This window comes from Motacilla alba, chromosome 6 (assembly GCF_015832195.1).
Source record: "Motacilla alba alba isolate MOTALB_02 chromosome 6, Motacilla_alba_V1.0_pri, whole genome shotgun sequence".
NCBI classification, from domain to species: Eukaryota; Metazoa; Chordata; class Aves; order Passeriformes; family Motacillidae; genus Motacilla; species Motacilla alba.
The window spans coordinates 24,205,782-24,408,104 of NC_052021.1; the positions used below are offsets into that span (position 1 = coordinate 24,205,782).

A 202,323-nucleotide genomic window follows, 5' to 3' on the forward strand; every position below is an offset into this window, starting at 1 on the left:
CATAGCGCTGCCCTGACAGGAAGTTTCAAAATTCAGGGTGCCCATGGGATCTGAACTTGCTCCCTTTCCCATTTAGAGGTAAGTGTAAAGATACAAATCTTTGCTAGGCACATCTTTTCCCCACAGGATCAGCTTACTCTCAAAGTAAACCAAACAGCATTTCTTTGACAAACAGATTTCCAGTACTTTGTCTTGTAATTCTCTGTGTGGCTCCATGCCTCACTGGCTGCTCATTGATGAATTCCCACTTTGAATAATGAATTAAGAAGTCCTATTTATGTTGTTCATCACTAGAATACACAAGTATACACAGATCCAAAACAGTAACAGCTTTTAGTCATGTCGCCAATATTTAACTTGGTCATTTATTATTTTGAAAGTAAAGCTTCATTTCCCAGGCAGGTTGTGTAAAATGCACATCCTCATGGGTCCAAATTTACAACCCAGCGATTTCAGAACAAGAATACTCAGAACTCGTTGATCTGGATTTCCATTTTTATGAAGTCATCTAAGAAGTCATAAGAGGAAACAGGATTCCAGAAAAAACATGATACAAATGAAAACAAGGAGACCATAATTGCCTCACAGGCCTTGGAGACAAAGATGACAAGACAAGCAAAACAACATGCATGGAAAGAGAGGCAGCAAAATGCAAAGCTATTAGTACTAATAACGACTTTTCCTAAGTCCCACTCCAGCATCTATCCATTCACTCTCTCCCACACAGCCATACAGTTTTTTTCTAATGGCTCCCATAGAGCTTTTAATGACTAGGACTACAAAAAAAAAAAAAAAAAAAAGAAAAAAAAAAAAAGCTTATGATGTACACAGGGAGTTGTATTATTCCCAGTTTACAGAAGGGGGAAACTGAGGTATGAAGCAACCTCATCTCTTCTCTCACATAAGCAGAGGACAGGGACTGAAGGTAAAGCTGTTCCTTTGTGTCCTCACCAGAAAAGCAAACACGGTGCATTTTGCTATAATAGAATATTGAGATTCTTAGGTAATTTTTGTTCTCAGGTGCTGCATTTCTATGGAAACTTACCTTTTAAACGTAACGTAGAAATGCTGACTGTTTATAAAAATTCCATTTTCCTCACCTACCTTTTACTGCCGTAACTGTTGCTATGGAAACTGGAACTGGCCATGAAGCAGTTCTACAACATGAATTCTCACTTGTCAGTCTTACTTTAAAGTGCCACCTTCTAAGTCCTTTAATAAACCAGTAATAATTGTGTTGCCTAATGAGTTTTCAAATTAAACAAAACAAGAAAGCATGCTTTCATTGAATGCTCTGCACAATATTTCGTAGGTGTGGTCGAAGAATTTTAACAGTGTGCATGATATGACTCTGTTGGTTAAGGATATGATCTTTAAACAGAGAGACAGTTTATTTGCAGTAAAAGCCCTAGTGTGTGTAGTTTGACTTACATAAAGGTGACTTATACCAACATGGGTATGTCTAGACTGCTGTCACAGAAGCACACTGTAGAGATACTGAGTGAATGGGTAAATCAGCCTACAGTGAGCTCTGTGCTCCCACAGCTCCTGGGGCACTGCTGTGCAGGCACATGCATCTTGCACTCCCTGTGCAAGAGGGAATGCAGTCAACCAGAGTAAGTGTTAACCTGGGCTGGGTGGCTCCTGTGGAAAAAATAAAGCATGCAAGCTTAAGACACAACTATTCTGTAGAGACAATCAGAATCTGTGTAGCTTAAATCTAGGCTCCTCCATTAACTTCAGCTTAACCTTTCACTCTTGTAAAAACTACAGGCTCCCTCGTGTTTATTCATCTTACTTCCCTGAGACAACTCATCTGAGAAAAATCTCTTTTTTCCTGTTCTTAGGGAACAAACACCATCAGAACACACCCTCCACGACAAGAGTTGAGCATTCCCAGCAAGGATCAACTAAAAAACTTCCAGGGACAGGTTTTTTCCAGTATAACTTACCTGTGTTTCCTGAGATAAGTTCCTTCCACCTCATCTCCGAGGCTTTGCAGTTGTTCAGTGCTTTTAAACTGCAACAGGGGCAGGACTGATGCAGATACAAGTGTCTGCCCTTTCTACCTCCAAGCATAGAAAATCAGTGGACAGGGATTTTAGGCAAACTTTACATCTAAAACACAGCAAGTGCAGCCTCAGAGTTGGAGGCAACAGAATTTGCACGTGTAAGTATACAAACTGCAAAGCTGGAGATGTAATCCTATTTTGGTATGAAGAGATTCTAAAGAGCAACATGATCTCCAAACTCTCTTTTTCTCCCCAAACTTATCTAGCCCACACACTCAGCTGTCATCCTCAGGAGAACCTGGGTCTTTCTTCTAACTTAAGAGAGGAGATCACCTTTCCCATTGAGCTAGCACTGTTCCTTTAATCCTTTCCCACCAAAATAAGCTTCTGCTAATACAGAACATTTCAAGAAAATGGCCAAAACAGTCTTGTAAATTAGATGCCATGCTCTTCCACATGGTCTGAAACACCTCATACTTTCCTTTAAAATATTCTCAAATTCATGCCAAATAAGCAACTTAACCATATGTACTCTTGACTGTGGGCAATTCCTGAAGTGAATCTTAATTTAAGAATCCATATTCCAAGCCTGTTCTTCCACAGATAGCCTTGTTTTTAAACATCACTTCAAACTCATCAACAAGAGCAGGAATTTAAAAGCAAATCTCCCCAGTGGCCAACCAGATCTTCTCAGAGGCATAAATTAAAGTTTCAATTTGCCTCAGTAGCACTTCACTCAGTATCTGCCTTCTTTCCCTGATTTACAGAGATATTTAGGGCGTGGGGACGGAGCGGGGAACAAACATTCTACAACTCCTCCTTAATCCTCTTCTATTTCCTTCTGCTTAGGTACATCCCTTCAGCTCCCGTTCAGGGCCTATATTAAGATCTGACTAGAAGGTACCTGACTCAGAGCAGAGCAGCAATGTGAGGAGTAGGGAAATCTGTGAGGAAAGCAACTACTGAGTCCTGCAGCAAGTAGGGAACACACAGCAAATGAATGATTCATCCATAGTTCTCTACTACAAACAAACTCACCGTCTCTTTAAGGCCAGAGTTTTCCAGGGCCTCTGAATGCAAATGCCAAATATTTTGTCAAGCCTTTCTCTTAGCCTATATCTCACTGCAGCCAGGGCTTGGAGTGAGGCAGATAATATAACAAAACCAGAGAGCTGGCACACATGGGGCTACTCACTGGCTTTCCTCATGCATATGGTTTATTTTTCCCTGCTATGTCAATCCTTATATAGGGCTTTACCACTACAGCTGCCTCCTGGGAGTCTGCTGTTTCAACTGTTACAGGGAAGGTGCAGAGGAAAAAAGGATAAATCCAATCTTTTGTACTCTTTTCAAGTTAAAGGTCTCACCTCCACACCATAAATTAAACTGATTAATTAAACAGACAAGCCCCTGCAGCAGCAAGCCCTCTCTAAGCATAAATATTGAACAACTTTGCTTTTTAACTGTTGCACATAACAGAGTTACAATTATTCCAGCTCAAACATCTTGCATGGTAACCTTCTTTAGGCCAACGTTGTTTCATCTATGCCTTGTGTTCTTCTGCAAGCACAGATATGGGCAGTATTTTACCACAAAAGTGACAAAGAATAAAAGACACAAAAAGCAACTGGCAGAGGAGATTACAGTGGATCTCAATGGCTTCTGTATTTTCTTTTCCAAAGCATCGAATTTCTGTTTTACCATTTGTGATCTAAGAAGCAACTGAAACAGCAAAACAGTAGCTGATTTTGAGACTTCTGGTCTGAAGAGAAACTGCAACAACAGACATCAGTAGCACAGATGGGAATGCGGAGGAATGCAGACATGCTTGACAACCACTGGGCAGGGGATGCAGGACCCCGTTCCTGAGGGTGAATTACAGAGAATGGTGAGGACTGCTTCAGTAGTGAGAAAGCTGTCCAGATTGAGGAACAGATATTCACAGACAAAGATGCACCAGCACTGCCAGGAAGGACAGGCAAATCCTTCTGTTTGTGTGTCCTTTCTCTAGGTGTTACCAAGTTCACATAAAAAGAAAGAGCCACAGCTGTTACCACATGAAACCCAGCAAGATACATCATTAAGCCAGAAAAATATCTCCTGAGATGACCACTGCTCTAAACACTGATCTTTAGCAGTGACTTTTCTTTAGGCCTTGGATGTAGATGTGAGGATGGTCAATGTCTCATCCTACTCCAAGAGCACAGTTTCTTTTCCACTTTCCCTGCTAGATTAGACTGTCCAGAATGAGTTTGATACCATTTTCACTAGGAATAGCAAGGAAGTCAGGAAGAATATTAAAACAAGTATTTGAACAATTTTTCTGAAGCCGGACAAAAATAGCATTTGGAGAATCAAAAGGCTCTTTTTTATCTACTATCTAGATCATACCAGCTAATGACAGCTTCTCACAGTCTCTCAACCTCTCTTTCTTATCTTTTCTCTTTAAAATACCATAAAATATCCTTCCATAGTGCTGACAACATCACTGTTACTCTCCAGTAGTTCCAAGACACGGTGCATCACCACTTCAGGCAGAGATGGGCAGCAGCTCTGCCGAACACAGCTCAGCACATGAAGGAAATGGCAGCCTTTTTCAGCATCTGCAGAAAAAAGGAAAATGCAGCCAGGCATGGAAGAAATATTTCAGTCCAACTGTCTCTTTTGAACTATCATAATACAGATCAATCATGAAAAATCCCGGAGCCCTAGATACAGAAACAGACATGTATATTCAGAAGAAAGAGATCCTGTCTGGGCCTACAGTTCTCCAATTATCGAGTGTTCTCAGTGACCTTTCTGGGAAGTGTCAGGGCTGTAACAGTAGTAATGAGGGTGAAAGATAACTCAGTCTTGACAACTTTTAACATACAAGGCTCAGTACAACTTGATGAGGAGTTTAATAATGTAAGGGTACCTCCACCTGTGCAGGCCATCCAGTTTTTGCAACTTCAGAAGGAACCAAATGAAAGTAATTTTACTGAGACCCAACTTCACAACCCTCAAGCACAGCAGGGAGGTGCGTGGCCAGGGCCTGTAACCGCTGGCCCAACGCTGGCATCTTGTGGAAAAATTGCTGCACTGCAACTGCATTCAATACGATCCCATCCCTACCCTGCAGACCCCCCAGACAATTATGGGAGTAGAAAGTCATGGAACCATCAGTATCAGATTTTATCTCCTTTTAAGTGGACCTAGCTCTGCAGTGTACAAGAGAACAAAAGTTTAAAATAATCCCCTTTGCTAGGGGCAAGCACAGAGGTCCTTCATGGCTGCACACATCTATTCTGTGCCAGGTGGGGCACTGTTTCAAGATGCCCCAGTCATCATTTCCTCAACACAGCCTGTACCCCACTCATCATCAGTGCTGCAAGCTCCCAGTCCCCCAAGTGCTCCAGTCCACAACATATTTCTCCTCAGCAGCTGACAATGGAAAACAGACATAAATCAGATTTATCAGCACAAATTATTTTCCTTCTCCTTAGCTCACGTGATGCAAGCCAAGTTTGATAAGGGTACTGAGAAACTGCCATGGGCCACGGAAGGCCCTATATTTTGTTGGTTTTTGTTTCTTTAGTTAATTCTCTACTCTAGAATCTGCTGAGCCCCAGACCTGCTTTAGAACCTGCTGAGAAAAGTCACTGGTAGACAGAAGTAAATAAAGAGTTCAGCTTAATTCTGCTTAGGCTGTGAATCAGGCAGAAATACTTCCTCAGAAGTATCCAGCATGATAAAAAGACCTTTGTGGCCAATAGCCAAAAATGTGTCCACTACTCTGGGAGAGATAACTGCAGAGAACAGAACAATGCCTCTGCCTGGTCATAGTGATTGTTGTTGCAAAGAAAATGGGTAGCTGCACTTTGCGTTTGTCATAAGTTTGTCATCAGAAGGTCAAATTGCCCATCCCTGATCTAGAGAAACTTAAATCTCAATGAATTACATTAATGACTCAAGTGTTACCTAACAGTACAGTGTGTACTTTCCCCCTACATGCTGGTAGAAAATGGCACTTTGGGGAAGCTGCAGGTGTGTACAATGATTAAGTAACCCCAAAACACTCCTGTCCCTCTTTCACTGACATCCTGGGTTCCTGCTTTTGTCCAGCAGCTGAGGAAAGCCAGGCTGTGATTAACTGTCCTGCCTGACAACCAACATCAGAAGGGACAGAGTTTTAGAACTACCATTTTCTCACTGCAGATGTCTCACATAAGCTACATTCTGAAATATTAAATTTAACTTCACGTGGTTCTGGTTTTTGTCCTCTCTACCATTAGCCTGACTGAAGCCTAAAATTTATAAAACAGAGAAACAGTGAAAATTTCTAAAACAAAGAAAGAAACAAACCAAAACCCAAATCCATTTTACAGTTCAGTCTGGAGTCAAAATGTGCTATCTGGCTATATAAAGCTTCTAGATGGGCCCACAGTGGTCTCTCATGAGCACATTTAAGATCAGGAATTATAAGTGGAGCCAAGGACTAGGATTGTCATGTAGGCACATTACAGATCAGGGCTTGTGCTGTTCTGAGTAGGCAGGCAAGATTTTTTTTTTTTTTTTTAATTTGTACAATAGTTTCAGACAGCTGGGTTGGGCCTGGGAATGTGTCACAAGTACAGCAATGGGGCAAGGCGTTGCCTGGAAAACTGGCAGAGGAGTAACTCATTGGAGAGAAGAGTTTGATTTATCATAAATCATCCCTCTTGTCATGGAAGATTACTGTTACTCTTGGAGGAAAACGGGTAGGAATTTCTTGCAACAAACAAGAAAAAGCCCTAGAGGTGAATGCCCATGACCCTGTTTGCTCCCGCCGGCAGAGGGGGGCCGGCAGCCGCGCTCAGCTCCGCGCTCTTGCATCATCCCCGGACAACAAATACCGCCGTGCCTGCTGGTTTCGATTGAAGCTTCTTGGCTTTGCTTCCAATGACCAGGGCATTGAAATGGTCCTTCTGGAAACCAGCAAAGGGACAAGGACCTGGAAAACGTCCTCTTTACAGCGGGCAGCTAAGTAGGGGGAAAGCTTCAAGGACAACAAGAGGGTTTGTAAAACACTTGCTAATTTTAAACTGCTTATTATGGAAAACATGGTTTTGAGGACTCGGGACTCTTCAAAGTCTTTTCTGTGACTGATCTACAAACTACTCTCTGCTGTTGACTTTCCTGACCGAAAGAACTTCCCGACTTCCCGTGGATCACAGAGTACTTGACCAGTGTGACAATGCACAAGGGAACAAATAGGAGGCAGTCACTCAGTGCCTCTGTCAACTGTATAGAGATCCTGGCCTTGATGTAGCATAGTTATATTAAAAAAAGCAGGTTACCAGGAGAACTAACTGATGTAAATGCTAAAATGAGCAAAGGAATGTTTTGACTCTTAGAGAAATGATATTTGTTAATTGGATAAAAAACAATGTGATACAGCAATTTGTTGCACTGAAACACCCTCAGGCAAACAAGCCCATATTAACCTGCATGCCCAGTAGTAACCTGTTCTCCCAAGTCCTTGTCTGCAATTGTACCACTTAGGAGAGACAGCTAAAACTCAAACTTGATTTTGCCTTACTTAGCCTTTTTTTCACTGCAGGATAACCACCATACTCCAGGTCCTACAAGTGCTATTGTAGATATGATAGTATAGGGATATGAGCAGTTTAAGGTTTTATGCCTTATGTTCCAGTCAGTCATTTATTCTGTACTAAAGCACATTCTGTCCCACAAATAGCTGCACTCGGGCAGCAAGTGATCCCTGCTGACACATTCTATCCCATGAACTGAAAGACACTCTACAGCAATGTACCTGTGTAATTAGAACACATTCAAGTCAAGCACAAATTATCACTCTGGCAATAAGACACAATAGTTTGAGGGACAGGGATAACTCAGAAGCCATCCTAGGCCCATTATCTGAAAAGAAATAGATTTTGTTCGACTGAAATCCTTAACTACAAAGAAATACCATCTGAGCTCTACCTGAGCTTAAAATCTCCAGAGACTATCCTACTGACTTAAGCAAGTTTTATTGTTGACTTAAAGGAGGCAGGGATTTCACCTTTCTGCATGGTCACTTTTGTGTCAACTCCCCCGTAGAAACTGAACCAGCAAGATTTGCTACTTCTCCAGAGTGCAAAGCAACACCTGCTAGGTGGTGACCTGACTTCATTACATTTGGTTCCTCCCAAAATCCTCGTATTCTCAAAAGATACAGATCTAAGATAATGGCTGCTTATTTCAGATTGGAGAAGTTTGCTTCCTGCTGTGCACACCTGCTCTTTCTCTCTCCATGCTCACAGGAAGCTGCTCCTGCACTCCTGCTTTTAGCTATACTGATTAGCTACACCAGCAACAGCTCAAGTTCGAGGGTGAGGACAGGCAGCATATCCAATCCAGCAGCAGGAGGAGATATTGTCATCAGTGTATCAGCACCAGCTCATCAGAGCTTGATCCCTCTGCTACTTACGCCTGGGTTTTCGACAGTCTTCTTTAATCACATCAAGAGTCACTTTAAACAGCTCCTTATCATGGTCAGTCACCTGAAGAAAAAAGAAGAAACTGGCCTTGCTGTTGAAAAACAATCCACTGACATAGTGTATTCTAAGCTAACGCTGTCATAATTACATTCTGCATTTTATGCTGCCTCCAAGACTAATAATGGACATCAAATCTTCAGGCAATATTTTTACTACTATTAGCAGCATCCATGAGTTAGGTGAAGAACATGATACAACTAAGTTTGACCCAAAGGAGGGTGACTGCCTCAGCAGAACAGCAAGCTTTGACCCACTTGGATAAGGAGAACTGTCCCAGGCCCCAGGTTTCAGTGAGCTAAGCTGGATCAGAGCAGTTTGGCAGCCCAGTGAACACAGACAGAACTTGGAGCAACTCAGTGGGTGATACAGAGGTACAATCAACAGTGAAGTAAGCTGCAGAAAATACTTCTGAGTAAACTGGGAGCACCTGGATGTCCTGCTGCTCTTTCTGAAACATTTCTACTATTTCTGCAATATTTTTATTGTGTTTACTGATTAGGAAAGTCATACCACTGAACTTGCTTGCAACCACAGCTCAGTTCCTTACATAGTATAAGTCCTTGGAACTGCTAGGTTTCTGGAAAACCACTCCTTTCTCTTGTAGCATCTTTATTACTTCCTTAAAAACACTGTGAATCCTTTTGGAATTGGAGCTATTTTCTGACTTCACCTGGATGGAAAGAAAGGAATGAAGCAGATGGTGAGAAATCTCAGCTCAGCCAAAGTTACCAGCAAAAGCTCCAGATGCTTTCAAGAAGAAGATGACTTCAGATCCTCTTTAACATGAATTTTGTTACACATTTTTCTTCATTTAGTAATTCACAAATCATAGCTGTTATGTATGAAATAATCAACATCACCGAGCTTTAAACAAAACCCAAACACCAGAATCTTGAGGAACCACAATCTCTAAACTGCCTTCTTTGTGATTAGCAGCTATTTGGTGATGCACCAAGAAATCTTTTTTGGAATATTCTTGTGATGCCTGCAGATCATTTGACTTTTTTGTTAATCAAGCTTTGTTCACTTTCAGAGTTTTCCTGGTAATAAGGGTAGGAAGGTAGGAAAATCAGTATTTTGTAAGGTGATATTCAGGAGGAATCCAAGTGCTGAGGACTGGATTCCCATCTCCTGATTTCAGGGAGAGGAGAAAACTGACAAAACCAGCATTTGTTTCATGCTCCCTTTGTTTCCAATTTTTTACAAACATTCTGGTCATGCTCTCAAGAGCTTCTCTACAGCCTAATGAAGTGAAAGGATAAAGAGCATGCAAGAAATTAAGATAAGCATATGAAATAAGGAAACAAAGGATTCAGTTTTGAGGGTAGGTGGGAAATCAGTTCTTTTGTGAAAGGAGAACAATGTGTCTGGAAGTCCATAACTGAGGTTATTTAGAACACAGAGTTCTGTGTTTGGGACACATCTAACAGAGTAGAAGGAAGGAAGGGGAGGGGGAAAAAAAACAGGGAAAAGCAGGGTTTGTTTGAAAGTAAAGCAGAGCTAAGAGAGTGGAATGACAGCTAGGGAAGTAGAAGGAAATAATTACTCTTGGAGAAGGGAAAGTATGTGTAGATAAGAGCAAGACCATGATTTAATCTTCTCCATCTCCATCTGTCCTACTGTGTCCTTCAACCTCCCATTTATCTACACAGACTGCTTCAGTTCCCCAATTGCTGTTTTCTCATCTGTTGGGAGCACACTGTTCTCCCTGTGGTTTTCTTTGAGAAGGGAGCTAAACTGCTTCCCACAAACCACCATGTGATAACTAGAACCACACCAGAGCAACCAGAGCAAGATTTGCCAAGCCATTCCTTCAACTATCACCATAAATGCTCCCACCCTGTTCTGAACAAAAATATCAGACTTCACATATCCTACTTCACTCACCAGGAGCAGCTCAGAGCCTTGGGAGTGAAGCAGGCAATCATCATGAACTAGAAAGAAAGTACGTGAATATGCGAAACGGGCACCACAGGAGCAAAGGAAGAATATCTCCTCACAAAACATTCATTCAATGCATTTGCAGTTCTCAAGTGACACTCCAACAGCCTGGAAGCTGATGTACCTAACTGGGAATAGTTCTGGGATCCAAAAGGGATATTGGTGTTAGCATGCATCACAAGTTTCTCCCTCCTGTTCCTCCAGATAACCCTCAGGACTTCAACAGGCCATAATCACATCTCTCTGTCCCACAACAGCTAACTCTCTTTTTCCTCTCAAATCACCAGTAAAAATAACTGCTGAATACTTCAAGATAATTAACACAGAACAATGGCTCTTATTCTCAGTTCAGTTTCCTCTGTTTCAGGCTGAAGGATTCAGTGCCTGAACCTTGTCTGTCCTCTTGTCCACCATAGCACCAATCTGGATAATAACAGACTCTACTTCTAATTACAAACTTGGCCATGCATCTGGACACTGTTCCAGTCGTAGCATTAATAACACTAAGGTATTTCTCCTCATTGTGCCTCTTCTGATGAACTGAAGAAACAAACATAAAATGCAGCAGGAAGTGAAATGTGAGTATTTGCTCACAGAAAAGCACATTCTCACAGCCATATGTAAAATGAAGAGACTTTGCCTCTCACTCAAATGCAGTAATAAATCCTCAAGAATGTAAGAAATTGCTAGCAAAGCAACCAACTCAAGATTCTGATCAATTTTTAATGTGAAAGCAAACATTTGGGGAGAAAAAAAGATAAAAATATTTCCAAAGAAGCACAATAATTATTCAGTTTGGCTTACCACTGAAATCCTGTCAGAAAAGGGAGATAATTAAAAACAGACTCTGTGTGAACTGACACACAGCTCAGCCTGGATGGATACTGAAACAGAATCACTAAGAATGCAAGTCAAGGCATTGACAGAGTGAAAGCAGCGAGGCTTTATTATAAGTAAGCAGCTGCTCCATATCAGCACTCTCTCATATGTGCTGCAGAATCCACAGAAAAGGGCTTCATGGCAGAAGGACTGCTCCTGAAAACCAAAATAGGGCTCCTGCCCACTTTAATAGTACCATGTTATATATTAATACAAAATATTATGTATTATTGGTGTTTAGTAGTACTATAAAATGACAGGAAAAATTTAGGGTTTTTTCTTAGTAGTCTAAAACATGCTCCCTCCTCTCCGTTCCTCTGGGTAAAGCTACAATTAAATTTCTTTGTCAACACAGTCTAAAATTGCTTCATCTGCTCTTTTGGTCCACCCAAAGTAACTCCAGCATCTCATCCTGCAAATGCACAAGTCAATAGTACTTCTCCCCAGTACCTCTCCCAGTGTTCACACCTCCTTTTGCAAAGTGCCCCCCTTGGGCATGCCTTAGTTTCAGGGTGCACCATTTCAGATTCTCTGAAGCAGTAACAGCAGGGTCTTACTCTTCTCTTCCAAATCGGGTCCATTTCAAATAAATTAAGCTGTACATCCAAAACATAGGAGCATTCAAGAATCAGTCACCCCTTTTGTAAAACACATTGTGTGTGTGTGTGCGTGTGTGTGTGTAGCCTAACACAGAAGCAGCTATTAAATAATAATTTCACTATCGTTCCCCTCACTCCCAAGAATGGCCAAGGGCTCTGAAGCAAAGCCAACAGCAGAATCTATGTATCCAGAATTAAGTTGGTACTTTAATCAATATATTCCATCTGACAGGCCTCACACAGCTTAATGGGCTGGTGCTGTACAACCAGTTATTCTCAGATCTTTAAAATAAGACAGATTCTCTGTACAATCAATAATAGGTCAAAGAAATGAAGTGGTAAAGGAATTAGTGAGTCTGTTCAAAACACTGGAGCTATGTAACCTTTGACTCATTATGAATCACACCCTGATGGTGTTAAAGTTTCCTGGTATAACCACACATGTGATTCTACTCATGGAATCACCTTTTGCATTTTCTCATGTAATGTTTAATCCTGGGCTTAGGCAGGTGACAATTTTAGTAATAGTGATCCTGGATGTGTCAGTCCTGAAGTCCTATAATAAGTTTTGCAGCTTATTATAGCAAGTAATATTTGAAATAATATTTTAAAAATGTTTAAATAATATATTAAAATATTTAAATAATATTCAAAGCAGTGGTGAGACTTCCTTGAGAGGCAGAAAGACAAAGACACTGTGTCAAGAAGTTACAATGAACTGTGTTACACCTACAGTACAATGAACAGGGTAGACACAGACAGTGTGAACAACACTACAAAACTTCCTGCTTTAACTACTTCTCGTTGGTGACCTTGAGATAATATTCAAATCAAGAGGAGTACAAACAGCACACTCGGGAAAGCGCAACTCAAGTTACGCGTCCAAGGCAGTGACATTCACAAACTGGAACGGCAGCACTAAAATAGCACACACTATAGCTTATGCATGGCAGAAGGGCAGAAATACTGTTAATCAAGAATGGCTGGTTTAAAGCATTTCAGCGGAGAATGCGGATGGATCCACTTAACATGTAGCTTTCTTTAAAAATGGGACCAAAGGCTTGTCCATTTGCCAAACATAATTGCCTAAGTCCAGCAAGTACACTCTGGAGTTCTCTAAGCACAAAATTACTTTTTCTTGTTTTACTTGTAGTCTTCCTTCTGGTACCCACCCCTCCAAACTCAAAAATCACTTGTTTTAAGGGATAGGGAAAAGGCTACCTTTGGGATAGATGGGGAACTGGTTATGCAAATTAAACCTCCAGTAGCTTTACAACTCATAAAAGACTTGTTAATTTTTAACTATTTTTAAAAGCAGTTAAATTCTCTTCCTTATCATCTGTAGACTCTAAAATTAAATTTTCCCTAGTACATGTCTGAGAAGAGGAAATTATTTCAGTTCTTCCAGATGCATCTGCTAGAGGGAAATTTATTCCAGACAGGCAGAAGACTGCACTGCCAGGGAGGCATCAGGACTGGAATGAGGTATTGTAGGACGTGTATGGGATGTGGACAGGGCTCAGCTACAAAGTAATGCTGAAAAGGAACACAAAGATGCTGCCTACCTCAAACTATCCCAGCTAACTCCTTCCATTTTCACCCTTTGCTCCACGCCACTGCAGTGACTCCACAGCAGCTCATCACCTCCCTGGAGAAAATATTCCATGAGAAGACACCCTCCCACTATGATGAACACCGTGCAAGTACTTTAAAAGTTGGGAAAGAGATGAAGGGGGAAAGGAAGAGAAAGCAAACAAATAGTTTAACAGCAACTTGTGCTCTAGAACACTGGAATCGGGATAAAAAAATTACCTACACATCTAAATAACTCATCCTTTTACATCCAGGAAAAGTGTAAGAAGTGAACAAGCGTGTATATTGTGGCATGGCCTAATTAGCTGAGTTGGCTCTGTAGCTCCTGCCTTGCCAAATAGGCCCAAAGTAACATTGTTCCACATCAGCAGCACCATTTATCCTCTTGGCTTGAGGGCAGTGCAAAACAAAAGACTACTGAAGAGAAAAGAAAGGAAGAGGGACAGAAATCAGATCTATTACACTTCCTTTTGTGGATAGAACTGGGTACTTGACCCTTTACCAATTATGAAAGGTGACACTAGGCACTCCTCCTAAGGCATTCACGCCACTTGACAACTGCAGGTCTTTTCTTATGCAAGAACAGATAACCTTCTTTGCAAGAAATTAATAGTAAAGGACAGTAAGGAGAACTGCAATTTCTAAATAAGCATCTGTGCACCCAAATTCCTAGGACACATACTCACATCCTTGTATCAGGGTCAGGAACAACTACTAATTATTATGATAGCTCTTCATGACTGCTAACAACACTGATGCTACAGTATTTTTCTTGGTTTGGGGTTTTTGAGTTGTTTTTCTTTTGGTTGGTTGGTGTTTTGTTTGGGTTGAGTTTTCTTGGGGGATTTTTTCAGTCTTTCTGTGTTTGTTCTGCACCAGTTCCTACTTTAAATGGCTTTGTAAATTATTTATCTTGGTCTTTCTATAAATGCTGAAGCGTTTAAGTTTCCAGTATTGGACACAATGGCCACTACTTCCTCTAACATGAAGTGTTTGGGAACTTTTAATACTGTTCCAGCTAGTTTGGAAAGTACCAGGTGCCATGTTGGATAATCTACTAGCAAAATTTTCTGTCTAATGAGAATATCTCCTGTTAGTGCTAATCCCCATGTTTGTTTTAAAGCAAACCAGAAAAAAAAAACAACCACTTTAAATAAAACCAAAACAAACAAACAAAAAACCCCAACTCAGCTATCAAGAACAGCTATCAGCAGCAGTTCAACAAGGCCAACAAGAAAAGAGCTACTTTTCATTATTATTTGACCTCATCTGCAAGAGACTGGTTTTTGTGTTACTTTTTTGGGGTTTCTTAAGAATTAAACAAACATTAGAATTCAATGTAACATAGCACTTAACATTACAGTGCACTTCAAAATCAGGGTGAAAATGACTGTCAGGGATTTATTTCTCTACAGAAAACCAAAAAGTAAACAAATGAATCACAACACTCCAGCTTAAGTTCCAGCTGCCATTGCTTTCATGGTAAAAGATGCAACTGTAAGCTTTGTGGAAATTTATCACTTCATACAAGTTGAGAATCTAGTTTTTAATTTATCCAACTAATACAGAATAATTTAAAGCCATTTGACAAAATGAGTGTTGTTCTGTTTCCCGTTCTGATCAAGAGGTTACTAACTAATTGGAAAATTTCTTAATACTTTGGTTACATGCAACTGCCTGTAAACTGATTTCAATTTAATCCCACCTTCTCATCCTTTCACAGTTAGGGATTTCCAGTGTGAGCAACATGTAGCAGGGAGCACTGTTCATCCACCCATCATAACCTCCTCTTGAGAGCTGCATCTCTATTAATATATTGAGCTTCAAATGAGAAACAAAACAAAGATTTTGTGCTCCCTTCTCCTGATTAGATCCAGGATCTCAAAGCTCTGTCCCAAAAAACTCAAGCACCTTAAAGGGATCTCTTTTTCTGACACAGCTACAAATTACAAATCTAAATAAAGTAGTGGCTGTTGCAGGCTGTAAGATTGCTCAGCCCTAACACAAGATTACCCCTAATAACAGAATGTTCTTACATTACTTTTTCCAGCCCAGTTTTATATCTCCAAAGTAACAAGATTTCTTCAAGCTCTGTAAATAATTAATGTGTAAAGCTCAAGCACTGGTGGTTTTTGAATCCTCAGAAGACGCCAGTTTATGCTTTAAAAAAGTACACGGTTTTATTTCCCCCCACTAAAAGCTTGGAACAGGTTCATTCACTCACCTCCTCACAGCTGGGGCTGGGTAGATGCACACCCATCAGAGACACCAGAGAATCAACTGTCTCCAACTCCTGCTGGTAAAAGGTCTGAATTTTGTTTTCTAATAGGAAGCCTTGCACTTTCTCATACAGCATATGGATTGAGAAATTCTGACCCTCCAGGCCACTACAAGGATACACAGAACATGTCAAAAAGTAAGAAATGTGTTTTAGAACAATTACATAAAGTCAGTCCACTGGACTGGTTTCAAAGGTCAAAGGATGTTTTACTGTCCTTAAACAATTTGAATTTAAATCCTTAATTAAACCAGATCATTTTTATAAGTACAAACTTTCAACTGTTCTTCTTCAATCATTTGCTGATAGTGTTTTGTGAATCTAAGATCTGCACTCTCTGAAACAACACTACACCCACCAGGCCTCCCAATAAGCATCCAGCTACCCTGAAACTGAGTACAGGGGAGGGTGTTTGACTCAGCTTATTGAGGTTATGGATTTGTGATTTGACAAGGCAGGAGAGCATTTCAGTGGAATAGCTCCTCAACCTTACACATAAAACAACGTCAGTCAAGGATACTTCTCCATCCTCTCTGCTGACCTCAGTCCCAAACCTTGCTCTAAATCCCATCTTTTTTCTCTAGATGAAAGAGGTCTGTACACAGTATTTTAATTCCTTTCTAATATTCACTTTAGTTTGGCATTGTATTTCTTTCCTCAGATTATGGACAGGTATCTCATCTGTATGTATCACCAAATATTTGGGAGAAAAGCAGTCTGCTACTGTGTATGAATGCAGTCTGAATCACAGTCAGGCCCTGTTCTATTGTTTTCAAAGTTATTACAACAAGTAAACAATCACAATATCCCATACTTTGCCCCAGGAGCACTTCTGCATACTGCATTTACCTCTGTATTTCCTCAGGGCCCTTGAAAGGTTTATCATAAACTTCTCTATAGAGACAGGGGAGCTCCAGCATTCTTGAAATCTGGATATCACACACAGGATCATCCACTTTATCTGGAAAGGCAGTGAGAACATGTCGACCTGGCCAGGACTCCCACACAATTTTTTAAGCAAGCAAACCTGAGGCAGCACAACAGAGCTTCACAGCCAGTATTAAATTGGTAAAATTTGTTCACTGTGGTTTTTATAAAAACAAACCACAAAGGCCAATCCTTCTTTTACAGTTTACAAGGAGGTAAAATGGCCTGTTGTGGTGCATTACAGATTATGCTTTTGTCTGACAACTTTTTTAACCAGAATTTATGATCTGTATTTTACCTTTCAGCAGCCTTTATCCATTAAATGAAGTTTACACATAGTAAGGAGCTTTATTTGGGCCAAAGTGAAAGCAATTTGGAGGCTATTTGAATTGCATGGCTCTCTTTGGTATTATTACCAACCCACGAATGGGTTGCATACACTCATAAATCTTCTGTCTGGAAAGGAAGGCTGAACTCCCTTGCAAATTTAAGCTAGAGCTGAAAAATCTAGACTTTTTATCTGACTTATACAGGGTTTTTAAAATACAGGATTTTCTTCACTAAAGAAATAATTTCAGTATTATCTCTGTAAGATCCCACTGGAGAAAACCAGCTCTTACCAACAGCACAGACATGGAACTGAGAAGAAGTTATGTAACTGGAAGCTCCCAGAGCCGTGGGCTGCAGAGCCCTGCTGCTCCAAGAGCTGTCAGACACAGAGGCAGCACCTGCATGCAGATCTGTGCCTGAGGAACACTTCTCCCTCACCCTGCAGAGCCAGGGAGCTGAGGAGAAGCCAGGCTCCAGTGGGACTCTGCCCATATGCTGCTGCCTGCCCATGGAATGGATTGGCTGTGGCAAACAGCAGCCACTTCTCCAAAGCCCTCAGAGCCCTTGGTGAAGTGGGACACAGAAGGTCAGCAGCTCTCTTCCCACAGGCTTTGGCTGCTCTAATTCAACACAGGGAAATCTGAAGAGCAAATCACTCTTGCAGACACCCAACCACAGTATCTGTGTAGTATCCTTGTATGCATGCTAATCAGCTTTTACAGTTTTTCCAGGGATGCCTGGTTTACAGGCAGTCTAATCTCACACATTACATAGTGTGTCTTCTAACCTTATGCTGCTACAATTGAAATAAAGATATACAGATGAAAATCCTTAGAAAAATGAGATGCCAGAAAATAATGTGGAAAATATTCAATTAATTGCATACAGCTCAGATATTTTCACAGATTCAGACATCTTAGTTACAGCTAACCCAGATTCATAACACTCACAAAAACACGAAGCCTGAATTTCTCTTTGTTGCCTATAGGTTCGGATGTGACCTCTGACCCTGACAACATCTCCAATCTCCAGCTTGGTTTTCTGGCTTACTGTTTCTTGGAGTTTCTTCAGCTGTTCAAACACACTGAGACTGCTGGGTGTGCTTGGATGACCTGCAAGAAGTGAGGGAAAGGGAGTCAGGCACTAAAGTCAATGCATTAATTGTCCTTTTCCATTCATCCACCTAAGCACCACAGGAGTCATATTACTAAAAAAGGGTAAGGTCCCAGGCACCATGTGTCCTGGGTAGGAAAACCTCTGGGTGACAAAATTAGTTTACTGTGTTATATTTATTTAAATTGTTCATCTGGGGAAAATATTAAAAGGGAGAGGATACTGATTTACCACTGAAAATGTCATAGACGGGTTGCATAAATTTGAAACATAAATTTGAAATTGTTTTGGCATTTTTTATCATGCTAAGATGGATGAGAGGGGAAAAGTTAGCTTAACTTTTTATACAAAAGAAGAATGAGTCATCTGAGGTGGGGCAAAGCATTCATGTGATGCAATTTGATGTCTATGCTGGGGTGAATACAATTGAGGTGAATGCAACTTGACAGAACTTCACATTTACATAACGCAGCTTTGTAGGACAGTAAATCCTTCATAACTTAAAACCTGATTATTGCTCCAAGTATACCTGATCACAATTACAAAAGGCTGGAAGAAAGTTTCTTCTGCCCCCTAAGAGCTTTCTTTAGCAGGTACAAATAAATGAATTGACAGTCTTAGCAAACTGTCCATCCAAGCACTACTGATGTATGTGTAAAATAAGAATACAAGGCTGAAAAGCACTCTTGGTCCTCATTCTATTTCAAGCAGTATTTCATGCTATTCCTTTTAATGCATCTAAGTTCCTCATTCAAGTTCTTCAAAACTGATTTGATTGCGTGTCTCCTTTTTTTTTTTTTTTTGAAGAACTGTGCCAGATCATCACCTCTCCAAAGTGAGAGCTGTCTTCTACATTCCAGTCGGGACCATTTGTACCACCTGTCACAGGATTGTTAAATATAAGTACAAATTATCTGTCTGGATAAATGGGCTTGTTCCACAGACATCAGAGTTTTTAACTTTTACATCAAGCTTTCCTTTCTCCGTTCTATTAATATGCATTCCTAACACTGCAGATGACACCAGTAAGATTTATTTCAGTAGGATTTGATCAGCTCCATATTAGGGTTGTCAATCCACTACATGGGCTTCCAAGAAGATCCAAAGTGGAAAGAATTCTGTACTTTCATCTACAAGAAACAGTGGGAGAAAAAGCAAAGAGACAGACAGACACTAGCGAGTTGTTCTGTTAGTGAGTGCAATAATACATTAATTCCAAATGCACAATTACTGCACATTTATGACTTGCCCAAATTGTAAAAGACTGCTGGCATCCTCCCACTGTGTTTGAAGCTACTTTCAAGTTCATTGCTGACAGTGTCTGTACGAGCAGGAGTATATGAATACAAACAAAGCAAGGATAAATCCTGAAACCATAACCACAAGGGCAGGTCAATGGACTGACTTTGGAACAGAAGTTGTGGCACATTTCCAGCCTAGTTCCTTACTAGATGAAGTCACAGAAAGAACCTTAACAGGCAAATTTTCTGAACAATGTCACAGCATAGAACTGAAATTTCATATTACTCAAATAAGGAAAAGGCAGGGACAGGACATAATGTAATAGTTTTATTGGCATCATCCTTGAACAAAACACAAAAACTAATAGAAAATTCCCAAAATGGCCCAGGCAGTATTTGCTCTTCTGCAAGTTTGATCACTTACTAAATTATTTAAAACAGACATAAGTAAAGGCAAACAGTCAAAAGAGGACTTATTTATTTGATAAATTACCTGATAAAGGTGTTTCTGCTACCATGGGATTTTTCCAGCAGACACAATTTATAACTCCAGTACTATCATCCACTGCAAAAAAAAATTGCAAGCATTACAGACTAGGAAAGCAGGCAGCCATGTTCCAAGAAGTGAAGATACATAAACGTGTAGGGAGATAACTGCCAAGGACATCTCATTCCAACTGGTCTGGAAGGTAAGTGGGTGTCCAAACTCTACTTGCATATCTGAAATAATTTCCACAATTGCTTCAAGACAGGGAAGTAGCTCAGCACCAGATGTGCTCATGTGCATAGTAACAGGTATATTCTCAAAGAAAGATCATACACTAATTTAAATTACGAGGCTTCAGTACATATATTGGATACTAAGGGGTTTCAATCTTGTTGACAAGTTCAGGAGAAGAATCAGTTTTGAAGGCCGAAGTCAGACAAATTAAAACAGGAAACCAGGCACAAACTACAGAAGCATTACTGTTACAGTGATGAAACAGCACTTCAACATCTGAGGATACAACCATGTGAATAAACCAGGAGTGCAGCTGCATTGGTTTCCATGCCAATATTATGCTCAAAGTCTGTTGGTCTTTCCAATATGAGATGATGTTCAGGGAGCAGAAAGGCTGCTCCTCTAGGCAGGAAGGACAGAAGATATGCATGCTTGTGGTTCTGCTCTAAGCCAGGAATTCCCAACTGTAAGTGTAGGTGCTGGTGACATGCATGCCACTTCCTCTGCTGAAAAGGCTCAACACCTTCTCCTGAGCACAGAGCTGTTCTTCCTGTTCTGCCAGTGACCAATGAAAATAAGTTTGACGATTTCTGCTCCAGGCACTGCATTGTCGATGACAGCAGGAAAAGACAAAACTCAAAGGAAGCTAAAATCTGTCTGAAGAATCAATTTTCTATCAATCAAGAGACTGTATATAGATAGCCTGTGCAACAAACACTCTAAATAGAAAGACACTACATGTCTGTCAAGGATCATCCAGCCAATGCACCTTGCTTCTTGAATGTAACATCTCCAAGACTGAGATTCCACTCCTCACAAATGGAAACCTGCAATAACAGCAATGTTTACCATGAAAGTGCTGATTGATACCTGCAGTCATTTCCTCTGGGAACCATAGCATCAAAGCAAAATGCCTTTGCATGGTCTCACATGTTTTAAAACAATCTCCCTGTTTGGGGTTCTAATTTCAAATTATTGTTTTGCCTTCCTGTTTCCAAGCAGTTTAGCTGCACATTCCTATTAGCAAACTTACAGCACTTATAAGATGCAGGCAATTCCAAATTCCATCACAAAAGTACACTCCTCTCTGCTCTCTCTGTTTTGAGCTGCTGTGTCTGCAACTATTTCAGCAGCTTTAATTTTGTACCAGAGCACAGATAACAATCTGCTGGTAGGATTTCCTCTCCTTGGTACAGACAAACAGCAACTATTTTAGTAGGAGGCAGAACCCTCATAAGCCATGCCCAAGCCATCCATGCAAGCCAGCAATGGCAACAAGAAGCAGGACAGATAACATTTCACTCTTGCATTCCCACAGTTTCTAGATGTTCCAGCTTGCACCAACCAAGACAGACAGGCTTCCTAAGAAGGGCTTGGAAACAAACCAAGTAAGACTGAAGGATTAGGAGGCCAGACTCCTCCTCCTCAATGTAACAGCTGAAAACAGAGTTCTGGAGAGACTGACCTGTACTTGACCACAGAAGGAATCTGGTAGCAGAGTAAGGCCCTGAAACAAAGTTTTGCAATTTCATAGACGAAAGCTCTGAGCAAAAAGACAAGTAACTGCTGAAGTACAGATAAATGAGAACTCTTACGATTGTATTCTAATTAGAGAAGAGAATGTTAATCTATTTTAAACACACAAGGGGTCTACAAACTCTTGAAAACTTCCTGTGCTCCCTGTGCCGCCCTTCCTCATCTCTTTGGGTTTAAACTTTTGTTTATTTGGGTTTTTTGTGGGTTTACTTTTTGTTTGCTGAGGGTTTTTTCCTGGTTTTTGTTTGTTTGGCTTTGGTTTCTTTGATTCTTGCTTAATTATTTGAGGGGTAGCTCAAGGCTACCTGCTAAATGAGATAATTGTCTAAATTTTTATTTCTTTATGACAAAAAGGGTATGGCTCTTGCCAGGCCTGCATGGACCTACTGAGATGCTGGTGAATTTTTTAATTTTTTTTAAGTCAGTTTTGGAGTACAAAGAAAACCACATGTGATATTTGGTTTTGTTAAAAAGTAAAGGGAACAAAAGAGGCCAGAAAGGTGCACTAGGTAAAATATGAGCTTGATCAAAGCTATGTTTTAATTGGATATCATTCTCCTAACTTATCATAATATTAGCAAGAAACAATCAAATCAAAGTGTCAAAATCAGACATTACACAGCATGTAATTTTTATTTTTTAAACCAGGAAAGAGTAAACTAACTCTTTTTTACAATTATAATTTTGTCATCAGTTCTGGCTCTAGAGTTTTCAGCAGAGGACCTAAGATTCTTTAAAGTGAGTGATGTGTATTCTGAAACAGACAAATAGGAAATGAGGGGGAAGGATCAAGGCAGGGACACAAAGACATTTCAGTTCCCTGTCAGAGGGAAAGTACAAAGGGGGAATTGCTTTTTAAGTCACTTTTAAGCAGATGGAAAGTAAGCAAGTCCTGAGCAGTGTGTGGCACTCCAACTGATGCAACCCCTGTGACTCACCAGAGTCTGTTGAACTGAGAGATGCAAGAAGTTACAAGCAGGAAACTGTCTAAGAAGTTACAGTTTTGTGCTGGCAGAGTCGGCTTGCCTGAAAGGGAGGGCAGGCTGGGGAGGGGCACCCTGGCAGGTAGCCTGAAAACTCAAACCAGGAACTGCGGGAACAAAGAGTGGAGTTGGATGTGAAAGGACAGCAGGAAGCCAGGCTTACTGTGAGCTGCACTTGAAGGTCGGCTGATCTAAGGCCTTAATTCCTCTACTACTCTGCAGTTTCTTTTTATTTCTATTCCTCTACTTTCTGCCCCAGTCAAACATTTTCCACAGGTATAGTTGTTATACTGATGCTGAAAGCAGCATGGAAAACCCTTACCCATAGAATTGGTTTTGTCTTGGTCATTTTGATTCTGTCTTCCTCTGTTCTCATGAAGTGATAAATACATTTGCAGTCAATGCTACCCTGCAGCAGTTTGATGCTGGGGTACCTGGGACCTGGTTAATTCATCAGCTGTATCTTCACAGTACTCCTGAGGGTCAGGGAACTGCAATCTTACAAGCAAGGGAACTGGGAAGGAGAGGCACTCTGTGACTCACCTCCACCAGGTGAAAACCCATGGCAGAGGAAGACACTGGCCATAAGGACTTCAATAGAATCTGTGCATTTGGTTCCCCCTTAGTACTGTGAGGTGACCTCCCCCTACCTTTTGAAATTTGCCACATCACCACTGCTCCACTCGGCTTTTTCTCCAGATGAAAAAGACAGCTGAACAAAATGACAATCAGATGTTTCCATGTTAATATAAATGAATACTGGGAAAAGCAATACGGAGGAGACAACTCCCAGCTGGTGTTGGCAAGAACTGGTGCTATGATGCTTGAGTTCATTTATTGAAACTCTTGTGCATCTAAACATAAATAAGCTCCTGACTGCTATTAGAAGGTGGCTCCAAGATATGACAAGACATACAAAAAGCCACAAAGGATTTCTAAGGTTCAAATATGGAAGAAGTGATTTCCCATTTGTGGGCACTGTTAAATACATTTGCATCTGACAAAAGGTACTGCAAATAGGAGAGGAAGGTGGCAGAGTCCAGTGACAAAGCAACACCCAAAATTAAGATTTGCTACATGACCCCACATGAATCAATTACTCTGTGTTAACTATTTAATTCTCTATTTTTGAAGTGGAGATAAACAGTATCTTCCCTACATTTGCCACGTAATCTCAACTATAGATATATATTGTATTAGGATAAGAGCACATTTGTTTCAAGAATACACAATGACCACATAGGGAGACCTTTCAGTTCAAACAGTAACTAAGATAAAAGGCTGATAAGTGCAAGACCAAAGAAAGACATTTTCCTTACCTCCGTAATTATAAAAGGCATCTCGCTCCTTCGTTTGAACCACTGTCCCAACAACATCCACCTGTCTTATTGGATGTCCATTATAAAAGAATATACCTAGACACAAAATATGCTTGATTAGTGTAACTATTTCTTTCAACACAGTCACATTTGTCAATAAAAACCCCATACTTTCTTACATATTTATTATATCTTAAATTATACAGCACCTACACAGGAAAAATCCCCTGTATCACTGAAAACTAGGGACACAAAAGGAGAAAGTATCAGCTGTACTTAGGATACCAAAAGCTTGCTCTTGTAGAGTGTCAGAATCTTATTAACCTCTTGTTTTCCTGCACATTTGGATCTGAAAAAGAGTTTGTTTGCTGCAAGCATTAGGGGGCTTTTGTTTGCTTGTTTTGTTGTTTCATTTGGTTTTTTGGTTTGCTTTGCTTTGTTGTTTGGTTTGGTTTTTTTGTTTTTTTGTTTTTTACATCTTCATAAGGCTTCAGAATAAATAATAGAACACAAAGGAAGCAGTTTGAGCTTCTCACAATGCAGCTGTTCCTGATTAAGGCAGAGCCTCCGAAAGGAAAACTAACATAATTCTGTCTTTCATTTCTAGAAGAACAGGAGCTGTGGGGGCAGGGGGAGAGCAACAGCCCTCTCAGACTGCAGAGTACACTACTGCAGTCATTGTGGACTGCATCCTGAACTTTAGTTTCTGAAAACACATGTTCTAAAAACATCCCTTCAAAGCTATTTTTGTGCATCTATAAAGATAACTTAAATAACACTTAGAAACGTGTCCAGGAAACAGTGAGAAATCACAGCCCGGTGGACTCTGAGAGCACTGAGATTGCCTTGCTCTGTAATCCCTTTCAAGAGAGTGACAAATGTTGTTAACAAACACTAATGTAAACATCGTACACTGAGGCTTCACAGTCCAACAGCAGGAGGAAAACAGGGCAATAAGCTCCAAATATACCCTGGGCTGGCTAGTTCTCAGTGAATGTGTTTTCTTCAGTTTTCAAATACTGCTGCTTTACTGAAATAAGCCATCTGGGATGTTCAATAACTGTCTTCTGAAAAGTAGATAACTCGAGGGACTCAGAAGGGAACATTTGGCTCCGTACACCGTGGCAAGTGTTATTCTTACAAAGGGAAACACAGCAGCAAGGGAGTCAGAAAAATGTTCCGTATAAAAAAAATCCCTAAATCCAAAATCCAAAAATAACTTGTCCTACATAGCTAGCAGCCTTAAATGAGCTTGGAATTAACTTTCTTCACACAAGACAGACAGAAAGCACAAAAGTTTCAAAAGAAATCAGAGGTGATCAGCCAAGCAGCTCATAAGCAGAAATTTTGCTCATAAAAATCCACTGCAGTGTTTTGAGGATGCATCTACGGCTATCATCTCAGATCTACACTAATTGTGCAGTCACTGGTCAGGTCTGGCATAGAGAATGTTTAGCAGGTCTGTCCACTTGTCTCTCATTTCATTTACCAGGGCACAAATAACCACTGCAACAGAAACCCCCAGTGGAGATGCTCCCAGTGTATGTAGTCATTCACTGAATCTTACAACATCTCTGTGAAAGGTCTGGGCTAGTTTCTGGTTTAGAGTAAGACTGGAGCAGAGACTCCAAGCTCCTGATTACCCAAACAAGCAACATGTCATTATGTTTGTTTCCCAGTTAGTAAGCTGAGTTTTGGCAGATGACAGAGACCAAATAAAACTGGTTCTCTCCCTCCCCATAAATTCACCTAGAACTCCACCCTTACTCCCAGAGAAACGACCTGAATTAATTTGAAGAATGAAATTATATTTAACCTATTAAAAGTTGTTGGACTTGATGACTTCAAGGTGTAAATTACTCCTCCTGCCAGTTTATTTGTTCAAATTAAGTCCATATTGGTAGCAATAAATATACACTAAATATTTGAAGCTGTGGACAAACACATTCAGCGAGGTTCCTAATATTCCAGTAATCAACACCCAGGGCAAAATGCCATTACCACAACAGCCACAGCAGTGCTACAGGGGGCTACAGATACAGAGATCTCTAGGCCAAGTGCTGGTCATGCCTGTCCCAGCATTACTGTGCTGTTTGCCATTCCTTTAATTATTATTACCTCCTTTTATGCTATTTGTAGCTTCCCTTCCTTGTTGATAAGCTGTCACAAAGCAGTGGTGCATGATAACTCTGAAAAAAGTTCATTTCCATGATGTGATTGTGTGTTACAACTGAGTTTGACACCCACTCTCATTGCAAGGCTGCTAAGACAACACAATTGCTGTTTTTATCTGGGAGGTTTTCCAGCCCTCGTGTCACCATTTATAGCAGCAGAGTAATTGGCCAGGTTTACTGCTTCTCTCTGTGTTGTTTTAAGGGATTAGTCACTGTGGCATCAAATCCTAATACTTAAAAGTAGAAAGAAAAAACTCATTAGGTCATTCAGTCCATTTCCTCAGGACCAATACAAGACCATTTTGTACAGTAAATTCCTGGCAATCTGTACAGTCAGAATATAAACAATCCCAGTGAAGGGCATCCCACCTTCTTCCTGGGAAGGCTGTGCCATGGTCTAACAGATCTCATTCTAGGGATGTTTTTCCTGACATTCAGACTGTGTTTCTTTCCATTCTTCCTGGTTACAACTTTTTGTTTTGCATTCATTCATTCTTAATTACCATTACTTAATGACTGATTTATAGCCAACCATATACTTAGCTTCAGCTGGTCTTTAAAAGCCCATTAAAGACAGGAAGCATTGACAACAAACACCTACATTCTTCCTTCCCCAAAAGGTATTAATTTTAGTGTTTTTGTTGTGCTATCATTTGTTGCCAACAAATAAGATACACTGGAAAATGTCTGGTTTGGCATATATATAGCGCCAAGAGGATGAACAAAATTCAGGATGTTGGTTCTAGAAAATTTCATTTTATTTGAAGTTTGGTTTATAAAATGATGCAGGATTGCAAGCAAGCAGAGTGCAGAGTGCCAGATGCACAGGACGTGCAGAAAGCTCAAATGTACCAACTGTACAGGCTGATATCTTGACATGACAGATACCACCTCGTTAGGACCATTGTAGGAAAAAAAAACAAAGGTAATAACAAAACTGAAAAAGTCCCTGAAGCAGAAGCCAACTCAGTTAAGTAAAAGAAGAGGAAGAGAAGTAAGAAGGGAAATTCAGGTATTTTGGAGGCAAAAAAAGAGAGTAGGACTGTACTTTCTAGGACTGTTCCTGCTGTCATGAAATGTTTGTTGGTGTTTATAAAGCTAATTATTCTGAATACATTTTCACATGTACTGATATTCAAGTCTAAACTACAATACAATTCTGCTGGCATTGAATTGTGCTGTATTTTGTTTGAAAACAATTAAAATATCTGTAACTGATGAAGAACAGTTTTTACCAGATGCATTTCTCACATCAGTACTACTAGAAGACATTTATAAGACAGTTTAAAAAGGCCTCTAAATAAAACTTGCTCTAGGACAAACATCAACAACAGTCTGTAGCCTATTTATTACAATGGATTTATGATAAAAGTCTCTTAAAAGTCTCTCACCATGTTAAATAACCAGGACAGACAGATAGATAGACTGGTATTTGTGGTTTGTGAAGTTCTTATGTACATAAAAATGGCTGCAAGAAGAGGAAAAAAATCTGCCAGTCCTTCATTTCTGCAAAAATAGCATTGCTGCTATCCTTGATGTTAAAGAAAACTGAAGAAGAATAACAAAACCTACAAGGCAAAGCATATTCATAGAGCCAAACAGGGGTACTTAGTCTCCATGGACAGAAAAAAGTAAAAATAAAAAACCACCAAAAAAAATCAAAACCAAACCAAAGACATATACTTTGCATAGGGCTTATTGCTTTTCCTCATTAATTCTAAGCTCTCTGGGCTCCTCCCTGATAATCTTGCACCATGTCAGGCTTCAGTTGGGAGTAATGAACCCTTCCACAGCAGAAGACACACTGCAGTCTATTTAAAGCCTGTGTAGTGAAAACAGCAATTCAAGGTCAGAGCTGTGTTGCCTCAGCCAAAGATCCAATGTGGGTGACACTGCAGACCAGCAGCACACAGACTGCAAAGCAGACACTTGTGGGGCAAGGTCCAGCATGGAGGCCAGAATTTACAATAAGGTTGTTCCAATGTGTGAAGAATGTCATATATCTATAATATCTTAAGGAGACAAAACCTCTAAACCTGTATCTGTCTTACAATGTATTAACATCCATAGGAAAAAGCAAAATCACGCATCCAGCAATGTCATCAACTGTCAAAATTTTGTAAAAAAATGTAGAGACAGTAGAGAGATAACAATACATACGGCCAGAAAGGACAAGCATTTTTAGACTTAACTTTATCAGAATATAACAAGCACCACCACACAGAGGAAACACAACATGACCTTAATATAAAAGAGGTTCTGGAGAAAAAGGAAAGCCATTTTAACAAACATATTTTATTTTTCACATACATTTCACATACAACCTGTAGTTCTTAGAGCTGCTAAAAGATACTAACATCACTTAGCTTAAGGCAATGGAAAACTACTGATGTTTGTGAAGTATTCTTCAATCTCTTCATAAAAAGCACAACATAAATCAATTATAATACTGTGTGCATCATAATCAGCACCTATAAATACATACCTGGCACCTGTACAGATTCTCTCATTTCTGTAATATCTTTAATATAGAGTCTTGCAAATGCAGAAAACACAGGATCTATACCCCAGTGCAGAGAAGGCATCTCTTCTTCATACTTCTCAGACTCAGACTGCATCGGAAACCTGTGAACACAGAAGGACCTGAAATTGTTTTCTACAAAGGTGAAGAGCTGTTCACATTAATTATTTTTCACATAAATGAAAAAACTCATAAGCTCGTAAGTATACACACAATAACACAGCAGAGCTGAGGATGAGACACTGGAGTGTATCTAATAAAATGTTATATTTATCTATTAATATTTCATGTGTTGCCACATGAAATATTCAAAGTATCAATACTCTAGATTTGATTGAAGTACTGAGAATCCAGCAACAGCATTTCCCCCAGTAACTTCAAATGAAACAGAATTTCAGAGATTTTTCTCTCCAAATCTATGAACAGAGAACTAAAGTCAACATTTGTTTAAAAGAGCAGGATGGTGGGATCCTAAGTGGGTACTTTCTCTACAGACGATTATTATTCCCCCATCATTCTCCTTCCCTCCCCTAACATATTATTCTCGTTGTTTGTCCTGTGCTTTATCGTGGAGTTGAGGGATGATGACTTTATTTAAAACAAAAGCAGCCATCCTTTATTTTGGGCATGTAATCTCCACTAACTTTGAAATTGTTACTTTTCCCTTTTATCCTTTCAGATTTCACAGTTTAATACCTCCCATCTTCCGCCTATATAGATCCAACTCTGCTTATCACAGTGTTGATGTCAAAAACCCCAGCACTCAATTCACAAAGATCCTCAAGAAGACTTGGAAGCTGAAATACTTTCTATCAGCTTCTCCTGTATGGACAGATACATTGTTCCTGTAAGGCTTTCCAGATCACCTTCCTTTTACTAGTAAAAGTTATAAAAAAGTCAGTGTTATTAACCCTTCCTTGGACTGCTCATTTCTTAGGTGAGATGCTGAAAATATCTGATTTAGTCAGTTCCAGCAGTAGCTTCACTATTGAGTAACAAACTGAAATAGTTTTGATTATACCTGATTCATGTCTTGCTCCCCACTACAGACAGCTTTTTCCAGCCTTTCCTTTTTGCACCTGCAAGATCTACTCAAAAAGTCACACCATTCTTTTCTCACTCAAGTCTCCTCATGAAGCACCCTTTTTCTACTGTTGAATTGAGACACTGCTCAATAGAAATTTAGAAATTAAGCTGTTAAGTGTATTATTTTATCACAAGCTGCTATTCCTCCATATGGCAGTTCTTTGGATACTTGCTACAGTCGATGTCAAATTTAGACCATAACGTTTCTCAAGGGAACAAATGGTTTGAACCTGTATTTTGCTTGGCATACTAATTTTCTTAACAAAATTAGTTTCCCCATCTCTTTTTGCTTGCCGTCTCTAGTACAAAGATACATTCCTTTCTCCTTCATGCCCCCCAATTTACTCTGCATGGTTACAAACCTGTCACAGCTCAGCACCTGTTTTTCCTTCTAGACAGACAGCAGACTGAGATAACCAGCCAAAAAGAGACAATTAGGTAATAAGTCTGTCTAACCTGTTGTATTTTGGGTAAACAGACACTCCTTGGGGTAAAAAGCAGAAGTCACCCCTGCACATGTGTGCAGCTGAGGGGAAATCAATGAGGCAGCTCCACTGAAGATTAAAAATGTCTTTATTTTGGCATTTTATAGCCACTTGTCAAGCCTGAAATGCCCAAATGTTAATAGATCAAGTCCAAGGACACTTTAAGCCTAAATGAAGAGCATCTCCCCAAAATTTTTTACTGCTTTCCGGTTCTGAAGGGAGAAGATTTCTGCAGCAAAAGCTCAGAAACAACTGGGAGTTAAATCTCAAATTCTGGAGCTTCCAGGCCTTGTTACAGCTCCTCAAAAATATGGAAATATTTTACCATCATATGTCTTTATGTAGAGACCAGTCTGCTTGGTTCAAGCCTGCTGCAGACAGATGCTTTATCTTGCAGATCTGGCAAAGATCCTTGACAAAAACTAAATAGTGCCCCCAGCACTGTGAAGGCATCACAGGATTCCTTGAAGTCCACAGGACAAATTTGCTGAAGTCCTGAGCTACAGACATTCCACCCACACCAGGCTGGGACAGTGAAGCCGTACCCCAGCCACCCACTCACTGTCAGCAATGTCTGCCAGGCACACCAGGGCGCTCTGCCAGCAGCCAAAGTCTTCCCTGGCCTCCTCACAGTCCCAACAGCCCTCCCAACGCCTGGCACCACCCAAAACCAAGCCTATTTTCTTCCTTCCCTCCCAAGTGGTCAGCTTGGTTGCTACATTTGAGCAGTGGGAAAGATATTTAGTGCCTCCTGGATGTACAGCTTGCCTCCAACACTGCTAGTACCAGTCCATTCTTCTCAGCAGTTGTGTGTCTGCTCCTAAAGCAAAGCAAGATGTAAACTATTTCCAAAGTATCTATTCAGTGAGTTTCCAAGCTTATTTAAGCAGATTGAGAGCATTAAAAACCATAATTCCTATAAGGCTGACAAAACTCTTCCAGTCATTTATCTTTTGACATATAATAGTATCTTCCCGTAACTTTTTCCTAAGTTGGCACAGGAAGTCTCTCCATGCCGGGGTTAATTAATGAGTCATCCTGGCAAAAGTGGAACTTTCCATTATGCTACAAGTGTTTGCAGCTCTTAACTGGTACCATTGGTGATATGCTATCAGCAAGGGAGATAAGAGCTGCCCTGTACAACGAAGAGCCAAGGGGCACATAGGGGCATTGTGGAGATGCACAATCAATGAAGACCCAGACAGCAAACAATAGACAATTCTGAACAGATACTATCTAATTAATGTTTAAGGATTAAACTGGCTTTTGCTAAGAGATGGTGATTAGGCTTACCAATATAAACAACAGAGTCCTAGCAAAAGGTCATTCCTTTCTGCATTTTAAGTGCAGTGTAATGACTTCAGGGTTGCTGTAGTGCAAGGAATTCAATCATGTTAAAAGAGAAAAAAGGCAACAGAAGCATCTAGTCCACAAGTTAATTACACAGAAGATATCAGTATTCTATTTTTAACTCCAGAAAAAGGCTATGAAGGCATAATCAAAACCAAAAGAAGAATTAAGTTCTTCTTGGGAAAACAACTCTGTTTGAAGGGCAGAAATCTAAAGTTTACATAGTAGGTATCTAGATACAAATAAACAAGAAGCCTCAATTTGAGATTATTCTAACATATTAAGATTGGGCTGTCTCTTCCACCCACTGCTGTCAATGTTAGCTTTCCTGACTCTACTGAGAAGTCAACCAAGTCTATAACTGAAGAGCTACCTTGTGAGCTCAGCAAGGATTTACCCTAGAAAGGAAAGCAAGGAAAATTGGCACCCTTCCCAACCATGCCACCCCCCCAAACCCACTTCCTTTCTTCCCTCCTAAGCAGCCTACCAGGTAGTTTTGTCTCAAGAGCTTCCTATTTAACACCCTATTGATTTATTCAAGAGAATCAGCCCAGGCCAATTAATTTCTTGGCTCATATTCTTGTGCCCATCATGTATACCTTTTCTAAAAAAGGTAAACAGTCTTCTTCCAATCCCAGTGCAATTGAAACCTCAAAGAAGAGTATCTGTTTTCATGTTTCTTGTAGTCTTTTCTCCAAATCTGATTAACAACCAAAGCTCTTGGAGAAAATTGCCTTAGCTTGAGATTAATAATTTTGAGCCAAGAAAATGTGTCTTGTCAGTGGCTGTCTGCAACTGCTGTGCAAGTGCTGGCACACTGCTGCAAAAACACTTTCTCAAGTTAGCTGTGAAACAGAAAAATAGAATTTATCCACTAATACAGGAAACTTAAACATCCTACCAGGCTTTCACTCTTCTCCAAAGGCTGCCACTACCATGCTAGCACTGACAATTTACACTGGAAACAGCTCCTAAACCGTTGGAGTTGCCAACCCAGTGCATTAAAACAACTCAAAGTCATCAGTGGTTTACTTGAATAAATTAGGCCAGAAACTGTGGCTGTCAAAAACTGCTCCGTAGGTCAGCCATTCCTGCCACAGACAAAGCAACTTGTGGAAAGAGGAGCAGAGTCAACAGCTGAGTTTTGTAACACCCTCTGTCATCTGAACTGAAATCATCTGTGTCTGAGTCAACACCCTATGTGACAAATGACTATTATTCAACTCTTCATGATCAGCAGAGGCAATTCCAGCATGGTACAGTCAAACCCACCATTTTTCAGGAAATGTTTTTAATTAACTACAGCCACATACAACATTTTAAATAAAAACCAAACAAACCCATTGTATTATTACACAAGTAAATCTTACTGAACTGGGAAGTAGAGCTTTTGGTTACAGTTAATATGGAACAAAGATTCTAGACATGAAACTCACCCACAGGTTTTTAAAAAATACATAATTAAAAGAAAGTATCCAACACCAGTAACAAGATGAACACCATCACTGAGACCAAAACACATTACCGAAAGGCAAAAAAAAAGGCTCCTGGCAAACAGCTGTAGGAAAACTGTGAAACACTAAGGTGAGGTCAGTTTGGATCCACCTCCTACCTGGTTATTCTATTACAAATCAAGATGGGGCAAGCACTTTCAGTCTTTCATAGTAAACCACTTTCTGCTTCTGTCACGTTAAATCCCGCCAGTTTTGATGCTACATGTCTTGTAGTTCTTACATATAAGTACAATTAAAATTTAAAGACAGAGTTTCAAAACAAAGTTAAGAAATCTAGAACTCCTCTGAACTTCCAGAAGTTTAGCACTTCCTGAAATGTTACTTGTACAAGGGTTTAACATTTGTCTAAACTGTTAGATATAATTTACCATAAGGAAGAATTACAGATTTTTTTCTTAAAGATACACCTTGAAATCCTAAACATTGTATGTCTTTTACTTACATTAGTTTTTATTACAATACACTTAACTGGTAAGTAAAGAGTAAGACAAGAGGCCCATCACTGCAACCTTTGGCCAGTGGGGAATCTGACAACCCAGAAAGGCATTGCCCACAATGCCCATAAGGCAGGATACAGGTAGGGGCAAAAAAGCTGTTTATCAATGAACTGACATGGCTGTTGTGCAACAGTCTTCCAGTGGAGTTAATGTCTCCATGTCATAACTTGTAACATGTTTCCCTCCCTCTGATTTTACCTTTCCACAGCACTGCCTGGAAAACCTTCTGGACAGGTGCATGTGGCTGCAGAAGATCAAACAAACTGACTCCTCCAACATCCACAGTCTTGGAAGGAAGCGGGACAAAGCTTACAGTCCTAGATTGTCTCCTTTTGGCATTGAAACTTGTTTTATATGCAAGCTGAACCTTGAAACAAGGTTTTGGCACTCAATTTTACAAAAGCATGATTCTGAAAAAGCTAACAGGGAAGCATGTAACAAAATAAACAGCAGAAGTAGCTCTTTCTGATCCTTGTCCCATGCATAAGATACAATTTCCCATGGATCAAGAAATCTGTGTGGGAGAACATGCAGTGGAACAGACTGCCCTGAGAGGATGTGGAGTCTCCCTCACAGGAGACATTCCAGAACTGTCTGGACAGAATCCTCACCAATGTGGTCTAGGGGCCCCTGCTTGAGCAAGAGGTTGGACCCTTCCAACCTTATCCATTCTGTGATTCTGTAATTTACTGATACAACACAAAGGAATTAACTAACAGAGAAAAGAGAATAAAAAGTTAGCTTTCCTACTCTGTTTTACTAGTGTAACATAGATTTAGTGTCGCTTCCTGAATGAGCATTTTCAAATTTCATAAATTTGCATAGAAGTGAAAAGCATTGGTTAATAGCTTTCTGAGGCTACTGTGCCTGGGAACTCCACAAGTTTGACTCAATTTCTAGAGGCAAGCATTCCTGTTCATTTCCCTCCTTCCCCTTTAAACTGGTTTATGTATCTGGTCTAAATTAGAACAGCTTCTGGAATAAGTCAGAATTTATATGAACATTCATAACACTACATAGCACTTCATTCCAACCTGAGATTTCAAAATAACTAACTTATGACTTGGTTTTGACCCATCTTTAAAAACTTGTTCCAAATCCCATTGAAAGGCACTAAATGGACAGAACATTATTTAGATACTTGAAAGAAAATACCTCCCCGTGGCTCTAACTTCTTCCATGAATCACTGTCACAGTTACCATGATAAACTCATTACTGTTTCTGACTTCTTGGTATGTAAAGAAACCAACAGCCTTTTATAAACTAATTTAAGTGTCTCCTTAATTGCTTTTGAATTTGAAGAGATGCCATTTCCTACCTCATGCTCGAAAGGAAGTCACTCCTGTATACTCTATCCAGAAAAATATATTAGTGCTCAGTCTGAAAGCACAGGAATTATTTTTCATGTAAGTAATTTTATTTCCTGCTACAATTTAGTCCATGTAATGTAATGGGCTTTTTTGGCTTAATCCATAAATATCACACAGTGTGCTATAAAACATAATTTTGAGGATTAGCTATTAAAGATCCCTACTGTCAAAAAATAAACATTTCAGGGCACTTGAGACAAAAAGTGCATCCCATCACAATACCCTGCTCTGTCATAAGCAAGTGCTAGCAGCCAAAGTTTGCACAGACTATTGTGGGACACACAGTAGCTGCTGTTACCCTTTACAATTGACATATTATTGCAGCTCCACTCACTGCTGCTGTACCAAGACGAGATCCTACAAAAAAACCAAATTCTACTTTACAACAGTCAGATATTTTTTTGCTTCATTTTCTAGGTAAAAAGAGAAGAACATTGCTCACACAGAAATTAGTACAAACATAGTTGTAATAAAAAAAAACATTATGCAATGAAAAACTTTGATGGTTTTTTTCAATAAAATAATTTAATATTTTAAAGTCTAGCTTTACATTAATAAACAGTTGGTATCTCACATTTTATGTTATTTCCCCTTTTTGGTAGTAGACATATCTGCAATATTATCCCACTGCAGTGTCTCTTTTTGGGATATCACTAGGAAATCAATAGTCCTTAGTGTTATCTTTTTGTCATATTTTCCTTCATTGTGCATGTAGGAAATGTTCCCTATTTGACAGAATGGTATATTTTTAATAGTAATTGTAGAAGGCATAATAAACTTCCTGGTTATGCTTACCACATTACCAGGATTGGGTCTGAGGGCTGGCCAGCCAGCCATAATTTAAAAAAAAAATAATTTTCATATTACAGAACAAGTTATTTGGTCCCAAGATTCCAGAGCTGATCAGGATCACAAGAGAACACAAAGTCCATTCTGGAAAAAAAAAGGCTCCTGGGAAACAGTGAAAGAAAATCAGGATTTAAGGAAAGAAAAGCAGCAATACATGTGGGCTTTCCGTTCAGACATTTTTTTGTGCTAGTATTGACTGAGAGCAATAGTGAGATGCAAAGCTATCTTTATCCCTTAATAAATGTCTAATCCTAGCTACTATGTGAACTAATGCAAATTTGAAAGCCACAAGCAAAAAGAGCAAATCAGCTCGTGACTGCTACGCAAGAGGAAAAGGTCTAATTACCATCTGGAGGAAAGGCAACCATGGTGCAGCATTTGCAAGACATGCTTTCAGTGATTTAACTAAAGCTTCTAATAGCTATCAGATGGAGGGGCCTCCACAAGTTTGAAATAATTTGCTTTGTGTTCATGCACAGTTTTGATCAAATAAATCTCATTTCAAATGAAATATAACCTCAAATTATTAAAATGGTTAGAAGGAATACAGCACTATAGCTAAGAGTAGTAGTATTTTAAAGGATATTATTATTATTTTAAAAAAAGAGTGTTCTAGATGGACTTAGTCCTTGTAGTTCTGTGAAAGATTGTTGCAGTCATCACAAAATGGAGAGAACTTTTATTAGACTAACTACTGTATGAAAAAATGCAACTATCCACCAGTGCAGCTCAGTATTTTAATATTAACCGAAAATTCCTATAAAAGGAGGTTTTTGAGTTAAATGCAAACCAAAAAGCGTGCAGCCTCCTTGAAAAGTTTTATCATGAGGATCTGAAGTTCTTAATTGCATTAGTCAATTAATCAAAGAGAATCAGCCATGAAAGTTTCAAGTTGTTGACACATTCCATTAAATCTGAGGTTTGCTTCTGACTCCCCTACAAAGACATATTACTATTTCTGAATATCAGTCTTGAAGAGGGTTTTCTTGCACATCAACTGGAAGCAATAAGAATTTTTTCGCTATAGCTTCAATCAAGTCAACATGTTAAAACTTGAATGCTTTTGAAATGCCATGTTTCCAAGAAATATTCTTGTATTATTTGTTGAAATATCTAATCCTTATTCAAATGTTGATATTTATATTATTGCTTTTCCCTCTGCCGTTTAATTTCAGATAAAGTTTATTCAATAAAACATCATAGGTTTACTTGGAAACATTCAGGTAATTTGGCAATTTTTGTATTTGCTCTGTCATCATTCCCAGAAGTGTTGCTGACATCAAGAGAAATGCACTCCAAGAGTTCTGCTGGCAATGGTGTCTCCACAGGTAGGAAGAACTCCCATTATATGTTGCCAGGAAAACTCACCTCACACTGTCAAATACTGTGATAAAGATAAGTATCTAAAATGGGGAAGGTGAATTGCCCTGTGAAGATGCATTTCCCCACTGACTGCTGAAAAAGTATGGCAAATTTAGATTAAATACACAGACTTTTCTGAAACCAAAATTAGATCAATCCTATTCCTAAACATTTTAATATTCAATATTTTTTTACTGCAAACATCGAGCTATATCCTTATATGTTGAAGCTTCCAAATGCCACATGTTTCCATGGCAATTCTTAGATCAACTGGTCCTGCAGTAAGGCACTAAAAAACCCCAAACCATATAATAAATAGTAGTATACCCAGGTTATCGATAGGAGCCTGAGAATTGATTCTGGCTAATGAGATATGGGCAAACTCTTGAGTGTCCAACCTCTGGTATTATAATTTTTTCCTGTTTATATTATTTATGACTGAACTATTCCTGTTACTGATATCATAAACCCTCAAACTCCTGAGTACAAAACTAGGTCTCTTTTTGTTCTGCATAACAGAAAGAGAAGTCTCTAAGAGACAGCTCTATCAATGGTACATTTATTAGAAAGCCTTTAGGAGTGCTGTACATGCAGCATGTACAGGACAACCAAGGGCTCAGGCTCAGCCAACATGGCTTTTGGGAAGGCAAGTCCTGCTTGATCTCCTGACCTCCTTTTATGACCAGATGATCCACCCACTGGATGAGGGAAAAGCTGTGGATGTCATCCTATTGAAGGCTTCAGAAAAGTCTTCAATACTGTGTTCCACAGCATTCTCCTGGACAGGCTGGCAGCCCCTGGCCTGGACAGGAGCTCTCTTTGCTGGCAACAAAACTGCCTGGAGGGCCGGGCCCAGAGCGTGGTGGGGAGCAGTGCCACGGGGGCTGAGCCCAGGGATGCGAGCTGGGAACAGCCCTGTTAAGATCTGTATCCATCCTCTGCGTGGGGCATCGAGTGCACGCTCACTAAGTTCACAAACAACACCAGGCTGGCAGGAGTGTTGATCTGCTGAAGGCCTGGCAGGCTTGGATCGATGAGCTGAGGCCAGGGGTGTGAGGCTCAAGGAGGGGAATGCCAGATCCTGCACTTGGTCACAACAGCCCCGTGCAGGGCTACAGGCCGGGACAGAGTGGCTGGAAAGTGGCCCAGAGGAAAAGAACCCAGGGGCACTGGTCAACAGCTGCTGATCATGAGCCAGGAGTTGCCCAGGTGGCCAGGATGCCACTGGCATCACTTTATCAGAAACAGTTTGACCACAGGACCAGGACAGCAACCACCCCCCTGCACTAGGGATCACTACAGTGATCTGAGGGGTACATTGGTGCTTAGACTGAAACGAGCCTAATACAGCACAGAATGTTAACTGTGGGAACAGATCAGAGGAGAAATGGCAGAGCCAATGAAAAAAATGCCACCACGTAACTAGAAATATCAATAAAAACACGGGGTGCATCGATTAAAGAAAACAGAAAGGACAGTGCCGAGTGCCAAAGGTGACAGACAGATTAAGACGGATGAAACAAGAATTACACTCCAGATTTAACCACAAACAGGCCACCTGTGACCTTACAGCAGTTCAATGAGCTCAATCACCAGAAAGAATTTTGGAGATCAGTGAAAGCGTGGGTGGACAGAAAGTCAAGACAATATAAAAATATACCATTAAATATTTTGAAAGAACTGAAGACAGAATGTAGGACTGCAGCAAAAGGGCAATAAATCTTGTGAAGAACACGTTTCAAATTAAATTTCTGAAGTGTTTACTTTCAATTAAGAGAAATTGGAGCAGTTTAAAGCAAACAACTTAAAGAGGGAGTTAGGAACAGTGGCAAGTGTAAGTGATGGAGTCAATGAGAAAGGATGGTGGTATTAAGCAGCAGGAAGTATAAAGGAGATTTCTAATTCACAAAGAGATGAAAAAGATTGTCATAAGGAGTTTACAGCTATTTTAAGCCAGTATATTTGATGCACAATCAAGATAGCTCTTTAACATCGTTACTTTAACATCTTCCTCTGACATTTAAAGGAAGCAATGAATTTTCAAAAAGCATTGCTTTAAATTCCTAAAGGAAAAATTTTAATATAATTCACTTTTACCTTTTTATCCTTACCATCTGGAAACATTTACGGTCACTAAGAACACCTGCTATCAGGAACAAAAAAAAAAAAAAAACCACACACACAAAATCCAGGCTTCATACAGCCTCCTCCAAACCAGGAAGCCACAGCAAATTGGGAAGGATTTGCTACTAGCACTTAACCTTCACCTTATGGAGTTTATTTTCAGGATTGAGTGGCAAGCTGTAACTCCAGAGAGAAAGAATAAGGGAAAAAATGAGACACAGTCATAGTTTTCCTTTTCATATATCCTGGTTTTACCTTGAATTACTTGTTCAAGAGTAAGAAAGAAAAAGTTAAAAGCAAAGCCTTATCACTAGATTAAGTGCTCCTTTTTTGTACCAGATTTCATCTTATATTTTCAATGTTGTATGAATTGAAAGCTCTCTGGAACAGGAAGACTCTGTTTATACAAATCTAAAACAACACACATGCAGTACCTGCTAACGTTCAGTCATTGGTAGGATGGCACCAAACTCTGCTCTGAGGCTCCTTTGTGACGCAGGAACTGACCCGCGGCAGAGATGCTCTGTGCGAGCTCCGCACAGCCCGATGTTTGGAACAGAGCTGAGCCAGAGCCAGGCCCTGCTATCCCAGCCCACAGCTGCCAGCTCAGCTTCTCTTGTTCGCTTATAACTTACCATAATTTTCTTGTAGTTTTGCATTTCTTTCCAGTTATTACAAACTCTAACATTCACACATAAACACCCCCCACGTCCCCCTCTCACTTCACTGCCATTAACCCTGAGGCTAAAGAACAGATAATCCTGCCTCTATAGGAGGAGTTCATGCTATGGCTTTGGATGTGGTTTTCCCCCCCTCCTCTATCAACCAAGTCAGTTGAAATAAACGTAGAGAAATTAGTCCCAAAGCACTTTTTATCCAACAGAAAGCAAGCTAAAATCAAAATATTAAATTACAAATATAAACGAAAATTATTATTTAAGTCATCATTGTATTTTAATATCCAAATCAAAGTTATCATCCCACCTGAAGGGGCAAAAGAAAAACTATAAAGAAAAAGAAACTGAACTTTAAAAATTAAGATATGAGAAGCTACATTGCTGCTGATAACACTCTCTTTGTTATTGTCTTTAATTCAAACTACCTGAATGAAACTTGCCAATGAAATTAATATGTGGAGCCAAACAGTGAGATCACAGAAGATAAAACAGATCCTTGGGATTGCAGTTGTTTCTTGTTTTTGCCCTCACACACATAAACAGTCTTAGTTTTAACACCCTTCTGAACAGTTCTTCCTTTTGTGGCCAAGACGTCAGTACAAGGAACCCATAAAGCTGAATATCATTTTTGAAAAACAAACGCTGATTATTACAACAAATCAGTTTAGCAAGAGTACTTGAAAGGCTCTCTATTCATAGGGTGGGACTACCCGTGAAACTGATTTTATACAGTTTAAAGAAATTGACTCGTGACAGAACACTGTTGTTCGATTCATAAACGCTTTGTGTCAGGGGCATCTCAATGCCTCGTTATTATTACTGAATTTACTCACGGACTACCCTCCTTATATAGCAAACTATTGTCACGCTGATAAAATGGTCTGGGGAACGATGCACACCAGAGGCTTGATCTTCAGAAGCTCATCATGCAGCTTAAGCTAATGGCAATTGCAGGCACACAGGTTCATACGAGGATACGGCATTACACGATTTTCCCTGGGTGTTTGTCTCACTGTCAGATGTCTCTGAGGTCCCAGCATCGCCTCGGCCGCTGCTGGATCGACTTGCAGCCTGTCACAGCCCAAACTCTGTCCCCAGATCTGCTAATTGCCCCTAATCCAGGCAACGGGAACGCCTCTTGCTTTCAAGTGAGGAAACGCCCCACATTGGGTGGCATGTACACAACACAACTATTAAAATGCAATTATATTTCAGGGTGAGGAAGGAATCGCTTGTGGGAAGAGAAGGTTGTGAGATAAGGAAATTCAGGCCTGTCGCAGTGATTAAATAAGATACCAACGATACCAAACGGGCAGCACAAGAACATCGCACCCTGATATGACAGAAGATAAACCAGTAGCAGGTCTAAGGACAGCACCGGACCACAAACATAAGCAAAAGTTTTCCAACGTCGCCTGTCGCTATCAACACTTTCGTCAGAGCTCCACGTCCAAGCCCCAGCCCCCCAGGAGGCACTACCTGCCCGCACAGCGCTCCTGACACACACAGGGAGCCCCTCAGGGCCCTTCGGCTCCCGCGGCGGGCCTGGGGACTCAGTGCACGCAGGCAGCACTGAGGAGAAGCTGTTCCCCGCCTGGGGAGCATCGCCCTCTGCCACAGGGCTGGGGACACCCTCCCTGCCCGGGACAGCGGCGCGGCAGGGAGAGGCGCGGGGGGTGTTCTGCGGCATCCAGAGGAAAAAGCGTCCCCCTGCTACACACCGCTCCCGTAACGGCACGCCACGGACTAAAGGAAAAGAGGACAGAAGGAGGGACGAGCAGTCGATCCCCACGCCGGCGCTGCCGCGCTGCTCTGAGGCACGGGGGGCGAGGGCGCCCCCTCCATCTTGAGCCCGACACGGACTTACCCGCCCGCAGCCTCCGCGCGCTTTTATTGGCTGAGACCGCCGCTGCCGCGTCACGTGGGCAGGACAAGCCCCGCCTCTTCCTCTCGCCTGTGCCGGGCCCGAGCCGTTGGCGGGGGAGGGCCGCGCGCGTGCTGCCGGTGCGGCGCGTGCGCACGCGCCGGAGAAAAGGGGGGGCGGTGGGGGGCGCGCTGCTGCGCGTGCGCCGGCGGCGGAGCGGCGGGAGGGGCGCGAGGCGGTTCCGGGAGCGCGGGAAGAGGGGCGGGAGCGCGGGGCGCACGCGCCGGCGGCGGGCGGGAGCGGGGGCGGAGGGGGCGGAGGTGCCGCCCCGCAGGAAGCGGAGCCGCCCGGGCCCCGCTCCGCGACAGGGCGAGGGAGCGAGCGAGCGGGAGAGAGGCCGGCGGCGAAGCGTCGTTTTCCGCCTCGGTGCCACCCCGGGACGCCGCTCCGCGAGGACACCGGCCGGGAGCCTGGAGCGGGGCAGCCTCCGCCCCTCCCTGCATCCGCCCCGTCCTGCGAGGCGGGACCCGACCGCTCCCCGCTGCCCGGCGCGCAGCAGCTGCCCCCTCCCAGCGGAGCCGTGACCCCTCCTGCGGCTCCGCCGCCGCCCGTCCCGAGGAGGGAGCCCGGTACTTGTTGCTGCCGCGATGGTGACCGGCCCGGCCGAGTAGGGACCGCCGAGCCCGTCGGGGAGAGCGGCGCCGAGCCCGGCCCCGTTCGGGGCATCGCGGGGTGTTGTCTCCCCGCAGTGACGGCGCTTCCCGGGCGACGCCAAGACTTTGGTCTCCGCGTGGGAATCGCGCCCGGCATCGCCGCCCGCGCCAGGTGGTCCCGGCGGGCGCAGGGGGCACCGCCGCCCGCCCCATCCCTCGGCTGCAGCCAAAATGTCCTTCTTCAACTTTCGTAAGATCTTCAAGCTGGGCGGCGAGAAGAAGAAGAAACAATACGAGCACGTCAAGAGGGATTTGAATCCTGAGGAGTTCTGGGAAATCATAGGAGAGCTGGGCGATGGTGCTTTCGGTAAAGTGTTCAAGGTAAGGGCAGCGCGGGTCGCTTGTGTTCTCATAGCTGAGAAGTGACTCGGAGCGTTGCCGGTGCCTGCAGCGCTGCCTCGGGCTCCCTGTCTGCCGGCTCCCTCACCTCGGGATCCCTGCTGGCAGCGCCGAGTTCGGGAGAACTTGGCTGGGGCGCTGAGCGCTGCGGGGGGACGCGGCCGGAGGCAGAGCGGGGCATCCCGGCGCCTCTTGGCCACGGAGCCGCGTGAAACTAAAGATAGAAAAGACCTATTAGGTCATTGTCCCGCCTTTGCTCCACCCTGCCCGCTGCTGGATTGCTCACTTCTCTGTGTTTTGGGTTTTTTGGGACTCGTGTACAGTATGGCTCCTAACCTTACAAAGACTGCATTTTCTTAGATTCGAAGTTCATGCTTTGTTTTTTTTTTTCTTCCCTGTACGGAAGGGGCTCCATCAACAGTAGAACCGACTCCTGTGCTTCGTGTGTAGTGCACAGAGCCAGGCTGTCGTCGCTTTAATGGGCATTCTCCCATCTTGTTCCATGTGGAGTTGAATTAAACAGCTGTGTTCTCCAGGCTTTCCCTGTGTGCCGGAATCCATGTGTTGGAACTCCTAACTTCTCTCGGTTGTTTGCTCTTTAAATCTTTAAGTGTACTGGTACAAGTAGGGTTTTGAAGGATTCTTATCTAAAATTTATCAAGCCAAGTATACTACAATGACATAGATACAACCGTGCTAGTGTTTGACAAGACTTCAGCTTTCAGGCAAATCTTCAGCTACGTTGCTCCTTTCTAAAAGGGGTTAATGCTCCATGTTTGGTTTACGGATAGCGTGCAAAAAACATCCTGGTGGGTAAGCATGAGAGAATTGGGAACTGACATGAATTCAAGCTCTGGAGCTCGTTCTGGAGACTAAGAAAAAATAGCATGAGCGGATGGCATTTACAGTGTTTCTGAGAGATAATTCGGTCAAGAAACATATTTAGAGTACTGCATTTGAGAGTTTATGAAATCTGGGTGCTCATGAAACTTGTGCTGTTTTTGGTAAAAGTTATTTTAGATTCTGTTGTACTGTGGTGGTATCACCTGTTTGTATATTTGAGCAGAAGTGCCACGGTACGGTCAGAATGTTAGGTGGGGTCATTTCACCCTAGGAATTTGTGTCAATGTTCTATATTAAGAACATCTAGTTCATTTAGACGCTGGTGTAGTACACAGTCTAGATGGTGGTTCTTTTGTCGTTTTTGAAGATTAGAATTCTGTTTTTTTTTTTTTCTTGAAAGGCTGGGAATATGTCTGAAGTTGCTCTATCATAAAGCCTGCTCACCACAAAAGCATAACATCTCTAACAGCGCTTCCAGAGTATTAAAGTTTTAATTTGAGCTTCATAGTGGAGTTTGATTCTCATTTTCTGAAAATAACCTGAGATATAATAGTAAATGTGTTTTCCTCTTCCCCCACGTGCACTTCCCCTCCCATCTTCAACCCTCTTCTCACTTCATCTGTAGGCATGTCTGTATTAGCAACAGTAGTTGAGGAAGGTGTCTGAGCAAGGCAGCTGGTAAAATTTGCATTTCGGTGTACTCTGTACACAAACAGGAGAATGTTTTCCACTTGGATGTCATTTTCACTTCGAGATTTAATTCTGAGTTCACTGTTGAAATTGATCGTAGGCAGAATTACAGAGGTGCTTTCTCTGCTCAACTTGTTGAAGTTGGCCCTTAAGAGAATTAACAGGCAGTATTACTGGAAAGAAAATACCAATTTAAAAAAAAAAGTAGTAGGTTACCGCATGTGTTCATCATCATTCTTTTTGTTTCCATCTAGTTTGAGAAGGAGGCTTACACACAGATACAAAGTGTACTTGTGTAGTGTGGTTCGCAAGAAACAGTGTGGAAAGCAGGAAAGGTGTGTTAGGTTGTTCTTTCATGGATATACACCTCAAATGAGAAGCTGCAGGAATAGACATTCAATTCCTTCTCAGATTTTGAATTCAAGACTATAAGCCAGAACAAAGCTCTCAAGAATGCTTGAAGACTTTGTCTTTAGGTAATGGAAGTGTGGGGGTTGGGGTTTTCATTTTGTGTAATGGATTTTGTTTTATTTGCCAACCCCCCCATCACCCTAGTGTCAGTTACATTTGCCAAAAGTACATTTGCCTTTGTTTAAGATCTTAGGATCTGTCTGTGACAGCGTTTTGGCAGATGCATGATAAAATGGAATTGCCATATAAATAAGTCTTCGTATACTTCGGATTTCTAAAAAGTAGTTTAGATTGGTTGCATGCTATGATTTCCTATAGAGGGGTAATTAGTTTAGTTGTGTAACTGATCTTCTGAACAAAGTGTCAAATATTTAAGTAAAAGCTCAAAACAAAACCAACTCTAAATGATTCTGACAGGACTGAGAAGCCTCCTTGATTAAATTATTTACTTAAAAATGCTGCCCAGTGATAATTCATTTTGTGTTCAGAAGTCTTAAGGTCATTGAAAACTTGTGATTCATTCTCCTTCTTTGCAATCAAGTACAAGGATCTTGTTTGTTTTTTTAATACCTTAGCCAAATTTCTAGAAGAGCTTATTTCCTTTGAAGCTGTTTGTTGCAGCATTCTAAGGGTTTTTGAGTTCTGACAATTCATACATTTGGATTCACGGACTTGTAAGCAAATTTTAGAAATACTCTGTTTCAACTGCTGTTGTAAGTCTCTTGTGATCAGAGGAGCTCTGTAAGTGCAGATTACTGATGGCAAAGGTTTATTCCCGTGCAGGACCTTTTATTCTGGCCCTTTTCAGGCTCTTCAAAGAGGGCACTTTTAGGCTGTTTTCATTTTGCTCTTGGCTAATGAATAATGGTGTATAGATCCTTTGCAGTACTTCAGAGTCAGGTGATGGCCCTTGAAGAGAATTTTGAGTTTCCTGATGATAGAATTTTTTTCCAATCTCTTTTATCTGCTTTCCATGGATTATTTAGAATTACTGAGTGGACTGCTAGAGTTCTGATAGACACTGGAGGCTGATTTCAACTTTGAAATTTGGCAGTCAGACACAAAAAACTCCTAAAACAAAAGAGGGACAGTTTGAAACTGCTCTTGATTTGATTAGGTTAAGTGTCCTGAAAAAAAACATGGGCTCCTATTGTAATTATATCCAGTTTGCTTTAGAAAGTAGTTACATTATTAAATCTTGTTGCTGTATTGTATGTTCTAGTACCCTTTTGTGTTAAATCGCAGTTCTGTGCACATTGTAAACATCGCTTCAAGGTAGATCAGTGTGTTCATGCCTTTCATCAGCTTTATTTTCTGAATTCCCAGAAGTAAATGTTCAGATGGTGTGAAAACAGACCTTTCAAATGCCTGATGTGATGTGTGGCTCTTTCTTGCTGCAGATACCTGCATTTTCATTAATGATGTTTATTTAACTCAGTTAACCTTTTGAAATAAATAAAGTCTTGGCCTATATTTCAGTAAAATTTGCCAGCCTCTTTTGGCAGTAAGAACATTGTACACTCACATACAAGATTTACATCGCAGAAAGGCATTTTCATAGTGTCTAGTTGTTGTCATCTCTGAGCCCTTTACTAGAGGATACTCCTCCAAGAAATTAATGTACTTTTGGCCATGATTATGATTTTTATGGGTACCATCTGCACAAATGTACTAATTTTAAGTCTTCTGCGGGAACAGATTCTATAGAGGTAAAACATATGTGGCACTATACAATATAAGACAGAGTATCTCTATATGGTATGTGTATATAGAGATAGTATATAGTATAGATATTTTAAGTATTATTAGGGAATCCTTTGAATTTGTCTGCTTAGAATTTCATTCAGTGTTCTTTGTTTGAACGGGAATGTTCTGCCCCTTTATAATATCTCATTCATTACACTAAATCTAAAATGTTTGAGGCATTGTGTATACAAAATTTTCATAGGAGTTCAGAAAATAAAATGAAAACTTCATATGAAGTTACTAGCACAAGTTTTCCAGCTCTGAGCAATTAACTGGTGCTTGGTTTAAAAAAAATCTGTTTTTTCATTAGGTTCAGAGAAGAAATTTTGTGCAAGCTGATAACTCTAATCATGAACAGCATTACCCAATTGCATTATCATCTGAAAATTATGACTTCATTAAGTGTTCCTATTTACTTTTATTGGCAGTAGTGGCCAGTACCAGCTCATCTCTGGCTGGTCATAGTGGACTTTTGACAACAGTGTTTCTTCAAGTCAAATAATCCAATGGTGTTAAGTTTTTATATCTGTATTTGAAACAATCTTATCCAAATTGCACCTATATGACATTCAGGACAGCCTGGTTTTGGCTTAATGTCTTTTACAGCAGGTAGAAACAAACAGAATTTTTAAGCAGTGATTTAATAAAACTGAACCAATTATATCATTTAATGATTGTGTTCTTAATTCCTTTTAATATTTAAATATGAGCTGACTGCTGGTAGCTGCTTAGAAGTACTTTTTTGTGTACCACTAACATAATAACTTACTTTCTAATCCTAGAAAATGCATTAATTAGTCTGACCTATAAACAAATTAAGGACAGAGCAAGGAGAATTCATACTTTCTAATTTTTTTGGTCTTACAGCACATTGTTCTAAATTCCTGCATTTGGATATTTCAACTTGAAGTTATCCAGATGATAGTAATGGGTCATGCTGCTTCCTAGGGTGGATATCTTTTACGTCTGTAACCTAGGAATCCCAGGAACAGATTTTGACCACTTACTTAATATCTTGAAGCACTGATAGGCTTTGTTTTTTCTACTCTTTATTTTTTTACTGATGTGGTGTCATTAGTTCCACTAATTCTTTAGAAGAATTTGGTAGAACTGTTGAAACTTTGCCGACATTCCTTTTTGAATTATATAGTTCCCTGTGGAAGGATGTTGCTTGAGTTTGTCTGAAGTCCTACGTGTTTGGTGCTAGTTGGAAGATAAAGTGATATTTGAAAGTTTCCAGTCAAACACGGTGTTTCACAGACAGGTTTCATGTCACTCTCCTATGAGCCCAGACCTGGAAAGAAATAGCAGGTGAAAATGTTCTAAATTGAAGTTCAATACAGAAGAATGAATTGGTGGTACAGAACTCTTGGCAGTTTTGATTAAAATTGTTTGCTGTACCAAATATGTTTTCTTCTAATTTATTCATAATTGACTGTATAAGTTGACCTCTCATTCAACTGGAGCAGTAGAATGGTGCAGTTGCCCTCAGGAGATCTGAATTAATAATATTCTCTAAAGTGCTGTTTTGCTTTGTTTAGCCATTGAGGCATTAGCTGATAGAGGAGATATGAGAGTTGATTTACTCTCAAGAGAGTAATGTATAAGGTGCCAATATGACATTTGAAATATTTAGTCTAAGTACCACTAAACTTTACTCAAAGCTTGCTATGGACAGTAATCTCTGTAAAAGTAGCCTGAGTCCTGTGAGGCTGCTGTTAATGATGCAAAAAGATGCATGACAGTTCATAGAAGGCAAGTGATTGTAATCTTGCTGATCAGCTTGGTGACTTGCCCTACAGTGTTATCTTTATTTTCACACTATTGCAGTTTCAACCTGATTAGAAGATACCAGATAAGGAAAAGGCAGTATCGCTGTTTTAAACTCTGGGAAATCTGTCAATGGGAAAGCTTTACAGAGTTCTTTACACCTATTGTCACTCCAGTAAGTTTTCTGAGGAAATGGTACTTCTGGAAAGTCATCTGTAAATTGTGGACTGAGATAACTTTCTTGACTGAAATGGCCACTTGTTGCTTACTTTTCCTTTTTGGCGGTAGCAAGGAAATATTCAAAAGGAGCAGAGCACTGTATCTCGCTTTTTGGACATATTTGCATCACTTGGCTTGAAATCAGCATCACAATACTTAACTTATGAGTAATGTATTGTCTGTCTGTTGCACTTGGAACTAAAACTGCAGACAATTTGTGGAGGATAATTATAGAATGCTTATGATCAGTTCTTGGTAAGGTAGTCATCTTTTCCAAGGTGTGAGCATAGTTATATAAACTGTTTAAAACTCTAAGTCAATAGGAGCTCATTATTTGATTTTATTCGTGTTTATTAAGTTCCCTTTTGTTTTTTTCATGTCATCTGATATATCACATTTCTTAGCTAGCTGTTTGTGTAACTGTTTGGACTGTGGTTTCTTGTCTGGGAAGTAAAATTCAGATTTCAAAGCTAAATGTGACTGTTTCAAGCCAAATAGATTGTAGAAAGAAGCTTCTTTAAGCTGTTCTGACTTAGTGCAATAATTCTTATATCTTAAGTCACATGCAGTCCTTTTAACTAAATAATTCTGCTCTGGATGTTGAGGGGGGGTTTGTTGATTTTTGGGGTTCGTTAACAGTTTAATAGAGAATGTGGTCAAACCTTTAATCATTGGTAGGGTCCTCCAGAGCTTCAAGCCTTCAAGTAGTAACACACGTGTTACAGTGTTACAGAGCAATAGTTGAAAGGTGTCTGTTGGTAATGACTTGATTTATAGTTTTGGAAACCCTGTAAAGAATATTTTAGAAATAATTTGTTGGGTTTATATTTGCAAATATCCCAATCCCCAGTCTGAGATTTCTTTTTATTTGAGTTTGTCATTGTTTAAATGGAACACACTTACGAATTCCATGTTTCGTGGGCCATGACCCACATTTTGAGAATCTCCTAAGATTGTAAACATCATTTTCCTTCAATAACAGTCTGTGTTCAAGAGGAGTCTGTAATTAAACTCTCTGATTTGAGATTTTAAACACATTCCTTGAGACCCTGGTGGCTGATGTGTCATTTATAAATACTTTTTCAGTCTTTGCTTCTTTGTGCTTCCCCAATAACCTTTAATTATATTCAGATTATACACGGAGTTGACAAATCCATAGTGTCTCACCTCTTTTGCCTATTGTCTTACTTTACAGTAGCTGCCAAATTAGTCAACTACAATGCTTGTGCTATCTTTTCTTTTGATACTGTTTGGATTGTTCCAGTTTTCTATGTTTAGTGATGGAAAAGCCATGAATTTTCAGTTAGAAAACAAAGCAGATGGAATTAATAGCACAGAAAGCAGATTGATGTAATAGTACAGAGTAAAAGAAGTGATGTTTTCTGATTTTTCTCCAAAACCATATAAAATACCCCCTCTAGTTCATATTTAATGACTTTATAACATGATTACAGTATGGAATGCTTGAAAGAAATTTTAAGTCTCAGATATATCTCAAATGTGTCAAGTGGAAATACAGTTTCTCCACTCACAAATGGGAAGGAATTTTTATTAGAGAGAAAGAAGACCCAGTATTTGAGGAATATCTTTGAAGGATGTCAGGCAATAAAAATTGTCTAATATTCAATAAAAGCTAGTAGGCTACCTCAAACCACTTTGTAAGGTATTCATACTTCAACAGAAAATGAAGGCTTTTCTGGAAATTTTAATTTCTACTGACATTTCAGATTTTCTGTTGAATATGCTCTGCATTCATGACACAAACCAACTGAAGTATATGCAGCAGAAGATTTACCTGAAGCAAAAAAAAAAAAAAAAAAAAAAAAAAAGATAATGTAAGGTTCTTTTAATATTTAATTCACCTGCTTAAACTACTATACTTGATTTTAGGAGGATATGGTATTTCTTGAAGGAGTTTTCAATGTATGTAAATGCAAGTTAAAATATTAAAGTTTTAGATTTGTCCCTGATGGTGTTGTTGTTTGCTTGTTTTTTTTTTTTTAACTATTTTGGATTAAGATTGGATTTTTTCAGTATTCTGTGGGATTGCCTGTGTGTATATAGAGAGGTTAATGTAAGGCAGCTAAGCATGAATTGTAAATTGGAAGCTGAGTGAGACACAAAGTATTTCCCCTCTGTTTTGCATGTTTGTATTTTTTAGCCATTTTCTAATTAGGTGATTGCCTATAGCCTAGAGCAAGAAATTGCTCAAACTTAGACTCATGCTTGAATCAAGCTCCACACCAAATGTAGCTTTAAGAATTTTCTGACTACCTAAGGCATGCTATTCTATGATATGATTTTCAAATTTTACTTGACTTTCTGTGGACAAGAACATGAAGAAGTGAAAAGTTAAGACCATACTGCAATAGTCAAATCAATTTACTGATTAGTGTTTAAAATTTGCTAAATCTCTTGTTACTACAGAGGACTGACTGTTACCTTCAAGTGTCCATCCTGAAAATTTGTCTGTTTCAGAAAATTTGAAAATTAAGAATGCCATTGTGAATAAACCAGCTTTATTGTTTTCAGGATGACTTTTTTTCTGAAGTTGCAATAATGCAGTTATTTAAAGGGAATTGGTGAACAGAAAGTCAAGTTTTTTGTGGGGGAACCATTACCCCAGAACTGAAATTGTGCCTTACATCACAACTGGTTTACTTGTTACATGGTAGCAATGGTGAATCCCCATCCGAAGGCAGAATTGGGTTTTAATCCATCTAATTTAGTAATAAGTTGGGAGAAGACTGTCCCTTTGCTTTCTTCATATCTCCTTGAATGGCCTCTTAGACTTCCTTGTTTAAGGAGGACTTTAAGGAACTGGGTTTTGTCTCTAGAAATATTGAGTCATAGCTGTGATTCAGAAAGTGTTCTGAGGAAAGTTACTGTAACTTTGTCAGTGTTAGTGTAATAACTTGGCAAGACTTTTTATACAGGATTTTATTCTTTCTTTATCTCCTATGTAATGGTTCTCCTGAAACAGATTTATGCTGTAAAAACAAAGGTTTTCTCTAACACATCTACACAGTTCATTGTAGAAGAAAACTTTTAAATTGTATTTCTAAATAGTATTTTACCAGGAAAAGAGTTAATACCTTTGTAATCAAAAGGCAGTAAAACAATAACAGAAAAATGTTAATTGAGTGCCTCAGCAGAAATTAAAATGTTGCAGTTAACCCTCATCTCCTTCAAAACCATTGTCTCAATCAGGATTTATTCAATTCATTTGCTGCCTTTTTTATTTTGTAAAGTTCAGTCATGTTCCTGCCCCACCTTCAGCTTTTCCTGCTTGAGGCCCAACCTTTTTATTCTGCTTACTATAAGACAACTACTTGACCGTTTAATAAGTTTGATTGCCCTTCTCAGTCTCTTACTTTCTTACCTTCTGTGGATGCCACAATCAGTTCACCATTTAGGCAAACATTCTCTGGTTTTTATTGCTGGATAGCCAAGGGTTGGAAGCTCAGGTCTGTGCAGCTGCAGCACACTGTGAGCTGTGCTCATCGTGGGGCAATATAGTCAGAATAGTTTGAACAGGAATTATCCCCAAAACAAACTCAAAGCATCCCAGTAATGTGGAGAAATGGATGCTCTCAGAGTTAAGCCAAGCTTTTTTAGTCTTTCACTCTTTCCAACTAGTTTTTGCTATTAGTGGAGATGTACTAACCAAGTTTAAAAGTAACCTGTCTGCTATTTTTCATCTCTCTGGGAAGGAAAGTGTGAAAGCTTAAAAATCACCATTTAAACAATGCTGACAAGTGTTTCCTGTTGACAGGGGAATAGCTGGGGTACCTGACAATGTCTCCTTTGCTCTTGGCTGTAGCTCGAATTTCAGACTCTCTCTTGGTAGCAGCTATAGGTGTTCTGGTCAGCTTAAGAACCCAGTAAGCCGGAGGTTGGTTTTTGTGTTGCATTTGAATAAAAACAAACAAAAAACCCACACACTGGCCTTAGCACTTAAATGTGAAATATAAAAAGGAGCTCATGTAGAGGCTTGTTTTCCTCTACTATTTGTGGAGTTTGTTTCAGTGTTTATTGATGCTGTTGTAAATTTGTGGCCTTTAGCGGCCTGACATGGGACCTCACTTTTAGCCAGTGCAATATAAAGAAGATTATTGTGAATCCTCAAAAAGCACCAAAACGGTGTAGAACTGTGATATTTACTAAGTGAAACAATCAACAACACATTGCTGTCCAAAGCAGTGCATTTTAGTAAGTCCAGGAGTGACACTGAAGTGATGAGTGTCAAGGTCTTACCGCGACTTGTTTCCGCAACAGTTTCTGGCGGCGCAGGTCGGTGCAGGCAGGGTTCTGGCAGGGTACTGTCCTTCCCACATCCTTCCTTGTGACAGGCCTGGTGCTTGCCAACCCCGTGCTGATCTGCTTCAGGAACTAAGCCACGCAAAAGCTGATTGTCCATGTAATCTTCTTGGCTGCCCAGACCAGCTCACGAGAGGGCCAGACAAGTGATGCTGCCAATGGAAGGGAAAATTGACAGCACAGTGTCAGTGTTGGCTTCAGTAGCTGTCAAAGAGTTGCATATTTATATTCTGGAGTTGTTAAGGTATGGCAGATGAATGCTTTTTGTCAGGACAAAAATAAAAATAGATTTGTTGTAGGAGCCATTTACCGTTAGCAACTACTAATAAAAAGGTACTTATGGGAAATGCTGGTGATGTTTTTATCAGCCAGTTTTGCCCCTCAGCACCACTGATATCCATGCTAGGTGCATTTTGTTATTTAGGCATGTCTTTAACTGCAAATTGACTGTAAGCCTATGATCCCAGTTTTAGTTAAGGTGGTGATTCTCTTTTCCACTTTAGGTATGCTCACTAACTGCTAGAAAAGATTGGAAATTTTCTAAGACTTCTTATTTGGCACTAAATCTAGCTCGTATGAGGAAAGTACAAAAACTGAATTGAGTTTCAGAGTGAGTAAGGTGTTCTGGAGCAAGAAGTGGCTTTGATAATTTTCCAAAGGGAATGGAATTCTTCATTCCCTCTCACTGTACAAATATGCAACAAAAGACAGTCCTCTGCTTCAAAAAGCTTTCAGCCTAATAATAAATTTTTAAAAAACATTAGAGAGAGAGGGAGAAGAAGAATAAAGAAATTAAATAATTTTCCCTTAACAAGACCTCCTCGTAAGAGCTGTGCAACATCACTTCTTGAGGACACAGACAAAATAAAGCTCCCATAATTCCATGATAAATAACATTGCTACACTGTTATGAGGCAAGAACAATGCTTCCTTCTGAACATCTCCTGTGCTTAACTGTTGATTGTTACCGTGACTCTCAACAGGTCTGCCAGAGGAAGAACAATGTTTCAATGTTACATGAAAACCTTATATTGATAAATGTTTGTTAGTTACGAATGTCTGAGTAAAGCAGTAGGTTTTCCTCTGCATATTTTGTACATTGAGCTTTTCAAAGACTTGAAGAATTTGGTCTTGATTTGTTTATCTGGATTTTTTAAAAAATAATTTTATCAAGGTATGCAATTATTCCCATGGCCATTATCATGGTGTTTATCAGTAGCATTCTAGGTAAATTCTGAACAAATTACACTAATCAGTAAAATGTCAAACAGAAAGTGCATAAAACATGAGAATTTTAAAAATATCATCCGTAGCATGCTTCTAAATTAAAATTTCCTTTGAGAATTGCTGATAAGTAATAGGATTTGCATTCATATAGTTTTTCAGAGTAGTCAATTTTCATAATTCATTAGTTGTTTAAATTCAACAATTAAAAAAACCCCAACAAACCAAACAGTTAATCTGCAAGGCAGCATCAGAAAGCAGCATATACCACTACTGTGTTGAATATGAATGAAGTTCATTTACAGAACCCAGGGTGCTATTTCTGTGGTACTTGAATAGCCAGTTGTCCAGGAATACCAAATGTTTCTTGAGAAGGCTCTTTCTCATCTCTTGGGATATTGTACTTGCAGCACAAAGGTAGCCAGCTCATCAAACTGTGTGAGGCGCCTTTTGAAATTTTATTTTGTGCTTGTGAGGTGCTGTGTAACTTTAGGGTCAGGATTTATAGCACAAGAGAAACTACTGGCAATTCATAGACTGTACTAGCATTAAATAGCATATACCAGCAGAGTGAATTTTATAATTAATAAAGTTTATTATGGTAGGACTGACTTGAAAATAACTTGTTTACATTACAGAGTGCTGAATGACACTGGCTTAACTGTTGATTTCTTTGTTGTTGCTGCTGTCTTTGCAGTTGGTTTCTGTTAGATTGCCTTAGAAATGTGTATGTGAATGACTCCCTGCTAGAATTCTAAATTTTATTTAAAAAAATATTAATACTATAAATAGAATATGAATTACTTCCTGTAATGATTTTACTTAAAAGTGAGGGATAATGATGTACAGCATTTTTAGTTTAAAACTTTGTAAAGCTACTTCTTTCTTTTACTCCGTCACAAATAGAGGAAGTTTCATTTTAACAGACTAGTGTTTGCATGAAGCAACAGAATATATGCTTTGATAGTTTTGCAAGAGCTGTTGCCAGTTTCAGTGTGGTATTTATGTATTGTCTCATTTCCTTTCCCTCTGCTACAACTGTATCTCTTTGTAAAGCTCTGAATCTTAAACTGCCTATATAGTTTATATTTTTCCCTTAAAACATATTAAATATTCTGCATTTGTTGTTGTTCATTTTAGGAGGACAAAGAATGAAAAGGGGTGATGATGCTTCATTCATCTTCTTTAATTTAATCTTTCCCCTCTGGCTATTTAGCTGTGCTTATTGTGAAATTTGAATATGGCTCACATTGCAGTATCAAATTATACAGAACCTTTTCTCAAATGGGCTGTATATTTGAGCTAGTAAAATGTTTACACCTTAAATGACAGTTAAGTTACATCTGTTACAGGTCATCATTTTCTGCAATAAATGCCTAAAATAAATTGTCTTAGTGCTGGTCTTTTAATGCCTTCCTTCTGCTATATGAAACATAGAGTTTTTAATAATATTCTTTATTTTTTTGACAGCAAGTTTTTTTAACTTAATGACTATGCCACATTGCATTTCTATGACTATGTAGTTCCCCTAGTAACATGTCAGAAGGCATTTGTTGAAGGGTTCTTAAAGCCCAAAGAAATTGTCATTTTTCTTTCTTTATTATTTTGTTGACTTGTTGATATCCAGTTGGGAAGGACAGAATTTTCCATGCTCAAGTCAGATGCACTGTTTTTTTCTTGTTTTGTCATAATGAATGGCTGTGCTGGGTCAGCAAACAGCTGTAGCCATCTTGCATCTGATCTGGCTAAAAAGCTCTGGGCAAAGCAGATCCCAGTTTTGTTTTGTAATTTAACTCTGAGGAACTGTGGGTTGACTGAGCCACTCTATTTAAAAAAAAAAAGGACAAAAAAAGAAAAAAGGAGTGTACTAGATCTATACTTGTACATCTGTGGATGTACACTAGTCTGCAAAGTGTGAGTAAACAAAATGATTTGGTGCTACATGGAGCCAAAAGACTCCGAGGTGTCTGTGTCTGTAGAAGGCTCCAGTGAGCTTTAGCTGCTCCAAATGTCTCCTTGGAAAAGGGGTTAGCAGGAGGAATGCTGGCTCTGAGCTCTAGTGAACTAAAGCTTGTTACAGATGTTAGTGATTAGAAACAAGATTATAGCAAAAACTTCCCAGATGAAGGACTTGGAGGTTTTTTAAGTCCTATGTTCAGACAAATCATAAAATTATCAAAAGCAAATCATAAAATTCTCAACCTGGCAATGGGATAATTTTCTGATAAAACCACAGTCTGTACACAGCTTCAACTTTGACTTGTTGTTTGTCTTAATTGTAGGGAACAGTTAAAGTTAGTAATTATGGTTTGATTAAAAATTATTTCTTGATAACATTGTTTCTTGGAAGCATTCCTAACTATATCATTTGGAATAAAGGTGTATTTATTATTGGAATAGACTGAATTTCAAGCTGTAGTAACTAAAATAAATTGGTAAGCATTTTGTTGTTTTTTTTTCCTAATGACACAAAACCAAATAAATAACTGTAGGATGTTTGTACTCCAAGATGAAGATCCACTATGTTACTGTCTTTCTGGGAGGTTTTGAGTTAGTTTGGGACTGACATTGCTGCTGAATAAAACTGAGAACCTCTGCCAGCAACTGTTAGTGTCCTCTGCAGGGGAAAGATACTGGCAAAGCAGCTTAGCACTGTGGGGATAAATCTCAATTTGTCACACCTCCCTCTTCTCAAATTTAGGACTTGATTGTAATGCAGTATTGTGTGTTTTAATGCTACTTTAGCAAGTAGGATGTACAGTTATTATAACTGAATTTAGGGAGAAAATACCACTCCTTTGCACATACACCTCTGATACCACCTAATGCTTTAGTTACAAATGCTTTCCCAGTACTATCAGCTGGTTTTCCCTGTTGCTCTTATGAAAGCTATCATGCAGCAAGAGAAGGGAAAATAAGATGTGTTATTATATAACACCATAGCTGGCTTTTTCTTGCCAGTATTTAGCAATTTTTTCTTATATTTTACTCTGTGTTTTAAATGTATTTGCTTAAGTAAGAATTATGCTGAAATCTGATATCTTCTGTTAAGTTTACTGTAAACGATTTTTTCAGTTCTTTTGCACATATTTGCCAGTTCAGCTCATATGCTTTTCAAAGGTGAACATGAGTATTCCTTCTCATTTCAGTGGCACGAAGCATGTGCAATCAGGATGGGAACTCTACTTAGCTAGTACACAAAATACCACAGAATTAATGACAATACTTAGTGGGAAACATGAGGTTAAACATGAAAATTATATTTCATACCACTCCCAAAAATAACTTGTGGAATCCTCACAAACCAACTGTGGAGGAAGCAGAAGAACCACAGTAAGTACGAAGTACAAGGATAATGTTAAAAGAGTGAAGTTGTCATGGAAACAGCTCCCAAACGTAGCCACAAAGGCAGCACCAGACCACAGGATCATAAAGATGCTTCAGCAGTTGGGGTTGAACCCTGGCCTCCGCTTTTGTAGGAGTAGCATTTGCTTGTAGGAAATAGAGGCACTTTTATCTGTATTTCTATTTCAGGGTTGTTGGGTTTTGTTTTTGTTTTTGGGGTTTTTGTTTGTTTGTTTTTGGTTTTGGGTTGGTTTTTTTCCAGCATTAAACAGGGAAACTGAATTTAAGTTCTTTTTAAGTAGAAGAAACTGTATAGTAGGGTAGCTGTGATACATTTTGTGGGCTGGGAAAATGTTTGGTTGGTCATCTTCTTTGGGAGACACTTTCTTTCATTATATTTTGAATAAATTTTCTGTATCTGTCATTTCAACAAGTTTCAGCAGGTATAACTGAAGTTAGCTGGTTTTTAATTCCTTGGGCCAACCATATCTATAATTAAACAAAAAATTGAAATTATCTCCCTTTTAAAAATTTATTATTACTGCATTTTCAAACATTGTGCAGTGAAGATTCTTGCAAAAACCAACTTCTTTGAAATGACTGACTCATCTTAATTTCCAGAAATCTGTGGAGGTTGCTGTCTTCTTCATTGGCTGAACTTGTGGTTTATTGTTAAAATTGTGGTTTGATATTGCAAGAGTAGCTATTTGCTCTTGAATTCAAACTGATACTTTTAATTACATTTTAAAACATTGAGTTAAATTAATTCTTCCTTTTATCTGAGGTAAACTTTTTTTCTAAAATTCACTGATGAAGAACACATTTCTATGTTTTTGAAAAGAAGTTTGAACCCTTGATACTGGTCAGTCATGCAGGATTTTTTAGTTTCAAAATGAACAGGACATTGTTAAATATGTTATAGGAAACTTTGACAAAAAAAGTCCACTGTAGTTGTTTCAGTAGGCCACACTACTTCTTATATTTTTATTTGATAGAGCTGCTAAAATTTAAAAAGAGAGCAATTTTTTTTCCTTAATTCATATGTTCTAAGAAAGATTGAAATCTCTGCGGTAGCTCAGAGAAACAGCTCCTGCCTTTGAGTTGTACAAGGCCAGCCTTTCAGTACTGATTACCCAGGCACCGTCAGAAAATGTACGTAGAGCTAGATCTGACAGTCCCAATTTTACACAAAAGTGGAGCTTTTTATGTGGGAAAAACATCTTTTGCTGAATAGGGATGTGTGTATTTTCCCCCTTTTGACAACTTTGATGATCCATGATTATGACTATATGGTTTTGTTGAGAAGAATGAGTCAGAAAGGAAAAGCTTCTTAATTGATTTGTTTTGCTGCCTTCAAAACATGCAGTGGGGTTATGTAACATCTCACAAGAGATCAGGCATCAGGAGGAATGGTGATGAACAATTTTCTGTCTCGTATCTCAGCTTTGTTCCTGGCTGGCTGAACAAGAGGTGAAGGATGTACTTAACTTTTTGTCAGTTGTAAATATTGTTTCATTTTTGAAGCTGCATTGCAGAGGAGATGCACAGCTGGGAAGGAAGCGTTTGCTGGTGATCCGAAACTGAAACAGCTCCTCACAAGCAAGGCTGAAACTTCATATTGGTCATCAGAAGATGAAAGGCTATGTGTTATCTCTGAGCTGTAATCCTATTACTCTGGAGCAGTAGCTCTGCTCTCCCTGCTGTCCAGGGTTGGGAATATGCAACTTCTTGGCCTAGTGCCCGGACAGTAAACTACCGTTTAATATTCTGCTGTCAGTCTCTTCACAAAGCTTCTGCTCTAGAACTTACATTTAGTTATATGATACCATGCAAAAGTACAGCATTGTTAGGGAGGAGTCACTAATTTCACATTCTTGTAGGCCCTGGTTTTATGTGGAATGGTTATTCTTCTTTCTTGAGACGTTTCCAGATTTCTGCAACGCTTTTAAGCATTAGATGTACATTGCCATTCCAGTGTAAGGGATGTGGGTCCAGACATATTCATTTGCCAGTTGTAATTTTTAAGCTGATTTATTCTATACAAGCCTGCAATCCATCTTTTTCAAAGTATTTAACTTAGAATTAAGTGTGTTTTTCTGTGCATTGACAGCTTATGGGACTGTGCTATCCCTTGCAAGAGCCATGATATAATGTACAGCTGGTTAGTTCCTTGTGCATTCTCTCTCCTTAAGTTAAAATGTTTGCTGTAGTAACCTTCAATACATAATCCAAATAGGAGTTTTCTGAAAGGATTACAATATTTGCGTGTTGTTGCATGTAACAGTTAATAATATCCATGTCATCTTGCATTAGTCATGTCTTGAGGGAATGAGTTATTCCAATTTGATTTTCATCTATTATGTATGCATCTTTTGAAAAGATCAAATTTTGTTAATGAATCCTTCTACCCCATTCTTCCTTGTCTGCACATAACCGTTGAAAATGCCAGCTTGGATTTCATAGCATAGGATTGAGGTTTAAGTCACTTAATCCTAGATGCAGAATCAAATGTATTTAAGCAGAGCATTTGGAATAAATTGAATTAGTAGTTGAGAGCTAAAATACAGGAAGAAACTGCTGGCCTACAGCTACTCAGGAGTTCTGCCTTTTCAAAATACGTCCTGTAACATAAATGGCTGGTTGACTTTAAATGTTGGTGTACCCAAATGCAGAATTTCCATGTGGAAATCAGGACTCATTCTACACAATCATTTTTGCTCTGGCTCTGACCTTTGGAGAACGTTTTGTGGAAGAAGAAAGACTTCAGCCAAAGTTTAGGAAAAACAAACATGCCCACATGAAGTTGCAAGTGCTTTTTGTTCCTCCTAATCCAAAGAGGGTTTTTTTCACTGTACAGTACAGTGATTCATAAATCTTGTGGATGAACAGTAAAATCCTTTTCTACACAGTTCAAAAGAGCACGTTGCTTATAGTAAGTCAAATAGATGGGTATTTTTCATAGAGTGCATTCTGGGGTGGAGACAACTAAAGCTTTATTCAAAAAGAACTTTAAAAGATAAAATTTTTTCAGGTGTAACTAGATGTATACTTAAAATGTTTCATCAGTCCTCAGAAATAGCCAGTGGAAATATGCTAATTCTAAAGCTTTTTTCTTTTATGAGCTGGAAAAAAAGTCTGGAGCTAGATCTCCAAAATTTTACTATTTTAAGTCGGAACAAAGGCAAACATTTGTTTTGTTTATAATTGTTAAGATGCTCATAAAGATAATCACACTGTCTCTATAATAATTCATGGTCTGTAATGAGATATTTTAATAGAGCTGCCACAAGGAGGAAATCATAGAAGCATATTCAAAGCATATTTCTAGTTACTTTAAGCAAAAGGATCTGGGAAAAATCAAAATACAAAGTGTTCTGTCAGTAGAAAAAAAACAATGTATGCTGTAAATGCAGCAAACTCCTGAGCATGTAATCATTCACACTAACTTAGCAATGCCTTTCTTGCTCAAAGGTGAAACTGAATCTGGAAGCAGTAACATCTGTTACCTGATGTAGATGGTTTTATTTAAACAGAATACTATTGCCATTATATAGTTTGTAAGCAAATTTATGTAAAAATTACTTTCAGCTTTATTTTTTTGAGTATCCATTAGGGTGCAGTGAAGTGTGTGGCCATGCATGCTTCAAAAAAGTACATTTACAGCTAAAATGTGAGTTCTTTAGAAAGGTGCTTTAAAAACCATTTTTCTGCACAAGTAAAGCCACCAAGTCCAATTCTGTTGTGGTCAGACATCTGTTTCACTTTTTGTGTTTAATTTACAGTGCAGCTCTAGAATAGGAAGGTTGGTCTTTCATTCTTGCTACAAAGCATGAAACCAAAACAAATGTTGTTTGTGTTACTAAGCAGACCTTTTCCTTTTTATTATTAGAATGTGTGTTGGAAACCTTCTCAGTAGTTGGTTTTCAAATGATGTTATACAGATTACTTATCTTTGTTGTTAAACATGGGAGGGCAAATATTGAGGTTGGGAAGATTTGGTTGTTTTTTATTTTGGAAAGAATATTGAGATAAAAAGAAATGTAATGGAAAACCTTTACCCTCAACATGAGATGAATCAGCTGGGACTAGGCTTTATAAGTGTGTTTTGCTGTTACTGCTGTTTTACTGAATGTTAATATAAATGTTTATCTTTAAATATTTTATTATCTTTTGCCACATTGAGAGAATTATTTATAGCTGTGCAAGTAATAATATTTAGACCTTCAGAATTATTCTTAAGAATTCTTACTTGCTGTCTAATACCAGCTTTTGTCTGATATTGGTATAAAGTCATTAGGTGATAAAGTTCAGGTTTTGGGGATTTTTGCTGTGTTCTGTGCTGGGATCATCCCAAATAGGTCTGGGGCCATGCACAATCCACACCAGCAGAGACAGGATGAACCACCTTGTGATGCTTCACATCAGAAGTTGGAATTTCCCTTGTAGGTTCTTGTCTGTTGCTGCTTTAGAGAGAGCCTGTGTCCCTCCTTGCATTTGATTTCATTTGAATGTCAGAAATTCAGTGGAGTAAATGTAGGACTTTGCTTCATGGTCTTCACGTTCAATGGGTGAAGTAGACTTCAGTCCTGAACTTGCTTTATTCAGAGGTAACCACTGGAAATGTCACTACTTGACAAAATAGTGGTTTTATGATGACTTGAGAAAAATACACTTGTTTAAAGCTTGCTGCAGCTTGGAATTGAGCATTCCTTCAAACATAACTTAAAAGAGAATTATTAGAGAGTGTATATATTTTTTTTTGTGATTAGGTTTCAGCAGTGTTCTTTTAATAAATATTATTTCCTATTGTCTGAAATGTTTTGTTATTTAAGTAAGTCACCCGACTTGTCTGTAGTTTCTTATGTTTGAAAAAAGCCAAAGAATATTTAAATGCACAGCAGAAATGCCCTTTCTTTTCCTTGGGTACCCAAAGTCCTGTTTTCCCTTTGCTTGTTTTAGTTGTTCTGCACGTGTCCCTATCACTGCAGCAGCAGCAGCAGGTCCCTGGTGTGTGGGTGAGGAGCAATGCAGGAGAGCTGGCAGCATTTGCAGTGCCCCACCTTCCATGCTCCCACCTGGGAGTCCTCCCAGGCTGCTGAAGCTCAGGGAGCAAAATGCCCAGACAGAGGAATGATGGCTTGGCAGCTCTTGAAGCTGGGAGCTCGCACACAGCCCCTGGCTGAAGAGGAGCTTCAGCTGGTTCCTGGGGAGGATCTGGTTCTCTGCCTGGCTTTGGGAGCAGCGGTGCTGCCACAACGTGGGGAGAATCAGAAGGGCAGAAACAGAGGGTACAGGCTCCTTGTACTCCTTGCCACGTGTTAATAGATGGTGTTTGAGGAGCAGCACAAAACTTCATCTTAGTAAGGCAGCAATTGTCCTGAGCTATTGATGATGGTTTAAAGGATGTGATGAGAATTAAGTATTTTTACATTCTTGTCTTTCATTGTTTCTTGGCCTTGAGAAAAGGCCTTATTAACCCCTTTTTCATACTAGATTTTATCTCCTTTTTAATATGCTGGGGTTTGCTTTTTGTAGAGCAGGAAACTGGAGGCAGGAAAATTGTACAGAAGTGTCAAGAGAGAGAGTTGCTTTATTTCTGGGTTTTTTTGCTGGTGCCAGTTTTCTGTATCTGTTCATGTATATGTTTGCTGTGACTTTTCTTTTGCAGGCTCAGAACAAAGAAACGAAAGTTCTGGCTGCTGCAAAGGTGATAGATACTAAATCAGAAGAAGAACTTGAAGATTACATGGTGGAGATTGATATTTTAGCATCCTGTGATCATGCTAATATTGTCAAGCTCCTAGATGCTTTCTACTATGAAAACAATCTGTGGGTAGGTATTTTTCCTTTTCTAAATGTTTTTTCTTATTTCAAAAGGTTATTGAAATTACACTTTTTTCTTTATCAAAATATTATTTGTCAGATTTCATCTGGGTTGTCACTGTTGGGATAACTACTGAGTTTCAAAACTAATTTGTAAATTGTGAGTATGACTTAAGAAATTGTCACTGCAGAATTGTGCTACCCTGAATCATTTGGTCAGAGGTTGGAATCTAAAATGTGGAAATTAACAGTTCATTTTGTGTATTGAGAGAGTTCTCAGCTGGTGCTTATTTGTTAACAGCAGGACTCAGATTTCAATTACATTAGCATGACTTTAAGTGAGATTCAGAATCCACACCTGAAAAATAAATAAAGTGCTGAAAAGGTTAGCCTGTGAAGTACATACTTTAGATGCCAGCAAGTTTATTGGCACTCCAAGTAAGGGCAGTTTACCAGGACTTGAACAGTAATTAATTTACTTAAACCCTGGGTATTTGTACCTTGACGTGCAGAGCGCGTACGTGGGACTACACGTCCCTGCTGTGCTTGATCCTGGGTGTTTGCTTGGATAGCTTTAGCTGTGACAAAACAGTTTGCACTTGTAGGTAATCCAGTGCAATATTTATAGCTGCTTTTGGAATGGTACAAAGAATATATGAGTTGAGGTTTTTTTTAAAGAGCTTATACTTCAAAAAGTTCCCTAAAACAAATATAAGATGATTTCCTGGGAGTCTTACAAATAAGCTTTACTCTTTGAACAAATGGTGGAAGTGTAATACCATGTTTCCTGATGCACATTTGTTTTGTTAAGCTCAAAACTTGGTGATCTCAGTGCAGAGTAAATTATTATATAAAACAGTGGAATAGTGGAAAAATTTCTATGCATAAAGGTCAGCATGGAAGCAAGTAGGCATAGAGGCACAATATGAAACTGAGTGGGTAGGCTTCACTGGCAGTATAAAGATAGAAGTAAACACTTTGAAAAGAAAAATTGGAGCTGCATAGTCACAGTGAAATGCAGGGGCTTGTGAGCCACAAGGCTAATGATGTGGTAAATACACAGAATTTACTGAGGGCAAAAAAGAGAAGAATGATAGTTGGACATTAAATACATGTTTGCTTTCCAAGATTAGAAACGTGATTTCTCTAGCAAAGAGACCTTTGTCAGACCAAACTACAAATTTTAGAGAAATAAATTCTTTATGTGCAATTTCCCACACTTACCTACTTGGCACACATAAGCATGTAAATGTAATAATGTTTACAGGATTTACAAAGAATTGCATTATATAATGTATTTGTGGGTACCACTGTTGTGGGGATTAATTGCAATAATAATTTGAAGTATATATGACATAAGTGGTGTATATACAAAGTGTTGTGGTACAAGGTATACTTTGAGGTTTCCTCTTTTATTGGCAATTATACACTGATTTTAGAATTACTTTACAGAAAAAGAAAGAAAGAAGATATAATTTCCAAGCATTTTGACTGTTGAAGTCAAGAAATACTTCTTAGCTCTCAATATTTAAAGTTCAAATTAAAGAAAAAAAACACATAAGGAAGAGTGGGGTAACAATCTTGGATGAGATTTCCTCTTTTTTGCTCTCCTCATTCTCTTTGTCTCTCCTCTTTCTCCTTTGTATATATTCTTTCTGTCCTTCATAGCAGCATAGTTTGTGCTCAAAAATAATTGCAGTATATTTTCGTTTCAAAAGGAAACTCAGAACTGGGGATGGACTTTTTCTGGTATTATTACATTCTGGGATAAAGGCCTTGAAGTATTGTAAACATGAATGAAAATAAAGGAAAATTAATGTAAATGTCTGAATTTAGTAATTTTATGTAGCTTTTCAGAGCATTTTTTCTGTATTTTCATCTTATCTGAAACAACATAGGAGATAACATCAGCTACTGGAAAATCATTTAGCTCTTGGACTTTTCAGTCAGAGAGATTATAATATAGGAGTAGAGCTTAATAACCGAGAAATGAGTTTGCAGGGATTATGTAAATCACATTACAAGGAGTAGGTTTAAGCTGACTGTGTCATTATGTTTTATAAGTTTTATTATGCTATTTTATAGTTGGATTAAAACTTTTGTCTGAGGGTCTCGAGGCATTTTTCAAATAATTTGTTGAGCAGCACAGCCCTACTTTTAGCTGGGTAACAGTACCAATATTTTGCAGGTTAGTAAAATAACTTGTTGAGGCCAAATAATATGAAACTCTGATCTCCCAATAATGCTCCCTTAATCAATTATTCAGTTCAGTGGAACTATTTAATTTCTAATCTCTGTATTCTTTTATTTATTTATATACAGATCCTGATTGAATTTTGTGCAGGAGGAGCAGTAGATGCAGTAATGTTGGGTAAATAAGTTATTTCAACTAATAATAATAATAATACCTTAAAGTGATAATATATCCTGTAAGACTTATTTCATATGTATATTGTTTTGATATGCAAATATTTATGTAAAAGATCTGGTTTTTAGCATCTCCATGTACCACACAAAAGAACCAGTCTCTAAATGATGTAGTTTTTTTCACAGTTTAGATAGGCAGGAATACATAATTCATAATGAGAAGGGGGTTGGGTTCAAGGAATAAAATCTTTACTGGAAGGAGCAAATATTCTAAGATAGAATTTTTTTCTGACATGTGATGCTTAGAATCTGTCAGATTAATTAGTTTCCCCATATATTCCTATAGGGTTTGCTATGAACATGTAACGTAAAATGCAAAAATGTTGTGATTATTTCTGTCTCTCTTGTAGAGCTTGAAAGGCCGTTAACAGAGCCACAGATCAAAGTGGTGTGCAGGCAGACACTGGAAGCACTGAACTACTTGCATGAGAATAAGATCATCCACAGAGATCTAAAAGCTGGCAATATTCTTTTCACATTAGATGGAGACATTAAATTAGGTAAGCATATTGCAAATAAAACTCTTTCCTGGAACTCGGCATGGTCTTTTAACTGTATTTTCCTTAAGCTGCAGTTCGTCAGGGTTCAATATTTACCTTCTGAAATGCCAATCTAACAATGAGAGGTTTTTCAGAAGCAAGTGGTTTGGTACTATCAAGGGAAAAAAACCCTAAAAAAGCCCAAAAAACTTGAGCAAATATCCTGACCATACCTTTCATAAATCTTTTATAATTCAAAATCAGCACAAAAAGTCATCATAGATCTTGCTGTTTCTTAGTATAAAGTTCCTGATTATACTTACCTTCACTGTGATAACATCAGAACTTCCCTTTGAAGTGGTTAGTTTGATAGGAACATTCCTCACCATCACCAAAAAGCAGTACCTTGTACTCGTCTCTTGCTTTGGGAGAGATGTAATAATCTCAATCACCCAGCTTAGTTTTTCCATTCCTTTTTCAATTGTTTGTTGCACTGAAATTAAGACAGAACAGTCTGGAACAAAATACAGCTTACTATTGTTGATTTCTAGGTTTTTTTAAAATCTAAGTTTAGGCAGTCATCCACATTTTTAGTCTGATGAGGATTCCTCCATGCAGAACTGACAAAGGGCTGCTGGTGGTGAATAGCATCCTTTCATTCAGCCAGGAAAGGGCAGGAATTATCTGGATCCACTTTGTTTCAGGGGAAAATGTGTATAAGCTGCCAGCCTTTACAGTGGCTCTACCCATGGCATAGTTCCATGACATCCCTGCCCACTCTCAGGTTTCAAACCCTTCCCTCTGCATGGGATCAGTGTGATCAGTGTGTATTTCCTTGGATGCACAGAGGGCAGAGGTAAGGAAAATCAGAATATTGCCACAGGGAACTGGGGCTCTAAATTTGCAGCCTTGATACAGACTTTCCTTTTAAATGTAACAAGATATGTCCAAATTCAGGAATGTATCTCCTGCCTAACTTGTATTGATCATATCTCAGCAAGGTACTGTGCAGCACCTTCTCTATTAGAAACTGAGAATATTTAAGAGCCTGCTTTGCTGTATTGATCAGTTCAGTGTGAGTGTGCTTTTCCATGGATCCCTTTAGTACAAGATTATTCCTTGCACACACAATCCTTGCATCTGGCTTTCTTCTAGCCTGCAGAGTACTTGTAACTTTACTGCTTTAAAGCTACTTTACTTGTAGCTTTTCTTTGGTGCCTGAACGTGTAGTGATGCACTTGGGGTCACTGATGTGTAAATGTAATAGAACCACTGTCTTAGTTTCTTGGCACTGCTGTAAAAAAAACCACAGATCATAGCAGGAGTCTCATGGTCAGAGGGAGTAATTTGTTTCAGTTCATCTCCTCACATGACCTGGCTTCTCCTCATACAGACTTGGAACTATTTTAAGATTTTGTCAGGCTTAGCTGGTACACAGCACCTTGCAGGCTGTCAAGAGACTACTTAACAGTTTAGACCACAGGAGATTTCTTCCACACGTGCATTTGGTGATGTGTTCAGGTTTGCTAATTAGGATTTCTACAAAAAGACTTGATGTAATTATGAAAAGTGTACAGCATCCTTTGAAGGAACATTTTACTCCTTATAAACTACTTGGATTTGGGTTCTGTTATACAAAGAAATGGGTAATTCCTTGTTTTACAGATGTATGAATGGCAAGTAAATTTCTTTTATTGCATTCTATTTTTTATATAGATATGAGTTTTATTATTTCAACACCTGTAGTCCCTCAAAATTTCAGTTTTTTTCCTTTGAACCAATAGATTTTAGTCCTGATTTTTTTTCACAGAGCAAAATTAGACTTCTCAAGTATTGAGCCCATCAAGTGATTTTGTACAGATTAAAGATGGCAACATATGGCTCTTTGTCCCTTTGCTCTAATCTCTAGATCTTCATTAACAAAATTATGTCTCTTATAAGCATATAACACTTATTTAAATGTCTTTTTTTAAGTGAGAGATGTACTGCTTTATAGATAACTAATTGCAAAGAGGTAAAGTTGTTTTTTTGGGTAGATATTTCATGAAAAGTACATATACAAGCTTTCAGGTATTTATTATAAAGTCAAAAATCATGTGGAAAGAAACCTGTAAGATGAAGAGGAAATGTAACTTTGTGAAAATTTGAGTTCTGAAATTAAAAATTGAATGATTTGTTTAATTAATGAGACAGTTGGTGCCATGTTTGATGAATACAGACTTCATAGGCTAAAGAAATTAATTTCTAATTAAAATAATTAAATGCACTTTTTCTTGCAGTGAATACGTATTTTGCTTCTGTCCCATACAGCCCAACAGCAGCATAATGGTTTGGGTTTTTTTTAAGAAATGTAAAATATGTTTTATTCAAGATCTTTCATTATAAATGCTATAAAACCTTGGCACTCAGCTATCAGAACACAAATATTTTTACCTCACTTTGAATTTTTAATACTGAAGAAGGTTTGCTCTGGAACATACACCATTTTAAAAGACAATTGTAAAGTAAAAAAAAAAATAGTATGTTTTCCACCACCCTATTAATAGTATTTTACTGTTTGCTTTAAGCGGATTTTGGAGTATCAGCTAAAAACACCAGAACAATACAAAGAAGAGACTCCTTTATTGGTACACCATATTGGTAAGTGCACTCTTCTGTTGACTTTTTTGTATGAACTAGTATCTTAATGTTACTTTTAAGTTGATATTACAAAATAAGAATCTGTGTAATTATACTGATGGTGGAATGTGCTTCTAGCAGTGCTTCAGTGAATGTCCATGTTTAGAACTGTTCTCAGAACAGATCAAAAAGCATTTTCTCATCTGGAACTTTGTTGCTTGCTTTGCAGGATGGCTCCAGAAGTAGTAATGTGTGAGACGTCCAAAGACAGACCATATGATTACAAGGCTGATATCTGGTCTCTTGGCATTACTTTAATAGAAATGGCTCAAATAGAGCCACCTCATCATGAACTGAATCCCATGCGAGTGCTGCTGAAAATTGCAAAGTCTGATCCGCCGACATTGGCACAGCCTTCCAAATGGTTTGTGTTTTATTGACAGCTTTCCCACCCCAGTGTAAGGCACTCCAAGTCATTTGTTTGCTAAATGTGATGAGCACAGCCCTGTTGAACTTTGTGCAGTAGCTTTATGCATTAAGGCAGGTCCATACAACCCCAATATATGTTTGTACATGTGTGTATACATATATATGTTTTCTGACATAATTTAAACTTTTTTTGGTCATAGTTCTGTATAGAAGCTTTTATACAGAAGTATTTTACAGGCTTTGCCTTAAAATGTATGTGATATAGCTTTTTTACAAATGTAGTAACAGATCTGAAGGCCATCTAACAAAGATAGGGTGAAAGGAAACTAAAGCATTTTATACTAAGAAAGTATTTTTAAAAGCCATTATCTATTTGGTCAATTTAATATCTTCACATTATTTAGTTACTGATATAGCAGATGAAGTGTATTAATAGTCCAGAGCAAAAAGGAAATTCTTCTCATAATGGACAAACCTTTTAAAGATTGTCTTTGTTCTGTTTTGGTCTTGGCATTCCTGTATTCCCTCTGTGTTTTCCTGAGTCAATAGCAGGACTTGGAGTTGCAGTGTAGATTCATGTGAACCTAAAGAGTATTTCAGTTTATATGCTAGTCTGATGTTAAGACAGAAGAACAACCACTGCCTGTTTGCTTGTTGTGTAGGTCATCAGATTTTAAAGATTTTCTGAAGAAATGTTTGGAAAAGAATGTAGATGCAAGGTGGAGTGCAAGTCAACTTCTACAGGTAGGAAGAGTTAATTGTTCAGAACTGTTGTTTAAAGGCAAGCATATTTGGTATTTTTTTAAAGAAGAGTGCTATTATAATAACTACTTAAATATTTTCAAATAAGGTATTTGTCCACAATCTCTTTTTAAAATTGATCCTTATTTGGTAAAATGTGGTCAGATGGTATTAAGCACAGATCAGGTGATTAGTTGAACATATTTTGCTGTAATATAACTAATTACTTTGTGTAAGTAACTATACTTTGATACTTACAATCGATGAAGGAGTTGTTTAGGTCTGTGGCCAGTTGCTGACAGGTGTTTTAAAAGCTTTAGTGCTCAGCCCTCCTCTGTAATGCTGTCAGTGCAGAACAGCTGAACAGGAATAGATGTGACCAGGTACATTTGATTGTGTTTAACGTCAGCACCCATTTGCTTTATCCACAATCCATCTGTCATATGCTGAATAGATTTAAGTAGCAGGGCCAAGCAGAGAAAGAAGATTCAGACTCTAGGAGAGGAACAGGTACCTGCTTGTTCCTAAAGAAAAAGGTAGAATTCTAGTTCATGTTAGGAAAAGTTGTTGTAAAGACAAAGCATATTGTTTTCTAGAAAGTATATTTTCTAGATAAAGCTTGTTAAGAAGTCATTTAACTGTGGAACTGAAATGAAACCTAATTCCAAGAAAAATAACCTTTTTAGAAATCTTTCTACTTCTATTCTTTGGATTATGAAAAAGGTCAGTATAAATGAATCATTTCTCTTTTTAACAAGTTTGTTAGACTACTTACATAGTATATTTGAATACAAATGTTTTGATTTTAAGACTTCTGCAGAAAAAACCACATTGGAACAGTTATGTTAATTGTGAATCTTCAAATGTGAGGCAAGCAAAGTAACACTTCTCTGAAGTTGTATTTCTTTTAGATTATGATTTTCCCACTGTATACTGTGAAGCCACCACTTAATATTGTGCTTATTTTTTTTGTTTTCACAAGCATCCATTTGTTACTGTTACTTCAAATAAACCAATAAGAGAATTGATTGCAGAAGCTAAGGCAGAAGTTACAGAAGAAGTTGAAGATGGTAAAGATGAGGATGAAGAAGAAGAAACAGAAAATTCTCTGGTCAGTTCAAAATTACTTTTTTTTAATATGGTGTGGCAAATTTCCCATGGAGAATTCCATTTCAGTTGTATTAGCCCAACTTTGACATCAAATCTTCTAGGAATAATGGCTGGGCAAACGTGTGTGTGTTTGTATTCCATATGTGTGTTTGTATTCCATAAGTGTTTAAAATATTAAGAAAAGTATTTGACTATTATGTTGTAAACTAAGTTTGTGATTTTACAGTGTGGCTATCAAAGAAAAGGAAAAATCACATATTTTATAATGAATGTAGTTCTAAAGATGCTTTAAGAATCTTAGAGCGTGAGTGTGGTTGCTCAGAGTGAAAACTGTGATGTCCAGGGAGGGGTGCAGGTTGCAGAGTGCCCAGGCTGTGTGCTCCCTGTGCCTCCCAGAGCTGCTGTTCCTGCACTGCTGCAGGAGCCAAGTGCTCGAGCACGTTCCTCCATTTCCCCCTCACCCATCTGCACGTTCCTCACGGCCCCTGGCCTTCTTACTGCCTTCCCAGTCCACCCCATGGGCTCCAAACATGATCCCCAGCAGCTCCCCTCCCGTGGGTGACCTGCTGAGCCATCCATCCAGGAGGGCTGGAGTGAAGCCCACCCTGGGACTCTGTAAAGTATCTCACAAGCAGCATTGCAGGAAAGTGTGAGGTAGAGCCCTTCACGTTATTTCCTTGGGGTTGTTTTAAACACTCCTGGGAGATCAACACTAAACTTCTTGAACAATTACACGAAGAAATATTTTAAATGCAATTTTGACTTAAAAGGAATTGTTCTTTATAAGCTTGGGAAATCCTTAAGGTAGAAAATGCACAATCAAACCTGTGCTTGCTGCAACAACTAACCTAGGATGTTCCCTATGGCAAATCAAAAGCCTGATCTGCAAATTACAGGGTTCTAGCAGTAGATACAGACAGACAGATATCACAATCACTTTGAAGAGTGAAAGGGCAATTGTGGTTAAAAATGATGCTTCATTACTATATTCTTTTGGATGTCTCTATGGAATCTGATAACATTTATTCATATTCTGGCAGCGGCAGTTTCTACAGTGAGGTAACTGTTTCTGTTCTAGTTCTGTGCTGCCACTTAATCAGATCTGCTGGAGGTTTTCACCATTTTAATGGGGTTTCAACATGATTAAAACCAGATGAAAAGTTGTCAGGCATTTTTAGCCAAGAACACTAAGTGAAGCAGAAGAAGGACTTAATACTGCATTTTATCAGTGCCACACTAACTAAAGCTACAGTTTCTTCCTTGCCCAGCTGGCACAAAGTAAAGTCTTTCAAATCCAGCTGTAGCTGAGACTGTTGAGGAGCTGAACTGATTTTAAAAAAAAGGAATGTGAAAACAAAAAGACCCTTGAAGAGTAGCTGATGACCATAATCCCTTTCCCTTGATCAGAGTGTAACTTTCTGTTCAGAGCCTGTCTGCAGTTCATGCGCTCGTTCTGCGATAGTCCAAGGAAAGGACTCTGAGGTTATCAAACTCAAATAACTGCATGTGAATATAATATTGATCTCTGTTGACATATTATTCCATAAAACTGTGCTTTGATCAAGTTACAAAATGATTGAATGTTTTTCTTGCTTTAATTTTTTAGCAATTACCTGCAGAGAAACGTGCATCCTCTGACCTTAGTATTGCCAGCTCTGAAGAGGATAAACTTTCACAGAATGCTTCTGTCCTGGAATCTCTCTCTGAGAAAACAGAAAGTAATGCCATTGAGGACAAAACAACTGGAGATGAATCTGAGGACATTAAATTTAGGAAAACAGTTGATAACATACACGATACTCCTGTTAGCGATGTGAAAGTGCAGAACGGTTCTTTGCCAACTGGTGAAGATGAGCAAAGCAAAATGATGCCAGCAGAAAAGAATAGAGAAAGCCTGGAAAAAATGCATGAGGATACAGAACCTCAGAAAGAAGGTAAAGAACTTGATGTGGAAATCAAGAATGACCCTAACTTAAAAATAGAGAAAGAAAATTCCATGGCAGATGAACAGCTAGAAGATGAGAAACTGAAAGCAGTACCTGTAACTGAAGATAGGGTAGAAACTGAAGAAGGCATTTCTACGGAAACTGGTGAAAAAGAAGAGGAGAAGAGAATGGATCTCTTGGATGGTGAGGAAGAAAAGGTCCCTGCAGAAAATACAGATACAGAGGAAAAGGAAGATAAAGGTGAAGCTCAGAAAGAGGCAGTAATAGATGCCACTACAGAAACTCTGCCTAATGCTACAGTTAAAGTGTCTGATGAAGAAAAGGAACTAATAAAGCATGGAATTGACAACATTAAGGAGATAGGTGCTATTGCTGAAACACCCATCAGTGATGGGGATAAAATACCTGAGCTGGAGGATAAGCCAGTGGAAAGTCAGGCTAAGCAGGTCCATGATATAATCAGCTCTGAAGAAACTCTATCAGAAAGCCAAGATACAGTGATCGAAGTAGACAGGAAACTGGCAGAAAGTGAAAATGAGGGTATCAGTAATATAAACAGCACAGAGGAAACAAAGATCAAAGACTCTGGAAAAGATATCGTAGACCAGAAGGCATTACAGACTAAACCTGAGGATATTCCTGATAAACTGGTGGATGAACTGACTGGTATGGACCAAAATTCAGGAGAACGCGGACCTGAGAATATACAGGAAACCAACATCCAGGTAGACAAAGAACATCCAGGAGTTACCTCAGATGAAATCATGAAGAATAAGCTTCAAGACACTGTCAGTGAACAAGCTGATGACTCTGAAGTCACTCCAGTCCCCAGTATTAGTATTAGCACTGAAGAAAATGAGAAGGTCAAAACAGATAATCAAGGCAATACTGAGACTTTACAGCAACTGGAATCAGAGAATTTGAAGGAAAATGATGCGGATTCAGGCACTGGTTCTACAGCTGATAACAGCAGCATTGATTTGAACTTGTCCATTTCTAGCTTCCTTAGTAAAAACAAAGAGACAGGATCAATATCTTTACAGGTAAGTGCAAGCATCGATTTTTTAATATAAAATCTCATGTGAGTGTAACCCTGAAATTATCTCCAGGTGTTACCTTTGCTACAAAGAAAAATATTGAAGGAAAAACCAGTATGACACATATATACAAAGCTTTGTAGAAATCAAAGTATTCTAAACTGCACCATACAACGTCTGGATTATGTGCAGTTATGCTAATTAGTTTCTTACTGTATTGCATAATAGTAACCCATAAAAGGAAGTGTAATAATACTAAACATGAAGATTTGTGAGTGGCTGTAGGTCAGAGCTGATACTCAAGAAGACCAGCTAATTCTTGTTCAATGGGAAAAATCTCTTGAATATCTAATCTTGTACTGAATTCCTGTCACTTCCATATTCTATCTCTGTTTGGGACACCCCAGGTAGACATTCTGCTGGATTTTTTTATTCCAGTCAGTGTTTTCCTATGGTTGTACAGTGTCCATGCAGTTATGTCACTATGAATGAGCGTACTCAGAGGAAGCAAATTTCAGACTATTTAATTGTAGTCTTTGTACTAAAATGAATATAGCCATGGGTAGTAACTGTGTAACGTGGGCTTGAGTGGAGGAAAAACAAACCTAGAAAGACAACCCAACAAAAGAATCATAAATTGGCGTACCTGTGATAAACATGCAGGTGTTTGCAGTTGCCCTGACACAATTGAGATGGTGCAGGTTTAGCTGGGGTCCCTTTCTTCTTGCAATGAAACAAAAGCAGCTCTGACAACTGAGACTTCTCTAGTTGTCAGAAGATCATGATATGATTATTGGCTAATATATATCAATAAAAAAATAAACTCACTTGTGTATGTCCAAAGCTGGAGGAAGTAGGTGAGTAAATTGTTATCCTATCAGAATTAAATACCTGTTGGTGGCTGGGGAAATCACGATCAAAAGCAAACAGTAAATGTAGCTGTCTTCAGCTCTTGAAAATAAAACTGCATCAGTTCTCTTCAGAGTTTCTGGCTTAATTTTTTTTTTCTTCTGGTACTTTGGATAATCAGTAATTGCAGTTTTCCTTTCCTTACTAGAAAGTTTCAGTTTATTGGAATTTTTCAAATTCTCACTTGATTAGTGAGGCACCTGGTAAGTGAGAAGGGCTCTTGATTACTGTATAGAAGACATTCCCAGAAATATTTTATATAATTAAATATTAGGAAAAAAGGGGAAAAGGAGTATAACCTAAATAGATACGTAACAACTTACTAATGCTTAATTTAGGAAACTAGAAGGCAGAAGAAAACGTTAAAGAAAACTCGGAAGTTTGTCGTTGATGGAGTAGAAGTGAGTGTAACCACATCAAAAATAGTTACTGAAAATGATTCAAAAAGTGAAGAAATGCGATTTCTACGGTAAGTGTTCCTAAAAGTAAAGTTTTCAAGAGGTTAGCAGCTGATATTTTTTTTTTCATTGAATAAAACAAGGGGGCTAATTATCTTATTTCAGTCATATTTGGGGATTAATTGACTTTTTTTAGTAGAAGTGAATGTAAAGTGTTTCTTATTAAGACAATCGTTCAAAATTAGTTTTACTGGGCCCGAGTTGTCAATGATTCTTTTTGTCTCTTGTCATTTTCCACTTCTTTTGTTTTCCCATCAGTATTAAGTGTTCTTTGTCCTTATTAGACGTCAAGAGCTCAGAGAGCTGAGACTTCTTCAGAAAGAGGAGCAGAGAGCCCAACAGCAGCTCAGCAATAAGCTTCTGCAGCAGCGAGAGCAGATGTACAGACGTTTTGAACAGGAAATGACAGTGAGTTTCTGCATTTTGGTGCTCTTAAAATATGACATCTTGATGGAGTAGGCAGAATAGTGCTAAGAGCAATCAGGTGTTTCCTGCCATGATGGCTCTAGCTTAGCCTTCATTCTTAAATAAAAGGAAATATTTTCCATTGTGGGATGCCCAGCTTGTGCTGGGGCTCGCTGCCACAACAGTCCATCATGGTCATTCCTTGCTGTGCTACAGCACTTCACTTAACAGGACTTAGCTTTCTTAAAAAAGGTGCCAAATAATTTTTACAGAGTAAAAAGCGACAGTATGATCAGGAGATAGAGAACCTGGAAAAGCAGCAGAAGCAGACGATTGAGCGCCTGGAGCAGGAGCACACAAATCGCTTACGGGATGAAGCAAAGCGCATCAAGGCTGAGCAGGAGAAGGAGTTGTCCAAATTCCAGAATGTGCTGAAAAACAAAAAAAAAGAGGTAAGAGATGATGCTAATATTGAAAATAAGGAGTATAGGCATAGCAAACAGTTGAGATTAGGTCTCCCAGAAGCCTTGTCAAACCTGTGCTGTGCTGAGGTTTGGAAGTGTCACTACCAGTCAGAATTGTGTCTCTTGTTTAACTGCCTAAAGTGAAATACAAACAGCTGACAGGAAGCTTGATGAATTGATTTAATCTAGAAAACATCATCAAGTTAGAAGATTTTATTTTTCACAGAATACTTAATAAAATATTTTCTCTCAAATACTAAATCAATAAAAAGTATTTTCATAAAGATTATGAAAAAACCCAGCTATAGGTACTTAGTAAATACTTAACAAATTAGAATTTCAAAGACAATAATTTCAGTTTTGTTTTGTTTTTGTTAATTAGTTAGATTTTTTTATTGAATATGTGCTGTAATTGTTTAGAATTTCTTTATATGAAGTGACAGCAATGATATGAATTTGGTTTGTTAGCTCAAAAAGGAAAGCCAGGAGAGAGAAGTCTGGATAACCTAAAATCTTTTACTGTTAATTTCATAAATGTCATACAGTTAGGGCAAAAAGGCTGACACTGGCAACTGGTGCAGTTAATTTACTTGAATTGGACTAAGAAAAGGTGATATGTTTCCATATGGATTTTGTATCTTAAAAGCTGTTTTATTTCATTTTTGGTTCAATTGCATAGTGCCCATTTGTATAAAAATGGCTCTAGTGTTTGCTCTGATAGTTACTAGATGCAGGTTTCTTTAGAAAATGTTGATGCTTTTGCATAGAATGATCCTGTAGCACATATGTGCATTGAAATATAAGTTGTATTCAGTTTGAACTGTATGCCCGTATGTAAATAACAATTTTTCTTCTTTTGCGGTACCTCTTGCATTTTGAGTCTCTCTCTGTTCACTGGTGATTGGGTCCTACGTGGGAAATTGGGAGAATTTTACATATTGCTCTGAGCTAAAAGCAGTTCTTTCATGGACACAGGAATAGCATGTGGTGATTTGGACTCTGTTTTCTGATGATGCTTCCACTATTAAACAAACAGGCATTTGTCTCTGGGTGCATAGTTTTGTGTTAAAAGCTTAAAAAGGCAATTTACAGTTTGAAGGAAAATGCAGCTGCTGCTCTAAAACTATCCATGTTATATTGGAGTGTACAATGCTACATTTTTGTAATTCTGAAAAACAAAACTCATCAGCAAATTAACAGATTAATAGTCAGTTGATTTAGCCAGGTTATATTTAGAATCTTTCTGCTAATCTTGTCTAATTCACCGTGTACTGAAACACGTTCCATCCCAGCATACGTGTCACAAAAAGTTTCTTGAAGACACTCTTATTTATTGGTGGGTTTTGCTTTAAATTCTTCAGAACCAAACACAACCAAATAATGTTTTGTTTGCTTGTATGATTATTTTGAAGACATAAGCTGTGTAGATGTCATTTATGGTCAGAGACACTAATAATGGCATCTTGTAAATTCAGGTTAGAGACTGTGTCAGAAATAGCTGGGTTTCAATGGAAGTTATTTTAAGCTTCCAACCATTTTTCCCAGCTTTATGTGAAGTAACATACTCTGTAGTCCTTTTGCCATAGCGATTCAAGAAAATACCACTTTTGCAGGTGGTGGTTTTCTTAACTATTGACTCTTCTGGCAGCTGCATGGAAACACAAGCGAGGCACTGCCATTTCTGAGGGCACTGGGCAGCATTTGCATGCAAAAAGCGCTGGCATGTCCCTCCTCTCTGCACTGCTGGCATGCATAACGCACCTATTGTTCTTCCTCTTTTCATTAAGCTCTTTCACTAAACTAACATCCCTGCCACTGAAGTAATGCATGCTTCCCACTACCTCTAGTGCTTGACCTGCATGTCCCTGTGTTCACAGTAGTGCTTGCTGTGGAGACAAAGTGTTCTTTTCGCCACCTTCTGCATGCTTATATACACTGTAGGTTTTATGTGAAGTGGAGAAAGCACCAAAAGAGCTGAGAAAAGAGCTCATGAAACGCAAGAAAGAGGAGCTTGCACAAAGCCAGCATGCTCAGGTAACAACGGCAGCTTCAAGCTACTAAAATACAAAAGGCAGCAGTATTCACACAGCTTGATGATTTCACTTCTTGTTGTTGTTGAGTGAATATGGAACTTAACTCAAACTAACCCTACAAACTGCGCTCTTTCTTCAAGTACTCCCATGTCACATCTTAGATTTAACTGGGTAGAAATGTAGGAGCAGCGGTTGCCAGGTTTGTACTGTCAAGTGTAGGATTTTGTGTGCTCTACTGAAAAAGAATGGTATTTTTTGCATCAGGTTTATTTACAGTGCTTTTACGAGTGGTAAGTACTCCATGGGTCCTTCAAATTTTAAAGGTTTTAGTCAGGAGGAAGTTTTGAATACACAAGTGCAGAGGAGGAAAATGTATCTAATATGTAAGCATGAGACATCTTGTTTATAGGAGCAGAAGAGATTAGGTAAAATGTTATTTAAATGTCAAAGTGTAGGTGTATAGAAACTTTACAAAACATCATCTGTGATTTCATGCCTTCAGACTTGCTGCTTTTCTATGAGCCACCTGGAAAGAGGGCTAGTATTTCAGAAAAATACTGGCTTTGTGATGGCCAGTAGCAGCTTGTACAGAGTGAATTTGAACCACAGCAGAGCAGGTTTGGATTGAGTAATTTAAAGATTAAATGTTTATGTGAGTGACCTAGTAGAAAATAATAGCAACTTTATTCCATTATGTGTTTAATTTAAGAGGGGATTTCCCAGGATAGAAGGTGATTGAGTTGCAGCACTTTCCCCATACCAAAGATGTTTGTCTTTAAACTTTTTAAAGGAAACAAAAATTAATTTTTCCTAGTGTTTGTAGAGACATGGTTAATTTCCTTTGCCGCTTTCAATTTGTTGAAGAGAGGTGAAAGAAGATTTTAAATGTAAAATATCCTTACTTGGAATGACAAATGCCAAAACAAGGTGCAGCTGCTCAGTTTTAGAATATCTAGGACTTCCATCAGCATCTACTTGTGTGATTAGCCTTGACATTTCAAATGTTTCTTACTAACGTACAGCAGATCTCATTTCTTCCCTTCTTTAAGAATAGAAATAAGTTTCACTATATTATGACACAGAATTACATTGTGTCCCACAGGGTGTTGCTCAGGTTATGATTCAGTCTTTTCAGTTGTCTTCATGTACGCTTTTCAACGCACAAATGCAGGATGTAAGTCTTAAAATGCAACACAGTGCAAGTTTATCTTCCTAATTTTCCAGATGTGTGTTTTCTCTTCTCCTTCTGCTCATATGTGCTGATCAATGTCACTGCTGTCTCCAAACTGGTTAGCACCAATTTAGGTAATTGTGCACTATCCATTGTCCAAAGTTCCAAAAGACAGTAGTTACTCAGTCTGAGCAAGACACTGAGGGTTCACACATGCAACAGGATATTTGTTCAGCACATGTGAGAAACATTGTGTGACTTGTATTCTGTGTGTGCAGTGAAACCATGTATTTTAAAGATGTTTGAGTTTCTTTTAAGATACTGGACATAACCAAGTGGTACTTTGAAAAAGGTTGGCTGCCCTGCACTGTCTGCCTTTAAACCATCCAACACATTCTTTAGTAAAGTCGGTGACATTTATTTTGTGTGATACTTGAGTAGATGTGAGAAGTGGAAAGGCCAGTGTATTTCCTGAGGTTGCCTAGTTTATCTTCCAGCACTAGCAGGTATAAAACTTCATAAGAGTTACTCTGTAGACAGCAGCAATGATATTTAAATTATTAAGTGTGTAAAGCTCACACATAATCACTTTTTGACCATGACCATGTTCTACACTAGAACAGCTTTCCCCCACTCCCTCCAAATCAAAAATCTCCCAGCAGATTAAACACTGTTAATTATGTGGTTAATTATGTTTCTGCACCCTCATAATATTCAACTTGTAGTAGTCTTTTTAACCTTTTCAGGTATAAAGGGAAAAACCAGGTTTTTTTTGTCCCTCTATAAATTTGGTTAGGTGTGTCTGACTTAATTTACAGACATCACCTTCCAGTTCTTTTTATACCCTGAGGTCTGTTGCTGTCAGCTTAATTCACCTCTGGTTTTATGTTACTTGTCTCAGTAAGAGACATGAAAGCCTCATCTGTGAATAACTTTATGTGAAGATGAAAACGAGGATGTTTTTGGTCAAAATAAAAAGTACTTTTAATGAACATGTAATTCCATTTGTTATCGACTTGAGCAGCCCACCTTGGCTCTGACAAGACCCTGTCATTGTCCTTTCTTTTGGCCTTGATATCATGCTAGAAGCATCTGATTTCATTTCTTGTTTTAAGGCAGGTGTGAGTGTGTGTGTGTGCATGCTTGCATGCTCATAGCTGTGGTTTTTAATAGTTGCAAAGAAGAAAGGCAGCAGTAGGTCTTGGGGCATGGGAGGGGGACTCAGTGCTGTCTGCTTTTCATGATGGGATGTAACAGTGATACCCCTGGATAATGTGAAGATGCAGATGATAAATCCTGTTGTGAGGAGCCAGCTCAGCTCAGATGTTAGCAGGTTATGGCCCTGCAGAACCATGGGGTGTCTGCACAGTGGTCCTGCAGAACTCCCAGCCTCAACAGCCCTGCCCTAAGGACAAGATGAACCAGAAAGATCTGAAACCCAACTGTGTAAATAAATAGGCTTTAGCTAATCACCCAAAGCAGAATAACCATACATACCTTTATTTCCTTACATACAGGAATAATTAATCCTTTTCAGAAAGAGATCAACTTTAGACTGAGTATTGTCTTTACTAGCTCTGAACCTGCAACTTGTTCTGAGGAGAGACAAGAGATGGAATGAGTTGCAGATGACTGGCTAGATTGTTACCTTTGGTCTTATTTCTGAAGGTATTATTTAAACATGAATATGCTCTTACCTACTCTGTACATAGAAAATACAGAAGATGGATAATTTGATAGCCAAGTCATGCTAGCTCAAACTTTCATAGATGTATTTGTTTTCATACATAGCTAATGCTGAGAGGTCTGGGAGTTTCATTAACATGTAATGTGATTAGAAGAACCTAATTTAATTTACTTCTATTGGTTTTTACCAGGAGCAGGAGTTTGTGCAGAAACAGCAACAAGAACTGGATGCATCTCTGAAGAAAATAATTCAGCAGCAGAAGACAGAACTGGCCACTATTGAACGAGATTGCCTCAACAACAAACAGCAGCTCATGAGAGGTACCCAGCACCAGGCTCTTCCTTGGAAACAGGCACTGGTGTTTAGTGAAACAATGGTCTTTATTCACTTTATGAAATCAAAAACCTCCATGACCAATCTAGAACTGTAACAAAAACATTTGCTATGAAACAGCATTGTTTTTAAAATGCACTTTTACTTCTGAACATACCAGGTGATTGGGAAGTATGGGATGGGATTGCAATTCCTGAACCAACCTTTCTGTTTTTTCCAGCTCGTGAAGCTGCATTCTGGGAGCTGGAGGAGCGGCACCTACAGGAGAAACACCAGCTCCTCAAGCAGCAGCTCAAGGATCAGTACTTCATGCAGAGGCACCAGCTGCTTAAGAGGCATGAAAAAGTTAGTGTTGACTTTGACATTTTCTCTTGTGTATTATAATATCCATTTTTTTAATCAAGTAGTCTTAGGATCTCTCCTGGTGCTGTTTGTTTGCACAGACAAGACCCAGACAAGTACTTTGAAGATGTTATGTGCTCTGTTGAAATTAAAAAAAATCTTACTCATCTTACTTGAGTACCGTAGTACTATACAGAAGTATAAATTATGATATTTTCCCTTTTGAGTCTCTAAAAAAAAACCACTAACCAACCACAACATCAGTCTTTTACTATAAAAAATACCAAATTTTGCTTATCCACCAAAACCAATTTTGATTTGTGTTTAAACAAATCTGTTCAGAAGTAAATAATCCTGGAATTAAATGAGCAGAATGAACTGGATTAGCTTCTGGGCAAGTAGCTGACAACTGTCTCTTTATAGCTAAATCCTTATTTTCCACAAGGCATTTTGGTTTTTATAGAATACACAAAAGCAAATAGTTCAATTTCTGAAAGTGTAAACCAGTAGGGAGGTGTTTGAGGATCTCTTGGTGATCAGAGCATGAGCAGCCTCCACTGAAGGCTTGTTCTGTCCACTCTGGTTTATCCCATGTGGGCTGTTGCTTTCCCCAGCTTTTTAAAGCAAACTGCCCCTCCACAGCTCTAGCCCACAAGTTCAGTTACACAAAAAGGAGTTTCTCCTTTTGAATAACAGGCTTTGTAAAAGGCAGTGCAGGAGTTGAGTAAGTGCTGGTAAAATAAATGTGTATTTACATTTATTAGAGAATTTTCTTTGGGTTGGGCAAGATCCAGAGCTCTCTGCAAGAAGCCCCTCCTCCCCACTGTTACTCCTGGGGCTGGGAATGGTTTCTGCTGGGAGGCACTGACTCACACCAGAGACTTATTAATGAAAAGAGATCTACACTATATAACATCACAGCTACTGTGTAATATTTCCACATGGCTAAAATTTCAGGAAACAGAACAAATGCAGAGGTATAATCAGCGCCTTATAGAGGAGTTAAAGAACAAGCAAACTCAGGAAAGAGCCAGACTGCCTAAAATCCAGCGAAGTGAAGCAAAGACTCGGATGGCCATGTTTAAGAAAAGTTTAAGAATCAATTCATTTGCCTCTCCAGACCAAGATCGTGAAAAAATTAAGCAGGTAATTAATAAATTATTATGTAATAGTTTTAATAGTGTAAATGCCAAATGTGAGGATGGAATAGAGTGTGCTCTCATGAGTTCTCAGATGGTACCAAACTGGGCTGATGCACTGGATGGGGTCAGAGGAAATCATCCTTCCCTGCTGCTCTGCTGAGCCTCTTCTGAAGTGCTGGGTCCAGCCCTGGGCTTCCCAGTACAAGTCAGACACGGATTTATTGGAGTGAGTTGTGCAAAGAGCCTTGAAGATGGCTGAGAGACTCAAGTGTCTGGTCACGTGAGGAGCCACCTCAGGGGTACCTGGGATGCTGCAGCCTGGAGGAGAATAGCCTCAGGAAAGTCTTATCCATGTGTATAAATACCCAACCGAGGGAGCAAAGAAAGTGGAGCCAGACTTTTCCCAGTGGTGCCCAGTGAGAGGGTGAGAGGCTACAGCCACAATTGAAATACAGAAAATCCAACTTCAACATGAGAAAACATTTTTGTTGGGGGGAAGATGGTCAAACACTGGAGCAGGTTGTCCAGAGAGCTTGTAGAGATGCTCAGAACCCAACAGGACACAGTCCTGCACAGCCTCCTCCTGGTGACCCTGCTTTGAGTAAGGAGGTTGATCTTTGCAGGTCCCTTCCAACCTCAACTGTTTTGTGATTCTATGAAACATTTTTAAGGGTGCTTGATTTTTGTGAGCTTTTGAACTAAAGCTGTAGGTATTCACTCATTCTTTAAAAGGGAATGCTCTGCAGAGGTTGAGAGGTTTGCTTTCTAAAGCACCACAGTCACAAATCATGGTTTCATATAGTGAGCACTGGAAGGATGACAAATGTGGAAAATACGGTCTCCTGTAGCTGTTTAACACCAGCCTAAACCAATGCTTGCAGCTGGACTGCTGTGTCACAGCTTCACAGGGAGGTAATTTCAGGAATCTAGAAGTGAAATGTGCTGCGTTTTAAGGAAAAATCAGAGTGCAGACAGAGAAATGGAATTAAAACTGTAGGGAACTTCCTTTGTAAGAATTTAAAAGAAAAAAATAGACAAAATTACTGCTTAAATCTTCTAGAACTGTTCTCAGTATGTGTTCATGCTATTAGATGCAGTTCTTTGGCTCATGCAAACTATTTTATTCAGAGGCACAATATAAATAATCTCTTATTTTTAATTTTAGTTTGCTGTTCAAGAAGAAAAGAGGCAGAAGAATGAGAGATTGGCACAGCATCAGAAACATGAAAACCAAATGCGGGACCTTCAGTTGCAGTGTGAAGCAAACATCAGGGAACTGCATCAGTTACAGGTTAAAAATAGATGATATTAAATGACCATTCAGTGAGAAGAGTTAAGTTAATACCAGATGCCGGCAAAGCAGAAACACCTTTCCTTAATTTTTACTGTATAGTTTTTTCAACTTTGTTTTCAAAGGCCTGCAGTGCACTGCTTTGCCAGATTCATATATTCCCATCAATTAATGAGGAATCATTTTAAATGAAGAAGAGCATGAACCAGAAGCAGATGATCACTTCTGGAATACCTGTCAAGTTCCCAGGGTTATTTTCTGTAGGCAGCATTTCCTTTTAACCTGATTTTGCTGGAGTGTCATTAATCAGAACAGAGGTAGGCAGCACCAGGCATTACCCACAAGAAATTTGCAGCAACACAGGAATGAGGAGGTTTTTACCAAGTACTGCCACTTGCGTGTGAGCTTCTGGAAGGTACTTAAAAGGAATTCTCTTCTTGTGATAAGGAGCTCTGATTTGTCTCTTTTGGTATGCATTTTGTAAAAGTTTCTGCTGGATACCAGAGGCCAGATCTCCTTTTCTGTTAAATCAGCTTTTCCGAGTTTCAGGGACACAAGGCAGTCTTAAAGCATTAAGTGATCACCTGCTGATAACATTTGCTTAGAGAAATCATGCAAGGACCAATGAAGCTCATTTTACCCTATTCACTTTCTTACATCCTGCAAAAACAGTCCCTGGCTGTGCCACTAATATGCCCCAGTAAATCCCCAAGTACCGTGGGAGCCTTGTGAGAGTTTCAGCTCCAGTTAAATAGAGCAGATTAGGGCTGTTCTGAGCTTCACAAGGAAAACTGGCCCTTTGCTGCACTCAGGTCTAGCCAAGTGCTTGTTTGTGTTGCTGTGGTTCTGTACTCTGCATCAGACCCATTTGGGACTAGAACCCTAGAAACACAGCCATTGCCAACTGCTCTTAAAAAAGTGCAGAGACTTGAAGCCAAATAATTGATTTTTTTTCTTGTCATGCTTCAAAAAGCCTCTGAAAGTGAGGCAGATGCTCAGGTACCTTACTGAGAGAAATGTGAAGCTGAGGTGTGATTTGAGCCTTATCATAGGGCGATTTTGAGGCTGCTTCAGCAACCACCTTTGTCTTTTCTCTAAGCTCCATTTGTTTGTCTCAGCTCTTGGCACCAAGAGTTGAAATGTTTCCAAAAAACAGCTTCCTTTTTAATGTAATTGGTTTTAATAAATTATACAGACTGTCTTTAAAAAGCAAAACAGAAATGCTGCATGACCTTGAAAAGCATCATTAGGCAGTGAAACACAGTTTTGAGTAACACTCTCAGCAGCTGCCATAGTGATGCTCAGCAGTGTATTTGGATTTATGAGTGTTTCTTATCTCAATTGGCCCCGATGGAAAGATCAGCTTTTGAAAACACAGCCTTGTAACATACTTTCATCTTGTAATTATTCACGTCACTATTTACACGGAATAAGCTAATTAGAAAGAATTAGGACAACATATGTCACTGTACAAATGTTGAGTTGCCTAATCTGAATTAGTTTTACATAAGGATTATCTTGTTTTAAGAATGAAAAATGCCATCTACTGGTTGAGCATGAGACTCAGAAGCTAAAAGAGCTGGATGAAGAGCACAGTCAAGAACTGAAGGAATGGAGAGAGAAATTGAGACCAAGAAAAAAGGTAAATGGGAACAGTTCATTAATCAGGAAATTATCAAGGGTTTGATCTAGAAAATATGGACAGTACAAAAGTATTGCAGAGGAGGAGAGTCAAGCTGCTGTACAAAGTTGTTGCAGTTCACAGTATAATAAAAGATGTTTAAAAATTGCATAAGCTGAGCAAAGGGCAGGTGCACCAAAACAGGCTGGGTGTTACCAGCCTCTTTGCAGGGCTCCCACCTGCAGCACCTGTGTGCAGGTTTGCATGGAAAACTTAGCTGGAAGTAAATCTGAGGCTAGGAATTTATTTCAGGAGCCAGTAGGTTATTACAAAAATTGAGTGATATATTGCAGACATACAGCTGGTGGTGGAGGTTGGTCTTGGGGGATTATTTTATTTTAAAAGGGAACGTACTAGAGTTTCACACAGTTCAGAGGTTGATCAGACAAAATGTCTCCACAATAATGGGTTTCTTGTACTTTGCCTTGTTAATCCTGTGACAATCTGATTTTGGTTTTAGATGCTGGAAGAAGAATTTGCCAGAAAACTGCAGGAACAGGAAGTTTTCTTTAAAATGACTGGAGAATCCGAATGCCTTAATCCTTCAACGCAAAGCCGGATTTCCAAATTCTACCCAATCCCCAGTCTTCACTCCACTGGGTCGTAACTCTGGGAACTTCTGTAGGTTTTTTGGTGTTTGAAATTCTCCCTCCTTATGGTCTAACCCGACTTACCCGCGGCATATGAACATCGGGGACCTTGCGTGTCTTGTTTTCAGTGGAGACAATCAGTGTCAGGAGCGCTTTCTTCACTCCCCTGGACAGAAGAAACAAACCAAGTGTTGGTGTACAGTGGTATTGTCACGTCCTTCAGATGTTTCAAGACTAAGTGGGCTTTTTATCCCAGTCTCTAAAAGTACGTTACCTACGGTTTTGACTTTAATCCTGAAATATTAATTATGCTCTTTCTCATCATAAAAAAATGGTTTCTCATCTGAACATTTAAGTGGTGTAATATTAGTTCTGCTACTGTGTTTTTAAGCATCAGATTTCTCCATGAGAGAATTCCACAATTGAAACTGCCATGAGAGGTTTAAAATTTTTATAACGTGAGCAGTGTCTTCGTGACAAGGACTGAAACTAATTACTAAGAACATGCCAGTAATCAGAAAAACAAACCCTTATGTTTAAACACAATTGGCAAAAGCAAAAGCCTTTGCAACTTCTTTCAAAAGAAACCTCTGGTGTAAATTAAACTGAGCTGATCTCCATGACATGTTTTGTCCATTAGTTCCATAATGAAATGGGGTGCTAGTTTAATTAATACAGTGCCTGAAACACTTAGATATGCTGATCCTGGCAACAGGATACTGTTTTGTCATTTAAAAACACAAAACTCCTTAGCGTTGCTGTTACTGTACAAAACAAGATTTCTTGCTGCTACTGCCATTTTTGTTGTAAATCCTCACCCTAAAATATTTTGCACTAAAATATGTAAAGGTGAAAGAAATGCTAACTTTAAATGCACAGTTTATTATTTTCTTTAGCTATTACATACAGGTGATTAGTTCTACAAATAGAAAAACTGTAGAATGTATTTTTAGAAAGCAGTGTGCAAAATGCACGTGGTTTCTCTAACTGTACCTGGAATGGGTAGAGCCATTGTTCTGTTCTTACCAAAGTCTGTTCATTTGAACTCCATCACAAAAGTGGAGGTGGATGGTCATATTTATAAATAACCATGGCTAAAGTCTGATTTCACTAGAAGTGTTAATTTCCTTTTTTTTTTATTTTAGTCATTTTATTTTAAGGAAAGATTTAAGTTAAATATACAGACAAACTCCTTTTGAAGCTGGGTGTTTTGCTTTTGTGTTGCCACCTACTAACATAGGCAGGTTTTATTTTTCAAGTTTCTAGATGTACCATAAGTTATTTGCCTGACTGATCTGTAGTGGGAAATCTGAACTGTGTCTCCTGTAGCGGGGTAGGGAAATACAGCTGTATTAGGTCCCTTTTGCTGCACTCCTTTTGGCGGATAGAGGTTGAGTCATATCAAGACAGTGGTACAAGCTGTGCTTGGGTATGTTGGAGCTCCATTTGTAAAATAGTATTTGCTTTCAGTCTTTTGAGGCCTGACTTTCTCTGATATCTTTGGGCATCAACTGCACCCGTTTTGTTTGCTTGCTTTGACTGTGCAACTGGTGCCCATTCCATGGCGTTCATTTCATGGGAACAGTGTTGCTGCATGGCAATGAACTCAGAAATTAACATAGGACTTTAATCAGCTCTGGTTGAAACCTTGGATGCTGAAATCCTTGGATGTTGAACCAGAATCTTCTCAATGAAGACACTTAATTTACAGCACAGTAAAAAGAAAATTGGAAAATGCATGTTTTAATTTAAATTTTGTAACTTTTTGATAGCATAATTACTTTAATAGCTAGCCTTAATTTCTGGCATTTTATTGTTTTAAATATTGTGTATTGTGTACTGTTGTAAATTCACACACCATATCTCTAGAATGTTCTTTGTTGCTAAATGCAAAGTTTTTTGAATTGTTTGTTTAGTAGGGAGAAACAAGTCTTTGAAGACCTTTTGCTTTTTAAGCTCCACCTTCATAAATTGACTGTTACTAAGATAACATTAAATAATCTTCATCTCTATTTAACAGCATTTGTTTGCAATTTCCTATGAAGTAGGCTCACTGCTTTACCTGGGGAGTAGGCAGGACAGGCAGATTTCCTCTTCTGGATTATGTCTACGTTCATCCTCATTAAATCCTCACATGGAAATGTCAATAATCTTCTCCTTACATTTTTGGTAGTTTCAGTGATACACTGCTAATATGTATTGGCATTCTGTTTACCTCTGTCTGAATCTCTTACATCTTTTATTTGAAGATCCTTTTCACACAGGCCCTGCCATCTGATCTCATTGTAAATTGCACAAATAACTGTAACTGAGCTCTGGGATGAAGGGGGGGATCAGATGTGGCGATGGAAGCCTTGCTCAGGTCTCCAGGTGGGGAGCCCTGTGAAGCACTTGCAGCCTTATGAACTGGGCTGAGAATTGATCCCAAGCACAAAAATATGTTTACTGAGTGATAACAAGAACTAGCTTGGGTACTTACACATCTAGACTGACAAAATTTGGTTTAAGTGTAGCAGAATGTGAGAGAGGTGTTACAATATTGTACCAGTGTCAGAAAATTCAATTCAAATTTAATTTGGTGTCACATAGGCCTAAAAAACATCTCCTGAGATGCGAAATCCAATCTTGGTACTATCTCACGTCACCTCCCTAATGAATGTTAGCAGCTCCATCTCCAGGGTGGTAAAGTGTGTTTTCTGCAGCCAAAACAATGTACTTATTTACAATCCTTACTGTCTGGCAGATCTCATTTTCCCCACATGCTCCAAAGCTGACCACAAGTCAGTATTTGCTCACCATTGTGTTTTACTACATTGTAAATTCTGTCCACAGGAAAACAAGAAAAGGCAATAAATCCCTAGATTGCAGTGCTGTGTGTGGGTTGTCCTCCTGTGTTTACAACTGATCCTCATGGAAAACTTGCCTGCAGGGCCTCAGCCTCACACCATGTGCTTCCCAGGGAGATCAGGGGGCTAAAGGTCTTCAGGTGCACCTGCTACCTGTTTTTAGGAGATTCTGGCTGTAGGAGGAGTTACCAACCCAGTGGAAAATGGGCTGTGGCAGCTCTTGATCTTCTGAAGTTCCAGGGGAACTTTCCTGCTTATTTTATGAAGAAATATTCCAGCATTTGATCCTCTCTGATCCCCATAAAACACATTTTCCTTCTCCAAGCACTCTGCTGCCACTGGTGTGTACATGAGAACTATATACAGCATGTAAAGATAGGATACTGAAGTTGTTATTCATATGATTGATTATGGAGGTCCTGATGTATAAACACCTTCAGAAGGTAAACCTTTATTTGAATTGGCACATGAATTCAAATTCCCTGCTGGCAGGGCTGCACTGTCCTGACCATCAGCATTCACTCAGAGTGATTTTTCACATCACGTTAAAAACTGATGTTCAGTCTGAGCTGCATCCTTTTTTCTGGGTAATCTTTTAAGCTAATATTCTTTTAAAATTGCATTCACAGGTACTCAGTAGCTGATCTATCAGACAGTTAAAGAAATTATTCTTCTGTCCCAGAGGACTTTATGATAACTCTATTATACTGAATTATTATCCTTAAAAATTGGAAACATAGCACCTTAACTAAGAGCTAAGCAAAGCAGCAATGAAATCACTTCTGTCACACCATGTCTTTTGTGACAGCAGTATCACATAGGAAGTTTAAGCTGATTCTCCAACTGAAATAGCATCTGCCTTGCAAGTATTTCAAGCTTGCTTTGGTATAGGAAAGATTCCAATAGGTGGTTTAAATTCAGGCACCTGAGTCCACTTTTAGGTAGCCTGATTTTCAGAGCTGAGGTCCTGTGCAGCTGTAGCTCCCAGGACCTCAGAAAGACATCATTGCTGAAAACTGAAATGTACAAATAAGCTTGGTGCTAGTTGCTTCCACTGATCTGCTGCTTCTTGGTTCATCTGCTGTGGGGAAGAGGGGCAGGTTTGAGGACAGTGACTCTGGTTGTTGGAGGAAAGGGCAGGGGGGAGTGTTTAGGGCCATCACTGTGTCCTTCATTTTACATCAAAATCTGTACTTCTGAATCTCTGAAACTTGCTTGTGTTGATGTGTTGTCCATGCAAATTTCCCATTCCCAGGCTACTTCTCCCATCTTCACAGCAGTTGAAGTAAGATTAGAGAGAAATAACCTTCCTTGTTCACAGGCAAGCCCAAGGCCAGGATGCCCCATCATTTCTCAGTCTTTCGAAAGATGAGAACAGATAAAGGGAAGGAGAAGACAAAAGAAATGACAGTGTTTCTTTTACAGAACTTTTACTTGTTCTGCATCTCTTTTCTCCAGCTCATGTTTTGTTTTTTGTAGCTCGTTTGCACATATGGTGTCTGGGCAGTCAGTGGTGCCAGAGGAAATCCCCTTAAGCAGAAACATGCTCATGCCCAACCCATGAGAAAGGGCTCATGTGCTTTCCCTGTACTGAAAGCAGAAGGGAGTGGCTGAGTCCAGGGTTATCCTGATTTAACAAAGTCTTCCACACTTACAATTAGATGGTAAAGCTCCTTTGGTAATGAGAATCAGTCCTAAAATGGTGGAAAGAACAGAAACGAGGAAGGGATATGGAGTGGCATCTAATGTTGTACTGTCACCCCCTTTTCTGTCAGGAAGCCAAGCAGAGCAGGAGCATCCTGTGACAAAACACGCGCCTGAGGCATCACTGGCCTCGTGTTCTCCCAGCAGTTTGTTGAATGTTTTGTGTTAACTGCAAACCAAGTTATTTTTGCCTTACAGAAAGCAACCAAAAATCATGAGATGGATGAATAATTGGCTAAGGGTCTCTGTACAGCTTGTGGAAGTGAACTTGCAGTAGCAGCCATACAACAGTTTTGGGAGTTTTTTTGTCTTGTTTTTCAAAGTAATTTGATTTCATGGCTTTCTGTAGAATATTGTAATAATTCTGCTGTAAATATAATAAAATCACAGTTTGCTGAGATCGCCTTAGTTTTGTTGATGGAAAACTTGCATGAAATACAAGTGATTTGTACAAGCATTTGAGGGAAGGGGATTATTTACAATGTTTAAAATAACTGAGTATAAAAGTATTTAATGTTGTGCTACTGTATTTATCATTATACCTCTGACCCATCTCAGGTGCCTCACCCTGCCCCCAACAACCTGCAAGCACACAACAGCCATCCTCAATAGTTCAGGGATGGGGTTAAAAACACACTTTAATTGGGCTGTTTACATTAAAGATTATTTTTCACCAGTATTTAAAAAACCAGAAAAAAATACAAAAATATTTTTAAAGATAAACAAATTACGTTCAAAAGTGCTTTGGTTTGGCCCCGTGTGTGTCCTGTCTTGCTGTGCTGCTGTAAACAGGCTCCACTTGGGGTTGGCAGAGCTTGTGGAGAGGGAATCCCAGGGCTGTGCAAGGCCAGGGTTTTTCACAGGGCCTTGTGGGCTGCATCTGATCCCTGACAAACCATGCATTTGGTGGGGATGAGATTGTTTTCTTTTTTCTGCATAGTTGGCTAGTTGTTAAAAAACCCAGATTTTTACATATCTGGGAGTAGTGCAAGAAGCCTGGACTAGGTGAGACAGGAAGCCCTTGTCACCCCAAGGACATCAGCCTGGGAGCTCAGGGGCACGGTAACAGTAACATCAGTAACAGGAGCAAACACCCACACTAGGGCCATGCTGGACACAGACACACACAAGAGACATTCAGATCTGAACTATCAACTCTAAGGGGTCAGCTGAGCAGTGGGGATGTTTTAGCATTAACACAGTGAAGACTCAGGCTAATTTTCTACTGGCTGCTGGGAATGCTGCCCTGTGCAGAACTGAGCTACCTCTTTCCTTAAACACCAACAGCTCTTCTTTTTCTTCTGCCAACATACAGTTGTTCACCTGGGGACCAGAAAAATCAAAAGGAGGGTTAGTTGAAAAGACCATGTAAAAAGACAAAAGACCCAAACAAAAAAACAGGCTGTGTTTTCCAGCTATTCCCAGGGATGGGCTGGTGCCATTTGTGACAGTCAAACCCTGCTCTCCTGGGAATGGCAGGTGTTCCTACCTTTCTCTCCCTTCTCTCCTTTTGGTCCCCTGTGCCCGTGTCGTCCTGGTGGGCCCATCGGCCCAGGGTCACCTGAAGGAATGAGAAGACCAAGTTTGCCCTTGAGCACAAGTGACCCACAGACAGGGACAGGCCAGGGGAAGGGACACCAAGTCAATGGACAATGTTTTGGCTGAGATCCTGAAGGTGCCAGGTGAAGGTCACTGTGAGAGGGTGTGACCTTGAGCAGTGCTGTGACCTCTGTGGTCACAGTGCTGCTTCCTGGGCATGACAAGGCTGAGGAGGGAAAGGATGGCAAGCCTTACCTTTGGGTCCACGATAACCCCTCTCCCCCTTTTCACCGGGTGGTCCCTGGATGGCACCATGTGCTGGAGAGGGAAATGAAGAAGAGAGTGAATGAATGGGAGAAACCACTGCCCACTCAGACAAACTGTGAGTCACACTGGAAGGACATTTCTCTTGGATGGGATTAGACTGACAGCAAGGTTTTTAAACAGGGTTTTGGTCCCAAAAAAGTCCCAAGGACAAGCTGTGATGTCATTTCACCAGCACTCCTCTGTCACTCTCTCTGGGTGTCCTGGCTGTCACTAGGCCTGGAGCTGACCCATGCTCAGGGTGGGGAATCTGAGAGCAGAGTGAGTAGCTGGCTTTTGCTTCTGTACATGTGCCAGCCCAGCCATGTTAAAATGGGCCACAGAGCTTGTAAGCACAGAGGCCATCAGTGTTTGGGATGACCTTCCTACCAATAGTGGAAAAAAACTGATGTCCTTCCACATGGTAAGACTGTACCTCCCCAGCAAAGAAGGAAGGAGATGTAAACACCATCCACCTTCAGCTCTGCACCTTGACTTTTGCAGCATGCAAAGGAAAGGTGAGAAGATCAGTAGGTTTGTGAGAGGTTGGGGAGATCTAATATGCATGAGCCAGAAATGCCAAGCCAAAATGTCACTCACTTCTAAAGAAGTCCATGAGGTCTGCGGTGACATTGCCATAGGCTGCAAAGACCTTGCTGATGCCAGGGGGACCAGGAGGCCCTGGGGGACCTGCAGGTCCCTGTGCTGTGTAAGACATCAGGTCCTGGAGAATACCTCGGCCTGTGGAATTAAACATGTCATTTCAAAGGAGCTCTGGGAGAACTGTGGCTGCATGCTGAGGCAGAAGGTGTAAGGGAGAGGTGCAGGCAGCAGGAAGGAGAGTGAAGGGAAGTTAACAGTGTGACCAGGCACAAGGGGTGTGGAGTTGTCGGCGGGGATAGGGAGGGTCAGGATGAGCAAGCATTGCACTCACTCTGCAGGCTCTCTGACACACGGAGTGCCAGCTCGTTGTAATCCAGGGAACCAGTAAAGGAGTTGCTGTAGGATCTGCTCGACCCTGCTGATCTCCCGTGTGATTCCTCCTCTGTCAGCAGCCCATCAAAAGACCCAGCGGTGCCCATGGAGGCATCATAAGCGCCATCGCTGCTCACCGAGGCGTGGTAAGAGGATCTGCTGCTCATGGAGCTGCCATACGAGCTGCCTGTGCCCAGTGAGCCCCCGTGGGAGCCCTCAGCACCAAGGGATCCTCCATGCAAGTGCTCAGAAGCTCGTAACCCTTGGTATGATGAAGACATAGACCCAGACACAAAACCACTGTCTCCTTTGGGTCCTGGTGGTCCCTGTGGCCCAGGGGGTCCAGGGGGTCCTGAGATGTAGCTTCGAACTTCATCACCTACAAAACACAAGGGGGTACACTGGGCTTGGCAGAGATAGCACCTGAATGAAGACTGGAGTGTTAAGTTCTGTCCCACCAACCATCAGTGACCCTCATCCAGTGCCATTTCTCAGGCAGCAGGCACATGTCAACCTTGAACTTCACAGATGGCAAGACACCCTCCTTCCCATCTCTCTCACAATTTTGTGTGCCCAATCTTAGGAACATGCCCAATGATTTTGCAGAAGGCTGCACTCCTCAGGCCAATTTCAGCACCTCTGCCAAAAGAGCCATTCTGTGACCAGTTTGCCAAAACTGAGGTGTTTTTGAAAGCCTGCCCTGAACGATTTGCCAGGATGAGCTCAGACCATTGGTGCTTCACAGCCAGCTCAGTGCCGCCTCCAACCCCTCCATTATCCATGGCTCTGTGGGCAGGTGTTTGCCAAAGAAAATGCTTTTCCCATGGTAAAACTCTGCTGGTGACCTTCCTAGGGACCCATGTTCAGCACAGGCCATTTGTAACCACCCAGTGCTTGTCCCTGTTGTCTCACAATACAGATTTTGGCTGGCAGTTGGACTGAGGGGAGAAAAGCCTACAGGGTGCAGCACACTCCTGTAGAGCTGGCTGTAGAGAGAAGGTGTTGCTGCAGCCCCAGTTCAGGGAAGGCTCCTATAGGAATGTCTCAGCTGTGGCAGAGCCAGTCACCTACACAAGGTAAGACATGTCTTGGGATGTGTGTAGGAAGGATGGATGTTGTTCCCTTACTCTTCAGGTACTGGATCAGCTCACTCCTGAACTCGTCACTGTTGGTGATGTCAGCATAGGACAGGAGGCCAGTTCCAGAGAAACCTGGTGGTCCTGGAGGGCCAGGAGGGCCAGGTGGGCCCCGGACTCCAGAAAGGGAAGAGTATCCAACATCTTGAGAGAGGGAAAGAATTATTTTCCATCAGTGAGAAGATAAGGAGATTTCACATATCTGTCATGATCTTGAAAGTTTAAAGGCTCCAACCCCAACTTCCATCCCTTTACAGACAACACTGACAAATTCTTTTCTTAATACAGTGACTTGGTTTCCAGGGGCAGTCACATCCCTGCTAAGCTAAATCTCAGCCTCAAGTCCCCTCCACATCTAGAAACAGAATCACCCTGCCAGCTGTGAGAAACATAAGTGCTTTACTTTGAAGGTAGGCAGAGATGTCCTCCAGAGAGGTGCCTGGTGATCCAGGAATCCCTGGAGGTCCTGGGGGGCCTGCAGGACCAGGGGGCCCAACAACACCACTGAATTCAGAGTCTGTAAGACACAAGGGAAGAAAAGAAGTCACCCAAACAACCACAACCCTAATAAATGCTTTTTGACAATACAAGTTATGCCAGATAGAGCCAAGTAGAAGGTTTTTTTTTTTTCACTCCAGTACTTCCTGGTGTAGCCTTCTTGGTGTACCTCACTTCCTGCATGTAGATGTCACATTGGACAGTCAGGTGATTCCAAAGAGAGTAAAGTCCCTATTTTTAAAATATATTTTTAAAGAGGCATACAAAATGATGCCTTTAAGCTGCGGAGTTTGGATAAAACAAAGGGCTCCTTCATGCCCATCTCCAAGACAGCCCCACTGCTGTTGCTCCTTGCAGGAGCATGGTGCTCCAGCTGCAGCCCCCTGTGGGTTGTGCAGGTGCCAGCAAAGGCCTGCAGTGCTGCTAAGGACAAAGGATCATCAGAGGGTTGTTTGTGACGATAGGCCAAAAGGGAAATTATGTGACTAAGGCTGTAAAAAAGATCTTGGGGGCACATAGAGCCCCATGGCAGGGGAGTGAAGAAGTTGGCTTACTTCGCAGGTACGCTGTCAGGTCACTGTAAGATATGCCAGGTGACCCTGGAGGCCCAGGTGGCCCAGGCAGTCCAATGCTCATCCCAGAACCTGCAAAATCCAACAGATCCACATTATCAGAACAGGCTGAGCAGACAGTGTAAGCAGACAGGCCACAGGGCTTGTTCACAGGCAATGCAGGAGGGGCTCCTGCAGAGTGGAGTGTCCCCATCAGCAGGCTGTGCCAGGAGCCAGAGCTCAAACCTTGTTCTGGACTTGTGACTTTGCCCTGACAATCCCAAGGACACCCACAGACAGGCAGGCAGAGGCTTCTACTCCTGGCAAAAGCTCTGCACCTCATGAACCCATTACATGATGGGGGCACCCCCAGACTTGCAGCTCAGCTGCAACCCACAGGCTGATGCATGTGCTGCTCTCCCTGTGTCTGCAGCTCTAGGGCAACACTCTGCAGTTTGTGATTTGTGTTAATGAAATGTCCCTGCTGACAAAATGCAACTGTACTGCCCGAGCCATTGGAGTGCTGCCATTACACTGCAGTTTCCTGCTGGAAATTCCCTCCATCTTAGGAGCACTCCACTAGTGACATCTGGTCTCAAAGAGCAGTTCAGAGAAACTGAGCATGGACCAGGCTGTGTTTTCAAGCAGACAGTTGCAGCTACTAGGATTAGGCACTGCTGCTGGGATGCTCAAGGAGTTCTCTCTGTTGAACAGTTCTTATATGCCATATCACCCCTTTACAGATGGGAAAATGAAGAAGAGACATAGAAATTGTTTCAACTAACTTCTAAGAGTTTGTTGCCTGAGCTGCCTTGACACAAAGTGGGAACAGACCAACTCTTTCACAGAGAAATATATCCTGACCACAGAGATAAAGGTTAGAAAGGCACTTAAAGGTGTTGATGGAACTTCTAAGATGGCTAAGATGAAATTTTGTTCCTAAGCTCAATTTTTAACGAAGAAAGGATTCATTACTACTCTGTCAGTGGTATCTTAGCTACAGGGTATCTTTGTTCTCTTCCAAGTCTCTTACAGTCCCTGTGAGGAGGTCTCTGTACACAGGGATTCACACAATTAGCACTGGAATAATTTCTACTGACTTGACAACATCAGCTTTGTGTGGGGCTCCCAAAGGAACAGAGGGAAACACACACTAATAAAACCATTACTTGACAAGTAGCTGATAAACCTCCTGGTCAGCTCATCATAATCCAGTGACAGAGACATTCCATCTCCCCCTGGCCCAGGAGGTCCTGGTGGGCCCCGAGGTCCAATGAGATACTGACGAATTTCTTCTCCTAGAAATGAAAAAAAGCATCTTGAAAGGCTGTCCAGCTGCTGCACAGACACCAAGTGTGAGGAGTTCCCAGCCTGTGAGCTGAGCCCCCTCCACCAGGGAAATCATCAAAACCTATGGATGCAAAGCTCCTTTTCTCCCTCTTTTCTGAGTGAATTCTCCTGTATATGGTGCTAGAAACATTTGTGACAAGGCTGGGAACCTCCTATAATAAGGGCATGAGGAGGATGAGAATTTGGATGGCTTAAGGGACCTCCCTGTGGTCTGTTTGTTTCAGAACACCCTGGACAACTTCTTGGGTAAAGGGAATGAAAAGCAGCTCAGGGAAAGACTATGCTGAGCTTTGTGACACTTTGGAGCCATTTGGAGCACAGTGCTGGCCAGCAAAATCATTACCTTCAGGGACAGCCAAATGACAACCTGGAGATTTACCTGTCAGCCCACAGAAACAGTGTGTATAGAAAAGAATACAGAGTTGGGGATCCCCTTCACCTTAAGAACAACATTGTAAGGCTATGGGGGGAACACTGAGAGTGAGGGAGCTGGAAAGCAGAACACTCTGAAGCAGCTTCAGGTAACTCCAGTTGCAGTCTGGAGACTGGAAGGGAAAGGGAGATCTCCAGGATGCTTTACCCTCAATCCCACATTTCCCTTGAGGGTCACTTACTTTGCAGCAGGTCCAGAAGTTCTTGGTACAAAATGGATGTAGTGGATACTGAGCTAGAAAATGACTCATAGCGACCTGAAGAGCCTGTGGGAATGAAAAGGTTTCACATGAGCCAGTATGAGACAGAAGGGGGGGCGGGAGGGGGCGGGGTCAGGAAGGAACAAAGGACAGATCAATTAATTAACTGGTAGAATGGGCTTCTCATGCCCCCAGCTATGAAACAGTTGCTCTCTCACACATCCTGGTCATCTCTGGGTCATCACACACAGCTGTGTGCTCTGAGCATTTCTGATTGAGATTTCAGGCTGTCTGGGGATTTCATCTACTTTAGGAGGGTCCCAAGCACACAAGACAACCTCCAAATTCTCGAGACCACATATACTAAATAAAGCCATCTCTATTTGGGGTCTTTGGGGTGTCAAAGAGTCTAACAGCAAATGTTTAATATAAGACTTTTTAAACAGCAGCAACTGCTAGTTAATCTAACCATTAAAAAAGGACAAGGCTCAGAGGACATCTCAGCTGTGTAGAGTCCTGGGCCAGACTGCTGAAGATGAATAACCTGGTTGGGGTGCTGCTATTAAAAGACTTGTTTCTCCTCTGGTTCTCACCTCCTAGATGCTGCACAAGCTCAGCTGAGGGCATGACTCAGTACAGAGTTTACCAACATGGTGCTTACTTGTCATATAGCTCATGACACGGGTAGCCAGCTCTGCATAATCCAAGGTCACCCCATCTGCAGTGGTGATAAGTCCAGGTGGGCCTGGAGGGCCTGGTGGGCCTTGGGCACCAGTGAGATAATTTCTGACGTTGTCACCTATGTAGAAAGCCCAAGATATACCCACATCACTCAGAGGGAGGACTGACCATACGCACAATTACCACACCCTCTTCCTCTGACAACAAACAGGACAACAGAAGGACAGTTCTACAGAGGCCACAGTGGACAACAGCACTTCACAGTATTCAGCAGAAATAAGCCCAGAGTAGCATGGCTGTTATTTCTAATAGAAGAGGGACAAGGCCCTAGGGAACAAAAGAGAGACAGGCGTGAAACTGCTGACCTACAGCAAAAATCTCTTTATACTCACTCTTCAGGTAGTCAGTCACATACTGCTGAATCTCTTGAGATGAACCTCCACTTGGGCCAGGAGGACCAGGGGGTCCAGGAGGTCCTGGGGGTCCCTGAATTTGTCTCGATCCACCTACAGAAAGCATTGTAAGAAAAATGAGTGGTTTTGGCACAGTTGCATTAGACCATGTGATAGTAAAGTGTACTTGCATTAAGCCCTTCCCACAGGCCTGGAAAGACCTTTGGACGGGCTCCCCCTGCACCTTGAAATACAGTCTGAGCAAGGGCTATTTTGCAGTATAATGTCTCCAATTAATTCAGCATCTTATAATTCAGCCTGTGCAGGGCTGAGTCCAGAGACATTCCTGGCTTTGTACAGGCAGACCTGGTGGGCTTGTGCACTAGAGTGCAGTGCTGTGCAGAATATAGATGGAGATCACAGAGCTCAAGCTCATTAGTCAACATCACTGCCCTGCTGTTCCCAATCCCAGTCAGCCTGGGCAGCACCAGTTCAAGAACCTGTCCACACAGAGGCAAAACTCTGGCTTAAAGGATTCCCAGTAAGTTGGAAAAAGAAAACTGTCAATTCTTAAATTTTCTGATTTAAGGCAAGCTACGCAGAAAGAGGATATCAGCATTCCTTCTTCATATCAGAGCAATGATGGTCTGGCCTCTTACCTCGAGATGCTCCTGGGATGCCAGGTGCACCTGGGACACCTGCATCACCTGGAAAAGAGTGAGGGAGACAGACACTTGTCATGTGTGTGACTGCATGCTGCACACTTGGTCATGTGAAACAGTTAAGCTTCATGTTGTCAGAGAAGCAGCTACCCAGCCCTTGCAATGAGCGTCTTGAAATGCCAGCTTGTTGGGAAAGAGCATAAGGAAGAGATGATGACAGCCTGCTTTCCTGAGCCTTCTGTGACCTGGTCAAGTGCCTTGGGCTCACAGCAGTTCTATTGCTGTGGTCCTGCTTTGCCTGAAAAGGCAGTGGTGAGCACAGCTCTAGCTCCCAAAGGACCAGGTTGTTCCATCCTTTAGTCTCAACCATGCTTGGATGTGTGAGGCCACCCCCAATAAAAGAAAGAAGATTTTTAACTTCACCTTTTGGTCCAGGTGGGCCAGGTGGGCCTGGGGGTCCCTGTATGGTGACTCTTTCACCTGCCAGTTGCAGAAAGAGAGTCAGAGATTCGCAGGAATAAAGTATGTAGACAAAATCCTGGCTCCACTACAATTAAGTTAGAATGACTTGAGCAGGATTTTGGCCTGATTTCAGCCCAGCGATAATGAATTCAAAGGGGAAAGGGGGAACAGACTAACCGTGGGAGGAGAACGCTGAAAGGCCAGGATCACCCGGTTCTCCTGCATGAGACACAGAAATGAAGGAGCACTCGTACACCCAGGCAAGCCACCCTGAAAGCCACTGATATCTCCTTACCTGTGAATCCCCGTGGACCTCGTTCACCTGTGAACAGGGAAGCAGAGGAACAGTGTTAGGATTTGCTTCATTCTCATTAGCAACATCCCAGCCCACACTGCAGCTTATCATCTTGGCCTTCAATTTGTAGAGGAGAAATGGGTAAAGGAGCAGGTCCACATTTTTCTGCCAGCTTATAGTTGAGCTACACTTCACAGAGCCACCTCCTTGCACTGACTTAGTCCACACTGCATTTTGCAAAAGGGCTGTCCCATTCAATGGCAAATCTGAAGTTCTGAATGTTCTTGAGTATAATGGGCTTGCAAAGTTAGGATCTGAATACAGTGACTGCCTTGACACCAGTACTGGAGGCTAACAAATTTCTTTGACAAAGACTGACTTGTTTTACAGCAGACTGAAGTCCTACTTAATGACAACTGTGCTAGCTTTCTTACAGAGAAAGGCAGGAATTTCTGCTCCTAAGCCCTTTCTTCTTTTCAGTATAAGGCGCTAATATCCCCCTAACACTTCGGTAAGGCAGCACAATATACCCACCTTGGTCTCCCTTCGGGCCTGGTGGTCCTGGTGGACCTGGTGGGCCTGTGAGGAATGCTTCTGCAATTCAAACAAAGAGATTTCTTCATGACATCCAACGGAACATCAAACAAGGTTTCTCTGGCTCCACTTGGTCCTAGCCATTATGTAAGCTCTCTGGAACCCCAACAGGACATTCCCAGGACCAGATGACAGAATGAATGGCAAGACCCTACCTGAGGTGGACATGGATGATCCTGGTCTCCCTGGTGGGCCTGGAGGTCCTGGCAACCCTTCTCCTAGGAAAAAGGGACACAGAAGGGCTTCAGGAAGGATCAGCCTCAGCAGTGTAAGTAAATGAACGTAAGAACTGCTACATCTCCAGCCACAGCCTTAGCTTGAGTATTTCCCAGCATAGGCCCTTATCACTGTTTCCTTCACACATCTATCCCCGTAGATATTTTTCATTATCATTTGCCACTGCAGCAAAAGGACAGAAAAGGACAGAAAAACTCCTTTCTTTGTGGTACTGGGTGCCTATCCCATCACATACCTAACCTGCTCCCTTTTCCTACTGAGCAGAGAGCAAGGAATGGGGTTCTGCTCCTGTCACATGTCCTCCCACATCTTCCCTGTTCTGGCTATGCTACAGGATGGGGCATGGGGATATATTCCTCATTATAAGAACCTCACATGTGTCTGCAGCTGAAAGTTAAGGCTGGACAAGTAAGAAGTAAATATGGAATTAAATGCAGTTACTTCCTTTGGCAACTTGAAAATTTTGAGTGTCTTCCCAAAAAGTATGGCTTTTACTAATTAATACTCTGGCTAGAACCCTCTGCAAAAGCAAATGGTTTTTTGTTGGGCAGCATCTTGCTGCAGTGAAATTGTGTTGGTAGAAACCCACTATGTGACATTCTGCTTCCAGCCCTAGGCCTTGGAAAAAACCTCCCACTTTCCAGTTGGGTTTCAGAGGAAAGAGCTCTTACCTGGGGGACCACGAGGTCCAGGGGGTCCCTGCACAGATTCACCTGATGACAAAAGAAACAGGGGTATTAGGGAACATTTACTCAGCAAACTGCATGGCCCAGAAACGTGCCATGCTGTGTCAGCATTCCTTGCTTAGGGGCTGAGCTCTGTATATTCCATACCTGGTGGTCCAGGGGGACCTGGTGGTCCTGCTCGCCCTTGTAGATCTCCCAGCACTGTGCAAAAGAAAAACATAAACAAGGGAAAATTGTTGCTATGGAGCGACTGCTGCTATGGAAACTGTCAATATATTGCTGCTAGAAGCTCTTACAATCAACAGTGGACTAAGATGGGACCTGGGTGACCTAAACCCAAGATGAAGAAGAGGGGGGAGAGGAGAGATGTGTGTGGTTAGGACATGAAGCAAAATACAGCTCTGAGCAGGATATTGGAAACAGGGAGGAGAGTAATGGTTGTTGAGAGGAAGAGCAAAGGACTCAAAGAAGGAGGGAAAGAACTTCAAGGAGAGGAAAGACTCTTTAAAAGAGGCAAGTTTTGGGAGGAGAACATAACACAGACATTATTTAACAAGCAGCTGCACCATGTTATCTTGACTGCACTGTGTGATGTACCCTCATCTCCGAGCTGAGGCACAAACTCAAGGTTCAGGGAAGCTGTGATCCAGGGCACCTGAATGGGGAACTGGACAGTACGGAAGCATGGTCTGAATCTACATGGCCCCATCTGGATGGTGATCAGACAAGGATCATTTATAATTTTATGCCCTCTTCTACCTTGCTGCAAACTTGCAGAGGTCCCAGATGCTAGGAATAGCAACTCTAAGTGCATTACACATCTTTGTGTAATGCAAAACAGTGTTGCACAGAGCAATCACCTGGAATGTTGCTAAACCATTCTGTTCAGCTCCGCTTATTTTCATCTGAAAATTTTAAAATTTTCACAAAATGTAAATTTTTTTAATCGTAAAATTTATTTGTTCCCATGTGAATTCAGCCTTTAATTTGAAGAGAGATTATTTCTGTTGCTTAGATTAACATGCCTTTTCAAACTGGTTCTCATCTTACAGATGGCTCCATGCTCATATTGCACAGGGAACTGCCCTGTGTGAACTCAGTGGCTGGAAGCTCTCAGCTCTGTATCTCCCCTGTTAGTGGCTGCTCGCCAGCCACCATTCCTCAGCTTCCCTCTCTGTGATGCGGGCCTGATGCCCTTTGCCTCCTTTTGAAAGGACTTTAGGATGCACAGATGAGGAGGAAAGAAGAGGTAGCTGGCACTGCAGACACACCACCACACACACACTCCTACACAGACATACTTGCCCCATGTCACATTGAAAAGAAAGAGTTAGGGGCATCTCCTGGTAGCTGTGAGCAGGCCTTGAAGCTCTGACATATCTCCAGGCAAAGGAGTGGAAAGGCAGGGCCACTTACTTTGAGATGCTAATGATGAGACTTCTGTTCTGATGGTTTCTACCACAGCTTCACCTGGGGATCCTTTCTCACCCCGTGGACCTTTTTCCAGGAAAAAAAAAAAGTAACAGAGAAAGGGAGTTGTGTAACTGAGAGAGGGTGACATTTTGTACCTACTCTGACAAGAGGTTCAGACTTTTCTTATGAGAACTGGGAGCATGAACTCAGTCCCCAGATCTGAGGGACACTGCATTCAAGCATGGAAATTATGCCCAGTTTGCTCTAACAGGATCATAGAAAACCAGCTGAGAAAGATTCTTAGGGGTCAGTTCTGTTCAGGCCCTTTCTAAGAGATGTCTGCCCAACTGGCAGTGCTTTCACAGTGACATTAATCCCAATTTGGCTCTAGTTTGTTCTCCTGCCTTTCAAAATGGCAGGAGGTATCCAGCTGGGCTATACCCCCTATCACAGAAAGGCAACAGCACTTGAGGAGTGCCTTAGAAATACCAGCCTTCAGGAAAAATAGCATAAGCAAAAAAAGACATTTGCAGCATCCACATTACACTGGCTCTTATCCTCTTACCACCCTCCTTCTTCCCTTGGGAAAACAAAAAAATTATAAAAATTCTTTACTAGATTAATTAAGCCAAATAATGCAACAAAATGAACTGAAACGAAGAAATCTGTGAACAAAAGGGAGAGGGAATGTGCCAAGGGCTTAGAGAATTAGAAACAAAGAAAAACTAATGAATTCCTTTCTATTAAGAAGCATAATCAAAGCTGAAGGAAAATGGTACCTTGCTGTCCAGGGAGACCAGCTGGTCCAACAGGACCTAGTTTCAAAGGAAAAAACTCAAATTTCATTAGCTTTTACTGGCTGTATTTTACAATAGCAGAAAATAATCAATAGGACTTTTATAAGAACTGAGACTATCAAAAAATGTATTTTCTACACGACTAAATGGAATTGCTATGGGGTATGAATTAATCAATGCCCCATATATTACTTGAATTTCCATCCTGTGGCAATTAAAATGCTTGGTGCCTCTTGGACTGGGGAAATAACCAGAATGCCACTGACCACAACAGAAAAGGGATGCAAAAGGCTTAACCCTCCTCTCACATTCCATACTGCAAACTGAGACTGTCTCTGCCAAAGCAGCTCCAGGACTAGCTCCAGGCACAGAAGTGCCATGAGGATCAGGGCTCAGGAGCTCTGCTGCTTGACACCAGCATGCTGGAGGGCAGTGTCTGACTGGACAGGGGAGCCTGAGGCCCGAGCTCATGCACAGCCAGTGTGTGTGTGAGAAAGATTTACAGACGCTTGAATGGGAGTTCTGCTGCCTTGAACTCAAAGCTGAGACTGGAAAACAAGGACTTCCTAATTCCAGCAACAGTGCTGGGAAAGGGATTAGACACAAGCCTGCCTTCCTGACCAGTGAAAGAGCTTGATTCTAATCCCTGGATTTGACCAATCACTGCTTTGTACCCATCAGTACTCACCTGGAACACCTGGAGGACCAGTGGGGCCAGGTGGGCCTGGGGGACCTGGTGGGCCTGGCAGAGTAATAGTTGATGAACCCTCTGAAAAATAAACACCCAGATTTGCACACAGACACTTATATTCCCACATCCAGTGAATGTGTAAAAATCTATGCTTAAGAAATACCACATCTGTGGCATATATATTCTCCCAACACAGGTCTGACACACAGTCAAGATGAATTGAGGAGGCACAAAAAAACCCAGAGAAAACCCTCCTAAATCAGAAGTGGGACCTCTCACAGCACTACATACCCGCACTTATTACTTTTCCTGGAGCTCCAGGTTCTCCTAGGAAAACAAAGGTACAAAAGTTGAGCTTCTTTTTAGGAGAGTGGGTAAGTCCTATAATAAGCTCAGTAACATTGTACTATTAAGCATGTAGTTTCTGCTGTTTCTGCTCTTGATCTCATCCAAGAAGTCACAACACTAGAAGGTCATGGGGGAAGCAAAAGAGCTGTGCTAATCCAGAGAAGCCCTCTGATCAGCTTTCCAAGCACTACATCTGCCAGCATAGGCAAAAGCTTGATTTATCCGAGGCAGGCACACAGCTTCCACTGCAGTCACCAGGCATCTTATGCTCAGGGCAGAACCGGGCTTCAGAGGTTTGCTCAAAGGAGAGCTGCTATGCCAAATCCCTCAGCAGATGTCCCCACTGCCCTCCGTGTATGCTCAGAGAAGCTTTGCCTACCGTGCTTCTCAAACCTTCCCTTCCCAAAGCCACTAGATGCCACTGTTGATCCAGGGACTGGTCAGTGGAGCAGCTAATCCTTAATAAAATGAAATCCTTAGAGAGAAAATGAGCATTAGGGAAGAAACAAAACTCACCTTTAGCCCCTGGTCGGCCTGGGTTGCCTGGAAGTCCTGATATGAAGTAGACAAACAATTTAAAATGGTCAGTGCAAATATTGTTTGCTGTATGTTTTTCAGGTACCCCAGCTGTTTTACTTGTGGGTTTATAGAAGGAGCTCCCTACTCAAGACCCCAGCTTTCAGCCTTTATAAGCAGGTTCCTGGGGACTTTATAAGCAAGTGGAGGAACAGACTGAGCTGGTTGTGTCCCTGGACTTCCCTGGTCTCACTCCTCCCCGGATGATGACATTGCTTCACAGATTTACCTGTAGCTGCTTCTAGGTACTGCTACCTGTCCTGAGGCTCGTGGATGAATTCCCTGTTGAACTGTGTCTCCCCCCACCACCTCTGCTTACAGATGTCACATCATCTGTTTACATCTCTATTGCTACATCCTGTCCCTTCTGTTTCTGCTGCTGACTAGAAGGACTTTTCATTGATGCACGGGGAACTAAAATGTTATGTTTTGGGGAAAGGCAAAATTTCAACACTCAAAAGTCTTGCATTGCTCAAAAATCACACATCTTGTACAAAATCTGTTTCAAAAGCCAAAGGAGATGTGGAAACCTTGGGATATCACTTTGGAAACCCTGAGCACCACAGAGGGAAAATTACAAGGGTTTTTTTGAACCCACATTAAAGTGTGTCATTGATACACTGGAATATGGAAAAGCCTACCTGGCGGTCCTTGGGGTCCTGTGAGACCTGTCAGAAAAAAGCAAAAACTCTTAAGATGTCTAAAAAAATTTCATGTGGGAAAAGGTTAGAAAGGGAGAAAAAGATTACATTTATGTGAAATTATAGCACACAATGCTCAAGTGGTTGAAACTGGCGTAGCAACTGGTATGTAAATCAGTTCATAGCAGCTGATGTTTGCACTGTGGGCCATTTTGAGATCATAAAGGGTCTAGATTCTCTATGTATTTTCCTTTCACCACCACCTTAGGAATACAGAGATCCTCTGCCAGACTTAAATTCAAATTAAGACTGGAAATTGACAAATACATATGTGTTCCTGACTGAGCAAAAAGCATTTTTATTCTCTCTATGCTTTTACCTGGCTCTCCAGCATCTCCAGTGGGTCCTGGAGGGCCCCTGGCACCTGGCATTCCCATAAGACCTGGTTCACCTAGGGATAAAATCACCATTAACAAGACAGAAGTCATTAACATACAATTTACCGATCCACTCAAGCTTGGCTGTTCTGCAGCACTTTCTACCTATTGTATTCCCACAGCCAAGTGGCCATCTCCAGCATCAGTGTCTGGGGGGGGAAACATCAATGACAGAAGAGTTCTGTAGAGAGGTAAGTCTGTCACAAGTTTACAGCCTGCTCCATTATATGTCTCAGTTCCATGTTTACAGGCTGACTCTACAGTTCTGAGACAGAAGATCCCAGAACACGAATCTGCTGCCATCTTTCTCCCACTCCTTTTACAAATCAACTCCTGCCAAATCAGAAAGTACTTGCACTTCTACCTCAAAGGAAGCTCTTACCTTTTTCACCTGGCTGTCCATCACGACCAGCTTGTCCTGTCCAAAGAAAGAGACTGTCAGGGACTTCTGAAACAGTACCACAGTTATCCTCTCTTCCTCCAAAGTGGAACACAGCCCTAAGCCTAAGAGTGGCTTTTCTACACATTGCATCTGAAAGAAACCTTGGCTACAGTTACTGAAGGTCCAGGAAGCATTCATTCAAAACTTAACTGCAGGACATTTTTTTCTGAATGTATGGACTAATCACAGTTGTCTAGATGAAAGACCTAGGATCACAACAAGCACGATTCCACTCCTGTGTTGTTTCCTTGTCTGTGCTCACAGAAACACAATCTGGATGGCAATGACATTGCCTCCCATGTAAATACAGCTGCTTTCTGGTACCCACCTGCAGGTCCTTTAGCCCCTGGTTCTCCAGGAGGTCCAGGTATTCCTCTTGAGCCTTGTTCACCTGTAGCAAAAGAGTATGAAAATGAATCAAACAACTCTTGAACAATTCTGTCAGCAATATTTGCTGCTTTTCAACTGAAAACCAGCATCGACAGGATGCTCCGGCCTCATGATTCACAACTGTCTCTGGGCATTAGAAATGCTCAAGTGATGTGAATATAGGGCATGTGAGAGAGGATTTTCCTAAAGCTAAATGCAAAGATTATTACCAAGATTACTGGAATCAATAATGGGATCTATTTGTTTATAATTTTGGTGCAAAAATAAAACTCCTATAACCAGTAAACATCATTACAGTGTTTCAGAAAGCTAACTGGGATTGGCTGGGCTGTACTTTTATTAGGTTGGATGCTATTCCAGTATTTCAATCCACTGACCTGTCATTCCACGAGAACCCTTCTCACCCTGATCACCTGTGGTAGAAAAAAGGGACAAATTCTGTGAGATTGCTTCATTGTAAAATGTTTCCATCAGAGAAAATAAAGTCTGCTTTCTGACAAGAGCACAGAAGAAAAAGCCAAAGATGGATAAAACTCATGGACAGTATCCATATCTAAAGGAATCTAAAGAAAATAACCACAAAAAAATACCTAATTGGTCAACATACCTTTGGGTCCAGGGGGTCCACTGGCTCCTTTTTCACCTGAAAGAGATATGGATGATTGAACAATAGTACTAGCAAATCATAAGGGAAAGGCATTTAGTGCATCAAGAAAAATCATAAGGGAAATACAGATTCTTTGTTACCCGACAAACTCAAACTGGAAATTATTTTCCTTTAACACAGCTCCACCCACCCGTTTTTCCTCTCTTAGACTGCTATATTACCTCTGTGTCCCCTGCATTTCTCAATATTTGCTAGCAATCACTGGCTAAGTTTTGGTTTGCTTCCCTTTTCTTCAGTCTTATGCTTTTCTTTGCCCAGAGAATCAGTGTGACATGGTCAGATCACATCTGCTGCTCAGAGCAGTGCTAGAAGAGCACCTCAGCTAGTGCTGCGTTGATTGCCAGGGGGAAGAGAAAGTTACCTTTAGCACCTGGGAGTCCTGCTTCACCTCTAAATCCTTGTAGGCCAGGAGGACCTGCAGAAAAATGAGATGGAGGTTTTCATTCATCCCACTCACCACAATGCATCACTGAAGCAGAAAATCTATGAGAAACTGTCACTCTGTTTTTGTTCTCCCCAGTCTCTAGATGCCACAGCAAAGGAATGCAGCACTCACCTGGAGGACCTTGTGGACCTGGAGAACCCATCAGACCTGTAAGGAACATGGATTTTCTTTTAGTAACATCATAATTAGAAAATGATCATATTGCTTTCAGTTTGCCCAACAGCATCCACAACCCAACAGGTTGGAATTGGAATTTCCTCAGCCACTGGAAGAATTTGCATTACTGGCATCCTCAAACCAGGACAAGAAATTTAGAGAACTCAGTCCTTGTGACATTGAGGAAATGTTTTCCACTAAAGTAAAGAGACCCAAGCCATCCATCTCAGCTGAGATGCTGGGATATGTGCTTCAGACCATTAATCCACTATTCTGCTTACTGCAGAGTAACACAAGTGAAATGGGACGGCTGGAGTGCCCATTTACTCCTAACCTCTCCGCTAGGTGTTCTCTCTCCATCGTCACATTTACCTTTTAGGCCAGTAGAACCTGGGGGTCCAGGCGGCCCTGGAGGACCCGGCTCACCAACAGCACCTGCAAAATAAGAGCATGAATAGACATGGTAGAATACAGCAATGATACCATTTTTCCATTATTCCATCTACTGTTATTCTTTCTCTGGTAAATGTCATGAATAATCTGCTCATCAGTTCAAAACACCCAAATAAATATGCACTGGCCAAGAAAAGAATATGAGCTCACAGGGCTTTATTTTAATTCCCCAGCTTTGATGATCTGGATAACAGGGAAGAAGATAACCTTGACAGTGAAGTGATTTTGGTTCTGTCAGACTCAAACTTGACTGTAAGATCTGGGAAACCAAAGCAATCCTTGTTTACCCATTATAAGTCTGCCAAAAAAAAAATCCTGATGGCCATATTAATCTGTGCTGGGAAATGTATAGATAGGAAATCTGGATTGGAATAGTGAAATCAAATTTTATCACTGCGGTGTTCTATTAATCAGGACCAAAATCTTGCTTTTGTCCATCTCTGTTTTATCCAACAACAAGACACTTGGTTCCTACCTCTGTCTCCTTTTTCTCCAAATCCAGGTGGTCCTGGTTCCCCTCGAGGCCCTGGTATCCCTTCTCTACCTCTTTGTCCCATTGGACCTTCCATGCCAGGCTCACCTACAGGAAACAAATGCCTTGTAAAACCAGGCGTCTGAGGCAGGGAGGCCTTGGGCAAAAGGATCCATGGCCAGCTCCACTGGGGAAGGCAATGATCACACCAGCCAGGTGTCAGTCAGTTGTGAATGACTCACAGCACTGACAGAGATGCTCACCCATACTTCCCTTCTGGCCTTTTGGTCCTTCTGGTCCTGCATGCCCAATTGGACCAGGAATGCCTGGAAAAAAAACACAGAGTTCTTGACTATGTACCATAAAAGAATAACATGCAACTTAGGGGAACCTCAAACCTGGAGAGATTAATTCTATGGGGTAAAGAATATATTATTCATAAGGTGGATACTGGATCTCTTTAGAAGAACACAATACATATAAAAGTACAAGAAAGCTGAACCAAGTATTTATGCAGCTGTAGGACTCTTTCAATGGGAGACTAGAATCTTCACAAACCCAAATTCAGCATGTTTTCCTAAGGGGAAGTCTGGCCAAGGCTTCGCTTGTAACCAAGTCTCCAAGCTGTGTCTGTAGCTCAGCACCAAGGTATTAATCAAGTGACTTAAATCTATGCCAAATATTGACTCTTCAAAGAACCACCTTGAGCTAAGTTCAAGGAATTTTGCAAGAAAGTGCAGAATTTGTTCTTGCCCACAGTAATGTAAGTAAATGTCCTCCCTCATAGAGGAACTGAACTATAGCCCACCTGGGACACCAGGAAGTCCTCGATCACCTGTAGACAGAAACAAAAAGACAGGCAGTGGGGAATAAGTCTTCTCTTTTTGTCACTTTGGTTAACCCTCACCCTATAGAAAAAAGTTTATGTTCCTGGAATATTTACAAGTTCCAGTGTCTCCAGCAATTGTCTCCCTTGTATTTATGCAAATAATTGAAACATTCACACCATGCAAAACCCTCTGGACACTGAAACACTCTGTGATTAAACCAGGTAGAGGCTGGCTTCAGGAATGACTTTCATCCAGGTGAAAGGAGCTCCTAGATTCAAAGCGAGATCTGTTATCTCTTCTACTATGAACTCTACTATGAACTCTAAAATTTTATTTGACTAGAAAACGGAGAAAAACCCCAACCTTAACAACAATACCTGAACCAACAGATAACTAGCATCAGCTTCTCCAAATTCTGGAGTAACAAAAAACCATTTGCTACCCAGGCCCTATGACAGGCTGCCAATCTACCTGAGAAAGCAGGTAACTCCAGACTCACCTTTGGGACCTTGTATTCCCATGTCACCTGAGAAAAGTGGAAAAAAAAAGTTGAATAAAAAAAATCCTTTGATTACTCATTCATTATGTCTTCTAGTTGCTTTCCCACTTTTAATGAAATACAAAGGAGTTATGGCTAAACAGGACACTTCACACTGGAACAGTACAAGATCAGACAATCTGGCCTTTTACACTGGCACAATACAAGACTGGGCCTCCTGCATTGTTCTGTGTGGATCAGGGTCTCTACAGTTTGCATGGCGAACTGGCAGGAGCAGGACAGTGACTGCCCCCTGCACTCAGCAGTGGTGAGGCTGCACCTTGGCTGCTGTGTCCAGTTCTAGCCCCTCCCTACAAAGTCTTGAGGTACTGAAGTGAGTCCAGAGAAGGGCAGCAGAGCTGGTGAAGGGTCTGGAAGAGAAATCCTATGAGGAGTGGCTGAGGGAGCTGGGGGTGTTTATCCCCAGAGAAGACTGGGGTGGGGGGGGGGAGAGGGGGCTTATTGCTCTCTACAACTGCCTGAAAGGAGGATAGTGAGCTGGGGGTCAGCCACTTCTCCCAAGTAACAAGCAATAGGACAAGAAGAAATGGCCTCAAATGTACCAGGGAGGTTTAGATTGGATATTAGGAAAAATTTCTTCACCAAAAGGGTTATGGGGAATTGGAACAGGCTGCCAAGAGGAAGAGGTTAAGTCACTGTCCCTGGAGGTATTGAAAAGACACGTGGATGTGGCCCTTAGGGAGGTGGTTTAATAATGGACATGGACAGTGTTACATTTATTGTTGGACTCCATAATCTTCAAGGTCTTTTTCAACCTAAACAATTCTGATTCTTTTTGCTCAAGTATAAACCATCTTCATTTTCCTCACTGCTAATTGCCCCTTGAAGCAACAACCACCACAAAATTGTGTACTGCCAGAGCCAAGGAATTGGACAGGGGAATTAAAGGACTATATGGCTGTACCTTTCTCACCACGTTCTCCTCTCTCCCCTCGGAAGTAGCCTGTAACAGGAAGTGAAGGGGCTGTCAGAGTTCATTATACAGCAGAGTAGCTACTCATTTCAAGAACAATAATACATCTATTTGGATTTCAGGCTACAGGCAGCACAGTATGGTTTTGTGAGTTTCCTCAGTAAATTTGTTTTCACAAATACATGAAATTTCTAAAGATGGGAGAATGTTGGCTGCTCTGTTGTTCATCTCTTTCCATCATGTGCTAAACAGAAGTAAATCACCTTTCCCTTGCTAACAAAAGTAGCATGAGAAATAAGATATGGGTTCATTTTTTGACTCTGCTCACCTCGTTCTATTTCCTTATTCAGTCTGCTCTTCACCATCAACCAGACTGACTCTTCATTTTCATACGGGAAGGTCGAGGAGGGTGAGTTACCGTGAAGAAAGTCTACTCTTGAAACATCCTTTTCTAAATTCCCTTGGTTAATTGCCAGGAGGCCACCATTGATTTTTTCCAGGTCTTCCACACGAGATTTCAGCTTTCTCACTTCTTCAGCTGGAAGGTTAAAGGAAAATGCTAGGGAACATGCTGCCAGATATGCATGCCTGAAATATCTCATGCTATCACAGGAACATGGCAACACTGTCACATAGCTATGGACACTGAGTTTTGCAGAATTCTTTGTATCTTTTTTTTCTCAGAAGGGATATCTGGAATTTAAATGACAGCTTTGGAATCTGTCAGTCTTGGAGCAGTAGACCTCAGATCTCAGGAGCTTTTCTATCCTACTCACCCCAAGACTATATAATTCCTCAACAAAGACTGCATTCCTTATCTGTTCTTTCTGTCCATTTCTAATATCTCAGTGGCAAGTCACCATCAAGCTGAATGTTTTCCTCAGTTCTCTGGCTTGGTATCTCTGGTGTTTGGGCTTGTTCCCAGCTTAAACCATTTGTCATTCTATACCATTCAACATTTTTTTCCTCAGTTATTTCTTACCCAGAGCAATGAGTCCAAAAAGCAATCCAAGGAGAAACAACCAGGCCAGAAGCAAACCCAGGAGCCATTTCCACCAACTACAGCAGGAACCACAGGGACACCAGGATGGTGCTGATCCAATTGCACCTCCTGCATCACCACTTCGTATTTCTGGAAGAGGGAAGGAAGAATCTCCTGGTTAATGAAGAGTTCCTTGACTTCAAAGTTAAGAATCTCTTACAATAAGGACATCATGCCTGATCCATTATACAAAGGGCTATGGAAAAAATCTTTATGCCACTCTGTGCACATGGTGAGTGTAATTCTAGTCCCTGTGGAAGTTGGGAACAGTATTTCCAAAGGGAATTCAAACAGGGGACAAAAACACTGAGTGCATTTTAAAATAACAGCTGGAAAACATGATCACATGGGGGGTAATTTTTTTGTACAGATCTGAGCCATAAATGACACCAATAGCCAGCATGGTCTGTCTGAGTCCTCTCTTCCCCATAAATCTGTCCCAGTAGCAGGATGCAGCTGGACTGTCAGGTATCTGAATTTCTCTAGTCATGCAAAAATAACCCAACTGTCCACTTATCTACAATCAAATCACTGGTACCAATTTGTCTGGTAGCCTCCTGAACATTCCCTCCCTCTGATTCATTGCTCAGAGACCATTCATGTCGCTCAAGAACAATTGCTTTTTTGTGTATTGTGCTTTGTGCTTCTTCCAATGAAAGTCTGAGTGGCATCACTTACCTGCATAAGTTTCTTTGTCCCGTTTTGGCATGGATTTCAGCCCTCCTGTTTTAACAACAGTAAAAGAGGTTTTACCAGTCTTTCTGTGCACGACAAAATTTAGACTGTGGGCTTGAAAGGGAAAGGTAGTAATGGAGGCAGAAGGAGAAAGTTCTGTTGCATTTTCACAGGAACAAATTCTTACCATTTGTATCTGATTTTAGGCCAGTGTCTGTAGCATAAGAGGAGGAAAATCCCTGCTTCTCTTTCTTCAAGGTGTCTTCTACAAAAGATCCTGAACAGGAACCGAATACAATTAGAAACATTACACCACAAGTGAAATCAGGCCAATCTTCTTTCATTGGTAAAGGTGTATTTTTCTTGGGAAGACATAATAGTTCTGCCTGTCTAAACCAGATCTAGTTGTTTTGGTTTTTTGTTGTTGTTTGTTTGTTTGTTTGTTTGTTTTTCTCTCAAAGCTCCTGAGCTTTGTGAAATACCCTGAGACACACTCTGGAGGTTCAAATGCAAAAGCCAGACCCAGGTTTCAGCTGGCATGGTTCAAAGCTGACTGACTGTCAGAGGTTCTTGTGTGATGTACAGGTTAGGTGTAGCGCCCTGAGCATTGAACTTCCCTTATGGTCAGTCTCCATTTCTCTGCCCTCAGAATAACCACACGTCCTGAAAGAGGGATGTTACCTCCACTAAGCCCAGTGTTAGAAGCACTGAAGACTTTGCCAGTGTCCTTTGCCATGACCAAGAGCTCCATCTCCTTTGCAGGTGCTTTCTCCTTCTCCAGCAGCAGGAACTTGCAGTCTTTGCGCAGAATGTCATCTCCCTGGGAGCTCAAAACAGTTCCTCCTGTAATATTTGTAAAAGATGGTAGAGAGGAGATCAGTGTGGGCCATTGAGACCATAACTACAAGCCACATCACTTTTGTTCATAAAAACAGGTGGTCACATTGTGATTGGGGTTGCCACTACAAAAAGAGCCCTGTAAGATACCAGTCACTAAAGGTAACAGGAGAGCTGTGCATGTCATTAGGTTTCTTTGGAGATGTGTATTTCACTAGCAGGGGAGGTCCTGCTGCCAGAAATGGGGAACATCTGGAATTCAATCATATGTAGAAGTGATTTGCTCAATGAGCTCTTTGCTCCTCAAACACACTTCCTGAGGAGTCAGAGAAACTCAGCCTGAGAGAGACATTCAGGGGTCAGCAGAGCCAGCACAGCTCAAGCTGGGGGGCCCACCAAGCACTGCCAAGCTACTCTGTCAAGCACAAAGCACTCCATATCCTGGGAGCCAGGCAGGGTTAGGAGCCACTAAACTGCACTTTACTGAGGTTTGGCACAGGCCAAACAAGGTTCAAAACCATCACTGTGGTCACTCTTGTGCCACTAGGCATTATGAAGTATGTCTGGAATGATGAACGAACATGGATTTGCACACTGACAAAATACTGAAAATCAAGATAAACAGAATGGTATTATTCCATTAGTCTAGCAGAACCTGGAGTAACCTTTATTAGAAATGTTATCATAACTTCTGTGGTCTTTACATCTATTTTTAAGCCTTGCCTTTGAGAGTCCTTGGATTACAAGGCAAACTTGGCTTTCTTTACATACAGAAAAAAAAAAAAAAAGTGTAATTTTTAACTCTCAGAGTTGCAGAAAAGAGCTGGAAATGATGAAACCTGACTGTTCAAGGACAAAGGGCTTCTCTCATTAAAAAAACGTATTCTGATAATGTATAAATCAATTCCTTCATTTTTGAATGGTTGAAGCTGGTACAACTGAAAAATTATTTTTAAGAGCAACATTGCAAATGTTTTGGCTTCAAATAAAGTACAGTTTCACATGTGTCCTCTTCTATCCAGCTTCCTGCTAGCTGAGCGGAAATAGCTGAGAATTAAACAATCCAAATTATTGTAGAGAACTGAATCAGACCAGCTCATTTGCTCATTCTTAGATTCTGACTCTGCTTCTTTTCAGAAAGAGGTATGGTAGGAGATTTGGCTATTGACAAGTCACGCACTTGACTGTCACTCAGCTATGCTGAGTGTCTAACTCATTTTTATGATATGCTTGTACGAGGCCATGCCTAAACACTTCTGAATGACAGACTCACCTGCTGAGGCAGACACACCAGAACTTGCCATGGTGTTGCTCTGAGAAGTGTTCTTCATCCCATATGCTGCAAAGAAGAAAATCAACAATGACAGAGATGAAGGATAACAAGGGATCTACACACTCCAAAAGATTTCAAAAATATTTTCTCATTCAGTGTTCCTAGGACAACTCAAACAACCAAGGGTTTCCCTAGCAAGCAAATTCCTAGTGCATCAGCACTGGGAACTGTTCCTGCACATGCACAGCAGAGGAGATGTTCCTCACTATCCCTTCATACCAGACTGTGCCACACAAGAAGAAGGTTATGAGGGGGCCTCTGTCAAGATGAAACTTCTAGTCACTACAGAAAAGGTGGGAGAAGGAAGCACATATTGGTGACCCTCACACTTTCTCTAGGCTTACTTTGTTGCTGAGTTGCAGAGGCTGCTGTGGCATTCTGGGTTGCAGAGGAAGAGCTTGGAGACAGGTTGTTTTGAACTCCAAATACTGCAAAGAAAAGGATTGCAATGAGGGTTATATGAGTCCTGCAGTGCAGGTGGCATTCTGGCTAGAACCCAAATGAAGCCAGCGACACAAAAATAATGACCTCTCCCAACAAATTTCATCAGCTTTCTGGAGGCACCGCAGGCCTTACAACAAAATGTTTTGTAACTTAGTTCACCTTGTTGTATTGTTATTTTTGGCCCAGGACAATAATGGTGGCCATTTTAAAACATCATCTCGAGTTACACTGTGAGGTCTCATGGCTGCATGGACATTTCTGCAGGTGGGGCAAAGAGCTGCTGACACTCAGATGAGGAATGGGAGAGAAGCAGGTATATTGGTATTATTTCACTGCAACTGTCTGCCAGAAATGCAGTGCTGTCAAAGTGTGAAGGGAAGAAAAATCTGACCTGTAGAGGAAGAGCTCAGGCCTGCATTAAGAGTATGATTGCTGGGAGCCAGGTTATTTGGAACACCAAAAACTGCAAAAAGAAGAAGTAAAATGTTATTACTCCTCTCAAATCATAAATCTAGCACCCAAAGGTCAATGCACAGTCCCAGAAATTAAGAGTGAACTTGGAAATGCAACTAATGATAATGCACAATAATTGCACAGAGAAAAAATCTTGACAGTAAACCACCCTTTTACTGAACTGACAAAGGCAAAAAAATCCTACCTCAGACAAGATGAGATCATATGACAGTGAGAGAAAGTAAAGCTTTAAACAGTACTCCATCATAAAGCTTCTTGTTGTTTTTCTCTGCATCTGGGGAATGCAGAATCCCTGGCATTTTGAAATGGGCCTCACCAGGTGTAAGAACACACAAAACTTACTTATATTATTTTTAGTATATGAGCCATTCTTACAATGGGCCAGGATAATCCAATATTAGTTTGAGTCTAAACTAGTTTTTATCGGGAATGTGAGCTTGACCTCTTTGATAAAGATGTCATCAAAATTTAATGACAGTCAAAAGAGTCAGGACAATAAATCCTCACAAAGAAGGATTTTAAGATATATTCAGCATAGAGCAGAGTGCACCACATTACAGAAAACCAGAGAAAATTCAAGCATATCCCTTGCCATTTTGATTATTCCATCATTTTAGTTTGTGCTGTGCAAAAAAACCTGCTTTTGACCCAGTTTCAGGATAGTTCCATCCTTCCAACCTGGGCAATCCAGGGAGCATACCTGATCCTGTAGAGTGAGACATGGCATTGATCAAGGAAGAGCTGTTATGGTATCCACCAAGGGAAGAGCCAGCAGGCAGAGTGGAGGACCACATGAATGAAGGGAGGGCAGTATTCAGTATGGTTGTGTCATATGTCCCTGACACTGCAAAAAGCAAGCAGACAGAAGGGGTTTTGAGCGAGGCTAGGCTTGTGGCTTAGCATGCACTGCAGGTTTATAGGGCAAACAATTTACATTTCAATTACCTTGGTAGAATCAACCCTATGACTCCAGGTCAGCATGGCATAACTGACCTCAAATGTCAGCTGATTACAGTCCACACAAATTTTAACCAATGGAATACAGATTGACCTGATAGCATGATCATTCACAAAACACCTTGGAGAGATTCCATTGCTCATAGATGTTATGGTACCAGAATAAACCACCCCAGTCTGTCACCCCAGGCCATGGGATGTATGGCTTTTGCTTCCCACATTAACTCTGACTGGTTAACTAGTGTACTGGACTAAAACTCTGTTTTAGACAGGATTGGAGCTCTGAGTAAGATAAAAGATATTGTTTTTAGATATTGATGGAAGACAATGGAGTCAATGTCAATATCAATTCCTCAAGCGCTGTTGTGAGGTGTATAAATAACTAAAAAAGGTTGTGGTATTTAAGTACCACTTCAGTTATTGAATCACAGAATCATAGAATCACAGAATGGTTTGGGATTAAAGGGACCTCAAAGATCATCTGGTTCCAATCTCCTGCTATAGGTAGGGACACCCTGCACTAGACCAAGTTGTTGAAAGCCTCATCCATTCTGGCCTGAAACACTGCCAGGGATGGACCATCCACAACTTCTCTAGGCAACTTGTGCCAATGCCTCACCACTCAAAGTAAAGAATTTCTTCCTAACATCTGATCTAAGCCTGCCCTCTTTCAGTTTGAAGCCATTCCCCCTTGTCTTCTCATATAGTTCCTGATGAGTTATTATGAAATGGAATGGCTAATAAATCACTCACTGAAATGTTGTCTTCAGTTCTATCTCTCTGTCTCACTTGGAGATAAGAGATCAAATCACTCTCAGACACATTTGCTTAGAGCTCTTATCTCTGCTGGAAATACCACGGAATTGAAACTGGTGGGAGAAGGAATGGACTCATTTATTTGGAAATTAGACTAGTCACTAGAAAGGTACCCAAGATGGCTCTTGTTACAGCAACACCTGGACAGTTTTTCAGCATTCTGACTCTTTTTCTGTACAGGAACATTCTTATCTGGATTCTCTTAACAACTGAGTACTTTTTATGGCAAATGCTGTTTGGAATGACTGCAACATTGCTAATGCCAAGTACCTGACTGAGAGCTCTCAGTGACCATCTTTGTCTCCACCACAGCCTTTTTTGGTATCGGGAGGGTACCGGATGATGACCGAGTAGGGCTGCAGCTGGCAGATCGACTTCCTTTCAGCAAACGTTTCACATCATCCAACTCCGTCCCTAGCAGGAAAAGCAAGTGTCCAGAGTCACCCAAAAGTCAGTGTTTCACTGATTTGTAATCCTGCTCTGGATCTAAATAATTCAGTGGAATTTATCTGCATGTCTATGAACTTGTTACTTCCTAGGGGTGCCACTTCATGACAAAGTTCTAGAGGATGTTTCTGGGACTAAGTACCATTTTACATATTTGCATATCATTTACATACAACCCACAGCATGTTTCCTTGTCCAGAAAGGGGATTCAAATTAATGTTCTTAATAGGAAAAGACATAACCCCAGCAGCTACACCCTCTATCTTATCCCTGATACCCCTGGAGTAACTTACATCTGCCAGAGGGAGATGCGCTCTGCAGTCGGACTCGTATTTCACTCTCTGGGAAGATAAAAAGCAGATCATGAATATGGAGAGAGATTCATTTGTGCCCTGGGCTGGGAATGAAACCTTAGGCTGAAGTGAATTCCTCCCTGCTGTCTATGTTCCACCTTGCTGTCTGACTGCTTAATCTGAGCAGTACTCATGGCCCATGCAAATTGGTAGCAAATGGGCTTGGGCAACTTTTTGTTTTGGGGTCACATTTTGTTGCTTTAAATTCCAGGGAATTATATTTCACTCATTGATGGCCTCTGCTGAAGTCAATCATGCTGCTACTGTCAGACATACAGAAGGTCTAATTATGCAGTTCTCACTCATCACAAATATTATTTTTATTGTCCTTCAGAACAAAAAAATTAGAGAGCCAAAAGAAGTTTACTAAATACACAAACGCCCTACTACTTCTTGGGTACAACTGACATCTCTACAGTGGGCTGTATGATTCAGTCTCTTGCTACTTACTGACCTCTCTTTTGGCTCACTGAATGTAACCAGTCCACTTTTCAGCCAACATTCTCACCAGGTACTCAAGGTTATTACCTTACTTTTACTGGACCTTTACTGTCCAGCACAAGAAACTACACAATTAATGTGATTTGACTAGGGTAAGCCTTTAAACTTGCCTCCAACAAGCAAAGTGGCCAGGCAGAACATGTGATACATGCTCCTCATGATGAAATCTGACAGTGCATGCACTAGAAAAGAAATACTGTATTGGCATTCATGTGGAGAAGATGATGGATTGGAATTATTTTCTGAAGTAATATGAGAAGCTGGACCTGATTCTCTGGTGTCTACTTTATTATGCATGGCCTAGTTCTGCTGGGAGCTCAGGTATGTAGCCTGCTAGAGGAGACTGTGAAGATCTGAGGCAGAATAATTGGGAATGTGACACTCTCCAGGAGGACTGTGCAAGACCATGCTGTGATTTATACCCACTGCTAAAATTAACTTGAATAAAGTGACATTATGGTTTCCTCTTCAAGCAATTGGAAACAGATACTACATTCTTGGAGACCAAGATAATCCTTCTTTCCCCAACACTGTTAATAAATCATTAGAAGAGCTGAATGATTTAAACAATGCAGAGTCTGGCTACAGACTGCAGTAAGTCTGCAATTTCCTCACCATCTCTTTACTATCAGCATGAGATTATTTCAGGGTATGGCTTTATGGTTTGCAAGACAGATCACAGTAGGAGAAGCATGAATGCAATTACTGTAAATATGTCAGAGGCTGGTCCCAGAGCATGGATGGACTAAGGTTATTGTAGTGAACAGACAAGATGGAAGACTATGTTCTCAGACATCCAGGTTTCCAAGAGTATCTTCCCTTCTGACAGTCTGAACTACCATGGCATTCACTAAGGTCAATTTTTACACCAAGCTGGTTTAAACAACTGCTTCCAGATTCATGGTTCACATCTGAAGTGGTGCAGATCCATGCACCTCATCTGACTGCTCTACACTTAAACTGGTGGATTCCAGCTAAAGAACAGGTCTATTTAACACGCCTGAATTATGCTGAACTGAAAAAAGGAAGCTTCTCAAAGAACAGCGTCACTCACCTCGACTTTGGCTTCTCCCTCTCGTAGAGGCAGATGCTGTGAACAGCAATAAGAGAAAAGCTGTATTAGTCTTTACTGCCTGTGACACCTCTGAAAATCAGCACACTGATCTTGCTCAGTGTGCTTATATTCAGACAGTAACTCTTCTTGGAGCACAGCTGGGAGAACTGAACCATTAAGAGATTTTACCAGGCCCCCTTTAGACCATAAGGTATTTTAAAGACTCAGCAGCACCTTTAGCCTTTCTGGACCAGATGCTGGTTTTTTTTTATACAGAGAAATGTTGTTTGTAGATGGTGATGTCACATTCCAAACGGCCAAAAGGAAGTTAAGAGGCCTGTTGGCCCCACTGACCAATGCTGGATACTGTGGAACCCGGCCTCCTCTATGAGATAAAAGGTGACCTGACCATAATGTTTCACTATCTTCACTGAGTAAAATCAGCAGCTCAGAGTTTGGACAGGGCAAGACAATACCTGCTGACAACGTTTAGTGTAAATATATCACTTGATAGTCACTTCATTTTTCCATATGTACTTGATGAAGTCTAGAAATGAGCTACTGGAAAAGTATATCCAGCAGTGACTCAAAATCCTAAGAGTCTGGACTTTCTTGCTTGCAGCTGCTCTATGAGCTGTTCTGGAAGGGTGAAGCGAATGCTATGAAGTATTCCACGTCTGTCTTCTCCTGTCCATGTCCTATATCATACAGGGAGCACCATCACAAAAGCAGCTGAGAGTAGCAGATATACAGTACCCACCCTCTGTTTGAATATGATCAGCTAGAGACCTGGCTTTCAGCTGTTAATGTAAATCCCAAATAACTCCTCTGAAGAAGCTGCATGATGGCCCAATAAAGAGGTAGCACAGGTAGAGCAGGACACAGAAATGTGCAAAAAGCCCTTATGGTCATCAACTCACATGACCTTGAGGAGCAGCTCTAAAAAGGACATACCAAAATCTTTTCTGGGAAACTCAGGAGAAGAGTTGGCACTGGAGCTCCCTGCAAAGAACAGAAAGATGTTCATTAATACTTTGTAAAGGATCATTAAAAGCTTTCAAAACATGTCTTCCTGGCAACTATTTAATCTCAGTGGGCAGAAAACATTTCCATTTAAAAAAAGAGTAATTCAGGTTTCACATGAAAGACCTGCTAAATGTCTTTCAACAAGTATATGCCACAATTCATTTTAGGAATGAGCACTACTCTTAGGATAAATAGGACTTAATCATTAAATTGTGTCCCTGATGGTTTATTTCCTAGGAAAACCACAATGGGACTGGGGACAATTCTGCACTAATGTGACCTCAGAGTGCACTGCACATTGCCTCCACTGCACATTGCCTCCCTTCTATGGCATGTTCTGTCATACCTTCATATGTTGCATGGCGGTTGACATAGGTTTTTCTTTCAAATGTTGAGCCAGGTGATTTGGTGAGAGTAGAACTGGGAGACTGGGCTTGTCTGTAGCTGGAGGTTGATGATGTTGAATTCAATCTACCACTTCCACCTATGGCCAAAACAAAAGACCCTCAGCAAACGGAAGTCCTGGCAGTACACTCTGGATGCCCTGGGCACTTTATGTTACTTTCTTCTGAGCTGGACAAATTTGCACTGGTGTTTCACAACTAGAGATGGACAAGAACAGCATCAGGGTCTAACTCTGGCTGTCCTCAGCATTCAGGGCAGAGAGGAGTATTGGTTATCTCTGTGTATAACTGTGTATTTATTTCAAAACAAATCTTGTCAATGATTTGTATGAAACCAGGTTCTGCCCTGGGGTAATAGTGAAGCATCTACCCTGAGCAGGAACAAATTTAGCTCTGGATGATGCTGAGTTTTGGTTAGGATATAGATTCATTTGTAACTCAAGGGTTACATGACATAGGCTACAAAAACTGGGAGACTGTTAAACCAAACTAAAGTGCTGAAGGATGCAGTTTATGAGATAATGGAAAGCAGAGATGAGTCCCATAAAGCAGCTATCCACACTCCCACTTAATCCATTTTCTGGAGAAATGACTAACTGTCAGGCCCAAGACAGGCTGGATGTTATTAGTACCTGTTATATGTAGACAGAAGAAACTATTTCCCTCCTAGTTCACATCAGGGCTGGGGAGAAGGAACTGAGGCAAGTCATAATTACTGTGTTCATACTCTTGCACAAAATCTAATGCTGGAGTATGATCAGGGTGTAGCACAAAGGGAGCTCTGTGACAAACTGCAATCTATCTATGCTGATCAGCAGGATCAAACTGGATATTCTTTACCCATCCCTACAAAAAAGTGTGTCCTTTTGATTTCAACAGTGTTTTTCATGCCAACTTCCCTTCTAAAAGGACCTGTTTTGTTCTGTAACTTTTCCATTTAATTCAGCAGAAAGAACTACTGTGCCAAGTAGACCTCTGCTAGAGGCAATCTGCAAGAAAATGGGAAAGAAGAGACTACAGAATGCTCTCTGAAACTTCAAGAGCTCAGTATCTCTGAAGTTCAGGTTATTTTCTCTTTTTCCACATACTGAAAAAAAAGAAGATGGTAATCCTGCATGGTCCTGTCAGTTTGCAGGACTGGATTCAGTTCTCACACTGATGCCAGTCCAGACAATTAGACCAACATCTGCAGTGGAGTTACTTCACACGTGCCCCTCGGCAAAGTGATTCCACACTCCAGCCTTTAACTGGCATGCAGGTGTCTGTCAGATCTCTTCGGTATGGCTAACTCTTCCCTTGAGCTTCCAAAGAGCACTTCACTCCCTTTGGTTTGTCAGCTCCCTTGGAGCACAGAGAAAGTTTTCCATAAGGAGAGCTGTACAGTCAGCCTCTCTGGGGACAGAGAAGTGTACCAGGTACGTGGCTAGGAAGCTTAGTTTTAGAAGCCTTTGCTATGACAATCTAACAGCTGGGCAAAGAATGCTATTAAAAAAGAATCCTGGTTTAATGGAGTAGGCAACACACACTGATTTAGCACATCCAGAAAATCTGGCAAAGTGTTCAAAGTGCTAAAGCCATGGGCACACATACATAAGAAAACATTTTCTAGGAATTTCTTTAATAATATTATACCCTCAGCAAGATCAACAAAAAGATTAATGAAAACTGTCTTTAGAACAAAAATGGTCAGAAAGACTGTGATTTGGAAAAACTGAAAGAAGGGAAATTCAATTTCTGAATTACTTCTTAAAAACAGTAGGAATGACATTTTTTGTTGTTGTTTTCCTGAAATTAAGTTTTCCCTGTGGAAAATGGGATTTTGCCATTTACTCACCCATTCTCAAATCCAGCTTTAGGGAAGGAATATTTTTTCTTTGTGTATGCATTTGGCACTTCTACTTTCATAAATCCTGTTTTCCTTACCCCTGGCTCACCCTACTTCCCTGCCTTGAATCTCTCCTCAGCCCATTTCTGCTGCCTTTGCTCTCTGTTTCCTACTGGGCGATGTTTTCCTTCCTTACTTGAGGTCACATAGCTGCTTCCATGGGTGTACGACCGCTTTTCCACTCCACTCCCTCCAGTGTGGGATGATGTTTTGAGCCCACTGCTGCTCCCTCCTTCTGAAAGAGATGAGCACAAAATGAGACATTCTCTCCAGGCAGGAGATAGGAAGAACAAGGACACTGCAAGAGAAGGCAGGAGGGACCCAAAGTTGTCCACACACTCAATTACAAGTACAGCTTCATATCTGGTGAGAGAACAGAGGTACAGAGAAGTGTCTTGGCAGGGCAGACGAGCATTCACACTCCACAGCCAGCAGGTTTGTAGTCAAGTTTTGCTTCACAGACAGACTGAAGGATACTCCTGTTAACCCCCATCATAAATGAGAGGATAATGCAATTCCTTGCCAACTCAGCTGCAGCAAACTAATTAAGGATATGGTGAGATAAAGAGTGTGGATGATTGTTCCTTATTTGGAGCCTGTACTTCTCTGCAGAGGTAGAAATGTCCTGTGACCTTTGATATTACTGAAAAGATTCACTCACTGTTGCCAATTGGGTAAGATGACAGGGAACTAATACACTGCAGCCCCAGCGGTGGAACCTGCAGACCCCTCACTTTTGGTCCTTGTTCCCAACAGACAATCACCACTGGAGACCCTATATCTGGACTTAAATCTTTGCAGAGTCTGGTCTTCTAGTCTTAGTACAGTACGTGGCTTTGTTTCTGAGAATACCCAGACAGGTTCCCAAATCCTCCTTCTCTCCAGTAACAAGTATTTTGGGAGAAAGGCATTTCTGAAAATTCCATTCCTTTGGGTGCAGATCTTTATGCACTGAGATCTGCTGCACCCAAGGATTTATGGAAATAATGGAAATAATGCATACAAATAAATAGGATGGAGAGGCACAGAACATCAAGCAAAAGCAATGCAATGACTAAGAATTACTTACTGGGTGGTAAGGATGTCAGTCTTGTGGTTACAGTCTCTGTAATAACTGAGGAAGAAAGGGTGCAGAATTAACGGCATGTTAATATAGCCAAACTGCATCAATGTTCTACCTATTCTCCATGCAAAAGCATGACTTGTTCAAAGAAGATTGACTCATTTAAATAAAAGTCCCTTAAGACAACATTGCCTGGGGCTGTAGCTGTAGGCTCATTATCACACAATGCTGTGTTTCTTCACTGGTCTTTCTAGCTCTGAATAACAACGTTACTGACATGAAAGATTTTTTCTGTACAAGATCCCTGTAAAATTTCTGGGCACTTCTACACCACAGCCATTGCTGTAACAGCAAAGCCCATGGTAGTAGCTTCCTACTAGTTAATTCTCATAAGGTCAGTAGAAAATTAACCAGTTTTACTCAAAGCCACCAGAAAATTCCTAGGCCACCCAAGGTATTGATACAGGAAGTAGGAGCAGCATCCCAACGTCTGCACTACTGGTTAGAAATGCTACCACTGGGCAATCATCTGGTTAAACAATCAGGTCATGATATACATCTCCAAATGTGTGATCTTGGCCCGTTCTATTCCTTATTCTGACTTCAACACAGAGACCAGGGCCAGGAGGAGAATTTAGTTCTGGACCTCTGGACAGCATTTAATCCCTTACAGAAATGGCCATTCATTTCTGGGATTTTTGGCTGTGATATAAAAATTTAAAATCTCCTCCTTACGTCTTTCAGTAACTTCTGATCCATCTTGCCTTGTTTTCTTTGTTACAGAATCCATATCATTGCCACCTGCAAGGAAAACAGAGGGACTGCACTCAGAGCTCTGTGAAGAGTAAGAAACGACAACAGGTCCTGACAAATCCCACCACTTTGCTCACTTCAGATGGGGACTAGACTGCCTGGAAGATGTCTGTGCCTGGGAGTTTGCAGAGCCCTTCCAGAGCCATGTGATTACTACAGATGGACTGCCACCTACAACACTGGATGCTGCACAAGAGCTGAAACTCCAGGAGGGGCTATAAAGCCAACAGGTGAGACAGAGGCAGCTGAAGCAAATCCACTCAGTGATGGAGTTTAGACCTGGATCTCTATCCAGACTACACTATATTATAGTCTCCAGCTGCGCCCCTATGAAGGTTTGATGAAAACCAGTGGATCAAAACACTACTCCCACACATCTGTTCTGGGCAAGACTCAACAGTGCAGGATTAACTGAGCAGGCAGGAGCTCCCTGCACCCTGCCAGTACTGCCAGAAAAACCTCAGCAGATATACTGCTGCTCTGCTAACAGTAATAGTGCATTCTCAGGGTACACTGATGCTAAAGCCACAGCACTGACTTTAGCAAAGCAGAAAAAACACCAGAGGTACCTTTGAACTAGCTATTTTTGACAGCAAGGAACTTAAGATAGGAAGTGCTTTACCTTGTTTTACAGATAGTGCAGCAACAGCTTGGAGACCCTGTCTGTGGCTTTGGAATTTTATCTACTTTAATGCCAGCTCAGGTCAGTCTACACAGTGCTGGAAGTGATGCTGTGAATGCTGTGTACATTCTTTTTCATTACTTGGATCCCTCTCTAGTCAAAATTATAATCTCTACCCGAGGTATGACTGTCTGCCAAGGCAGGAATACCACTAAAAAACATGCTTGTGAAAAAGAGACATCATCTAGAAGAGAAAATACTTCTGTCAGAAGGAGCCACAAAATTGCTCATTCCTAGTCTTCCTAAGATAACATTTCATCTTGTGCAGCCACAAACAATGAGAAGGAAGAGATAAAGTTCACCATAGGCCAAAACTCGTCACTGGATTTGAAGTCTCCTCCTTTAAACTGAAGGCCCAGCTGTACCAAAACCAACACATTTAAGATGCTGAGTCTAAAAAAAATTTGGGCAAAATCCCTTCCAAGTTTTAAAGCCCAGGTTGATGCAGAACCCAAGACCAAATTTAACAAAACTGGGTTTTGTTAAATTTAAGTTTGATCCTCATGATTCCTTTTACTCTTCTGTAAACTGCAGCCCCCTTATGTTACACTTGTAATGCCCAGGCATAAACACTGACACAAGGCAAGATGCGGAAGAGAATCTGCAGGAATATCCAACATTCAGAATAATTCTGTCCTTAACCAGCTCCCGCTATTCCCAGAGCTGGACAGGAACAATTTGAGTGGAGAAGGCACAGTGCCAGGCAAACCACTTTAGCCCCCCATGGCAGACTCATCTGCACTTTGCAGAGAACATCACAGTGCCCGCAGCCCTCACTCTGCACTGCTGACCCTGAGCTTGTCCAAACAGCCCTGTAAGTGGAGATCCTGAGGCCACATCCAAGTCCTTACACAACCTGGTGGTAGCAGGATGCTGTTCAACCCTCACGATGCTTGCTAACATTAGGGATTTCCAAGGGATTTTCCAGGGTGTTGATCCCAACACACATGGAAGGCTTGAGCTACATGCATTAGGAGAGGTCCTCCTCCAGCAGGGTAACAGACCCCTGCAGCAGAAGGGTTTCTGGTCATTCACTCCAAGAAAAGGCATTATCTCTGCAACTCTTCCTTACTGCATCAACAGTGTGGAAGTGTCTTTCAAGCTCCCTCCCTAAAAACAGATGCTGGAAGCTGTTGTCTAGATGTCAGCACTGTCGGCTTTATCAGTGTTTTTGGCAAGGAGCACAAATTGTATTTGGAAACTGCTTTCCTACTGCTTTCTAGAACTCCACTTTCTCTCTGCTATGGGAGGTGGTGCTGGTTATGGCTGCTGGAAGAGGCTAGCGCCACCATGGAGTGAATGCATCTTCTGGTCTTTGCCCTCTCTTGAGAAAGGGAAGTATCTTGCTGTGATATCAATTAGGAAAAAAAAAAAAGGTTAAAGTCCATCTTTGGAGCCATGCATGCCACAGTCCAGCCCCAGCACACAGTGCCTTTGCATGGGTGCTTGGCACACGGATGCCAGCAGACTGACTGTGCTGCATTTCCATTACCTGCCAGGCCTGACTCATCTCCCCGGCTCCTATCTGGAGTCACAAAGGCATAGCTGTGGGCTATGTCTGTGGCACAGCAAAAGCGCTGTTGAATCAGAGAAGTCATCTGCAGTCATCTTGGAGCAACAAGCAGCAACTTGTGAAGTGGGGTCACTCAAACAGTGCAGGAAGGTAAGACAGCAACACAATGGCCCCTTCTACGTAACCCAGGGGCTGTAGTGTGCTTGTGGCACCCACAGAAACCAAGAACTTGCAGCCATTATTGACACTAGGAACCAGGAGAGGTGTGGCACTGCCCACTTGTGCAGGCTGCTTCTTCTCTGTACAGCATTGAAAGCAGGATAATAAAAACTGCCCAGCACTGCAAGATGTGCTCAGATCTGTGCTTTCCACAAAAGCCTGACAATGCAGGGGAACTCCTGCATCCCCCGCTCCACTGCACTGCAGTGCAACACTGGCAAGGACACTAAGCCATTCTGAGATGGGACACTCAATCCCCTCTTATCATTTTAAAATCTAGGTATTGTATGCAATGGTAATAAAGTTTATTACTGATATCTTTCAAAGGGGAGTGGAATAACCACAAAGATGTCCTTTGGTGGAAAAATAAAAGCAAGCCTATTTCAGATACGTTCATCCCTCCACAGTGATCTCCCAGTTTTCATCTCACAATGCTGCTGTACTCACAGCACATCCTTTCAGCTCTCTCCTCTCTCCAGAGGTTTCTGCTGTGAGACACTCCATTAGGAGAAAGAGGCACCTGCAGGTGCTGAGATTAATAACATTTAATGTCAGCAGAACCTTTTGATCATAAATACTCTGACACTCAGCACATATCTCCAAATGATACCACTGACTATGCCTCCCATCACATCACATGTCTTTTAGGTGCCCCTTCCTCTTAACCAAGCCTTTTAGCTACCACTGGCCTGGAATTAAAATAACTGGTTAAAAAATGATCCTTTATCTCTTTTGATCCCACAGACTGGGAATTTGATCTTCTCATTCTGCTCTAAAAGCTGTTACTTTCAAGTAATTTTATCAAGACCAACACAGTCAGAATTGAATAAACCAAATCATTCTTCCAAATCTGCTCATTTTGTAGGCTGAAAATATGCAAATGCCAAGGAAGCAGGTTAGATGCCCAGCCAAAGCTTGGACATGCTGTACAAACCAAATTCTGCCCTGCCTACAGCCTGTCCTGGCTTCTTTGACCCCAACACGTGCTCACATCTCAGAGCACAAGCAACAGCACTGCCCAGACTTCACTCTGCTCTGCCAGACACCTTCCTTTCAAAAATATGTCCTTGTCATCTCTACTTAACTGTGCTACTCAAAAAGAAATAGGCCATTCTGACCTGCACAAACTTCTTGGCTCTGGCACAGAAAAGGAGACAAACAATCTAATGAAAAAAGTGTTTGCAGAATGGGAAAGAACTGCTGTCACCATTTCACAAATGAAGCAACTAGTCATGGAAAAGTACCTTCTCTAAAGTCACTCAAGTCAGTCTAAAGACAGAAAAAGGCAACTCTTTTACTTTATGCCACGATGGTCAAACTGCTGGACTTGCTGTAGAAAGGATTCAAACTGATTACCAAATCACACTCTTCTGACTTACTGTGACCAAAACACCTTATAATCTTCTATGACAAAAATACAGCACAAAATACACGATCAATGAGTCACTGTTGATAACAAACACACTTCTTTGATACAAAGCAGTTTGTCCATGGCAACACAAACTTTCACTCAGAAGCAATTCTAGGCATTCTCAGGACTAGAGATTTATTCCTTAATATTACACCCTTCACCCAGCATCTGAAGCTCCAATTTACAATCACTACTCCTCCAGCATATTCCAGCTCTGCTCACTTTCAAAACCAGCCAACAGATGACCCGCATTTCACCAAGCCAATACACCATGGAATGGAGAAATTCAGCTAAACTTTATCGATTTTGCGGTCGTTTCACAAAACGCATTAACAATGTACCCATAATTTGGCTTCACATTTCGTTTCTCCCAGCAGGTAAACTCCTTTCACTGGATACTCACGTCAAACAAGTAGCATTCACTGACAAACAGAAACCTAAAATGACCCAGCCCTTAAGCAAACTTGTTTTTATATTGTATTCCCCATAGAAAAATGTAACACCTGCTTTATCCTGCTTGAAAAGTCAGCCTTGTTCTTAAAGGAATCTGGAAGACAGAAAATAAAGGATACCTTTTTCTGCCTTTTTTTTAGTAATGTAACTTACCTGGAGTTCTTTGGTTATTGAAATGAAAATCTTTTTTTGTCCTCAACTGCTTCCCTTCTACCAAAAATTTGCCACCTACACTTTATATCATGTCCTTCCAAAGGTCTGTGGAACCTGAGCGATCATCCAAAAATGTTCACCTCTTCTTTATTTCTCCTGTTTTATTCTTGCCCTTCTTTTGCTTTTCTATTCCTGTGCTCTTATACAAGTCCCAACAAAGGCGTGTCGTGGTTTCCTGCCTCACCCTAACCTTCAAATTATCTGACACTCACTGAAAAAAAAGATCTGCCTCGAGGAATCAAACTTTATTGAATGTAAAAATGCTCCTTCCTATTTGCTCAGGTAGATTAACTATTAAGATCCCAAAGGTATAAAGGCTTATGCCAGGGAACGTGAACATGTATAGCAGTACTTTCTGATACATGATCTGAGATCTGTTTGAGAATTTTCTTGCAGGAAATTACATAGCACTTGCTGATGCCACTGCAAAGCTGCCTCCAAGTTAAGCATATTCTGCTGCTTGCAAATACAACAGGCTGAACTACCAGTTACTACAAACTGGCTGAAAACAACTTAAGTCAGGGATCTGAAGTGTTTTGCCAAAACCTCCATTCAGCTCAGGACCCTGCATTCTTACCACAGCTCTGGGAACACCAGCAGAACAGGACAAGCACATGCAGATATTTTCCTGGTGTACAGAGTCAAAAGTCACAGCACTGCAGTCATTTTTTGACAGATGGTTTTCCATTAATTTATTTAATTAGTTTTTGAATCTGTAAATTTTATATGTACAATGTACTACAGCAAAGACTTTTATAGCTTAACTATACCTTGTGTAAATATTTTCCCTCCTACTGAACATAACAGTGACATTCAGTTCCCCGTGCTTCTTTGTAAGAATCAGAATTCACCTTGGCTTTTTCCACCCTATACAGATTTTGACAGATTTGTTCTGCTGAATAGGAAAGAAGTTAACACTTCATGTGGATTTTTGCCCAGACCTTTTGAGGGGGTGTAGCCTTGCACTGCCAAGATGGTACCCTATTATTTTAAGTTCCATATTGGAAATTTCCAAAGGTGTGCAGGGACATGGCTGCTCTACAGCACTGCACTCCCCTCTACAGGCTATGCCCTGTGTTTTTGATGGGGATCAGGAGCTCTTCAGAATTGATCAATGCATCTCCTAAATCCCAGACCTTGTATTTGTATTTGTATTTATCTTTAGTCAGGTTATATGCAGCATAATTTCTTCCCTGCATGCAGGAAGCATCTATTACTCTGCTTTTGGAACACTAATCAAAGAACACTTTGTTGTCTAAACAAGCTGCATGTGGTAATTAAGTCATTAAGAGGTGTAGAACTCAGCCAGAGACCTGGTCAAACTGCACTTGGCTTTAAGCCTTGACCAAAAGGATAGAAGTGGCTTTAGTTTTCTGAACTTCATGCTCTTAGAACATGACACAAAACTGTCCCTCTTGTCATCAACTGCACCTAAAACCTGCCCTTCATTCACTGCATTTTACATTCACTTTCAGCACAATCCAGTGTGTGCTTCAGACACACACGTTGTTTAAGGAAAGACAGCACTGAACACACTGGGCTATTCTAGCTCTGTAAAATCTATCAGTATGAGGGAGACTTACTGGAATGGCACACAGACCTCACTGGAGCAAGAGACAGGACCTCACATTTTCAGACAAAGTTCTCAGGATTGGAGAAATTTCCACCCTCCTTTACCTCTGTCTACCAGGCGTTTTTTATGTATAAACAAAATTAAGCATCACAATTTTGATAAAATAAGAAAACTACAGTATTTTCATCTCTGCAATTTTGTGACAAAGATCCTGGTTTAATGTTTATGAAGAACAAAATGCTCAAGGAGCATCTCTTCATGAAACATTTTGCCAATTTCTCACTGGAAAGCTAAAGAGGGTGGAGGGAGGGTATAACATGAAGGTCATTTAAAAGGAAACTGAAAATAAATCACATCTTGAGAGCCTCTTGAGAACCAACCTCATATTTCACAGGGACAATATAAGACGAGATGGAGTTGAGAGTGCTGTCTGCTGAAACACATTGATTAGTTCACTCAGGTCCCTGCTGGGCAAGTGTCAACATCAGTGCCTTAATTTAGAGAGGTCCTGAGCTGTTCACAGCTTTTACTGAAGTCAGTGATTGCCTCGGATACTCAGAGTCACTGTAAGTCAGGTGTCTAGTGGCAGAGTGCAAAGAACTGCAGCAGACCCAGCTTCAGGTCATCAGCTGCCACTCCTGCACTAACAGTGGTGTGTGGACCAGTGGTTAGAGCAGGGGAGACACCGTGAGCTCCTTCTGGAGTAACAATCACCATCATTCCATCTCCCATCTGTCCTGCTCAATTTCAATTGTAGAAGCCATAGAAGTCTGCTGAGGCAGAGTCACGCTCCTGTCGGGTGTACCTGGGAATGTTCTACCAGATGCAGAGTTTGCTGCTTTTCCTGCTCAAAGCACAAGAAGAAGCTGCAGAGACACTGAGCTTTCATCAATGCCTCGGTCTGGCAGTTAGAGACATCAAATCGCAGTTTTAGACAACACCATTTTCCAGACAGCATCTTGGAAAGATGCTCCAAGAGTTTATGGCACCTGATGCTCGCACGGAGAAAGTTGAGAAGATGAGGCAGAACTCTGCACATTCACTGCTCCTGGAGCTGGGCTGTGCTACAGCACATTTGAATCACTTCTTACTCTGCAAGGGAAGTCCAAATATAAAGGTCCTCAAAGCTGAACCAGCTTGTTTTGTCGCGGCCATTCTCTAAAAGCTTAAGGTGTGTTCATGGTTTAGAAGCAGACAAGTTATGATAATTTGTCACTTTCAAAGGAAGCCTGGGAGGAATGAATAAGGTGCACATTGGTCTGATAATTCTGTCTTGATTGGAACATAAATTACACAACTCGTGAATCAGCCAAGAAGCTGATTGGAATAGTGCAGGCCCACACAAGGATGGTTTGCACAAGGAAGAAGAAACCACACCTATTTCTGTATAGCAACTGTAGTTCCCTCCATGCCTTGGTTTTACACAAGGCAGCCAGACAGCCACTGAACCAACCAGAGCCTCTTGAGTCACCCCTTGACTAAATGCCCTGAGTCCATAGTTTGCACATCACTTGGGAAACTCACCGTGAGTAACCGTGGGCATGAATAAAAGCCTTGCTGGGAACTGATTGTCTTTTCTGGGGTTCAGGGAGGTGAGTAATGTCAGGATGCAAAAAAACTTTGCTAACTCCATCTCTCAGGTCCCAGGGTACTTCAGTGATCAAGAGTCTTGGCTATTTGTACTCATTAATACAAAGATTGTACAGCTAAGGACTGCCTTTCCTCTCTCCTTCCGGCCTTATACAGCATTCCACATAGCTTCTCAGTGCAAACAATAAATAACAATATTTATAATAAAATTATATCTTCATATTATGGAGTATTATAAAACACAGTTCCTCAACAGTGCAGGACAAACTGAATTGTACTGGCCCAGAGAGGTGGGGCTGGACTGTTCTGTTGGGGCACAGCAAATGGGAGGGAGTTGCTGAAGACTTGGGCTTGCTGCTCTTATTATCACCATGTAGACAGCTGTAGACAGCTGTGTACCTCTGCTCAGAGACAAGTCTGTACAGATGCCAGGGCCCTGGTGCTGCCATGGTGCTCTGCAATACGACTGCCTAATAGTTACTAGCAAGCAGCCCAGTCCAAGGACATGTGCATTGTCTTGCGTCTGGGACTGCTCCTGATAATGTAAGTTTTGGTGACAGACAGATCCAAAAAACCCACACCTCTTAGAGGCCCCCTTGTCCCCCATGCTGCTTTTATGCACATCAATGCTTGGGCACACTTTACATCTCAGTACAGGTCAGGCTGTACAGCAGGAGTTGGCTGGCACAAGCAGGAGTTATCACCCATGTCAGATTCACTTCTAATGGCATCAAGACTGCGATGTAAACAGATCTGTGCACAAAGGTGACCTGCTGTTACCTCCCCCTCCCCCTCTCTCCACACCCCACCCCACCCCCCTGTCCCCATAGAAATTAGGGAGCTACCCCAGCTGTCCAGCACACCACAGCATCTGCCAGGCGACAGGGCTGTGAAGCAGATGAGCCTGATCACTGCCTCTCTGAGGGGTTTCACTGCGAGTTTTAAGTGAAGTAATTTGCATCCATAAGATTTTTCTCCTTCGCAGTGCTGGCATGATGAATAATCCCTTTCACTTTGTCCTCTAGGTAAGAGTTGCCTGCAACACATGCTGCACACAGCAGCACAGCTATGAGCTGGCTGAGGCTCTTGTTTGATGCTGGTAGTTATTCCCAATGAGCCCGCTGCCCAATCTGCTGGGTCAAAAGGAAGCAGTCCTTGACTATTTTACTTACCATACTATGCAGGTTGCACTCACAGAATCAAATAATTTCCTGTCCCCTGGCTTTTAGAGAACTCCTGCCTGTTTGAAAGTCCACCTGCGAACCCTTAAAACAGTTTTAGCACCAGTGCCTTTTACACAAAATCTGTGTTGCTAACCTCACACATTTCAAGGCTGTGCTACAGCACATTTGAATCACTGAATATCTGAATATCTAAATATCAAACATTTCAGACAGACAGCAAAGGGACACAACCAGTGCCAGATGACCTGGCTGTGGTGCTGCCAATACACACAGTGCAGAAAAGTCAAAGCAAGCTGTTTACAAAAAATTGTCACCACGGGGAAAAAAAAAATACAAAACCCGAAACTCAAACCCAAACAAAATATTTTAAAAACCGTCTTTCTGGCAGCTCCAAAGAAAATAAGGTATGATTTGTGAACAGCTCATCAGCACATCCATGGTTGAAAATCCATTGCTTGAAATTTCAAGCAATTAGTATTTCAAACAAATAATTCTACCAGTTCTACCTGTACCAGTCCAAAGCCTTCAAGTTTAAGCACCCTTACAAAAAGCAACACAGGGAGAATTGCAGTGCAAACAGCATACAGGACAAAAGCTGGAGACAAAACCTGGACAAAAGCTCTGCTTGTCTTGGAGATCTGCCTCAGAAAATTATGGGTGTTGGCAAATAAGCATGATTTCTGTCTGCAATCTTAACAGAAAATTCAAGGTACACACTGGCAAAAAAAACTTGATGAAAAATCTCAGGCAGGCTCAGCTACAGTTTGTAGCAACTCACCTCCTATACAGAAAGATGGATTCTCGTTAGCAGGAAGGCAAGCAAATGCAGGGGATGGTGCCCGAAGGGTCTCTGAGAACAGTTTTCTTTTGCTTTCCCCTTTTCCAGTCCCATATATTCCTGCCCTGCAAGTCCTTTTCCCTGCTAAATTTCAAAGTGTAATTTTTGGATCAAGGATTATTTAATAATCCAGGAATCTCTCAGAATACAAGTGCCACTGATGCTGTGACACTCAGGTGAGTTTGAGCATAGAACAAGACTATCTCCTGGAAGTGCCTGGGCACTGAGAAGAAATGAAATACAAGATTGTGCTTAAAGCCCTCAGCTCATACCCAGTCCAAGGAACCTGGCCAAGCACTTGGGATCACTGCTGGGGAATAAGTGAAGAAAGCACCAGGCCTGTTGCTGCAGGGACAACTGAACTACAACCTTAGTCTGAAACCCACGACAAAATGGAAATCAAAACACTCTGATTTTTTGTGGAGAACTGAGAGAAGGTCATCCCAATGGTGAATACAGTCACTTGGGACATGCAAACATGTACTGTACAGTGATTAAAACCTGTGATTTTTGGACTGTTCTCTCCAACCCTGTGGGCTTGATGAAATGCTTCCTTTAAAATAATAACCTTTTTTAGGGAATTGTCAAGCTTAGGTGCAAAGTTTCTGGGGGAGGGGAGGGGGGGGGCTGAACAAACATGTTAGAACAGATGTTCTCTGTATATCCTGCAAAGTTTTGGCTATCCCCCATGAAAAATAAAGACTGAGGCCATTCAGCAAATTTCCTGAGACAGACTTTGAATGGAAGGCTGCAGAGTTCTACAAGATTTCTGTCCAGAGATGGTCTCTGTCAACATCATCCTTCTTCTTTGCTAGGAAGGTACTTCCTGTGATTATGCTCTCAAGCATTTCAGGGTGGTGCTCACTTTTCACTGCCAAGGTAAACAACAAAATAAAAAGTCCCTGCTGGGCTACTGCGGTGTTCCCTAAGGGAACATGCTCTGCTGTAAGCCCTGTTTATTGCCACTGATCATTATGGATTTATCATGGATTGGAATTTATCACAGTACAGACTGGTCTTATAATTAGGGATGGGCATTTCAGCTCACATGAGCTTTTTGTTCTCCTGGGTTCATCAAAACCATAAATCAATTTCCAAACATAGGCTTATCTGAGAATTACAAAACAGTGTTAAATCAATAGATTGGTTTCCATTAGCATAAAGCTGGATTGGGCTTGTTCCTGTTGCATTTCTTTAGATCTGTATTAATAACACACAATAAAAGAGCAATCTGGATCTTATTTAGGTTCTGAAGGTGACAAAACACTTGTTATAACTGCTTGTGGCAAGAAAGTGTGTGAAACTGCTTCTATTCCTGTTTCTACTGCTATTTGTTTGTTGAACTGGTCCTCAGAAAGGCTTGAATCCTTCTTGGCTGCTGTCATGCTGCACCTGCTTTTCCTGGGGCACACGGGCTCAACCTGCCATGTGCAGGCTTGCAAAGCCCCAATTTAAATGGCACTCCTTTATTAGAGGATACATTCCAGAGGCATAAAATATTATTATCCGATACACATGACTAGAAGACTGCTGATCTCCTGCAGGACTGCAAGCACAAGATGGGACATGAGACTCAGTAAAATCATTCTCCGGAACACACCTCACGTGGCAGCTGGAAGCTTAGGATGTGCTGTCAGTACTGAGGCTGGAGACCCTTTTCTCTCACACTGCAAAAATTACTAAAGAAAAGAATGAGTCAATCTCATTATGACAGTAGCTCTCACTTCTTCAGTTGTCTCTTCTGTGGAAACATTCTCCTACATTGTCGAAATTATATTTCCAACACTTTTCTACCTCCTCCAGTCTTCAAGAATTTCTCGGTATCTTCCTCAGGACAGAGATATTAACAATCCTCTTTCTACTTCTTTCACAAATTTTCCTCATCTTCTATTTTTAGCAAGTAGTTATGGGAATTTATTAAGTCCTAGGTTTTGCGGTCATAGGAGAGAAGCTGTTATTTCAATTCTCATTGAAACAGAGATGTGTGAGTTTTTTCAAATGTAGTACTTCAACTGTGCCTGTATTTCCATAGGGAAGCTATAGGCGTCTTCACCAGAACATCTGTCTTGATTTGTTGGGTCAACTGGTTGTTTACAAAGAGACTCCTCTATATGATGTTTGCAGAAAGCAGTGCTCTTTTTTCAATTGGTCATTGAAAAAGTTTGGAGAGAGCAGAATGTCTACAGTGTGCTGCCTGCTCCCTGATGGTTATGCTGGAGACAACACAGGTCTTTGCTCTGTTCATGAGGAAGTTGGCACAGACTGAAATTGGAATCCTTTTTTTTCCTACACTGGGATTTTTTTTATGATCTTGGCCAAAAGGTGCAAGGTCTATCTTGCTCAAATTCTGCTGTTAAATATGGATTTTTATAAATAGTAATTATTTATCTCTTTCACAGTGTCTTTTACCTATATCTTGTGTTAAAATTATAGCATTTGTGGACTTGCTTCTAAGTTTCTCATCTACATCATGACCCTGGCACAGAATTCCTGACCATACAAATGTCCCCACAGAAACAGAACAGACCAGATCCACACAGAACAGTCACAACACAGACTCAATACTTCTCTCCAGAAACCATTTGGAAAAAAACAGATGCAAGGGTTAAAATAAGCCAGACCTCGCACTTTCTTTTTTGCCTTGACTCCGAGTCAGTTGAGAACAGACAATTGTAAAAGCTGGAAACTGTGGTTGGAGTCACAATGCAGTCAGAGACACACCATTTATCAATAGTTAGAATAAGAATAAATATTTGAGCAATATTACAGAAGCAAAAAGTCATGCATTACAGCTCATTAACAAGTGTTTTCCAAATTTTCTTTATGATCTCTCACCGTTCTTTAATCTGGGACAATCTTTTAGTTTGAAGCTTTCTTCTCATGTGGGTTTAAAGCATTCATGGTTATTTTGTTTATGGTCCCATAATCTCAAAATGGGAAACTTTCCAAGTTTCTCACTTTTCATTAGAGATCATGCTTCTGCAAGCAAATCTCTAGCCAGACACACCTTTGCCATACAAACCACAAGTGATATGCTAATTCCAACACAAAAATGTGTGTTCAAGAATAAAAAAAGAGATTTTTGACCCAGAAGAGAACAGGTGAGTGTGAGCCCTCTCATATTATTTACTTCTGCCTTGTAAGAACAGAGGTAGAATCTTAGAATCACAGAATGGTTTGGGTTGGAAGAGACGAAGAGACCTTAAAGACCACCTAGTTCCAGCCCCCTGCCATGGGCAGAGACCCCTCCACTAGACCAGGCTGCTCAGAACCTCATCCAACCTGGCCTGGAACACTTCCAGGATGGGCCATCCACAACTTCTCTAGGCAACCTGTGCCAGTGCTTCAACACCCTCACAGTAAAGAATTGCTTCCTAACATCTGATCTAAGCCTGCCCTCTTTCAGTTTGAAGCCATCCAGCTCTTGTCCTGTCACTACCTGCACTTGTCATAAGTCCCTCCCCAGCTCTCTTATGGGCTCCCTTCAGGTACTGGAATGCCATCATGAAGTTATCTCACAGCCTTATATTCTCGACCATGCAAATATTCTTTGGAATATCTGCCCATGTCTGCTGGTGTAGTAGCAGTAAAAAGAGAAGTAATAATAATATAACAATAATAAGACCTAATATTATTTTTTTAGAAATCATGCAGCTCTTTCATGCATGGCAGTCTTGCAGTTAGCTCATGTGTTGTAGGAACTCAGACAATCCTAAGCTGCCGCACCAATCACAATTCATTTAATTGAGCTGTCAATCTTTGCTATGATTAAAATGATGATGTTAAGGCAACAATTGTAGGACCAGCTCTCCAATATGCCAGAGCTTATGGAGATGATTTTTCCTTTCACCAAGACTCATTTTTGTGCAGTTAGGCAGGAACACTTCTTCATTTTCCCTCCTGACTTCTTTCACTCATTTCTCTTGATGATCCCAAGCTGGCTGAGGGTCACACTGACTTGCACAAGGGGGGGTTTCCTGGAATAGTTCACTATTTTTGCTAAACAAGTATTATATTTTGCTAAACAAGTATTAAAATTTCAGTTGCAATGAGCAAAACAACAAACATATAAACAAGGAATATTCAGAGAAACATAATGAGCAGCAGCTGGCTTTACTGGGAAAGCTTCTACATAATCTGGTTCCCAAGCTGCAAGTGACTCTTTTACTCCTTGCTCTCCCCAGTCAGGGACAGCAGTGGTTCTATCACTCCTTCATACAATGTGACCTGTAAGAGGATCTCATTTTACAAACCAGCTTTTCTCCAGTACCAAGAAGGTATTTAAAAATCAAAAGTAAAAGGATGAAAGATGGCATGATGGCAAATCCACTGTGTTCCAGCTGCTCACCTGGAAGGGCAGAACCCTGGTGAAAAAGGAAACTTTCCTTTCCAGGACTTGATCACTGACTTCAGACTAGCAGATTATTTTTTCTAAATAGTTCTGAGGAAAACATATGCAAGTGAACACTCAAAGCCTGGATCCAAGCTATTAAGAAGTATCTCTGCTTCCAGTTTTTGGCAGGTTTTCTGACTTGGCTCTGAACCTTTTGACTGTGCCCATCTCTATTTTCATGTCTCTGCTTGAAAAATCCTGTTTCTTATCCAAAGCACAGAAGTATTGCCGTTTCCAAAAGCCAGGTCTGTTGTTTGTCACTGCTTCTCAGCAAGATGACTGGCTGAAAAGTTAGTTGTTACTCAAACTTTTCATTTCACAGCCATTCAGATTCTCATTAATTTGCTTCCATCAGAAATTCGTCTTGTGAGACCTGCGATAACACACAGCTTTCTCTTATTAAAAACAAGGCATTCTGGGCTCATCCTCACTCCATATATTGTGTATTTCAGACATTCCTGCTGGCATGGAGCCTTTGGGGTATTTTTATTGTTATCACAGGGTTGCCAGATGCATGGTACGGTGTCTGCTTTCCTTACCCAGTGCCTGCAAAGGTGCTTTTTGGATTCTACTGTAATAATATCCATGATTAAAGTTGTCAGATGAAGGCTTTGTAACTACAACACCTCAAGGTGTTTTTAGTTTTCAGCATAAATTAAAGAGTTCAGAACAAAATATTTACAACTTCTCCCCAAATATTAAAATTTGATTAAGAAATCATTCTGTTAGGCACAATGGCAATATAAAACTAATGGATAAAACACAGTATAGGTGGTGATCTGAAGTACCCTCACTAACAAGTGCTTGCACTTTTAGGAGTTTCAGTATACTGACTTTACTGAAACCATTTCATTTTGAAAGATGAGGCCAAATAAGAACATTGATCCACTGTTCCCACTTCAGTCAGAACAGCATTTGTCTAAGCCTATGAAGAACACTGGGAGAGTCTTATATACTTTGACAGTACATGTGAAATTTTAAGCACATAAAATCACACAACTGTGCAAATTAAAGCTGCAAAGGCCTTCAATTAGGTTTCTTGTCTGTCTCTCTGTCCAAAGCCTACCTCCACGTTAATTATTCCTCACAAACTTTTATTTAAAATACTTTTAAAACTTTCCATGAGATTTCAGCGCATCCTGATGTGATGTGCTCTGTAACTCCCATACTTGCTGTTAGAAAATGTCTTGAAGTTCCAAACAAGTATCTTGAGCCAACAATCACTTCCTTTCTTCCCTTTTCAGTGTAACTCATCTCCTTTCTTGCTGTCACCTTTTACATATTTGAATGCTGCTGTCACACATGCCGTAAGAGTTTTCCACACCAAACTAAGCTTTTCCTGCTCCCGCAGCTTTCCTCAGACATTGAGCTTCCCAGACCTCCAACCATTGGGAGCTACCTCCAGCCTTCAAAAGGAGTACCCACGTACTTGAAGCTACACACATTTTAAGTTCTGTGCTGAGCAGGGGACTTCATTTCTAGTGTTGCCCAAGGCTGTCAAACACATGCTGGTCTGCTTTAATTGCATGACATTTCAGTTAATTACTGTTTTGATGGTAAATCTGGCAGGTTTGCAAATGACTTTAAAATCGTAACTGCAGGTAAAAACTACCCTATTTTGCTAATGAAGGACAACCAGTGCCAAACTGTTGTGAACCTTATCTACCTGACTGGCAGGCAGTGTTTAACTTTTAGTTTTGTAAGGTATTTCCTTAAGAGTGTAAGTATGAACAGTGTGTATTGGAAACTGGTATCCTGAATATGGCTGGAACCAAATTCATTTGCTAATGAACAGCCATGCCCAATACCTAATGCACAGTGAGACACTGATACACACATATATTTTCATCCATGAAGAGGTTCAATCCCCTCCGAGTACCCAAAATGTAGCAGAACAGCATCTGTGGCAGCTGACACATGCCAAGTGTATGCAATCAAGCAAAACATAAAGAAATCAACAAGCCAATACATGTGCATAAAATATTATAATGAAAACTTCGGCAGACAGAGACCAAGTGGGAATAAGATGGAATGGAAACAGAGACTAAGCAACTGCCAGAGTCAAGAGCAATTAGCTCACAGGTGGGAGGGCAGTGAACCATGGCTGGGCTGGTGTTAAAGGGGCTATTAGAATTACATGCTCCTACTTCTGTTCTGTTTACTTAACTGCAGCTATTTGCAGCGCCAGCAGAATCCTTCAGCTTTTCCTAAAACTAAAGCATAGTGTTTGCACAATGAAAGAACAACAAACTAGCAAAAAAAGACCAGCATCTAGAAGCAATACAAGTCAAGTTCACAATAACAAATCTACAGTTCCCAACACATAAACAACTTAGCAATAAGCAAGTCTATGATCCAATACAAGACAATTGTTTGCCGTGCATTGTGTGAATGTGCAATATTCAGAGAATATGTCTGTGTCAAGTATTCAGGAACTGTCAGGGACAAATGCAAACAGTATTTTAAAGAATTAGGAAGAATGTACTAAGAGTGTTCCTTCAATGCATTTTTTAAATACTTTACTTAGGCTCTCCATTTTGTAAAATCAGTGGAAAAACACACTCAACATTCCTTTGTGGAATATATTCTAAAGATGCTCTGAACACACACCCATCTTTTCATGAAAACCTTCCTGATATGGTAACCGCCCCTTGGGATTCCTCCACCTAAGCTGACGAATTCTCAGTTTAATTACCTACAGCACCAGTTTGAACATGGCTGTGGGACATAATTGTGGAGGGAATCTTGGAGTACAGCTGCACTAATTCTAGTAATGGCTTTAAGAGACCAAAACACTGAAGGCTGCATCTTCTACACAGCTGCTTCCCACAAAAAAACCACTTGAGCATTCAATCTTATCTCACTTTACTTACCTTTCTTCTGCCCACATTATGCAGATGAACAAAATTCTTACAAATTGATTAAATGAAATTAGTTTTGATATAAAATCATCAATTCCCATGAAATCACCTAAGCTAAGGATGAAAATGGCCCATGTGGTTCTGCTGTTTAAAAAATAAATGCAGCAATAATTAACAGCTGCAATGGAGTTTGTCATGGTAACCTCAGAGTGTGAGGTTTGATCCTCCACATCTGGATGGTAAATCATTGCAACTTCTCTGTCGTATCTGTGGGGATCGTTCTTGTACATAGGTTTATTTTAAAAAGTAAATCCTTCTTTGTAAGGAATATGTATGAGCCACATCTTTCTTATTTTGTTCCTCCTCAGTGGTATTGCTCCCATTCTCCTGGTAACACACCCAAAGTTATAAAAGTGCATCACTGAATGACTTCACCTCTCTGGCCCACTCCTGAGGCTTGGCAATATGCATGGCAATCAATCTTTGGTGGACTAGAATTTATATTAAAAGGAAAACTTATTGATTGTTTAGCTTCTTGAGGTTCTTTCAGCTTCTCCACTGCCTGGTGGACTCTTTAGAGTGCTGTACCTCAGGCTAGCTGTCTGGTGTCAAAGTCAGACTGCAGGTTTGACTGTGAAAAATCTAGAATAACGAGGCTGGCAGAGCTGATGGAGATCTGGCTGCAGCACTGAGCACAAAGGGTAATTTCTTCATTTGCAGTTTCACTGGCAGTGCTATGCAGGGATTCTGCCAGCATAAGCTTGCAGCATCTCTCTCAGTCTTGGCTTTTGAGATGCATTTGCACTTCTTGCCTGCAAGATGTACCCATGTTTACCTGAGAAACTGGACATAGGTAAGGAGAGCTATTTGTTTGTACTAAACGGAACTTAAAACTCCTTGAGAAGGCAAAACACCAAGACCTTTCAGTAACAGATACTGGCACAAACATTCTCTCTGGAGAAGAGATCAACCTCTCGTTGTCATTTCTCAGCTCTGCCTATTGTTCTTTGTTTGTTTGTTTTTGGTATTGTTAAACAGATCTTTTGAAAATCAGCAGTTACAGCTAGGCACATAAACTGCTTAGGCAAAGTAGAAGTAGCTCTTGCATTATAGTAGTATTTGAGAGAAAGCAGGTCTCTAGGTTTGGGAGAAAACCTTCGGACTAGGAAGTGTTAAACCAGAGCATTTCACAGCTTCTAGGCTTGATTTTACATAGTTAGAATCCTGCTTTAAGGGAAAAAAGTCTGACCCAGAATTCCTCACTGAGATGGAAAAGAAGCATATCACCAAACAGTGTAAACTGTAGGGAGTAGATGATGATATCCGTGATTAATCTTTGCACCCACATGTCACACATGATTAAGTAGAGTACACCCATATATGCACTGCTGATCCTGGAAAAATGAATCCCACATATGACTTCCATCATGTGAACAGTTTTAAGACTATCCATACCCAGTTTCACAGTCTCAAGAACAGGCAGGGTATACACCATGTAAAATTTAAGAGTGGTCTATCTGCTCATCTAAATCCTGAGGAGCCTTTCAAGAGGAAACTTGTCAGTGCATACCCTTGTGCTGAGTTACCACCATGCATTTAACAGTGATGAAATTGCTTATTCTGGCATATATTACCCATGAAATGCTTGTAATTAACTCAAGGAAAAAATGCACTAAACTTTAAAGCATCAAAACCAGAATAACTCTTTCAGCTGTGAATGAACTGCAAGATTTCTCATTTCAGGAGCGTCATGTAATATGGTATGGCATGGCTGTCATCAAAGAGGCTGATGACAAAGAGAGCTTGTTCAGTGTCTGTTGATGTGTGTGGTGGAGGTCACTGCAGCCAGGACACAGACTTGAAGTTACCTGGGTTACTGAAGGGAAAACATCCCATCAGTTAAAGCAGGTGGCATTTGCTAGCTTGGTTCACTTATTAGCATCAGTTCAGTGTTCCTGCACTCCACTTAAGACAAATGTTCTTCACCCAAAATACAGCTGCCATAATATGTTGAAAGGGAGACTGGTGGCTTTCCCACACAGTGCGAAACACACTCGTGCAGGCAGCTGCAATTCCAGTATCCCCAGCACTACATTAAATAATTCCATTAGCTGACTCCATATTCCACACTTCCACTAAAGCTCCATCAGGACAGCAGAGTTCTGCTTCCCTTCCGTTCAGCAGGAACTTTCTCAATGACTTCAAATGTCACAAGGGCTAAGCTGCCCTTCCACAGTAAGACAACACAATGACAGTAAAAATAATATAACAATAATCATTAGAACCCACAGAGTTGTAAGAAAATATTACACACTCATCAGTAAAGCTTTCTGTATACTTCTGAATACTTTCTGTACACTTCTGTGTAGAGAAAGAGACTTAAAACACAGTTATTTCAGATAGGGATATGAGTAGAAAATTTGCACTGAAATTGCTTTGGAAATGATTGGAACAAAAGCAATACAGGTCATAAACACTGAAAAATTTATTTTTTAACAAGCCATGACTAGCATAAACAGGATATTTCACTGAAGAAAAAGGGAGAAGTCAAAGAAGCTTCACTGCCCATTTTACTTGGTAAAGGAAATGGCACTGAAGACAATTATGTTGTCTTCCCTTTAGCTGAGTATTTTGGGAGAAGGGGTGATAAAAGAGTATTTATTGAGTTCCCATTGTTTTTGAGTATCTTAAATCTTTTGAATTTTAAGAATTTGCCTCAACCTTTACATTAAGAAGAGACAGTTTCACATCTGTTCACAAATTCTGGTGAATTGCCAGCCTCGCAATTCTGAGGTAGTTGTCCTTAGTTATGTGATTTGGTTTGCATAAATACTCCACAGACACATCCCCCATCTCACAACAATCATGCACACGTGAAACTTTACACTGGTCATTAACCGTATGGAGACCGGGAGAGAGCTTTAAGCCAGCTCTCACTCACTTGTGAGCCTGATTTGCCACATAAGATGGTGGTAGTGCCTGATAACACTGCCACATTGAAATCCCAGCCCTCTAGATATGACTTTATTCTCAGCAGTATAAGAGATGGAAAACTGCCATGAGTACTTTAATATTTCATCCTCAGGAAAAGAGTTCTAAAATTTTACTTTATAAGGCTTTCTCTAGCCTCAGGTAAATGATCTAATTCATTTCCAGGGAGGAAGTATATTTTTAAATCTTGCCTGCTGATGCTGCAGTTTGGTAGGGTGTGCTCGGCAGAATGGTTATTCTAAAACAAAAAAATAACCAGTGGTGCTGCTGAGGTGATGACGAACACTAGTCACTCATGTCTGCACTCAGAGCAACAGGGAAACCCCCATAAGTTCAGGAAATAGAAGAAGTCTCCATCTCTACTTACATGCTTACTGGATGACTTGTTTGGTACACCAGTTTAATCCACTGGGTCCCACCAAGGCCTCCAAACTATAGGTAACTGCTCAGGGCAGCTTGTCTGCACTTGCAAATAAACCACGCTCACTTTTTCTGCTTCACCAATTCCAGCAGTACAGATAAATGTGAGCAACCCAAGAGTTATGTGCACACAGCACAGAGTGAGCTCTTATAGCCAGTATGTGAGAAAATGAAACAACTCTTCAAGCTCTGGCACAATTCAAATATTTTTAACACAAAAATGTGCTCCGACCATCAGAGATGGCAAAAGCTGTACCGGAGACTAGTTTGAGCAAGGGCTTAGATTTAAAAGGCTTGAATTTTCTTAAAATAATGATCAACCAGTTCTCCAGCAAAGACAAGAACATTGAAGGTCTGTTTATTGTTTCCTTTGTCTGCTAAAGTCTCATAAAGACTTCATACTGTAATCTTTGACTTGTTATGTCAGAGAAAATCCCAGAGACACAGAAATAAAAGACAATTGTATGCCGACCCATTTTGTTAGCTCTGTGCCTCACCCACTTGGTTATTCACACACGCAGCAGTGAGAAGTATGTCGCTCATCTCACCTGGCTCTTACATTATCTTTTGTAATGGCAAATTGCAGTGCCCCTCAGCTACAATAAATCCAGGCCATTTTTCTTTTCAAGACAGGTACATCAAAAATTGCAAGCCACAGATGTAAAGCAAAGGTAAAGGCAAAAAAAAAAAATTACTTTTTGGTTCAGCTTATGCTGATGTCATGCTAGAGACTTTACTTTTAGTTACTGGGCATTTGCACCATTATGAGAGCAGAATCCATCTCCCAAGGACAGGTTTTGTTGTAGTAGACTGGTTTTACTCCAGCTGGTCCATATAGTCCTTCCCTTGGTATATTTACATGGCTATAAGCAAGTCAGAACATCTTTAAGAGAAGAGAATTGCAGCCAGCAAAACCGCAGCCCTAGGCTGATGCAGAAGTGGGTAGGGTTTTAAAACTTTCTGCAGCAGTTAGTGGTTAGGCACATAAAAGCACCCCACCCTCCTGCCCCAGGCAAGAGAGAATATGCAGACAGTGCAGAGTGTTCCTCATGCATCAGGATCCATCACTTGGCTTTAAACAAGATCAACAGATTTCAGAAAAATGAGAGAAGGGGTAATACATACGTGCCTTAAGACATAGTATGTTGACTAACATCCCAGATACTCAGTGACAATGTTTAGGGGCAAGAGGCCTGGTTGTTGTGCCCAGCAAACTGTTAAATGGAAGTCTTGTGATGCTCCTGACACTCTACAAGAGAAGAACCCATAAAGCTCAAGCTGGAGTTTCTAAACTCAAAGCCAGTATCATTTACTATTACTTTCCATTTTGGCTTTGCTACCACGACGATGCCCATAGGGGGATTAAAACACGTCACTGTCCTGAGAACGCTGATGTGTCAGCCCCAGCGCTCTGCTGGTACCACAAGATTACTGAGAGGGTACATAGATAATATCTTTCAACTGTGCAGCCAAACTGGTGTACACTTGGAAGAAAAAATAATCTGATCATTAAAATGTCAACACAGAAATACCAAAGAAAATAAAATCAAGGAGCACATTTTCCTTTTGGTTCCTTGGGGAAACTAATTTCTCTGAAGGGAAATGGTGTGTTCAGCAAATAGAGATCAATAATTTTATTACCCAGTGCACAATTTCCTACACTTTTTTTCAATTGTTTTGCTTACCCCAAACTATTCTGATCACAAGAGGAATCAAAGAAATCAAACAATAGCATTACAGTGCTTAATAAACACTGAATTGCAATGAATGTGCTACTGTGTGCACACACTGGTGATCTTAGCTGAACAGCATGAGAAACACTCAGCAGTGTGCCATAAACATGCCAGAATCAATGACACATGGATAATCTCTTTTCCCCAAGGGAAACAGATGAGCAGTTTTTGAGAGGAAGGTTTCAGTCTGAATCTGGTTTACCAATTGAAGAAAACATAATATCCATGACTATTGTGTTTCTGCAATAGAAATACTGGATAGTCACAGGATAGTGCCTGATGGCACTCTGGTTCCCAGCTCTGTCAGGAGCTTCCAGCCAAGTGCTGGGAGTCATGTTTTTGCAGCACTCTGTAAACACCAGGTAAATTCATAGGTAAATGGAGTAAACACAGCTAAACACTTAATGCCAACCTGAACAAGATCTTTTCCTAGAGTCACTGCCCTGATGGCAATATTTCCTTTCCCCTACTCTAGATGTAGCACACTAAACTCACGCACCCAACGTGTGGCTCCATCGCTCTGTATTCCCAGTCCCAAATAATCTGTCATCTCACTTGGGGTGGGGCATACGGGCGTTGCTCTAATTAAGTGCAATGATAATGCACAGGATGACTTTTTCATGTGTTATGTTCCTGTAAAATCTTACTGGAATCTCACCTGGCAAATGATCTTAAAGCTCAAACTTTCTGTTTTTCTTGTGCAACTCATCTGTTAACATGTCTGTACAACAGAGCATGAGTAATTTAAAGTAGGGAGCATCCTTGAGATTGAAGGAAATACCCTGTGAACTTGGAGACATGCCATCACAAAGCTCCAGAGTATCTGAGATCCAGCCCTCTTGATAAATTTGCAGCAGAAGTTCTATTAGCACTTTTGCTGTTGCACTCAAGAGTCCATTTTTGACATATTTAAAAATTAAAATCTTTATGACATTAAATTAGCTGAAGGTTTAAAAAAGCAAACTCAAAACCCAAAAAAGAGGCAGATTTAAAAAATGCTTCCAAACTGCCTCAACACTTGGGGTATTGTTCAATGGGGTTTTTTGGTAGATGGTTACAAAACATAGTACAACACCGCATAAATTAAATTCCCACATTTGCTACTGAAAATATTATTTCTAAATCAATTTCACCCACAGATAAAATCATATACAAGGTGTACTCTAAAGGCCCAAGTCCTCAGGTTTCCCAACAAAACTTTTTGTAGATGGGTTTTGAATGCTTTGATACATTTTACTGTAGGGAGTAAAAGGTTGCTATCATCCCTGTCAAATTCTCTTTGAATTCTGTGAATCTATGAAAACTCATGGTCAAAACCTTAGCAACTGCTAACAGGTTATCACACCTACAACACTCAATGCTTACTCACCTCTCAGCTCCAGACTCTCTCTGGTCTCAACAGAGATAGGAGTTACACAAGGTGAAGAGAAAATAGTGTCCTCATCTGTAGCAGTGAGGAGGAATCAGGCAGGAAATTATTGCAGTCCTAACACACAAGCTAAGGGCATGATCCAGCGAGAGCATGTGGGTGCCTGCACCCCACGTGCAGCTCTCAGCACAGCTGTGTGAGGCATCGAGGCACAGCTTGGGGCCCTTCGGCTGTGGGCAGTGCTGGAGGAACCACTGGGACACCATCCCTAAGGGCTGGGAGCTGTCATTGCTATGGCTTCCTCAGCTCATTCTGTCAGTCCTGACAGTTACAGCTGAAAAACATTTTGTACAAATCAGTTTTGAGAAGAGTTAATCCATATGGGGAAGCCAGGTGTGCAGCTGACAGAGACAGGAAGGTCACTCTTACTTCAGCAGCGCCTTTGAGCGTCAGGTAGCTCTATAATCCTGAACTGCACAGTGCAGCCACAGCTGGGATTGCTCCCTGTCACAGTCACAATCTCTCTGTTCCTCCAGTCAAATTTCTTCATTTTCTCTTCTTTGCCACAACCATGACAGTGCTGCTCAGGTCACACAGCTCCCAGCGAGTCCCTCAGTTACACTTTTTCCCCTTATGTGAGGAGACAGTTCCTGGGATAAAGGCTTTTGCAGCTTGAGTTGGAGAGTTGTGGTTCCCCTGGCTGTGACAAAAGGGCCTCCTGTGCTATACATGGTGGGGAAGACTCCATGCTGAGGCAGAGCGCCCCTGCCTGGCACAGGGGCATTTGCAGGGACATTGTTTTATTGTCCACAGCTAGGCCAGGGAAGGTTTAGGTTGGTCACTAGGAAAAATATCTTCACAGAAATGGTGAGTGGAATTGGAACAGACTGCCCAGGGAGCTCCTGGAGTCACCACCCCAGAAAGCATTTATGACTGAACGTGGCACTTGGTGCCATGGTCTAATTGACATGGTGGTGCTGGGTCTTAGGCTGGATTCGATGATCTTAAGGAACTTTTCAGCTAACTTATTCTGTGAGGTGACACCTGACATCGGCCCGGACCCCAGCCATGAGTGGCGAGCCCACGCTGGCCTAAGACACAGCACCGCCTGGCAAGCCCATATGCAACAGGAAAGTCTACGAGGTCCCCGAGGATGTCCCGCGTTTCTCACTGGCGGAACCGGGACGGGCACCGGTACCATGATGGCGAGCTCCCTCAGGCTCCGCGCCCGCCCCTCAGCCCCTCAGCCCCTCAGCGCCTCCCGCCGCGCGCAGGCGCGAACCGCTCGCGCCGCCCGGGCACGCGCGGCGCGCAGGCGCGGCACCGCCCCGGCCCCGCAGCGGGAGGTTGGAGCGCTGAGGGCAGCGAGGGACGGAAGGGCGCTCCCGCCGCGTCCTTTCCTCCTTCGCCCGCGTCCTGCGGGGTTTGGGCTCCCCAGGGTCCTCCCTTCGCTCCTCAGCCCTGCGGGTCGGTGCTGTGGCTGCATTTTTGGGGTGTAGCACCTCAGAACGAGCTCCACGGCTCTGTGGCCGTGCTTATGGGCTGCCCAGCGTTCATCCTGCTTGTCTGTCTGCGGGTGGAAAACTAGCAAGGCAAAAGCTTGAGTGTTAATGGTATTGTGTTAATAGAGTGTTAATAGAGCCTTTTGTTGTTGAGACAGTAAAAGGAGTGAGTGCCTTTATATAACGTAGCTATAAGCAGGAAAACAGAGGACGTAGTTACAGACGTATCCAAAGTGCAAAAGTCAAGTAAGTACCGAAAAGCAAAATTGTCTTTTCCCCTTCTAACTCAAATTTTCTTTACTTGCTGGACAGAACTTTTTGTGCGGTGACCGACATTACTAATTGAGAATGCCAAGGATTTTTAGCCGAAGATATAGGAAAAGGATTTTAAGAGTGCAGGAGATCTGTGTGAATATGCTGCCAAGTAACAGCATTAGCAAACCAGCAGAAAAAGTATTAGTTATGGTCTTTTAAAAACGAATTTGCATTAGAAAGTAAAGGCAGAGAATCGTAGGACTGCTTGCGTTTTTTAAAGCTATCTCTTAAAATTATTTTGCTTCTTGGAGAGACTTACTACATATTTGTGTTATACAGTGTGCATAACAATGATGTTGCTTTTTTCTAGGCTCTTCCTTACAAAAAGAAATAATAGTATTAAGCTTCGATTATATTTGATGGATGCCGTGGGCTTCCTGTTTAATTGATAGATTGCTAAAATACCCAATTAACTAGACTCCTTACTAAGGCCTGGGTTTTTTAATCGAGTACCATATGTTCAATTTTGAACAGCTGGGGGAAGGAATGTTGACTTCTAAGATAAATGAGGTCCTCCATCCTTTGGTATCAAGCCAGGAACACCAGGGTTGCTGGGCTATTAAGGCTTTGGCATACTGAAGCTTTGGCAGTTTTCATCTGTGAAGAGGAAGCCCCTTGTGCCAGCCCTGTGTTGCCTAGTTTTGGTTTGCAGGATTTAATTCTTGAGAGGCTTCTGTTTCAAAACTCGTAATTGCAATTTGCAGGTGAGTGGAGGTATAGCTGTTGATTTTCCAGCTGCATTCTGGTCATTAGTTAGTGGCTCACAATTGCTAAATGAAATTAAACATTGCCAAATCGATTTGAAGTTGGTTCGTGCTGGGAGGTGTGACTTAACCATTTTAATTAAGGTGCCTTTCTGAGTGAGCTTGGGATGTTTCCTGTTAATCAAAACTTCCACCTGTGTGAGTAATTACTTTTTTAAGCAGCACCCCCTGAAGGATCAAATGAGACTGGATTGTTTTCAGAAACCTGGATACCCAATTATATTCTTCTATAGAAAAGATTAATTGTTTATATTTGTGGACAACAAAAACCTTCCTGGCTCCACAGAGCTTTAGGAGTGAGGGAAAAAATAATATATAAAATGGATAGGAAAGGACTTTATGGCAGTTAGTAGTGTCATGCATCCTCTCAAAGAAAAGCTGCTCACAAAGCAAGATGCTGCTCAGCACATGGAACAGTTGTGTAACTTACACAGATATCCTTTTTGAACATGCCCATTAGAAAATAAACTTAGAATTTAATATTAGGGCTTTTTACTGATTTCTGCAGCCAAGGGCTCATTATAATCAGGTGACAATGACACCATAATTCATTCTGTCATTTAACAGAGACAGCTATTCATCTCGAGATGGAAGAGTCAGTGTTGGATAAATTGCCATCTTTGTGCAGTACGCCAGAGGATTCTGGGGCACCACCTGCACAGGGGACTAGTTCAGGGAAACAGGTATGGAAACTTCCTACTTTTCCAATAATGTGATTGTTCATAATAACAGAAATGCTGGTGAAATCATCCAGGAGTCAGAAGTCACTGAGATACTGCTTGCTGGAAGGCCAGAGACAGGCACCTTATACCTCTAGCTATGAGGCTGTGCAGGTAAGGAATGTGCCTGGGGTACTTTGCTCTGAAAATGCAGATGCTTGCTGTGAATACAAAGTGATAGAGCAACATAACACAATGTCATACTAATAAATTTAAATACTGTATAGGGTGTCTGGTGGATTTTTTGCTTCTTTCTTTTAACCTGTCATCTTCAGTTTTCTCAAATCCTGGTTTTCTGGGTTGCTGTGCATGCAGGATGACTTTCTGTGGCTTCTGCCTGCAGTGGAACAAAGTACAATGCTTTCAGTTTGTATATTCTCCATAGTGCTTTATCCTGGGATGTGAAATGGTGATTCTGTCACACTCAGCATCCAGGTCTATGCAGGACAGGCCTGGTTTGAAAGTATTCCATAACTAATCCCTCACTCCTATATTTTAGTGCACTTCTGTAAATAAAAATGTTAGACAGAGATTATAAAAAATAGTTATTTTGAAGAACAATCTTTTTAGATGGTTGTGAAGTATCTCGAAGCATGAAGAGGTCAAAATTATACAGGTATTTCTAATATGTTCTAGAATACAGATGTATAGGATGAATCAGCAGGAAAAATAACCCTTACCTTCATTAAACTAGAGGGGAAATTGATAAAATAAAGTTAGCCAAGTTGAAATATGCCATATTTATTTTACACAAATACTAGATGAGTAAATTTGCCTCAATAGAATACAGGATTTTGTCCAAGAAAATGTGGAGCTACACCTTTCCATATCTTGCAGCTGTGTGTGCAAATACATGTGAAAGGAAGAAGTTGACTTTGTTTAAGTTTTTGAAGGCTATACAGAGAATTAGGAAGTCTGGCTTTACAATGATAGTTAAATATATTACATATTCTACGTAAATAATAATGATTGGTAAACAGTTATTTAAGATTTGGTAAAAAATTTAAGAATGTTCTGACCACCTGGGTTTTCTGGGTTTATTTATTTTGTTTTTTAGCAAATGAGTGCAGCTCTGAGGGAACGATTAAGGAAAACAAGACGTTCATTTAATGCCAATTTTACAGTGGCAAAGCGGCTCAAAATAGACACTGAAGAGAAAGACACTGCTGGTGCTGCCACGGGGTGCTTGCCTGAGACAAGTACAGACTGTTCCAGATTACAAGATAGTTCTGAAAACCTGGAAGGAAATGGCACTGAACACACATGTTTCAAAAGACCCTCACAGGAGAGTGATCCCTGTGGATCAGCAGAGAATTCAGATGTGCTACAGGTTGATCTTGGTCAGCAGCAGTCCCTTGAAGAGAAAGTAAAGCTGGAGAAACAAGTGCAAGAGAAGGAAGAGCTACTTCGTAGGCTCAAACTGGTGAAGATGTATCGATCCAAGGTCAGGCAATACTTACTGTTTTTTTTACTGTGGTGCTTGTGTATTGTCTCAGTTTAAGGCATTTTATAAGAATATCTGCAGGGTATCAAAACCCTCTTTATGTCAGCAGATGATGACTCGTTTTGTTTGTCCCAATTTCAGAACAACCTTTCTGAGCTGCAGGCTTTGATAGTGAAGTGGAGAAGTAGCACCCAGCTGATGCTGTATGAGCTGCAGTCAGCCTTTTCTGCAGATGGCAAGAAAGTGAGTCTCACTCAGCTCATCGACACTTTTGGGTTAGAAGACCAGTTACTGCACTACAGCAGAACAGAAGAAGATTTTGTAGATGCATAATCTACAGCTGCAGAGCTTTCTTTGCACAGACACAAAAGCAGAAAAGACTTAATAAATTCTGATTGTGTCAGAAGTGTTGGTCAGATGATGGACTTTATGCTTTGGAGTTAGGAGGTTTTCTCCAGAGGTACTTGTAAAGCTGTGTGCATACATACAGTAGGCACTGTAAAAGGCATTACTTAATGGAAAAAAATCAAACTGGTGATATCCTGGAGAATCTGGCTTAATGACTTGGTCAGTGAATTTTTATTTAATAAAAATAAAATTAAGTCATAGCTTAACAGGTAGAAAGCAGTCAATTTTTTTATTAGTCTCTGCATGGTTACTTGTATTGAAATAACTCAGAGTGTCAATTCTGTTCATGTTCGGATGGGGAAGAGTTTAGTTTGTTTGTAGATACACCCATTTTACACGTCTTCCTGGTGCCAGTCAGCCAATGAAGGCTAATGACAGCATTTTGTGAGTTAAGTGAAGATAACTAATTTTCATGATGGTAATATTCCAGAGCTGAGATGTTTTCATTAGCTTTAACTCCTACTGAGGGAAATGTGTCATGATGCAGTTGCTTTCAGGTTCTGGTCCAGACAGTCTCTTCAGAGCTGCTGTCTCATAAGCATTCTGCCACAGCCTGAGGTAATAGAAGGGAAGGCAAGAACATTGAAACCAGCTTTCTATTCTACTGCATCTGAGAGCCAAGGTGTTTCCTCTCTTCAAATAAATAAGAAAAACAAGGCCTTGTTTAATGGGATTGCTTCAAACACTGCATTATAAAGCTGAATAAATCTTTACAATTTCACCTATTCTCCAACAAATGCCTTTTTTGAAAGTTGTTTTTATTTAACTTGAAATTGCTTATTTTCTCATCATGGTACCTTTTGTTTTTTATTTTCCCTAAAATCACTGCTGCTCAAGTGTAACAATACATAAATCTTAATGACTATACAACTCTCCCTGCTAGGAATCTTGTTTTCTTACTGCTTATACCCTACCTCTTTTGTTTGCAGGTGCTATATCCTGTTTCCTTAATAAGGGAGTAATTTCTTAGCTCAAGAGAAAGAAAATCCAAGATCATACAGAAGCTTTTAACCATTGCTAAGGCTCATTAGACTTCAGCCTGTACCTACAACTTGCTCACAAGAACACTGACTCTTGCTGTCCAGAGAGAATTACAGCAGAACAGCCTTTATTGGAAATCCCATTTTGAGTATTAAAGCACTATTTCTCTGCCTTCTTAGGCACGTGCAGAAAGATGATGGTGCCTGGTGCAGGGGCCAGTTATCTTCTCCGAGGTTGGAACAATGCTGCTTCTGGGGCAGTTTCAACAGAAAGACAAAAGGTCTTGTAGTAAGTGAGATGTAATTAGAATCCTTACAAACCCCAATTAGAGGTGGCAACGCAAAAAACCAGATGTACAGGATCACAACTGACATAGGAGAATTTTAAGCTAAGGTATCAAAGCTACAATGAAATGTGGCTTGCTGAAAGGAGAAGGATTGACACACACCATGGAGCAGGGAAATAAAAAGCAGGGAAAATGCCCGAGAAGGCAGATCGGGCTCCAGCAGTAGTTAATTTTATCACAGGTTCTTTATTTTTCTGCTGTGGAAGGAGCTGGCAGGAAAAGACACTGCATCTCAGTGTAAAGAGGTGGGAGATGCCAGCAACTATTTCAGGAGGCCAGATGTTTCCAAACCTGGTTTTCCTGTGATTCTGCCCATGGCAGCAGCCACAGTTCCTGCTGGCTGTGGTGATTATACCACAGCAAGGCACAGCTGCCTTTGGGATGGGGCCAGGTTGCACACATGGTTGTTTTCTGTAATGAGCTATATGGTTTATATACTAAAACCAGTAGAAATAAATCTCATCAACTGAAATATAATGCGGTTAAGACCAGGTGTAAAAAATACAAATCAGACAGCCATGCATCTTTCAAATGGAAGTTATTTAAAGGAATTACAGAAGAAACAATTTGTGGAAAGAAAAGTTCAGGGAGAAGAATCAGCTGTCAAAATTCTTTTCCCTTAGACAAGACCATGGTATTATTCATCTATTATTAATCTCTGATTTTTAAATAATATGGAGTGTTCTTGGATTCCAACTTTCAATTTCTGACTGGAGAATTGCAAGCTGTTTTTCCTGTTCTCTTATAAGGTTCCGTAGATATTTCTGCTTCACAATCTCTCGGTAGCGCTGCCTTGTGATCTCTTCAGAAATATCCCGTGTGTCTGCAGAAAACAAAGTGTTAGTGTTAGCCTGTGCTCATGGGATGTGCAGTCTATATGGGACCTGTCCTGGGGCTATTCCAATTTCTGTATAAAATAGGCAAGCATTTTTAAAAAGGCTCACAGTTGGGCTTAAGAGCCTTTATAGTACTGAATAAAGCAAAATATTTCAAAAAGGCACTGGGCATGCTTTCTTTAGCTTCTAGCAAGTACCCACTGTGTTGCAAATCTGTAACTGTTTTCCACTAGTAGAAAGATCTCTGTAAGTCTTCCTAATAGTGAATACTATTCTTAGCTGCACGTTACTTTCTCTGTTCTCTTGGAAGGGTGGAAAGAAGCCCATTGAACAGCTCTCAGAAAAACCAAATAAAAGCATGTTGCCTAATGAAGTTACTAATGACTGTAATATTTTATCTTGAACATTTCCAGGAATTTGGCTAGCTTTGGTTACAAGAGCCACAAGTCTCCAGGTAACTCTTCAGTAACCATGCTAGGTTTTGGCAGGAAGGACTCTGCTCATTGTGCACATACATACAGTAACAGACAGGCATTTCTTGCCCCTCAGCTGATGGAGAACAGCACTGTCCAGCCTTGGAGTTATGTTCTGAATGTTCTTTGCTTGTGCCTTAAGTGCCTCATGGGACTCACCAGCTGCCTGGAAGATATGCATCCTTTCTGACACAGAGACAAGCATTTCCTTCAGCTGCAGGCTGAGCTCGTAATTCGCTTGCTCTTTTAGACGGATGCACTTCTTCAGCTCTCTGACTTTTTTCTGATAGTTTTTCACATTCTTCTTGTGCAACTGCCCATTTTGAGATGAAGAAAGCAAATATATGAGGTCGTACAAAAACTGTTCAGACAAACTTATGATGCAAAATTATAATTTTAAGCACTGCGTTGTACCTCGATAAACTCTCATGTGTGTTGATTTGACTAGTAGCACATTGCAAGCTTTACTTTGTAAAGTGTCTTTTACACATGGTATCTCAGTTTACTGAGTTCTAATTTAAGGAGGGGCCAAGGAATGAAGAGGTATAGGTCAGGAAGAGAGATACGTTAAAGATAAAACTTGAAAGGCAAAGGGAGAAAAGGAAGTCAATAGAATCAGTGAGTTAAGGACATGCTCTACACTGCTGAAGCTGATGGATGGGCTGTAAAGGGACAAGATAAATACTAAAGCTTGAAGAGGAAGAGGAAGCTGATGCCAACTAACACAACTTGAAGAAAATCCAGTGAAATCATTTTAAAAAAAGGACAATCATAATTTGAATGATGAAACACATGAAGTAGCCAGCAAATCAGATTGTTGTGTCTCTTATTTTGAATACAAAGGGGAGGGATACTTTGAACAGGCTAGTGCTCCTGGAGAGAAACATTAAACAGTGAAGATCAAAAGAATGCTTCATTAGAAATGGAGGAGTGACTTTTATAGGCAGTGCTGTGTAAGAAATGATTAGCAGATGCTCAGGACAGGAAAGTATTTAATTTCAGTAACAGAGCAAGAAGACAGGCTTCATCTCTGCAGCAATCCATGTGTGATGACTGCTTCCAAACACTAGAGAACTGCTGCTGTAGACAGCACAGCTCAAATTGAAGAAACCATTGAAAGCCAGATGGACAAATACATGATATATCTATATTTATAGCTATATCTCTATGTGTTTCTCAGATGTCGTGGGTCCCTTGGATTTACCTTATCCATGATGCCAAGGCTCTGCTCCATCCCTGCTAGGTGCTGAGCAATGTGGGTCTCGTAGTTATGCACAGTTAGGAACTGAAGAAATAAAACCAGAAAGAAATTATCTTATGCCTGTTCATTCTTAACAATTCCACCCTTCTGTGAAGAAAATCATACTATGTGAAACTCAAAACACTGGAATTCTGCAGTGGTAAAGCTTACTAGTGATCATAAATGGACCTTGTAAGGATATGCTTGGATTCTGTGTGAGTACTAGACTGTGCAGCTGTTAAAAAGGATGTTATCTATTATATATTTATAATGGAAACAAGGGCCAAACAAGTATGCTGAGGCTGTCAAAAACCCCAAGCTATGCTTGTGCTTGTAATCTAAGCTAACATAGCTGGAGGCCTAAGACAGTCTGTCTTTAATCTAGAGGAAAATTATTATTTTCTGTCTAGTGGCTTCCTAATCATTCTTACTTCTTTTGTTGTTCTGTCTGCATAGTAACTGACAGGGAATTTATTGATTTTTTTCCTTGAGCACACTGCTACTAAAATACCTCTTTATCAAATGACAAATGGTTAACCCCATAATATTTTATGGATCTATAACAGGCAGTAGACAGGTTTGTGTAGATGTAGATTCATCCTTCCAGAGTACTTTCCCACCAAAGTGACAGGGAGAATACTGTGGACTGTTCTACTTAGAGGAGGAGAAACAGGAAAGACCCAGAAGGGTCTCCTTGCTTACAGGATTAAACTTCTTTCACTCGCTGCTTCATTAACAGCCCTCATTCCAAATGGTCCCAAGTCCTTGCTCACACACATTTTTATAAGCCATCTTTCTTTCCATTCCTGTTGTTGGGGTATCTCTTACCTTGTCTTTCCCACTAACTCCACATTTCTAATCAAAAAGTGACCTAAGTCAATTCCCTCGGGGCATTGAAATTCTGATTAAACTGGTAAATGCCTTTACTATGGGCAGTTTAACTCTCTCTGAAGGGCAAGAGCTCTGCTCATCAGTTTAATGAACTGAGCTAATAGCCACACTGGTGATAAATTTGCCACAAGAATTTTTCAATCCACTGTCACAACACCTCTTTAGAAAGCTGTTCTGGTGATTGGTGTTAGTTATGAAAGTCCTGTGGATGTGATTCAGAACAAGCATTTTGTACAGCAGCAATACAAATGAAGATTAAGCAAAACATGTTTTGAATTTTCTTCTAATCCTTTGAATTGCAATATCCTTACCTGCTGTCCAACACTTTCCTTTTCCTCTGTGCTTTATAGCTGTCCCCACTGCTGTATCTCCAACCGACCCATCCCTTAACATCCCTTACTCCAAACCTTTATGCCACCCGCATCATCACCATATGACCGTAAGATTTCCCTGCAGTCTTCTACATCCCATACTGCAATACCCCCAGGCTTTCCCTACAGCCTTTCTTCTTCCTCCTTTCTTTTCCCAGTGGTATCCTTGGCCGTGTCCCACAACCTTTACCTCTTTCTCCCGGCCTGCCAGCTGGGCTTGAAGGGGCGTAGGTGCTGACATGCTGGCCGGCTGCCCCTCCTGCCTGCCGGGCACGGCGCACAACCCCCTGCTCTGCTGCGGGGCCAGCGAATGGCAGCGGGAGGGTGGGACTCGGTGAAGCTCCCCTAGGAACACTCAGGCTCCGAGCAGAGCAAGTTAAAAAATGTCTGAGCGATACCTGATGGGGGCACCTCAGACCTTCCACTTAAAAAGGACTGCTCGATTTAAGAGATCTGTTCCTTGTGGCTGCAAAATTCTGATTCCTCATTCAACGCAAATTTTGAAACAATAAGAGTTAGGACTAATTTTGCCTTAATTTGCACTGTAACATCCCAAAGAATTTCATCACTGCTCAATCTCATGAGTAACGCTTCCCTTTGAAAGATGAATTGTTGACCTGTTAGGAATCATGTTTCTCTGGTAATAAGAGATTAATGAGGTATAAATATAAACGATCTTTCTTACAGGTATAGGCAGCATAATTTTATGCAGTTGAAATATAAATCAGAAAAAGCAACTCACTAGCTGGCAATCTTTTGAAATAGGTAGGATTACAATATCCCGAGCTTTCTCTTTCAGATCTTGTATCTGCATTTTCATTTTCTTGTGCTCCCATTCCAGCTGTATTATCCCTTTAGAGAAGTCTTTAAATTCTACCATGGCAGTTATTTTTTTTTCTCCTTGAGCCTAAAAAAATAGATCAATCTTAATTAACACACTTAGCAGATTATGGAATAATTGTTTGCAACAAGATGGGCAAGTTTCCAAAGTCATAATTTTAGTCAATTAAACATGCTATACTGTCTGCCTCTTTCCAGACTTTGCTCCAGATGGTGATCTTTTAAGGGAGTTCGTTCTCTTTTAAGCTCTGTGTCACAGCCATAGATCATAGAAATAGATGAAGAAAATGACAACTAACCTCTCCCTCCATCTATCTATCTTATATAAGAATGGAAAAGCATTTTAGTCTACAAAATACAAGCTTGCTCTGTTTAAGGTATTTTGCAGTTGTTACTGAAGGCTTTGTGCAGCAGCAGTAAAAGACAATTTTTGTACAGCTAGAATGCCTAAAAAAAGAACATTTCATGAGGGTACGAAAAACTGTTTAAAGTATCATCACCAATTTCACCTTACATAAAAAAAACTATTATATTTTAAATTTAAATTTAATGTAAGGCACTATTTGAATGCTTCTTAACATGACTGTAAGTTTGCCTACAGGGAATTTTTGGCCTGGGGCCCATGATATTAGCATTTGCTAGTTACAATGTGTGTGTAAGTGATGGTGTGTCTAAAGACTGTCACCATTTCATTGATCTGAATTGTATTGATCAAACATCAAGAAAGCAGTCTGCACTGCAATCTCTACATCATGAGAAGAGACATTAGAGAATGCTTAATAGCTTCTAGATTACAATTGAGCCTGCTGGTGTGCTGTAATGAATTGAAACTAGATGTCAGACTGGAGAAAAAGCTGAGCCCCTGAAGGACAATACATTTGTTTAGAAAGCTTAAATTTCCTCCAGATAACGTAAATTACCGCAAGAGCGCAATTCAGTTCCTCAACAACACTCCTGTCAATGAGAATAGCATCACTGTACTCTGGGATCTGAGTACTTTCCAATTCCACCTGTCCTTGTTTTAGCAAAAACTGGACAATCAAATTCTGCTGAAGCTTCATCTTCTCCTCCTTCAGCCTAAGACAGCAGAAAACAAAACCAGTGTTTAGTGATTTCAGCAGGATTACAGAAATCCTCCCATGATTCTCAATGTTTGTGTTTATTCCTGGTGGGGGGTATGTTCATGTAGGACTTACTCCTTTACAGACTCCGTCTTCTGTTTGCTGCTGAAGTGACTGCAAAATCTGGAACTTATGGTATATGTATAAATAAAGTTTTCAAGCACTGGATTCAGTTTAACATACTCTAGCAATGTTCTGGGGAAAATGTTATTACTGAAATGAAATCTTAATATCAATTGGAAAGAAAACAGAAGAAACTTCCAGTCAGGGCCCATTTTCCTGTATATTTTACTAAGAAATTTATTCTTGAATGATAACAAAAGTGAAAATTATGTTATGTAGATGAAAAATGAAATATTGCAGGTCCAAGCAGCAATGAAACCTAGATAAAAGAGTGCAAGAGAACAGAGGTGTATAATTTTGTTTGTAACTTTTGGTTCTGTGTTAGTGGGGTATTAAAGATCAGCTGAACATAGGAAAAGACAAAAAATTACCAAGTGAGTTCTTGGAAAGTGTTCTCCAGTTCTGACTTCATCTTGTCATTTTCCTCTGTTCTTCTCTGGAGACAGGCCTGCATCTCTGCCAGTGCTACGGCCTTCCATTTCACCTAGGCAAGCAACATTGTCACATTCCCAACCTTTTCAACTTTGTCAGTATGTCAGGGCAAGCTTCTTCGAGGACAGAAAAGCCAAGTTCTTAACAAGATATCTGTATATATAAATATACAGCCCGTATTTTGAGAATCTCAGTACAGCACATGAGACATAAAGGTTACAATCCTTTTACTCTGCTCAGGAAATTATTTATTCATATATGAATAGCTTATTCATGTGAAGGAAAATCTTATTTGCTTCTCTTTTGGTCAAATTTCATGTATATCCATCTATGGATAACTCAGATTTATTCATTCATGCTTTTATAATGAACAAATACAAATCCAGAACCACCTTTTGTTAAGAATTGCTCTTTATAGTCTAGAAAAATATTGGAAAGCATTGGTGCAAGTGTAGAATGCTTATGGGAGAGGATGATTTCAACAGATAATGGGAATCAAATAACTGATTGGTGTTTTTTTGGTGTGGATAGAGAAAAGGAAAGTGATGTTTTTTTATTTTTAATGAAACCACATCAAGGTCACAATCATTCTGATCAAATCCATCCATATTAATATGCTAATTTTTCCTCTGAAGAACTACAGCTGGAACTAGAGAACAGGTTTACCTGTTATTCTGAATTGAATGTAGCTAGAACAACCTTTCCAAGGCCAATGGAGTATATGTGTCCTGCACTGTTATTTCACCACTAGCTTGACCCTACGTGAGAACTCCACTAAAGTTTAAGACTCAAAAACATCAAGAAGTATATGGGCAAAATAAAGAATTTTACATACCAGCTCCTCACTCTCAATTTTATTTCTTCTAGCTAGACAAAAATGTTCCCACGCAGACTGGTCTAAGCCACTAGGCATGTGCTCAGGACTATCCAGTTCATCCATGGCTTTCATTAAAAGGGAAACTGCATCTTGGTAATCCTCAGGTGATCTCCTCACATAGGGGTTGGCTGTGTCAAGGAGGGTTTCTGTATTTGGGGTCCTAGAGCACATACACAGCACAGACAGGATGTACTTTGTATTTTCTGTTGCATAGCAGAAGGTCACAAAAACTAAGAATGGTTCATACTCTCCATCTCTTGCAAAAAGCAGATAAGACTACACAAAATAAGAATATTGTCTTGGAACCTGATCATTGCTTAGGTTGCATTTAAAATAGATTTTGTGGAGTAAATAAGGAAATGTATCTTCAAAATAGCAATTTTGACTGTGATGGGAAATTAGCTATTGTTAAATATCCTATAAAAAGCAGGCAATATAATTTAGACTATTAGAATAAATAGTATTCTCATTCTTGACTCACAGGGAATATTAGTATTTAAACAATGGAATCAGAGGGGATCTTACTCTGGTCGATGTTTGTAAAGTTGTAAAAGCTCCTCAAAGAGATTGCCAGGTGTATGAGCAAAGTGCTTCATAAAACCATGTTCCAGGCTCTGGGGGTGGGGAAGAAAGCTTTCTTGTTACCACAATATTATTTTTAAAAAAGCATCAACCTGCCCATATCTTACAAATGCAGGATACAGATCTTAGAAATACAGGATACAGTGCTTATCCAAGTGCTCCCAAATATGACAGGAATCTGCACTATTTCATAAATTCTTCTATGCACACACTGTCCTTTACTGCCTAATTTCATTGATCAGTGAGTTGGCCAGAACTCTTGCTTACAGAGCAGTACATTCTTCTCATTATGAAGATACATCATTAACTTTTAAATTCTGAAACTACTTGTGTTTTCAAAAGTCTCACCTTCTCTTCATGTAATGCCTCTTTATAGGGGCCTGTGCAAGCCTCAACAGCGTATTTTGCACTCAGGATTTTTCTTGCACCTTTGACCTATAGTAAAACCAAGAGATTTGAGGAATGAAAAAGCCAGCAGAAGCAGTGAATGGCTATTCACATACAGTGATGAACCTCACACCTTATTTCTAGAGATAACCTTGTGAGCTATTTTAAGTAACCATACAGTGCCTTCTTCAGGGGTCACTTGTAGATACTGCTAGAAGATGAAGAGCTGTGAAATTAAAAGAACCTGCTGCTTAAGAATGTAACAAATTTCTGTAAGAAATGCTTACAAGCCTTTTGAAACATTGCATGTAACTATGTATGTTGATACTTTTTTTTCTATAGAGATTTCCCTTTACTTTCATGTTATCTCAGGTAAAATCAGTCAAAAAATCTCAAATGTTGTTTAGTGGAGAGTTCTTAACTTTAGAATGCAATTTCCCCATTGTCATGGCACAGTTCTGCTATGTGTCAGGATACTAAAGTCATGTTTTATAGAGGCTGTTAAATGCTAATACTCTGCTGGGGAGACAGTTTTGTTGTGTGACAAACTTCTTGTGACAGTTTTTGATGGTTTCCATGGACCAAAAGTTGTACCATTTAGAAAATGGGGGGGGTGGAATTGAAAATTGTAAGCTGGTATACACTTGGCCTCAGATGGCTTTAAAACTAGTCCAGCCAGTTCAGTGGTGGGAGCTAGATGCCTGTTTGGAATCCCTCCCTGCAGCTCAGAACGGGCTGCTGGCAGCTCCAAGCACACACAGGCTGAGCAGGAGAGCTGACATGTGAAGGCAGCAGTGTATTTATTATCTGTGGACTCATGAACAGCTCCATGAAGACAAAGTGGGCAAATGGGATAATATTGTCCCAAATGCCAGAACCAACCTGCAGACTACCACAGTAAGAGACGTGCATTGAAACCTAGACCTACTACTGTACTTTCAGCTTGATACCAGGTACAGAAGAATATTATATGTAGCAAACAAATAGCAGCGTGCCCTTTTGAATGTATGAAGTTTTACCAAAGAACTCCAGATGAACCAAGCTGAGTACCTATCAAGTACCAGAGCTATTTATAATGTATGTCACCTGTACAAATTAAAATTTACACCTGTAAATTGTTAGAAAGTCCTTTATGGCAAGATTTTGGTGTGCAAAGAGCAGACTTCATATGAAACTGTACTGTAAACATTACATTGCTCCTAACAACAGCATTCCAAATGATAACTTACTTTTTCTTTCTTCTTTTTCATAAGGAATTTATGAAGTCCAGCTTCTCTGGTGTCCAACTCTTCATCCAACAGTAAAGAATAAATGAGATTGACTATTTTGAGTTCTTCCTGTGAAATGATTGTAATAAAAAAGTTAAAATTTCTGCTGCACAGAGGTAGAGATGAAAAATTAATGCTTTTTGCAATACCTGGTAGATGACCATCTGTGATTTCAGTTTCTTTTCAGAGAGTTTGCAGACAATCTCATCAAAATTTTGTGTTGTTTCCTTGATGGAAGCTTCAATTTTGTTCCATTCATTTCTCAGAAACTGGGGAAGGGAAGGACAAGAGCAGCAATATTACATCTGGAGGAACAAGTAATTTTTATGTCTCTCTCGATATATATCTGAGATGATGGAGAATGCACAATACAGAAATGTATAATTCAGTCAAAAGGCCACAGAAATTACTTGTTTGGAAAGAGAGTTCTGCCAGGCTACAAAGTTATGTTGTTCCAATACCACTTTGAAAAATAAATATAATTTTATTATTTGTGTATGGCATCAGCAACTCTGGGAATGAACCTGAAAAACACATTTTAGAAATACTGGTACATTTGTGAAGGAAAGTTACCTTCTTAGGATATCACAACTTTTACAAGTTTTTGCTCATAGTAATTGTTATAAGTGGAGACTGCCTGATTCTGTCTAAGGTAGGATTTATTTAATATGCCATATGATCTTTGATGATCATTTATTCTTAGTTTATCCCATTTATTAGTATTAATTTTTAGAAGCTGCTTCTGAGACAGATTGGAAGCTTTGGTCATGAGCACTGTGAACAAACCCATATTTTCCTCATTTAATTTACCTGTCTATAATCTTCTTTTTCTTCATTCAGTTCCGTGACTTTTTTCTCATATTCTTCAAATACTTTCTTTTCTTCTTCAGTCCAAAGGTCCTCAGGTCTGGATACAAAATCAGGTGGAGGAATATCCTGGAAGTATTGAAGAATAATATGCTTAAAAAGCAATATTAAGTCTAGATCAGCACACTAAGAAAGTACAGCATGCACTAAATTTAACAAAAGGTATTTCTTAGTAAGGTACAAACCTTAAATCAAAGTAACATATATATTCTGTTGCTTTGCTTTGTTACTTGCACCAGTAATTTTAGTGTATATATATTGTATATATATCATATATATATATAGATAGATATAGACTCACTGGCTTACAGGAATTCACTACTGGATCTTGCAAAATACAAGAATTTGGTACTCAAATACTACTGTCAGTACAAGATACACCAAATTTTCTGTTTCAGAACCCCAAACCTAACTCCATGCTCATGTAAGCTTCTATGTGGAGTCCTAATTTTCCAAAACAGATTGATTTCAGAGGAGTGCTTGGGTCTGCCACACCCGTTTCCTGTGGCACTCCACATCCTTTCCTTTCTCAACTGTTGCACTATCTATATTTGGTGAGTTAAATAAAGCACAGTGGTTTTCTGTAAGATCACAGCCTTCCCCCAGCAATATAGGTGTTATAATGGTAATATATTAGATGTACATTAAATAGATGATGTTCCTACAGTATTCCACTGAGACAGGAACAGGTGTTGATGGGTAATTCTACACAGGCAGTAGAATCTTGTGGTCTCTTTTTGTGTATGCTCTCTTATGGAGTCTCTCTGGTCATAGTGCAATTCTACAGTTCTCCAGCTTTCTTTGGTCACTGAGGTTGGAGATATTTGCTGGTTGAATTTCACGTTGCCAGAAGAGCCCACGGGTTTCCTAAAGGACATGGCAGAAACACATCTCACCATTTTCAAAATGTCTTCCCTCCTGAGTTCCAGCACTCCACCCATCATGTCATCAAGAGCACGCAGTCGTTCATCGTCCTGGGAAGAACCACAGAAAATACTTGTAGGTACAAAAGCAAATGTAGCAATTGCAAGTTTGGGGCATGATAGCAGTGTTTATCTCTAGATTATTCAGTGTGTAAAAGCAGATTAATGTTTTTTGGACATGTGTATGAAACATGCCAAGAGTTTAGTTTTTCTGGTAAACAGTTACTCATATGCCAAATAACTTACTAAAACTGCCATTTTGGCAGTTTTGGAAGGAACACAGGCATAGGTTACTCCTGGCCAACTGACAAGCCATGAAGAAGGAAGTTGTAATTGTGCATCTTTGGGGAAAGAACCATCTCTGTTTTTTTACAGATGCATTTTAAAGCCAGAGGAAAGCTCTACAGTCTTCTAGTCTGAACCATGGAGAAAAGAGGCTGCTGAGTCAACAAACACATAGCAAGCAAAAAGATCTTGATTGAGGAGTAGCATGAATCTGGACATGAATCTAATTCCCAGCCATCTGATACAGTATTTTAAATTGCCCCTAAGCACATGTTTAAAAACTGTGAGTCTAACACTCTATCTCTTCTCCCCCCACCTGACCTATGTAGTTCTGATTGAAAACAATAATAATAAGGAAGAGGCATATATCCTCAATACCTCAATCCTCAATAGTTTAGATTTATTCTCCCATACTACATCACTGTTATGTTTCAGTGCTGCAATAATTCAATAGCCTAAACAGAGGGATGTAAAAGGGATGTTTCTTTACTTACCGTAGCAGCAAGGCGTCTTTCCATTTCAAGCTTGGCCAGCATTTCTGCCTGCTCTGTCTCCTCTTGAGTCATGTATTTCTCAGCTTTAATCTGAAGGCAGAAAATGAAGTTAGTATCAGGGTTCTTTTCTCCAAATGTCATCACAGGGACTAAGAACCTTTGGAAAAATGGTGGTCCTGATTTTGGCTGGTATAGAGCTAATTTTCTTCCAAGTAGCTGGTGTACAGTGCATCCCACAGCCTGGGGATTGGCATGTTGGTGCTGAGCAATTGTTTTTCATTTGCGTCAGTTGTTTTTCTTGGATTTTATTCCTTACTCTTTTCATTATTTTCCTCTTAATTACATTTATGATTATGTTTTAATTGCATTAATTACATTATGATTATCATTGTTGTCATTATTATTATGTTTTATTTCAGTAATGAAACTTCTAATCTCAACCCACGAGTTTTCTCACTTTTACCCTTCCGATTGTTTCCCTCACCCTGGTGAGAAGGGGCAGTGAGTGAGCAGCTGTGTGGTGCATAATTGTTGACTGGGGTTAAACCATGACAATGGTGTAATACAAATTCTCAATGCTTGCTCTATCTCTGCTCTATGACAATATTCCTCAAGTTGAAACTTCTCCTTTTGAACAGAAACTACAATTAAATATCCTGAAATATAAACCACCATCACTTTTGTTGCTTTTACTTGTGTTTTGTGTATGCCTTCTCTTACAGTGGGGTAACATGGACTGGTGAGAGAGCAAAGAAAAATGGGAAAAGATTGACCACATGAGCAGATAAGATCAATGGAATTTATTGCATAAGAAATATGGTGTTTCTTTGTAAATAATTAATTGAATTTAAAAGTACATTACTAAGTATGTTCTAATACTTAGATTTTTAGTTTAAAACTACTTTGTTTCAAAATGGCACTCAGACAAAACAGAGAAACCCTTAACTATGGAAGCAATTCCTGAAAGCCTGGTTGGAATGTTAGAAACAAAGAACTTCTATCTAATTTATGAGCATTTTGAAAACTTTTAACAGCAATAAATTAAGTTTGTATACATTTTTCATTTCAGATCGACTTAAGGCTTTTCTCCCTAAAAAGGAAAGGGAAGAAAATGGGCCAAAAAGATGATTTTAAGTATATAGACACATCTGCTTGAAGGTTTTTCAGTACTGACACACACAATGTCTGGAAATAACAAGAATTAGAAAGCTGGCTGTGAATGGGTCAAATACAAAGATGCATTTTTCAGACACCTCTGAATCCTGAACGGTGAGCGCTCGCTCCGGCACCTCATCATCTGTAAGGACTGGCTCCCACACTTCCACTTGAAGGTCAAGCTTCTCTAAGATTTCTTGGATCTTCAGGTTTCTTTCTTTCACTCGTGCTATCTCCTGCTCCTTTTGTTTTACAACTGTGTCAAATTCCTCATTAAAAGCAGTTTTCACTTTGTAAATGACATCCTGGAATACCAAAAAGGAAACAGCAGTACTGTTCAGGTCACATCCATCCATGTTTATATACTACTCCTCAAGCCATCAGAATCATGAATGTGTGCATTTGTGTGTGTGACAAGGAGATAAACTGATAAAACCTTTTTGTGAAAATTGTAAGCATAGAGTTCAAGTTTGTTCAATGGACTCAGGCAGATGATCTCTTTTTTTTCTTTTTTTTTTCCTAGAATTTTTTATTCATTTTCTTCTATACATTTGGCATTTAAGAAAGAGTCTGAAAGAAACATGCTGCTGCCAAAGCTAGATAAAAAATTAGGCTGTCCTCTATTTGCTTCTTTTTTGGCCCTCTCCAGATGACAGAAGGAGAAGCTTCAAAGAAAAAAACATGTGACCTGTAAATCTAGAGTCTGTAAATCACAGGTGCTAAAAAGCATGTATTCTTAGTGGATAAACTCTTATTTTAGCATAAAGAATTGATCTCAACAAAGAAGAGCAGAACTTTAATGAGGGTAAAGTATATGTCCCTCTTACTGTGTCAATTTACTAAAATGCACCATGAAAAGGATACAGATACCCTGAAATTGGATAACCAATTTCATAAAATCTTGTTCTTCCACACCCAAGCTGGCAAAGCCACAGCACTAAGTGCATTTATCACCTTGTCTCAGTTACTCAGAGACTGGTGCCACTCTCCATTGTTTAGTGTCAGTATGTCCAGATTCTAACACTGGCTGTGACTGGTGTAAAAACCAACAGATACAAGAGTGTCACTGCAGTAGGACAGGTTTCAGAAGATACCACCTTCAATAATATTGTCTGATTGAGTTTCTGCTCCTTTGTGTGCAGGTCACATTGGTGGTATAGGATAGATGTGTCCCCACCATACTGAGAGCTCAGGCTTCCATTTAGGCAGCGAGATGCACCATCAGCCACTTCTCCTGCTGCCTTCTCTCCTTCTTCCTCAGATAAAGCAGTCTCAGAATCAAGATTTTTCTTCTGAGCCTGCATATCAGAAACATGGCAACTGTGTTAAGTTTGAACATGATCCAGTGGCACACAATGAAGAAAATTCTAAGGTTATATTCTTCAATTAACTCAGTGATCAAAATAATACAAGCTGAAATGATCATATCTGGAAAACTGGGTCCATTTGTAGGTTCCCCAGTACAACACTGGGAATACTAAAGTAAGTCCAGTGATAGGGCACTAATATCAGTAAAGATTTTAAACATTTTATATGTGAGGACAGACTGAGAGAACTGGAATTGTTTACCCTCAGGAAGGAGAAGGCTTGGGGGGGAGGGTTTCTTTTTCCTGTGAGGGTTGTCAAACATGACAAAAGGTGGCCCAGAGAGCTTATGGATTCCTTCACCATGGAGATATTCCAAGACTCACTGGACATAGCCCTGAGTAAATGCTCCAGGAATGTTGGACAAGATAACTTCCAAAGGGCTCTTCTAACTTCAGCTATTCTGTGACTATTTAAGACTAATACTTTTTAACAATATTTCACCTTTATTTATGTTTTTAATTTTTTTTGGCCAACTTCTAGAGCAAGAAAATGGGCCTTAGGAATGTAACTAGATAAAGAAGTGATAAAATGCCAACTGCAAAGATCATGATCTGTACCTGAAGATAAGCTGTCTGCTTTAACTGGAGAACTTTCTTCAAAGTTTCCAGCTCTTCTTGACTACGTTCCTTCAGTGGAAAATTCCTCACTTCACAATCCATATGGAAGCACTGCTCAAATTAAAAAAAAAAAAACAAAAAAAAACCAAAGTAAGAAGTTCTTTGTATTGCTTCTGTCAGTTCATTGGTTCAATACCTGAGTCCTAAACAGTTACAGACTGCATCAAATCAGGAATAAAACTGAGGATCAATTAGTACAGACAATGTATTAAATACATTAAATACATTGTATTTAATACATTGTTTTGTGACATTTCCATCTTCTTCTGTCACCTGTGCATTCAAATTATATTTTAAAAAATAATCCATGGGTGTGGTCTCTTTATCCATCTTCATCCACAGCATTAAACCAGAACTAGTTTGTTTGGGTTTTTTTGTAAAATGACTCGGTCTTTCACTACCCTTGGGATAATTCAGTATCATCAATTTGACTAATCTCCCTCTATTTAAAATAGGCAAAATTGGGGTTAGATTTTGCCTTTGTGTTCTCTGTAGCAGAACTCATATGGACTGACAAAGAAAAATAGTATTTACTTCTCCTTTTAGCAATAATGTGTAATATATTGTCTGAGATCAAGGAATTAGAGTTCCCTATTTGCTTATCAGCACTACTTTCTATTTTAGAAAGTAAAATCCAAGAGGCTCAGACAAAATTAACAGAATATAAGATTTCCCCAAGCCTTGGGAAGAAGTAAAGTTTTTCCCACACCATAAGCAAATCAGAAATGTGTTATTTTGTCTCTGTACCTTAAGGAATAAATAAGCTACTGCAGAAAATGTCTTAGAAAGCAGAGGTTACCTTAACTGCACGTCCTTTTACACACATGTCATCCCAGCACTCATATTTGATTAAATCCTGCAAATAGCAGTAGGATAAAATCTCCATCTCCATCTCCCTCCTCGCCTTTCAAGACAAAGAAGAGAAAATAACAGGATGTGGTGCAAAGTAACAAGATATGGACAATTTGCACTGAGTTACTGAAAGAAGACTAAGAAATTAAATGAAATATCTATATTATCAACTATCATCTTAGACCATCACTGCTATCTTCTCCAAAAACTATCTGCATAGTACTGAAGGCATAATTTTCTAGAAGAAAAACATTCTAGAACTTAAGCAACAATCCCAAGGCCAAAGTGTGAGATTTATAGTTTCTGGCATAAATCATATTCCAATTTGCTTTGTCTGCCTCAGCAGTTTCACCTGCTTCAAAACGTGGCTTTAAATACTTTTCTGGTTTTCTGCTTCTCAGCAGTGAACAGTAACTTTGAGCTAATCCTCTGTTATTTAATAACTTTTCTCCTTTCCACTGATAGTTTTAAAATGTTTCCCCATTCTGCCATACCCTGGCCACATCTTCTTCAGCCTCTGCTTGCACTTGTTCCTGTTCTTCTAAATCCAGGTTGAACTCCCAGTGCTCGAGTTTCTCAATGTCTGGCACCTGCTCATTTTCATGCATCATTTTCTGAACCTGTTTAAAAAAATATAAGGAATAAAAAGTAATTTGAATGTGAATAGAGGAACTGCAATTTTTAACTTTACATCAGAGAAAATTATTTTAATTACCTGCAATTTTAACTGCCTTATGGGAAGAAACAGAAGAAAAAGGAGAGGACACTCTTTTTTATAATGGAAGGTTGTTAGATGAGCAGAAATAAGCTTGCTGAGGGGACAGATAGCTCAAGGTACGAGGCTGGTACAAAATATTCATTTAGAGAAAAGGAAAATGAGAAGCAGACAGTAGCTCCTGGCAGTTTCAGCACTGGTCCCTGAAGAAACACATCTCTTTAATAACTGTCTGCTCAGAGTCTATGACAAAAATGGAACTTAGCACTAGAGCTCACAGCTATAAAGGAGGTGTTCTTGTAAACAAAACTGGGAAGCCGAGTCATTACCCTGGTAAGAAACTCACAGTTTCACGCAGCTTTCTAATTCCCATTTGCAGCTCTTCCTTCTGGTTAGCAAACCTCAGAGTCTCTTCTCTCATAACCTGACATACAACAAATGCATTGTTGAAAGGCAAAAAAAAAAGGCAAGAGAAAAAAAAATCAGAAGTAATCTAAAGGAACATTATCTGTACAGAAAATAAAATGCCAGAGGGGTTAATAACTGAAACAGACGCAACCCTAATTCAAGAGGATGATGCTTAGAATTGCACAAGAGAAAACAGATTTTACAGCCAGGTCACATTGTAAACTGGTTGTACGGCAACAGTGCTTGAAAAAAAGAAAATACTAAAGAAAGATGTAATTACAAGTGCAGTGCTTACAGACACACTGAACTGCATAAAGCCTACTCCCAGGATTTTTTAATCCTTAGATTTTTCATTGTTTTTATTTTTCTTTGAGCAACCTGCTTGGTTTCTGGTAATAATCTTCTCGACAACTTTTTGACATATCGTATAAAAAGTCTTTAAAGTTTCTAAAATAAGTTAATTTGTCAGGCTTTTTCCCCCTTGTTTTTTTTGTTTTGTTTTGTTTTTTTTTGTTGTTGTTGGTTTTTTTTTGTATACTCCTTGTATAGAGGTGTTCTTCTGGTCTTCAGTGCTTCTATTGTGCTAGGCACCTTCTCTGATGTGTTTATAACCTTGGCCTAGAATTTCCAAAAGTCGACATCGCAATGGTTAAAGAAAGGGCCAATTGTGAGAAAAGCTTTGAAACTAGATCTGCTTACAGCAAATGCTTTGGTACCCCAAGTGACTAATGACCCTTGAAAACTCTGGCTTTGATTAATACTTGTTTTGTGAAGGTACCTTCTGTGTTTTCTGACCTAACCATGTCATGTCATCGGTATTTGTGACGTCTCCATCTTCTTCTGTCACCTGTGCATGAAAAGATTTCAGTGGTGCCTCCTGATGTTTATATTAAGGATATAAACATCTAGCTCAGGCACTTAGAGAACTAGTGAAAGAAAGATGGAAAGGAAAGAAAAAGTGGACTCCCATTAGAAACACCACCACCATCACCGCCACCAAATTAGAGGGTGCTACAATTTTGTTGCCTAACTAGTCCCCAGATCTGATCCTGCAAACTCTTGCTATTTATTATGCACAGCCTTTTGACTAGAATGATTGACTGGACTAATCTCTGTAATCCCTATTTTAATTGATTTCAATGAAAAACCATACAATTAGTAACACACAATGTATAGCAGTAACATCTCACTGGGAAGGACATGTAACTGCACATGAGGAGAAACTGACTTTCACAGAGTTTTCTGTGGCTGAGAAAACCAAGTGAAACTGGAGATGTGAATGTCATCTTCACATAAATATCCTATTTCTTTGATAGTACTCCTCCACAAATTACTATTTAAGCATATTCAGCCTATCCTCAGGGGTATTCTTCCACTTTAACAAAAGGGTCAGTGTATTAAGGACAATTTTTATCATGTAAAATTTTAGGATAATGATCAAACTTTTTTTCCCCCCATAAAAATAAAGAAAGCACTTTAAATTTCTTTACTGGAAGTGATTTTGATGTGGATTCTGGGTCAAAATTCCATTCTGCCATAGATTTTAAAGCAGAGTTTTCATCTGAAGTAGACTTGTTCAGTATATCACGTAGAGATTGCCAGTAAAGAGCAGCTTCCTCAACTTCAGTTTTCTTTATCTCCCTGGTAAACAGAAAGGGAACTGATGTATTTTTTGTATATTATGAAAAAGGACAAAGTATTAAATATTCTTTATAACACAGTTATTAACTTGTTAAAAATGCGTTTTGAATATTTTTGTATTGTTTGAGTTCTAGAATTGCATAATTAAGTGAACCCTCCACACAAGTAAAAATTCTGAAAGATGGATTACCCATATTAGAAATATTGCTCTGACAGAGTAATCTTTATTAATCTACCTGAACACTTATTTTCCTGGAGGAAAGCTGTACTTTCAAGTGTCTCTTACTCCTTATGTCTGCTAAGAGCTCTCTACAGCCACAGTAGAATTCCATTAAAGCTGGGATGTCTCCTTTTCCCTGAGTTAAAATAGTGTCTCAGATTACATCCCTTACATCCCCAGAGAGCCCCTTCCAAAGCTGATTTGAGAATGATAAGAGCTATCAGGTTATGATTAGTAAGTCCAAGTGCTGAGTCCTGCATTTGGCCACAATAACCCCTGCAGTGTCATAGGCTGGGGACAGTGTGGCTGGACAGTGCCCAGGCAGAAAGGTGCCTGGAGGTACTGGTTGACAGCTGACTGAACACGAGCCAGCAGTGTGCCCCAGTGGCCAGAAGGCCAAGGGCATCCTGGTCTGGATCAGGAATAGTGTGGCCAGCAGGAGCAGGGAGGTCATCCTTCCCCTGTACTCAGCACTGGTGAGGCCACACCTTGAGTGCTGTGTCCAGTTCTGGCCCCTCAGTTTGGGAAGGACTTTGAGACACTGGAGTGTGTCCAGAGGGGGAAATGAGGCTGGTAAGGGGCTTGGAAAACAAACCCTGGGAGGAATGACTGAGGGAGCTAGGGCTGTTTAGCCTGGAGAAAAGGAGACTCAGGGGTGATGTTATCACTCTGTACAGCTCCCTGATGGTGGTTGTGATCAGGTGGGGTTAGTCTCTTTCTCCAGGCAGCGCTGGCAGAACCAGAGGACTCAGTCTCAAGGTGCATCAAGGGAAATATAGGTTGGATATCAGGAAAAAGTTTTTTCATGGAAAGAGTGATAAAGTTCTGGAATGGTCTGCCTGGGGAGGTGGTGGAGGGTGGTAAACCGTCCCTGGATGTGTTTAAAAAAAGACTGGATGTGGCACTTGTGCCATGGTTTAACTGAGGTGTTGGGGCTGGGCTGGACTCGATGATCTTAAATGTCTCTTCCAACCCAGTGATTCTGTGATTCTGTAGTACTTCTCAGAAGGTATTCCTGTATGTTGTGCTGCAATCAGACCCAAAGTCCAAGACTTTTCCTGAGCTAGGGAGGCCAGGCTGCCTCTGAAGATGAGAGGAATGCTTTTATTTCTATGCAATTCTTCTCCTTACTTTGAGACTAAGAAAAAGGAAGTCTAGAATCACAAGTAGATGCAAAAATTAATCTATCAGGTTACAAGAAATGACACAATCAGTATTAGTCTGCCACTTTATACATACTTCCACTTCAGACACACCAGGGCACAATCATTTTCACCGTTAACTAGGATGAAATTGCCATCCAGGGAGAATACCATGGATCTGATTCCCCCTCCTTGATATGAGTGACAATGCTTTTGAGCAAGTACATCCTAGAGAAGTCATAGAAGCAGTATCAGCAAATATGTTTTTATAATGGAATATGTCTTTAAATTATTTTTATTACTTAAATTTTAAAAACATTTTAATGTTTCTTTATTTTTAGATAAAAGTCAATCCAAAATGGCAATACAAAGTACATAAAATACTAGGGGTTTTAAGTTTAACAGGTTTGACTACACATGGGACAAGTTTGTAGTATATTGATTTTGCAGGAGGTAAGAACAGTAGCAAAATTATCTATGCTAAAATTTACTGAAGAAGGAAGTAAGTGGTTTGTATGCTTGTATACACACACTCATTATAAAAATAATTGTCTTGTATAATGCTATGCCAGTTCATTTTCAACATAAATTTTTCTCAAACACCTTCTATTCAAGTGAGGAAAAGTTTACAGTTAAAGGAAGTAATTTTCACACTTTTGTTTCATGTAAATCAAACAAAGCCTGTGCCCAGACGCCCACCTACCAGAGTAGAAGTATTGTAGATAAACAAAACACCATCCTTGGCTGCTGCTGCCAGCCACTGGCTGTTGGGTGATAAACAGAGCAAACCTGATCCAAACTGTTTGCTAGGAATCTTCTTTTCTGATGAAAATACTGATGGATCTTCCCACTTATTCTGCCAAACAAGCAAAAGGTTAGCAGCAGTTCAGATGATATCTATGCCATTTTGAGAAAATTAATGAGAGGTTTGTGGGTTACCACATGCATTGCAGTTTAAACTGTTGTTGGATTACTGAGCTGAGGAAGTAGTACCATTGCTGTGCTGCTGGTTTGCTTCTCATCTCTGCAAAAGGGTCTGGATTCAGCCTGATACATTCAAGCCTGAATTTCTTAGCTCAGAAAGGAAGGGACATGTCAAGGAGGAATGCTGACCTTAGAATTCGCCTTTTTATCTGCCTTGATTCTTAAACTCTGGGAGACCTATGAGCTGCAGAGAGCTGCAGCTCCTCAGCAGACAGTGACAGTGGCTTCCTGAAGCCCCCACTGCCTCCTTGTGAGGCTGGGCTGGGTTTGCATCTGAGAGTCCTGGGCTGATGTTGCTCAGTCCCTTCAGGAGCTGCATGTCCAGGTGACTCAGCAGACTGCACAAACCCACAGCTCCAGCACAGAAGCCACTTGTGAAGTGCCTGCAAGCTGTGGGGATTTTAAAAAGCAGTATAATAGAACAAGAACATTATTTTTGCCAGGTTTCTGAACAAGTGGTAGCATACTGAAAGTTGAGTATGTATGGAGTAGGCATTTTGACCAGAGAGAGGATTTCTTTAAGATAATATCCTGCTATATTAATTTTACCTGCAGCCTTTGTTTGCTGGTATTTAACCATGACCCAAAATACTGCAACTTCAGAGAATTACCTTTTCAGAGAGGTGGTATTTACAGATGAAAGGTGCACAGGAGCAGTAGCCATACACGATGTTATCCTTCAGTCTGACTGCTGAGCTCAAAGGGCAATCCAGATCATATTGCTTCTTTTCCAGGGCACTAGCATTAAACATTCCTTGTTCATTCACATACTTATCATTATCTAAAAGATTGACAAGAGAAAGAGGGAGGAAGAAGAAGCATGACCTCCACTCATACAGGTGCTTTGTCTATCATGTAATTATGAAAATGATCCTCAGCAAGGAGTGAGCATGAGGTGAGTTTCCAGGGAAGTGACTGGAAATTAATTAATACTTAGATTTAACACCAGGTCAGTGAGTTGTGCTGGTGCAGGACACTGCAGTGAAGCAGAGCAATAGCTCTGCTGGCTCTAAAGAAGTACTGGAAACAGTTTAACCACCATGATGTGACTATTTGCATACACTAATTTACTCTGCTTCTTGAGTATTAAGTCAACATAATTAGTGCTAATTAGTTTGCATGCAGGTTCATGTCACCACTGCCTTCATCTAGAACTTGTTTTAGGAATCTCTGCCATGAGAAGCACACAGCCTGGGTAGCATTGGCTAAAGCACTGCAGTTCACATCTTCAAAAGGGCATTTTATTTGTGGATAAAATTATTATATTTTATTAGTGAATAAAAGTTAGTAATATAAAGTTAATATATTTTATTAGTTCTCTAATTTGAGCTTTAAAGGAACACCGGAAATTAAGACTGACAAGGCGCCTGATAAAAAATTGAAATGAAGACAATAGCTGTAGATCTTCAGCAGCTTTGAAAATAAAGCCCCATTTTATATATCTAAACATAGGCACAAAAGTAAGTCCAAAATAAGTGAATATTTAAAGAAAATACTAACTTTGCTGAAAACTACAAAACTACTTTTTGAAAAGTTTGTAAAATGTAAGGCCTCTTAAATATTAAATGTAAATAACTTGAAAATCTGACACTAGGCCTATTGCCCTAGAAAATGTAAGTATATATTTGAATTTTTACCTGTTATCATTGCTGAAGACAGACGAAAAATTTCCAGTCTTGTTTGATGGACCTCTGCTACCTTAAGAAGTACCATCACTTCAACTGAGTCATTCTTTAAGTCAGAAATTACAGAAAGATGGAGCACTTCATCTGCCAGTACTGAAGCAGGTAATAAACATTAATGGAAACTGTTATTGTGGCATGGTAACATTGTTTTTATTAAAATATCCTGTGACACAAAACAAGATCTCTGTTGGGAGCACAGCTCAGGAGTGCTGCATGCATTCAATTTCCCTTGAGGCACCAGGTGCTGGGAATCCCTAAGCACCAACACATTCTTGTTACATTAAATAGTCAAATCTGAATTTACCTCAAGCTTGAATTGTAGCAATTTTGAGGCTATCTGCTGAAAAATGCCAAATAAAGAACAGAAAACCCCCCCTCTAACAAACTCTCCAGACAACAAGAATACGATCAGGCAAACTACATAAGTTATTTAAGGAGATATAATTCTGTTTGTTAAACCAATTAAAATGATAAAATAATGTCCCTTATACTTAAAATTATGGTAAAGTCCTACACACACAGATATGATCTGTAAGAATAATGCTTTTGGAAAAATAAATTCACAAATTTCAATTTTTTGTTGAGTTAAAATTCATCATATTTTATTTCTCACTATCAACCAGCAAACCTGACAATTTCAGCAGTTCCCATGTTAACGAAGTCTGTGGTAGAAATTTGAACCAGGAGATTACACACAATGATTAAAACCTACAGTATTTTAGTCCAAATTCTCACAAAGTTCTTTAGTTCTTTGCCATCACTATTAACTTTATGCTGGAGCTGTGATCAGTTTGTCAGCTAGTCCATTCTTTTCCCTGTGAGTTATACATACTCTGAAAGAAAGGTAATATTGGTACATTTGCTAACTAAAATCACAAAGGGGAAAACAAAAGCAAAAACCAAAACCAACCAACCAAACCCTACAAAACAAAAAAACCCAAAAAGAACTCTGGCCCTTAGAAAATAGGTGGGAAGAATATGTTTAGTACTCCAAGAAAATAAATAGAAGGAAGGTGAATGGCTTAGCCTGATTACAAGTATACTTTAAATGCAGAAAACAGAGAAAAGAAAGTGTAATTAATGTTGTTACATGTATTACCTATATATCCCAGAACCTGGAATAATTTTGATGGATGAGCATCTAGAATAAAGATGTGTCCTTCTGTAGCTCTTGCAATGAGGATCTGGCCACTCTGATCATAACTAGGTAAAATGCAAATCCAAGTAGAAATCAATTCAATACAGCCAATAAAAAGGAGTCAAATAATTTCCCTTCCATAACTTGCTGACTTCAGTAAATGCAAAACATAAATTTCTATCCTGGGTTTACAGGTTTAGGGTCAGATATAAAGCCCAGTGCTATGAGTGCAGTTTCTAATTGAGTGGGAGTCTAAAGCTGATCATACTCCACAGCATTCTGCATTAACAACTTTGTTAAGTCAGAATTTCCTTTATATTCATATTTTTGGAAATAAAACTATTACACAGATCTTGATATTATTTTGAAAAAACAGATCTTTGCATTGATTTAATTTTGAACAAGTTGCTTTCTGTATTTATTTTTAAAGTTCTGTCTTAGGTAGCTGTGAAAAGGCATACATCTGAGTCTCAAATAACAGATTTGTATTAAAGTTTAACAGTTCAGAATCCATTCTATCTTTTGCAAAGTAGAGTAAAATACACTCAGATTTTTCAGTAACTGGTGGCGGGGGCGGGGGAACATGGGGACCCAACCAACAAAAAACCCCAATCAAACATAAAAAGCCTTTTAGATAACTAGAGCTAATTCCAAGAGGACTGGTAATCTCCAGAACTTCAAGTAAATGAATAATTAGCAACGGTAACAAAAATCCACCATATAGAAAGAGATGACCAAAAAGCTTAAACTTAACTTCACAAAACCTTAAATTTGTATTCAGTGAGAAATAACCCTCTAGAGTGAGATACACGGAATTGTGCAGAATTACTGCATATGGTGATTTTTCAGAAAGGATCTTATACATCAGTATCTTCTGTGTTCAGTTAAACCTTCTTAAAATACAGATTTATTACATTTCTCTCATATAAATCCTGCTACTGCCTCTTGCAAGCAATTCAGAATATGCTGACAAAATGTAGAAGCTATTAAATATTTTAATTTTTTATTTGTAGAATAAAAAAGTCAAATTTTTTTGTTCAACCAATATCATTACTCAAGCAATAAAATGACAATATCTCTACCCTACTACATACTTACTGCAAAGACAGCACTGGAAGTTTGGAAAGAAAAGTTCTGTGAACAACCCGTGGAGCTTCAGCTTTGGTAACATCAAGGAAACAGATGTGACCTCTTTGGGTCCCTACAGCAACACTCTTGGAGGAGGGACAGCAAGCCATAGAAGTTGCCTAGTTGAGAAGTAGAAGATACTTAACAATTCAACATATTTTTATATATTATGCTATTTGCTAGTATGCATTTTCCTTTGCTATTTAAAATCCCTAAAATTTGAAGAAGAAACCACAAGTGGTTTATTTAAAAAACATGTTTTTAACAAAGAAAGTATTTAGAGACATAATGGAAATTTTATCTATGCTTTGTAGCGACACATCAAAACATAATTCTGTTCTTTACAGAGAAAAAACCATTATATCCACTCTCCAGATTTTAAGTGAAAAAAGTTTCACATAAATAAAACACTGAGTGCACTGTTGTGTGTACAGCTGCTATAGAAAGGGGTTTTTTTTCTTTACTATGTCAGATTTCAGGGTCTGAATGCATCTTAAATCAGCACAAAGCATTAAGAGTTTGAAATACGTTTATCAATTCAATTCTTAAAACCTGTTTTTCATTATCAGTCAAGGCATTTAGCTTTTATACTTTTGAAACTTTTCTGTTACTCATTTAAAAAAAAAAGGAATACCATAAAAATTTAGATGTGCAAAGATGTGCTGAAGATGCATCACAAGGACATTTGGCTGAAATATTCCCTCTGCTTTGAAGTCAAGATAAAAACATGACAGGATTAGCTCAAGGAAACATTCTGAAAGATAATCTTTAAATCTCATTGATGGGTTGCTCAAAGACATTACTGAGCTTTCCTCAGCACTGATTGATGCAAATCTGTGGAATATTATGCTATCAACTAAAAAATATAGAAAATTTTAAGTATCAGTCATGATATAAGCTCCTGGTTACTTGTACCTCTGTACCAAGGTTTATCTTGCTGAGGAAAGTTCCATCTTCCAAGGACCAAACTTGTACTTCACCTGAAATTGTTACAGACTGTTGAACAGAGAAAAACAGAGTCAAAAGAGGATTAAATAACCAAATAGTCTGGAAGTGATTAGTGATCTCCTATAGAATACAGATTCAAATAATCACTGAGCATGGCAGATTAAGGGGGGACTTGGGATTATTTAACTTTTCATTAAATCCAGGTGCTGCAAGGTACACCTGCTTAGGGAATACTTTCAATAATTTTTGTGCATTCCTGCAGCTTCTAGCAGAATGAGACAATTTAGGGCAAAACTTGTTAACTGGATCAATATTAGCACTCCTGCCATCCTGCCAGCAATACAACAACCTGCTTATAATTTTATTTGCAAAGGAAAGGCCTTGAAGAGAGGTCTCATTTTCTCACATGAAAAATGATGGGTATCAAAACAAATCTTGAGTTCTTCCTATATCCAGGTAATTTTGTAATTCCACAACTACAAGTAGCAAGGCTTACAAGAAGTAAGTCTACAGATCACTCAACCTTCACAGTACTCATACACAGTCAGGTAAAATTTAGCATTCCCATGCTAATGATGAACAAAGAGATTCAGCCAATTTAATAGACAATGACCCCAGGTTTTCTAGGCTGGTTAACTGGAGAATTCATGGCCTCTAAATGAATTGGTGGCTAAGATATATGTCTTGCTGGAGTAAAAGATAGTGAAAAGCAAGGAATTTCTAAGAATGGACAGGTGCATGAGTAAAGGCCTTCTTTATCCCTGGACTCAGCACAGAAGTATCTCTCTGGATGTTCCAATCTGTGCAGAGGGCTGAAAAGATCAGTAGCAATTGTTGGACAACATCAGTTCTCTGAACTGAATCCATCTTTTTGCTCAGCTATCTTCCTGAACAATCTAAGTCACACAAATCAACATCAGAACCAATACAACATAAATTATCCAACCTGAAATCCAGTATAAAAGTTCTGACCCTTTTATAGACTATAGCTGAATGAATGCCATTTACTTCTTTAATGAGAAGTTACACAACTGTAACAAATATCAGAACAATCTGATTTCTGCAAGGCTTTTCATTTTGTGCCTTAGCAACATACTGGTTACCTGAAAAGAGCTATTATTCTACATTAGAAATAATACAATTACTTACCACACAGTAGTTGTTCCCTGGAGTAAGAAAATCAGCTGCCAGAAAACAGCTGCTGGATGTGTCCAAGAGTTTGACAGCCTCTCCACTATGGGCAGGTCTGTAACTATAGACTGTCCCCTGACAAATAAAGAGAAATAATCCATCACTGGGATATGAAACTCTTCATTAGAAGCTTTTGAAGACTTAAAAAAACTCTCCCATCTTTCTGAGCTTCACTCTTTGAACTTTTATATTTGACTCTAACCTGAGGTAAAATGTGCCCAGTACAATTCATCTGAGTTTAGTGGATTATATTAATTTACCCTGGCTAATGTTAGTTCCTTTTACAGCACTCCAGCTAACCATATTTTCAAGAAGTTTTGTTTCTCAAACTTGCTTTAATAAAGTAATTTAAACACACCCAATTTCATGTTACTCAAGAAATGAATGAATATTCTACACCAACACAAAACTTCATGTCTGTAGAGAGAACAACTCTTCTGCAGAGTCACAGTAGGTCTGATACACCCAAGCTACACTTTTCTCCCTGTGCAGGCACACATCAAGCCTGGAATTCATGCCCAGTAGATCCATGACTTGGACACATGAGAGACCCTGAACAAGTACTCAACTGTACACACACAAGGATTTCTGTTGGGAAATCTCAACATTAGGTACTTTATATTCCACCATCTGTAGGAGACAATTGTTCTGTGCTTCATTAAAAGTCTTCCCAATTTTCAGTAAAAACACAGAATGGACTATGTTCACTTCTGATAGAATTTGTTGACTTGTGTGATTACATTAAACATTTTGTACTAACAGTATCAGCATACTCATATAGAATCCCAGGAATATCCCGTTATGTAGGGCTGTTATCTCAAATGTTGTACCTGGTCAGTGACAAGCAGCAGACTGGTGTAATCAGGAGAAAATATGAGGCTGGATATGGGCTGTGAGATATCAGCACAGATTTTTATCTCATACTGCAGATCTTTGATGTGATAAAAGATTAAAATGCCCTCCTGTGCAGAAAAGTACAAATCCACATGAGGTCTATGTCAGTTATACTATCTGGCAAACTAAACTGCAAGATCTTCAGAAAATCACTAGAGCAGCAGAGTTTAACTGCATCCCATCACCAACAGTGTCTTTTTTCTTTAGTAGGTTTAAATAAAAAGCTGAGATAATAAATCTATTGAACATAAAGGTGTTCTTTAATACAATTCTTAGTGACAGTCCATGTTTGATAACAGCAGACTCTCTCATTAGATAATGTTTTTGATTTCATATTATTGTTTTTAGACAGTGTAAGAATTTGTCTCCCCCTTGAGCAGGAATGTACAATGGCATTTTCAGATTGAGTTAGATATAGAGTTAGATTTTGTACAAAATAATTTGGCAATTCTATTGGCCATTTTCTCTCCTTTCCTATTTTGTCCATCCTTCTTTTCTGTTTCTCTACAATATTCTTAAATGAAACCAGGACTGTCCTCTTTTATTGCTTCTTTGAGTAGAAAAATGGAATCCTTTCACACTCTGCTCTCTTGTTGCAAGCCTTAACAAAGTAATATAGTCAACACCAGAGAGGAGCTCTATGGTCCTGCAGCCCCTCACTTTTTCCTAACTCCTGTCTTTGCAGTGAACTCTGCAAATATACTCCATTTAAATGTAGTTTTTCCCACACTTAGAGTAAGCTAAAAGCACAAAGGATGCCTTACATGTCCAGCTGCATACAGTCCCTCATTACAAAATGCCATGGCAAGTAAAACTGGTTTTTGCAGATTGCTTGGTTTGAGACCTGAAAGCACAAAACCAACATAAAATATCCAATTTAATTTATTTCAACAATGCGTTGCAACTCCAAATCCGGGATAATTTACTATTTATTTGTGAGTAAAAGGATCATAGAGTCATTTAGATTGGAAGGGATCTTAGAAGTCCTCTAATCCAACCTCCTGCACAGCACAGAGCCGATGTCAAACTCAGAACCAACTTCAAAGTTGAATTATGTTGCCCAGACTCATATCAGCTAAGGTTTGAATATACCCAAACATGGAAATTCCGTATCGTCTCTGGGCAATTTGTCCCAATGTCTGACTACCTTTACTGTGAAAGTATTTATTTCCTAAAATATACCCAGAATTCCTGTTGATCCAAACCATGTTCTTTGGTTGTATCTTCTCTGTAACCTTTCATTGGATAGCTAAAGCAATAGTAAAATCTCTCATTTCCTTTTCTCCAGGCTGAACAGTTTTCTCACACCAAATTTGCATGTAATGTACTAAGACTGTAACAACCTTTGTGGAAATGTGCTGAACTTCATCCATCCTTTTTTGTACTGTGGTGCCCAAAACAAAGTGTTTGAGACAAACCCCTAAATCCTAACTCAGATAAATTATGAGTGATTGCAGTACTAAAGAAATGCTAAAACTAAGCAGTAGGGAACCTCTTCTAGCACCACTTATTCCAATTTAAATTAGAATGAACACAATTTTTTTCCACTGTCACTGTTCCTCCTGAGGCTTTTATTTTGGCTGGCTCTTAGCAGAAAAGCTATTAATCTTTTGTCATGTAAACACACATAAGATTGCCAACAATGTGTCTTGCAGAGGCCAGTGTGGGATGAGTTTTTCTAACCAGTGGCTTCCAGCTGCACTCACATATTATTACTCCCAGACATCAGCAGTGCTGCCTAAAAATCTATCAGCTTCATTTGAACATGGAAATACCTTTCTTTCTCTGCACTTCACTACGAATGTAGGACACCACATCTGCTATTTTCTGCATGAACTCTGCACAAAAGAAAACAATTTATAATGTCAACCTTGTTTGTAGATTAGTATTGCAAAACAAGTCAGTTGCATTCCACTCTATCCAACAAAAAGCCAGGTTCAGTATGCCAAATGAAAATGTGCATTCTTCCTCAATATCTACCATTTCTGCCATCTGTGCATCAGAGCAAGCACAGTTCTGTTATTCAGTTTACAGCTGTAACAAGGAGATAACATGGACTTGGTGTGGAGAGTGGTTCAGATGCAGATTTATCTTCCTTCTAGTACCAAGCTATGGTACTCTTATTTCTAACAATGATTTTTTTTTTTAGATACACTTACAAGGAAAATTCAGCCACTCTGAAAACAATGCTTAAGTGAAATGTTGTGGCTGCTTATGATTCTGTTTGCAACACCATATCAGGAATTCAGCATGTGCTTAAAGCTGGCCATGTACTTAAGCATTCTGCTAAACAGATACAGATTGCAGTCTGTTTTAAATTAAACAGCAGTTTCAGTATAATATAAATACAAAGCATTTTGTTATACAGTTTTAGGACAGGACTCAAAGATGAACACACAGGCCAAGAAAAAGCCCAAATGGCCAATATTCTTGTTGCCTTCTAGTCAACTGATAAAAACAGTTCTGGTCACACCTCAGGTCTTTATTTCTTCATGATTTCCAACTCTTGATTTGCTAAATTTAGAAGTCTGACAGTTTCAAAAAGAGAAATGATGCTGGTTTGTTAGATTGTTTTAAAAGCAGCCTTCCATTTTGGTGTTAACTATCAAAAATGAAGTCAAGGTATTTTGCTGCATCTTAAAAAATCCTGTACTATATGTAAACAGAAGAAAATAAGATTACCAGGAGATTATCTGTTACCACTGACTCAGTGTTTGTCAGGGAAACAGCTCTATGTAAGGGAGAAGTATATTCCAGTACCCCTCCTAGCCCTGAACAAAGTATGAACTTCATGTGCACCAGAGGACTGACACCTTCCATCCTGTCAAAGGATGATGGGGTACAGACTGCCTAAGGAACAATTTTTGCTGGCTGTATCTCAGCATCCTCCATTCAGGAGCCCTCTGAATGGGCACAGAAGGGTAGTGGCATTTAGCAGAGGATACACCTCAGGATTCCCAGAGAAAGAAGGTCTGAAATGGGCTGCCCTTGACATGAAACTGCAGTCAGTCATAGCCTGCTAAAGGTCCCCATGAAAAAAGACAGGTGGGAATACATATAGGGCACACAAACCACACTGGTGAGTTGCAATCAATCAGAGGTCCTCCCATTCCAGAATAAATTAAAATCAGATTTCTTTGATTGAAGCCAAAGATATCTTCTATTCACTCTCTGTGCTTCATCCATTCTGCATAAAGCTTGGCAGTGTTTGCAGCCTTGTATTCATTATAAAATAGTCTAAGTTAGGGCTTCAGTTTTGTTTTTTGAAGACTCATGAACCCTCTAAGATCAGTTCCAACTTTATCTAACACAGCAAATGAAGACTATCCAACATTTCATAGAAAATAAATTATTTGTACTTAACTAATAGTTAAGTACCAATAAATTTTTTCACAATAGTAAAAATATTACTGGTATTAGTGCTACTATTAGTAGCTGGTATACTAATAGTTCAATATTAATCTAGTAGGGCTGGTTAATAAGATCTGGACTCCAGGAAATATAGTTAATTTAATAAATTTTGATGTATTTACAGTTTTTTTGGGGTTCTTTTTGGATTTTTTTCGTTTTTTTTTTTTTACGAAGAAAAATGAAAGTCAGTTATTGAGTGTTAAAAACATCCCCCCCAGAATCTCAAAAGACATTCTCATATGTTTACTCTACTAATAAAAAAATAGGGTTCTACAAACCAGCTTTATAATTTCTGTAAGGTACCCAATAGAAGAACAAAAGAAAGCCCAAAAAGCTTTCACCTATCTTTCTTCCCTGCTTGAATGAAACACTCTCAGCTATTTCTTACCAGGTGGAGCTTTTTGTTGAAGAACAGAAACACTGTATTGCTCAGCATCAATTGCCAAAACATATCCTTCTTTACAGCCCATGTATATTTCTGAGGCTGCAGTCCAGCAGTGGGCAGTGGGATGCACTGAAGTTTTAATACAATTTCTAGGCTTCAGCATGAAAATAAACAAGTTCAATCAACAATGGACAAATATCTGTACAAGCTGTTACATACATTTCAAGATAAGAAAAAAAAAATTACCTCAAAAAATCATTACCTCATAGAGTCTGGCATCATGTTTAACATCAGCATTATTTTATTCAGTCATCCCTTCACTGAAGCCAGTAACTTGACAGAGAACATTCTCCAAAAAAGTCTATGTCTGTAGATAGTGGTGGAGAACTTACTTCTCCCTCTAGAAACTTGTTGACATGATGAATCATATTTTCAATTAAAAACTATATATTTTTAAATTTGCATTTGTCTGGATTTATTCTCTAGCACTTGCATCTGTTACAAGTTTATCTCTAGCTTGGAAATCCCTCCAGTATCTTCCCTATCCTCACAAAGATACTGACCCACCATAACAAGGGCATTTCCCAAACTTTTACTGATAGAATTATGATAAAATTCAATACACTGAGCCCCTAAAGGATTCTTTAAATATCAGAAGGGCACTAGAAGTCCCAATTTAAATGGTTACTTATTATGACCTGACCACAACAAATATCTTGCAAACTGCTTTTTAGAATATTCTTCCACTTTATAGCCAAAATGTGCACATGTGGTTCTTGCATACCTGGCAGTACTAAAACACATTTTGTTTGAACAGCTTATCTTATTGCATAATCCAAATTGTTCTGTAAAACAGCTTTGTCAATCCTTGTGTCATCTGCAAATAAGTGCTGGAAATATCCCTGACCTGGACTTCCCATGTGCCTTGAATTCCATTTTGCTAAAATAACTCTCATAAATCTGTCCTCCATAAAACAGGAAGAACAGAACTTCTCCAGCAAATATTATTAAAGACAGAGAGTGGCCTGTTCAGATACAACAGTAACAGAGGTCATAAAAATACCATGACAGAAAGAACCAGATTAAAGAGAATTCAGGGAGGGGAAGAGGGGGACAAAACACAAGAAAACCTTGGGAGAACATTTAAAAGAGAGGATTCAAAGCATCATGCAGGTGTGCAGAAGTGGTGAGGATCACTAAACAATATGATGGATGAAAAAAAAGAAGGTTCTATGTATGATTCTGTAAAACACCTTCTGTCTCACTAAAGGTTCCATAAAAAGAGAAAATATGGATGGACTTCTGATGAAAACATAGGACAGAGATCCATAAGTACCTAGATTTCATTAGCAAAATATACCAAGCCCTTGTTATATGATTCTGGGTAAGTAACTTACATTCTATTTATTTATACTTACAAAGCGTTTTTAGTTTCTCAGGGGAAAAATGCTACTGGAATAAAGTATATTAATATTTACTTCATAAATCAAATATGGCTGATAGTAACAAATTTATAGCAAATAGGGCTTTACATCACCCAGAAAAACATCCAATATAGGCATTTTCACTGATTTTATAAGGCTTGAACATCACAAATCTTTGGGAAGGTCGTAACTGAACATCTGAAAAACAGAAGCTTTCTGGGTAAACACAATTTCTGCAGTGTTTCTTTATACCTTCTGCCATGACTGTTTTTACACAAAAAATAAGGTAACCCTAGGATGAGATAACGTAAATTCCAAACCAGGTTGCTTCTTGGACTGTGCAAGGGTATGGTGGTGCATAATAATAATAATAATAATAATGCTGTCTTTCTTTGAATTTCTCTCCCTTTTGAGTAGCACCTCATCAGTGGGAAAAAATCCATTATGGATCCTTGCCACAAAAAGTTTTATAAAAAGACAATGGAATAAAATTGGTGCTAGAGATGAAATCAATTAAAATGGGCTTGATTGTCCCACTCTGCTCTGCACTGAGGCTGCCTCACCTTGTATATTGTGAGCAGTTTTGGTCATTGCAATATTAGAAAGATAATAAACTATTAGAGAATATCCAAAGGAGAGCTAGGAAGATAGTAAAGGGTCTAGAGGGGGAGTCATATAAAGAGCAGCTGAAGTCTTTTGGTCTTTTCAGTCTGGAGAAAGAGACAGAGGGGAGACCTCACTGCAGTTACAACTTCCTTGTGAGGGGAAGAGCAGGGACAGACACTGATCTCTGCTCTGTGGTGACAGTGACAGGACCCGAGGGAATGGCCTGTATCAGGGGAGGTTTAGGTTGGACATTAGAGAAAGATTCTTCACCAGAGGCTGGCTGGGCATTGGAAGAGGCTCTCCAGGAAGTGGTCACAGCACCAAGGCTGACAAGAGTTCAAGAAGAGTTTGGACAACACCCTCAGGGACAGGGTGTGACTCCTGGGGATGGTCCTGTGCAGGGCCAGGAGTTGGACTCGATGATCCTTCCAACCCAGCATATTCTGTGATTCTGTGGTAAAGCATATTTAGAAAACTCTGATCGAGAAAAATCTCATGCAAGGAAGAAAAGCATGGAAAGCTGTAGGATTCAATCCTTTCCCTTTGCTGCCCCGCTGTGGTTACACTTGGGTACATAGCCAGCCTCAGGACGTGGTTCTGGAGCATGGAACACCGAGACACTTCAAGAGGCAAACCAGCCCACTGGGCTTGCTTTTCAGTGCTGGGCTGTTGGAAAGAGGTGCTTAACTTGACAGGACAATCATAGGCATGTGATTTCCTTCCAGTGTCAGGGCTTAGAAGATCTAAGAGGGCTCAGTTTTTCCACTTGGTTGGAGATGGAGTTTATGTGCACAGGCATGCATGGAGGAGAGAATTAGTGCTGTAAGGCACAATAAATTCAAGTCCTAAAAAAAATTATTCAGCCACCATATCCTGGAGCAAGGTGAAAACATGCCAGAAACAGATTCATTGCCTCCCAGTGTTAAACTGTGAGTGCAGAACCTCACAGTTTAGTACATGGGAAACAACGTACCACCACAACAACAAAAGGAACAAGAGCCTGTATTTCTGAAAAAAAACCCATTTCATTTCTAAACAACTTGTTCCTTACCTACCAATACTGACAACCAAAATACACCCATCCAAGAAAACTGGACAGTAAATATCTATCAAAATATTTACCATATTATTTGAAAGAAAAGGAAATCTTCAATGAAGACTATTAGAACAGTTTACTCTTACTCCAGAAATATTTCTATGGATAAGGAGAACATAATCACATTGAAGGTGCTAAAAAGAAATCTGCGTTTTTCTGAAGGCAGCTGGGAATGCAAAGATCCTATAGAGATCTCTAGTAGATATATCTAGCATGGTTGAAAGCACAAACTTTTCCATGTGGAAAAGTCCCCAGCAGGGTTCTGCAAGTTCAAGCATAAGAACCTACTACTACTGCACAGAATGGCATCCATTCAAGGACAAATTCTATTAAGCCTCAGACCTAACACAAGAACTGTTTTTTCTCCAGTACTTCTTGCAATTCACTTTACAGAATAAAAGACCAAGTGGGTTTTGCAGAGCTCATCATCTGCACATAACCTAAGAGGCAGTAAGGCAGAAGAAAATGGCAAAGCCCCAGATGAGCATATATTATCTTCACTTTCTATGTTCTAAGTGATCTCAACTATGAAGAGTTCACATGTATTTAGAATCAATAAAGGATTTTTTTTTCTAGTTCTTGATTGTCCTGAAAACCATAGGAAACTAGTTACACAGTTAAAAACCTCTACCATTGTGAAAGCATGAAGCAACAGAAAGATGATGAAATCAGAAAAACATAGTTTCCTGGTTTTACTTTTTGACTCTACTTCATACACGAATACAGAGCTCCCATTTGTTCATTGAGCAGATGTAGTGTATAATGCCAGAGTCATCTCATGAATGCCAGTTTTAGTGTCTCATATACATCACAAATAGAAATTGATGGTCTTAATCTAAGAAGAGTATCCCAGATTTGCAAATTAAATGTTTTCACACTTCTAGTTGGTAGTCACGTGAAAGTAAATTTCAAACAAAATGAGAAGACTTCCAAAGCCTCTAAAAAGAGGCGCCTCAAGGGAGGATAAAAAGTAAAAAATCAAATACAAGTGAGACAAATGGCAAGATCCAACACTTACAGTGGTATGGAAATGTATTTCAGAAGCAGGGGTTTCTGTCTGGAAAAAAGCCTTCAATGTTTTCATAGCTTGAGACATTTTCAACGTCAAGAAGAAAGCAATCCCAAAGGGAAGCAAGGATATGTGAGGGTTACCATGAGTTTAGCATGGGAATAAGTTTTCAAGTTTCAGCAGGTCATTTTAGCTTGGGCACGGTTAAATGCTGACACACTTCATACTGCTTCTGGGACAGAGATTCAAACCTCCACTGCACAGATATATGCTAGGAGCTGTGGCAAACATCTCAACATTGTACTGCACTATGCAGCAGCATTGTGCCTTCTCAGTCTCCTGGCAAAATGGATTTCAAAAATACTGTTGAGGTAACAGATCCATTTACTGGGTTTAACCTATTTAATAAGCATTAAAATGATGAATTTATTAACACCTATTTGTACAGAAAATATAATAACTTGCAATAGTAAAAAGGAAAAAAATTCAGTAACTACCACAAACGTTTCTGCTTCATCTCCTTCCAGTCCAGCAATGGCTGAAACTGGCAAATCAGGGCCATAGTATGGATCATCATTACGAGAAGATGGGAAAAACAAATCCTCATGAGGACTCATGGCCCCATGCTCATCAGGGAGTTCCACAGGGCTGTGAAAAGGCAAAAGACACAGTATGAGGAGAAGAAATATGAATAGCAACCACTGATACAAAATGAAGAAGCTGTTTTCAAAATGGGCTTTATTTCTGCAAATTAAATGGAGGAAAAGTGAGTATGCCTATGTATTCACATATACATTCTGTAATGCCAAAAGGCAAAAACTCTTCAGTATTTTTTTCAGATCACAAATTAAGGCCTTGTTTATACTTTCATTAGTGTAACTGTGAATGTGGCAATATGTTGATTACATTAATAGTTAATGAGATTAAACACAGCTGGCAATGGTAGAGTAGCTGCCACCTTGAAGCACAGGTTTTATAAGCCAACAACTCCAACTTGAGTGATACATGTTACTTTTACACCAACTTCAAAACACATTTTGGCAGAAATAAATTCTAGTTTTCCTGGGCACAGTGAATTGCATTTATAAAGCCATGCTCTCTGGACCTGTAAATTAGCCACAGAAGCTGAAAATCACATCGAAAACTGATACAGCTTTTGGTACAATTTGTGATTACAAGAAGATATAGTTTAACTATGCTTACTAGGAACAAATTGATCCAAATTTGGTAGTTTCATAGCTACAAAAGCAATGCTCAAGAGAGCCATGTACAGAAAAGCAGTCCAGGCACTATCTTTATTCAGTCACACAGCTTTTGATCAAGGCTGCCAAAGCAGCTGATTAGTATTAGCTTCATGGTGTGCATAATCTGGTCATGTGAGTACTAAGAAATGAAATCATAAATTTAATTCACTTGATTGACTAGACAGATTTATAGTGGTTGTGATTTAGTAATTACTGGCTGCAATACCTAGGTGAACTAAGTGGGACTAAATCCTTTGCAAATAGATGTGTGTTGCTAGTCTTTATTATTAAAATATATTTATAGATGTTGCTCTTAGCCTGAGGGGTGTTCCACTCACTGTCGTGTAAGGAGATGCTCGTCCTTGCTCCTTTCAATGCACCAGATGGTAACTGAGCTCTCAGCAACAAAACACAGCTGCTGCCAATTCATGGGGTTAAAACTCAGAGAGGTTCCTGTTAGCCCTGGCTGAGACTCACTGCACAGGAGGATATTTTCTTGCCAGTTCCTTCATTAAGGAGAATAAAAGAAAATCAAATCCATTAAACAGGGAAAAAGCATTAGAGCCAAAGATCTGGATGTGATTAGGACTGATGTTCAAGATCCAGTTTGGAAAACAAATACTTTGTCACTGACAAAAAATTTCTGCTGTCAAAACAATACGGTCCTCTTGAGATGAAAAGGATGTGGTTAATTGGCCACGCATAAAATTATTACTGCTAGAAAATGATTGAATAACTGACATTTTAGAAACATTATCAGTGACTCCCTTTTGTGAAAAGACCAATGGTCATGAGAAACAGATTTTTTTCATTAGCTCCATCAGCAACTACTAAAATGGGCCCAAACAATTAACTCTTCAGCACCCCAGCCTTGCTTTTCCAATCTTTAACATAATGACTGTAGTGCTTGCAGCTAGAAGGTGTGATAATGAGAAAACAAACCACATTCAGCCTATGATTATCTATGGATTAATTACCTAGATAATACAGTAATTGTCTTGTGAGTGCAGACATACAAGCAATGGCTGCATTAACTAACTTGGCCACAGAAACCAGGGCAGTTTGTGTGGGGCTGTTACGTGTAGCTAGCTGCTTTCTGCTGACTTTTCTTTTGTCCAGTATAACCTATTTTATGATCGCCTCATCTAATTTTCATATTTTTCAATATTCAGATTATTATTTGATGCTATTTGCATTTTTAGGTGCTATCCAAGAACTGATTAACATCATTTGAAGAAAATGGTTCAAATTGTTTCTTAATTTATTGGACAATCTATCTGACTGTTAATCTAAATATCATTTATAGCTTTAGTATTTGTCTTTATTGCTGAGAGGAGAAATGTAAAATGCACACACTGCTGTAAATAGATTCAGTATAATCCCTTAGCCTGGCTGTAAAAAATTCACTCACAGAAACGATCACGAAGCAAACAATGGTTAACATTTACAGCATATGCAAAAAGTGGGAATTATCCACACATATACAGTTGCCCTCATTAAAATTACAGGAAGCTATAAACTACAATTCTGACTTTTGCAGATATCAGCTTATCTTGCTTTCTAAAGACCTGTCAGCATGTTCTTGTCTCATACCTACCAGATAACACCAACAGGGTTATACTGTAGATAATTTACTAAGATCTGAAACTATGGTGAAACATGTATCTGAAAAGGAATCTGACATTAAGTTTCTCCTTCAAACAGCAAAGAATAAATATCAGGGATAAAATATCTCAGATGAAAGGCAGCTTTTAGCTATCCATAAGCTCTTTATATTTTGAGACTAACATCTTTCAAAACATCTCTTACACCTCGGATTCCAAACTAGCTGCTTAAAGTACTGGGGCTGTACAATTGTCATATAGTCATGACATCTAATGCTCTACACTGTGATTTCTGACCTTTATACACACATATCTTCAATGAATGCACAATATAATCCAATCACAAAAATGAAGGTCCTGATTTCACGCTAAATTCACACACCTCTGTTCAAATTACTACACATTCTAAGCTTAATAGTCTAATGTAATTGTATTTTGTTACTAAATTCTTTGTGACTTAGGATGGTTTTTATGACAATTACCTGCTGATAGTTGTAACACGCTGATTCAAACTGGTTAAAATTGTTTGACCTCGGAAATTACCACTACTTTAAAGCATTTAAACACTTCTAGGTATTTCTGGTTTTAAGAATAATCTAGAGAGGTCTTTCAGGATGGTGCATTTTTGTTTAAGAGCACACAATGAACACACTGGACCATGTGTGTTACTTCTGCTGTAGGTGACAAGTGTGTCAGCTGTCAGGCCAGTGAGCCTTTGCTGGTTTCCAGTGTGATATGCACAGACATCCTTCTTGAACTACTGTGTATGATCAGAATTCACAGCAAACATTGTTCTTCTTCAGAAGGGATAAAGAACAGGCATCTGTAATAGTATCTACTCTCATTACTGAAATCCTGGAATTCCAGAAGTTTCTGCATCTTCACTTATAATTGTAGAAGAAAAGATCATCAGTAAACTGAGACTATGCTGACTACTCCTTGCATGTCCTCACTTGCCTCTCTCCTACTCCACCCTCCACAGTTATTTTGAAGTGCTCAGACTCCACAGTCAGTGGGAGCTTGCTGGCAATGAAGTCAAGAGCAGGATTGTATTTTATAGTACAATTAAAATATTAAATATTCTACCTTTCTGTATCTGCACTGCATTATATAACGTTTCACATCAATGAGCAGAAAATTATGATCTGACCCAGTGATCCAAGTTAGTGTAATCACTGAGCAAAATTATAAGCCAGAACTAAGATCAAGCAAAAGTAATTAAGAGGACCACTGAACAGTCCAGGGGGACAAACCAGTGCAAATCGGCTTTAGAACCCTTTTCCTCTTTTCAGCAGGCAACTTTCTTCCACAAACAGCATGGTGCTCAACTTCCAACAGTGAACAGATAATTAACTGATGCTGAAGGCTCTGGAAGCACTCCAAAAAACAAAATTTGGAAGAAGGTAAAAGATAACTTTGCTACCACTAACAGCCATTTTGATTAGTGTCTACTAATAATAGAAAAGAAACAGCAGTTTTGGTACAGAAAGTTTGCAGACAATGAGCAGTCAGGAAAAAAAAGAGAGATTAAGGCAACCAGTGTGTGTTCCATATCTGTTATCTTAATCTATGCTAAAACACTACTCACACAAAAACACAAATTAAATACAAATGGTATAAGAGAATTTTGGTTTTTTACTCTTACCATACTGAAAGAACAAACTCTGGGATTGAAGAGTAACTGGCCAGATATGGGCCTTTAAAACTAAATGCAAGTAAGGTATAGTCCAGCTGAGCATCACCTGAAATGTAAAAATAAAGAACATGGTCTTTGATTGTCCCAGACTTTATTTTATAATACCACAGATACTCTTTGCACTTCTTTTATATCCATTTTAACTGTTTAAATATTCTTCAGGCCCTTCATTTCTTTGCTTCACTGCAGATTATTCTTTTGATTTGATCATAAAAATGCTCCCTATGTATCACTGCTTGGAATTTTTTTCAATTTCCTTTCCAATAATACCTTGAAATTGAAAAGTATTTTCCCCTCGTCCCATGAAATCCTTTCAGTCATTATTTTATTCAAATACATGAAAAAGCAAGTATCATGATCCTTATTTAAATTGCAAGGGAACTGAAACATGAATATGGTAACCAACTAAACCAAGGAGAGAAATTACATGAAGCAGGCAGAACCATACATTAGATCCTGGACTCCAAAGTTAACTGAAAAAACCCTCATCCCTCATATCCTGGATTTCTCATCTGACTTTCAGCCCTCTGCTTGGGAGTCTATTGCAGTATGATTTCATTCCTTATTCTAACTACATTTTCCTAAAACTAATTCAATTTAACTCCTTTTCCTTTTAAATTAGCTTCATTATGTATGGTCATATTCCTCGCTAGCTTAAACATAAATAAAAGTAGTGCAGTGGAAAGTTCCTTCCACTGCTTTCCATGAATCTCTCCATGAGACAGTTCCCTGTCACATGTCCTGTGACAGGGACAAACAGTCCCTGGTTTTCAAGTCTTACAAAAAGGCCCCACAACTTCAGAAACTGATGATTAAAGCATTGTTGAAATGAAATGATGATGATGATGATGAGGGTTACCACATCACTACCTTTTAATGCTGTCAGTTTTCTCAGTTCTGGAAACGTGTAGATGTGGATGAGGGGATTCAGCTGCCGGTCGGAAAAGGCCACCACTTGGCTGTTGGCATTTGCTGCAAAGGCTCCCACCTGGCCAGTCTGACACTGCACTGCTCTTGTCTTCTTTGTTTTGATGTCCAGGAAGAGGATGTAATTACCACAAGGGTAGCAGATAGTATGATTGTTGACAAAGGCCAAGTTCTTGTTTGAGAACCCCTGAACCCAACTGCAAACAGAGCAACTGAATGTTAAAACATGAATCAGACACACATTTCCCAAAATACTGTGCAAAAGGGAATGCTGCAGCCTAAGTTACACTGAACTGATGATTGGGATTTGTTAGACTCATCCTCATACCGGTGTTGCAAAACTGCAACAACTTAAGATCTGGTATTATGAGTCCCTGGTTCACTGTCTCCAAAAACATAGTCACAAAATGCACAAAGGACTGGCATAAGAACATGGAGAGATGCTTTTATTTCTTTCAGTTTTCACTAAAAGTCAGCCAAGTTCACAGGCTCTGGTCTATATCCCAGCAGAGGGTATAACTTTATTTGAAAGAATTGCATGGGTACAATCTGTACTCGGGACCCAATTGTGTTTGCTTAACCTTTTTTGCACTTTCATAGTTCATCTCATACACATAAAAGATATAAAGGAACAGCTTCTGTTTTTATGAAGCAAACCAGGAGGACTGTTCTGCTTTAAAGACTCCAGTACTTTAACATGGTAAAACTCTGGAATGTAAACAGGATGTGTTACACAAGGACTGAAATAAATTACTGAGGAGGACTCTGTTTATGAGCTTACAACATGTCAACAAAATCGTAACTGCTTGCAGATGTTTTAATTTTTCAAAAAGTGTGTGGATAAACATCAGGGTGGTCTTAACAAAGGGATTTGCATCTACCACTAAGTGAGGATGTCAGTTTAGCCTGCTGGTGCCATGGCAGGAAAGTTTCATCAGAGTAAAAGATACCCTCTGTGTACAACACTGCAGTTAGCATCCTCCCTTTAAATTATTATCCAGAAACACCCTATCTCTGCTATTTTTCCAAATCAGAGAATTTGACCGGGAGAGACTTTTGTTCTCTGCAATGACCAGAAACATTTTTATGCTCTTTTCATAAACATAAGTCAGGCATAAAATCAGCTCAGTTGCTGATCCTTTGTACACTTTAGAGAAGATAGTACTAAAGCCTCAGCACTCTCATACTTAGGAACGTTTTAAAATTACTGGTTTTGAGATAAATTTATGACCAGCTATAACTTCCCATTATCTTTTCTGAGGAACTTCTGTTCTTGGCTTCTTTTGCTGCACAGGAGTCAAGTGGAGCCAGAGAGGAGTGGGAGCACTGGCAATGTGCTTGTGGAGATGAACTGAGAGCAATGGCAACAGAGGAGACATTTTGGCTGATAAATGTTTTTCTGGGCCTTCCTTCGTACAAGAAGGAAGGTTGTATGGGGTGCCACAGCACATTAGACCTCTCTGAACACCCTTAGAGAACTAGCTCGGTGCTTTTCTGCAACATTAGCTCTGAATCAGTGGAAATGAAGTATTTTTAACTTCTGTTTGCGGAGGTGAAATGGAATCTAGAAAACTTGTACGCAGGGACAAGTTAATGGGGGTGACAGGGCAATTTATCACTCTTACACATCCAGTAAAGGCCTAAGGGGACAAGGGTTCAGGCTGTTGTATATTAAAAAGATAGAAAGTGATAGATAGATAGATAGATAGATAGATAGATAGATAGATAGATAGACAGATAGATTAGCTAGATAACTACTGTGCGAGCGACCACGCAGTTTTTTCAGACAGGTGGAGTCTCCTCACTGGAGCTCTCCCAGAACTGTCTGGATGGAATCCCGCGCACCATGCTCTGGGATGACCCTGCCTGGGCAGGGAGCGTGGACCTGATGACCCACTGTGGGACCGCCCCACTCCGTGATCCTGTCATCTGTGCCCACGCTGCTTCTCTCTCCCCCCGCGCTGTCCTGCCAGACCCCCACAGCGCAGCCTCCCTTCCTCGCCCTGTCCGACCGCCCAATTCGCGGAGCCGCCGCGGGCTGAGCACACTGCAGGACACCGCGCACCGCTGGGACACAGCCCACCCGGGCTCAGGAGCGTGTGGCCTTGGTGCCGCCGCCCCCACCTCACTTCCAGGGCGGCTCCCTCCGCGGCGGCTCCCTGCGCGCCCGGCCCCGCCGCCATCCCGCCGCCGCGGGACCCCCGCGCCCCGGCAACAGCAACGGCGCCCGCCATTGGCCGGGCTCGGAGCACGCAGCTGATTGGCCCGCGGCCCTGCGCCAGCCAATCAACGAGCACGGGCGGGTATTTAAGAACCCAGTGCGGGGACACGGCCTCTGCCACCTGAGCAGTGAGAAGTGTTGTGGGAGCTGTTATTGTTGATAAGATGGGGTAGTTCTGCCCCTGAGCCACTGGTATCTGTGCCCTTTCACCTGGGTAATCATTGCTGCTGAATCAAGTGTAGGAGTACATCAGCCTTGGGGAAGACTCTGGGTTCCTTCTCTTGGTCACCCTGCGTGTCCCTGCACCTCGTCCAGTGCCATCTGCTCGTCTCTTTGCAGGACAGCTGTACCTATTTTCCCACTGTGTCTTGTCTCTTTCTGGAGTCACTATCCCTAAAGGTGTTCAGGAGGGGTCTGGATGTGGTTTAGGGGTGATAGTTGCACTTCATGATCTTGAATGTCTTTTCCAACCTTGATGACTCTATAATTCCACAAGGCATGAAAGTTCTTCTTGGATTGTGTGCAATAAAGCTCCTGAAGCTTCAGAGTGAGCTGAGGAGAAGTTTTCCCCAGGAAAAAAAAAAGAGAAAGTACACCTGCAGCCTTTCCCTCTGTACTTGAAGCTTGTAGCCTGGTAACACAGTAAAAACCTCCAAGTACTTAAATAATAGATTTCCATTCCTAAGAGACAAATGTTATTTATAGTGTTTTGTTTGTGTTAGCTTGCTGTAACTTCCCTGTACAGTGGCAGTGTGCAGTTTTGCAATTCTGGTGTGCACTGTCAGTACTAGAGAGCAATGCATGGAGAGTGGCATTTCTGTCCAGAGGCAGCAGGACAAGCCCATTCCTTCCCTCCTGTCTCCACAGGCACTCTGGAGAGAATGAGGAAGTGAGTTTATTTTCTTTGGTATTTCAAAGGGCCTATTGTAGCATGTGGGTCTTGTGATGCTGGTTTGAGTTCCTACATGCCTGTCTCCAGGCTGTGAGTTAGCATACTGCCTGTGTGTTTCATAATTGCGCTGAGAAATTTCAAATTAATTTTCTCTATTTTCATCACGCAAAATTTTGCTGAATCTTTACTAAGGATAGGTACTTAGAGGAATAAGGACTATGTCCTCTGACACAGTTCGGATTTTTTTTTTTTATGGTAGGAGAAATTTTTTTGTTGGCAAAGAGCCCCTTATGTACAGGTTCTGTTTGCCTAGGGCATGGCAGCCTTGTGCAACAAATTACCACTCCCTTTCTGTGCTGAGCTGCTTAATAGATGCATAATCAAGCACCAGTGACTCAACAAAAGTCATGTTCCTCCATTGCAATGGATAATGGTGTCCAGGTCATGGTTATGTTACTAGTGACCATCTTGGTGTTTATCTGCAGGTGAGATCACCACAGAAAATATTGGTCTTTGTGATCTGGTGTTTGAGGCCCAACTCCAGTGACAAAACCAAACCAAAACAGGTAGGACTTGTCCCCTGTGCAAGCGTGGATCCACTGATGGGACTGTAGAATGCTCTGTTAGCCTGGGGGTTTGACAGAGGAGTATGCATTGCCAGGAAGGCCAGGATTTTCCCTCCCTTTGGCAAGAGCTGTGTCAGCCTGCTGGTCCCTACAAATGTGCTGTTTCTATTAATGTACAGTGCCAACCTGAGGATTGGTGTGTGGAGCCACAGGATGGGAATCACTTTACCTCTGTGGTCAGAAATCAACTTGGACATTGTGTGAATATATGAAAATCATTAAGAGGAAAGCACCTCCATTTCCATTATTATACTTCAAGTAAAGCTGGTACAAAGAAGGCCCTGGTACCCTAATCTCAAGTGAAGAGGAAGCAAAGGGATGGAGGAGACTTCAATCTGTGCTTTGGTTCTTTCTTTTGCTCCATGTCCACACGGATGCTCCCACAAAGATGTTTGCAGAAGCAAGCATGAATCCTTCTATAACTGCGCTGTAGTAAATAAGTTAGAGTTAACTTTTGCTGTGCTCTGTTGTTTGCTGGGTTATTGTCTCCTCTCGGGGTTTTTATCATGAAGCAGAACAGCTGCAGGAGAGAGAAACCCTTCTCATGACCCTCAAGGTGGGGTTGGATGGGGTTTTGGAGAGTGGTAGGTGATGAAGGTGGAGGCACTGAGGGGAACCTGGTACCTCAGCAGCTGCTGGAGGCACTGCTTATAGATACAC

General features: G+C 40.3%; 5 protein-coding genes across 16 annotated transcripts; 2 read left to right on the top strand and 3 right to left on the bottom strand.

Moving 5' to 3' along the window:
* Nucleotides 1–351: 351 nt before the first annotated feature.
* STN1 (STN1 subunit of CST complex) lies at nt 352–42,009 on the bottom strand. Of its 4 annotated transcripts, none has more exons than XM_038139986.1 (11): nt 41,874–42,009; nt 28,656–28,795; nt 23,997–24,092; nt 21,624–21,665; nt 19,931–20,002; nt 18,034–18,195; nt 16,676–16,787; nt 15,773–15,935; nt 9,084–9,206; nt 8,467–8,539; nt 352–4,615 (listed from the first exon to the last, which is right to left on the bottom strand). In XM_038139986.1, the coding sequence occupies exons 2-11, from the start codon at nt 28,786–28,788 to the stop codon at nt 4,458–4,460; spliced, it is 1,134 nt and encodes a 377-aa protein (XP_037995914.1). In that variant the 5' UTR covers nt 28,789–28,795; nt 41,874–42,009; the 3' UTR covers nt 352–4,457. The 4 variants fall into 4 exon arrangements, with proteins under 4 accessions (XP_037995914.1, XP_037995915.1, XP_037995916.1 ...); XM_038139987.1 differs by lacking the exon at nt 41,874–42,009 and adding an exon at nt 39,764–41,867; XM_038139988.1 differs by lacking the exon at nt 41,874–42,009 and adding an exon at nt 32,212–33,022.
* Nucleotides 42,010–42,589: 580 nt separating this feature from the next.
* SLK (STE20 like kinase) lies at nt 42,590–91,557 on the top strand. 3 transcript variants are annotated; one of them, XM_038139983.1, is made up of 19 exons: nt 42,590–42,904; nt 63,159–63,323; nt 65,636–65,684; nt 66,091–66,240; nt 68,787–68,859; nt 69,068–69,262; nt 69,930–70,011; nt 70,991–71,119; nt 72,725–74,107; nt 75,349–75,479; nt 75,753–75,876; nt 76,146–76,325; nt 78,279–78,371; nt 81,419–81,548; nt 81,782–81,906; nt 82,861–83,049; nt 84,211–84,336; nt 85,865–85,978; nt 86,478–91,557. In XM_038139983.1, the coding sequence occupies exons 1-19, from the start codon at nt 42,755–42,757 to the stop codon at nt 86,622–86,624; spliced, it is 3,735 nt and encodes a 1,244-aa protein (XP_037995911.1). In that variant the 5' UTR covers nt 42,590–42,754; the 3' UTR covers nt 86,625–91,557. The 3 variants fall into 3 exon arrangements, with proteins under 3 accessions (XP_037995911.1, XP_037995912.1, XP_037995913.1); XM_038139984.1 differs by lacking the exon at nt 78,279–78,371 and adding an exon at nt 79,473–79,544; XM_038139985.1 differs by lacking the exon at nt 78,279–78,371.
* Nucleotides 87,727–131,187, bottom strand: COL17A1 (collagen type XVII alpha 1 chain). Its single transcript, XM_038139981.1, has 57 exons — nt 130,936–131,187; nt 126,427–126,492; nt 125,698–125,742; nt 124,765–124,863; nt 122,686–122,823; nt 122,268–122,315; nt 121,314–121,349; nt 119,699–119,746; nt 119,229–119,372; nt 117,886–118,029; nt 117,103–117,174; nt 116,612–116,695; nt 116,208–116,273; nt 114,779–114,940; nt 114,285–114,374; nt 114,101–114,145; nt 113,363–113,512; nt 112,709–112,918; nt 112,372–112,410; nt 111,408–111,434; nt 110,887–110,913; nt 110,342–110,404; nt 110,082–110,186; nt 109,526–109,588; nt 109,109–109,144; nt 108,914–108,967; nt 108,493–108,528; nt 108,263–108,298; nt 107,824–107,886; nt 107,436–107,471; nt 106,996–107,067; nt 106,617–106,643; nt 105,916–105,951; nt 105,343–105,378; nt 105,049–105,129; nt 104,343–104,378; nt 103,567–103,647; nt 102,298–102,351; nt 102,136–102,177; nt 101,383–101,445; nt 101,168–101,227; nt 100,634–100,660; nt 100,516–100,557; nt 100,300–100,356; nt 99,874–99,921; nt 99,215–99,328; nt 98,803–98,940; nt 98,124–98,207; nt 97,329–97,457; nt 96,163–96,252; nt 95,514–95,627; nt 95,102–95,254; nt 93,934–94,353; nt 93,600–93,740; nt 92,952–93,014; nt 92,647–92,718; nt 87,727–92,480 (listed from the first exon to the last, which is right to left on the bottom strand). The coding sequence occupies exons 2-57, from the start codon at nt 126,479–126,481 to the stop codon at nt 92,431–92,433; spliced, it is 4,551 nt and encodes a 1,516-aa protein (XP_037995909.1). The 5' UTR covers nt 126,482–126,492; nt 130,936–131,187; the 3' UTR covers nt 87,727–92,430.
* Nucleotides 131,188–151,288: 20,101 nt separating this feature from the next.
* SFR1 (SWI5 dependent homologous recombination repair protein 1) lies at nt 151,289–156,817 on the top strand. 2 transcript variants are annotated; one of them, XM_038141134.1, is made up of 4 exons: nt 151,289–151,695; nt 153,096–153,211; nt 154,305–154,691; nt 154,833–156,817. In XM_038141134.1, the coding sequence occupies exons 2-4, from the start codon at nt 153,116–153,118 to the stop codon at nt 155,022–155,024; spliced, it is 675 nt and encodes a 224-aa protein (XP_037997062.1). In that variant the 5' UTR covers nt 151,289–151,695; nt 153,096–153,115; the 3' UTR covers nt 155,025–156,817. The 2 variants fall into 2 exon arrangements, with proteins under 2 accessions (XP_037997062.1, XP_037997061.1); XM_038141133.1 differs by lacking the exon at nt 153,096–153,211 and adding an exon at nt 153,261–153,361.
* A 130-nt stretch (nt 156,818–156,947) lies between these two features.
* Nucleotides 156,948–200,122, bottom strand: CFAP43 (cilia and flagella associated protein 43). 6 transcript variants are annotated; one of them, XM_038141127.1, is made up of 39 exons: nt 200,049–200,122; nt 197,868–198,121; nt 196,947–197,043; nt 194,036–194,203; nt 192,951–193,101; nt 188,322–188,472; nt 186,298–186,360; nt 185,287–185,366; nt 184,459–184,590; nt 183,587–183,703; nt 182,405–182,485; nt 181,460–181,608; nt 180,323–180,426; nt 179,176–179,316; nt 178,150–178,319; nt 177,258–177,410; nt 176,652–176,782; nt 175,042–175,192; nt 174,330–174,398; nt 173,490–173,567; nt 172,923–173,048; nt 172,376–172,480; nt 171,517–171,627; nt 170,689–170,889; nt 169,690–169,896; nt 168,437–168,526; nt 167,631–167,708; nt 166,678–166,803; nt 166,017–166,136; nt 165,829–165,936; nt 164,561–164,647; nt 164,156–164,244; nt 163,589–163,790; nt 162,693–162,805; nt 161,998–162,154; nt 160,980–161,144; nt 158,940–159,020; nt 157,895–158,048; nt 156,948–157,249 (listed from the first exon to the last, which is right to left on the bottom strand). In XM_038141127.1, exons 1-39 carry the CDS (start codon nt 200,105–200,107, stop codon nt 157,092–157,094), a joined length of 4,977 nt encoding a protein of 1,658 aa, XP_037997055.1. In that variant the 5' UTR covers nt 200,108–200,122; the 3' UTR covers nt 156,948–157,091. The 6 variants fall into 6 exon arrangements, with proteins under 6 accessions (XP_037997055.1, XP_037997056.1, XP_037997057.1 ...); XM_038141128.1 differs by lacking the exon at nt 186,298–186,360; XM_038141129.1 differs by lacking the exon at nt 174,330–174,398.
* Between the last annotated feature and the right edge of the window lie 2,201 nt (nt 200,123–202,323).

Coding starts and splice junctions, on each gene's coding strand:
- COL17A1 (XM_038139981.1), bottom strand. CDS start 126,481: ATGGATTCTGTAACAAAGAAAACAAGGCAAGATGGATCAGAAGTTACT. Junction 111,435..112,371: donor AGGAGAACGTGGTGAGAAAG/GTACAGCCATAT, acceptor CACTTTTCTCAG/GTGACATGGGAATACAAGGT. Junction 101,228..101,382: donor ATCATCCATGTCCACCTCAG/GTAGGGTCTTGC, acceptor TTTGAATTGCAG/AAGCATTCCTCACAGGCCCA.
- SFR1 (XM_038141133.1), top strand. CDS start 153,263: ATGCTGGTGAAATCATCCAGGAGTCAGAAGTCACTGAGATACTGCTTG. Junction 153,362..154,304: donor CTAGCTATGAGGCTGTGCAG/GTAAGGAATGTG, acceptor TTTGTTTTTTAG/CAAATGAGTGCAGCTCTGAG. Junction 154,692..154,832: donor TGAAGATGTATCGATCCAAG/GTCAGGCAATAC, acceptor TCCCAATTTCAG/AACAACCTTTCTGAGCTGCA.
- CFAP43 (XM_038141127.1), bottom strand. CDS start 200,107: ATGGCGGCGGGGCCGGGCGCGCAGGGAGCCGCCGCGGAGGGAGCCGCC. Junction 166,137..166,677: donor AAAAAGAAGATTATAGACAG/GTAAATTAAATG, acceptor TCCCTTCCCCAG/TTTCTGAGAAATGAATGGAA. Junction 165,937..166,016: donor CACAGATGGTCATCTACCAG/GTATTGCAAAAA, acceptor ATCATTTCACAG/GAAGAACTCAAAATAGTCAA.
- SLK (XM_038139983.1), top strand. CDS start 42,755: ATGTCCTTCTTCAACTTTCGTAAGATCTTCAAGCTGGGCGGCGAGAAG. Junction 71,120..72,724: donor AAGAAACAGAAAATTCTCTG/GTCAGTTCAAAA, acceptor TTAATTTTTTAG/CAATTACCTGCAGAGAAACG. Junction 81,549..81,781: donor CAAACAGCAGCTCATGAGAG/GTACCCAGCACC, acceptor TGTTTTTTCCAG/CTCGTGAAGCTGCATTCTGG.
- STN1 (XM_038139986.1), bottom strand. CDS start 28,788: ATGCAGTCTGAGTCTGAGAAGTATGAAGAAGAGATGCCTTCTCTGCAC. Junction 24,093..28,655: donor AGAATCTGTACAGGTGCCAG/GTATGTATTTAT, acceptor TTTTGTGTCTAG/GTATATTCTTTTATAATGGA. Junction 9,207..15,772: donor CCAGCCCCAGCTGTGAGGAG/GTGAGTGAATGA, acceptor CTTTCCATCCAG/GTGAAGTCAGAAAATAGCTC.